The sequence below is a fragment of the Hemitrygon akajei genome, chromosome 1, assembly GCF_048418815.1.
Source record: "Hemitrygon akajei chromosome 1, sHemAka1.3, whole genome shotgun sequence".
Taxonomy (NCBI): Eukaryota; Metazoa; Chordata; class Chondrichthyes; order Myliobatiformes; family Dasyatidae; genus Hemitrygon; species Hemitrygon akajei.
Genome location: NC_133124.1, coordinates 111,868,871 through 112,127,076, shown reverse-complemented (window position 1 = coordinate 112,127,076; position 258,206 = coordinate 111,868,871). Strand labels below are relative to the sequence as shown.

General features: G+C 45.3%; 1 protein-coding gene across 2 annotated transcripts; it reads left to right on the top strand.

Annotated features, from left to right (window-relative positions):
- Positions 1-57,762: 57,762 nt before the first annotated feature.
- Positions 57,763-244,850, top strand: LOC140729863 (angiopoietin-1-like). Of its 2 annotated transcripts, none has more exons than XM_073050076.1 (9): positions 57,763-57,863; positions 174,417-174,572; positions 176,777-176,898; positions 186,083-186,315; positions 197,482-197,591; positions 208,041-208,142; positions 214,976-215,142; positions 238,045-238,175; positions 241,792-244,850. In XM_073050076.1, the coding sequence occupies exons 2-9, from the start codon at positions 174,441-174,443 to the stop codon at positions 241,950-241,952; spliced, it is 1,158 nt and encodes a 385-aa protein (XP_072906177.1). In that variant the 5' UTR covers positions 57,763-57,863; positions 174,417-174,440; the 3' UTR covers positions 241,953-244,850. The 2 variants fall into 2 exon arrangements, with proteins under 2 accessions (XP_072906177.1, XP_072906175.1); XM_073050074.1 differs by lacking the exon at positions 57,763-57,863 and adding an exon at positions 69,804-70,684.
- Positions 244,851-258,206: the final 13,356 nt, after the last annotated feature.

Sequence of the window (258,206 nt, the reverse complement as noted above, 5' to 3'; positions counted from 1 at the left end):
TACTTGAGCAGCATGTTGTACACCTCAGGATTGTGCAGACTGATGGTCGGAGCAACAATCCTTATTCCAGAGTCTATCTTGTTTCTCTTTTATTTAGAGATACAACACGGAATAGGCCTTTCTGCCCCTTCAAACCGAGCCACCCAACAACCCACCGATTTAACCCTAGCCAATAGTGGGACAATCTACAATGACCAATTAACCTACTAACTGATACATCTTTGGACTGTGGGAGGAAACTGGAGCATCCGGAGGAAACCCACATGCATGGGAAGGATCGTACACACTTGCTTACAGAGGACTGGTAGAATTGAACCCTGAATTCTGACACTCTGAGCTGTCATAGCGTTGTGTTAGCTGCTAAACAACCATGGTGCCACAGTACTCCAACGACACGCCCCTAACAACCTCATACATGCAGTTTCCTACAACAGCAGTGTCTAAACACTCAATCACAATCATCCTCCCAACTGCCTCTATCTTCACACCGCCCTGGATCCATCTGCTTCTCATTTCTTTTGACTGCCTTCATCTATCATCCACCTGTCCCCATGTCTCCACTCCATCCCCTTTCCCACTCCTGACTCAATATGTTTCATCCTTCACCAATCACCTCCGGATCTGCTCCCCTCTTTAAACTGGCCATTACCCTCTGTCCTGATGTATGGTTTTGACCCAAAATATCAACAACTCCTCCCTCCTTCCCACAGATGGTGTTCAACCCACAGTTCCTCTAACAAATTGAGGCCGTTTAATACTGACTTTTCCTGTCCTTAAGCTATCAATTCTAACTCTGTATGAACAATTCTTGCACAGTGCTCTAATTCTCCTTAATCTTTAAATATCCATTCTAGTATACGACCCTAATGAAGGGAATTGTTTTTACAAAAGCTCTGAACACCACAAGTTGAATGGGATGGATTTCGGACCTCTCCCAGCAAGAATGGAGCAGTTAATCAGGCGCTTTTCGTTGAGTGCAAATAAAGCAAAGATGTGTGTGTAAGCCCAAGTAGCAGACAAATGTATTATTGAAAATGACAAAAGAGATGTGACAGCTTGGCTTTCTGCCCTCAGCATCAGTAGGAAGTTGAAATGGTGCCCAACCAGTGAGAATGACATACTGACCAGTTGTCGTGGGGAAGAAAGCTTCATTCCCCACATTCGGCTGCTCTCATTTACTATTCCTGCTGAGCAAAAAGACAGAAAAGAATAAAATATCTTTCTTTCATAATAGAAAATGTTGAAGGAAGATGACTTAAGCCTGTCTTTATAATTCTTTGGATATTTTAAGCTATTGGTCTTTTTAAAGTGAAAGTAGTTTGGCATGAGTGAGAGAATACTTGAAGCTGTATCCTTGCAATCTTTGGCCTGCTCAGTAATTAGAACCACGATGTTTTCCATGTAATGAAAACTTTTAACATGGAACACTTCCGACATTCCCAAAGGCAGAGAATACAGCCACCCTGACCTTAAAGTTCACTCTGGGGGTAAAGAAAGATGACCCTACAACTGGGGCTAAGTGTGCATTATGCTTTCCGCACTGATACTGTGGATGAGATGTACAGGAGTTTAAACAGAGGGAGGAGCTGCAAGTATTAAATGAATAAAAAGATTTCTTTTTCCATAGTATCTTCCATATCTTGCAAAGAGTATTGCAACCAATAGGGTATTTGAGAGCCACAAACAATTTGTTAGAGGAACTGTGGGTTAAACACCATCTGTGGTGGGAAGGTGGGAGGAGTTGTTGATATTTTGGGTCCAGGACAGAGGGGCATAGGCCAGTATATCAAGGAGGGGGCAGATCCTGAGGTGATTGGTGGACCAAGGAGGGGTGACGGATGATAAGCATATTGGAGTGGAGATGTGGGGACAGGTTGGTGATAGATGAAGGCAGTCAAAAAGAAATGAGAAGCAGATGGATCCAGGGCAGTGTGAAGATAGAGGCAGTTGGGAGGATGATTGTGATTGAGTGTTTAAGACACTGCTGTTGTAAGAAAAGCAGCTAAACTCCACAAGCAACAATGTAATAAAGAGTGGATTGTCTGCTTTAGAAATATTGATTATAGGATAAATGGGCCCGATAACACTATGAAAAATTTCTCTGCTTTTTGAAGTATGATTGCGAACAGCAGGGTACAGATGATACATAACTAAGTACTGCATTGCACTGGACTTTTGTACACAGGTCATTGGGAGTGCACAAATCTAGGCTGACAGTTCATTCTACTCACTGAGTCACAGCTGCTACATACAGCTTAAAGACTGCTAACATCCATAAAGCCCGTGATTTTTTTTTTGTGAACGCAAGGCAATTTCGCATCAATTTCTGCTTGCGCATATCTGGTTCTTCTGCAAGATTTTGCAGGAAGTTCCAGGATCTTTGTTTTTGCACTTGATGGCTTTGCATGCAGATTCATTTGAGGTCCTTGGGAGGTGTATTTGCTGAAAGTGGCTTTCACGATTGATTCATGACAGCCACTGGTATTGACCCGTGTATTTGGTTTCAGATTGCCTTGTGTGTGGAGCATAGAGCAATACAGCACACGAGCAGACCCTTCAGCCCACAACCAATCCCTTCTGCTTACACAATGTCCGTATCCTTCCATTTTGTCACATTCCAGTGCCTATCTAAGCATCTCTTAACTGTCCCTAATGTATCTGCCTCTATCACCACCCCAGGCCGTGCATTCTACCATCCACCATTATGTTTTTTTTTTAAATGCCCCTTGCATCTCCTTTGAAATTACCCCCTCTCACCTTAAAGGTATACCCTCTGGTATTAGATATTTCAACCCTGGGAAAAAGATGCTGTCTGTCTCCTCTATCTATGCCTCTCATTATCTTATCAGATCTCCCTCGGCCTCTGCTGCTCCTCTCAATTTAGCACTTGCCTCTATTACAGGCAGCAGGCTGGTAAGTCTTCTGCACCTTTTTCAAAGCCAAAACATCCTTCCTGTAATGGGGCGACCAGAACTGGATGCAATACTCCAGATATGGCCTAACCATGACTTTCGAATTCAGTGCCTTGACTAATAAAGACAAGCATGCCGTATGCTTTTTTGAACCATCCAATCAACTTGTGTTGCCACTTACTGTGAACTTGGACTCCAAGATTCCTCTGCTCATCAGCACTGTTGAGGGTCTTGCCCATATCAGTGCACTGTCTCTTTACATTTGGCTAACCAAGGTACAACACTTCACATTTGGCTGGGTTAAACTCCATCTGCCTTCTCTCTGCTCAAATCTGCATCTGATCTCTAACCCACTGTATTCTTTGCCAGTTGTCTACCCTCTCCACAACACCACCAATCTTCATGTCATCTGCAAGCTTACTAACCCATCCTTCTGTATTTTCATTCAGGTCATTTACATCGCTAACAGCAGAGGTTCCAGTACAGATCCCTGCAGCAGGCCGCTAATCACAGTCCTCCAGCTAGAACAAGTCCCTTCAGCCACTACCAGTCTTCTATGGGCAAACCAGATCTGAATCCAAACCCAATTCACAATTCACCATGATCTTAATCTTCTGGATGATCCTTCCATAAGGGAACTTGTCAAATCCATACAGACAATTTCCACATCTACCTTCATCAATCACTCTCGTCACCTTGTCAAAAAACTCAATCAAATTAGTAAGACACCACTTGCCTGACACAAAGCCATGGTGCCTCTCCCTAAGTAGGTTGTGGTTTTCTAAATGTTCATAAATCCTATCCCTAAGATTCACTCCAGTAACTTCTCTGCCACTGACCTGAGACTCACGGGTCTAAAGTTTCCAGGATTATCTCTGGTTCCCTCCTTGAACAATGGAGCAACATCAGCTACTTGCCAGTCTTCCAGGAATGTGCCTGTGGCTATAAAGGACATAAAGATATTGGTCAAGGCTCCAGCGATCTGCACTTGCTTCTCACAGTTACCTGGTGTATATCCCATCAGGCCCTTGGAGAGCTTATCTACCTTAATGCTCTTTAAGAGACCCACACTACCTCCTCCTTTACTTGGAAATGCTATAACAGATTAATACTCTCGGCATTGATCTCCCTATCCTTCACGACTTTCTCCTATATGTATCTTTCCTTTTTTTGACTAAATTCATCACTTCCCTTGACATACAAGGTTATCTTACTTTGCCATCCATAACCTTCCTTCGGATTAGAAAGTACCTGTCCTGTAAAACTGTGCAGGTGGCAATTAAACATATCCAATGCGGACTTGCCCAAAAACAGCTTTTCCCAATTGACTTGCCCTAGTTCTTGGCTAACGCTCTTGTAATTTGCTCGACTCCTGTTTAATACTCTCCCACAAGGTCCATAATTACTTTTATCTATGGCTATCTTAAAACTTAAGGAGTTGTGGTCACTGTTCACCCTCTGAAAGGTTGGTCATCTCCCAGGCTCATTATCCAGAACAGCACCTCCTCCTGTTGGACTATCTACACATTTATTTAAGAAATTCACCTGGATACACCTAACAAATGCTGTCCCATCTAAACCTCTTGCGAGAAGGAGGTCGCAGTTTACATCAGGGAAGTTAAGAAGTCCCCATGACAACAACCCTATTGTTTTTACACTTTTCCTTAATCTGCCTGAACCTCTGTTCCTCAATGTCCTGGTGCCTACTGGGGGGGGGGGGGGGGGGTCTGTGGTATAATTCCATTACATTGATTGCACCCTCTGTATTTTTTGAGTTCTACCCATAGAAAAAGCTCCATCATGCTGAGCACTGGTGCACCCCTCCCAGGGCTGAGTGCTCAGTCCGCTGCTAACCTACGACTGCACTGATGGATCCAGCTCAAACCGCATCATCAAGTCCGCTGATGATACAACAGTGGTTGGCCCTGTCATGAAATGATGAGTTGTCATACAGAGAGGAGGTAGAGAGGGTTGTCAAATGGTGTGAGAGCAACAACCTGAGTCTCAACGTGGACCAGACAAAAGAGATGATTGTGGACTTCAGGAAGGCACAAGTCAACCATCTCATTTCATATCATTGGCTCTGCATGGAGAGAGTGAAGAACACAAAGTTCTTTGTTGAGTACACAACAGACAATCTAACCTGGACCCCAGTGTCTCCTCATTACTCAAGAATGCACAGCAGTGTCTACTTTTTCTGGGAAGATTGAGGGTGGGGAGCTTTGTATGTCTCATTCTAACAACTTTCTACAGTAGCATCAGTGAGAGTGTCACGTCTAGCTGCAAGATACCTTTGTTTCGTTAGCTCGTGGTACAGAAGCTGCAAGGCATTGGATCACATGACCCCACAGAGGACAGTAAAAGCTAATGAAATGATCACCGGGGTCTCCCTCCCCCCATTTGTGACATTTAGCAGGAGTGTTGCATCCTGTAGCAGATGCCCGGAAACAAATGAAAACTATTGAGAGAATAAGCCAGAGTCATCAACACTTCCAAATATCAAAGTTCCAAATTGACAAAAGTGAGTTCAATCCTTTATTATGAAACAATCTTGCAGTGATTTAAAAAAAACTAACAAAAGTAAATTATCAATATAACAATCTAATAACTTGCCAATTAGCGATATCATTAGCAGTTGAACTACATTAGCTGTCAAACAAAAAAGAAACATTCCCCGTGGCTCACTCCCTCTTCACCCGACTAAACTAAAATGAGGCCTGCCGAAGGGTTCTGGCCCGAAATGTCGACTGTACTTTTTTCCCCTATAGATGCTGCCTGGCCTGCTGAGTTCCTCAAGCATTTTGTGTGTGTTGCTCAGATTTCCAGCATCTGCAGACTAACCTAACTAAGCCAAGACAGGAATATAGTACATAACGATACTCATTTGCTTCTACTACGCCCCAACCCTCGTGACAGTTTACCATAATAAATGCACCAGGAAATACAAAACAGATAGAAAATAGATACATGGCTCCTACACGTAGAGTACGGAGGGCTTCAAGCATTTTGGGGATCCCTACCACCCATCCTACAATCCCTTTGATCCACTCCCAAGAGGAAGGTGAGACAGAAACATCAGGTCTAGGAATGCCAGACTGTGTAAAAGCTTCTTTCCTCTGTCTGTGAGACTAATGAATACCCGGCCACCACTGAGGTCTCATCACTAAGACAGCAACCTGTTTACCTATGCTGCACACTACATGCACATTGAATTATACTTATTTCTGGTAGTATTTTATGTTCTGTGTGTGATACCTGTTCTGTGAGCGCCCTGTGGTCCAGAGGAACATTGCTTTGTTTGGTTGTATACATGTCAGTCAGATAACAGCAAAATTGAACTAGATCTTGAATTTTAAATCTGAAGTATGTTACAGAATAGCAAATGGCAAATAAATTTCAGCTGAAGAAGGGTCTTGGCCCAAAATGTCGACTGTTTATTCATTTCCACAGATGCTGCCTGACCTGATGAGTTCCTCCGGCATTTTGTGTGTGTTGCTCTGGATTACCAGAATCTGCAGACCAACAAATGCACTGACTATATTTAAGGGTGGGGGGGGGGGGGTGGAAGTTACAGGGAAAGTTGATGAAATTGATGAGCTCAGCATTGGTGCAGAAAGCAGCACCAATGCAGTGATCAATGTAGCAGAGGAAGAGCTGGGGAGTACTACCAGGGAAGGCTTGGAACATGACCTATTCTACATAGCCAATGAAGAAGCAGGCACAGCTGGGGCCCATGCAGGTCCCCATGGCTACCCCTCGAGTCTGGAGAAGACTGGAGGAGCCAAAGGAAAAATTGTTGAGGGTAAGAACCATTTCTGTCAGATGGAAGAGGGTGGCGATGGAGGGGAACTAGTTGATTCTTTTATTGAGGAAAAAACCAGAGAATTTTAAGAGCTTGATGGGGGATAGAAGGGTGTAGAGCCTGGACATCCATGGGGAAAATGAGGCAGTCAAGGCCAGGGAATTGAAAGTTAGTCAGGAGAGTTGTTGTGGATGTAGTTGGGAAGGGATGGAACCAAGGGGGATAGAATGGAGTTGAGGTGTGATGACAAGTTCAGTGGGACAGAAGCAGGCAGAGACAATGGACCTACCTGGACAGTCAAGTTAGTGGATTTGGGTAAGAGGTAGAAGCAAACAGTGCAGGGTAAGGATTTGGTGGCAGTGGATACGAGTTCTCCAGAGTTGATGAGGTCAGTGATGCTGATGGAGGTAGTTTTCTGATGATGTGGAGTGGAGTCCTCTTCAAGGGGTAGGTATGAGGAAGTGTCTGAGAGTTGCCATCTGGCCTAAACAAGGTAGAGGTCAGTACACTGCAGTTTAATGGCACCCCTGTTGTCTGCAGGTTTGATGGTAAGTTTGGGATTAGTATGGAGAATTCAAGGAAGATGACTGGGGAGTTCTCCCTGACATTCCAGGGTCAATATTTATCCCTCAGCAAACAGCACCTAAACAAATAACTGCACATTATCACATTGCTGTCTAGGGAACTGGCAATGTGCCTACCTTTCAAAAGTAATTTATTTACTGTGAAACTGCTGGTGTTTTAAGGAAATGAAGGATCCTGTTCACTCATCACCCACAACTCCCCCTTCCCCCAAACCTTGTGTTTGGCAGTGATTTAATTTTAGTATTTTCATTCTTGTCAAATCATTAAGTGTTCTACATCTGTGATTACCTCCAGCCTCGCAAGCCTCTCAGAATGCTGTCATTCTTGAATTAGTTAGTTACTGCCCTTTCTGCCACTGGGGCCTAGGGCAGTAATGAAGGTCCAAGATCTCTGTTTGTCCTTGGTCATCTTCTCCATTGTGTCCCAGGTGTGGTTCAGTGTCTAGAGCCTGGCTTCAGTTGAATTCAGCTTTGGAACCATCAGTCTAAACCTCTGCCTTTTCTTCTTCAGGGTACTTATGATTTTTGATGTGTCTGTACATCTGCCCTGGGTTTCTCCCTCTGTTTGATGGGTTGCTGTGGGGAAAGTTGCAGTGGAATCGTGCCCCTGCTGTTCCCAGTTGCTCCACTCAGTGGTGCTGTTAGTCTTCAGAACTGGGGCTGGAACCCTCGTGCTTCTGACCGGCAGTGTCTCAGATGGATGTTTATGGAACATTTTGGGGAATATCCTCGGTGGTACATGCCAACATGCACGTGAGCATATTGAGTCAGATTGGAATAAGCTCCAAAACCACATAGCACACAATATAAATTATACAAGTCAGTGAAGGGAATAGATTTTTTTGTACTAATGTCTTGTTTTATACAATCAGAGACAAGTCCATGGAAGTCCAAGAGATAGTCCACTGTGTTCCGTCGCTGAGGTAGGTTTAGGGTTGTGCAGGTTGGTTCAAGCGATTGATGGTTGAGAGTGACTTGCTGCCACTCTGATTTGAGTGTTCCGAGGTGGCCACTGTGGACTCCGCCATAAATGTGGCAGGAGATGGTGAGCAGTTAATTGTGAGCTGATGTGCTGCTTCTGTTGCTTACAGCCTTAGTACTCTCCAAAAGCATGTCGATACCATCACAGGTATCTCCAGTATTGGTTTGCTCTATGCCTCTAAGAAGGAGGAGTTCTTAATGATAATGGGGAAGAAGGATTAAATCATGAGGCGTGTTGCAAAGAGTGTGCTCCTTTAGGTGATTAAAGGTGGTTCAGTATTTAAGATGTAGGAGATGACTGAGTGGAAAAAGAGAAACCATTTTGTCTAATGGGAAAGTGTTAAAATGAGAACTAGGTGATTCGAGGTCCAGATATTCTTCATGTACAGGGCATTAGAAAGCTGAAACTGTTTCCGTCAAAAAACTGTTGAACTTTGAGGAGGGTGATCCCCAAGCCCTGGTGGGTAAGGATGCAAAGGAACAGGGGACAATAGTTGGAGCTGAGGGAATGATCAAATTGGAGGCAGAGATTCCCCTGGCCATAATCAAGAGATATATGGATTTTGGTAAATCCAAAGAAAAGATAGTGAATAAATTGTGATTTGAGTTTGTTTGAATTGGACTCAATAAAACATCTTGCCTTAAAAAGTATAACGTGTATGTTTGCACCTTTTCCATGACTGCAAGACATGCTGCCAACACATTCTAGTCACTGATGTAAGAATCACAACAGATGATGTACGCACAACCGGATACCACAAACAGACAAGTAGTGTGATTTCAGTGATGAAGGTCAAATGGCCAGGGAACCGTTGGGAACCTACGCAGTTGTGACACTGGATCTTTTATGTGCAGCCAAAAGACCAGGCTGCATCGTGGTTAAACTTTCCAACCAGAAGCAGCAGGTTCGAGAGTGTAGCATTCCCTCAATACTGGCCTGTGGATAGCCAGGTCTCTAACGTAGGACCTGAGGCCACGGCCTTCTGACTGGAGTGAACATGTTGCAGACTTCAGCAGAGATTAGTCATAGCCTGGGAACAGGCTCTTCAACTCATCTGGTCTATGCTGACCTCGATTCTCATCTGTGCTACTTCCAGTGCCTGCTTTTGACCCATACCTCTCTAAACCTTTTCTGTGCCTGTGCAAGTGCTTTTTAAAAATGTACCTGACTCAAGCACTTCTTCTGGCAGCCCATTCCATGTACTGACTATCCTCTGGTTGAAAAAGTTAACCCTCAGGTTCCTGTTTAATCTTTCCCCTCTAGTCTTTAACCTATGTCTTTTAGTTCTTGATTCTCACACCCTGGCGAAAGTCCATACATTTTGATCCCATCTATGCCCCTCATAATTTTATACACCTCTATAAATATTACCACTCATTCTCCTACATTCCAGAGTAAAAAGTCCCGGCCTGCTCAACCTCACTCCATAATTCAGTCTCTCAGTCCAGTCAACATTTTCATACATCTCTTTTGTACTCTTTCCAGCTCAGTGGCAACTGCCTTATAGGAGGGTGACCAGCACTGATCAGCCTCACCAGGTGCAAGCTAACATCTCATCTTCTATAGTCAGTGCTCTGACGGATGAAGGCCAGCTTGCCAAAGGCCTTCATCAACCTATTTCCTTGTGATGCCACTTTCAAGGAACTATGTATTTGTTCTCCTTGGACCTTCTGTTCTGCAACGCTCCCAGCACCCTACTGTTCACTGTGATTGACCTACCCTGATTCATCTGCTTTCTGCACAGCAAATTTATATACTGTCTGTCAGTGACCAGCTAGACTACACACACTCGTACTCCTTCCCAATAGTGTTTATGCTTCCACCTGAAATGTTAGTCTTGTTTCTCTCCCACAGATGCTGCCTGACCCACTGAGTCTTTCCAGCACTTTCTGCTTTAATTTAGGTTTCTAGCGTCTGCAGAGTTTTGCAGTTTATGCTGTGCTGTTTTGTTGTTAACACCCCTGCCAAGTGAAGGGTAGATTCAGTGGTAGGTTTAATGGACATTTATCCAACAGGAAATTAAAATCCCATGGACAGAGAATGGGAGAAAGTTTGAAAGGCTAACGAAGTTGGTATGTGCAATGGTCTGGTCATGAACAATGATACTTCACTGACTGTGGCTCCTGGTCACTGTTCTGAGACTCGAGCAATTCTCAGAGCTCTTGGTGTTGAACGCACACTCGAGAATGATTTGAAATCTTACTTTCTTTTCTTGGAGCTGTCAGGCATGAGAAGGAAGTTCAGAATTAAATCTGAGAGAGAAGTTGAAGGTTTTGGTACAGCTAGTGCCTTGCATCTCCAGGTACCAGGTTCAATCCTGACCTCTGGTGTAGTCTGTGAGGAGTGTGTGTTCTCCCAGAGAATGAATGGGTTTTGCTATGGATTGTCAGGGTTATCCCATGGGTTCTCAGCCTCCCCTCTCAATTTCCCAAAGAATTGTGGGCTGGTAGGTTAATTAGAGACTGTAAATTACCCCTGCTCCCCATTTTGTAGGTGAGTGGTAAAATATGGGAAGAATTGATGGAAATATGAGGAGAATGTGTAAATGGGAAAATTAGGGGCTGAATGTCATAGAACACTACAGCACAGAAACAGGTCTTTTGGTCCATTTAGTCCATGCTGATCTGTCATTCTGCCTAGTCCCATCAACCCGTAACTTGGACTGCAGCCCTCCTATCCATGCAAACTTCTCTTAACTGTTGTCATCAAACCCACATCCAGCGCTTCTGCTGGCAGCTCATTCCACACTCCCAAACTCTCCCCGTCCTCTGAGTGAAGGAGTTCCCCCTCAGGTTCCTCTTAAATATTTCACCCTTCACCTTTAACCTATCCCCTCTAGTTCTAGTCTCAGACAACCTCAGTGGAAAAGCCTGCTGGCATTTATCCTATCTATACCCCTCATAATTTTGTATCTCTCTCCACATTCTCCTACACTTCAGAAAATGAAGTCCTATCTTATTCAACCTTTCCTTATAATTCAGGTCCTCAAGTTCTAGCATTATCCTTTAAATTTTCTCATATTCTTTCAATCTTATTGATATATTTTCTGCAAGTGGGTGACCAGATCTGCATACAATACTCTAAACTTGGCCTCACCAGCACCTTAAACATAGCACCCCAATTCCTGTAGTCAATACTCTGACTTATGAAGACCAATATGCCAAAAGCCCTCTTTATGACCGTATCTTCAGGCGATGCCGCTTTTAAGGAATTATGGATCTGTACTCCCAGATCCCTTTGTTTTATCGCACTCCTCAGTGTTGTACCATTCACTGTATGTCCAACCCTGTTTTGTCCTCCCAAAGTGCAATACCTCACACTTGTCTACGTTGAATTCCATCTGCTATATTTCAGCCCTTTTTTCCACACGTTCCAGATCCCAGCGTACGCTTTGAGAGCCGCCTTCATAGCCACTACACATCCAATCTTGGTGTCATCCTCTTTACCACATCGTCATCCAGGTCATTGATACAGATTTCAAACAGCAATGGACCCAGCAACAATCACTAGTCACGAACTTCCAGTCACAAAGGCAACCACCTACTGCTACTCTCTGGCTCCTCTCACTAAATCCAATTTACTACATCATTCTGAATGCCAGGCGACAGAATTTCTTACCGGCCCCCCACACGGGACTTTCAAAGGTCTTGTTAAAGTCCATGCAGACCATGTCCACCTTCTTGATAATCTTCTCAAAAAGCTCTATAAGCACACTTGGACATGACCAAAGCCTTGCTGATTATTCCCAAACAGGCCCTATCTATCCATATATTTATAGATCCCATTTCCTCGGGTACTTTACAATTATTTATCATGCTATAATTTCCCGGCTTATTCTTAGAGCCTTTCTTGAACAATGAAACACATTGGCTATGCTCTAGCCTTCTGGCACTTCACCTGTGGTTAAGGACATTTTGAATACCTCTGCCAGGCCCCTGCAATTTCTTCTAACTATACCCCTCAAGGTTCTAGAGCAGTGGTCCCCAACCACTGGGCCCCAAAGCATGTGCAACCGGGCCACAAGGAAACGATACGATTTGGCGGTATGAAATGATATACAGTGCAGCTGACTCATATCGTTTCACTCAAGATCTCCCCCATCTCTTTTGGCCCCATGAATATATGGGACTTCTTGGTGAGCTAATACAGACTTGATGGACTGAACAGCCCTCTAATTTGTAAGAATATATGGAACTATATTAATTGAGGTATTCAAACCCATTTAGGACTAGACCAAGTAAATTATTTTCTTCTGCTGGGAACTGGAGGAAATGGATTTAACTAATTGGGAGTATGAACCAAGAGAAGAGAGTTTTTGATTCTGAGTTGTTACAATTGGTTTCTGAAAGGATAGTGAAAACACATTCAACAGTAGGTTGTATTTATAAAGAGTCTGTACAAGGCAGGGAGATTATCAAACAGGTGACCAAATACTCAGTCAAAGAAATGGACTTTAAGGGACATCTTCGATCAGGACAATGAAGGGGGTTTTAGTGAGAGAGCTCAGAGTTCTGGGAACAGATGTTTGAAAGCACAGTTACTGATGGTGGATTGATGGGAATGGCAGGTGGTGCAGGAGTACAGAATCAGAAGTTAGGGATCTTGGAGGGTGGTAACCTTCAGAGATGGAAGTTTGAAAGAAAAGGAGAGAATTTTCAAATCAAGGTGTTATTGGCCCAGGAATTTTCAAAGGTAAGTACCTATTGAGCTTTGGAAAAAGTGATTTGTGGTGGAACTCAAACAAGGAGTTGGCACTGGTTAATGCCTGAGCCAAAAGGGCAGTCAGACACTAGAGACAGGACAGTGAATTCTCTATTTTCACAATGTGCTGGGAGGAGGGAGGTGAAAGTGCTGACACAACTCCCTCTCATTTGAAATGCCAGAGCACTTAAACTCTATTTTTGTGTTTTGATATCCCATCTAGATAAAGGATAAATTAAATTGACTTTGGAACAGACCAGCCTGTCAGAGATCATATTACTACAAAGATCTGATTCAAGTTAGGGATCAAGTGCTGTCAAGTTCATTCACAAGAGGATCATCCCAACAGGGAGGCGTTTTCTAACCCACACTAGGCTTTACTGAGCCCCAGATCAATCCAACATCAGAATGATAAATCTAGTCCTATCTGTATTCAGTGTAGAAGCATTTTTAATTAGAGTGTAAACTTCATAAATCCCACGACCTTTTGCAGTCTCTGCACTCATCCTATTGTGGCCCTTACAGCATCCTCGACTTTAATGGGGTGATGCATTAAAATTGTACCAGGACATGCCCAATTCTCATTACTAGCATCAGCGAGCAGCTACAGGAGACTGAAGATTCACACGCTATTATTCAGGAGCAACTTCCTCTCGGCCTTCAGATTTCTGAACTTTCCATGAATGCTAACTTGTCGTTCCTATTTTACACTATTTATTTTATCTTAATTTATTGTAATTTTATGCTTCTGCGCAATATTGCTGCTGCACAGATTTCATGACATGCAAGTCAGTGATAATGAGTCTGATCCTGATTCTGAATAAGGGCCAGAGTCCTGATTTCAATCCTGACCTCATCCGCTGTTGGTGCAGCGATTGCACATTCACCAGTGCCCAAGAATGGGAAAGCTGACAGAAAGTGGTGGGCACAGCCCACTCTGCCACAGAAAAATCCCTGCCCACCTTTGACCACACTGACAAGGACTGCTGCCAGGAGGAAGCAGCGTCCATTATCAAGAGATCATCCTGGCCATGATCCCTCCTCACTGCTGCCATCAGAAACCTTACGTCCTTCACCACCAGTTTCAGGTACACTTATTACCCCTCAACCATCAGGCTCCCGAACCAGTGTGGATAATTTCATTCACCTCAACCTATGGACTCACTTTCAAGGACTCTACAGCTCATGTTCTCAGTGTTACTGACTGATCGACAGTATTTGCAGAGTTTGCCTTTTCTACTTTGGTTATTTGTTCAGTCTTTGTGTGTAGTTTTTCATTGTATTTCTTTGTTCTGCTGTGAAACCCTGTAAAAAAATGAATCTCAGGGTAGTACATGGTAACTGATACGTACTTTGATAATAAATTTACTGTGAACTCTGGATTGAACTCTGGGTTTCGTCAGGTTGACTCGGTTTCTTCCCACATCCTGACTTGTATTGGTGAGTTAATTGGGTGCCGTAAATTGACCTTTTGGTGTAGGTGAGTGGTTTAAAGATCCAGAGGGGTGTCAGTGGGCACGTGAGGAAGGCTAAGTTGTAGGAATACAGAAGGAAAGGGAAAAGGTTTGAGGAGATTGCTGTTCTCAGAAGCAGCATGGAACGATTGAGTCGATCGGCTTCTTTCCATGCATTAATCATTAAATGCAATGGGGTATTTTCTCCAACATCTTAGCTAAAATTTGCTGTAACTGGTTTCTTTTATTTATCTCTTTGCTGTTAGTGGGACTTCACTGGGTGCATATTGGCAGCAGCATTTCCAAATCAGTGCAGTGATTGATCATGGAAGTCCCCCTCCACTGGTTGTTCAGTATTTTGAGATATCTCTCAGGATACGATGGCATTGCAAAAATAAAACCCTTTCTATCTTTCTTTTGTCATCTAAACTACAATTGCACTGAATAGATCCTATTGACACATTGCCAGTGTTACATACAGAGCAGATGTCTGTCCTTTCCCTCTGGGTGGAGAAGGGCTTAGGAAAGAGTTCAATGTTGCCAGGAATATCTATTGTTTTTTAGATGGTAAATAGGATACTGGTTTTAATTGTGGTCACAAGACTTACATCTGTTTTAACAATTACATTTCACAAGCCTTGGAGAAAAAACCCAATTCCATTTTGACTGCTCAGGAAACATCAAAGTTAATTGAAGAATTATTTTCTAGTGGGATCATTCCAATATTCACCCTTTATAGAAGCAATGGGACAAGAGGAGGTCATTCACCCCTTCAAGTGGTTCTCTCTTTTCAATTAAACCATGCTCTGTCTAATCTCCCCTTTGCTAAAAAAAACACTGACAACTCTGCTTTTGAAAGCGGCAGCCACACTCTGACTCCCCACGCCCATAGCTCGCTGGGGGAATGGTCAGGGTTTCCCTTGCCGACAGTCCTAAACAGAGTACTTAGAATTTTTCTCTTGGCTTTGACACAGTGGAAGGAATCTTGTCTTGTGCAACTCCTCCCACTCCTCCCTTCCCCACACACCAACTGCAGCTTCAGATCAACCTGTTTTCTCTGTTTCCCAGTTCTGATGAAAAGTCTTCAGCTTGGAAGATTAACTCTTTTTTTCTCTCTTCACAGATAATGTCTGACTTGCTGAGTATTTCCTACAATTTCTCTATATATTCAGGTTTTCGGCATTTGCAGTCTTCCAACTTTCAGACAGTTTCTATAGACATTGTTTTGTATAAGAGTAGTTTGACATTTATTAATAAAATTATACTGTTAAAATGCTATAGCCTTTGAATATGAATATGAAAGTGCAAGGACCATGCCTCGATCTATCATTTTTACTCAAGCACATAAATTAGACCACCTCTTGGTCTTTAATATCCAAGAGCGTGCACGCAGACCTGCAGCCTGATGATTTGACCCTCGTGGTGCAGAGATTCCACTGAAGGATTGGTACTGTTCCTCCCAGGGCCTTCTCACCCCATTCACAAAGTGCATTGGACAGACAGACTGAAGCTACGTCCACACTACACCGGATAAATCTGTAACAGAAGCTTTTCCTCTCCGTTTTTACCCTTCGTCCACACTAAAACGGCGTTTTTGTCCCCCGAAACCAGAGCTTTTCAGAAACACTTTCCAGGGTGTGTAATTTTGAAAACACCGCTTGGCTGGAGCAGTGTGGACGGGGTAACCGGAGAAATCTAAAAACACTGTCATGATGTGCCGGAACAGATGGTGGCAGCAGCGCGGAATTTCATTGTTTTCTTGAACTCAACCCAACAATTTCAGAACAGGCAGCAATGAGACTGAAGCCAGAAGAGTTAGAAATGTACTCACCAAATACTTTGACCCATAACTTACTGAATAAATAAGTATACTCATTTTGCCCTGTTTTCTGTCCTTGCTCGTATGAAGGTGGTTTACCTATTTATGCAAGTACTTCTCTGACAATAGATGTGTAACAGCCTAATGTAACATTGTATGGAAATACAAGATAACACTGATGCAGACATGCTTTATACATTTAACAAGGTGCTTTATTAACAGAGTTCGTCAGTTTTTCAATGTTCATCGTCAGTTTTTCAATGTTCATCGTCAGCCGGGTCATACTATCCATGGACTCCCTGTCGATTGCCTCCGTACGCTCCAGTATTTGTTTTTTTTAGTGTTAAGTCCTCCTGCGCGAGAGCCAACAGCTGTCTGTTGTTTAAGTTTTTCTAGTCTGTAACTGGACAAACATGCAGCAAATCTTTCACAGCGAGATTCGACACCAAACATGCCGCTTGTTTTTGGTAGATGTGTCCTGCGCATGCGCAGTAGGAGGAGATTCGCCGAAATATCCGTTATAGTGTGGATAAAGATATTTTTTAAAACGCATAGTGTGGACGCCTATCGTTTTTACGCAAAACCGGTGCTTTCAAAATTATCTGGTCTAGTGTGGATGTAGCCTGACATCTCACTTATTCTGTTTGATCCTGATGCCTGTAATTGTTCTGGGAATGCAATTGCTCAGCCTGCATTCTTTGGGAGTTCCTGAAAACAACATCCTGGCAGAATATTCAGATTCAGATTTAGTTTGTTGTCATTTAGAAACCACAAATGCAATGCAGTTAAAAAATGAGACAACATTCCCCCAGAATGATATCACAAAAGCATATGACAAAACAGACTACACCAGAAAATCCACGTAACGTTTGGCAATCCCCAATCCAGAGTTCGGAGGGGCTGCTGCGTATTAATATCGCACTACCGTCTAGCGCGTTCCCCGGAAAGGAGCTCCAGACAAAACAAGACCAAAAACTAAAGCTACAAGACCTGCACAAAACCACATAGTTACAACATAAAGTTACAACAGTGCAAACAATAGCATAATTGATAAAAAAAAAACAGACTATGGGCACAGTAAAAATAGTCCAAGATGTTAAAAGACTAAGTTCAAAAGAAATCGCCACAGTTTCCACAAGTCCCCAGGTCCCTGACAGACTCGCCATCCCACGCCGGCGGCAGAAGGGAGTACCCCTGCTATGGACTTCCACAGCGCTGCCCGACTCAGCCTCGCAGACGCAGCACACAACGAAAGCTCCATCGAAACCAGCCTCGCAGACGCACCACACACCGAAAGCGACCTGAGTCCGTCGAAAGGAATATAGTATTAATGGTAAGACTCTTGGCAGTGTGGAGGATCAGAGGGATCTTGGGGTCCAAGTCCAGGTTGATTGTGTTGTTAAGAAGGCATATGTTGCATTGGCCTTCATCAACCGTGGAATTGAGTTTAAGAGCCGAGAGGTAAAGTTACAGCTATATAGGACCCTGGTCAGGCCCCACTTGGAGTACTGTGCTCAATTCTGGTCACCTCACTATAGGAAGGATGTGGAAACTAGAGAAAGAGTGCAGAGGAGATTTACAAGGATGTTGCCTGGTTTGGGGAGCATGCCTTATGAGAATAGGTTGAGTGTACTTGGCCTTTTCTCCATGGAGCGACGGAGGATGAGAGGTGACCTGATAGATGTGTATAAGATGATGAGAGGCATTGATTGTGTGGATAGTCAGAGGCTTTTTCCCAGGGTTAAAAAAGCTAACACAAGAGGGCACAGTTTTAAGGTGCTTGGAGGTAGGTACAGAGGAGATGTCAGGGGTAAGTTTTTTATGCAGAGAGGGGTGAGTGTGTGGAATGGGCTGCCAGCAACAGTGGTGGAGGCGGATATGATGGTGTCTTTTAAGAGACCCCTGGACAGGGAACTTAGAAAAATAGAGGGCAATGAGTAACCCTAGGTAACTTCTAAGTAAGTACATGTTCAGCACAGCATTGTGGGCCGAAGGGCCTGTATTGTGCTATAGGTTTTCTATGTTTCTAATGTTTCAATAATTCTTTGGCAACAGTTTATTCAAATCTAACTGTGCATTGTAGAGTCTGGAGGTTGAGCCAGGAGGGGCTTATAGGTGGACTGGAACCCCTACATTATCAATGCTCCAGTGTAACCAACTTGTTCTGTTGACTGGATTTCAAACCAGAAGATGTTTCTCGGCCGCAAATTGTCTTGATTTGAGATGTGCTGCTTGATAGGGGAGATGTAAAGATTCAACAGGAACTACCAAAGGTGAATTGGAAAAAAGGCATTAAAAACTGGGAATTGCTGAAGATCTGAAGCGGAGCAAGGAGGGATTTGATTGGAGACCATGATCAATGATCCAGTAGCAGCTTAATAAGCTGAATGACCTCCTGCTCTGCTTTGTTAAAGGCTGGATCGGAAGCCAGGACAAAACATAGAGGAAGAATGCGAACTGACCAAACAATGGACACTTCACCATTTGGAAGAGATAATATCTTTAGTGTTGAGATGCAGGTACAGAATAGGGCTGAGGCGACTGTAAGCAGTCAGCATTACTGTGAATGTGACATTCAGAGAATAGGCAGTCACCCTGTGTTCTCGATGGCAGGGGTTGGAGATAGGGATTGGGTTAGAGATGGGTCAGGAATCAAGCCCTCAAATTGTGAACGAGGAAAATGTAAGTGAAGACTGTTGTTTGAAGTGAATTGGCCAGGTCAACAGCAAGAAAATTCTTAAGGCCCTGGCAGCTTACGTTATGAGTCAATCAAAGCCAATGAATGCAGTCGTCTGATTAAATGCTTACAGTAACTGAAACTAAACATGCTCAGAGCCTGAGCGAGGGCTGGGAGGCATATTTATTTTTTTATTCAGTTACAAAAAACACAGTTAAAAGCGATTTGTCGTGAGCGTTTCAGTGTACATTCAGTGGCTGCCTGGAAACTAAACCATCAAACACACCCACACAAAGGTGCTGATTGGACTAGTTAATAATAGGTCAGCGGCACATTGTAGCATCAGATGCAAAGACACCTGACCAGCTCAGATCACCATTAGCTCACGCTCGCAATGTTTCTTACCCTAACCTCCCCTCCCCTCCATTCTCTCTGTCTCCACTTCCCAGTGCCCGGTGAAAGCAGCTGACATAATCGATGATCCCTCTTGAGCTGGTCATTCTCTCTTCTTCTCTTGTACAGTAATGATGAACTCTTAATTTCTCAGTCTTCTTAAGGACGTCTAGCACCCAGGGCATGGCCTTTCCTCACTGTTAACATCGAGTAGGAGGTACAGAAGCCTGAAGGCACACACTCAGTGATTCAGGAACAGCATCTTCACCTCTGCCATCCAATTCCTAAGTGGACATTGAACCCGTGAACTTTTTAAATATATATTATTTCTGTTTTTGCACAATCTTTAATCTATTTGGTATATGGATACCATAATTAATTTACTTATTTATTTATTATTATTATTATTATTCTTTTTCTTCTGTATTATGTGTTGCATTGAACTGCTGCTACTAAGTTAACACATTTCACGACACATGCCGGTGATAATAAACCTGATTCTGATTCATAGCCCGGCACTTTAATTGTCTCCCTGCACTGGACTTTCTCTGTAAGTGTAACACTCTGGTCTCTCTCTGTGATTGTATGCAGTGATCTGTCTGGTTAGCATGCAAAACAAAGATTACCACTGTATCTCAGTGCATGTGACAGTAACCAATTACTGAGCAGTGTGGCGTAGTGATGGTACCAGGTGACTGTAGAGAACATAGGAAGGGGCACCAACTAAGATGTACAACCAGGCAGAAAGGAAGGCAAAATGCTAAATGCATCAATTTATTGATCAAACTGTTATACAGGCGTCCCCCGCTTTACGAGTGTTCACTTTACGCCGCTTCGCTTTTACAAAAGACCAGCATTAGTAACCTGTTTTCGCATTACAAAGAGGATTTTCACTTTTACGAAAATTTTTCCCATACAAATTAATGGTTCTTCGCTTTATGCCATTTCGGCTTAAGAAAGGTTTAATGGGAACGCTCTACCTTTGTAAAGGGAGGGGGGTACCTGTATGTACAATGTCCTGCGTACATTGTAACATACACAGGACATTGTACATGTATTTTTACAACTCAAGTAGTTTCAGAATGCTTTCCAGACTGTGAAACATGGCCAGCCCTATCATCTGTATTGTGTGCAGCGTAATGGAGCGGCAGAGTAGTGTAACTCTTCACAGCGCCAGCAAGCAGTCGTCAACTCCCACCGCTGTCTGTAAGGAGTTTATACATTCTCTCCGTGACTGTGCAGGTTTCCTCTGCGTGCTCTGATTTCCTCCTGCATTCCAGACACGTACAAGTTAGAGGTATTAAGTTGTGGGCATGCTATATTAACACCAGAAGCGTGGCCCCCAGCACATCCTCAGACTCTATTCGTGTAAATGGCCAATTTCACTGTATGTTTCAATTTTCAATGCATGTGACAAATAAAACTAATCTTTAGCATTCTATTTATTTAGAAAATACATCACAACAGCAAAATAAAAGAGGTAGAAACATTAGAAAGAGAAGCAGGAGTTGGCCTTTCACCATAACTTTCTATCTGGGAATGCCCGATACTTTATCTCAGCTCTGCTTTCTGTACCAACCCATATCCCTGAGTCCCTTAGTATCTAAAAATCTCCACCTTGAGTACACTCAGCAATTGAGCCATCATCCTCTTAGGCAGAATTGCAAACATGTACCATCCTCTGGATGCAGAACTTCTCCTCATCAATCCGGAATGGGTGCCCTCTTATTTTATGACTATGGCCCAGCCACAGTCAACATTAACTCTGTTTGGGCCCTGTAGGAATTTTCTACATTTCAATGAGGTCACCTATCATTCTTCTGAACTCAGGAGAAGTTGAGTGAGGTGACAGATAGTAAGAGTGGGGTCCCTCACCTCTGCCCCTCTGACCCTCAATGCAGCTGCCCCTCAGGGCTGTGTCCTAAGCTCCCTCCTTTACTGTCTGTATTCCCATCACTGTGTCACTACCCACAGCTCCAATCCGCTAATTATATTTGCTGATGATACGACATTGATTGGCCTAATCTCAAATAATAATGAGGCAGCCTACAGAGAAGAAGTCATCACCCTGACACAGTGGTGTCAAGAAAACAACCACTCCCTCAATGTCACAAAAACAAAGGAGCTGGTTGTGGACTACAGGAGGGAGGGAGATGGGCTAACCCCTATTGACATCAATGGATCTGGGGTTGAGAGGGTGAACAGCTTCAAGTTCCTCGGCATCCACATCACTGAGGATCTCATGTGGTCTGTACACTCCATCTGTGGTGAAAAAGGCACAACAGCACCTCTTTCATCTCAGATGGTTGAAGACGTTTGGTATGGGCCCCCAAATTCTAAGAACTTTCTACAGGGGCACAATTGAAAGTCATCCTGAAGGGCTGCATCACTGCCTGGTACGGGAACTGTACCTCCCTAAATCGCAGGACTCTGCAGAGAGTGGTGTGTATAGCCCAGCGCATCTGCAGTTGTGAACTTCCCACTATTCAGGACATTTACAGTGACAGGTGTGTAAAAAGGGCCCAAAGGATCATTGGGAACCTGAGTCACCCCAACCACAAACTGTTCCAGCTGCTACCATACGGGAATCGGTACCACAGCATAAAAGCCAGGACCAACAGGCTCCGGGACAGCTTCTCCCACCTGGCCATCAGACTGATTAATTCACATTGATACAATTGTATTTCTATGTTATATTGACTGTCCTGTTGTACCTACTATTTATTACAAATTATTATAAATTGCACGCTGCACATTTAAACGGAGGTGTAACGTAAAGATTTTTACTCCTCATTTATGTGAAGGGCATAAGTAATAAAGTCAATTCAATTCAAAACAGGTCCATTCTGAAAAATGTGTCCTCATATGAGAAATGTACTATTCAAGAAATCATTCTACTGAAATTTTACAGCACTCTCTCTATCACAGTTATGATCTTCCTTGGGCAGGGAGTCCAGGGCTGCCCACAGTATCCCAGTGCTCCTTGTGTTGCCCCAGACACCTACATTGGCCGTCTCGTCTATCTCTGTGTTTTCTATCTTCCTTTCTTAAATAATGGAGTTGCAGTTACTGTCTTCCAATCTATTCTAGAACATATTAAATTTTGCAAGGTAGCAATCAGTGCATCCACTAGTAATTTTCATCAAAATCCTTGGATGCCGTTAATTTGGTCACAGGGTTTTTAATCACTTTTGAGTCCCACTAACTCCTCCAATGCTAATTTTTTGCCCATGCTTATTTGTTCCCACAACTCAATCGCATTCACATAAAGCTATTTTGTATTGAGTGATGTTGAGAATAAACATGAGATAAATGTGGCCAGCTCTTCTTCAAATTGTACCTGTCACAGGATCTTTTGCAGCCAGCCACAAGAGGTTTAGTACTGATCTGAAGAGGACACCTCTGACAACGTTGCTGCCCCTCAGCTTCAGATTGAAGTGCGAGCCTAGATTCTGGCTTCAGGTCCCCGATAAGAGGACTAGATTCTGGCTTCAGGTCCCCGATAAGAGGACTAGATTCTGGCTTCAGGTCCCCGATAAGAGGACTAGATTCTGGCTTCAGGTCCCCGATAAGAGGACTAGATTCTGGCTTCAGATTGAAGTGCGAGCCTAGATTCTGGCTTCAGGTCCCCGATAAGAGGACTAGATTCTGGCTTCAGGTCCCCGATAAGAGGACTAGATTCTGGCTTCAGATTGAAGTGCGAGCCTAGATTCTGGCTTCAGGTCCCCGATAAGAGGACTAGATTCTGGCTTCAGGTCCCCGATAAGAGGACTAGATTCTGGCTTCAGATTGAAGTGCGAGCCTAGATTCTGGCTTCAGGTCCCCGATAAGAGGACTAGATTCTGGCTTCAGATTGAAGTGCGAGCCTAGATTCTGGCTTCAGGTCCCCGATAAGAGGACTAGATTCTGGCTTCAGGTCCCCGATAAGAGGACTAGATTCTGGCTTCAGGTCCCTGATAAGAGGACTAGATTCTGGCTTCAGGTCCCCGATAAGAGAACTTGATTCTGGCTTCAGGTCCCTGATAAGAGGACTAGATTCTGGCTTCAGGTCCCCGATAAGAGGACTAGATTCTGGCTTCAGGTCCCTGATAAGAGGACTAGATTCTGGCTTCAGGTCCCCGATAAGAGGACTAGATTCTGGCTTCAGATTGAAGTGCGAGCCTAGATTCTGGCTTCAGGTCCCCGATAAGAGGACTAGATTCTGGCTTCAGGTCCCCGATAAGAGGACTAGATTCTGGCTTCAGGTCCCCGATAAGAGGACTAGATTCTGGCTTCAGGTCCCCGATAAGAGGACTTGAACCTAGGCTCCTTTGGCTTTTAAGAAAGAATAATCTGCCCAGAAAGCAGATAAAAGTAAATAAAACTAAAATTACCATGGAAAAACTAAACCACTAATAGAAAATGTGGATTTTAACATCAAGCAGGTCCCTTTAGAGTAATTGAGGTAAAGTAGTAATGGAAATGCCTAAATTATTATTTTTTTGCTGATTTTTAAAATTGAAAATGTAAATACTGATTCTCATCTTGAATCCAAGCTGGCAGAAATAGCATAAGGAATTATAGGAAACAGAGAGTCCAAAAGCAACATGCTAAGTGAGACGTCGGATTTGCTGTTGGGTTTGCAGAGCATTGGGTTTTGATGGAATCCTGCTGCACATACTACAAGAAATGAAACCCAGAGGCGGGGGGTTTAGTGGTGGAACTTTTTTGGACACTCGTCCAGCTCTTTCTCCCTGTAATGGTGTTTTTGTAAATGGCTGGTCAGTCAATGTACGAGAAGGAGATAATTGCTACTGCAAAAAAAAACAATCCAGAGTATCTGTTTGAAGGCTACCTCTATTCTTCTGGAGGGCTCCTCATATCCAGCGGCATGGAGTTAGTCTTGAGAGGGAAAGGACGAAGGTCAAGCAATGAAATGAATACAGCTGAAGTGTAGTTTAACATTAAACATGCATCTAATCCCTCCAAAAAGCCTGGCTGAACTGAACACTCAAGAGATCGAGAAGGAAGTTGTTAAGTGGATAATAAATTGATGAAGTAAGTGGAACCAGAACTAACTTTTGAAAGTACTGATTACCCTTGACTACCAGAAAGCAGAGGTTGAAGCTTGGTTTTGCAGACTGCATTTATTCATGATCTGGATGGGGTTAGTGTGACCTGGTCAAGCAGGTTTTGTAGTGAAAAGCAAACTGCTGGAGTAGCTCAGTGAGTCGAGCTGCATCTGCAAGAGGAAAGGAATTGCCAACGTTTCAGGTTGAAACCCTGCATCAGGACGGAGGGTGGAGAGGTGAGATGGCCAATATAAGGAGCAGAATGGTGAGAAAGGTGATTGGTGGACTGAGGAGGGACATATCTAGCAGGTAGCGCCAGAAAGGTGAGCGGGACTGGAGTTGGAAGAAACTTAGTGGTGATAGATAGATGGAAGCAGACAAAGGGAGAAGAGAAAGAGTAAGGAAACATATAGTCAACAAGCATGATTGCCCCTTCCCTCCACTTGTGTCCCTCTCCATGGGCTTGAGATTAAAACCCAGGCTGTACTTGCATTGTATATAGAGGATATGTCTCATCCATTGTTAAGGTGTTAAACCAAACTCTAGACGAACTGCAGTCTCAGGTAGATTGAGAAGATCCCACACAGCATTACTTCGAAGAAAGAAGAAGGTCTGTTCAATACTCCATAGAAGTTTGTCAAAGTTTTAGCTGACATGCTGAATCTATATGAACTGAGAAAGTAGAGCACTGCCATGTGTTCTTTGTAAAAGGGCATGGCTGTCATGGGGGCTTTGAATGACAAGGTGATTCAGAAGACGGCTGACCCTCAAAGGGAGATGATATATATTTTGCGGTCAAAGGAACTGAAACTAATAGGAATGAATTGTTCATTACAGGCACTTTTTTGTTGTACTCCATCCAGGAATTCAAGTGAGAGATATAGTTAGATAACAGAATTCAAATCTTGGGAGCTTTACACTCACTGGCTGCGGAAGTTTGATGAAAAATTCTGTTCTGTCATCAGAACTAATTGAATCCTGAGTAATCATCCAAACTGTTCTTCCCACTCATTAGGTCAGTACTTTTAGGACATGACATCTGTTAATTCTATAATCTTTTCCTTGAAAATACTGATCGCTAGAGTTCAAATGTTCCCAAATGATTTGAGGTCGACTAATTAGAGCAAACATGAACTTTTCCCTGGTTTGATTGCCAATAAACAGTCCAGTTTAACAATGGATTTATCTCTCCTTATTGAAAGAGATTGCTCATTATGTCCTGGCAATTAAAACCAGTCAGAATTGGTTTGCTGCCTATCTAATAATTCCACCTTAATTTCCTCCTTATTCCCCAGTGAATTATTCAATTTCTCACCAAAAATTTATTTTCTTTAGGATCTCTGTCCAAATTACTCTCATCTGAAGTTGATTTGAAGCTTTCCAATGGTTTCATGGTCTTGTTATGAAACCCCACAAAATCCTACTCAGTATTTAACAGCCTTACAGAGCCCTCTCTGGCTTACTGACTGCACTCTTTAAGTTAAATAGTTGACTCACAACTTTATTTTTTCACAAAATTGGCAAAGGAATAGGAGCTGGAGAAGGCCATTCTTCCCTAAATCCCACTACTATTCTGGAAGATGATTCTAATATTTTACCATAATGCATGTTCTCACCTGATTCCTGCTTCCCTTAATGTAAAGTGCAGACTACTGTATTTTCTAAATGGGGAGAAAATTTTAAAAATCTGAGGAGCAAAGGGACTTGGGAATTCTTGTGCAGAATTCCCTGAAGGGTAACTCGTAGGTTGAGTCGGTGGTGAGGAAGGCAAATGCAATTCTAGCAATCATTCTGAGAGGACTAGAACGTAAAAAACAAGGACGTAATGCCGAGGCATTTGTGAGACCTCACTTGGAGTATTGTGAGCAGTTTTAGGCTCCCTATCTAAGAAAGGATATGCCAACATTGGAGAGGGTTCAAAGGAGGTTCACGAAAACGATACCGGGATTGAAAGGCTTGTCATATGAGAAACATTTGATGGCTCTGTTTTCCCTGGAATTAAAAGAATGGGGAGGGAGCTCATTGAAAACTATTGAATGTTGAAAAGCTGAGGAAGAGTGAACGTGGAGAGGATGGATCCTATGGTGGAGTGTCTAGCACAAAAGGCTACAGCCTCAGAATAGAAAGGATTCATTTAGAACAGAGATGAGGAAGAATTCCTTTAGCCAGAGGGTGGTGGATCTGTGGAATTCATTGCCACAGACAGCTGAGGAGGCCAAGTACATTTAAAGCAGAGGTTGATAGGTTCTTGATCAGTAAAGGTATCAAAGGCAGGAGAATAGGGTTGACAATGGATCATCCATGATGGAATGATGGAGCAGGCCTGACAGCTCCCCACAGGGGCTGGCACTTCATCAAGTACCATCACTTCCAGGAAAAGGAAATGACTGGATTTCTCCAGTTCCACATTACCATTGGTGGTGAGACTTTGGAACGTAGACCCTCGTTAACATGCCAGCAAACCTGGGCCAGTACAATACCACAGCAGTCAGAGCACCAGTGACCCGGGTTCCCTGCGCTGTCTGTACGGAGTTTACACGTTCTCCCCATGACCATGTGGATTTCCTCCGGGTGCTCCGGTTTTCCGAAGATATGCGGATTAGTCGGTGAATTGGTTACTTGGATGTACTTGTGTGGTATGGGCTTATATAAGTAATAGGAGCAGGAGTAGGCCATCCGGCCCATCGAGCCTGCCCCGCCATTCAATAAGATTATGGCTCCATCTACCTGCCTTTTCCCCTTCACCCTTAATTCCCCTACTATGTAAAAACCTATCTAACTGTTACTTAAATATATTTAATGAAGAAGCCTCAACTGCTTCCATGGGCAGAGAATTCCACAGATTCACCACTCTCTGGGAAAAACAGTTTCTCCTCATCTCCGTCCTAAATCTTCTCCCCTGAATCTTGAGGCAATGTCCCCTAGTTCTAGTTGGGCCAGACGGGCCTGTTATCTCTAAATAAAGAAAATATATTTTTTTAAATATGCACGGCAAGATCCCACAATCTGTGGTGTGACAATAGCCAGATAAGCTGCATTTTGAGATCTTGGTTGAGGGATAAAGATTGGTTGGGAAAACGAGAATAACTCCCCTGCTCATCTCTAATACCATGGATTGTTTGAGCCCACCTGAGAGAGCAGGTTGATCTGGTTTAACATCTTACCCGAAAGACAGGAATTCGTGACAGTGCGACGTTCCCTTGGCACCACCTGGCTGGAGTGAACTATTATTGCTACCAGAGAGCCAGCAGGAGCTTTCCCCGTGACGGTAATAGCCCGTCACGTGGTGTCACGTACACACAACCCTGTAAAAGTTTCAGCAGCAATAGAACACACCTGGAGTCTGGTTTTGCTGTTAACAAAACACTACTTTATTAGTAACTACGTCACATAGTAACTTAAACCAGGTAAATCAAGAGTTAACAGTGTTATGCATATATAGGTGTAAATACATAAATCCCCAAACTTCTTCAAGCTCAGATGGTAAGTGATTCAGTCTTACGATGGTGTGTAAGAAAAGTTCATTTCAAATGCACAGGTTAATTAATGTGAGATGTTTGTAATCCAAAGGCGAATGTTGTGAGAAGGCAATTACGTTGATATTCCACAGATTCTGTGACAGCAATAAAAAATAACAATAGCTGTAGGTTTTATCTCCGAAGTTGTTCAACTCCACACATGAAATATCACCGACAGTGATCTTCAACGAATATCCTTTCAACACAAGTGGTACCACATCCGAACTCAGCTACGGATCATCCCAAAGTGGTGGCCACGGGATACTCAAACAGAATCCATGTATGGATTATCACCAACAGTAGCTTATCACAAAGGGGACCATCTTCAAGGGAACCACCACCCAGGCACACACTGGTAGATTCACAAGGTTATCCCAATCATACACAATGTAATAGCCACTTATGCAGTTCCACAACATATGAAATAACTCCAACAGTGTTTTGCCAATGGGGTGCCTTGCTTCAATGAACTACCACACCCAGACAAAGGGTAAACACACACGTGGTATTCACAAAGGTTTTCCCCTCACCAGAGAACCCACTCCTGTGGATTAACTGTGTGACAATCACACTTTTATAGTTGAATGGAAACAAACTCACCCTCACAGGCTACTTAGAGAGAGAGTCCAAACAGTGATCTCTTTGTCACTAGATTTCTTCTGTTTCAAACCTTCCTCTCCTCTCCTCTCCTCTCCTCTCCTCTCCTCTCCTCTCCTCTCTTCTCTGCAAACTTCTAGTTGCAGCAAACTTGTGAGAGTCATTTATCAATACTCTGGATCGATCTCAACTCACCCCTTTTGGCACTGAAAGTTTAAACCAGTGACCGAATCACTGGAGTCTTCCATTGACCGAATCCATCTTGACTTTGAGCTGTGTGTGTCTGTGACTGTCCTTAAAAAAATTAAACAAGCTGCAGAGGAACCGTAACATCGATAGTCCATCAAATAACTCCACCTCTCTCCACCACACTAACCAAGCAACTCTGCAGTCAGCAGAAAATCCAACAGTGTCTAAAAGTCAGACTCATTCTCTTGGTGTTTTTAAGTGACAGTCCACAGAGAAAATGAACCCTGGGGGCTACATAACAGTGGAATCCGCAGAGTGTAATATGTAGTTTGAAGCAAAGCTCATTTCTGGTGATCTGATATTGGTGCCTGGACTGAAACTAAAACTCTTGTGTTTTTCTTTCTCCGCAGATGCTGCGTGATCTGCTGAGTATTTCCAGCCCTTTCTGCCTTTTGTCTCAGTAGAACAGTAGAACACCATGAATTGTAACAATTACAGAAATAACTTCATTCAAAATTCTGGGCAGTCAATGCAGCTTTTGAGTAAAATGTCAATCACATGTGGGTAATTGAGAGTCCAGATGTGAGATCTCATTTCTGACTGACAAATAAACACACATTCAGTGCTTATATTTAGGTAGGTTGTGCATGCAAGCTTCCATTGTTTGGCACTTCTTGGCAAAGTGGTTAGATTAAAGGGTCAGAAGCTTGTTTTGATGGCTGTGAATGTTATAGTTCCTTTGTTACTAAGCGGCAGGAATGCCCGGGGGAACTAACAGAGACTCGGGAGAACTGTACAAATACTGTGCAGACAGCTTCAGAGGTCGGGATCGAACCAGCTCCCTGAAACTGTCAGGCAATTGACTTGATTGCCTTTGTATAGACCCAACAATACATAATTATTGCTACTTTGGAGTCCAAATTTGTAAATGTTACTAAATTCCACATGCTACAACTGGCACTAACAAACTGCTTTCATTTAGTGTCTGACCGTGAACGTCTTCAGCGAATAAATAGCTATGTCAAATGTAACCTAGCACTGACCCTCACCCTGTTAGGGTAGTGGCCGTAGACTCTTCAGAGAGGTTGTTTTTGAGGATCTCCTTGAGGAGGAGGAGGAAGAAAGAGGCAAAGAAGTTTGGGGAGTGAGTCCAGGGCTTGAGAAAGCATTTTTGTCTGGTTGCCATTTCTCAGAAAACCTGGAGATAACCTGAAGTGGCAGCCCAATCATCTCGACAAGTGGAAAGCTGTCAGATTAACATTTGCGGACGTTAATCTCTGTGTTCTGTTTATACTGCATTAATTGTACCAAGAGCCGTAGGATCACCCCTCGCGTCCAGCAGCCAGAATCGAGATGTGACAGAGTGAAAGCTGATGGTGTGAATCACACAGCAGCCAAAACGTCACCCTTGACCTTTACATGCCTTTTCAGTGATAACAGTCACTTCACTAATGGATGGCAGAGGTCTCCCTCTGTCAGACTGATGTGAGCAACGACCAGCTGTTACAACGTGCTGACATAGAAGCCCCAGTCACTGGGTGACCCCTTGTGGAAAGCCTTAGCAGTTCCTACACTGCATCCCATCTTGTCCCAGACCCTTGGCATCACTGAGAGGCAGAAGTGGGGGTGTTGTAGGAGGGTGTCTGTTCTACGGAACTGTTAATGCATAACGCAGTGCACTATGACATCACGAGCCATGAGCACGAAACAACAAAGAGTTGTGGACACAGCTCAGTACACCATGGAAACTAGCTTCCCCTCCATGGGCTCTGGCTACACTTCCGACTGCCTCGATAAAGCAGCCAAAATAATCAAAGACCATTAGACATAGGAGCACAATGCCATTTGGCCCATCGGCTCTACTCTGCCATTCCATCATGGCTGATTTACTATCCCTCTCAACCCCATTCTCCTGCCTTCTCCCCATAACCTTGATGGCCTTACTAATCAAGAAGGTATCAACCTCTGCTTTAAATATACCCAATAACTTGGCCTTCATGGGCCATATTTGGTGATGAATTCCACAGTTTCACCACCTTCTGACTAAAGAAATTCTTCCTCACCTGAATTCTAAATGGATGTCCTTGTATTCTGAGGCTGTGCCCTCTGGTCCTAGATACCCCCGCAATAAGAAATGTCCTCTCCACGTCTACTCTCCCTAGGCTGTTCAATATTCAAAATCCCTCTTCATTTTTTTAAACTCCGGAGAGTACAGGCCCAGAGCCATCAAACACTCCTGATATGTTATCCCTTTCATTTCCATGATCATTTTCCTGAACTTTCTCTGGACCCTCTCCAAAGCCCTCACCCACCACGGGCATTCTCTCTCGTTCCCTATCCTATCAGACAAAAGATACAAAAGCTTGAAAGCATGAACCACCAGGATCAAGGACAGCTTCTGCCTCACTGTTTTAAGATTATTGGATAGTCCCCTAATATGATCAAATGGACTCTTGATCTCACACCTTAATTTCTATCTGTATTGCATATTCTCTCTAACTGTAAAACTTTATTCTACATTCTGTTAATTTTCCCTTGTACTACCTCAATGCACTGATGTAATGAAATGATTTGTCTGAATTGCAAGAAAGGTAGTTTTTCACTGCACCTCACTACGTACAACAATAAACCAACTCAGCAATTTATCAAGGTACCTGAACCACTAAGAGCGTCCTACAACAATATTCCCATCTCGATTACCAATTAAGATCATTGCTCTTGTCTTCCCAGCTCCTCTTACTTTTCTCATTCCAACTCGTAATTTAATTTCACTGCAAGATTGGAAATGTCAAAACATCTCAGACATCATTTCCTCATTTTCCCTGCAGACTTGTGAGCCAGAGTCAGTTACACAATTAGTTATTTCTATCGCTGCTCTCAATCTCCAGTCTACTGCTCCAACATTGAATCTCTGTTTTAACTTACCTAGCCCGAGTGTACAACCTTGCTTGAAGTGTAGTGTCAAATGTTTTCTTGTGGTACCATATTAAAGTGGTTCCACCTACCTTGCACAGCCACTTGAATTCACATTACTCCTTCAATCCATTGCTCATCTCTTTTGTGGACTTGTGTGTAATTCTACATCTTACCCTGATTTCAGGTTTCATTCTAAATGCATTGGTAACATTTCAACTTTGCATTTTATATTTCATTCAGAAATTAATTTAATCTTCTGCTCCTCCTTCTAACACACATTGGTGTGTTCACCCACTTGCCACCATGTTCGCACTTGCTCAGGGGGCTAAAGAAATTTGGCACGTCCCCATTGAGCCTCACCGATTTTTTTGGAAGGCGTCGCAGCTTGACATGATAACCAGAGACCATAAGAAACTGTGGAGAGCTGTGGACTCAGCTCAGCCAACCTCCTCTCCGCGGACTCTGTCTACATTTCTCGCTGCCTTGGTAAAGCAGACAACATACTCGAAGAGGCCACCTGCCCCAGAGGTTCTGTCTTCTGCCTCCTCCCACCATGCAGAAGAAGGTACAAAAAGCTGAAAGCACACATCAGCAGGCTCGAGGACAGCTTCTATCCTGCTGTTATAAGACTATTGAACAGTTCCCTTGTACAATCAGATAGACCCTTGACCACACAATATACCTCGTTATGGCCTTTCACCTTATTGACTCCCTGCACTGCACTTTATCTGAAACTGTGACACTTTATTCTGCATTCTGTTATTGATTCTGTCATTGCTACCTCAATGCACTGATGTGATGTAATGATCTGTGTGAATGGTATGCCTTGGAACATGTGACAATAATGAATTAATTTACCGATTTCTCTTACATTGCTGATGATAGTTTGATTCTAAAACACAGAAATTTATATATAAATCCTCCCACGACCTCAGTCCTCTCCAGCCTTGTAATCTTGTCAGGCTCCAAACACCCCTGGAAGTGTTTCACTGTGACAAGTGACAACTTCACTGTTCCAGGTTATTGTCACTGAGTACATTTAAATTAGAAGTTGATAGGTTCTTGATTAGTAACAGCATCAAAGGCAGGAAAATGGGATTGAGAAGGAAAATAAGTTCAAAGGTTCAAAGGTTCATTTTAAAATTAGAGAATGTATACAGTACACAACCTGAAACTCTTACTCTTCACAGACATCCACGAAGCAAGAAATCCCTTAGAATGAATGATGGTGTTCCTTTCTGTGCCCTGTGGCGCATCGGGCGGAATCCTTGCCGGTTCACTAGCATTTGTCTATTTTTTACAAGGTTGAGTTGTTAGCTCAGTTCTCAACCCAGCACGGATGGAAGGTGTGCAAGGAAGTGGCTAGACCCACACCTGGGACCTCTCTCCTCGAAGTCCAGTGCAGGTGCCCCGAAACCACTGGCTGGCTAGAAAGAAAGTGAGAATCTCATAAATCAGACATAGCCGAAAGGCAGACAGACTCCGTGGGCCAAATGGCCTAATTCTGCTCCTGTGTGTTATGATCTTATAGCCTCTTGTCAATTTTAAACATTCATCAAAACCAAGGCTTTGAGGTTTGCAATTCTCGCTTCACCTCTCTCTCTCTCTCTCTCTCTCTCTCTCTCTCTCTCTCTCTCTCTCTCTCTCTCTCTCTCTCTCTCTCTCTCTCTCTCTCTCTCTCTCTCTCTCTCTCTCGCTCTCTCTCTCTCTCTCTCTCTCTCTCCTTTAAGATGTTTCATTGCTCTTTGACCAGGATTTTGATCATTGGCCCTAATACCTCTTTGATTAGCTCATTCAGTGCTCCTGTAGAGCAGCCCAGGATCTGTAACACCATTACAGGTGTGATATAGGTGCACATTTTTAAAAAAACTTAGATTCTTTTAATTCTGGTTGACAAAGATCTTTAATAACACTTACTGAAAATTAGTCAATTTGATGAAGTTTGGTCACAGATAAGTCATATCATCAATGAATGACAGCATTTCCTTCCTGGGCTGAATGGTTTTCTCCTTTTTCAAAGGCCAGTGAACTGCCCCAGCCTGAAAAATGCATTGGATGCTGCTTAAATGATACTATATGGCTGAGATGTTGTTGCAAGTGTGTTTTCCATTGTACCTGTGTATACATGGAGTTGGGTGTTTGACAATAAACTTGACTTAGACTTTGGACACTTCAGCATCCTTTGTTATTTGGCCTGCAGACTCCACCTTCTTGGCTGGACTCCTGAGATGGGTGTCCAGAGAACTTGCCTGATTTCAAGTGGTATCTGAATTTAATACAGTCCTCCAGATTACTTTGAGGCAGTGTCATCATCACTATAGGAATGTTCCTGAGATCTCTGCGAATGGAGGCTGATCTAAAACAAATCCATTTGTCTCTCGTTGAATTGTTGGCATCCATTTATTGAATAAGGTAAAGTCAATGTTAAAGTTCCGAACTACGAAATTTGGACAGAGGCATTTTGTGGAAGCTTTGCTTTTTCACTAATCCACCAACCATTAGAAAGGGAATAATGCAAAGGTCAAGAATGAGGAGGTGATTGGATTATCCATGTAATTATGGTAAGCTAAAATAAATGGAAACAATTCTATGGAAATTTCTTTTTTGTTGTTGTAACAAAACACATTGATGAAGGTAGAGCAGTGGATGTAGTGTATATGGATTTCAGTAAGACATTTGAAAAGGCTCTCCGTGCAAGGCTCATTCAGAAAGTAAGGAGGCATAGGATCCAAGGAGACCTTGCTTTGTGGATCCAGAACTGGCTTGCCCACAGAAGGCAAAGTGTGGTTATAGATGGTTCATGTTCTGCATGGAGGTCGGTGACCCATGGTGTTCTTCAGCGATCTGTTCTGGGACCCCTCCTTTTTGTGATTTTTATAAGTGACCTGGATGAAAAAGTAGAAGGGTGGGTTAGTAAGTTGCTGATGACACAAAGGTTGGGGGCATTGTGGATAGCCTGGAGGGGTGTCAGGGGTTATAGCGGGACATCGATAGGATGCAAAAATGGGCTAAGAAGTGGCAGATGAAGTTCAACCCAGATAAATATGAAGTGGTTCATTTTGGAAGGTCAAATTTGAAGGCAGAATATAGTATTAATGGTAAGACTCTTGGCAATGTGGAGGATAGAGGGATCTTGGGGTCAGTGTCCATAGGACACTCAAAGCTGCTGTGCAGGTTGACAGTGTTGCTAAGTAGGAGTATGGTGTGTTGGCATTCATCAACCATGGGATAGAGCTCAGGAGCCGAGAGGTAATGTTAAAGTTATATAAGACCTGGTTAGACCCCACTTGGAGTACTGTGTTCAGTTCTGGTCACCTCACTACAGGAAGGATGTGGAAACTATAGAGAGGGTGCAGAGGAGATTTACAAGGATGTTGCCTGGATTGGAGGGTGTATATTATGAGAATAGTTTGAGTGAACTTGGCCTTTTCTCCTTGGAGCGACGGGGGATGAGAGATGACCTGATAGAGATGGATAAGATGATGAGGGGCATTGATCATGTGGATAGTCAGAGGCTTTTTCCCAGGGCTGAAATGGCTAACACGAGGGGGCATAGTTTTAAGGTGCTTGGAAGTAGGTACAGAGGAGATGTCAGGAGTAAGTTTTTATGCAGAGAGTGGTGAGTGCATAGAATGCACTGCCAGCGATGGTGGTGGAGACAGATATAATAGAGACTTTTAAGAGAGTCTTAGATAATGGAGCTTAGAAAAATAGAGGGCTATGCGGCAGGGAAATTCTAGGCAGCCTCGACAGTAGGTTACACGGTCGGCACCACATTGCGGGCAGAAGGGCCTGTAATGTGCTGTAGATGTCTACGTTCTAAGTTCTAGGGAAAAAAATCAGAGAGCTGTGCAGTGGACTTCTGTTGGCTGTCCTGTGGTGAATATCTATCAGTTTCAAAACATTTGATATTTTCACATTTCTGGCTGCTAGGTGATCTTCATTAAACCACTTACAATTTACCTCATTGGCCATTGAACATGTTGGGACATGCTGGGATTGTGAACGGTGCCAGAGAAATGTACATCTCCATGTAAACCTGGAGGGCTGGTAACCCTATTCAAAAACGTGCCGCTGATCTAGCAATGCTTCAGACGGTGGCATGTGGGTGCATGGTCACACCAGGAAAACCAGCTTGATTCCACCGTGGAAGAAGGCTCACCTGATGCAGGGTGGTTCTGTGGAATGAGCTGTGGGTGGCGAAGCTCGGAATCCCAGTCTGAGACCAGGTACTAAGTCCTGGCAAAGAAGGACTTGACTCCATGGGAGCAAGCAACAGTTATAACATCTGGATTAGCTTCAGCTAACTTGTCACTTAGGCTTGTTACTAAAAATAATCCGTCCTCTCCTCTGGACCTCCAGCAGTGGTTTCTGTTTATTTATCTGATACAAGGGAGATTTGCAGGGAGATTTGCAGGGAGACCTCTCGAAACCCTCCCATTAACAATGAGACATTGAAACAGAAGCTACAGCAAAGCAAACAAAAACAAAATTAGACTTATAGCAAGTAACACAAAGCAATATATACTGAAAAGTTAAGCAGTTGAAATACTCTTTCATTTGTAATGAAGAATGGAAGTACTTTGGTTTGGAAGGTGGTTTTGTGGAGAAATGCTCTTCATTTTAGCATGAATTGATTTATTTTTCTTCATCCAATTGGTTCGTTTCCAGGAGCACCCAGACTTGAGATAGCATCAGTGGAGATGATCAGTTTGAGAGTGGGGTACAGGACCCCCTGATAGATAGCACATGATAGGACTCCATATAAAGGAAGAAATATTGGGAACTTGGGATAATCATGAGGGATTTTAATGTACACATAGATTGGATAATGCAAGCCAAAATGAGGAATTTATGGAGTAGTTTCAGGATAATTTCTTAGAAGTACATTCTGAAACCAACCAGAGACCTCATATTGTGCTGTCAGACAGGTTTAATTCATCAGCCCAGCACAAAGGCACACCTGGGTGGCATTGAAGGTAACATGATTTAATTTTATATTCATTTTCAAGGAGAATGGGTCGAAAATCAGATTTCAAACTTAAATAAGTCAATTACGGGGGCACAGAAACAGAACGGATTAAGTGGACTGGAAAACCAGGTTAATGGATCAGCCAGTTGAGATGATGGGGCAGACATTGAAGGGGATCTTTCAGAAAGTACGAAATAGATGTACACTCAGTAGCCACTTTATTAGCTGCCACTTGTACCTAATGAAGTTGTCATGAAGTGTATAGTTGCGGCCTGCTGCTGCAGTAGCCATCTGCTTCAATATTTGACGTGTTGTGTGTTCAGGGCGGCTCTTCTGTATGACGATATTGTAACGTGTGGTTTCTTTGAGTTACTTTTACCTTCCTGTCACCCTGAACCAATCTGGCCATTCTTCTCTGGCCTCTTTCGTCATCAAGGCGTCTTCGCCCACAGAGCTGCCGCTCACTGGATGTTTGTTGTTTATCATACCATTCTCTATAAACTCCAGAGGCTGTTGTGCGAGAAAATCCCAGGAGGTCAGCAGTTTCTGAGATACTCAAACCACCCCATCTGGCACCAACAATCATTCCACAGTCAAAATCACTTACATCACATTTCTTCCCCATTCTGGACATCAACTGAACCTCTTGCCATGTCTGCATGCTTTTATGCATCAAGTCGCTGCACATGATTGGCTGATTAGATATTTGCATTAAAGTGTGGCCTGAGTGTAGCCTCCCAATATTACAGGGTACAACCATCTTCAGCAGCAAATGTTATTGACAAGAGCTAACTGACCCAAAATAATTGCAGTAAATGCAAAGTACTCAGCAAGTCAGGATAAAGAAATATAATTAATATTTTGGGTCAAAGTTCTCTTAACAGAATTTTAGCTTCAGCATTTGATGAAGGGTCTTTGACCCAATACATTGGCTCTGTTGCCCTCTTCACAGATGCTGCCTGACCTGCTGAGTGTTTCTAGCACTTTATTTCCGATTTCCAGCATCTGCAGTTTCTTGTTCTTGAAATAGTCAGTTGTACAGGTTCTAAGCCTGTGCACGGTAATCAGATATTCTGCAGAGTTAGAAAGCAGCTGGGAGTTAGTGAGCGGGGGAAAGAGTGGGTGGGTGACTACAACTTTAATTCCAAATGTTTAACAGCAAAAAAAAAGCAAATAATTAGAGGTGTTTTATGATCTGTAAATCAGGGCAGTGTAATCAATAAACCTCATGGAACATTTATTAAAAGGGCCCAGGTGGATCCTTAACCTCTCAGCAAAACTCTTAGAAGAATCATTCAGGGATTCTGTGCCCGTCAACACATTGGGATTATTAGTTGCCTGTTATTTAGATGGCTTGAACTGCCTTAGATTTATTGCTGTAGGTGATATTAAACTTATGCACATACCCTCCTTTTCAAAATGTATTATGCTGAGCCAAAACCATAAATTGACAGTTCTTTATTAACATTGACAAGCACATTCAGTGGCCAAATTATTACATACAGGACTGTACCTAATGAAGTGGCCAATGAGTTTATGTTCGCGGTCTTCTGATGCTCTGCCCATTCACTTCAAGGTTCGAATTGTTATGTGTTCAGAGATGCTCTTCTGCACACCACAGCTGAATATGTGGTTATCTGAGTTACGGTCAGCTTGAACCAGTCTGGCCATTCTCCTCTGACCTCTCTCAGTAATAAGGCATTCTTGCCCACAGAACTGCTGCTCACTGCATGTTTTTTTTTCCCGCACCATTCAATGAAAACTCTTGTGCATGAGACTGTTGTACATGAAAATCCCAGAGGGTCAGCAATTTCTGAGGTAAATCAAACCACTCTGGCACCAAGAATCATTTCACGCTCAAAATCACATTTCTTCCCTATTCTGATGTCTGGCCTGAACAACAACTGAACCTCTTGACCGTGTCTAGATCCTATTATGCATTGAATTGCTGGCACATAATTGGCTGATTCAGTATTTACAAGCAGGAGCACAGGTGTACCTAATAAAGTGGCCACTGAGTGTAGTGTTTCAAAGTGAAAGAAAATTTCTAAATGGAAGTTAACTAAAAAAGGTAGAAACAATAGCAAACTTAAAGAAAAGGAAAAGATGAGTAGCAGGTTGTTAGGTTGAATAACTAACAGATTAATAGGGAAGGGAAATTTAGAGTAAAGGTATCCAGAAATGTAAAAACAATCAGTAAGAATTTCTATAGATAGGTTTTTAAAAAGTTAACAAAGTGGGCCAATACACACAAAATACTGGAGAAACTCAACAGGTTAGGCAGCATCTATGGAGGAAAGTGGATAGTCGATATTTTGTTGGTCTCATGGAAAGTGCATTTAGGAGATTAACAGTAGAAAAGTAGGAAATAGAAGATGTATAAAGGGGTATTTTTCACAGGCCTTGCCTAGAGAGGATATTTAACATTCAGGAATTGAGATGGAGGGAGGAACTCAGAAAAATTCCAAATCCCAAGGGAATGGGACTGAGTAAGTTGCTGGAACCGTGGGCTGGACCCCGATGGACTTCATCGTGCTCCTGGAGATGGCCCATGAGGGAGTTGTCGCATCGGTTTTAATTTTCCAGAATTTCCTAGGTTCAGCATGTTTCTAAGATTCATTTAGATTTGAAAATAGCAAATGTAACTGCTTTATTCAAATCAGGAGGGAGACAGAGAGCAGAAAAACACTGGCCAGTAGCTGAACATCTGCCAAAGAGAAAGTGTTAGAATTAGTTATGAAAGACATTACAGCTGGATGCTTCGCAAAGATAAAGGTTATCAAGCAAAGTCAACGTAGTTTTGTGAAAGGAAAATTATCCTTATTGGAAATGTTTGAAACTTGTGCTGTGGATATAGGGATCTGGTGGATTCCTGGACTTAGATTCCCAGAAGATGTTTGATAAGGAGCCGCATCAAAAGTAACTGTGGAAATAAAACCTTCTGGTGCCAGAAATGGCCTGTTGGTGTGGACAGAGATTGGTGCGCTAAGTGGAAACTGAGAGTGGGCATAAATTAGTCTTTTATTGGATGGTAAGTTGTAATGAGAACTGGAGCCACAACCTTCTACCATTTATATAACATTACATTCACCAGGACAGGGGCTGAAGGATGTTTCTCTGGGCTCAGGAATTTTCAGCCAGTAAACACAGAACAGCATAAGAACAGGCCCTTCCCTCCACAATTTTGTGCCAGACTAATTAAACTAGTAACTAAATGCCTCAGTAAACTAATCCCTTCTGCCTAAACAATGTTCATATCCACATTCACGAGCCGATCCAAGAGCCCCTTAAACACCTCTGTTGTATTTTCCCCCTCCACCACTCCGGCAACACATTCCAGACACCCACCACTCTCTGTGTAGAGAAAACCTGGCCAGCTCTTTTGAACTCCCCCACCCGCCACCACAAATGCATGCCCTCTAATGTTAGATATTTTAACCCTGAGGAAAAGACACCAGCTGCCTACTCTATCAGAGCCTCTCATAATCTTACAAACTTCTCTCTGGTCTCCCCTCAGCCTGTGTCACTCCAGAGAAAACAACCCAAGATTGTCCAACATCTCCTCATAGCACATGGCCTCTAATCCAGGTAACATCCTGATAAACCTTTCTTGGAGAGCATAGAATACTAAGGGAATGTCTAAGCAGATTATTAATAGGATACGAAGCAGGAGAGTCTTCGCTCAGAGCAATGCAGACACTTGCAATTCTAAACACCCTAATGACTTCCTAAATGCATCACCTCACACTTGTCACTTTTAACTTCCACCTGTCAGTGCTCTGCACAATTTCTGCTTGACCTAGATGACCTTTCTCACTATCCACAATGTTTGTGTAATCAACAGATTTACTAACTACACCTCCATCATTGACATCCAAGTCATTAATGTATGTCACAGACACCAAACGTCCCACCAGCAATCCCTGTAGTAACTACTGGTCACACACTTCCAATCAGAAAAGGATCCTTCCAACACTATTCTTTAGTCCTGCCACCAAGACAATTTTGGATCCAATTGGCCAGCTTGCCTGGGTTGCATGCACCTGAACCTGTTGACCAACCTGCCCTAGCTGACTTTGTCAAATTCCTTTCTAGACTCCATATAGAAAATGACAACCATCTAGACTTCATCAATTTCTTTCTTACATTCACAAAAAAAATAAAATTACTGAACCAGAAATTACCCTGTACAAAACTATGCTGACTATCCCTGAGGAGCCTTTACCTTTCTAAACATACCTACGTAAATTCTGTCCCTTAAAATTTCCACCAACCATTTTTCTACCACATGTAGCTCGCTTGAATATAGTTTCTCCTGCTGCCCTTCTTGAGTTACGGAACATTATCTTTCTTCCAGTCTTGAAGTACTGACATGGTGAAATGATATGTTTGGATGGCAAGCAAAACCACATTTTTCACTGTACCTTGGCCCATGTGACAATAATAAGCCAATCACCAAGGCACTTTAAATGGGTGATGGTCAACAAAAAGCTTACAGTAAGACTGGGAACAGACTCATTTAGTCAACACTAAATTTTAAAGAGCTTCTCAAAAAGAGAAGACCCAGGTGAAGAAGGTGAGGCTTTAGATGGGAATTCCAGAACCTGGGTGTCAGGCAGCTAAAGACCTGGTTGACTGTGGCACAGTATAATTAAAACAAGATGTTCGACAGACAGAGATGAAGGACACTGAGTTTGCAGAGGTTTCTGCTCACAGAATGCGCAGGGTCATCTTTCATTTCTGAAGCTTGGGCTCTACAGTCAATCTGGAGTTGTATCTTTAATAAAATGAGGACTGATGCATTTAACTTGTAGATATGGGATAGCAGCAAGAATTGGATACATCTCAAAGCCATTAGCCACATAATGGATGGATTAAAGAGTCAATTAGTCACTGGAGTAAGCAAAGAAGCCAACCATGGGAAGTCTTGCCTTTGTTACACGTGACTTTTCCAAAGCTTACTTGAAAGGGTTATAGACAATAGGTGCAGAAGTAGACCATTCGGCCCTTTGAGCCTGCACCGCCATTTTGAGATCATGGCTGATCATCTACTATCAATACCCGGTTCCTGCCTGGTCTCCATATCCCTTGATTCTCCTATCCATAAGATACCTATCTAGCTCCTTCTTGAAAGCATCTAGAGAATTGGCCTCCACTGCCTTCCGAGGCAGTGCATTCCAGACCCCCACAACTCTCTGGGAGAAGAAGTTTTTCCTTAACTCTGTCCTAAATGACCTACCCCTTATTCTCAAACCATGCCCTCTGGTACTGGACTCTCCCAGCATCTGGAACATATTTCCTGCCTCTATCTTGTCCAATCCCTTAATAATCTTAAATGTTGCAATCAGAACCCCTCTCAATCTCCTTAATTCCAGCGTGTACAAGCCCAGTCTCTCTAACCTCTCTGCGTAAGACAGTCTGAACATCCCAGGAATTAACCTTGTGAATCTACGCTGCACTTCCTCTACAGCCAGGATGTTCTTCCTTAACCCTGGAGACCAAAACTGTACACAATACTCCAGGTGTGGTCTCACCAGGGCTCTGTACAAATGCAAAAGGATTTCCTTGCTCTTGTACTCAATTCCCTTTGTAATAAAGGCCAACATTCCATTAGCCTTCTTCACTGCCTGCTGCACTTGCTCATTCATCTTCAGTGACTGATGAACAAGGACTCCTAGATCTCTTTGTATTTCTCCCTTACCTAACTTTACACCGTTCAGATAATAATCTGCCTTCCTGTTCTTACTCCCAAAGTGGATAACCTCACACTTATTCACATTAAACGTCATCTGCCAAGTATCTGCCCACTCACTCAGCCTATCCAAGTCACCCTGAATTCTCCTAACATCCTCATCACATGTCACACTGCCACCCAGCTTAGTATCATCAGCAAATTTGCTGATGTTATTCTCAATGCCTTCATCTAAATCGTTGACGTAAATCGTAAACAGCTGTGGACCCAATACCGAGCCCTGTGGCACCCCACTAGTCACCACCTGCCATTCCGAGAAACACCCATTCACCGCTACCCTTTGCTTTCTATCTGCCAACCAGTTTTCTATCCATGTCAATGTCTTCCCCCCAATGCCATGAGCTTTGATTTTACCCACCAATCTCCTATGTGGGACCTTATCAAATGCCTTATCAATTGGGAAGTGAAGAGATAGATTGTTAATACCTTATCAATTGATAAGATTAGATTAATACCTTATCAATTGGGAAGTGAGGAGATAGATTGTTACTAGATAACTTGCAGTTCAGTAGCCATGAAGTCTGACCCTCTCGCACTGCCTTCCCAGTACTCAGGGCAAAGATTTGGAGCTGTTATTTATCGAGAGAGCCACAAAGTGGGAAGGCAAAGGAACCTGAATAAAGCACGATCAATGCTATTTTTAAGAGATGAGAGTGCACCGGGTTATTAACATTGAACAACCGTTAGAGAGAATACCTCCTCAAGAGTGGAAACTCATAAACCACTTTACTGAGCTCTTCTATTCAACAAGACCAGAACGAGAGTCATTTTTGATTCGCCGGTCTAAAGGAAACCAATAATAACCAATTTTCTCTTTCTGTGCCGTAATAATCCTGCTTTGGAATCATCCTGTAATATTAAGCAATGAATATTCGTAGAATCTGCTCCTTTTCTCCCCGTGGCGGAGACACATATTGAATGAAGAGTACAGATCAGGGCATGAGGGTTAACCAGTCTGATCCCTGCATGAGCCTCCAGATTTCTCTCTTCCCTCTCCTCCTTGTTGCTCTCTCTGAATCCCATCTCTGCTCTGCCCAGCAACCTCTGATTTAACTCTAGGCTAATCACAGGACAATTTACAATAACCGATTGACTTACTAACCAATATGTCTTTGCAGTGAAGGAGGAAACTGGAGCACTCGGAGAAAACCCATGCATCCTGGGGCTTTCTTCTTGTGCAAGTTAAACTCTACGCAGCGCCATCATGGAGTAGGACATATTAGCTGATGGGAAACACCAAGTCTTCCTGATCTGGACTGAACACCAGAACCTCATACCCATACAACAGACCCACCAACTCAACCCATGCCAGGTTTTCTGGGCACACTTCTTTGCGCAATTCATCTTCACCATCTCCTACCGACTCAGCTCCAAGAACACGAAGGCAGGCGCCCTCATGGAGGAGCCAGTGGAGGAGGTCCTGTCTGCCAGGGCTCTGGTTTGCTGCTGGAATGCTTGGAAGGAGGCACAGAGAACCATCTTAGCTGCCAACTGTGCCTACAGCTGCCAGGCCAACCACCAGCAGCACTCAGCCAGGCTGCCCCATCCTGGGGACCATGTCTGGCTGTCTACCTGAGATCTGCCCCTGTGCTCCGACCACAACAAGCTCTTGCCCAGTTCATTGGTCCCTCCAAGGTTACCCATCAACTCAATCCAGTCACTTATCCTCTCCAGTTGCCTGCATCCCCCAGGATCTCACCTGCCTTCCAAGCCCGTGGTCCATGGGCCACTCATCCCATCTGATCCCTGGTGCAAGGTGGTCCAGTGTACATAGTTTTCTGGTTGAAGGATTCACATCAACATGGAAGGGGTAAGCAATACCTGGTCGACTGGGAAGGGTGCGGCCCAGACGAGAGCTCTTCGGTGTTGTCCAGTTTCATCTTAGGTCCATCAGTCGTTAAGGAGTCCCACCTGACCCAGCAGGGTCATCCTGGGCAGTCAGGCACCAGCCATAGAAAGGAGATCCTGTAAGGCCTGCACAGACAGGCACCCCCAGCTTCCTCACTGCTAAGAGGAGGCACCTGTGTTACGGATTCAGCAACAATAAATATATACGTGAGGCAGGGTTTTTTTATAACAAATAAAACATTTATTAAACACTGAAAAACAAACCCCCAAAAGTAAACAAACCACTAACGTAACCGGAAATCAGCTGCTGTGCGGCTGCTTAAACAGTTCTTAAAGCGATGTTGCAAAAACAGTTCTTCAAAGTAGTACTGCAAAAGTTCAAAATGCTTACAGTCCATTAAAGGAGAGACTTTTTAGATGATTTAAAATCTCTTTCACATCGTGTTGCTGCGGTTCCCAGTCGAACTACACTTTTCCCGGAGAATTTACGAAGATGAAAATGAAACAGCTTAAAGGCACTGACCTTTCCTTTACAAAACTGTACCCAACCCTTTCTGCTATTCACATGGGTTACCACAGGGACAGCCAACGAATTCCTTCCGAAATAGGATCCAACAAGGTCGAACCTGTTTCACCGTTGAAATCGACTTTCCTCGATCTTTTAGCTCCTGAACTCCGATCTTCACTCTCCACTGATTTTTAACTGGCAGTATTATAAAGAAACTGCCGGAAATGACCTTTTAAAGTTTAGGCATTAAATAAAACTCCACCTTTCAACCAAACTACGTCATAATATTGGACCACGCAGTGGCATGGAGTCAAACTGGCAAATCCAGCCACGAACTGCCCCTCCTCACAGGGAGGGGTCCTCCTTTTATACCCTGTAAAAAAAACCTGTCACATGACCTCTACTGGCGGGAAAATGACGTCACTGCACCATCACAAGACCACTACCTTAGGTCCAGTATAGCTTCAACACCACTGTCATGTGACAAGTACAAGATACCCATGGGTACGTAACACCTGGCACTCCTTTCCAACTCATCACCTGCAGCCTATATAAACCCAGCTCTCATCCACAATCCTTGTTCACTCTTACAAATCAGCCGATCACCACCAGCTGCTCCTAGCCCTCAGTTATGCTGTTGCCTGTGGTGCTTAGTATCTGCTCTCTCTCGTTTTGTGGCTCCTTCTGGCTTATTGTTTTCACCGTCTATCATTAAAGTTATTGTTCATTGCTGAATCATCTCCACTGCTCTGGTCAAGCCTCCTCTACATTTCCTGACATTAACACAGAGGAGTAGAAACAGTGCCAATTAACCTACCAGAACTGAAACCCTTCTTAGTTTTTCAAAGATTTTAAAGTCATGCGAACATTAGAGTCAGGAGCATCAGCTGTCTGTTCGGCCCTAAGACCGATTGGATCATGGCCTCAGCTCCATTGTCCTGCCTCACTGTCTCTCACCACCTTGAAACTATTCAATGATCCCTTCTGCATGTCTCTTTTGGGTGGAGAATTCTAGAGGGCCACAGCCCTCTGAGAGTCATAAACGTACAGAGGGGAAATGTGTCGTTTGGCCAACCAGTCCATGCTGACCAAACTTCCCAACTAAGCTAGTCTCATTTACCCACATTTGAGCCATATCCTTCTAAACCTTTCCTATCCATCCTCATTCATGTCCAAAAACCTTTAAAATGTTGTCTCAACAATATCCTTTGGTAGTTCACTCCACATAAAGATCACCAGTGGCTAAAAAGATCCCACTCTAATTCCTATTAAATCTCACCTTAAACCTATGCCCTCTAGTTCCTGATTCCTCAACTCTGGGAAGAAGACTATGCACATGGGCCCTATCTATGCCCTCCTGGTTTTACGTGCCTCTATAAGATCATTCCCTGTTGTCTTGAGCTTTGATGAAAACAGCCTCAGCCTGCTCAACATCTCTCCATAATTCAGATTCTTAAGATACAGCAACGTTTTTGAAAAAATGTCCAAGTGCTCTGCTCTTTACCCCCATAAATGACAATTACTTTGACAGGAAAATGTGGGAACAGGGCAGTCTTTACATGAAGGAATCTGTCATCTTAGCAATAGTTTGGGAACAGTAGTGGATCCAGTTGTTTTGCCAGACTAATAATCCATTTGCTTCAACTCATGATCCAATAGAATGTATTAAAATCCCATTGTGGGCTGTTTGAGAATTTGAATTTAATCTCAAACATCTGAAAATAATGAGTTGGCTTCAATAAAAGAAACTCTGTGGTTGCAGATTGTCATAAAAAGTTAATTGTTTCATGGCTCTCAGAGAAACCTGCTGTCTTTATTTACTACATGTGACTCACTCCACTCCCAGAACAATGTGGTTTGTTCCTCTGGAGAGGCTTTGCAAGTGCCAATTTATGTCATGTCCCTACAAATCACATGGACTGCCATGACTGGGCATGGACAATAAAAACCAGCCTTGCAGGTGTCTGCCCCAGAAAGGTCTGTCGAGTGAGCCTGCCAGTTAATTACAGTATATGCACAGTGGAACGTGCAATTGTTTCTCTTTTCTTATTGTGTTGTGTGATGTGTTAGCTTTCAACCTTGTTACTGAACTGAAGGCAGAGTTCCAACACAGAAACATCTACATTCTCCCACTCTCCATAACTTCAGACTCCTTCTAGGGACGTCCCAATAGACCAGTGTTCCACAGGAGATGTGACATTCTAGTTGTTGACAAGAAAAAAATGCTATATAAAAAATTGTTGGGCATTGGGCTGTGAATTCTGCCTTCATAATTCCCCAAAATCTGCACTCAGGAAGTGAAGTGAATTAACATTTGGATGATTTGGATAAGAACGTTTTCGGGCAAAAGTCGATCTGCAACCGTGTAAGCAAAGCAACTTGGAGAATGGGGACGGAGGCACATGCAGGATAATTTTAACCCTATAACTACAAAAGGCAGGTGTTTGGTAAGTCTCCACTAAGTATACAGAGGTATACACTGCGAACTATCACCCATTTGGTACACGGTGCAGAGACAAAGCTCTCCTTCACCAGCAAACACTTCTTTTTGTAGCCCCTTTCACAACCTTTAAAGGCCTAAACAGCTCAATATCCAATGAGGCACCTTCTGAAGGGTACTTGGAATCCAAAAACACACCAGCCACATTTTGCACGGCAAGATCTCACAAGCAGCAGCGTGGCAATTTCAGAACACTCTCCTTCAGAGAGATCATTTAGTATTTCTGAGAATATTCCCAATGCAGGGCCCTGGGGAATGTTGTAGAATAATAACGTAGGAGTATGAGTACATGGTTCCTGGAAAGTGTCGTCACAGGAAGGCAGGGTGGTAAACCTTGCACGCAACGTCAGCAAGACCGAAGAGCTGATTGTGGATTTCAGGAAGGGCAAGATGGGGGAGCACAAACCAGTCGTCAGAGGGATCAGAAGTGAAAAATTTCAAACTCCTGAGGAACTATCCTGAATGCAGCATATTGATGCGGCTGTAAAGAAGGCGAAACAGCAGCTATATTTCATGGGAGGCTTGAGCGGATTTGGTTTGTTAACTAAAACACTCGAAAACTTCTACAAATGTACCATGGAGAGCATTCTGACTGGCTGCATCACAGTCTGGTATGGTGGCGTTGGGGGGTGGGGGGGGGGGGAACTACTGCACAGGATGGAAGTAAGTTGCAGAGAGTTGTAAAATTAGTCAGCTCTATCAGAGATACCAGCTTCCATAGTATCCAAGACATCTTCTAGGAGTGGTGCCTTAGGAAGGTGTTGTCCATCGTTAAGGATCCCCACCACCCAGGACATGTCCTCTTCACTGTTACCATCAGGTAGGAGGTACAGAAGCCCAAAGGCACACACTCGGTGATTCAGGAACAGCTTCTTCCCCTCTGCCATCCGATTTCTAAATGGACATTGAACATTACCTCACCGCTTATTTTATTTCTGGTATTTTGCACTACTTATTTTAACTTAACTATTTAATTTACATATATATATATATATATATATATATATATATATATATATATATATATACACACATATACTTAATGTAACTCAGTTTATTCTCTACATTTATTTATCATATATTTCATTGTACTGCTGGTGTCAAGTTAACAAATTTCACAATGTATTGAGGGACAATTGCACAAACACGTGGACGTTAGCGAGTTAGACCAGTGCAAAGTTTAAAAGGAGATAGCTTTACAGAGCGGGTGCCAGAGGAGCCGGCGACGGACTAGAGGGAGACAGAGTAGGAGGGCTTTGGTTCAATGGGGCTTCGGTGATAAGGGGTCGAGACAAGGTAGGTTACCTGTGAAGAATAGAAACAGGAAGTATGTCTGTGAGGCCGGAAGTGTCGGATGTGGACGTCCAGGCCCCATCTGCGCCAGGTGAGTCGAGTTGCAGCTCCTTAGGGACCAGGTTAGGGAACTGGAGCTGCAGCTCGATGGCCTTCGCCTGGTCAGGGACAGCGAGGAGATGACAGAGAGGAGTTATAGGCAAGTAGTCAGACCAGGGCCTCGGGAGACAGATAAGTGGGTAACAGTCAGGAGAGGGAAGATGCTGCGGCTGTCCCCCTTAACAATAAGTACCCCTGTTTGAGTACTGTTGGGAGGCGATGGCCTACCTGGGGGAAGCAACAGTGGCCGTGCATCTGGCACAGAGTCCGGCCCTGTGGCTCAGAACAATAGGGAAAGGAAGAGGATGGTAGCAGTGATAGGGGACTCTATATTTAGGGGGGTCAGACAAGCGATTCTGTGGATGCAGGAAAGAAACATGGATGGTAGTTTGCCTCCCAGGTGCCAGGGTCCAGGATGTTTCTGATCCCATCCACGATATCCTGAAGTGGGGAGAACAGCCAGAGGTTGTGATACATATTGGTACCAACAACACAGGTAGAAAAGGAGGAGGTCCTGAAAACAGACTACAGGGAGATAGGAAGGAAGTTGAGAAGCAGGACCACAAGGATAGTAATCTCGGGATTACTGCCTGTGCCATGCAACAGTGAGTATAGGAATAGAGTGAGGTGGAGGATAAGTGTGTGGCTGAGGGATTGGAGCAGGGAGCAGGGATTCAGATTTCTGGATCATTAGGACCTCTTTTTGGGCAGGCGTGACCTGTACAAAAAGGATGGGTTCCACTTGAATCCAGGGGGGTCCAATGTCCTGGCAGGGAGGTTTGCTAAGGCTGTTGGGGAGAGTTTGAACTAGAATTGCTGGGGAGTTGGAACCAAACTGAAGAGACAAAGGAAGGGGCTGTTGGCTCACATATAGAGAAAGCTTGGAGACAGTGCAAGAGGGAGGATAGGCAGGTGATAGAGAAAGGATGCGCTCAGACTGATGGTTTGAGATGTGTTTATTTTAGTGCACGAAGCATCATGAACAAAGTGGATGAGCTTAGAGTGAGGATCAGTACTTGGAGCTATGATGTTGTGGCCATTACAGAGACTTGGATAGTTCAGGGGCAGAAATGGTTACTTAGAGTGCCAGGCTTTAGATGTTTCAGACAGGACGGGGGGGGGGGGGGGGGAGGCAAAAGAGGTGGGGCGTGGCACTACTGATCAGAGATAGTGTCACGGCTGCAGAAAAAGAGGAAGTTATGGAGGGATTGTCTACTGAGTCTCTGTGGGTGGAAGTTAGAAACAGGAAGGGGTTAATAACTCTACTGAGTGTTTTTTATAGACCACCCAATAGTGACAGGGACATTGAGGAGCAGATAGGGAGACAGATTCTGGAAAGGAATAATAATAACAGGGTTGTTGTAGTGGGAGATTTTAATTTCCCAAATATCGATTGCCATCTCTCTAGAGCAAGGGGTTTAGATTGGGTGGAATGTGTTAGATGTGTTCAGGAAGGTTTCTTGACACAATGTGTAGATAAGCCTACAAGAGGAGAGGCTGTACTTGATTTGGTATTGGGAAATGAACCTGGTCAGGTGTCAGGTCTCTCAGTGGGAGATCATTTTGGAGATAGTGATCACAATTCTATCTCCTTTACCACAGCATTGGAGAGGAATAGGAACAGACACGTTAGGAAAGCGTTTAATTGGAGTAAGGGGAAATATGAAGCTATCAGGCAAGAACTTGGAAGCATAAATTGGAAACAGATGTTCTCAGGGAAATATATGGCAGAAATGTGGCAAATGTTCAGGAGATATTTGTGTGGCGTTCTGCAAAGGTACGCTCCAATGAGACAGGGAAAGGATGGTAGGGTATAGGAACCATGGTGTACAAAGTCTGTTGAAAATCTAGTCAAGAAGAAAAGAAAAGCTTACGAAAGGTTCAAAAAACTAGGTAATGATAGAGATCTAGAAGATTATAAGGCTAGCAGGAAGGAGCTTAAGAATGAAATTAGGGGAGCCAGAAGGGGCCACGAGAAGGCCTTGGCAAACAGGATTATGGAAAACCCCAAGGTATCCTACGAGTATGTGAAGAGCAAGAGGATAAGATGTGAGAGAATAGGACCAATCATGTATGACAATAGGAAAGTGTGTATGGAAACAGAAGTGATAGCAGAAATACTTAATAAATACTTTGCTTCAGTATTCACCATTGAAAAGGATCTTGGCGATTGTAGGGATGACTTGTAGTGGACTGAAAAGCTTGAACATGTGGACGTTAAGGAAGAGAATATGCTGGAGCTTTTGGAAAGCATCAAGTTGGATACCGAATGAGATGTACCCCAGGCTACTGTGGTAGGCGAGGGAGGATATTGCTGAGCCTCTGGCGATGATCTTTGCATCATCAATGGGGACGGGAGAGGTTCCGGAGGACTGGAGGATTGCAGATTTTGTTCCCTTATTCAAGAAAGGCAGTAGAGATAGACCAGTGAGTCTTACTTCAGTGGTTGGTAAGTTGATGGAAAAGATCCTGAGAGGCAGGATTTATGAACATTTGGAGAGGTATAATATGATTAGGAATAGTCAGCATGGTTTTGTCATGCCTTACAAGCTAGATTGAATTTTTTGAGGATGTGACTAAGTACATTGATGAAGGTAGAGCAGTAGATGTAGTGTATATGGATTTCAGCAAAGCATTTGATAAGGTACCTCATGCGAGGCTTATTGAGAAAGTAAGGAGACATGGGATCCAAGGGGGCCCCTGCTTTGTGGATCCAGAATTGGCTTGTTCACAGAAGGCAAAGGGTGGTTGTAGACGGTTCATATTCTGCTTGGAGGTCAGTGACCAGTGGTGTGCCTCAGGGGTCTGTTCTGGAAACCCGTCTCTTCGTGAATTTTATAAATCCTGATTGAGAAGTTGCAGAACCTGGGCCTCTGTACCTCTCCCTGCAATTGGATCCTTGACTTCCTAACCGGAAGACCGCAGTCTGTGCGGATTGGTGATAACATATCCTCCTCACTGACGATCAACACTGGTGCACCTCAGGGGTGTGTGCTTAGCCCACTGCTCTACTCTCTATATACCCATGACTGTGTGGCTAGGCATAGCTCAAATACCATCTACAAATTTGCTGACGATACAACCGTTGTTGGTAGAATCTCAGATGGAGATGAGAGGGCGTACAGGAGTGAGATATGCCAACTAGTGAAAGGGTGTCACAGCAACAATCTTGCATTCAACGTCAGTAAGGCGAAAGAGCTGATTGTGGACTTCAGGAAGGGTAAGACGAAGGAACACATACCAATCCTCATAGAGGGATCAGAAGTGGAGAGAGTGAGCAGCTTCAAGTTCCAGGGTGTCAAGATCTTTCAGGATCTAACCTGGTCCCAACATATCAGTGCAGTTATAAAGAAGGCAAGACAGCAGCTATACTTCATTAGGAGTTTGAAGAGACTTGGTATGGTAACAAATACACTCAAAAACTTCTATAGATGTACTATGGAGAGCATTCTGACAGGCTGCATCACTGTCTGGTATGGTGGGGCTACTGCATAGGACCTAAAGAAGCTGCAGAGGGTCATAAATTTAGTTGGCTCCATGTTGGGTACTAGCCTACAAAGTACCCAGGACATCTTCAGGGAGTGGTGTCTCAGAAAGGCAGTGTCCATTATTAAGGACCTCCAGCACCCAGGACATGCCCTTTTCTCACTGTTACCATCAGGAAGGAGATACAGAAGCCTGAAGGCACACACTCAGCAATTCAGAAACAGCTTCTTCCCCTCTGCCATCCAATTCCTAAATGGACATTGAAGTTGTGAATTACCTCATTATTTTAAATATATGTTATTCCTGTTTCTTGCACAATTTTTAATCTATTCAATATATGTATACTGTAATTTATATAGTTAATTTTTTTCTTCTTCTGTATCATGTATTGCATTGAACTGCTGCTGCTAAGTTAACAAATTCCATGACACATGCCGGTGATAATAAACCTGATTCTGAGTCTGGTCAGCCATTTATCAAAACAGACAGTTAACTGGGAGTGGCTGGTTATACAAGGGTGGATGTAGAAGAATGCAGATGCTGTGCCATCTGCATGGCCTCGTGTTAACCAGCACTGCCCCAAATCTGGATGTTGACTTTCAAAAGCATTTAGAGGTGTTCTTAAAAGGAGCACTGTGCAGGACAGAGCAGTATCCTGGGACCAACTGGAGAGCTTTCTGAAGGACCAGCGCAGGCACAATGGACAGAAATGTCTCTCCTGCAAACTGATTCTTTAGCTGGGTGTCATACTGCAGGCGTTATTGCAACCAGTTGCTGCCACCTCCACGCTTCCACTAGTGGTCACTTGACACGTCCATCAAGCCCATCAACCAATCAAAAATGGTCAGGCTCGTCATCATCTGATTGACGCCCAAGAATCAGCCAGTCAGACAGCCCCCCCCCCCACCTCTACCAGTTCACCTTCATAATTTTTACAATTATAATTACAAGATTTCAAGAAACACTAGAGAGAATCCACATCACTTGTTCTAACACCCAGAGTTACTTGTCCCAAATGTTGCTGCCAGCAGGATCCTGGAGGATAATCTGTAATTCCTGCAGATACCGAACCAGTCCAGGAGGCTGATACAATCAGCACCCAGACTAAACCCTTAAGCTCAGAATTTCAAAGCTGAAAAATTCTTTGAGCACCAAGGATTTGGACACTTTGACCTCTGTGTCTAGTATTTCAAACTGGACCATTTCTCTCTTTAAATGCATATAGAAAGTAATTCTCAATACCACTCTAACCTATATTTAATTTCAATTCCTAAACTAGAAACAAGCGCAAGATAAGCAGCTTACAATTAGTTCCTTACTAAGTCGGCAGACTCATGGCTCAACTCTCCTCAGTTCAAACCCAGGTCAGTAAGTCATCAGTTCAAACTCCCATTGTGATCCTTGGTTACAGCCCTCTGCAGTACTGAAGGAGTGCAGTGGAGCCAGAGGTGCCATTTTCAAGTTGAGGCCCCATCTGGCCTCCCTGTTGGGCAGGGATGTCCATCTATGATGGGTAGAGTAGGGAGACGTTCTCCCAACCAGCATTACCAAAACAGACTAACTGGCTACTTAAGTGATTTATGTGGGACTTCTGTATTCTAATCCTCAAATGCTAACATTGCATTTTCCTTTTTTAATACCAACTCAATCTGCAAGTTAGCCTTGAGGGAATCCTGAACTCACAAGTCCCTTGGCACCTCTGATTTCTGAATTTTCTCCTTGTTTTGAAAATTGTCTACACTCTTATTCTTCCTACCAAAGTGCAAAACTCCACACTTGATGCTTCGCTCCATCTGCCACTTCTTTGCCCACTCCCAACAAATGCATGTCCTTCTGCACACTTCCCTTCTCTGGATCACTACCTGTTTCTGCACCTACCTTGGTATCATCTGCAAGCTTGACCACAATGCCATCAACTCCTTCATCCAGGTCATTAATATATAAAATGAAAAGTTGCAGCCTACTACTTCACCCAATGGCTGTCACTGATGAAGCAGCATGGAAAATTTGGGTGAACAACACTGATTGGATAGACTCCCAGAGGTTGCATCACATGACCCCTCTTATCTCACTGTCTGACTTGTCCAAACAAATTGATCCACAGCCTTCAAAAATTGTCTAGACCGGATGGTCAGAGGAAATGATTAAACAGCACAAAGTTATTTTTAATATTCTTGTGGTTTTTCTGTAGCAGTTGTCCACAGTGGATGGAGGATTTCCAGGATGATCCTTGGGTTGGGAGCTGCTGTCACAACCACGGATTCGGCAGCGCAGTAGATATGGCAAATGGGCTTGTGAATTTGCATGTGTCAGCTAAATATTATTTAATTGTGATAGTATTTAACTCCATACTTGTCATTGTGCTTGTCGAGACTTGGACAGAGCACAGCAATGCTTCGCTGCCTGTTTGCTTTCGGGCTTCCCTGAGAAATTGGACTTTCGAGTCAACTGACTCTGAAGACTAGCGATATTCATGTAATGTTTAGACTTTCTTCTCAGCCGCAATTTGAGAGTTTTTGTTAATGGCCTAGCGTTTATTGTTTAATTTACCATGGATTTCTGCATAGGTATGTTCCAATGAGACAGGGAAAGATGGTAGGGTACAGGAACCGTGGCGTACAAAGGCTGCTGTAAATCTTGTCAAGAAGAAAAGAAGAGCTTACAAAAGGTTCAAAAAACTAGGTAACGATAGAGATCTAGCAGATTATAAGGCTAGCAGGAAGGAGCTTAAGAATGAAATTAGGAGAGCCAGAAGGTGCCATGAGAAGGCCTTGGTGGACAGGATTAAGGAAAACCCCAAGGCATTCTACAAGTATGTGAAGAGCAAGAGGATAAGACGTGAGAGAATAGGACCAATCAAATGTGACAGCGGAAAAGTGTGTATGGAAGCAGAGGAGAGAGCAGAGGTACTTAATGAGTACTTTGCTTCAGTATTAACTACGGAAAAGGATCTTGGTTATTGTAGGGATGACTTACAGCAGGCTGAAAAGTTTAAGCATGTAGATATTAAGAAAGAGGATGTGCTGGAGCTTTTGGAAAGCATCAAGTTGGATAAGTCACCGGGACCAGACGAGATGTACCCCAGTCTACACTGGGAGGCAAGGGAGGAGATTGCTGAGCCTCTGGCAATGATCTTTGCATCAACAAAGGGGACGGGAGAGGTTCCGGAGGATTGGAGGGTTGCAGATGTTGTTCCCTTTTTCAAGAAAGGGAGTAGAGATAGCCCAGGAAATTATAGACCAGTGAGTTTTACTTCAGTGGTTGGTAACTTGATGGAGAAGATCCTGAGAGGCAGGATTTATGAACATTTGGAGAGGCATAATATGATTAGGAATAGTTAGCATGGCTTTGTCAAAGGCAGGTCGTGCCTTACGAGCCTGATTGAATTTTATGAGGATGTGACTAAACACATTGATGAAGGTAGAGAGGTAAATGTAGTGTATATGAATTTCAGCAAGGCATTTGACAAGGTACCCCATGCAAGGCTTATTGAAAAAGTAAGGAGGCACGGAATCCAAGGAGACATTGCTTTGTGGATCCAGAACTGGCTTGTTCACAGAAGGCAAAGAGTGTTTGTTGATGGGTCATATTCTGCATGGAGGTCGGTCACCAGTGGTGTGCCTCAGGGGTGTGTTCTGGGACCCCTGCTCTTCGTGATTTTTATAAATGACCTGGATGAGGAAGTGGAGGGATGTGTTAGTAAATATGCTGATGGCACAAAGGCTGGAGGTGTTGTGGATAGTGTGTAGGGCTGTCAGAGGTTACAGCGGGACATTGATAGGATGCAAAACTGGGCTAAGAAGTGGCAGATGGAGTTCAACCCAGATATGTGTGAGGTGGTTCATTTTGGTAGGTCAAATATGATGACAAAATATAGTATTAATGGTAAGACTCTTGGCAGTGTGGAGGATCGGAGGGATCTTGGGGTCCAAGTCCATAGGACCCTCAAAGCTGCTGCGCAGGTTGACTCTGTGGTTAAGAAAACATACTGTGCATTGGCCTTCATTAATTGTGGGATTGAGTTTAGGAGCTGAAAGGTAATGTTGCTGCTATATAGGACCCTGGTCAGTCCCCACTTGGAGTACTGTGCTCAGTTCTGATCGCCTCACTACAGGAAAGATGTGGAAACCATAGAAAGGGTGCAGAGGAGATTTACAAGGATGTTCCCTGGATTGGGGAGGATGCCTTATGAGAACAGGTTGAATGAACTTGGCCTATTTTCTTTGGAGCACTGGAGGATGAGAGGTGACCTGATAGAGGTGTATAAGGTGATGAGAGGTGACCTGATAGAGGTGTACAAGGTGATGAGAGGTGACCTGATAGAGGTGTATAAGGTGATGAGAGGTGACCTGATAGAGGTGTACAAGGTGATGAGAGGTGACCTGATAGAGGTGTATAAGGTGATGAGAGGCATTGATCGTATGGATAGTCAGAGGCTTTTCCCCAGGGCTGATATGGCTAGCACGAGAGGGCACAGTTTTAAGGTGCTTGGAAGTAGGTACAAAGGAGATGTCAGGGGTAAGTTTTTTACGCAGAGAGTGGTGAGTGTGTGAAATAGGCTGCTGGTGACGGTGGTGGAGGCAGATACAATAGGGTCTTTTAAGAGATTCCTGGATAGGTACATAGAGCTCAGAAAAATAGAGGGTTATGGGTAACTCTAGGTAATTTCTAAGGTAAGGACATATTCGGCACAGCTTTGTGGGCTGAAGGGCCTGAATTGTGCTGTAGGTTTTCTATGTTTAACACTGTTCACATTAAAGTTTGTGAACTATTGACCTGCTTCAGTGTCTCTCACTCTGCACTTGTGTCATATCCGAACCTGGTAATAGCTGGGTAGGGAAAGACACCACACTGAGCCCTGTTGATGGTCTGGTCCTTGTTTTCCACCAATTGCACTGTGTGAAGTGTGAGCAGAAGGCAGTGTGTCAGAGGCAGTACATGGTACACTGTGTACGTTTCTGGTCATCCCATTATAGGAAGGATGTGGAAGATTTGGAAAGGGTGCAGAAGAGGTTCATGATGACGTTGCTTGGATCAGATGGTATGAGGTACAACGAGAGGTGAGGTGAAATGGGTTGTTATCTCAATAGATCGGAGACTGACGGGAGACCTGATGGAAGGTTAGAAAGTTCTGAGGGGCATAGATAGATAGTCAGAGGGTAATCCCAGGGTAAAAAATGTCAAATACTAGTAGATATGCATTTACTGTGAAAAGGGGAAAGGTTTAAAGGACTTGTGTGAGACAAGTCCTTTACGCAGAGAGTAGTAGCTGCCAGGAGTAGTGGTGGAAGTAGATACAACAGTGGCATTTCAAGGCTGTTAGACACATGAAAATGCAGGGAATGGAGGGATATGGATCATGAGCAGGAGGAAGAGAATTAGTTTAATCCAGTTTCATGCCCGGTGCAGATCTTGTAGGCTGCAGAGTCCGTTTCTGGGCTGCGCTGTTTTATGTTTCAGACCTGCTCGCTTTAGCGGAGACCAAAGTATTGCAGGACCTGATTCTGAGTCCATAGAATTCGTACACAACGCAGGAAGAGCTCAGCAGATCAGGCAGCGTCGTGTACGTATTCTTTGATCCACAGCATCTGCAGTTGTATTTTTGTGTTTTGATTCTGAGTCCACAGTCTGACCATTTTAGGTAGCAAGTCAGTCCCTCAATTTAGCCTGGAGGAAGAAGTGTTAGGAGATTATTGCCACAGTGCCTGTAGCATTCCCAACAGAAGACCTGACATGTTGCAGCTCCCTTACACAGCAATGAAGTACATTCTGATGAAGGATTAAGTCAGAAAGCGGGCTGCTTGGATTTTGTAAGTCAATCAAGACTTTTGCCTTGACTTAATAAATAGATGTGGAGGAATAATTCCCACTTTATGTGTGAGATTTGTGAGGTGTTGAGACTAGCGTGAGCCATAGGCTGTCGCTCAAACACTTTCTCAGGAAGCCACTTTAACCAACACCTCTGTCTTATTTTTAACTGCTGAAGTTGTTAACGCCTAGAGAGCCCCTCAGCCAGCAGGGAATGTGATAAGGCAGTGAAGGGATCAACACCTCTCAGCAGTCTGCTGCCAGCTTCATGTCCAGCCGCCCTGCCGGCTGCACCTTGCCCTTTGACTGATTGCCAAACCAAGCATTGTCCAGGACAAAGCCGTCACGCTTCAGTGGCAGTGGGATGGTGTCATGTCAGTTGAATGTACTGATTTCCCATCTCTAATGTTAAAGTGACACCACGGTCCAAGAATGCCGTCGGATATGCAGAGTGCCCAGGGCAGAGATTCTCTCTGTTCAGCCATTGCAAGCTTCCATGTGTGCAAGTATCTTGGTCAATTCATTGACGCTGCATCTCCACAGCACCTTCCCCGTGCACGGGAATGCTCAAAGCTCCATTCAATTCACTTCATTTTCCGTGAGGAACTTCGTTTAAGAAGTGGTAGGGACAACATCACAGAACTTGATACACAACATATAGAACATGCACATTGATCTGCCTAGTCGACAGGACTGGGTAAATTAATGGTGCGGCACATATTAGATGGGCCAAAGGGCCTGTTTCTGTTTTGTATGGCTAATATTCCCAGCACACAGTTTATTTACGGTTCATAGTTCCTGACATTTACAGTTTACAGTTACTGTTCTATAGATTTGCTAAGTATGCCCACAGAAAGTTTCTCAGAATTGTATGTAGTGACATGTATGTACTCTGATAATAAATATTACCTTGAACTTTATACTCTTTGACTTTAACCCTTTACTAAAATTGCTCCCTGCCTTTCTCCACCCTTTCCATCTGCTGCAGATGCACAATTGAGTTTTTCTCACTTTGCTAATTGCAGTGATGTTGCTCTAATAACTGATAAAACAGGAATAGGTGGCACAGCCCACAGAGTGTCTGCCTCTCAGTGCTAAGGCTCCAGGTTCAGTCCTGACCTCTGCTGCTGTCTATGTGGCACACTCTTCCCGTTCGGAGCACCCGGTGTGGGTTTCACCAGGGGCTCCAGCCTCCTCCCACGTCTCAGAGGGTCCCCTACACGTAACAAAATTCATTCCTAATGAAGCATTCATTTGTATGGTAGGTTAACTGGCCACTGTGAATTGCAATGGCCCCTAGTATATAGATGAGAGGTAGAATCTGGTGTGAGTTAAGGGGAATGTGGGGAAATAAAGGATGCAGTTGATGGTTGATAACCAGTATGGACTCTGTGGGCCAAAGGGCCTGTTTCTGTGTCGTATTCTATGACTCTAGCTGTGTTTTCCCTCTCATCCGCTATTGTTTGGAGTCAGTCCAAAATAACTGCCCACACATCAATGAGTTGGATGCTACCTCACATGTATTAATTAGTCACTTCGCGAGTGCCTGTCCTTTCTCACCAGGGTCTGTGGCAGAGCGACTCTCTCTCTCTTTCCAGTGCCACTTTGCTTTAGTAATAGTCTCCGCCAGCGTGCAGCAAGTAAAGGGTTAACTGGTGACACCAGATTGCGGAGAGTGGACTGAATTTCCCCCCGGCGGAGGGGAAGGATTGATCTAGTCCAACCACTTCAGATTTAAAGTTGTCGACGGGGTGGAGGGGAATTGTTCTGTCTGGTGGGGTGGGGGCAGAGGTCAGACAGGCACTTCCCCACATAGACGTAGCCCTTTCTCCTCATAGACCTGTTGAGACGAGAGGCCGGTTGAACGGCTGAGAAGCAGGATTGATGGATTTGGGGGCAGTCAGGTCACGGAATCGAGGTGGAGCCCTGGATTTCCAATCCAGGTGGGGCATTCACATGCTTTGTGTAGATCTGGTGAAACTGCACTAACTGCTGCCTCAGGTGCAGGTAGGGGTGGTAGGCCTCACACAGAGTAGTGCAGCAGTGACTCAACAGGAGCAGGTGAAGCTTTCCTTCCAAGCTCACATTCTGAGGTTTAACCAGAGATAGGTTTAGTTGACGGTAAGACATTAAAGCAAGACTCTCCAGACTGGGTGTGTGAGATCCCAATGCATTACTCTGCCTTGAAGGCACCACAGCAGCTATTTTCCATTAGGAGTTTAAGGAGGTTGTGTACGTCACTAAAGACATTCGCAAATTTCTGAATGTACTGTGGAGAGCATTCTAACTGGCTGCATCATCGTCTGTAATGGTGGGGGTGGGGGCACTGCACAAGATCAAAAAAGCTGCAGAAAATTAACTCGGTCAGCACCAGCCTCCATGGCAAATATATATATATATATTTCTTACTGTCATTCGGTTTTTATGATAATGTATTGCGATGTACTGCTGCCGCATTGCAACTAATTTCATGACCTATGCCGGTGATACTAAACCTGATTCTGGTTCTGAAGATCTTCTGATTCTGAAGTTGTGTTCTGCAAATGCAAATTAGAGTGAGGTTATAAATACTGACAACAATGCAGGAATGAGTTCAAGAAATGTGTCTGTAAATCTGGAATTGCTCGGACGCAGAGTGCAATGGACCAAGTGGCAGGTAATGAAGTCAGTACAGAAGGTGACCGCTGTTCGGCATGGACCTGTTGGCTGGATGGTCTGCTTTCACGCTGTATGACAGGTTACCACAACGGCAGCGCTATGTGGCACTCGAGCTGCAGGTCTATTTAACAGATCACATGCTCCTCAGCTACTGGAGGCATAACAACAAAGAGCAGGGGGTATCCCCACTTTGAAAGGTAGGTGACGGGACCCCCAGCCCTGCGATCTGCGTAGGATTTCATCCTTCACCTTTATGACATGAGGACTGCAGGAAAAGCCACAGTTACTGCCCAACTCTTATAACCATATAATAACCATATAACAATCACAGCACGGAAACAGGCCATTCTGGCCCTCCTAGTCCGTGCCGAACTCTTAATCTCACCTAGTCCCACCTACCCGCACTCAGCCCATAACCCTCCACTCCTTTCCTGTCCATATACCTATCCAATTTTACCTTAAATGACACAACTGAACTGGCCTCTACTACTTCTACAGGAAGCTCATTCCACACAGCTATCACTCTCTGAGTAAAGAAATACCCCCTCGTGTTTCCCTTAAACTTCTGCCCCCTAACTCTCAAATCATGTCCTCTCATTTGAATCTCCCCTACTCTCAATGGAAACAGCCTATTCACGTCAACTCTATCTATCCCTCTCAACATTTTAAATACCTCGATCAAATCCCCCCCTCAGCCTTCTACGCTCCAATGAATAGAGACCTAACTTGTTCAACCTTTCTCTGTAACTTAAGTGCTGAAACCCAGGTAACATCCTAGTAAATCGTCTCTGCACTCTCTCAAATTTATTGATATCTTTCCTATAATTCGGTGACCAGAACTGTACACAATATTCCAAATTTGGCCTTACCAATGCCTTGTACAATTTTAACATTACATCCCAACTTCTGTACTCAATGCTCTGATTTATAAAGGCCAGCATTCCAAAAGCCTTCTTCACCACCCTATCTACATGAGACTCCACCTTCAGGGAACTATGCACTGTTATTCCTAGATCTCTCTATTCCACTGCATTCCTCAATGCCCTACCATTTACCCTGTATGTTCTATTTGGATTATTCCTGCCAAAATGTAGAACCTCACACTTCTCAACATTAAACTCCATCTGCCAACGTTCAGCCCATTCTTCTAACCGGCATAAATCTCCCTGCAAGCTTTGAAAACCCACCTCATTATCCACAACACCTCCTACCTTAGTATCATCAGCATACTTACTAATCCAATTTACCACCCCATCATCCAGATCATTTATGTATATTACAAACAACATTGGGCCCAAAACAGATCCCTGAGGCACCCCGCTAGTCACCGGCCTCCATCCCGATAAACAATTATCCACCACTACTCTCTGGCATCTCCCATCTAGCCACTGTTGAATCCATTTTATTACTCCAGCATTAATACCTAACGACTGAACCTTCTTAACTAACCTTCCATGTGGAACTTTGTCAAAGGCCTTGCTGAAGTCCATATAGACTACATCCACTGCCTTACCCTCGTCAACATTCCTCGTAACTACTTCAAAAAATTCAATAAGGTTTGTCAAACATGACCTTCCACACACAAATCCATGCTGGCTACTCCTAATCAGATCCTGTCTATCCAGATAATTATAAATACTATCTCTAAGAATACTTTCCATTAATTTACCTGAGCTGACCGGGGACTTTCTGCACCATTTCACAGGGCAGTTAGGAGTCAATCGCCTTGCCTTGTGATTTGGGGTTGAATGAAGGCCTGGGCACAAATGGTTAATTTTCCTCCTTAAACGGAAAGTTAACTTGGTAATTGGTTTATAATTCCTACGTGTTCAGAGATACAGCTAAAAAAAAATGTCCAGGCAGATCATTCCATACATACTGTTAGTACACGGAGGTAGTACAAAAGGGTAAAAAATGCAGAACGTAGTGTTACAGTTACAGACAATGCCGAGCAGGTAGACAAATAAAGTCATGACAAGGTAGACTTGAGAGATCATGAGTTCAATATTATCATATAGGAGTCTGATAACAGGAGGATAGAAGCTGTCCTTCAGCCTGCTCTGCCCAGTTGAGGGAGGATGGGGGGGAATGAGAGGATGACTGAGGTGAGAGGGGTCTTTGATCAAATTGGCAACAGGAAGTGTAAACAGAGTCGATGGAGGGAAGGCTGTTTTGCATCGATCGAGGTAAACGTAACTCAGAATCAGAATCAAGTTTATTATCACTGATGTAGGTGGTGAAATTTGCTGTTTTGTGGCAGCTGTACAATGCGATGCATGAATATATTATGAATTGTAATATATAATTTCAGGCTCCTGTGCCTCCTCTCTGAAGGTGGCAATGAGCAGAGGGTGGTGGGGATCCTTAATGATGGGTACCGCATTTTTGAGGCATCACCCTTTGAACATGTCCTCGGTGGTGGGGAGGTTAGTGCCTGTGATGGAGCTGGCTGAGTTTACAACCCTCCGGCAGCTTTCTCTGATCCTGTGCCGTGGTCCCTCCACGCCGAACGGCAATGCAACCACTTAGAATGCTCTCCACGGTACATCTGCAGATATTCCTTGGTCTTACTGACCATGATCGTATTGAATGGTGGGACAGGGATGGGAGGCTGCATGGTCTCCTCTTGCTCTTATATTCTTATCTTCTTTGCTCTGTACAGGGAGAATGCTGTATTTGCTCAACATGAGCTAATAATTCATGTGTTCAGTGAGAGGTGACTGAGGCGAGCGAGGGGGAAGCACAGAGCCACGGAAGCATCCCCCCTTTACTCCACACTGAAGTCAACGTAAGCTAGAAATAAAAGAAAGTCTGGAAATGAAGTCCATATGCTCTTGGGGCAGGTGCCACCTTAATCCCCTTATCAGAATGTATCTGTTACACAGGGATAACGAGGCATTAACCCTGCGACTCTGTGATGTGGAGAATGCACAAACCACACACAGGTTCGGGCTTGTGCCACTGCTGTTCTGTGGTGTTTTGTTTTTACGCAGTGATATTCTAAGAGCAGACCACAGATTCTCTGCAGGAGTCAATTAAGTACGGTTCTGTTCTCCAATCGTCGCCGTTGTTGTCAAGCAAGTGTTGACCTTGTGACATAGAGAGTGAGGGCAGAGTCAGGCTGGACTGTTGTATTCCAAGATTCCAGCTTTTCAACCTGTTCTGAACCTACTCAAAGCATCGTTTAAGTGAGTGTACGTGACCTGGGGCGATTGGCGCAATTATTGGAGGCTACAGGCACTGGCCAACCCGGGACGGTCTGTTCTGATTCGGGGGCTCGAGGGTTTATTTTCCACTCTGCATGCTTGAGAACTGTAATTGAGGCTGAGGATGTGCTGCCTGGTTGAAGGTACTGACTTTTCAATGGGATGACAAACTACACTCAGTGGGCACTCTGTTAGGTACACCTGCTCATTAATGCAAATATAATCAGCCCGTCATGTGGCAGCAATTCAATGCGTAAAAACATGCAGACATGGTCAAAAGGTTCAGTTGTTGTTTAGAGCAAACATCAGAATGGGAAAGAAATGTGATCTAAGTGACGTTGACCGTGGACTGATTGTTGGTGCCAGATGGGGTGGTTTGAATATTTCAGAAACTCAAACTGATCTCCTGGAGTTTTCATGCACAACAGTCTCTAGAGTCTACAGACAATGATGAGAAAATCAAAAAAACACCCAGTGAGCTACAGTTCTGTGGGTGAAAATGCCTTGTTAATGAGAGAGGTCAGAGGAGAATGGCCAGACTGGTTCAAGCTGACAGGAAGGCGACAGTAACTCAAATATCCATCTGGTACAACAGTGGTGTGCAGAAGAGCATCTCTGAATGCAAAACACATCGAACCTTGAGGTGGATGGGCTACAACAACAGAAGACCACGGACATGCACTCACAGGCCGCTTTATTGGGTGCAGGAGGTAGTTAATAGAGTGGCCACTGAGCGTAAGTCCCTGCCCGCCTTGAACAGCAAAAAGTCTTACGTTAAAGCTGGATAGAGAGTGAGAGTTTGCCCAGTGTCTCCAGGCCATAATTTACCCTTTATCTAATATCATTAATCATACAGTATGTCAGCTGGTTGCTCCAGAAACAAAGTGTTGCAGATTTTAGACATCCACATGAAAAAAAGGACTGAGAATAAGGTTAGCACATTCTTGAAGCCTGAGCATCCATTATCTTCATACTAGAATGCTTTAGAAAAGACATATAATTTTTGATGAAATATCATAGACCTGAAATGTTAATTGTTTCTCTCACCACGGGTGCTGTCCAAATTGTAGAGGATTTCCAGCATTCTCTGCTTATTCATGTTTCTAAGAGCTTGTTGTATGCAAATTGATTGTTTCCCAGTTTACAGCAGCCAATGGGCTTTGTTTTTTTAGCGGGCCCACTGCGTGCAATGATTGTGCAAGGCGCAATAGAAATGCAGAAATTAATTTGTTCTCAGAGCTGTTATAGGCATGACTCAGGGTGGGGAGGGTAAGGCTGAGTGAGCTGGGCGCTGAGTGGAGGTGGAGGCATTTGCTGCCGCCCTCCCGGGGGTTGGGGGCCTCTTGGAAATTACTCGTCTGGATTACCTCCTGTGTTGGTCAAGCAGACAATGTGGAATCGAGGAGGTTTAAACTGGAGGCGCAGAGAGAACTAGGAGGTGAAAGATCTTTAATGGGGGGGTGGGATAGAGGGGTAGAAGCATGAGATCGTAAGGAAGGGAGGGTGGAGGATGTATATGGAGAGAAGCGAGAGGGTGTGGTCATGAGTACCTTGGGGTGAGAGGTGAGGGAAAAGCCAGGCTCGTGAGTAGGGTTTAAAGCCCAAGGTGTGGTTGAGATTGTGAGGCAGTTAAGGAAGGAGGGGAATGGAGAGGATTAGAGGCGAGGGTGGGAGTGAAGAGGGAGTTGTGAATGAGTGAGGGATGACAGCTCAATAGGCTCGTATCTGGCTCCTTTCCTACCCCAGTTTTAGTTAGCACTAATCATTTCCCGCTTCCTTCTTTCACCTCCGCTCCCCCCCCCCCCCCCCGCCCCATGGTCAAATATCATCCCAATGTATCTGACAGCTAAACGTAGTCACCACACACTTCTGTAATCTTCCTTTGTCCCTGTTTTCCTTTCCTCTGCCTGTCTGTAACTCTCTGTCCCTCTATCTCTCTCCCTCCCTCTCAATGCATCTGCCTGTCTGTTTCCATCTGTAAGTCTGCCCCCCCGTGTGTCTGTGTATGTTTGTGCATGCACATATGTGCGTCTTCCTGTCCACTTCTCTTTCTCTCTGCCTCTTTATTTTATCACTGTACCTCTCTCTCTATTTCTCTTTCACCCACCTCTGTCAAACATGCCTCCATCTCCCTGATCTCTCTCCCTCCCTCTCTTTCTCTCTCCACCACAACCCCCTTCGCACCACCGCCTCTCCCTGTCCCTGTCTCTGTCTCTGTCTCCTGTGTGGTCCCAGGATTTTGACTGCATGCAGGTATTTGCAGCAATTGAATCAGAAAGACTGCAATTAGGAGAGATTGATGTTGAACAGTTTGTGTTTACGCAGATTGGGAGTTTGACTGACAGCACCCTCTTATTTCATTCTGCTGTTCGCAATGAGCAATGTCTGTGGCTGACTCTAGCAGAAAGATTGGAGTTTGAGTAGCACTAATTTCTTTTGTGACCAGCAATTATTCAATTGCCTAAATGAGTTAAATTAATGTCTATAAATTCGTGGAAACGGTACAATGAGACAGCACAGGAGATTGCCATTTGGCTCTGACTGGCTCATACCATGGTCTTTCTCCACAGCTTTGCACATTCTACTGGTGCAGGAAATATTTTTTAACTAATATTCAGTGCAGACTTTCTGCTGCAGAAGTTGAAGTATTTGGAATTGAATGAAATGCTTGAGGGCGAGTTAAAGGTTGGGGTGTTACACTGGGAGTGTGAGCCGGTGTTCACCAAAGCAAAGCACAGCTCAGCTCCAGACTTGATACAGGTGCTGTGAAATACCGGCTTGGAAATGGACCATTTGGCCCCCTGTGTCTGCATTTCAGCTCTACAGAATCTAACCACCCCCTCACAACCCCTCTCCAACTTTCATCGCCATCTCCTCCTGTTCTTTTCTCCCTGGTGTGTTTATCCAGCTTCCCACAGTCGTTCTCAAGGGAGCTACAAATCTCCCTGGCAGATCATACTCTAAATGACCAAGCTGTATGAACGTGCAGGGAACTGCTTCTGGAAGGCAATCTCCGGGCAGATTCCATCAGGTAACTTAGAGATGACCAAGGAGGAGAATTTGCCTCATTTGCATCTCAACCAGAACAAAAATATGTAAAGAAGCAGCTTGTTTGAAGCAACTGTGTGTCCGGTCGTGTGGTAGGCAGAGCTTGCAAAGTTCCAGTTAAAGTGCCCGCACTCTGTGGTAGGAGGCCAGATGGCAAGTGGCCGGGTTGGAGAGGGTTGCTGGGTTCACCAAGGTGGAGGAGAGATGTCCTGTTCCCACTGAGACACAGCTAGACTGCACCTCCAGCACCCCCCGGTCTGGATTCAGTGTGGTTAGCAGTTCAACAGCCTCACCCATGCTGTTGAGGCCACTGCGAGTTTTTTTTTCAAATGCCATCTCCCGTCAATGGTTTCTCCAAACGTAGCCCCTGCACCCCACCACTGACCTGCCAACGTTCTCCCTCAGCCGTGTCTCTTTCCTCACACTCACAGACTCCCTCTCACTCTCGCTCCCAGCAGTTCCCTCAGCCTCACCTCCGGTCTCACAGCTCCAGCACATTCCCACCTGTTGGCATGAGTAATGGTTTATTATTGTCACATACACGTGGACACAGAGAGAAGTTTTGCTAGCGTACTGTACAGACAGACAATTCCAGACGAGCAGTAAGGGCATTGGAGCAAAAAATGGAAAACAGAATGCAGATTATTCAACCATGACTGAGAGAACACGTACGATCTGGGTCCACTGGAGGCTGCAGGCCGAATATGGATGTCTTGGGTTTAGAGGGACTGTCTATGTGTGTCGGTGGGAGGGAAGAACAGGGCCTTGTTTTGCTGTTATTGTTTAGTTGCTTGTTGTGTTCTGTGTTGTTCTGCCGGGCATTGAGGGCATTCTACATTAGTGCCGGACTGCGGCGACACTGTTAATTGCTAACACAAGTGACGCATTTCACTGCATGTTTCGATGTGCACGTGATAAATACACTTGAATCTTGATCCTGACGGCTAACTCACTCGATTGGGTTGTGGGGCACAGGGCAAAGGTGAGGGAAGAGAGTGTGGGTGAGCCAGCCCCTAAGATGGTATGTTACTGTTGCTTGGGCCCTGCTGCCAGGCTGTGGTCAGGACACGCCCCACCCCTGATCCCACAGTCAGCTCCATCCTGAGAGCCGCAAGAGGGCACCTCTACCATGACCCTTGTGCTCTTCTCCTGCACGTCATGACCTGTCCCATCGGGGGAGGTGGAGCATGGGGAGATGGTGGGATCCAGGACACTGGTGGCCGTAGCTCGGTCCATGGTTAATTCTGGCCCAGGTGCCGGCTCTCCAGGTTGGCTGCCGGCAGAGGGTCCGGCCGGAAACCACTGGACAGTTTCCCACTGGTAGGTGCAGCTGAAGTGCATTGTTGGGGAGGTGATATCCCAGCTCCACGGCAACACTGAGCTGGCGTCAAGTGCCTGGGTGCTGCAGGAAGAATGGCACCTGCACTGGGGGTTGCAGTCTCTGCAGCCGCTCCACCTCTCCTCCAGCTGCAACTACTGCCCTGTGACAACGTCCACAAGGGTTCGGAAGGCACGGCCCCTCCTCAGGTATCCGGTCTGAGGTCCTGCCAGGGCTTGGTAGGACCTTCTTGAGGCACAGGCCTCCTACCCTCTCTCAGTATGCGATGCCAGCCAGCCCTTCTGCCCACACTTGCGACATGGGCTGCCAGCAGGTGTTACTGCCACATCTCCACCACTGCCTGCGATCTGGGCCACAGAAGATGCCAGATTCCATTGTGCAGGCAGCTCACTCACTGTTTCCTGGTGGGATCGTCTCATGGAGGGAGCTCCACTGACTATTCTCCCATTCTAAGTGCAATACTTGTTACATCACCCATGCCCGGAAATAAAGAACTTCGCTACAGAGCTCTTGAAGGCAAAGCCATTCTCCGCCTGCCTCTCCATTCCCCTTGGCTCTAGCAGGTCTAAAGAAATCTGAGGAACATCCATACCTGGCACAGAAGCCATCAGGACTGGAGCCGTGGCTAGTTCCTGTATCCTGGGGCGGGTCTTGTACTCACTGACCAGGGCTGGGGCAACCCATTGAGCTCCTGTTCCATTGACCATAGTCACATCTGCCCATTCGGTGTGCTGCCAAAACCAGTCAACTGTGCCAACAGCCTGGCATGGCTCAGTGCTCCTGCCCATCTGTTGGCATATTGGAATGAGGTCAGTCCCAATAAACATTGCACCTTAGGGGCCAAATTACGTAGGAAAGTTCACACGAGCAGCCAGTCACAAAAGGGGTTTTAACACATCAACAGGCTCAGGTATCAGAAATGGAAAAGTAGGGAAACCGTTTTCCTGGAGTGGGAAGAGTTGTAAAGGTCATAGGCTGCACCTAGTGGGCAGGGCAAAGTTGAGGATGTGATGTTTGGGGTGAGATGTTCAGACACAATTTTCTCAAGCCCCTGTCATTATTTCCATTGCTTTCTTAATTCAAATAATACATAGACTCATTGTTTCTGTACCTCAACACCCCATATTGGGTGGACACACAATAGTGTCTATCACAAACAAGGTTGGAAATATTAATGTGCAGTGCATTGTGTCTAATAAGTGGGTGGAGGAGGGAGGTAGAAAGTGTGTGTGTGTAGAAAAGGAAAAAGAATGAGTGAAAGCATGCATGAGAAAGAAAGCGTGTGAGTGTCAGAGAATTAATGCGTATGTGTGAAAGAATAGTGACAGTGTGAGAGTAAATATAAGAAGGGAATATGTCAGGATGTGAGAGGAAGGGGAAGTGTAAGGAAGTGAGGGACGTCAGACAGAGTATGTGAGAGGGAATGCCTTAGCATGCCTGAGCGAGAGGCTCAAAATATATGAGAGAATATGAAAGAAAATAGGGAACAAGAGGGTGAAGGAGAGAGGCAGGATTACAGCAGAAGTTGACAAATCTGTCCACAATTGGCAGCAATTTAAACTGAAAGTAAAGGAGCTAAATTGTACGGAATTTGCTGTAATCTCCAACTGTGCTCTGCTTTTATTAAAACAGCTGGTTTCAGATCAGTTCACAGAGGCACACAATTTATTCTAATTGTCTCCGGTAACATCGCTGTTCACTAAAACATAATATCACAAGGCATGGCTGGCAGCTGCTGAACGGACTCTCTGAAATCCCATCCAAAGCAAACTCCAAAGATTTCACTGGTGCGTTATCAGGAGGAAGGTGCTCTAAAGCAGATAAGGAAGCTGGACCATTGCACAAGCTCGGGGTCATTAAGCACTGTTTCTTTTTGGTAAAATGATCCCTTTGCAACTTGGGTATCAGAGACTCCCAGCACAGTGCCGCACACATTCCTGTCAAAGCCTCTCTCTGGGCTGAAGTCTCTCCGTTCCTCAGTCAGGATCAAGAGGGAAGTGCAGCTCTGGATTCCAGTCTATGGGCTGAAGAAGCTTTATTGACACTGCAGAAAAATCTGAGTGTTTACGTCGAAGATCTGGTGCTGAAGTGTGCTAGGGAGAGAAGTACGCCGACTTCCATTTACTCGTCTTCTCATATTTCAGAAGATTTTTTAAATCATCTGATCATCGTCCGGTTCTAATGTAATATTGTTTGGGACAGTGCAATTTGGGAGGAGCAGTCGTACCAGTGTTTCAGATCCTGCTGTCCGAGAGGAGGTGAGAGCCGGAGGATGTGGGTGATGGATTCTCTCTCTGTGGCTCTGCTGTGGGCAGCCCTGGCTCAGGCGGGCTGCGGCGGGCAGCCGCGGGGCACCGAGGGGGGCCGCAGGCGCCTGAACAGGGTCCAGCACGGGCCGTGCAGCTACACCTTCATCTTGCCCGAGCTCGAGGGCAACTGCCGGGGACCTGCCGAGAGTCACAGCACCAACTCCCTGCAGCGGGATGAGCCGCCGCTGGAACAGGACTGGCCCTCGCAGAAGCTGCAGCGGCTGGAGACGCGGTCCGACAACAACACCCAGTGGCTGCGCAAGGTAGGACCTCCCTCCCTCCCTCCCGCCCGCCCCTGCTTCCTGCCCCCTGCGCCTGCGCGAAGGTAACGCTCTGGTTGGGCAACATGCCATGGTGGAGAGGCCAACATGGCGCTGGTGGGAGGACCAATGGAGGGTGTCCCACATCTCCTTAGTTACCTCAGGCTCACTATCCCATTGCCTTCCTGGCTGCCTTCACCATTGCTCTCTCCAACCCCTGGCTCATCCAGCACAGCCTCCTGTCCGAAACTCACCCTCCTCACCTGCCCCAGCTGACCTTTCAATAATTCCCACCTATCTTCAAATCCTCCATTTATCCTACTCCTCCAAACTCACGGTCACTGCAAACCCCAGTTCCGTCCTCCCTCTCATCCCCATCATTCCACCACCCCTGCCTTCAGTTACCCTCGGTCAAAACTCCTTCCTTATGCCTCCCCTCCTCTTCCTTCTCCTTCACTGTCCGGGTCCCCAGTTCGCTCTGGAACTCTCTCCCCACACTTCCCAGCCTCTCCTTCCTTCCTCGTCCAGCTACCTATCCTCTGAGATCCCCAACTCCCTAACCCCGTCTCCAGCTCTCTCTCCCCACATCTGAGACCTGCCTTGGTGTGAATGGGCTTCTGTCCGAACATCTCCTTGACCTTGACCATTCTCCACGTTGAAGGAGCTGAGGTGGGGTGGGAGCCTTCTGCAAACTGGATGCTGCTCTAAAGCAGGTTCAGTGCCGCACTGGCCGGATTTAACTGTGGTGTAGGTCTCGCAGTGAGACCACCACCGGGACACTTCACTAAAGCAAAGCCGTGATCGCCCGGGGGGATCTGGGAAAGCCCGGGAGAGAGATCCCTGAGGCGGGCGGTCAGCGTTATACTGTACACCCTGTTTACACAGTAAGATTCGGGTTTATTATCACAGACATACGTCGTGAATTGTTTTGTTTGTTTTGTAGCTGCAGAACCGAACAAAACGTTGTGTATTCAGACGGTCGCCTGCGGGAAGGGGAGGGGGCGTTTCAGGTTCTCACCCCCTGGATCGGACACGGGGTGTTTTGTAGCACAATTAGGGGTAAATTTGGCGCGGAGAGTGGGATAACTGAGGGTGGCGTCGACCCGGAGCGAGCGCCGCCTGGTCAATCCGAACGGTTCTGGGTTCGTGTACAATCCGACCTTCTAACACGGCCCGGTGCCGGGACCCGGACCGGCGCGACAGGTAGATAGAGCTCGGGGCCCAAGGGCCGAGGGGTGGAGTTCGGGAGGTGTGGTGGGGTGGGGGTAGGGACTGGACCTTGTGTCAGAAGAAAGGCGGCATTATCAGAGTTGGCACGGCGCTGTATCCCGGGAACGGGACACGCTCTCCTCTCCAACTCCACCGTATCCCGGCAACCAGGCAGCGGGGGACACGATCCCCTCTTCACCTCTGCCTGTAACAGAGCAACCCTGTCCTTCTGCCCACCTCCTGCTGTACCCCATGCAACCAGGCAGCGGGGGACACAATCTCCCCTCCACCTCCACTGTACTCATGTAGCAACAACTCCCGACCTCTGCCTCTTACTGGGAAGTGAGCAACATCCTCCCCGCCTTTACACCTCCACCTGGATCTCACTATATTTGCACATCTGACAATGGGCTTGATGGGAGGCAGTTCCTGGAGCTGTACCAGGTACAGGGGCATTTTCTCCCCTTCTCCCTCTAGAAACCCCGTTGGAACTGTGTGAGCGTACTGTACCCTCTTTACCCTCTGCGCCTCGGGCAGGCTGCAATAAAGACAGCGAGGACGGTATCAGGAAGAGAGATACGGTGGCATCTGGACTCCGGAGCAATGAGCTTTTAAGATTAAGCCAAGTGTCCACTGATCAGCAGAGCGAAAATGTCTACACTTGTGGGCAGAGGAAAACCAGAGACTATCGATGGAAAAGAGTCCCCATTCACGCGAGAAATTCTTGTTAAAATCCCCAATCGTGTGAAAGTTCCCTACCTGGAGGTGCTGAGTGAGAAACAGAGAGCAGGGTGGGGATTTAAAAAAAAACAGGGCAGGGAGATTGAGTTTCAGAAATATGTTGTGAAATTTGTTGTTTTGTGGCAACAGTACAATGCAAGACATTTAAAAAAAACTATAATACACACAGTGGCCACTTTATTAGGTACAGAAGTGGAACCCAGTGTGATCTTCTGGGGCTGTAGCCCATCCACTTCAGGGTTTGATGTGTTGTGCTTTCAGAGGTACTCCCTGCACCCCACTGTTGTGTCGCGCGGTTATTTGTATTCGCCTTCCTGTCAGCTCGAACCAGTCTGGCCATTCTCCTTTGAACTCTCTAACTAACAAGGCATTTTTTTGCCCACGGAACTATCGTTCCTGGATTTTTTTTGTTTGTTTGTACCCTTCTCAGTGAACTCTAGAGACTGTTGTGTATGAAAATCCCCAGGAGATCAACAGTTTCTGAGATACTCAAACCACCCCATCTGGCGCCAACAATCATTCCAAGATCAAAGTCACTTAGACCACATTTCTTCCTAAGTTTAATGTCTAAACCCCTATATTTACATATTTTTATGCATTGAGTTGCTGCCACATGATGGGATTATTAGATATTTGCATTAACAATCAGTATACTGAAGTGGCCTCTGAGTGTAAGTTACAAAAAATAAAGAAACAGTGCACAAGAGGAATAGCAAGATAGTGTTTATGAGTTCATCTGAAATCTGATGGCAGTGGGGAGAAGCTGTTTTTAAGTGTTGAGTGTGGGTCTTCAGGCTCCTGTATCGTCTCCCTAATGGTAGTAATCAGGAGAGGGCACACCCCAGAGGGAGAGGGTCATAATAATGGATGCTGCTTACTTAAGGCTTACTTAAGATGTCCTCAAGCTGGGACGGCTCGTGCCTGTGATGGAGCTGGTTAGTCTGCAGCCTCTTTTGATTCTGCTTTATTGCAGGAGGAGTCTGTGAGGGAACTGGAAAGAGGCGGTATAGCCAAAGCACCAGCTTGGAGAAGAGGGGCCGAATGGCGGGGCAATCAGTTCCCATAGTTTGGTATCCATTTATTATCACAGAGATAGAGTGAAAAGCTGCTATTTGTGTGCCATGCAAACGCATCACTCCATAAGGAAGTACATCAAGGCAGTAAACAGGGACAGGTTGCAGGATGTAGCGTTCCAGCTGCGGAGAAGGTGCAGTGCAGGTGGACAAATGAAGTGCAAGGGCCACATTGAGGAGATCAAAGAGTTCACCTCTTAGCAATGGTGTCCTTCAAACTTAAATCTTCAGAACTCTTAATCATGAGAAATACAACACAGAAACAGGCCCTTCAACCCACCATGCTGACCACAAAACGTCCTTTTACACTAATCCTGTTCTTTACTCTCAGCAACAACCTCACAGATTCTGCCCCTCCACTGCAGAGAAGTGATGGGATTTAAAGGCCAGTTGTCCTTAGTACTGAAAGTGGCAACGAAACCTCACTCCTTAGTAGCTCCTGCCTGAGATGGTAACTCAAAGGGATGTGGTGGTTCTGATACTGAAATCCAATCCCCTCCTCTTCTCCCGACCTCGTGATCACATCTGTGGCCAGCCATCCTTTGAAAATCAGCAGGGGGACTGCTGAGAAGAGGGGACCTGATGTAAGCTTTACTTCCATTCCAAAAGTCCACAGGGAGAGAGGCAGAAACGAGGCCTCTCCTTAACAAAAAGGACTATTAAGTTCACAGATACCATCCATGAGCCAGCAAACCCGTGGCAGAGACAGTTCAGTGTGAGGTCATTCAACGTTGGGATTCATGCTTCCTTTCGGAGGTGGGGATGTTCTTGGGATCAGTCAATGGCACAACGAGGAGGTTTAAACTGGAGGCGCAGAGATAACTAGGAGGTGAAAGATCTTTAATGGCGGGTGGAATAGAGGGGTAGAGGTGGGGATGTTCTTGGGATCAGTCGCTGGCACAATGTGCCAAGGGCTGGGGTGAGTGGGAGGTGATCATAAAGAGTCAGCAAGGCTTGAAGGAACTTTGGATTATCTTCCGGAGGTCTCCAAAGACAATTAGTGAAGTTCCGAACATCAGTGTAGCCATGCAAAGTGGGTTGGTAAAAGGCTATGGATAAAATGATATAACCATAACCATATAATGATTACAGCACAGAAACAGGCCATCTTGGCCCTTATAGTCCGTGCCGAACGCTTACTCTCACCTAGTCCCACCGACCTGCACTCAGCCCATAACCCTCTATTCCTTTCCTGTCCATATACCTATCCAATTTTACTTTAAATGACAATATCGAACCTGCCTCTACCACTTCTACTGGAAGCTCATTCCACACAGCTACCACTCTCTGAGTAAAGAAGTTCCCCCTCGTGTTACCCCTAAACTTTTGCCCCCTAACTCTCAACTCATGTCCTCTTGTTTGAATCTCCCCTGCTCTCAATGGAAAAAGCCTATCCATGGATGCCCTCTGATTGATAGGATGTGACAAGTGTTATTCCCTGGGGAATTGTTCTGCAGTCTCAGCCTCTCACTATTTAGAGGAGTTACTTGGCAAAGGAGTGGAGATGTATATATCCAAGCCTGGGGATGTCCCGTTGGTTGGGTAGGTCAGGGCAGAGGGGATCTGTGGACTTTGGGAAACTGTAAAATAAGTGATGTTGTTCACTCACTGCACTCCTGGATATCAAATTCATTGAATTCACGACTACCAGCAGTGAGCTGGGAAATCTGCAGCAGACCTTCTCAAGGAAGGTGGATTATAAGGTTTAAAGTGAAACTGGGTTCAACTCTGGGGACCATCTAAGGAAGCAGTGTTGATCTGCAAGGGTTAACCTATCAGGCAGGTTGTACGTAGCAGAGTTTGGAGGGCTGATGATCGATTGTGAGGTGGGAGGGGTGCTCATGGAGGAAATATAGAGAAATGACTTACTTTGGTGAGGGGAGACCAGAAGAGCACAGACCCAGCCAGTCAGGACAATGTCAGGAAGCACCTCTCCACACAGAGGCAGAGGGAGTCTGGATCTTTCCCCAGCCTCACTGCGGATGATGCACATCCATTTCAATACGGAGACTGCAGATTGAAGTCCACATTTCAGGCCAGGACCCTGCAGCAGCATCGCAAAAAGTCTATTTATGCCTGGGCCTCCTCAGTGGGTTTTTGCAGTGTCCTGTTTCTGTTCCAGATTACAACACCTGCAATCTTTTGTTTTTATTGACAAATCTATATTTGATAAAATAATTGAAAGATGTTTGTGTGTGTATGTAAGAGGTCAGATTACATTTGTGTGTTTAGAGATTTTATGAGAGCAAGCGTGTCTGTGTATTTCTGTTTGTGTGTATGTATGAGAGAGTGAAATTCAGAGAGAGCATGTGAGCATGCATGTTCGAAGAACAATGTAAACCAGTTCTCTTTAAGGGCTATTGCTGCCCTGGGAGTTCTTTTGTAGTTACTACTCCAGTCCATTCCTGTCTGCTTCAGGCAGGTGTTTTCTCTCAGAATAAAGTTGTTCCCTTGGGTGCAATTGCTCTACATTAGCATATAGAAGAGATGAGATGGGATACACTGGGCTAAGATCAGCTGCCTGGCTGGAAAGGCAGCTGGATACAGAACATACTGCAGCACTGAGCTTACAATGAATGTTAACCCCACAGCTTCAATACAGCTAACCCAAGTACTTTCCACCTTTGATACGTCTCTCGGGTGTTTGTAATGCAGAGCTATTAAAGTAGAGCCAGTTAAATTTTTACACAGGCTGAATGAATTCGTCTTAAATTATGCAAATTATTCTATCCTGCTGAGACCAGGGTATGCTGGAAATAGAACCATGTGTTAATGATGCTTACCATTATTACCGATCACATTACCCAGAGGGTTCATGGGCAGGTTGGCAAACTCCAGAACCAGTTTTCTCAATTTACACTGCCAATAGTGACTTTCACATGACCATCCTCCTGAAATGAGCTTCCTCGGGATACTTAAAAACCTGCTGCATTTGCACCGTAAACTCAAGGCAGAAAGGTCAGGCTCGGATTTTTTTTTAAGATCAAGAAAATAGTTTAAAAATGTATACAGAGGAAGGAACAGTGCAAATCTTTTACATGCACGGTCAATACATCCAGTAGTGAATCTGAATCAGAATCAGGTTTATTATCACTGACTTATATGTCATGAAATGTGTTGCTTCGCAGCAGCCGGACAGTGCAAAGACTTAAAAATTACTTTAAGTTACTAAATAATTAGTAGTTCAGGAAAAGCAACAATGAAATACTGTTTGTGGACTCATGGATTGTTGGGAAATCTGATGGTGGAGGGGAAGAAGCTGTTCCTAAATTGTTGAGTGTGTGTCTTCAGACTCCTGTATCTCTCTGCAGTTTAAGGAATGCTTAGGTTTTCCTCCTCCCTCCACACTCGTAACAAAAAGAGGGCATATCCCATATGGTGAGTGCCCTTAACGGTGGATATTGCCTTCTTGAGACACAGCTTCTTGAAGATGTCCTCGATGATGGGGAGGGTTGTGCGTGTAATAGAACTGACTGTGTCTACAACCCTTCTGCTACTTCGTGTGATACTCCTCACTGGCAACTCTATGCCAGGCTTTGATGCAACTGGCCAGAATGCTTTCCACCATATCTATAGGAATTTGCAAGGGTGTTTGTTGACATACCAAATCTTCTCAAATTTCTAATGAAGTGGAACCACTGTCATGCCTTCTTTGTGGTCATATCAATGTGTTGGGACCAGAATAAATTCTGTAGATGTTGACCCTGGGAACTTGAATTTGCTCACATTTTCCACCTTAAATAGGGTTAACTTATTTTTTAAACCATAGCACTATTGCCACTTAAGTGGCCCCGTGGGGTGATACACCATTTCAATGTATGAAAGTTTTCCCCATCACACTCAGCTCCTCCATGTGTGGTAGCAGAAGGAGCCTGGACTGTTGTCCTTCCCCACAGAGCCATTGTACTGGCTGCTCCAAGCTTCAGAATCCCTCAGCGTGTACTCCTGTCGCCTGGAATGTGCCAGTTGGCAACATTCCCATGTAGACACCTCACTGTGCTGGAAGACCAACAAGTTTTGGGCAGACCAAAGGATATTCACCAAGTTAATGACCTTCCAGCAGCACTTAATGCCTGTCTCTATTCATGTCCCTGGGAACTGCTCGTAGATTAGAGAGTCCTTTGTTATGCAGCAGCTTGGGATGAAGTGAGACAAGGAATTTCTCCATCTTTCTCCATACCCTCTCAGCAGTCTGCTAACAGAGTAAAGAGTCTCATAACAATATGCTAACCACTATTGCAATGCCAGCCAGTCGATCCATCCCAGAACAGTTCCCTTTTAACTGCAGCGAATGAATTATTGTTGGAGGTATTATAAATTCCTAGCAACACACACAAAATGCTGAAGGAACTCAGCAGGTCAAGCAGCATCTATGGAAATGAATAGAGGATTGATGTTTCTGGCTGAGACCCTTCTTCAGGACGGATTTATATATTTTAATCATCACCTTTTGTTGCTGTCTCCCAGTCCAGTCTCTTTGTTTATCCTTCCATGCCTCGTTTACTTTTCAGTTTCTTACCCTTTTGTTCCTGTATCTTCCTCAAAGCCAGGACTCTTCACCACCAGCTTCAAGAACAGTTACTACCCTTCAACCATCAGGCTCTTGAACTAAAGGGGTTAACTACTCATTCTGTTTCTGGTGTTCCACAACCAATCATCTCACTTTAAGGATTCTTTACCTTGTTATTTCATGCTCTCATTATTTATTTCTACTTGTTTATATTTGCAATTGTGGTTTTTTTCTTTGATTCTGTTTACAGTTATTGTTAAATATGCCCGCAGGAAAAAGAATCACTGGATTGTATATGGTGACATATATGATAATAAATTTTACTTTGACTTTGATTAAGGAGATAGTCTGTAGTTTAAGGAATGGTGAGGTTCCACTCTTCCCTACTCTCTTGTCATCCCTTTCGATTGCTAGCAAGTTATGGTTGGGCTGTGAAGGGGTGGGCAGGCTGTGAAATGCCACTCTCCGGCTGGGTCTGCCTCTCGGAACCAAGAGGGACTAAACTGGATTCGGAGCTTGTAGGATCGGATTGAAAACTGCGGAAGTTACTCACTCGCGTTTCCCCGACACTGACTGTGGGGGCTATGAACAAGGGTGTACTTGTGCAAGAGTGCGGGTGCAGGCTGTGTGCATGCCCACACAATGGTGTATGAGAGTGTGAGTGCATGTGCAGATGTGTGCAAGAAAGAGTGTACAAGATGTGAATGTGTGCAACAGTGTACGAGCGTGTGAAGGTGTGCAAGTGTGTGAAGGAGTGAAAATCGGTGGGTCAGCAACGACCTCTGAGCCGAATGCTTTATGCTTTCGATGGTCATAGACCTTTACGGACTCCAAACGATGTGCGACTAATTGAGTCAGCACAGGCACGGTAGGCCAAATGGCCTTCTCTGTGTCATGGAGTTCCAAGATTTGGAATGAAACACTTTCATTTTGTATTTGCCATCATGTGCTTTTGATTAGCTTGTCAGACGTTACACTCTGAGTAGAGAACGTGACCTTTGTGCCCAATCCCGTGGAAGAGTTACCCCTGCAAAGGACAAGGCGATGGCTGACAGGAGAGGTGGGAGGGGTGGTCAGTGATAGTTCAAGTTAGGACCTGGGATACTGAGTAAGAAAAGTCCAATAAATAAATAAATCATAACCAGCAGCTGGCAGTGAAATACTTCCAGTCATTAACCTTAATGCAGCTTCAAATGAGCAGAAATCAGAAGCACCAGCCTCCCTTCCCCCTACCAGCAAGTTAACTTGTTTTTTTGTACCCAGCTTTCCAGATCAGAAAAGTAATTGTTCTTGGATTAGTTGATAAGCATCAAGGGATTTGTGTGATATGTTTGCCACAACTTGAAATAAACAGACGGCTCCTGCTTCAGTGAAAAGAATAATGACTCAGTGGCTTGAAAGACATTTCTAATTGTAATTGAGAGTTGGTGGTATTGTGGAGGCAGCTCTGTACATCCTCTGCTCCATGGTATGTGGGCATTCAACCTGGCCAGAGGGCCTAGGTTTGCCCTGCATACCCTTGCAGCAGTGTGGGAGTGCTACCTCTCTGGGGAGCCATTAAACCACAGTATTGCCTGCTCTCTTGAGTCTATAATCCCCTGGTATAATTTAAATAAATCCAGACATCACCCCGCTGACCTGTTGGTGAATATTCATCTCCAAATGAAGGTGACAGCTGAGTGACTGACCACATGGATGTTTATGGGAGCTTGCCGTGCACAGGACTGTCGCAGTATTTCCTACTTTACAATGCCTTCTTTATCGGGTGGGAAGTGTTCTGATGTTGTGGAAGATGCTGTATTTTATTAAGTGTGTGTCATTAAGAATGATACTGTCAATGGCAAGTTTTTGACAGGTTCTTATTCAGAGGGTGAATAAATGGAGCCAGTTGCATTGGGGGCAGTGCAGAGAGGGTTCATCAGGTTAATTACTGGATGAACAGGTTATTTACAAGCAGAAGTTTGAACACCAGAGTCTCATCTGTCCATTTCCCACCGCAGACACTGCCTAACTGGCTGAGTTCCTCCACAAGTTTGGTTTTGTTTTGGCTCCAGATTACAGCATCTGCAGTGTCTGCAGTCTCCAAGGTTTGAACAGGCTGTGACATTTCTCATGGAAGCTTAGAAGAGTGAGAGGTGATCTTATCGAAATATATGATACTGTATTCTAATGGGAGGGGAGGGGTGGTTGATAGGGAGGATGCTGAAAGTTTCCCTTAGGTGCTATCTAGAACTAGAGTAAAGGGTTCATTTGCTTAAAATGGAGATGAGAAATTTCTTACCTTGGGAGGGAAAGTTGGAATTCTGTACAGGGCCATTGAATGTCTTCAAGGCAGAGATGGTGGAATTTGACCCGTACGGGGGACGGGTTGGGGGGAGCAGGTGGGTAAATGGAATCAAACCTCTCAGGTTGGCTGTGATCTCAGTGAATAAGAGAGCAGACTCGGGGTAGAACTGTTCCCATCTTCTCCACACCAGTTTCCAAACTTTGATTTTGTATGTTCTTGAAAGGAATACAAATTCCCCATAAGCTCTTCCAACAGGGACACAGAAATCATGGCACATTCTGAAAGGTTTCTAAGTAGTTCCCATGTATCCATGAATAGAAGAAATATTTGTAAAGCAATCAAGGAAACTCGATGCCTGAAATTGAACATAAACACTCTGAAATTCTTATTCAGGCAGGCATGTGCCTTGTGTCCCTGTTCCAGCACCAACCTTCATTTAGTTAGTGTCCATTAATAATCGTTATTCAGATCCTGTCACACTAATCGAGTAGAAATGATTAAAGTTCATGAAGCCTTGATTGCAGTGAGCAATCAGTGGGGCGCCATGGTGGTGTAGTGGTTAGTGCAACGCTGTCACAACTTGAGGTCTCGGAGTTTGGAGTTCAATTCCGGTGTCCTCTATAAGAAAGTTTGTATGTTCTTTCCATGAGCGCAAGGGTTTCCTCCTACAGTCTGAAGATGTACAGCCTCCAACTGGATCCATCAGCCCATCATCCCCTACCTCAGCTGGTTCCACCTATCTTCTACCAGCCTTCTGTCTCAGAACCAGGTTTATTATCACCGGCATGTGTTGTGAAATTTGTTAACTTAGCAGCAGCAGTTCATTACAATACATAATCTAGCAGAGAGAAAAATAATAATAATAACAAATAAGTAATTCAATTTACAGTATAACCTATATCAAATAGATTAAAATTGTGTAAAAAACAGAAATAATGTATATTTTAAAAAGTGAGGTAGTGTTCACGGGTTCAATGTCCATTGAGGAATCGGATGGCAGAGGGGAAGAAGCTGTTCCTGAATCGCTGAGTGTGTGCCTTCAGGCTTCTGTACCTCCTACCTGATGGTAACAGTGAGAAAAGGGCATGGCCTGGTGCTGGAGGTCCTTAATAATGGACGCTGCCTTTCTGAGACACCGCTCCCTAAAGATGTCCTGTGTACTTTGTAGGCTAATGCCCAAGATGGAGCTGACTAAATTTACAACCCTCTGCAGCTTCTTTCAGTCCTGTGCAGTAGCCCCCCCATACCAGACAGTGATGCAGCCTGTCAGAATGTTCTCCATGGTGCATCTGTGGAGGTTTTTGAGTGTATTTGTTGACATACCAAATATCTTCAAACTCCTAATGAAGTTTAGCCACCGTCTTGCCTTCTTTATAACTGCTTCGATGTGTTGGGTCCAGGTTAGATCTTCAGGGATCTTGACACCCCGGAGCTTGAAGCTGCTCACTCTCTCCGCTTCTGATCCCTCTATGAGGATTGATATGTGTTCCTTCGTCTTACCCTTCCTGAAGTCCACAATCAGCTCATTCATCTTACTGACGTTGAATGCAAGGTTGTTGCTGTGACACCCTTTCACTAGTTGGCATATCTCACTCCTGTATGCCCTCTCGTCACCACCTGAGATTCTACCAACAATGGTTGTATCATCAGCAAATTTACAGATGGTATTTGAGCTATGCCTAGCCACACAGTCATGGGTATAGAGAGAGTAGGACAGTGGGCGAAGCACACGCCCCTGAGGTTCACCAGTGCTGATCATCAGCAATCACCAATCTGCACAGACTGTGGTCTTCCAGTTAGGAAATTGAGGGTCCAATTGTAGAGGGAGGTATGGAGGCCCAGGTTCTGCATCTTCCCAATCATGATTGTGGGAATGATGGTATTAAATGCTGAACTATAGTCGATGAACAGCATCCTGCCATAGGTGACACAGCACCCCTCCCTCTTACACTGTCAGTCTTGATTAAGGGGTCTCATCCAAAAATGTTGACCATCCCCTTGCCCCACACAGAAGCTGCTTGATCCATGAATTTCCCCAGAAGTTTGTATTTTAGCCATAGAGTTAGAGCAGTATGGTATAGAAACTGGCCCTTTGGTCCAACCAGTCCACGGCGACCATGCTGCCCATCGAATCCTGTCCCAATCACTCTAGATTCCTGCATCTAAATTCGGGCACATCTACCAGCTGAGGTTTGCTTCCTCACCCATCCCTGGATGATACTTCTCCTCAATCAACATCCCTAAATGGCAGCTATTTTGACCTCAAGTATAAAGCCTCAAGAAATTACAGGAGTTCAGAACCCACACCATCAGGTTCAGGAACAGCTATTACCCCCCTCAGTCATCAGGCTATTGAACCAGAGGGGATAGCTTCATTCAGCTTCACTTGCCCCATCACTGAACTGTTCCCACAACCTATGGACTCACGTTCAAGGACTCTTCATCTTATGTTCTCGATATTTATTGTTTATTTATTTATTATTATTTTTCCCCTTTGTATTTGCACAGTTTGTTGTCTTTTTCACACTGGTTGTCTGCCCCATTGGGAGCGGTTGTCCATTAATGGTTATTGGATTTACTGAGTATAGCTGCAAGAAAACTCATCTCAGGGTTGTATATGGTGACATATATTTCCTTTGAACTTTGAACAGTATCACGTTGCCTATTGTAGATCTTGTTGTGTAGAAATAGGTTGCTGTCTTCTTGCATTACAACTGTGCCTACAAACTTCATTGGCTGAGGAGCACTTTGGGACTAGTTGAAGTGATGAAAGCTGCCATAGAAACACAAGGCCCTCCCTCCTCGCTGAGTGCATAATGTTGGGCATTGGCAACTGCAAAGCAAGGAATTTCCCAGCAAAATGTTTGCAAATGATCCCAGTGGGATGAAGCTTCAGCACAATTCGTTCACTAAATAGAGTGGAATACCTATAATGGATTACATAGTATTGCAATTGTAGCAAGACTACTGGGGCTGTAATTCTGGTAATCAATCAGGAATGCCAAACTTCCTTTGAATTGAAAAGTTTCCCATTTGGGCTCAGTTTCCAGCCTTTGCACCATCTTGGTTATAAGATCTGCTGTTGGCATCAAGCAAAGTCCATGTGGCCTGACACAATGACATTCCGTAATTAGCATTACAGAGGCACAGAGTCAGCTTGACATTGCACAGGCCCCACTTCTTTGTTCCTGCCCCAGTCACCGGAGAGTTTAGGTACCTCAGGTGGCCACATGTTTCGCATCAGTCCATGTTATTATTGGACAATGCCTATAGGTTTGGTCCATGCTCGCAATCCAGAACAGCCCGTATGGTTTGGATGGGTGATTAATTATCTGACTAATCATTATACTCACTATAATTAGGCTGCCTATTTCAGAGCATGTGGAATTACTCACTCCGTGACATCCAGTGCTCCCTTGCTGAAGTCATTGTGTGAAGAAGTTGGCCATGGGTCAGATATGTGTCTGTTGTCCCATTTGGCAGTCACGATTTCCAGTGTGCTAGTGAAACTGCCCACAAGATTACCATTTGCTACAGGCTGATGTCAAAACATTATTGTTCGGCGTGTCCTTAGCAGTAAAAGCAAGGCTTGTGGATGGAACAGGTCAGTGATGAACCAGTTTCGAGGGACCAAATGGCCTCAAACAGAATCTGTTTGCCAGGCGTTCCTGTGCACTTGCCAGAAGGAAAGATTTTCACATCCTCCTGTGCTTCACCTACACCGAGGAACACCTCTGGCGTATGGGAGAGATGCTGCAGTTATTGCCCACACACGGTAATGAGGGGAATGAACAGCTGCCTTGTTTTAGTGTTTGCTCTGTAGATAAGTATTTGTATTTTGATTAAAGAAAACTCAGGGAGCTATTTCATGTCTCCTGGCTCTACACTATTCCTCTACCAGCGCTACTTTTGATGATCAAATCAAAAATACCCAGCAGGTCAGGCAACATCTTAAGTTGATTTTTCATAACCCAAGAAAGAAAGGCTGGTAGTATCAAACCTTTATCTGTCAGACTTCCCACCAAACCAAATGTAATGGAACTCCTCATTTACAGAGGAGGTTGTAGACTTTGCTCTGGAGAGATTGCCCTTCATGTGACTCTTTATGAGTTTTGATAGCATCCTGGAAAGAGAAACTGTCAGGTCCCAGCACTCTCAGAAGGTCATTGAGGGGGATTGCTATCTCAACAAGCTATAACTCATGGGAGAAATATTGAGGGGTGGAGACCAGCATCAAAGCCTTGATAAGTAGGCATGGAAGAACAGTCAGTAGTCCCACTCCTTCTGGGAGGGCTGGGTGACATACCAACTCCAAGGTCATTGGAAATCTCCGGCACTGCAGGAATCTGGAAGCTTTTTGCCTATTAGCTGAAAATCTGTTTCAAATTCTTGACGAAGAATTATGGCTAAAAGAGCCAAGTGGTGGATGGTTGAGATTGCTGTGGGGGTTTCTGCGTAACTTTGTCGTGAATCAACTGACTAATCAGTTAACCCTTTACAGCTTCCAAAGCTAAAACAATTCACTGAATGCAAGTTATTATTATATGATACTTTATAACAGCCCTGGCTGATCTGCACGGGAGATCATCAAACAATATTTGATGTTAAGTTTCAAAAGGAGATATGAAGCGAAGTGTTCGAAGGCTGGAACAAATGTTCTAAGCATTTTTAAAGGAAAAGAGAAAAGTTTTCCTCACACACTGAGTAGCTTTAACAAGACAGTCAGAATTTAGATGAGATTCAACTTTTTTGTCATTGTGCCGAGTACAGATACAAAGCCAAATTAAATGCAGTTAGCATCTAACCAGAAGTGCAAAGAATAATGTTATTTACAAAATAACTGTGAATAAAAAGTAAGTGCTACAGCACACAAATATAAAACTACTGAGACAGTACAATATGGACGCAATACTGCTTAGCGCTATGATGTGAGATTCAACTGAATCCTTTGCCCTGACAGATTCCAAGTCCTGAAATTAACGGATTCACAGGTGACCTTCAAGCTTGTGAAAGAAAATTCTGGAACTACTCAATAGGTCAGGCAGCATTGATGCAAACAGAAACAGGATTAACATTTCAGTGGAAGACACACTCCCAATGACCTAAAGTGTTAATTCAGTTTTACCCTCAGCAGATGCTGTCTGACTTGCTGAGTATTCCCATCAATCTCCTTCGGTCTTTATTTCAGATTTCCTGCATCTGCAGTTTTTTTGAAGATTTCATGAGCTTGGAAGGTTTGGGTGCCTGGGGGAGAGAGTCCCATATGAGTAGTGCCATTAAGACAGTAATTTTCTCCCTTCAACTGCTTAGTCTCAAAGTGCAAATCAAATCAAGTTTAATTGTCATTCAAACTATTCATAGATACAGCCGAATGAGTCAGTGTTCCTTGGGGGCCAAGATGCAAAAACATATGCACGCATTCAAAAATAGTGAGAAAGAAAACATCCTCATGTAAGAAAGGACATATTTTTAGTCAGAGACCCTGAGCGACAAGTCCTGTAAATTGATGTTTCCAGGCAATCCAGTCTGTCATTCCACCGATCGAACAGTAGAGGGCAACACCAATGGAGAGGCCACTCCCAACCGAGCATCCCAAGCTGGCCTCTGGGGTCTCATCACCTGGCCTGCAGCAGCAGGCAAGCCTGTGGCTTGAGGCCTAGACCTCACCACAACCAAGACTCTGCCTGTCTCGCCACCAAACAAGGGAAGCAGCCCGGCAGCAATCAACGTCCAACAGGGTCTTGAGATTGCAAGACAGTCACCCACAGTTTCACTGCATGCCACCTTCATGCACCAACTTCAGTGCCTTCAGGTAGCAGACTACAGCACGGTCTGCACCCAGCTCAGCTCTTCCAAATCCAATGTGGCTCCTCCAGCGGCCTGACCAACCTGCTCTCTCCTCCAGTGGCCCAACCGGCCTGCACTCTCCTCTGGCAGCCCAACCGGCCTGCACTCTCCTCTGGCAGCCCAACCGGCCTGCACTCTCCTCTGGCAGGCTGACCAACCTGCACTCTCCTCTGGCGGCCTGACCAGTCTGTATTCTCCTCTTCTCCGAACTGCTGGCCAGCTACTCCGAAGAATGAGCAGCTCACTGATGCAGTAGGCCTCCTGTACCCTTAGTTATTGGAGTCCTGTATACCCTTATGGTCATAAAAAAACACATTTAACAAAGAAAAGAGCACCTTTGGTCAGCCTCTGCACGGCCGCTGCGTGTACATGTACCGCCATGTTACTAGAAGGATTTCAGCGAAATTACTCTACTCTCTGCTAAATCAGTTAAATCAGAGGCTTCATTACAAATGCAACTTGCAAACCTGACTCTTGGCAATGGCCCTTCTTTGAATTCCCTAGCAAAAACCATAGCCTGAATTATTCCAATAGATTTAATGAGATAAAGTGGCTTAGAAAGTGATGCACCATCAATAACTCTCGGAGACGTGAGTTAAGGTAGGCTTTTATTGGCTGGAAGAAAGCACAAGCAGCAAGTGACCACCACACTACATCCTGGAGACTGAGGAAGGAGCAGATCCTCCAATCGCTTCTATACCGGGGTCCGTGGGAGGAGCCACAGGAGCAGTCAGCGGGGGGGGGGGGGGGGGCGTGTCCAGACAGGTATATGCAGTTCACCACAGAAAGTTCACGTGAACAAGTGTTATCAACATAACTTTGAGACTGGACCTAGAAGGAAATATTTGGAGAGATGACAAAAAAAAACTAAGTAAAAGAGCTGGTGGCTTTAACAAGGAAAGGGAGGTGGAGTTTGTTGGGAAGGTGACTGCAGAACTCAGAGCCCAAACAGCTAAGTGGTGGAGAGATTAAAACTGGGATAATCAGGAGGCTGGAATAGGAGGAGCCAAGTATTCTTGTAGGACTTCAGAACAAGGGGGAATTAGGCAGGATCTAGCAGAGGTTGATCGGGTAAGCTTATTGGAAGGGAATGGAATGAATAGCAGGCTTTTAAGGTCAGCCTGTTCCTGTTAGGGTGAAGGATAAACCTGGCAAGATGAGTGACTCCCTTGATGACTATAAGAGGCAAATCAGGAGAGCAAAGAGAATGTGTGAGATGATTTTAGCAGGTGAGGTTAGGGAAACTCCCAAGAGCCTCTATAGCTATGTTAAGAGTAAAAAGTGGCCAAGGAGAGTGTAGATCCCCTTAGGGATCAGCAGGTTTGTGTAGGTTTTGAACTGCTGTAGATGGGTGGAAAATTCCACCGCAAAGTTAACGGAGGAGAAAATCATTGTTGCTCATGAGATAAGTGGAATTTTTTTGGAGAACATTCCATTACCAAGGAGGAGATTTACAGAACATTTGAAGGCAACCTCAGACTTTGTGGGAGGTTAGAGAAAAAATTGTGGAGGTTCTTGAGGAGTTATTAGCTTCATGTCAGCTGCTAATGAAATTCATGAGGAAAGGAAGGAGGCTAATGTTGTTCTGGTGTTTAAGAAGGGTAGCAAGGACAAGCCAGGGAAATACAGGGTAGTTAGCTTGACAACAGTAGTGGGAAAGTTACAGGAGGGAATTCCGAGGGGCCGATTTACCAGTATTTGGATAGACAGTGCCTGATTGGGAGCAGTCAGCATGGCTTTGTGCATGGGAAATTACTTAACAAAATATTTAGAGTTTTTAGATGAGGGTAGGGCAGTAGATGTTGTCTATTTTGACTTCAGCAAGGATTTCAATAAGGTCCTCCATGATTGGTTAGCTTGGACGATTAGGTCCATGTTGAATCCAGAGAGAGCTGGTTAGGTGAATTTAAAATTGGCTCAGAGGTGAGATGTGGAGGGTAGTGGTTAAAGGTTGATTTTTAGGAATGGAGACTGGTGACAAGAGATATGCTGCAGGGGTTGGTGCTGAGGCACCTTTTATTCATTATATGTACAATATAAATAATTTGGACCTGAAGGGATACGGGGAGAAGGCAGAGGGAAAATGGATCAGCCATGATGAAATGGCGGAGCAGACTCGATGGGCCAAATCGCCAAATTCTGCTCCTATGTCTTATGGTCTTGTAAATGTGAATGCACAAGGCTTTATCAGTAAGTTTGAGGGTGACATGAGATCAGGAAGTTTTGTTGATAGTGAAGAAGGTTATCATAGATACAGGGGGATCTTGATCAGTTAGGGAAGTGGGCTGAGGAGTGGCAAATGGATTTCAGTATAGGTAAGTGAGGTGATGCATTTGGAAAGGTCAACCCCAATGGTAGGGCACTGGGTAGTGTAATGGAACCGACAAAACTAGCAGCACAAGTGAATAGTTCGTTGAAAGTGGCTGTACACAATGTAGTGCAAAAGGCATTTAACTTCAGTCAGCGAATTGAGGATAGGAGTTGGGTCACTTTGTTGCAGTCATTGGGGAGCTCATACTTGAGCTCCTGTGTCCTAAGAGGTTCGGCAGATGTTAGAAGTCTGGAGTAACCCACGTAAAATGCTGGAGGAGCTCAGCAGGTCAGGCAGCGTCTATGGAGGAAATTAATAATCAATGTCATGAGCTGAGACCCTTCATGAAGCATTTTGTCCGTGTTGGAGTACTATCTGTAGTTTTGGTCACCCTGTTATAGGAAGAATATGGTTAAATTGGAAAGGGTGCAGAAAAGATTTCTGAGGACCTTGCCAAGACTAGAGGGCTTGAGTTATAGGGAGAGGTTGGCCTTGAAGTTTAGAGGAATGCGGGTTGACTTATAGAGGTTTGTAAAATCAGGAGAGGCTGAGATAAGGTGGATGGAAGCAGTGTTTTCCCCATTGTTGAGGAGTCCGAAACTGGGAGGCGTAGATTAAAGGTGAGCAGGAAAAGATTTAAAAGTGACCTGAGGGGAAACTTCTTTACATGGAGGCTGGTGAGCATACGGAACGAGGAAGTGGTTGAGGCGTTTAAGAAGCACTTGGATAGGCACATGTAGGGCTGGGGCTTAGACAGACATTAGGACTAGATGGGTGGACTTGGGCTGGTTGGGCCAAAGGTCCCGTATCTGTGCTGTATAATGTTCCATGATGTTAAATAATTCAGCTTAGAAAGAGATGTGGACAAGTGGGGTTAGTGTAACTGGGCAACAGTGTTAGCATGGTAGACCGAAGAACCAGTTTCTATAACCAACTAATCCTATTAGCAAAAAGTAAAAGTGGCAGGCAGGCAAATCCAGGGCAAAAAGCAAAAAGAGCCACTTTTCAACATAATTGTATAAGGGCTAAGGGTGTTGTAAAAACAAGCCTGAAGGCTTTATGTGTCAATGCGAGGAGCATTCGTAACAAGGTGGATGAATTGAATGTGCAGATAGTTATTAATGAATATGATATAGTTGGGATCACAGAGACATGGCTCCAGGGTGACCAAGGATGGGAGCTCAACATCCAGGGATATTCAATATTCAGGAGGGATAGACAGGAAAGAAAAGGAGGTGGGGTAGCATTGCTGGTTAGAGAGGAGATTAACACAATAGAAAGGAAGGACATTAGCCTGGAGGATGTGGAATTGATATGGGTAGAGCTGCCTAACAGTAAGGGGCAGAAAACGCTGGTGGGATTTGTGTACAGGCCACCTAACAGTAGTAGTGGGGATGGCATTAAACAGGAAATTAGAAATGCGTGCAATAAAGGAACAGTAGTTATAATGGGTGACTTCAATCTACATATAGATTGGGTGAACCAAATTGGTAAGGGTGCTGAGGAAGAGGATTTCTTGGAATGCATGCGGGATGGTTTTCTGAACCAACATGTCGAGGAACCAACTAGAGAGCAGGCCATTCTAGATTGGGTATTGAGCAATGAGGAAGGGTTAGTTAGCAATCTTGTCGTGCGAGGCCCCTTGGGTAAGAGTGACCATAATATGGTGGAATTCTTCATTAAGATGGAGAGTGACATAGTTAATTCAGAAACAAAGGTTCTGAACTTAAAGAAGGGTAACTTTGAAGGTATGAGACGTGAATTAGCTAAGATAGACTGGCAAATGATACTTAAAGGGTTGACGGTGGATATGCAATGGCAAGCATTTAAAGATCGCATGGATGAACTACAACAATTGTTCATCCCAGTTTGGCAAAAGAATAAACCAGGGAAGGTAGTGCACCCATGGCTGACAAGGGAAATTAGGGATAGTATCAAGTTCAAAGAAGAAACATATAAATTAGTTTAAAAAAAGCGGCACACCTGAGGACTGGGAGAAATTCAGAGACCAGCAGAGGAGGACAAAGGGCTTAATTAGGAAAAGGAAAAAAGATTATGAGAGAAAGCTGGCTGGGAACATAAAAACTGACTGTAAAAGCTTTTATAGATACGTGAAAAGAAAAAGATTGGTCGACAAATGTAGGTCCTTTACAGTCAGAAACAGGTGAATTGATCATAGGGAACAAAGACATGGCAGATCAATTGAATAACTACTTTGGTTCTCTCTTCACTAAGGAGGACATAAATAATCTTCCAGAAATAGTAAGGGACCGAGGGTCTAGTGAGATGGAGGAACTGAGGGAAATACATGTTAGTAGGGAAGTGGTGTTAGGTGAATTGAAGGGATTAAAGGCAGATAAATCCCCAGGGCCAGATGGTCTGCATTCCAGAGTGCTTAAGGAAGTAGCCCAAGAAATAGTGGATGCATTAGTGATAATTTTTCAAAACTCCTTAGATTCTGGATTAGTTCCTGAAGATTGGAGGGTGGCTAATGTAACCCCACTTTTTAAAAAAGGAGGGAGAGAGAAACCGGGGAATTATAGACCGGTTAGTCTGACATTGGTGGTGGGGAAAATGCTAGAGTCAGTTATCAAAGATGTGATAACAGCACATTTGGAAAGAGGTGAAATCATCGGACAAAGTCAGCATGGATTTGTGAAAGGAAAATCATGTCTGACGAATCTTATAGAATTTTTTGAAGATGTAATTAGTAGAGTGGATAGGGGAGAGCCCAGTGGATGTGGTATATTTAGATTTTCAAAAGGCTTTTGACAAGGTCCCACACAGGAGATTAGTGTGCAAACTTAAAGCACATGGTATTGGGGGTATGGTATTGATGTGGATAGAAAATTGGTTGGCAGACAGGAAGCAAAGAATGGGAGTAAACGGGACCTTTTCAGAATGGCAAGCAGTGACTAGTGGGGTACCGCAAGGCTCAGTGCTGGGACCCCAGTTGTTTACAATATATATTAATGATTTAGACAAGGGAATTAAATGCAGCATCTCCAAGTTTGCGGATGACACGAAGCTGGGCGGTGGTGTTAGCTGTGAGGAGGATGCTAAGAGGATGCAGGGTGACTTGGATAGGTTAGGTGAGTGGGCAAATTCATGGCAGATGCAATTTAATGTGGATAAATGTGAGGTTATCCACTTTGATTGCAAGAACAGGAAAACAGATTATTATCTGAATGGTGGCCGATTAGGAAAAGGGGAAATGCAACGAGACCTGGGTGTCATTGTACACCAGTCATTGAAGGTGGGCATGCAGGTACAGCAGGCGGTGAAAAAGGCAAATGGTATGTTGGCATTCATAGCAAGAGGATTCGAATACAGGAGCAGGGAGGTTCTACTGCAGTTGTACAAGGCCTTGATGAGACCGCACCTAGAATATTGTGTGCAGTTTTGGTCCCCTAATCTGAGGAAAGACACTCTTGCCATAGAGGGAGTACAGAGAAGGTTCACCAAATTGATTCCTGGGATGGCAGGACTTTCATATGAAGAAAGACTGGATCGACTAGGCTTATACTCACTGGAATTTAGAAGATTGAGGGGGGATCTTATTGAAACTTATAAAAGTCTAAAGGGATTGATCAGGCTAGATGTAGGAAGATTGTTTCCAATGTTGGGGAAGTCCAGAATGAGGGGATCACAGTTTAAGGATAAAGGGGAAACCTTTTAGGACCGAGATGAGGAAAAACTTCTTCACACAGAGAGTGGTGAATCTGTGGAATTCTCTACCACAGGAAACAGTTGAGGCTGGTTCATTGGCTATATCTAAGAGGAAATTAGATATGGCCCTTGTGGCTAAAGGGATCAGGGGGTATGGAGAGAAAGCAGGTACAGGGTTCTGAGTTGGATGATCAGCCATGATCATACTGAATGGCGGTGCAGGCTCAAAGGGCCAAATGGCCTACTCCTGCACCTATTTTCTATGTTTCTATGTGTCCTCTGAAGGTGATGCACAGTTCCCAACATTACACTTTAATTGTCTACCTGCACTGCGCTTTCTCTGTAATTACAGCACAATATTCTGCATTCTGTTTCCTTAATTTCCTTTTGTACTACCTCCACATGCTATGTATGAAGTGATCTGTCTGGATGGTGTGCAAATTAAATCTCTTCACTGTAATTTGGTGCATGTGACTCTAATGAATCAATTATCAATTAGCAGTAGGAAGCTTACACCTTGACCGATTTGTGTCTTCACTCCATTCATCTGTCCTGGGTCCATCCCTTAAAGTTGTAACGCATCAAAATTCTGCCAGGATCAGTGTTGAAATATTCTTTTGACCTCCAGCCTCTCTGTTCCACACATTCCTCATCCTGAGCACACATTGATCATCAGCTCCGAGTTACCTGCTGCGAGAGTGCACTTTTGCTACATGGTCAGATTGTTTTATTTGAGATTAAAGAGGAAGGATGGTGTTAACGAATTGCTCTCATGGCCAGCAAAGTGATAATGAGCGGATCACCGCTGATTAAACATTGGGAAGGGCCTGAGGGAGAGCACCCAGCCCTTCCAGCCCTTCCAGCAGGTCTCCTGCACCCATCCGGAGAGGGCAGTCAGGGCCTCAGCTTCAAAACTTGACACCTTTGACAATTTAGCACATCTCCTGTACAGCACTCAAATGTCACTCTGGATTCTTGTGCTTAGTCTTGGGAGACATGGTCAGAATTCTTGTTTGCCTCTTTCAATACTGGATATGTTCTGTAACTGGTGATGATAGGTTTGCCCCTGGAGGCAGTTGTTTAGACGTCCTTACAATGCCACTTTTTTCTGGAGTATTTAATTTCTTATTAGCACAGGAGGTGGTCGCCTAGCCAATGAGTCCAAGAAGCTCCTGCTGGTACAATCCATCCTGATCCATTCCAGGAAGCCCTGCAACTTACTTTATGCCATCTGCGTTGAATTCTCTGAGTGTTTGGGCTGGAGCCAGGTCTGGACATGTTCCAGCCACAAGGTTGGGCTCCCAGTGGCTGCACCCTTTGTGGATGAGTTGTAAATTGGTGGGAATTGTCATGGATCACAGCAGTAAAATGGTAGGCTCTTCATTAACACTTCCATTCAGTCTTTAAAGACAGGGCTAAATCACAGGATTAATCCAGCCATAAACAGTAAGCAAGGGCTTGGTGTCACTATGTGTTATCTCCAGCAAAGAGACTGTTCTGTCCAGCTCTGTGCTGGCAGGCTATCTCAGCTTCTTCTACATCTCTCCCCACCACGCTATCCTTCGCTTCCTCTTGCCCTTCTGCTTTTCGTGCTTCCTCTTAAACTTTTTTCTGGCAATTTAAACTTGAGAGAGATACAGGGAGAAAGGAAGCTCACGGACACAGATTACAACAAAATGACTCCAGGGATGAGAGACTTTGGATTCATGTTGGACTACTGAAGTTCTGGTTGATGTCTCTGGAAGTGATGGAAATATTTAAAATCCTGAAGGGAGCAGAATACCTAGAGAGATGCTCTCCAGGTCAGGCCGCATCTGTGGGGAGGGAAACAGGGTGATTTGAAACCTTTCATCAGAAAGGCTGCAAATTCTGATATGATCCATGATAGTGTGCCCTCTCTCTCTCTCTCCCCTCCCTCTCTCTCCCTCCCTCTCTCTCTCTTCCTCCCCCTCCCCCTCTCTCTCTTCCTCACCCTCCCCCCTCTCTTCCTCTCCCTCACCCTCACCCTCTCCCTCTCTTACCCCCCCCCCCCCACCCCCACAGATACAGTCCAACCTGATAAGTCTCTCCGGCATTGTCTGTATTTGTTTCAGATTTCCAGCACCTGCAGAATTTTGCTTGTGGGCGGGGAGAAACCGTCCCATTGGTAGATGGGCTGAGAATACGAGCAAGTACAAAGGGGCTGCCCAAAGAACCAAATTCAATATGAGGAAGGCTGTTTTATGCAGCAAATGGCAAGGCTGAGGAACAGACTGCTAGTGGGAGCACTATGGCAGATCCAATCACAGTGGGCAAAAGAGAGCTAGGTAGCGTCTGTAATGGAAGGATCCTGGGGGATAGGGTGGGGAGTGAGACTCCTGTATTGAATAGACAAGAGTGGAACGAATGGGTTGAATCTTTACCCATTATGAATCTGTTCTATTATTTGTATCAGCTGCTCCTTGGGAGATTGATCCCACATTCTGACAGTGCTTGTGGAGAGATTCTTGTCACTGATTTTTCTGGAAGACAGAGCCAAAATGTGGAGTAAAGGGGTGAATGGCTTCAGTGGGCCACCCCTGCTGGGGGTGACAGGACCAACTAATAGCTAGCATCATCGCCATTTACCAGAGGCAACCTTTGCCCCACAGTGTTTAAACCTAACATTGAATTGGCAGATGAAGACTACATTCAGAACAAGGCAGGTCAACATGGAGTCAACACGTCAACACTTGGTGGAATCACAGTACCTGGAAACTAGTAAAATGAAAGCAGATTTAATTAAAGAGTGTTGTTCATCTACAGACAACTCCTCAGGATTTGTCTCAAGACTGCACCATTTAGTCCATTGTCTCTGTGCTGGCTCTTTGAAATGCATCTCCTGTTCTCTCTCTCCCTGTCCCCATCACCTCACACATTGGGGATAGCAAAAGAACCAGAAGTGATATTAGGATATTTTGAATCCTCTCCCACTGCCCTCTCACACAGTGTGTAGCAGGTCACAATAAGCTGCTAAGTGTAGATCTCTGCTCAAAGGTCTTCGCTATTCTCTGCATCCTGTGGTTACCAATTCTCTTGCTACTGGAGAAAGGTTTTTCCTAGTTACTCTATCAAAATTCCTTCTAATGTGAGAACTTCTATCAGATGTCTTATAGTATCATTCCAGTAAACCCTGGAGTGTGGGGCCAGGAAATGTACAATGCTCCAAGTTGACTCCAAAGCCAATGACTCATAATGGTTTAGCAAGAGGTTTTTGTTTTTTTGCCTCTTTCTATAAAGCCCAGTTTCTGGTATGCTCCATTACTGACTTACCAGATTCTTTGAAAGATGTATCACCTCTTCAAGAAATGTCACCAATTCTCAGTACAAAGGAAATCACTAACTGCCAAGAGTATATCTTGTAACAAGATCGCTCAACAGCAGATCTAAATGTGAAGTTTTGCAAGTTAGTTGAGATCTAGATCAGCTGAATTGTGTTTCAGGTCTAAATTTCTGTGTGTCCAATTGTCAAATTAAAAAGAAATACTAACAGCCAAAAGCCCCAAATGGTCAAGTTTAAGAAAACATTAGCTAGACAAAATACAGACTGTGTCATTGTGGGTAGATTGCTACCATGTGATCAGGATGTCTTTGCAAACATTTTAACGCAGTTTGGTAGCTTGATGTTGAGCAAGGGTGTGAAACCTTACACTCCATTTTATTGATGGAAGAGAAGAAATATTGTTTGTTTAATGCGCCCTTTACATTGGCTATAGGCTGCTGAAGAGCCAGTGGAATTGGCTTATGCAAACAAATTATATTTATAGGCTGTCTAGAGTGGATTACAACAGAGCTGTGTGTGTATTACCGTCAGCGATCTGGGATGTTGGAGTAGTTGGCTTGGTAACTTTTGTCAACCACATAAAAAAATGTTGGTTTTTTCATGTGAACAGATGGAGTTTTATTTCTGTGAATGTTTCTGCCAGCATTAATGTTACTGTAACGCTTCAATTCATGAGTATTATCTCAGCTACTCATAAACTGAACATATTTATGGCCGCATTGGGTCTGTGTCAAACACAAGGGATCTGAAAGCATAACAGAGTCCATTTATCAGGACTGTTAATGTCCAGCTATCAAACGGTCACCATAGAAGCTCGTTGAGGCAGACGGCCTACCGGGGGGAGCTGCAACAACCGGGTCTCTGGTACTGAGTTTGGCGCGGTGGCTCAGAAGGGAAGGGAAGGGGGGCAGAGAGGACTACAATAGTGATAGGGGATTCCATAGTTGGAGGAGTAGACAGGAGATTCTGCTGATGTGAAAGAGGCACCCGGATGATATGTTGCCTCACAAGTGCCAGGGTCAGTGTTGCCTCGGATCGAGCCCACGACATTCTAACAAGCGAGGGTGAGCAGCCAGAAGTCGTGGTACATATTAGCACCAATGACATGGGTAGGAAAAGGGAGGAGCTCCTGAAGAGAGAATTTAGGGAGTTAGGTAGAAAGTTGGAAAGCAGGACTTACAGGGTAGTAAGCTCTAGATTGCTGCCTGTGCCACGTGCCAATGAGGGTAAGAATAGGATGATTTGGAAGATAAGTGCATGGCTGAGAAACTGGTGCAGAGGGCAGGGCTTCAGATTTCTGGATCATCGGGATCTCTCTGGGGAAGACATGACCTGTAAAAAGGGACGAGTTACACCCGAACCTGGGGAGGGGGGAATATCTTTATGGGTAGGTTTGCTCGAGCTGCTGGGGAGGGTTTAAAATAATTTGGCAGAGAATGGGAACTGGGGTGATAGGGCTGAGGATGGGGCAGTTGGTATACAAGGAGATACAGTGTGTAGTGAGACTGTCTGGAAGGACAGGCAGATGATAGGGCAAAATTGGAGTCAGTGGGATACATTGCAGTGTAACGTGGGGACAAAATTGAAAAGGTGATGAATACAGGACTGAAGATATTATATTTGAATGCACGTAATGTACACAATTAGGTGGATGATCTTGTAGTGTAGTTTGAGATTAGCAGATATGACCTCGTGGGCATCAATGAGTCGTGGTTGAAAGGATTCACATGCTATCGGAAGGATAGGCAGACAGGCAGAGGGAGCGAATGATTCTGTTGGTAAAATTGATATCAAATCCTTAGAAAGAGATGACATAGGATCGGAAGATGTAGAATCCTTGTGGGTAGAGTTAAGTAAATCCAAGGGTAAAAAGGAGAGTTATTTACAGACCTCTGAAAAGTAGCCAGAATGTGGGATACAATTACACCTGGAGATAGAAAAGGCATGTCAAAAAAGCAATATTACAATAGTCATGCGGATTTCAGTATGCAGTCATTTTGAAAAAATTAGGTTGGTACTAGATCCCAAGAGAAAGCATTTGTAGAATGCCTATGAGATGGCTTTTTTAGAGCAGATGTGGTTGAGCCCACTAGTGGATCAGCTGCTCTGAACTGGGTGTTGAAATGGGCCGGATTTGATTAGGGAGCCTAAGGTTAAAGAACCCGGAGGAGACAGTGATCGCAATATGATAGAATTCACCCTGCAATTTGAGAGGAAGGAGCTAAAGTCTGATGTATCAGTATTATAGTGGAGGGAAGAGAATTATAGAGGCATGAGAAAAGAGCTGGTCAGTGTTGATTGGAATGGGGCACTAGCAGGGATGATGGCAGAACAGCAATGGCTGGACTTTCTTTGAGTAATCCGGAAGGCACAGGATAGATACATCCCAAAAAAGAAGTATTCTAAAGGCAGGATGACAGTACCATGGCTGAGGAGGGAAGTCAAAGCCGACATAAAAGCGAAAGAGAGGGCATAGAATAGAGCAAAACTTAGTGGAAAGTTAGAAAATAGGGAAACTTTTAGAAACTAACAGATAGGCAAAGAAAAAAACCATAAGGAAGGAAAGGATTAAATATGAAGGTAGGCTAGAAAATAATATCAAAAGGAATACCAAAAGGTGTTTGAGATATATAGAGAGTAAAAGAGGCAAGAATAGATATCGGATGACTGGAGAGGTAGTAATGGGGGACAAGGAAATAGTGGGCGAACAGAATACATATTTTGCATCCATCTTCACTATCATCATCATAGCTTGTCACACCAGACAGCCAGCCACTCTAGTGTTGTTTGGTTGATGTTAAGCAGGTCAGTGTCAGCTGAATCAGGAGAGAGTGGGCAGTTGCGCAGAACGTGTTCAATGCTCTGCACCCTTTCGCCACACTCACAGGATTCGCTGGTCTTTAAACCCCAATTCAACCATATTGGCTCCCATCCTACAAACTCCTGCTCTCGCTCTGTTGAGAGTGCACCACTTCCGTCCGTCGAGCAGTGCCCCATTGGGCAACATTTCTGCGGGGTCTGCACTGTATTGTTTGGTGGGGTTCTGGCTTCTGTTTGTTGCCAGAGGTCAATCCTGTATGTTTGGAGGGGGATGTTCCATTGGGTATTTCCTCCACTGTAGCAAAAGCTTTTCCTCGATTTTAGGCGATTGGAAACTGGCACATGATGATGTAGTGGGTGCCATGGATACGAGTTCTTCAATTTTTTTCTTCAATTTACCTTTTCAATTTTTGTTGTAGTGTGTCTTCGGATCTCTGGGAGAGCAATGCCTGCAAGTCTGTAAATGATGTTAGTGGGTGTGGGGCACAGTGTGCCCGTGATTATTCGGCAGGCTTCGTTAAGCAACAATTATGAAAATCGTTAACCACAACATCTTCACTACGGAAGACACAGACATTATGCCGGAGGTTCAAGAGTGTCAGGGGGCAGAAGTGAGTGCAGTTGCTATAACTAGCTAGAAGGTGGTTGGGAAGCTGAAAGGTATGATGTTAGATAAGTCACCTAGACTAGATGGACTACACCCTAGGGTTCTGAAAGAGGTAGCTGAAGAGATTGTGGAGGCATTAGATCAAGAATCACTAGATTCTGGCCTGGTTCTGGAGGACTGGAAAACTGCAAATGCCACTCCGCTCTTTAAGAAGTGATAGAAACTACAGGCCAGTTAGCTTGACCTCTGTGGTTGGAAAGATGTTGGAATCAATTAAGGATGAGTCTCGTGCTACTTGGAGGCACATGATAAAATAGGCCAAAGTCAGCATGTTTTCCTTAAGGGAAAATCTTGCCTAACCAATCTGTTGAAATTCTTTGAGGATAGACAAAGGAGAATTGGTGGATGTTGTGTACTTGGATTTTCAGAAGGCTTTTAACAAGGTGTCACACATAAGGCTGCTTAATAAGATAAAGAGCACATGGTATTACAGGAAATATACTAGAATGGATGGAAGATTGGATGATTGGTGGGAGGCAAAGAGTGGGAATAAAGGGAACCTGTTCTGGGTGGCTGCCAGTGACTAGTGGTTTTCCATGGGAGTCAGTCTTGGGACCTTTTTTAATGTTATATTTCAGTGATTTGGATGACAGAATTGATGGCGTTGTGGCCAAGTTTTCAGGCAATACAAAGAAAGATGGTTGGGTAGGTAGTGTTAAGGAAGCAGGTGTCTGCAGAAGGACTTAGACAGATTAGGAGAATAGGCAAAGAAGTGGAAGATGAAATACAGTTTCAGGAAACACGTGGTCATGCACTTTGGTGGAAGAAGTAAAAGAGTGGACTCTTCTCTAAACCGAGAGAAAATTCAAAAATCCGAGGTGTAAAGCAACTCAAGAGTCTTTATGCAGGATTCCCTAAAGGTTAGCTTGCAGGTTGAGTTAGTGGTGAGAAGACAAATGCAATGTTAGCATTCATTTCGATAGGACTAGAATATAAAAGCAAGGATATACTACTGAGGATTTTTAAGAAACTGGTGAGGCCTCCCTTGGAGTATTGTGAGCAGTTTTGGGCTCCTTATCTAAGAAAGGATGTGTTGGCATTGGAAGGGGTTCAGAGAAGGTTCACAAGAATAATTCCAAGAATTAAAGTGTTATTGTATGAGAAGTGTTTGATGGCTTAATGCCTGTACTCACTAGAATTTGGAAGAATGAGGGGGGGATCTCATTTGAAAACTATCTAATGTTAGAAGGACTAGATAGAGTGGGTGTGGAGAGGATGTTTTCTATAGTGGGTAAGTCTAGGACCAACAGGCAAAGCCTCAGAATAGAGGGATGACCATTTAGAATAGATATGAGGAGGAGTTTCTTTAGGAAGAGGGTGGTGAATCTGTAGAATTTGTTGCCATAGGCAGCTGTGGAGGCCAAGCTATAGGGTATATTTAAGAAGGAAATTGATAGGTTCTTGATTCATCAGGGCATGAAAGGTTATGGGGAGAAGGCAGGAATATGGATCAGCAATGATGAAATCACAGAGCAGTTTCGATGGTCTGATGGTCTTACAGCTGGCATCTCTCCCTCTCTCCCTCTCCCTCTCTCTCCCTCCCTCTCTCCCCCTCCCTCTCTCCCTCCCTCTCTCTCTCTCTCCCCTCCCTCTCTCCCCTCCCTCTCTCTCCCTCCCTCTCTCCCCCTCCCTCTCTCCCCTCCCTCTCTCCCTCTCCCTCTCTCTCCCTCCCTCTCTCCCCCTCCCTCTCTCCCTCCCTCTCTCTCTCTCTCCCTCCCTCTCTCCCCTCCCTCTCTCCCCTCCCTCTCTCCCTGTCGCTGTGTGGAGTTGCCATTAATCTCATGGTATGAACTACCCATTATGTGATAATGTGCTGAAAGTTTCAGAGCAAAATAAGGCAGCAGAAATCTTTACTAAATTAACTATATGATTTTACTCTGCTGAAATCTGCCACTTTAATAGGAACTTACATTTTTGTAGCACTTTTACCAATGTCTTTAGACCCAGTTGGTAATGTAGGGATGATGTGGTGCAAGTAACATTATAAGTAGACACGTAGGGTTCTGATGTTTTTCTACACCTACAAGGAGTTCTGCCGCAAGAAAGCAGCTTTCATCATCAGGGGCCCCCAGCACCCAGGCCATGCTCGCCTCTCACTGCTGCAAGTGGGAAGGAGGTGTAGGAGCCTCAGGTCCTACAGCGCCATGTTTAGCCACAGATATTATCCTCAACCATCAGGCTTCCGAGCCGACATGAGTAACTTCACTCACCTCAACTCTGAACTGATTCCACAATCTATGGGCTCACTTTCAATGACTCTTTAGTATTATTTATTTACTTATTTTTTTATTTGCGTGATTTTCTTTTTTTGCAGATTGGGTGTTTGTCAGTCTTTGTCTGTAGCTTTTCATTGTTTCTATTGTACTTCTCTGTTCTACTGTCAATGCCCGCAAGAAAAGTGGATCTCAGGGTAGTATATGGAGACATATACAGTAAGTACTTAGATAGTAAATATACTTTGAACTTTGAACTTTTGATGCAGCTACAGATTGGGAAATATTTATTGCTTCTTCTCAGTATCAATCCCATCGATAGACTGGTTTATTGACAGTTTAATGTTCCGTATGAAGAATGCTGTTTCTCCCAGGATAGCACGCAGATTCAGAGTTGTGTTTAATATCACTGGCATAATCTAATTGTCTAATTATCTAACTGGCATAATTTGTTGTTTTGCAGCAGCAGTACATTGCAATGCGTAATAATAAAAATTATAAATTATAATATTTATATAAATTAAGTAAGAAATGCAAAAAGAGAGGAAAAAATAGTGAGGTAGTGTTCATGGATTCATTGTCCACTCAGAAATCTGATGGTGGAGGGGAAGAAGCTGTTCCTGAAATGTCTTCAGGTTCCTGTGCCTCCTCCCTGATGGTAGCAATGAGACGAGGGCATGTCCTGGGTAATGGGGGTCCTGAATGATGGATGCCGCCTTTTTGAGGCATCGTCTTTGAAGGTGTCCTGAATGCTGGGGAGGCAAGTGCTCCTGATGCAGTTGACTGAGTTTGCAACTTCCTGAAGCTTTTTCTGATCCTGTGCAGTGGCCCCATCATACCAGACAGTGATGCAACCAGTTAGAATGCTCTCCATGGTGCATCTGTAGAAATCTGTGAGTGATTTTCTGACTTACCAATTCTCCTCAAACTCCTAATGAAATATAGTCATACCTTCTTGTAAGTACATCAATATGTTGGGCCCTGGACAGATATTCAAAGATGCTGACAGCCAGGAACTTGAAACTATTCACCCTATCAACTGTTGATCTCTCAATGAGGACTGATGTGTGTTCCCTCGATCTCCCAGGTCTTCCTGACATTGAGTGCAAGATAATTGTTGCAACACCACTCAACCAGCTTATCTATCTCACTCCTGTATGCCTCCTCTTCGTCATTTGAAATTCTGCCAACAACAGTGTTGTCAGAAAATTACAGTGTGGCGTTTGAGCTCTGCCTAGCCACACAGTCTTGAGTGTAGAGAGAGGAGAGCAGTGGGCTAAGCACGCATCCTTGAGGTGCAGCAGTATTGATTGTCAGGGAGGAGACGTTATTTCCGATCCTCCCTCAAAACCATACTGGAGGGTCAACCTGGATTGTACAATCTGTTGTGGATGAAGTGGTGTGTGATGTTCTGTCCAGGGAGGATAAAAGCCTTTCATTTCCTAACCCTTGGTTTGGGCCGGTGTACTTTGCTCCATGGATAAGGTCTTGGCTTTGCACTCGGTGCTCTCAGGATGGGGATTCACATGAGGTCCTGCCTTCTCTGCTGACAATGCCTTTGTTGCTGAAGGTTTTGTGAATGTCTTGAGCTTAGAGTGACAGCTCAGTTTAGAATCATGCCTGGATCCTGATATTGATCATTTATAGATGGTTATTTCCAAGAGCTAGAACAGGGAGGACACTTTACCCCTTTTAAATGGAGCATGTTTCACTCTGAATCCCAGTGCATTTAATAGAAACTTACAACTTACCCCTCCCTTGGTTGTCCACTCCTTCTGCTACTGTTTGCTTTTGGGAAACATTGATTCACCATTGCAGCCACTTACAGTACAAAGGCCATTTGTCCCACTCCGACTGTGCAAGCTCTTCACTGGAGCATCATATCATCAGCTGGGCAGCAACTTATTCCAGCATCACCCTGCTTCATGGCAGGATGCTGATGTTTTTCTTTGCTCTCTCTCTCTCTCTCTCTCTCACACACACACACACACACACACACACACACACACACACACACACACACACACACACACACACACACACACACACACACACACACACACACACACACACACACACACACACACACACACACACACACTTACTTGAGGCAAAGCATATGTCATTGAATCAATGGGTTGATGTGCGGAGTGGAAGGAAGTTTCTTGCAGGCAGTTCCTGAAAGCCATGTCCAAATACCAAGCTGCCGAGGATTCCAGAAACACTGAAGAGCAAAGGATTTACTTCACAAGTATGAAGTTGGGCTGGGACTAAATGAGCTGTGGCTGAGATGGATTGTGCGCAGATATCAAGGGGCAACAACAGTTGGATTGATTTAGAGTTCAGACTCCGAGCCAGATATAGAGAACGGAAGTCTAGGAGACAAATTGTCTGAATCCGAAATCAGCAGAGGGAAGGAGCCAAAAGATCAGCATCCCCAGTCTTATTGTCCCACACTCCTGGGCCCTTGGGAGTAATTGTATTGTATCTGGAGGTATCTGTGCATGGGTCTTGTATTGCTGATTCATTAACCAAGAGGGTCCAAACAAGGTTGTGCACTTAATTTGCAGTCCCTACAAATATGCCACAACGACCGAATTTCAGAGTACACTGTCCACAGTGGCGAAATCAAGAAATTTCATTACCTGATTGTCTGCTTACAAACAGCCCACCCCAGTATCTACCTGACACATCTTCATCCTCACACCCCATTGGTGGCCTAACCTATCCATTCTCCCGCTGGTCTTACTAATTGGAAAATGTGCCACCTTTTCATTATGTGATTGGTAAATCTTTTAGTCAAATATTCTCTTTATTGCATCTTTAATCACTTTATAAATCATAATTAATAAAAATGGAAAGTGATTTTGTTAATGCTCTACACAAAACACTGGAGGAACTCAGCAGGTCTGGCAGCTTCTATGGAGAAGAGAAAACTGATGGTGTTTCACGCCGAAAGATCAGGATGAAAGGTCTCAGACCGAAACATCGACTGTTTATTTCTCTTCATAGATGCTGCCTGATCTGCTGAGTTCCTCCACCATTTTGTGTGTGTTGCCCTGGATCCCCAGCATCTACAGAATCTCTTGTGTTATTAATGCTCTGATATTTTTTTCTCGGATGACTGAGGGAGGGGTGAGCCAGCATTTCCTGTGCATAGTATTTACTGTTGTGCCATACCTTGCCAATTATAAACTACTTTGCTGAGGGCAAGTGTTTTATCAGCACCAGGAATGTCCAGTGCACTGATAATAAATAATATTTAGTACACTGCCTTACACCTGTGACACTTGGTGAGAGCTCTTAAGACAGAAAGGGATGTGAACCCAGTAACTGACAAACATCCGAGGAATAAGCCAGGAACGGAGGTGACTTGGTTTCCCCAAATGGTGAAAGTGAACACATTGGCTCAAAAGGACATCAGTTGCTTGATTGAATGAAGCTTCTTCTAGTTAGGTAGCTCCAAGCCCAAATCAGAAAGCACCTTTGCAAGAATTGGCAGCTCACTATCTGACAGAGATGATGCTTGGACATTGTCTGTTCATTGTGAGATGAACACTGGCTGGGAAATCAAAGGAAGCTCCTCTGCACTTTAATAGAATAGTTGCGGGATCTTTTATGTCCAGTCGACACTAGTTATGGTCGAGTCCAGTTTAAAGTTTAGCAAGAGATGGCCCAGGTCTCAGCTGTCCAGTTTAAATCTCCCTACCCAGTTCAGAGGGCAGGATTGAGGTAACTGAGTAGATTTCCTCTTTGTTAGGCATCCATCTCCTTGCCCTTGAGGTATGCAATGCCCCTGAACTAAAGCATAACAAATGAAAAGACTGGATTATGATTATCTGGACTAAGGTTTCTGGTTTGTAGCTGTCTGTGTCATTACAACATCAGTCAGTCTGAAAGAGACCCTCCCTGCCTCCCAGAGAAAGAAAAGAAAACAGAATTTTAGATCAATTTCCATTCAACTCAGATATTATTCATTCTTTTATGCTTTCAGTTATCTGTGAAGTTGCCGTCAGTGCCAGTAACAAATATTTGGAGTAGGAATGATTTGTGTTGATCGATTTTTAGAAGTCTAAAAGGATTAAATATTCAGCAGATGGATGGGTTAAGTAAAGATTGGAGCCTGTGGATAAAGATAAAACATGTTTGAAAAACAAGCTAAGACCACCAAATCAGGATCACTAAATGTCATCTTTCTATTGTGGGATCTCTGTTATTTTTGGAGAGGTTGCATTAGTGAGTTAACTTGCTTAATCATCTTTAGCGGTTAAGATGAAATGGTCAACACTGTTAGTTGAGCTAGTAGACAGTTTTGGACCCACACTTAGCAATAAGATTCAAAGAGAGATATAGCATAGAAACAGGCTCTTCAGCCCAATGAGTGTGCATTGACTGACTCTCACCATTTATACCAATCATACCCTAGTTCACTTCATTCTCCCATATTCCCTAGAACTCCCACTCCAGATTCTGTCATTCACCAACACACTATAGACAGTCTATAATTTCCAGTTAACCTACTAATCTGCACATTGCTGGGATGCAGGAGGAAACCTGAGCCCCCAGAGGAAATCCGCACAGTCACAGGGAGAGCATGCAAACTCCACACATTCAGTATTGGTCGTCAGGATCGAACCCAGGACACTGAGTGTACGAGGCAGCAGCTCTGCAGGATGCATCATTCAGGCTCAGAAAAGAGCCAGCAACCAGGAGCTATTAAAGGGCTGTGGAGTCAACACCGAACTGGTCTGGGCTTTTTGTCTCAGAGAAAGAGAATAGGGTTCAAGCCTGGCTCTGTTAATTTGAACATGATTTAAAGCTAATTTGGGGAGCGCATAGACTGTCTTAGGTGCTGCTTTTTTTGATTTGTAATTTAAGGCTCGTTTTGCTTTTCCAGGTACATTTAAAAAGATCCATGATTTACAGTATATATATATAGTATATGCTCCTGTAAAATAAATCTCAAATCATTCTACCTGGTCTCCTGTCCAATATTTACCTAATTAAATTCATAGGAAACCAGATAATCAGTTTTTAAATATATTATTGCCAGTTTTGGGGACTTGCACTGTGTAACTTCCTGCAGCAACTAACTTGCAGGGATGTTGAAAGATATTTTCAATCTCTCATTGCTACAGTTGGAAGTTCCCACCTGCTTCAAAAGGGCAACAATTATACCAGTGCCCAAAAAGAGCAGTGTGAGCTGCCTCAACAACTATCATTCAGTAGCACTCATATCTACAGTGATGAAATGCTTTGAGAGGTTGGTTATGGCTAGAATCAACTCCTGCCTCAGCAAGGACCTGGACCACTGCAATTTGCCTATCGCTACAATAGGTCAATGGCAGATGCTATCCCTTTGGCTCTCCACGTGGCCTTGGATCACCTGGACAATACAAATACCTATATCAGTATAAGACCATACAACCATAGGATATGTGGGGGGGGGGGGGGGGGAGAAGTAGGCCATTCGGCCCATTGAGTCTGCTGTGCCATTCAATTATGGGCTGATCCAGTTCTTCCAGTCATCCCCACTCCCCTGCCTTCACCCCATACCCTTTGATGCCCTGGCTAATCAAGAACCTATCTATCTCTGCCTTAAATATATTCAATGACTTGGCCTCCACAGCCACGCATGGCAACAAATTCCACAGACTTACCACCCTCTGATTAAAGTAATTACTTTGCATCTCTGTTCTAAATGGACGTCATGCAATCCTGAAGTCTAATCTCTTCAGGCCTTTTAGCATTCGGAATGTTTCTATGAGAACCCCCCTCATTCTCCTGAACTCCAGGGAATACAGCCCAAGAGCTGCCAGACGTTCCTCATACGGTAACCCTTTCATTCCTGGAATAATTCTCGTGAATCTTCTCTGAACCCTCTCCAATGTCAGAATATCCTTTCTAAAATAAGGAGCCCAAAACTGCACACAATACTCCAAGTGTGATCTCACGTGTGCCTTATGGAGTCTTCACATCACATCCTTGCTGTTATATTCTATACCTCTAGAACTGAATGCCAACAGTACATTCGCTTTCTTCACCAGCAACTCAACCCGGAGGTTAGCCTTTAAGGTATCCTACACAAGGACTCCCAAGTCGCTTTGCATCTCGGCATTTTGAATTCCCTCCCCATCTAAATAATAGTCTGCCTGTTTATTTCTTCCAATAAAGTGGATGCTGTTTATTGACTACAGCTCAGCATTTAACACTATCATTCTTACAGTCCTGCTTGAAAAGCTCCAGAACCTGGGTCTCTGCACCTTCCTGTGCAACTGGATCCTTGACTTACTAACCGGCAAACCACAGTCTGTGCAGATTGGAAGTGACATCCCCACCTTGCTGACAATCAACACTGGCGCACAGTGCGCTTAGCCCACTGCTCTACTCTCTCTACACCCATGACTGTGTGGCTAGGCACATCTCAAACACCATCTATAAATTTGCTGACAATACAACCATTGTTGGCAGAATATTAGATGGTGATGAGAGGGTGTATAGGAGTGAAATATACCAACTAGAGGAGTGGTGTCGTAGCAACAACCTTGCACTCAACATCAGTAAGATCAAAGAACTGATTGTGGACTTCAGAAAGGGTAAGACAAGGGAACACACATCAGTCCTTTAAGAGGGATCAGAAGTGATGAGAGTGAGCAATTTCAAGTTCCTGGGTGTCAACATCTCTGAGGACCTAACCTGGACCAAACATATCGATGCAACCATAAAGAAGGCAAGACAGAGGCTATGTTTCATTTGGAGTTTCAGGAGATTTGGCATGTCACCAAAAACACTCCCAAATTTCCCCAGAAGTACCATGGAGAGCATTCTAACTGGCTGCATCACCATCTGGTGGGTTGGGGGGGCGCTACTGCACTGGATCAAAATTAGCTGTAGAGAGTTGTAAAATTAGTCAGCTCCGTCATTGGCACTACCCTCCATAGTATCCAGGACATCTTCAAAGGCAGCGTCCATCATTAAGGACCCCCATCACCCAGGGCATGCCATCTTCTCATTGGTACCATCAGGAAGGAGATACAGAAGCCAGAAGGCACACACTCAGTGATTCAGGAATAGCTTCTTCCCCTCTGCCAGCTGATTCCTAAATGGACATTGAACCCATGCACACTACCTCACTCATTTTTTTAATCTTAATTCTTTTGCACTGCTATTTAATTTAGCTATTTAATAAATATATTGTAATTCAGTTTTTTCTCTCTATTGTTATGTTTTACATTGTACTGCTGCTGCAAAATTAACAAATTTCAAGATGTACGCTAGTTGTATTAAGCCTGCTTCCGATTCCAAACAATGACTGTATTTCACAAAGTCCATTACTGTCCGTACAGGCATTGGGCTTGTTCAGAGTTGGTTTCATCTCTGCGCTGTACTTGAGCATATTCTGTGTGGTTGCATGTTTGTCAACTGGAAATGAGAAATGCCCCAGGGCGTGCACTTCACACTAAATGAGCTTTTTCAGTTCCAATTGTTTTCTTTATTGTAAACATTGTGTTTAATTTGTTTTTTCTCCTGGAAATGCTGCTCATATGATGCTATGTTCCTGTGATGGTACTGCGAGAAAGTTTTTCATTGCACCTGTGCTTACCCGTTCATATAACAATAAACAACCTTAGTTTTGATTCTGGTGATATTACATGGTGGAAGCAAGCTCCTCGAAAATGTATGCTTAATGTTCTTTATCAATTGCATTCCTAACAGTTTACATCTCTTCCTGTCCATGTTGTTTCTCACTCTTCCCCTGTTTCTTTCCAGCTTTCTCTTTCTGTTTTACCATCTCCCCCTCTCTGTCCACCTGAAACGCTCATCTCTTTATGAGCTTCCCTTCCTTTACTTTGTGAATAGCCAAGGAAGATTATGTTAGTGTGAATTTGCAGGGAGTATGTGCTAATGCATTTTGGCCTCAATAAAGCAAAGGCTAGGGTGGAACTGGAGTGCAAATCATTTCTCCATGCTTGACAGACCTGTGCAGAACACAGGCATGACTGTTAATGTGCCTTACACCTCCAGCAACCTGGGTTGGATCCTGACCTTGGGAGCTGCTGCAGGTTTTCCTGGGACTCTGTAGGCTCCTTCCAGGTTCTTCTGAAGATTCCCAGCGGGCTGCCAATGCTCCTCTCAATGTTCACAACCTCCTGATGCAAATTAATAACAGGAGTGAATCACTTGAGTGTTCTCCATTATTCAATGAGTGCATAACTAATTTGTTGTAAGCTCAGTTCTCTCCCCTTTTGTCCCTTGGAACCCTTACTTATTAGGAGTCTGTATGAGTGTTCAAGACTGTAGTCACTGACCTTGGGGGAGGAAGTCCAAAGGTTCACGACCTTTTGGAACATTCCACCGCAACCCCTGCACCCCACCCGCCAGCCAAGCCAGACCAATACATCGGAGCAGCCTGTAGGGATTTGTCTTGTGTCTGCAGGGTAATTAGACTGATTTTCTAGTCTTTGTAGATAACGCATCAGATCACTTGGCTGAGGGAAATGGAGATGGAGCCAAACACATAGTAAAGGGCATGCCTCACATAGATACCATCAGTGGAGCTGTAATTAATAGGAGATAAAGGCATTCATCTTCACAACCTCCTTCATGGCCCACACTCAGATATTCAGGCCCACACTTAACAATTCAGAAATGGCTTCTTCCCCTCCACCACCATATTTCTGAACAGTCCATGAACCCATGAACCACAACCTCATTATTTTTTTGCTGTTTATTTATTTTTTGTAATTTATCGTAATTTTTAGCATTTTATGCCTTTGCATTGGCCCGCTGCTGCAAAGTAATAAATTTCAGATAATTTAAGTCAGTGATAATAAATCTGATTTGATTCTGATGTTACCTCTGTCTTGGACCAATCTGTCTTGACTGGAGTATCTGCCTGGGCTGTTAGATCCTAAGGAGGATGGGCCCAACCAAGAGTTTTGGCAGAAAAATGTTTTTTTTTTCTGTTGTTATACAACTTGTACTCTGGTTTTTGTCACTTTTTTCCTCTTGGTTGAATAAACATTAGTAAAGTGGCCATTATTCATATTCTCTGGCATGTTCATCTCAGCAGTATAGAGACAGTCTGGATTGCTTCTCATAAACAGACAACCTGCAATCACAACACATGGGCAGATACACAAGGGATTTGGAGCTGTAGAAGTGGAGAGCTGGGTTGTTCTACGTCAATGGGATAACTTCAGCTGACGGAATGAAGTGTCTGAGTGATTGCTGGTTCAAGCGATTGATGACTTTCAACTTTCAGCTGTTACTGGTTTGATTCCCTCAGGTGTATTTAGACCACTTTTGGGGAGCTAAAAATTAACTAAAAAAATGAAATCAAAACCTCAGAAAGAGGTGACGTAGGAACAGAAGGTGTAGAATCCTTTTGATTAGAGTTAAGAAACTGCGAAGGTAAAAAGACCCTGATGGGACTTGTATAAAGGGCTCTGAACAGTAGCCAGGATGTGGGATATGAATTTCAATGGGAAATAGAAAATGCATGCACAAAGGGCGATGTTACATTAGTCATGGGGGATTGCAATATGCAGGTAGGTTGGGAAAATCAGGTTGGAGCTGGATCTCAAGAGAGGAAATTCGTAGAATGTTAATAAGATGGGTTTTTAGAGCAGCTTGTGATTGAGCCCACTAGGGGAAAGGCATTTCTGACTAGGTGTTGTTAAATGAGTCAGATTTGACTAGGGAGCTGAAGGCAAAGGAACCCTTAGGAGGCAGTGACCGTAAAAAAAGGACCTAGTGCTCTCCCAGCATATATGATGTATTAACTCTTCTTGGGCTTCCAGCCGGGTACAGGTATCAATCATCACCGACGTTTCAATGACAAACTCCACCATCTTCATCAGCGATGATGCCTGGGTATGTCTAGTCTAGTGGTATGTATACCCCCATAATCTGTTCTTCCTGATTGGCTAGTCTTCATCCAATCAGGTTTCCCCTCTCTCATAATATTATAGAATTCACCCTGCCATTTGTGAAGGAGAAGATAAAGTCAGATGTATCCATATTACAGTGGAAGAAAGGGAATTAAAGAGGCATGAGAAAGGAGCTGGGCAAAATTAGTTGAAAGGTGACCCTTCCTCACTTGCAGACCCCAGTCAGTTCAGACTGGCAATAACATTTCATCCACAATTTTGATCAGCACGAGTGCACCACGAGGCTGTGTGCTTAACCCCCCACTATACTCACTTTACACTTAGAACTGTGTAGCTAAGCACAGCTCTAATGCTGTATTTAAGCTTGCTGATAACACCACTGTAGTAGGCCAAATTGAAAGGATCAGAGGTGGAGAGGAACTTTATATTCCTCAGTGTTATTATTTCTGCGGACCTGTCCTCGGCCAAGCACCTAAGTGCAATCACGAAAAGTGCGTTATCTCTACATCTTTAGAGGTTTGCGAAGATTCAGCATGACATCTAAGACTCTGACAAACTTCTGTAGATGTGTGGTGGAGAGTATATTGACTGGTTGCATTACTACCCGATATGGAAACACCAATGCCCTTCAATGGAAAATCCTGCAAAAAGTAATGGATATGGACCAGTCCATCACAGCTAAAGTCCTCCCCACCAATAAGCACGTCTACATGGATCATTGTTGAAGGAAAGCAGCATCCATCATCAAGGACCCCCACCACCCAGATTATGCTTTCTTCTCTCTGCTGCCTTAAGGAAGAAGGTACAGGAGCCTCAGGACTCATTTCAGGAAAAGATATTACCCTTCAGCCACCTGGCTCTTGAACCAAAGAGTTTAACTTCACTTAACTTCAATTGCCCCTCCACTAAACTGTTCCCACAACCGATGGACTCACTTACAAGAACTCTTCATCTCATGTTCTTGATATATGTATTGCTTATTTATTTCTTATTATTTCTTTTTTTCTTTCTTTCTGTATTGGCACAGTTTGTTATCTTTTGCACCCTGATTGTCCACCCTGTTGGTATGATTTTTCATTGATTCTATTACGGTTATTGGATTTATTGGATTGAGTACGCCCACAAGAAATGATTCTCAGGGTTGTATATGGTGACGTATATGTACTTCGATAATAAATTTACTTTGAGCTTTGAAACTAACTTTTGAACTTTGACTCTAGCAGGAATGATGGCAGAACAGCAATGGCGGGAGTTTCTGGAGACAACTTGGAAGGGGCAGAATAGACACATCCCCAAGGTGAAGAATTATTCTATAGGGAGGATGAGGCAACTGTGGGTGATAAGGGAAGTCAAAGAGAGCATAAAAGCAAAATGGGGGACATAGATTACAGCAAAAAATAGTGGGAAGTTAGAGGATTGGGAAGCTTTTAAAAACCAACAGAAGGCAACTAAAAAAAACCATAAGGAGAGGAATGATAAACTATGAAGATAAGCTAGCTAAAAAATTCAAAGAGGATACCAAAGTTTTCCAGATACATAAAGAGTAAAAGAGAGGCGAGAGTAGATATTGGACTGCTGGAAAAAGACATCAGAGAGGTAGTAATGGTATACAAAGAAAAGGCGGGTGAACCTAATAAGTATTTTGTGTCAGTCTTCACTGTAGAAGACACTAGCAATATGCCAGAAATTTGAGAGTGTCAGTGGGCAGAAGTGGGTGTAGCTGAGCTGCTATTGCTAAGGAGAAGGAGGGTGGGAAGCTGAAAGGTCTGAAGGTAAATATGCCACCTGGGCCAGATGGACTACACTCTGGGGATCTGAAAGAAGTTGCTGAAGAGATTGTGGAGGCATTAGTAATGATCTTTCAAGAATCACTAGATTCTGGAATGGTTTTGGAGGACTGGAAAATGGCAAATGTTACTCTTTAAGAAGGGAGAGATGCAGAAGAAAGGAAATTATAGGCCAGCTAGCCTGACTTAAGTGGTTGGGAAAGTGTTGGAGCCTATTATTAAGGATGTATAGGCATCCGTTAGTCTCATGAGACCATGGATTTGCGCCTTGGAAGGTTTTCCAGGGCGCAGGCCTGGGCAGGGTTACATGGTAGACCGGCAGTTGCCCAAGCTGCAAGCCTTCTCCTCTCCACGCCACCAATGTTATCCAAGGGAAGGGCACTAGGACCCAAGCAGCATGGCACCGGTTAGGGATGAGGTTTCGGGGTATTTGGAGGCACATGATAAAGTAGGCCAAATTCAGCATGGTTTCCTTAATTAAAGGGAAATCTTGCCAGACAAATGAAAAGTTGGTATATGCTGTTTATTTGGATTTTCAGAAGGCCTTTGACAAGGTGCCATACATGAGGCTGCTTAACAAGATAAGAGCCCATGGTATTACATGAAAGGTACTAGCGTGGATAGAAGATAGGCTGATTGGCAGGAATGGAGAGTGCCTATTCTGGTTTGCTGCCAGTGACAAGTGATGTTCCGCAGGGATCCATACATGGGGGCTCTTCTTTTCACATTATATGTCGACGATTTTGATGATGGAATTGATTGATGGCTTTGCAGCCAAGTTTGCTGACAATGGAAAGATAGGCGGAGGGATAGGTAGTGTCAAGGAAGCAGAGAGTCTTGGACAGATTGGGAGAAAGGGCAAAGAAGTGTCAGAAGGAATATAATGTAGGGAAGTGTATGGCCACGCACTTTTGTAGAGTGATTAATGGCATAGACTATTTTCTAAATGGGAAGCAAATTCAAAAATCAGTGTTGCAAAGGGAGTTAGAAATCCATAAAGGTTAACTTGCAGGTTAAGTCAGTGGTAAAGAAGGCAAATGCAATGTTAGCATTCATTTCGAGAGGACTAGAATATAAGAGGAAGGATACGATACTGAGGCTTTATAAGGCACTGGTCAGACTGCACAGAGTATCGTGAGCAGTTTTGGGCTTATCTAAGAAAAGATGTGCTGGCATTGGAGGGGGCTCGGAGGAGGCTCATGAGAATAGTTCTAGGAATGAAAGAGTTAACACATAAAAGTTTTATGGCTCTGGGCCTGTATTTGCTGGAGTTTAGGAAAATTAGGGGGGATCTCATTGAAACCTATCGAATATTGAAAGGCCTAGATAGGATGGGGTTGAGACGGACAATAAATCAGCCATGATGGAATGTCGGAACAGACTCAATTGGCTGAATGGCCTAACTCTACTCCCATGTTTTATGGTCTTCTGGTTTTATGGAGCTGCCATCTCTAGCAAGGTTATCCCTTATTCTCTGTTTCACACTAACTGCCCCAGAGCCCCTAATCCAGTCCTCACCTTGGATGATGTCTGTGTGTGGTTTGAATGTTCTCCCTGTGACCATGTGGGTACTCTGGTTTTCTCCACATACCACAGATATACAGATTGGTAGGCTAACTAATTGCTTAAAATTATCCCGGTGTGTAAGTGAATGTTGGAAGCTTGCATCATACACAGTGACTGGTGACCCACTGGCGTTAGGCAAGACTTGTTCACAACTGAACCAGTGCTAGTCTGTACCTCAGAGAACTGAACAACCTGAAATTACTGTCCTGATGTGCAAAATACAGCCGTCAATCTGTACACAGCAAGATCCCACAGTCGCTATGACGACTCAAAGCAGATGGCTGGAGTCTCTGACGTTCACTGAGAGGCCAGTTTATCCCAAAGGGCACCTCTGCGCTATTCCCTTGAATAGTGAAGCGAGCTGATCTCATCTGACAGACCCCCCCAGCTCCCTGCCTCAGCCTTCCCGTCCACATTTTACATTGCAACGTGTGCGGGGAGGGAGGGAGGGAATTGATTGAACAAAATAGCTTTGGATGTAGAGATGAGAGCACTCCAACTGTACACAGACACAGGTGAGGCGTTCTTGCCCTAAGGTGGGTGAAGGATCAGAGGGGTTTTCTCAAAGCAAATCAGTAAATTCCTCATGGCTCCAGTAGCATGGGTTTGAAATCAACCTTGGGCGCTATTTGTGTGGAGTTTGCATGCTCTCCCTGTGCTGAGTGGTGTTTCGTTAGGGGTTCTAATTCCTACCCACATCCCGAATGCATATAGTTTGGTAGGTTAGTAGCTGAGTTTTATTGTTACTGCTAAGGATTTCCAGCTTTCTAGAACAAAATTCTTGTTCTGAATTTCCGTAATCTAATTTGGAACTTGGAGTGGTCTGCCAGTGCCTTTCTCCCAGGGAAGAAATGGCTCATACAAGAGGGTATAATTCCTCTCCATAGCTGCTGCCTGACTTGGTGACTTGCTGCAGCATTTTGTGTGCGTTGGGCCTAATTTTAAGGGGTTTGGATGAAAGTATGTGGATGAAAGTATGGGGATGATGCTGGGAGTAGAGTCTTTTGACTCAGAGTGTGGTGGCCACATTGAATGTGGTAGAAACAGCTACATTAGGGACATTTAAGACACTCTTAGATAGGTATTTGGATGAAAGCAAAATAGAGAGCTATGCAGGATGGAAGTGTTAGACTGACCTTGGAGAAAGTTACAAGTTCTGCACAACGTTGTGGGCTGAAGGGCCTGTATTATGCTGTACTGTTAGATACTCTGCGTTCTATGTTCCAGGCTTACTGACCCAGTTTTGAGATTACTATGTAGTATGGTCAACTAATATGATTCAGAAAGCCAAGTATTTACAAACCCGTACGGAGGGCCAAGCTGCAATCCCTCTGCCATTGCATTATGGTGAAGGATTGCTCATAGATACCGTAATGACCTATAATGTCCAGATTTGTTAAGCATCTTCCCCTCTTGCTTTTCAAACTGTTTATGCATTGAGCCCCTTGAGTTACGTTCGGCAGGACATCAGCACTTTCTGTTTAGCTTATGTAATGAATAATAATGTCATTAAACCATTGAGAAGTTCCATGGCAGATTATGATTATGATGCAAGTCCTCTAAACAACATCTTGAGTAGAGACCACTTATAGTTTATAGCTGGGCTGATTATATCAGCCTGTCAGGAGGGTGAGTGTTTCTCTTCCCACCCCTTGGACCAGTTTCAGCTTCCATTCCCTGTTTTAACTCAGTCAAGTTTAGTTTGGTTTTTTGATTGGACAGAATTGGATGGGGAAGTTTGAGATTATCAACTTTGATATCTATGATATCTTTGATAACTATGACACTGAGAGTGTCATATCAAAATCCGGATGCTTTGTTTTTTATCTTCTAAATTTACGGATCCTGTTATCCAATGTACGACCTATCATTCCTCGATGATGCCCTTCACAGCCTGGTTTCATGCCATCTGGCTACTGCATTCACAAGAGCCCTACTGTTAAAAATGTCCTTCCATATTAGAAGAACGTTAGAGAGAGAGCTGTAGGATTCCCAATGCATTGTGCAGGCTTGGAATACCTGCTGAACTTAACTCCGAGAAGCATAGCAGGATCCCACAAATGGCAACATGATAATTACCAGATGATCTGCTTGGCTGAGGGGTAAGTATTGACTGGAGCAGTGGTGGTGGGGTAGTTGCTGGTGTTCCTCAGGGTTGTGCCTCCATCCAGTTTGAGAAGGCAGATGGGTCTTCCATTTATAAAGATAGAATGTACACAAGAAACCTAGTTTGCTCTTCAGTCCCTGCAGTCTGCTCCACCGTTCTACATCGGAATCAGGTTCATTATCACCGGCAGGTGTCAAGAAATTTGTTAACTTAACGGCAGCAGTTCAATGCAATACGTGATAACATAGAAAGAAAAAGAAAAAAAAAACAAGTAAATCAATTACAGTAAGTACATACGTATATATTAGATTAAAAATAGTGCAAAAACAGAAATAATATGTATTTTTGAAAAATTGAGGTAGTGTTCATGGGTTCAATGTCTATTTAGGAACTGGATGGCAGAGGGGAAGAAGCTGTTCCTGAATCACTGAGTGTGTGCCTTCTGGTTTCTGTACCTCCTCCCTGATGGTAACAATGAGAAGAGGGCTTGTCCTGGGTGGTGGGTGTCCTTAATAATGGACGTCGCCTTTCTGAGGCACTGCTCCTTGAAGATGTCTCAGATACTACGGAGTCTAGTAACCAGGATGGAGCTGACTAATTTTACAACTTTCTGTAGCTTCTTTTCAGTGGTGTGCAGTAGCAAAGCATTCCCCCCCCCCCATATCAGACAGTGATGCAGTCTGTCAGAATGCTTTCCACAGTACATCTGTAGAACTTTAAGTGTTTTAGTTGACCAACTACAGTAAGTCTCTTCAAACTTCTAATGAAGTATAGCCGCTGTCTTGTCTTCTTTATAGATGCATCGATATGTTGGGACCAGGTTAAATCCTCAGAGATCTTAACACCCAGGGACTTGAAATTGCTCACTCCCTCCACTTCTGATCCCTCTCTGAGAATTGATTCGTGTTCCCTCATCTTAGCTTTCAACATCATCCCTGATCTCCAGCTCTACACAATTTTCCTGCCCAGTCCAATCTCCCTCAATTTATTGAACAAGATGAAGTCTATGGACTTCTGTTTTGGATGAACTCAATGACCTAGTGTCTGCAGCACTCCAACTCCACACACCCCAGGATAGAGAATTCCAAAAGTTCTCTGCTCTCTGAGAGACGCAATTCAGTTCAGTTCTAAATAGCCCACTACTTCTTCTGAAACCAGAACATTTTGTTCCAGCCTCATATCTAGAGAAATAACCCCTCCCCCTATATGTACCCTATGGAGTTCGCTAAACAAGCTGCATGTTTCAATGAGATTGCCTCTCACTCTTTATATTGACAATGTCTCTTCATGTGAGAAACTTTTCATCTGTTTGAGGAGATTTGGTTTGTCAACTAAAACACTCGAAAACTTCTACAGATGGACCGCGGAGAGCATTGTGACTGGCTGCATCACCGTCTGCAATGATGGTTGGGGCGGGGGGGGGGCTACTGCACAAGATCGAAGCAAGTTGCAGCAACTTGTAAAATTAGTCAGCTCTATCATGGGTACTAGTCTCCATAGTATCCAAGACACCTTCAAGGAGCAGTGCCTTAGGAAGGCCATGGCCATCATTAAGGACCCCAACCACCCAGGACATGCCCTCTTCTCATTGTTACAGTTGGGAAGAAGATGCAGAAGGCGGAAGGCACACAATCAGTGATTCTCCCATTCAACTTCTAAAGAGATGGTGAACCCATAAATACTACCTCACTACTTTTTTTATTTTTGTTTTCTTTGCACATTATTAACTTAACAATTTAATAGACATATATATATACTTACTGTGTATTTCAGTGTTTTTTTCTCTATATTTATCATGTATTACATTGTACCGCTGCCATAAAGTTAACAAATTTCACTACATATGCTGGTGATATTAAATGTGATTCTGAATTTTCGTCGCACGTTCTTGATAGGAAGTATGATTTTTTTTTAGGTCACGTGACTGAGTTGTACACAATACTTCAGATGCGGTCTAACCAAGTATCACATAAATTATTGAGAGATACCTTTACTCTTGTACTCCCATCCTCTTGCAATAAAAGCCAACACACCATATGCTTGCTGCACCTGCATCTTGGCCTTTGTGACATGTATAAAGATACTAGGTCCCTTTGAATAGTTCCCAGTCTCTCACCATTTGAAAAAAAAACTCTCAGCATTTCTGTTTTTACAATGAAAGTGGATAGGCTCACATTTTCCACCTGGCATTCCATCTGCACTTGCTCTTTCCGTAATCCTTTGAAATGTCTTCATGTTTCATTCCGGCTCACATTCCCACTGAGTCTTAGCAAATGGACAAACATTACATCTGACTGTCTCAGCCAGCTCGTCAGTAGCAGGGATCCAAGCATGGACTGCAATGGTTGCCTCATTTGCTGACAGTCTGCCGACCTGAAAAGAGCCCATTAATTCTGATTCTGTCTTTTCTGTCTGATAACCAATGCTAGACCCTTATTTCTATGCACTATCTTATCAAAGACCTTCTGAAACCCAAGTACAACACATCCACTGGTTCCTCCTTAACAGCTCAATGAGATTTGTCCTCAAATGTTCCAATAGATCAGTCAAACAGGACTTCTCTTTCCTAGAACCATATTGATATTGGTTATTCGTGTTATTTTATCAATGCCTTGCTTTCATAAACTTCATTTTAGATTCTAGCAATTTCCCACCTACCAATGTAACTTCCATGATCCATGGTTGGATCACTTTTCCTGAGGTAGATCTGTACCGAATAGTATCTGCTGCAGATCATGTAGATATATTTTAAAGACTGGCCATTCTCTGTCTACTATCACATGCTTTATTAGTTTGCATCTACACCTGCCTACCTGTTCCGCACACTTTGCTTTGATTGAAAACCCTGCTTTTAGATTGAATTATATCACTTTTGGATTCAATGTAAAAGTCTGTCCTAAGGGCCCCTTTCCAAAGGATTATTAATTAACCATTTCTTGCTAGATCAATAGGGGCTTGTTCGTTCATCAATTCTTCAATGTAAGACCATAAGACGTAGGAACAGAATTAGGCCATTCAGCCCATTGAGTCTGCTCCGCCATTCCATCATGGCTGATCCCAGATCCCACTCATCCCATACACCTGCCTTCTTACCATATCCTTTGATGCCCTGACAAAACCAGAAACTAACAACTTCCACTTTAAATGTATGCACAGACTTGGCCTCCGCTGCAGTCTGTGGCAGAGCATTCCACAGATTTACAAGTCTCTGGCTAAAAAATTACTCTTATCTCAGTTCTAAAGGATCACCCCTCAATTTTAAGACTGTGCCCTCTAGCTGTGGATGCCCCCATCATAGGAATCATCCTCTCCAGATCCACCCTATCCAGTTCTTTTAACATACAGTAGGTTTCAGTGAGATCCCTGCACATTCTTCTAAATTCCAGTAAATACAGGCCCAAAGCTGCTAAATGTTCGTCATAGGTTAACCCCTTCATTCCCAGAATCATCCTCGTGAACCTCCTCTGGATTCTCTTCAATAACAACGCGTCTTTTCTGAGATTATGGGGCCCAAAACAGTTGACAATACTCAAGTATGTCCTGACTAGTGTCTTATAAAGGCTCAGCATTATCTACTTGCTCTTATATTCTGTTCCCCTGGAAATAAATGCCAAGATTGCATTTGCCTTTCTTACCATAGACTTAACCTGTAAATTAACCTTCTGGGAGTCTTGCACGAGGCCTCCAAAGTCCCTCTGCACCTCTGATGTTTGAACCTTCTCTCCATTTAGATAACAATCCACACCACTGTTTCTTTTCCCAAAATGCATTATCATACATTTCCCATACTGTATCCATCTGCCACTTTTTTTTGCCTGTTCTTCCAATTTGCCTAAGTCCTTCTGCAATCCCTGGAATACTTAGCTTCTTGTTTTGGTTATCTGGCAGTCACATTTCTGTAATGGTCATTAGAATAGACCCATTGACTATGACCTGTGCTGTGTTTCATCCGCCTTGTTGCGGATGCAGCCTGCATTGAGGTATAGACTAGCTGTCCTTTCCAAGTCCTTCCACGTACCCTACCTTTGTTTCCACACTGGCTTATTTTACTCATTACATTTCTAACTTCCACTCTCTCCCGTCCTCTCTCTCCCCTCAATTCCCATGTGCAGTGCCATTTAGACTCTCCCCAAGAACACAGCAAACGCTCAACCCCAAAGAGATTAGCTGTCCTGGTCCTGCTGATGTGTAAAGTGTCTGACTTGTACTGGTCCCATGCACCTCAGGAATGGTCCTAGTATGTTAGCAATCTGCTTCATCTCTCTAGCAAAGCACTTTGATTCCTGAACTGGTTAGTGTTTAGCATTGGAAGGATTCCTAAAATTACCACCTTTAGGCTTCTGCTATATAACTCATATACAGGTCACCCAGTCTTGTTAGCTCTGACATTGACCGCACGTTTTGCTTTTTACCCTTTCCCTTCAGGACATTCTGCAGCTGTGCGCTTGTAACACTTTGGCACTCCACTTGAGCTACAATAAAACCACAGCTCTGGATTAAGAATAGAAACATGGGGTTTGACACTTCAACTTTCCTGTAGGAGTGAGAGTGCGGTTAGTTGAGTCAGGATTAAGAAACAGTGGTTTATGCCTTGAGAAGTCCAACATGCTGGTCACATGGATTAACGTGTCCTGTGTACCTTCTCAACCAAATCACCTGCCAGTCTCTCACCGTCAAAATCTTCACACCAGCTCTGGAAACAATCATACTCCACATTTAATACCCAGCACGTGCCCAGAAGAGCTTACAAGTCATCACTTACAAATTTAAACAGAACTCCAAAAACTGGGACAAAGGGCAGATTTAACACAACTCTTCCCAATTCACCAACTAGTTCCAGCATCTTCCTCTAAGACAGATTTCATCAGTAATTAGTGAACTGCTTGCTCTGAAGATGCCAAAAGCTTGCTATTGGGTAACAGGCTGTTGTCTCAGTCTTGTTCTTTACTGAGAACAGTAGCCAAAAGGATATTTACCATGAGCATGTTGGCAGAGGAGCATGCAGAGATATGTCATAGATACCTGCCTATTTTAACTCTGGTATATTTCAACAAACTAAATGGCTTTGAGGTGAGGTGTAGTGGCCCAAGAAAAGTTTTTTTTTCTCAAGTGCCCACAACAAAACGCAGTCTTTAACTCCCTTGTAGTATAGGGTTAATTGAGAAGGATGGTTGATGGTTAACACAGAGGTGGTTGGCTGCTTGGCTTCATGACTCTTCCATCTCCATCTCACAATGTTGGAGAACAACAAGGGCACTTATATCAGTGCAATAGTAATTGTTCATTAGTGGAATATTACAGAACCTACAGCTGATAACTATCCCCCCAGTCTAGGAGCATGAGAAGTGCATAATACGAGTGCAGTATTGTGAAAATGGGAGGAGGCAAGGAAGGATGTGCATTTAGATAGCATCTTTCACAGACGTGAGGTATGTCACAGAGCAGTGATCTGACTGTTTCCATATCCCTGACATTCAACAAAATTCAGCTAATCCCAAGCTTACAAATTTTGATCAGTCTCCAAAATTTCTGTCATCATTTACCGGAATGCGTATTGGCTGAGTCAGTAGGTTATGTGTTCAAATCCCACTCCCCTCCAGGGAGCCACCACTTAAAGAGAGCTGTTTCTTGTTGAGTTGCTGAGCTAGTCACTGTTGTGTTGTAGGAACTGCAGCACACTGTCTGTGCACGTAAGCTCCCACAAACAGAAGGACGACAATGACCAGTAGCTGGACTTAGAATGGTGTCTGAGGGATAAGTCTTCAGCCGACAGCCTGCTTCTTCTGTGGCCTGCTATGGTTCTTCAAGTAGCTTTGTGCATTCTTTTATGTCTAACAGAAATGGTAAATGGGATTTTGGCTTACTACCAACAACTGAAAGACAACACAGTACTCAATCCTCCAATATTTAGTGGTTCTAGGATGTCCCCTCATTCTGAGTCTCATTCATGAGAGACAGAGAGGCGCAGGCTGGTAAATATTCTGCAGAACAACACAAGCAACAATTATTACAGAACGACATCAAAACAAGCTCTTTCCCCCCTCCCCCTCCCTCCCTCTCTCTCTCTCTCTCTCTCACACGCACACGCACACGCACACGCACACGCACACACACACAACTCAGACTCAGAGGCTTCTGATTTTCCCAGTGGACTCGCAGACTTGCAGTCCCGGGATTTTGGCTATTGAGACTTGACGCCCAGACTTCCCCAGGATTCACTGATGACAAGACCCCGAACTCCAGGCTCACCGATGATGCATGCATCTGTTCTGCCATGTTGGGGATGATGAAGCTTTGCTTCATTCTCCCCATCGCAAGAACATCCTCCCTTAGATAAGGAGGCCAAAGCTGCACACAATACTCTCCGGACTCCAGTATAATTGCAGTAGGACATCCTCACTCCTGTAGTCAAATCTTGCTTTGAAAGTGAACACACCTTTGTAACCACCCGCTTCCCTGCACCCTTACATTCCTTGACATCGGACACCATGGTTTCATAGCACCTCTCATGTTCGTAAACTTCTGCTGTTATTAAACTGCAACACACTCTCCGCAAACAATTCAATAAATTTCTCTTGCATTATTTCTGTTTCAAAAATTCATATTAACTTTGGCCCTGAAAAATCCCTTTTAAACTCCTCTAAGCTCCAGTGTGTATTGTCCCAACCTGCTCAATAGTTCCTCATAAGCCGACCCTCTTTTTTATAGCATTTATTCGACCAATTAACGACATCGTCATAGGTGACCATTTGGAAAGCGTTTGTTGTGTATATTCAATTAAAGGAAGAAGATTATATTTATATAGATCTTTAAAATTTTTAGTAATTTTAATACCAAGATAGGTAAAATACTTTTTAGCAATACTAAAAGGTATTTGATCATAATGGTCAGAATCATTATTAATAGGAAATAATTCACTTTTATGTAAATTTAACTTATATCCAGGGAAAGTACTAAATTCAGTAAATATGGATAACATAGAGGGAATAGATTTTCTAGGGTCTGAAATGTAAACTAATAAATCTGTAACGAAACCTTATGTACTTTATCCCCTCTCGTAATACCCTGCACAAGAGTCGGAATCCCTAAGAGCGATAGCAAGTGGTTCTAAAACCAAATTAAATAATAAAGGACTAAGAGGACAACCCTGACGGGTTCCTCTATATAGTCTAAAATAAGGAGATTTTTGATTGTTAGTTTGATAGATCAGTTTGATCCAGGAAATAAATCCCTCACCAAAATTTAATCTCTCCAAAACCTGAAATAAATAAGGCCATTCCACCCTATCAAAAGCTTGCTCTGCATCGAGAGAAACGATACATTCTGATTCTTTAACTGAGGGAGAATAAATACAATTTATTCCCAATTCCTGCTTCCGCTCAATGCATGATAGCTTTCTCAACTTTATTGGCTAGGAGAGCTATTCTATTGTATTGGAAGGATCCAAGCCACCTACTGGTTTTTTTCCTGGCTCTTCTCCATTACGTCTTGTTTAAGTTTGGAGAAAATTAGGAGTCGGACGTTTGATACATCTTTTAAACTTGAGCAAACTTGGCGACCTTTTATTCAATATTTTCAAATGATCTAATTCTTTTTACTTTTTCAGTTAATCATTTTTTTCTTCTCCGCAAAGTTTTAGATTTGACCAGAAGGATTTTTCCTTTTTTAATTGTATCTTCAAAATGGACTGCCCAGTCTCCCTTTTTTTGTGTTAGGTTAGTTTAGTGGTCTTTTTTCTCTCTCAATAACAGAAATTTTTGAGTCTTTTTTTTCTATGAACTGTTAAGAGGAGATGTGGTTCTTTTTTTCCTTTATATTAGCTTAATACTACATATGATTTTGACAGTGTATATTCCTTTCTTTGTTTGTACTATTATTGAAATATGTATTTGAGATAACCTGTCCTCTGACTTGTATTTATCCTTTTTTTAAAATCAATAAAAAAAAATTGAAAATGAAGACACCCCTCTGTCCCAGGAATCATTTTAATGCCTTTTCCTTGCTCCTGTCTCATATTCCTTGTCTTGAATTAGTTACTCTGCAGCAAAAGAGATTTACTTTTCCTTAAATTGTGCACTAAATCAAGTTATTGACCTTAAGCTTCCCAAATATAATTTTCCTTTTTGTTCTTCTATGTTGGAATTGGTATTTGTTTTTTAAACACCAGCCCCTAGAGTATATTCCAGGGATATTCTGGAAGCTTATCATATGGATATCATGCGCCACATCTATAATACCACATAAATAGTGCCCTTTGTATTCTTGGTAAAATCACAGATGTTTCCTTCTGACAGTGTAAAGACAGCAAATTCTTACCGAGTTTAGTTTCAGTGTCACTGCCCTCAGTGAGCAGCCCATTACTGCCTGTTTCTCTGTTCGTCCCTTCAAACCCAGTCTCTTGTGGGGGGGGGGGGGGGGGAGGGGAGGAGGGCTACAGCACAGGATCGGAATAAGCTGCAGAGAGTTGTAATTTTAGTCAGCTCCATCATTGGCACTCGCCTCTTTGTTATCCAGGACATCTTCGATGAGTGGTGGCTCAGAACGACAGCATCCATCATTAAGGACATGTATCACCCAGGACATGCCCTCTTCTCATTGCTACCATCAGGAAGGAGGTACAGGAGCCTGAAGGCACACACACTCAGTGATTCAGGAACAGCTTCTTCCCCTCTGCCATCCGATTTCTGGATGAGTATTGAACCTATGAACACGACTTCACTTCATTTTTTTTTGCACTACTTTAATTTAGATTATTTCCACTCCTCTTCTCTCCTCTCCCCACCTCTCCTCTCTACTATTTAACAGCTGCTTTAAGTTTATGAACTCTGGGACAAAAATGATTCTTGTTCAATCCAAATATCTTACACTGAACACCTCTTTGGTCGCCACCGAACGCCCTTTGCTTCACAGACCTCAGACTGAGCTTCCCGAAACACTCCTCACCTCAGAATAATGTGGTAAATCCCCTCTGAAGAGACTTGACATCCTTCCCAAGGGGTGGTGCCAGAATTTCCTCATCACTCCATCTGGCCCCTTGATTGTACAGGGTTATGTTGATGGCATTTGCTTTGCATTCAATCAATATTCACGAAGGCAAATACCTTGCCCTTAAAATCCACGTCATCTTCATTGGATAGCAGTGAAGAATGGTGATTATACACCTTAGGTCCCTCTGTTCCTCAAGACTTAGATTCAACTTTCTCTCTGTGCTGTCCCCCTTGCAGTGCGTTATGTTTATCTGCATTAACTTTTAATTATAACATTCCTGCCAAATTCTTAGTGTAGGAATATTTTCCATATCGGGGTGGCTGGGAGCAGAGAGATGTCGGCAGTGCCTTGGGCAATCTCCTACCTGCCTTGCTGTGTGTGGGATCTTGCTCTCCACGATGACTCCTCCATTAGAACAGGAACTACCGTTTAAAAGTGCTTTGTTCCGTGCAAAGCAGCTTGGGCTGTCATAGGTCAGTGATGAGCCAGTTGTAATACAGGTCCCTCCTCCCAGAATACAAATAATTACCAAGCAAGCTAGCTTACTCCAACACCTGTGGGAGATTCAATGAGTCAATTGTCCATGATCAGTAATTAGGACAATTCATTTCTAACTGTGTCCATGTTAATTTGGCTCCTTTACATCACATTGATTCTTAATTCATCCAGACAAGACTTCCCTCTGAAGCCTCAGGCACTCACCAACAAAGCAAGGGTTTAGAAAACGTAACAGATCGTCATAAACTACCCCCAGTTTTCTGTGTGTTTCTACGTTGAAAATCCACACAATATATAAACTCGGTACTTTCACTTAATCCCTTCACTGTGTCAATGTCATGAGATAGCTGTGCTTTAGTCCAGAGAAAGCTCACCTCTGAGCCAGAAGGGCAGGGATCAAAACTCGGACTGGAGCCATCTCCAGTAAGCCACTACTCACTCTGTGTTCCTAACTGCCCTTGGAAAGGTGGTAGTGAGGCACCTTCTTAAACTGCAGTCGTCCATGCTGTTGGGGAGGCTCGGACCTCCAGCTCCATGACTCTAGGGGGCTGCCATGCTGTGCTTTCCCTTGCCTTTCTATCATAATGCAACAGATGGCCATTGATCACCAAGGAATCCGTAGGGAATTCACAACAAATGGATTCAGTCCTACTGAGAGTGTTTGAAGTGGATCGTGAGGGTATACACTCAGTCTGGTCCTGCCAAAGGGTCTCGGCCCAAAACGTCAACTGTACTTTTTTCCATAGATACAGCCTGGCCTGTTGCGTTCCTCCAGCATTTTGTGTGTGTTGCTCGGATTTCCAGCATCTGCAGATTTTCTCTTGTTTGTGGGATACACTCAGTGGCCATTTTATTAGGTAAAGGTATTCCTGCTTGATAATGCAAATATCTAATCAGCCTATCATGTGACAGCAACTCGATGCATAAAAAGATGCAGATATAGTTAAGGGGTTCAGTTGTTGTTCAGACCAAACATCGGACTAGGGAAGAAACTTTGACTGTGGAATGATTGTTGGTGCCAGATGGGGTGGTTTGAGTATCTCAGAAGCTGCCAATCTCCTGGGATTTACATGCACAACGGTCTCTAGAGTTTACAGAGAATGGTGCGAAAAGAGAAACACATCCAATGAATGGCAGATCTGGGTGAAAATGCCTTGTTAATGAGAGAGCTCAGAGGAGAATGGCCAGACTGGTTCAAGTTGACTGGAAGGCAACAATATCTCAATTAACCGTGCATTGCTACAGTGGCATGGAGAAAAAGCATCTCTGAATGCACAACAGAACGAACCTTGAAGTGGATGGGCTACAGCAGCAGAAAACCACAAACATACACTCAGCGGCCAGTTTACTAGGTACAGGAGGAAGAGAACAGAGAGCTGGGCTGAGAGATATACTGTAGAGGAGAAAAGGAAGTAAGAGGCTTAAGTCAAGCATAAATGCTAGTATGAAATTAATGGACGAATGGCCTTTTTCTGTACTGTTAATCCTGTGTAATCTTATCGAGGTGGTTATTTTACAGTTGTGCCCACTGCTGCAGTACGAAGCTTGTGTTTTTTAGGGAGTGTAGAAAACCCTGGGGAAAGTATACATCTACATTTTTTTCTAATGCATTTTAGCCGAGTGCATGGTTATATTTGGGCTTTCGGTCATTCATCAAGTTTGCTTTATATTTTCAGTTCCATTTTGTTGAAATAAATCCAGTGTCTTGTTACAGCTGATGATGTGTGTGATGGTGTTGTGTGAGAGCTTTTGATTGCGAGGCTGAAGTTCAGAGCAGAGATGTATGGCTGATTAATAAAGACTTTGCTTTGTAGCAGTTACATAAATTGTACATCCATGATCAAAGGAAGTGAAGTCCACGCTAATTTGCAAAATACCTGACACATCTTGCGTGACTGATTAAGGTCAGAGTTTCAGAAATGTTTACTGAATGTGCTGGTTGAATGACTACCTACTGACTGATGCTGTTTGTTGGAAATACATTCTGTCAGACAGCACTACCACTGAAAAGCAGGCCATTCAGTCCCCCTTCGGTTGCTAGTTTCTCTGATTCCTGTCTCTCACACAGTCTCCAGCTCGCTCTGTACTGCCTGGGTGTTCAGCTGTCTCTGACTATGCTCTCTGGACTGGAGAGACCTCATCACTGTCTCTGTCTATACTGAGCTATTTGATCTGAACCAGAGGACAACTGGATGGTAAGGTCAGCCTAAGCATAATTGAGCTGAGGAGGTTCCACATTGACTCTGCCTTCAATGACTGCCCCCCGCCCCTTAACCCTCCTCCCATTTCTGAACATCCTTCCTGAACCTACCACCTGTTTAAAGCCCAGTTCTTAGTTTGTAGTTACCTCCCCATCACCCCCACCCCACCCTGTTCTCTGGTTTTGGGTGTTTTCTTTCCTGTGAAGCACCTCGGGATGCTCCACTGTCAAGGGGTTGGGCAAAGGGGAGAGCCAGGGATGTGACTCCCAATAATGATCAATAGCCCCCATAATGTGACATTCTGGATGCCATTCCACCACCTCATCACCCTCATGGTCTCACCCTGGTAAATTTGATGAATATACAGTGCAACCCATACCAGAAGCAAATTTAGGCAAACAGGGTTACTGTAAAATGGGAGTTTGAATTCTGGGATTAGACCACTTCATTGATCTGGTGAGTTCCACTCTTGTTAGGGGAATGCAAGTATTTCAGTAAATCTGAAGTAGAAGCTCCAGACTTGGGGACAGGGTTGCTGTGTCTTTCCTCCAGGGACCGTGCCTGACCTTGTGACTCCAGATGCAGTGGTATGTGTGACTCTGCTCTCTGAAATGGCCCAGCAAGCCTCTCACTTCAGGATCAGTTTGAGATGGGCAATAAATGCTGGCTGTGCTAACGAAGCGCACTGTCCTTGAATAAAGGCAAGCACACTTGTGTCACAGCGGAGTTCTTTTCTCCGAACCCCTGAGTCTCAGTTCTTACTGGGAACCTCAGGAATGGTCTCAGTGTTGCACAAGAAAGGGAGGAAAGTAAAGTCACCTCTTGTTGAAAATCAAAAACCTAGTGGTACTGGAAATTTGGGATGTTGGAATGCATAAAACACTCGGCAGGTCAGGCAGCATCTGTGGAGACAGAAAACCAGAGTTAGCATTTAGATTCAAGGACCCCTTTCAATGCTGGGAAATAGAAAAAATTAGTTAGCTTTAGCTTTGGCTGTGGAGGACTGGGTGGGTAGAGTTGGATTTGTACTGGACGGCACTTTTAAAATGGAGCATATCCTTTACTTTTCCCTGTTGTATTTGGCGAAGAGGAACACATGACTTTTGTCCCTTCACCAAATGGCTTGCTAAATGACATAAATAGATTTATTTTTAGGCATTAATTCAAGCACGCTTCAGAAAAAAAAGACAGTTGGTCATCACAGAAGAATTTTCACAATGTTTTTTTTTCACAAAGTTTGGGTCCATTTGGAATATTTTTCTGTTTGCAACACAAGGAACAGTCAGATGAGTGAAGAGCATAAACTGGTGGAGGAACTCAGCAGACCAGGCAGCATCTATGGAATAAAGTACAGTTGATGTTTTGGCCCAAAATGTCAACTGTACTTTTTTCCATAGATGCTGCCTGGTCTGTTGAGTTCCTCCAACATTTTGAGTGTGTTGTTCAGATTTCCAGCATCTGCAGATTTTCTCTTAGATGAGTGAAGGGCTTGCGTTTGGGAGGGTGAAGGGGTGGGGATGTTCTTGAGGAGTTTCAGATGATGAGAACTTCAATCAGGGGCGTGAGGAGAAACTTTCATCTCTGGTGAAGGCTGTCAGCAAGATGAAGCAGAATCTTAAACCACAGTTAGTGTTCAAGGTGAGGGTGGAATTCCTCAATAAGATCCACAACTCTCTTCCCATAGGCTGAGGAGATTAAAACCAATTTAAAATGCAAAGGTGAATCTCAACGAACAAGGTGTGGAATGTGCGGCGGGGTTGTGAACCAGGCAATTAGTCTAGTGTGGAGGCTTTGGAGAGGGTGCAGAAAAGTTTTACCAGGATGCTGCCTAAATTAGAGGGTGTGAACTATAAGAAGTGGTTGAACAACTTGTCTTGACTCCCCTGGAGCATCAGAGGCTGAAGAGAGATCTGATAGAAGATATGAGAGGGGTAGATAAGGTAGACAGTCAGAATCTTTTTCCCAGGGTAGAGGTGAAAGAAGGAATGTTTAAGAGAGATGTGTGGGGCAAGTTTGTTTGCATGGAGGTGTCTGGAGCAGGCTACCAGGGGTTGACAGTGGAAACTGATACAATAGTGGCACTTAAGAGGCTTTAAGGTAGTCATATGACTATGTGGAAATAGAGTGATATGGATCATGCGTAGGTAGAAGGAATTTAGTTTCACTTGGTATCATATTTGGCACAGACATAATGGTCTGCAGGTCCTATTCCTGTGCTGTACTGTTCTATATTCTATGTTAAAGGCTGAGATTGGTCCAAAAAAAAAGGCTAAAAGGCCTCCTGGTGTCCATACATTCCTACTACAAATCAACAAAAATAGAAGAAAGGCCTATAACCCTAATACCCCCCTGGAACATGTTTGTGGCAGATTTCAAAACCAAAACGTGCAAATGAGTATTAACAAAGACCTTGCCATTTCTGCTTTTTGGCTGCACCCTGAACAGAGACTGGTGGTGACAAAAGGTAGGGGGGTTTGATGATCTTTATAAATTGAGCCAGGTGCACACAACACGGCAGGGGAATGAAAGTTTGAATCATGAATGGATTGGTTGGTCACAAAGCATGAGGTAAAGTTCTGAATCCCCTGATTTTAACAGTTCGTGATGTATGCAGGAACACATTTTTCATTCTGCCTTGGTATGAATGGCAATGAAATTTAATATGGAGACATGGAGTCATAGAATTATCTTTGAGAGCCTCCAACACCTTGTCCAATCTTAAATGTAGACTTCTCTGATTTTATAATTCAAGCCTTCCAAGTGGTAGTTACTTCTGGACAAGGGCATGAGGCACATGGGAATAATCCACTTAGCTGGGTTTACTCTGAAGCCAGTATGTGTCCATCAGATAGGATCTTCCCAACACAACTGGCAGTGACAACAACCTGTACCTCTCCATGGGTCTGATGTCATTAACAACCTAAGGTAAGGGAGTGGGAGATGAGGAGGAAGGGAATCCGAGAAGTTACAACCAGGGCATCTTTCAATACAGCTCAAGAAGGCCCATGAGACAGAGGGTAGAGAACCTGGTGGGGCTGGAGGAGTTTGCAGAAATAGTGAACATACAGACATTATCTCCCTCTACACACGATGGAGTGCAGTCCAGAAGAGTGAGGAGACTCGGTCCACAGGGAGAGCTGGTTTGTTCCGGTGCCAATTAGGCCATTGACAGCAGGTTGTGGAATATTTATCTAAAGCACTGGTTCATGTCAGTACACCAGACTGAGATGTATATTTATTTTAAGGTATTTAGCAATATGTAATGTACACTCAGCCGCTGTGATGTGAAGTCTGTCAGTGACCACACTCCAAAACTCCGTTCTTGGCAGCGGTGTGGTTTGGGAATTCCTGAGTTCAGGGATGGTGAAAGTGAATTCTGGGTTTCTGGTTAACTCCTGAAGTACCCGAAATTGTCTTTGCAGTAAGAAAAGCCCAGAATAATGAGAGGAGATCTTGTAGAAACATGTAAAATTATGGAAGTGTTAGATATGATAGAGGCAGGAAAGTGAGACTAGAACTAAGGGGCATAACCCATAGCTTTAGGGTGGCACAGGAGCAAAGTGGTTAGCACAATGCTTTACAGTACAGGTGACTGGGTTCCGTTCCTGCTGCTGCATATAAAAAGTTTCTATGTTCTTCCTGTGACCCTTGTGGATTTCCTCTGGGTGCTCCGGTTACCTCCCACATTCCAAAGACGTACCGGTTGGTGAGTTAATTGGTCATTGTAAGCTGTCCTGTGATTAGACTAGGATTAAAAATTGGGGTATCGCTGGGCAGCAATGTTCAAAGGGCATATTCCATGCTGTATCCAATAAATAAATAATTTTTTAAAAGATTCAGGGGAATAGATTTAGGACAGAGATGAGGAGAAACTGCTTTTCCCAGAGAGTAGTGAATCTGTGGAACTCTCTGCCTGTGGTACCTCATTAAATATATTTAAGACAGTATTAGATGGATTTTTGCACAGCTGGGGATTAGAGGAGGAGCTGAGTCCATGGTTAGATCAGCCATGATCGTATTGAATGGCAGGGCAGGTTCAGTAGGCCAGATGGCCTGCTCCTGTTCCTAGTCCTCATGTTTTATGTTCAAACAAGTATATGGGGAATACAGGGAGTTCAGACATCTGGAGTCCCTTTGGCAGGGCTTCAGGAAGCAGAGTTACAAAGCTGCTATGTGCCTTCTCACGACCATCGTCTCTCCAGCTCGATTGCTAAGCAGCAAGGTGCAGTATTTGGTTATGGAGAATGACTGAGGTACCTATCACTGGGGTGTACCAACTTCCCCAGAAATGTGTTGGCGACTCAGTGGGGCATCCTCAGGGTGATCCTGGTCAGAGAAAATTCAAAGCTTCACCGTTGAAGCTTCTATCTTTTGGAAGAGCCATTAACCTGAGTCTCCATCTCCTTTCTCCGTTGGCTGTATAGATTCCCAGGGCATGATTTCGAAGGAGATCAGGGAAGTTCTCCCTGGTGCCCTTCTCTCTCAGCAATATCACTAAGGAAGACCATCTGGTCATTGGGTTACTGTGGGAGCTTTCTGTGTACAAACTGGCTGCTACACAGCAGAAATAAGTTGACACCTGTGAAGTTGTTTGTACTATCCTGAGGCAGTAAAGACTTCTAAAGGGGATTCTGTTTTCTTTTCTGATTAATTTCTTCTCCACAGCTATGGACTGGAATTCTCAGGAACTTTAAAGAGACAGCAGTAAAAAGGAACTGTGTGCAGACCCCAGGGCTTAGAAATGGTTTCGGTGTTGTGTATTGTGGGTGAAGTTTCATTTCCCAGCACAGTGTTTTCCTTTCCCCTGACTGTGATGGACAACCTTTGCTGATGATGAGCTTGATCCTCCCTACCCCATCAAACACTCTCCTCGAATTCTACAACAGGTTATAAGAACTTGTGTATAATTTATGTCTTTCCTGTGAGTGCTGCTACAAATAAGTTTTTCATTGCACTTGTGCGTATGACAACAAACTCAAATTTGCTTTGACCTTTGCCTTCTCTGTAGCTACAGATGACCGATTCGTGGTACCTCCGGGAAGCTGGAATGCTCTGGTTTGCAAATGCTCGCAGTTCAGTCTCAAAGTGCTCCCGGGTGATTTCTTGCCTCTGCACTTGTCAATGTTCGTTACCTTTTTTGGATCTTCCTGTCCATTTGGAAAATTACAAGGTCATTACTTCTGGAGAAAGGATCAATACATGCTGACCCAGGAACTATCACAGACACTGGCGCAACACACAAAGAGCTGGGGGAACTCAGTGAGTCAGGCAGCATCTATGGAAGGAAATGGACAGTTGACATTTTAGGTCGAGACCCTTTATTTGGCCTGAAGGAAGAGAGAAAATCATTATAAAAAAGTTAAGGGAAGAGGTGGAGCAAGCGCTCACAGGTGACATAGATAGGTCATAGTGCAGTGCAGATGGTTGAAGAATAGAAGAGACACTATGGACATTTCTCTCCATAGATGCTGCCTGACCTGCTAAGCTCCTCCAATGATTATATGTGCCACTCTAGATTACAACCAACACAAACCTTGCACTGGGTTTCAATTCCCTTTCAGACCCCCCTCATGAGTGAGCTTCCAGTCTCAAGCCAGATGAAAATTTACTCTGAACGCAGCAGAACTATTTGACTCTAAACTGTGCCACTTTTGATCGAAACAAGCCCGTGACTCAGTAGAAGTTCTACTGCCTAGGGTGGTAATGAGCTATCAAGGGAAGGGGAGGTGTCATGAACGCTGTGTAGTAGAGCCAGATCAGGATACCACTGCAGTGATGCCTGGAACACGTGCTCATCCAGCTAATCGTTGCCAGATCCCAAACACATTATACAATCTACTTGCACCAACTCCACCAGCTTCCTGGTTTTTCAGCTTCAAAGTCAAAGTTGAGTTTATTGTCATATGTAATGTGGCCAATGAAAAAAATTACTCGCAGCAGCATCACAGGCACAGAGCATCAGAGATACAACATTTGCAAGAAACCATAAACTTTATACGAAAGAGCACCACTAAGACAAAATAAACAAACTATTGTAGAGCAAAGTGATCAAAGTGTCATAATAGTGTTGCAATATTGAGTTAGCGATCAGAGTTGTGCAGGTTGCTTCAAGAACTGAATAACTGAGGAAAAGTAGCTGTTCTTGAACCTGGCGGTGTGGGACTTCAGGGTCCTGAACTTCCTCTTGAAGCTAGCTGCGAGAAGATAGCAGGATGCTTCAGATTTGCCTCCTCTACATTGGTAAGATCTGACATATCTGATGTTCTGACAAGCATCTCCACTCCATCCACCAAAATCGGAATTTCCTGGTGGCCAACTATTTTAATTCCTACCCCCATTCCTGTTTTGACATGTCAATCCATGGCCTCCTCTTTTTCCATGATGAGGCCACTCTCAGGATGGAGGAGCAACACATCATATTCTGTCTAGGTAGCCTCCAACCTGAAGGCATGAATATCGATTTCTCCTTCTGGTAATTTTTTTCCCACTTCTTTTCCAAACTCTGACCTCGTACTGCTTCTCCTCACCGGCCTATCTCCTTCCCCTTCCCTTTCTTCCATGGTCCACTCTCCTCTCCTATAAAATCTCTTCTTCTCTGGTCCTTTACCTTTCCCACCCACCTGGTTTAATCTATCACCTTCTAGCTTGCCCTCATTCCCCTCCACTTTTTTTTTATTCTGGCATCTTCCCTTTTCTTTTCCAGTCCTGAGGAAGAGTCTTGGCCTAAAATGTCGACTGTCTCCATAGATTCTGCCTGGCCTGCTGACATCCTTCAGTGTTTGGTGTGTGTTGCTCGGGATTTCCAGCATCTGCAGAATCTCTTGTGTAGAAGATATCATGATGTGGATGATAGAAATCTTTGATGACAAATGTTGCCTTCTTTAGGCAGCAACTCACATGGATATTTCCAGTGTTGGAGAGGGATGTGCCCATGAAATATTGCACAGAGTCCACTGCATCTTACATTTCTGTGCATGCAAATTGCCATACCAGGCCACCTGCAACCAGTCAAGATGCTGACGGAAGTCCAGGTGTAAAGGTTTGCTAGAGTGTTTGGTGGTATATTGAACCACCTTAACCTTCTAAGAGAGTAAAGATACTAGTGTACCTTCCTTGTGCTTGCATCTATGCAGAGAGAAACTTGCATTTCTAGAGCATCTATCATAATCTCATAACATTAATTTAATTATTTAATATACATATATACTACTGTAATTGGTTTACTTAATTTTCTTTCTATATTATTATGTATTGCCTTGTACTGCTGCTGCTAAGTTAACGAATTTCACAACATATGCCAGTGATATTAAACCTGATTCTGATTCTGATCTCAGGATTTCTCATCAGCACTTTGCAGCTGATGAAGTACCTTTTGAAATGTAATCACAATTGCAGGAATGTGTCTGTCAATTTGTGCACAGCAAGCTCCCAAATCAGCAATGTGACATTAGCTGATGATCTATTCTGGTGAAATAACAAGCAAGATAGAAAAAGGAGAATCGGTCGTGTACTTGGATTTTCAAAAGGCCTTTGACAAGGTGTCACACATGAGACTGCTTATTACAGGAAAGGTACTTGCAAAGATGGAGCATTGGCTAATTGGCAGGAGGCAAAGAGTGGGAAAAAAGGGAGCCTTTTATGGTTAGTTGCCAGTGACTAGCGGTGTTTCTCAGGGGTCTGAGTTGGGACCACTTCTTTTCATCTTCTATGTCAATGATTTGGATGATGGAATTGATGGCTTTGTGGGCAAGTTCGTGGATGATATGAAGGTAGGTGGAGGGGAAGGTAGTTTTGAGGAAGTAGAGAGGCTAAAGAAGGACTTAGATTAAGAGAACCGGCAAGGAAGAGGCAGTTGGAATATAGTATCGGGAAGTGTATGGTCATGCACTTTGGTCAAAGAAATAAAAGTGTAGACTATTTTCTAAATGGAGAGAAAATTCAAAAACCTGAGCTGCAAAGGGACTTGGGAGTCTTTGTGCAGGATTCCCTAAAGGTTAATGCTGCAGGTTGAGTCAGTAGAGAGGAAGGGAAATGCAATATTAGCATTCATTTTGAGAGGACTAGAATATAAAAGCAAGGATGTAATTTCGAGGGTTTATAAAGCACTGGTGAGGCCTCACTTGGAGTATTGTGAGCAGCTCTAAGAAAAGATGCGCTGCCTTTGGAGAGAGTTCAAAGGAGGTTGGGATTGAAAGGCTTGTCATATGAGGAGCTTCAGCCTCTACTCACTGGAATTCATAAGAATGAGGGGCGACCTGATTGAAACCTATTGAATGTTGAAAGGCCTCGGTAGCGTGGAAAGCATGGTGGGGGAGTCATCCTCAGAATAGAGGTTTGTCCTTTTAGAACAGACATGAGGAGAAATTTCTTTAGCCAGTGAGTGGTGAATCTGTGGAATTCTTTGCCACAGGCAGCTGTGGAGGCCAAGTCTTTATGTGTATTTAAGGCAGAGGTTAATAGATTCTTGATTGGTCAGGGCATCAAGGGATATGGAGAGAAAACAGGAGACAATAGACAATGGTGCAGAAGTAGACCATTCGGCCCTTCGAGCCTGCACCGCCATTTTGAGATCATGGCTGATCATCTGCTATCAATACCCGGTTCCTGCCTTGTCCCCATATCCCTTTATTCCCCTATCCATAAGATACCTATCTAGCTCCTTTTTGAAAGCATCCAGAGAATTGGCCTCCACTACCTTCCGAGGCAGTGCATTCCAGACCCCCACAACTCTCTGGGAGAAGAAGTTTTTCCTTAACTCTGTCCTAAATGACCTACCCCTTATTCTCAAACCATGCCCTCTGGTACTGGACTCTCCCAGCATCTGGAACATATTTCCTGCCTCTATCTTGTCCAATCCCTTAATAATCTTATATGTTTCAATCAGATCCCCTCTCAATCTCCTTAATTCCAGCGTGTACAAGCCCAGTCGCTCTAACCTCTCTGCGTAAGACAGTCCAGACATCCCAGGAATTAACCTCGTGAATCTACGCCGCACTTCCTCTACAGCCAGGATGGCCTTCCTTAACCCAGGAGACCAAAACTGTACACAATACTCCAGGTGTGGTCTCACCAGGGCTGTGTACAAATGCAAGAGGATTTCCTTGCTCTTGTACTCAATTCCCTTTGTAATAAAGGCCAACATTCCATTAGCCTTCTTCACTGCCTGCTGTACTTGTTCATTCACCTTCAGTGACTGATGAACAAGGACTCCTAGATCTCTTTGTATTACTCCCTTACCCAACTCTATACCGTTCAGATAATAATCTGCCTTCCTGTTCTTACTCCCAAAGTGGATAACCTCACACTTATTCACATTAAATGTCATCTGCCAAGTATCTGCCCACTCACCCAGCCTATCCAAGTCACCCTGAATTCTCCTAACATCCTCATCACATGTCACACTCCCACCCAGCTTAGTATCATCAGCAAATTTGCTGATGTTATTCTCAATGCCTTCATCTAAATCGTTGACGTAAATGGTAAACAGCTGTGGTCCCAATACCGAGCCCTGTGGCACCCCACTAGTCACCACCTGCCATTCCGAGAAACACCCATTCACCGCTACCCTTTGCTTTCTATCTGCCAACCAGTTTTCTATCCATGTCAATGTCTTCCCCCCAATGCCATGAGCTTTGATTTTACCCACCAATCTCCTATGTGGGACCTTATCAAATGCCTTCTGAAAATCGAGGTATACTACATCCAGTGGATCTCCCTTGTCTAACTTCCTGGTTACATCCTCGAAAAATTCCAACAGATTAGTCAAGCATGATTTACCCTTGGTAAATCCATGCTGGCTCGGCCCAATCCTATCACTGCTATCTAGATATGCCACTATTTCATCCTTAATAATGGACCCTAGCATCTTCCCCACCACCGATGTCAGGCTGTCAGGTCGATAGTTCTCTGTTTTCTCCCTCCCTCCTTTCTTAAAAAGTGGGATAACATTAGCCATTCTCCATTCCTCAGGAATTGATCCTGAATCTAAGGAACATTGGAAAATGATTACCAATGCATCCGCAATTTCCAGGGCCACCTCCTTTAGTACCCTAGGATGCAGACCATCTGGACCTGGGGATTTGTCAGCCTTCAGTCCCATCAGTCTACTCATCACCGTTTCCTTCCTAATGTCAATCTGTTTCATTTCCTCTGTTACCTTATGTCCTTGGCCCATCCATACATCTGGGAGATTGCTTGTGTCTTCCTTAGTGAAAACAGATCTAAAGTACTCATTCAATCCTTCTGCCATTTCTCTGTTTCCCATAACAATTTCACCCAATTCATTCTTCAAGGGCCCAACAGTGTTCTTAACTGTCTTCTTTCTCTTCACATACCTAAAAAAGCTTTTGCTATCTTCCTTTATATTCCTGGCTAGCTTGCGTTCGTACCTCATGTTTTCTCCCCATATTGCCTTTTTAGTTAAGTTCTGTTGTTCCTTAAAAACTTCCCAATCATCTGTCCTCCCACTCACCTTAGCTCTGTCATACTTCCTTTTTTTTTAATGCTATGCAATCTCTGACTTCCTTTGTCAACCACTGTGGCCCCTATCCCCCCTTTGAATCCTTCCTTCTCTGGGGGATGGACTGATTTTGCACCTTGTGCATTATTCCCAAGAATACCTGCCATTACTGTTCCACTGTCTTTTCTGCTAGGCTATCCGTCCACTCAACTTTGACCAGCTCCTCCCTCATGGCTCCATAGTCTCCTTTGTTCAACTGCAACACTGACACCTCCGAGCTGCCCTTATCCTTCTCAAATTGCAGATAAAAACTTATCATATTATGGTCACTACCTCCTAATGGCTCCTTTACTGCAAGATCGCTTATCAAATCCTGTTCATTACGTAACACTAAATCCAGAATAGTCTTGTCCCTGGTCGGCTCTCGTACAAGCTGTTCCAAGAATGCATCCCGTAGGCACTCTACAAACTCCCTATCCTGTGGTCCAGCACCAACCTGATTCTCCCAGTTCACCTGCATGTTGAAATCCCCCATAACTACTGCGACATTACCTTTGCCACATGCCAATGTTAACTCCCTATTCAACTGGGACTGAGAGGAAAAGTGGATCAGCCTTGATGAAATGGCAAAGCAGACTCGATGAACCAAATGGCCCAATTCTGCTCCTAAACCTTATGGTCTTATGTTGGTTGGACATTTGTATTGTGCGGAACACCAGAAAGTCTCCCCATCTTCACAAAGACAGTAGAAGCTGCTGCAGACTTGGTGTCAGTGATGGTGTTTCAAGTAGGCACTCCATAAGGCTCATTTATCCAATCAGGATCACTGAACACACAAAAGATCAGGGAGCATCAGTAGGATGAGGAAGCATATTCTGTCACCCCGGCTCCTGATTTGGTAATTGTGGGTCACCACATCTGGTTAGATTCATCTGAAACCTGACCAGATGTGAGCACTTTATTGACCTTATTGCTGCATGGTCCCAGGGTCCAGTCCAGAGACTGGGAGGCAATTGGGAAAGATGAAGTTTAGAGCAGGACAACAGCTCAGTATGGAATGACGATGAGAGGTGCAGTGAAGGACTTGTGTGACCTTTCAAATCCTCAGGTTGGGGTGGGTTGCTTTCCTTGTGCAGAGCCGCTGTACGTGCAGTAAGAGTGGACTTCCTTCAGTAGGGAGCTGGAGAGGAACTGGAATCAGTTTAATATTATTGCAAGTACCAAGGTACAGTGAAAAACTTACTTTGGCATGCCATCCATACAGATTACTTCAAAACACCAGTCCATTGAGATATACAAAGGGAAAGCGTTAACAGAATGCAGGATATAGCATTATAGTTACAAAGAAAATACATTGCAGGGAGACATTTGGGTGCAAGGACCATAACAAAGTAAATAGTGATGTCAAGAGTTCATCTTTGACATACAAGATGTCAATCAAGAGTCTTATTCCAGTGGAATAGAAGTCGTCTTTGAACCTGGAGTGCAGGTTTCCAAGCTTTTGCTTCTTCTCCCCGATGGAAGAGGAGAGAAAAGTGAAAGTTCAGGGTTGCAGAGGTCTTTGATCACGTTGGCGGATTTTCTGAGGCACTGGGAGGTGGAGGGGAGACTGGCTTCAATGATGTGTTGAACAAAGCTCTACAGTTTCTTGTGGTCTAGGGCAGAGAGGTTGCAATGCTTCCAGATAGGATGCTTTCTGGGGTGCACCTATCAAATTTGGTAGCATCAACATGCCAAATTCCTTAAGCCTCCTGAGGTAGTAGTGGAATGAAGATGATGTGGGTGCATGATTGGTGAGTCAGGTAGTGTTTTAGTGCTGTGGTTGCCTGCTCATGGTCATAGGTGCAAGATCTTCCCAGTCTGATCCAAGCTCCCTGTGTGAACTTCACCACTTCATTAGTGTGAGGTACCACAACTGGCCTAGTTCAGCTGGGCAGACATAGTCATAGCTGAGCTGATCCCTAGTTTCTGCATCACACACAGATTTCTCTGCTCTTGGACCCAAGGTTGATGAAACCGTGTAAATCATAACTAATGACAAAGCAAGATCTTCCGAGGGGATCGGACTCTGGGTGATGTGACTGGCACTGATTTGTCTAGTCTGAGAAAGGTGACCAGGTCAGTGGGGTTGAAGTTGGACTTTGATGTGAATCTGACACTGTCCTGGGTGGGTTAAACCAAAGTTCTATGCTTAGTGGAATTTGACAGACCACGGCTGAGAGGGTTAATTAAAGAATATGCTTTGCTTAAATGTGGCATCTATTCCATTGATAATTACAGGAGCATATTATAAAATGCTGCAAAGATTTGATATGGAAACTGGAGAGAAACTGTTGAGGAAGTTTTGAGAAAGGGGCAGAATGTGGAAACTGGAGCCATGCTGTTCTGGGGATGTCACCAACCCTCCTCCGCTCCATGTGCAGTGGAAATCCAGGACTCCTGGGTGAGTGGGTGAGTGTAAGAAGGAGTTGGTGCTTCGATAGATCTAACTGGGGTATTGAGAACTATGCCCCAAAGAAGAGTAAATGGGGTGATAAGAAATGCAAATGCTGGAATCTGGAGTAGCGAGCAATCTTCATGAAGAACTCAGTGGGTTGAGCTGCATTGGGCTTTGTCCTGACACGTTTCCTCGCCCAGGTACTGCTCATCCTCCGAGCTCCACCAGCAGATTGTTTGTTGCACAAATGTGGTAATGTGCAGGGGAGTCATGAGTGGCAGACACATCTTGAGACTGAATAGCCTACTCATAGTTGGTGTTGACCAGAATGGGATTCCCACACTTCCTGCTTTGTCGTTGCCCTTATAGGGTTTTACCCTTGCTGGGTTTTATTCCCCTTTACGTGGCTGCACATCCGTAGATTCAGTCCATCTGCTCTCTGTGGCAAAGAAACAAAAAATTGCAAGCTGGAGTGAATTTTGTTATTATACAAAAATGCAATCATGATAACTGTGGCTCAAAACTGCCAAGGAAAATGAGAAACTGACCTCACTGTGCAGACTGAAAGCTGGTATCGAAAAAAAGAATTAAAAGTATTACTGCCTGTACCACGCGACAGTGAGTACAGGAATAGAGTGAGGTGGAGGATAAATGCATGGCTGAGGGATTGGAGCAGGGGGCAGGGATTCAGATTTCTGGATCATTGGGACCTCTTTTGGGGCAGGTGTGACCTGTACAAAAAGGACAGGTTGCACTTGAATCCCAGAGGGACCAATATCCTGGTGGGGAGGTTTGCTAAGGTTACAGGGGAGAGTTTAATCTAGAATTGTTGGGGGGTGGGAACCGAACTGAAGAGACTGGGGAAGAGGAAGTTGGCTCACAAATGGATAAAGCTTGTAAACAGTGCGAGAGGGAGGATAGGCAGGTGATAGAGAAGGGATGCACTCAGACCGAAGGTTTGAGATGTGTCTATTTTAATGCAAGGATTGTTGTGAACAAAGCGGATGAGCTTAGAGTGTGAATCAGTACTTGGAGATATGATGTGGTGACCACTGCAGCGACTTGGATGGCTCAGGGACAGGAATGGTTACTTCAAGTGCTGGGTTTTAGATATTTCAGAAAGGACAGAGAGGGAGGCAAAAGAGGTGGGGGCGTGGCACTGTTGATCAGAGATAGTGTGATGGCTGCAGAAAAGGTGAACACCATGGAGGGATTGTCTACAAAGTCTCAGTGGGTGGAGGTTAGGAACAGGAAGGGGTCAATAACTCTACTGGGTGTTTTTTATAGGCTGCCCAATAGTAACAGGGATATCGAGGAGCAGATAGGGAAACAGATCCTGGAAAGGCGTAATAATAACAGAGTTGTTGTGATGGGAGATTTTAATTTCCCAAATATCGATTGGCATCTCCCTAGAGCAAAGGGTTTAGATGGGGTGGAGTTTGTTAGGTGTGTACAGGAAGGTTTCTTGACACAATAGGTAGATAAGCCTACAAGAGGAGAGGCTGTACTTGATTTGGTATTGGAAAATGAACCTGGTCAGGTGTCAAATCTCTCAGTGGGAGAGCATTTTGGAGATAGTGATCATAATTCTATCTCCTTTACAATAGCATTGGAGAGAGATAGGAACAGACAAGTTAGAAAACAGTTTAATTGGAGTAAGGGGAATTATGAGGCTATCAGGCAGGAAATTGGAAGCTTAAATTGGAAACACATGTTTTCAGGGAAAAGTATGGAAAAAATGTGACAAATGTTCAGGGGATATTTGTGTGGAGTTTTGTATAGGTAAGTTCCAATGAGACAGGGAAGTTATGGTAGGGTACAGGAACTGTGATGTACAAAGACTGTAATAAATCTAGTCAAGAAGCAAAGAAAAGCTTACAAAAGGTTCAGAGAGCTAGGTAATGCTAGAGATCTAGAAGATTATAAGGCTAATAGAAAGGAGCTTAAGAAGGAAATTAGGAGAGTCAGAAGGGGCCATGAGAAGGCCTTGGCAGACAGGATTAAGGAAAACCTCAAGGCATTCTACAAGTATGTGAAGAGCAAGAGGATAAGACGTGAAAGATAGGACCTATCAAGTGTGACAGTGGGAAAGTGTGTATAGAAAAGAAGGAAATAGCAGAGGTACTTAATGAATACTTTACTTCAGTATTCACCATGGACAAGGATCTTGGTGATTGTAGTGATGACTTCCAGCAGACTGAACAGCTTGAGCATGTAGACATTAAGAAAGAGGATGTGCTTGAGCTTTTGGAAAGCATCAAGTTGGATAAATCACCAGGACTGGACGAGATGTACCCCAGGCTACTGTGGGAGGCGAGGGAGGAGATTGCTGAAACTTTGGCAATGATCTTTGCATCATCAATGGGGATGGGAGAGTTTCCGGAGGATTGAAGGGTTGTGGATTTTGCTCCCTTATTCAAGAAAGGGAGTAGAGATAGCCCAGGAAATTATAAACCAGTGAGTCTTACTTCAGTGGTTGGTAAGTTGATGGAGAAGATCCTGAGAGGCAGGATTTATGAACATTTGGAGAGGTATAATATGATTAGGAATAGTCAGCATGGCCTTGTCAAAGGCAGGTCATGCCTTACAAGCCTGATTGAATTTTTTGAGGATGTGACTAAACACATTGATGAAGATAGGGCAGTAGATGTAGTGTATATAGATTTCAGCAAGGCATTTGATAAGGTACCCCAGGCAAGGCTTATTGAGAAAGTAAGGAGGCATGGTATCCAAGGGGGCATTGCTTTATGGATCCAGAATTGGCTTGTTCACAGAAGGCAAAGGGTGATTGTAGACGGATCATATTCTGCATGGAGGTTGGTGACCAGTGGAGTGCCTCAGGGATCTGTTCTGGGACCCTTACTCTTAGTGATTTTTATAAATGGCCTGGATGAGGAAGCGATTAATTTTGGTAGGTCAAATATGATGGCAGAATATAGTATTAATGGTAAGACTCTTGGCAATGTGGAGGATCAGAGGGATCTTGGGGTCCCCTCAAAGCAGCTGCGCAAGTTGACTCTGTGGTTAAGAAGGCGTACGGTGTATTGGCCTTTATCACTTGTGGAACTGAATTTAGGAGCCCAGAGGTAATGTTGCAGCTATATAGGACCCTGGTCAGACCCCACTTGGAGTACTGTGCTCAATTCTGGTCACCTCACTATAGGAAGGATGTAGAAACCATAGAAAAGGTGCAGAGGAGATTTACAAAGATATTGCCTGGATTGGGGAGCATGCCTTATGAGAATAGGTTGAATGAACTTGGCCTTTTCTCCTTGGAGCAACAGAGGATGAGAGGTGACCTGATAGAAGTGTACAAGATGATGAGAGGCATTGATCGTGTGGATAGTCAGAGGCTTTTTCCCAGAGCGGAAATGGTTGTCACAAGGGGACACAGGTTTAAGGTGCTGGGGAGTAGGTACAGCGGAGATGTCAGGGGTAAGTTTTGTATTCAGAGAGTGGTGAGTGCGTGGAGTGGGCTGACGGCAACAGTGGTGGAGGTGGATATGATAGGGTCTTTTAAGAGACTTTTAGATAGGTACATGGAGCTTAGAAAAATAGAGGGCTATGGGTAAGCCTAGTAATTTCTAAGGTAGAGACATGTTCGGCACAACTTAGTGGGCCAAAGGGCCTGTATTGTGCTGTAGGTTTTCTATGTTTCTATGTTAATAAGCCTCATTAAAACACATTGTCTAGATTCACAGCAACAAGGATTTAGCTGGCAATAATGTATACTGTACTCTGAAACAGCCGGAGCTATTCAGCATGAACTGCACAACTGATGGTCATCCCACCATCCCTGTTAAACAATAGGATATCACTAAAATGTGTTCAACATTCAAGATGGGCTATTATCACTCTTCAGTACATGAGTGTAAAAGAGAATGAAATGATTGTTAGTCTGGATCAGTTGTAGCATAAAAAAGCACAATAAGTGTAAAAAACATAATAAATATATATGTAAAACAATCCTATAAAACATAATGCACAAGTAACTTATATACGTAGACTGTTTCAAAGTTCAACGTTCAAAACACATTTATTATCAAAGTATGTATATACTATACAACCTTGAGACTTGTCTCCTTACAAGCAAGAAACCGAAAAAAACCCCATTGAAAAAAGACTGGCAAACACCCAGCATGCAGAGGGAGAGAATCAAACTGAGCAAACGATAAAAGGAAGCAAATAGCATTCAGAACAAAAGTGGGGGCACAAAGCCGGAGCAGGCCCACAGCCTCAGCCTCTGTTCAACACATAGCGGAGCCAACGTCACGGAGCCTGCAGACCTGAAGCCCGGAGCAGGCCCACAGCCACGGCCTCAGTACAGCAAAGAGTGGGGTAAATGTTGCCAAGCAGCGAGCAGAACCATCCCTACCCTTGATTCTAGTCCCGTGACACTAAGTGACATATAATAGTGGTGGAAGGGTTAATGGGTGGCGATGTTGATCCCAGGTACAGCTCCCACAGATGGTGCTGACGGGAAGCAGTGGGAAACTGATGTCCTGGTGTGACAGAGGCCTGAGATTAGGTGTGGTTGCCTACAGTCTGCAGTTTGGATGAGGTTAGCTCATGCTCTGGACAACTGTGGCAGTTGCTGAATGTTGAAGTTAGTGACATAGAGAGGAGAGTTGAGACAGTGAGCAGAGGGCTCTGCAGAACTGAAACATAGACAGAAACTGTTGGACATACTCTGCAGCTCAGGTAGCAACGAAGGAGTGAGGACCAGAATTGATATCTCACATTGAAGACTTTTCATTAGACTGTGTTTGGTTTTAATTTCAGAGCTCCTGCATCTACAGTCTTCTCTCCCATAGAACTGGTCGTTTGCGAGTAGCAAATGGATGATGGTTCAAAGTCCAAAGTAAATTTATTATCAAAGTATCTAATATAACCCTGAGATTCATTTTCTAGCAAGCATTCACAAACAAACACAATAGAATCAATGAAGACCACACACAAGACTGACAAACAACCAATATGAAAATAAATAAATAAACAAACACACAATAAATATTGAGAACATGAAATGAAGAGCCCATTAAACTGAGTTGTAGATTGTGGGATCAGTTCAGTGATGGGGTAGGTGAAGTTGAGTGAAGTTATCCCTTTGGTCCAAGAGCCTGATGCTTGACGGGTAATAACTGTTCCTGAACCTGGTGATGTGGGTCCTGAGGCTCCTGTACCACCTTCTTGATGGCAGCAGCGAGAAGAGAGCATGGGCTGGATGTTGGGGCCCTTGATGATGGACGCTGCTTTCCTGCAACAGCGCTCTGTGTAGGTGTGCTCAACGGTGGGGAGGGCTTTCCCTGTGACGGACTGGGCTGTATCCACTACTTTTTGTAGGCTTTTAATCAGTTCCTGTACTCTACATCGCACATCTATGGAAGTTTCTCAAAGTTTTAGATTACATGTCGAATCTTCGCAAAGTTCTAAGAAAACTGAGGAACTGCCATATACTCTTTGTAATGGCACTTATGTGCTGGATCCAGGACAGGTCCTCTGAAATGTTAATACTGAGGAATTTCAAGTTGTTGACCCTCTCCATCTCTGATTCCCTGATGGGGTCTGACTCATGGATCTGGTTTCCTCCTCTGCAGTCAATAATCAGCTCCTTGGTCTTGCCGACATTGAGTGAGAGGTTGCTATTGTGGCACCACCCAGCCAGATTTACAGTCTCCCTGCTATACTGTGATTCATCAGCACCCCTGATTTGACCAACGGCAGTGGTGTCATCACTGAACTAAAAGATGGCATGAGAGTTGTGTGTAACCTCGCTGTCAAGTATAAAGCGAGTAGAGAAGGGATCTAAGCGCACAGCCTTGAGATGCATGAGTGCTGATGGTGATTGTGGAGGAGATTGAAGCGAGTGAGTCAACCCCCTCCCTGCCTCCTGCCGCTCCCACACCATTTAACCAATTTTTACAGGAGCACCATCGAGAGTCCCTGACCAGCTACATCAACCTCTGGCACAGGAACTGCAAGGCATGTGGCCAGAATCCGGAAGGATTGTGAGGACTGCTGAGAGTATCATCAGGGTCTCTCCTCCCCCCTTCAGAGATATTTATCAGGAGTGCTGCATACGCAGGGGCCTCAGCTTCGTCAGTGACCCCTCCCATCGACCCAGTAATCTCTTTGACCCCCTACCATGAGGCAGGAGGTACTGTAACATTAGGACAAGAACTGTTATGATGGGGAACAGTTTCCTCCCCCAGACTGTGAGACTGCTGAACTTCCTGCCACCACCCAGATCCCATCACATATGAAGAAACAGCAACAGGAATTCAAGGATCCAGCTGCACGAGGAGCTATTGAGGTCCAGGTTGTGAAGCTTATCGATTAGTTTTGAGGGGATGATCGTATTGAATGCTGAGCTGTAGTCAATGAAGAGCATTCTGATGTACGCACCTTCACTGTCAAGATGTTCCAGGGTTGAGTGAAGAGCCAATGAGATGGTATCTGCTGTTGACCTGTCATGAAGGGAGGTAACTTGGAGTAGATAGATAGATAGATAGATAGATAGATAGATAGATAGATACTTTATTCATCCCCATGGGGAAATTCAACTTTTTTTCCAATGTCCCATACACTTGTTGTAGCAAAACTAATTACATACAATACTTAACTCAGTAAAAAAATATGATATGCATCTAAATCACTATCTCAAAAAGCATTAATAATAGCTTTTAAAAAGTTCTTAAGTCCTGGCGGTAGAATTGTAAAGCCTAATGGCATTGGGGAGTATTGACCTCTTCATCCTGTCTGAGGAGCATTGAGGAGTGGATCCAAGTTTCTTCCCAGGCAGATGATATGTTTCATAACCAACTTACTGGAGCTCTTCATCACAGAGGATGTAAGTGCCTACTGGGCGACAGTGTTTGAGGAAGGTTGCCACGTTCTTCTTTAGTGTAATTGAAGCTTGTTTGAAGCAGGTGGGTACCTCAAACTGCTGAAGTGAGAGGTTAAAGATCTCAGTGAACACTCCAGCCAGTTGATCAGAATGGGACTTTAGTACTTGGCCAGGTACCCTGTCTGGGCTGGATGCTTTCCAGGGGCTCACGACCATGAAGGATGCTCTCACGTCAGCTTCAGAGATTGAAATCACAGTATCATCGGGGCTGAGGGAGTTCATGAAGGTGCCTTTAAAGCGAGTATAACAGCTGTTGACCTCATCTGGGAGCAAAGCCTTGTTGTCACCTATGTCGCTTGGTTTCACTTTGTAGGAGATTAAAGCCCTGCCACAGCCGTTGAGCATTCTTCAGATTTCAAGATTGTTCCGGAATTGCCACTTTGTACGTGAGGTGTAGGTCATTTCCAGAGGTCGTATCTGGACATTTTGTATTTTACTTTGTCGCCAGACCTGAATGCCACGAATCTGGCCTCCAGGAGAATGCGGATCTCCAGGGCTTCTGGCTGATTTTGTGGGGACGCATTCATCTACGACTTGTTCTATAAAGTCAGTGACAACCATGGTGAATTTGTTCATATCATCTGATGAGTCCTTAAACACGGCCCAGTCCACCAACTCAAAGCAATCCTGAAGCCTCTCCTCAGCCTCCCGTGACTACCTCTTTGTTGTCATTGCCTCTGGAGTCTTGTTCTTCAGCCTCTCCCTGTCTGCAGGTAGGAGGATGACAGATTTCCAGAAATGTGGACTAGGGATGGAACGGTAGGCATTTCTAATCGTAGTGTAACAGTGGTCAAGTGTGTTGGGAATCCTTGTGCTGCATGTGATTTGTTGGTGATAACTGGGGAAAGCTTTCTTCAAACAAGCCTGACTGAAGTCACTGGCAATGATTTGAAAGGTGTCAGCGTAGGCTGTTTCTTGTTTGTTAATCATTGTACTCATTATCTCGAGTGCTTGCTTAACATCGGTCACGGAGGAGAACTCTCTCGGTAAGTAGAATTTTCAGCACTTGATCATTTGATGATACAGCTCAGGGGAACAAGATTGCGACAAGACCATTACATCCGAGCACCACGGAGAACTTTTCATGAAACACAGAACCCCACCTTTTGTCTTCTCCAACTCAGCAGTCTGGTTCGTCCGGTGTATCGAGAAGCCCTTGGGTCTTACTGACCTATCTGGAGTACCTGAGCTCAGCCATATCTCCATAAAACACAGAACAGAGAAATCCCTCATTTCCTGAACAAAGAGATCAGGCAGGGAGGAAACTGAAAGGCTATTTGCTGTCACTGATAGTCCACCGTCCGTCAACGGTGCTCACCTTGTAGTTTCAATCTGCTTGAGTTCATTGCTGGTACATTGCAGAGGGTTACCCTGCCGTCCTTGGCTTTTGTGCAATAATTCACGAATTTAAGAATTCAAGATTATTTAATGTCATTCCAGTACACAAGAGTAAAGGAGAATGAAACAATTGTTACTTCAGATCTAATGCAGCACAAAATAAACACAGTAAGATAAAGAACACAATAATAATAAAACACAATAAATATAAATACTTAAGATAGCTTATATACATAGATTCATTGTATGTCCATAAAGTGATGCAAGGCCCAGGAGTGTTCATACATAAGGTGACTTTTTGAGCACCTTCTCTCTTGTAACAATATCTGCACCCACTTCCCTTCCTTCACACACTACAACATCAGGCATACTGCTAGTGTCTTCCACAGTGAAGACTGACGCAAAATACTCATTTAGTCCAGCAGCCATCTCCTTGTCCCCCATTATTATTTCTCCAGCCACATTTTCTAGTGGTCCTATATCCACTCTCATTTCTGTTATATCTTTAACATACTTGAAAAACTTTTACTATCCCCTTATGTGTGTTTAGTGTTGAATTACGGCAGACCTTTCTTTGTCCTCTCTCTGAATGAGGATTCCTGCCTCTGCAGCATCTCTCTCCATCACATCAAAGCAGAGAAAAGAACATAATTCAATGGAAATTAGAACATAGAACACAGAATGGGATAGCACAGAATCAGGCCATTCTAAAAATTAAAGAACCAACCAAAAGCAGTTCAAAATCACCAGACCCTCCTACCTCCACCATGTCCCTATCCCTCCATCTTCCTTACATTCATGTGCCTATCCAAACATCTCTTCAAAGCCTCTGATGTATTTGCCTCTCCCATCATACTAGTCAAAGCGTACCAGGCACCCACAGCTCTCTAAGTAAAATACTTGCCCCTCACACCCTGCTTGAACCTACCCCCTCTCACCTTCAATACATGCCCTCTGGTATTAGACATTTCAACTCTGGGAAACAGATACTCTCTGTCCACTCTGTCTATGCCTCTCATAACCTTGTAAACCTCTATCAGGTCTCCTCTCAGCCCCTGATGCTCCAGAGAAAACAACCCAAGTTTATCCAGCCTCTCGTGATAGCACATGTCCTCTAAACCAGGCAGCATTGTGGTAAACCTCTTCTGCACCCTCTCCAAATCCTCAACATCCTTCCTATAGTGGGGCAACCAGAACTGTATGTAACACTCCCGATGTGGCCTAGCCAGAGTTTTATAAGTTTGCAACATAACTTCCTGACTTTTGAACTCAATCCCTTGACTAATAAAAGCAAGCATTCCGTAAGTCTTCTTAACCATCTTATCGACCTGTGTAACCACTTTCAAGGAGCTATGAACTTGGACCCCAAGATCTCTCTGCTCAGCAACGCTGTTGGGATCTTACCCTTAACAGTGTACTGTCTCATTGCATTTGCCCGACCAAGGTGCAACACTTCAAATTTATCTGGGTTAAACTCCATCTGCCATTTCTCAGCCCATATCTGCAACTGATCTATATTGTTCTGTATGCTTTGCCAGTCTTCTACACTACCCACAACTCCCATCAATCTTGGTATCCTCTGCAAATTTAATAACCCACCCATCAACATTTTCATCCAGATCATTTATTTAAATCACAAACAGCAGAGGTCCTAGCACAGACCCCTGAGGAACACCACTAATTACAGACCTCCAGCTCGAATAAGTCCCTTCAACCACCACCCTCTGTCTTCGATGCACAAGCCAGTTCTGGATCCAAACAGCCAATTTGCCGTGGACCCCATGCATCTTAATCTTCTGGATTAGCCTCCCATGAGGGACTTTGTCAAACGCCTTACTAAAATCCATGTAGACAACATCCCTACCTTCATCAATCTCTCTCATCACCTTGTCAAAAAACTCAATCAAGTTGGTAAGGCATGACCTGCCACGCACAAAGCTATGCTGGCTCTCCCTAATTAGGCCATGGGTTTCCAAATGCTCATATATCCTATCCCTAATAATTTTCTCCAGCAATTTCCCTACAAATGATGTGAAACTCACTGGTCCATGTTATGTGGTTGTGGGAGATTTGAACATGCAGGTCGATTGGGAAAATCAGGTTGTTAATGGATCTCAAGAGAGTGAGTTTGTTGAATTCCTAAGAGATAGCTTTTTAGAGCAGTTTGTTGTTGAGCCTACTAGGGGATCAGCTATACTGGATTGGGTGCTATGTAATGAACCGGAGGTGATTCGGGAGCTCAAGGTAAAAGAACCCTTAGGAACCAGTGATCACAATATGATTGTGTTCAACTTGAAATTTAATAGGGAGAAGGTAAAGTCTGATGTAGCCGTATTTCATTGGAGTAAGGAAAATTACAGTGGTATGAGAGAGGAGTTGGCCAAAGTAAATTGGAAGGAGCAGCTGGCAGGGATGTCAGCAGAGCAGCAAAGGCGTGCGTTTCTGGGAAAAATTGGGAAGGTGCAGGACATGTGTATCCCAAAAATGAGGAAATACTCAAATGGTAAAATAGTACAATGTGGAGCATGCAACAAAACAAAAATTATTGAGAAGATAGAAGATTGGGAAGTTTTTAAAAACCAACAGAGAACAACAAAAAAAAACCATTAGAAGGGAAAAGATGAAATATGAAAGCAAGCTAGCAAATAATATCAAAGTGGATGGTAAAAGTTTTTTCAAGTATGTTAAAAATAAAAGAGAAATAAGAGTGGATATAGGACTGCTAGAAAATGAGGTAGGAGAGATAATAATGGGGGTCAAGTAGATGTCTGATGAACTAAATGAGTATTTTGTATCAGTCTTCACTGTGGAAGACACTAGCAGTATGCCTGATGTTGTAGTGTGTGAAGGAAGAGAAGTGGGTACAGTTACTGTTACAAGAGAGAAGGCGCTCAAAAAGCTGAAAGACCGAAAGGTACATAAGTCACCTGGACCCGAGGAACTGCACCCTAGGGTTCTGAAAGAGGTAGCTTTAGAGATTGTGCTGGCATTAGAAATGATCTTTCAAAAATCATTGGACTCTGGCATGGTGCCAGAGGATTGGAAAATTGTAAATGTCACTCCACTCTTTAAGAAAGGAGGAAGGCAGCAGAAAGGAAATTATAGAAAAGTTAGCCTGACCTCAGTGGTTGGGAAGATGTTAGAGTCAATTGTTAAGGATGAGGTGATGGAATACTTGATGACACAGGACAAGATAGTACAAAGTCAGCATGGTTTCCTTCAGGGAAAATCCTGCCTGCTGAACCTGTTGGAATTCTTTGAGGAGATTACAAGTAGGATAGATAAAGGGGATGCAGCGGATATTGTATATTTGGACTTTCAAAAGGCCTTTGACAAGGTGCCAAACATGAGGCTGCTTACCAAGTTAAGAGCCCATGGTATTATGGGAAAGTTACTAACATGGTTAGAGTGTTGGCTGATTGGAAGAAGACAGTGAGTGGGAATAAAAGGATCCTTTTCTGGTTGGCTGCCAGTGACTAGTGGTGTTCTGCAGGGGTCGGTTTCGGGACCACTTCTTTTTATGCGCTATGTAAATGATCTAGATGATGGAATGGATGGCTTTGTGGCCAAGTTTGCAGATGATACGAAGATTGGAGGAGGGGCAGATAGTGTTGAGGAAACAGGTAGGATGCAGAAGGACTTAGACAGATTAGGAGAATGGGCAAGAAAGTGTCAAATGAAATACAATGTTGGAAAATGCATGGTCATGCACTTTGGTGGTAGAAATAAATGTGCAGACTATTTTCTAAACGGGGAGAAAATGCAGGAATTTGAGATGCAGATGGACTTGGGAGTCCTTGTGCAGAACACCCTGAAGGTTAACTTACAAGTTGAGTTGGTGGTGAGGAAGGCAAATGCATTGTTAGCATTCATTTCAGGAAGTCTAGAATACAAGAGCAAGGATTTGGTGCTGAGGCTTTATAAGGCACTGGTGAGGCCTCACCTTGAGTACTGTAAACAGTTTTGCGTCCCTCATCTTAGAAAAGGTGTACTGGCATTGGAGAGGGTCCAGAGGAGGTTCACAAGGATGATTCCAGGAATTGAAAGGGTTATCATACGGAGAACATTTGATGGCTCTGGGTCTGTACTCGCTGGAATTCAGAAGGTTGAGGGGATAATCTCATTGAAACCTTTCAAATGTTGAAAGGCTTAGACAGAGTAGATGTGGAAAGGATGTTTCCCATGGTGGGAGAGTCTAGGACAAGTGGGCACAGCCTCAGGATAGAGGGGCACCCTTTCAAAACACCTTTAGCCAAAGGGTGATGAATTTGTGTAATTTGTTGCCAGATGCAGCTGTGTATTTAATGCAGAGATTGATAAGTTCTTGATTGGACATGGAATCAAAGGTTACGGGGAGAAGGCCGGTAACTGGGGTTGAGGAGGAGATTAAAAAAAAGGATCAGCTATGATTGAATGGTGCAGACTCGATGAGCCAGATGGCCTAATTCTGCTCCTATGTCTAATGGTCTTATGGTCTATAGTTCTCAGGACTTTCCCTTGTTCCCTTCTTAAATAGTGGTACAACATTAGCCACTCGCTTGTCCTCTGGGACCTCGCCTGTGGTTTGAGAGGGCATGAAGAATTTGGTCAAGGGCCCAGCAATCTCATCTCTTGACTCCTTAAATAACCTGCTGGGAACATGCAGAAGCCCAGGTTAAATTGTGGAGTGAGTACACCTCTTCACAAAGTACTCACCCTCCCACCCCTGTCTCCTCTGGGGAAGAGACTGTGGTTCCCAAATCAGCCTCATTAGTCACCTCAGCGCTCATACTCTGGGGAGGGTAAGTGATTCTTAGGGACTGCCTATAGATAAGAAGAGTAGAGATACAGCATGATCATAATATGATTAGGAGCAGAATTAGACTATTCAGCCCTTCTGTTCAATCCTGGCTGATTTCATTTCAGCTCAAGTCTCCCACCTTCTCCCTCTAACCTTTAATCCCCTTACCAATTTACAACCTGAAAATCTCTGCCTTAACTACACCCAATGATTTGACCTCCGCAGCCCTTTGTGGCAATGAACTCCACAAACTCACTATCCTCTGGCTGAAGAAATTCACCCTCTTCTTAATTTTAAAGGGACATCCCTTAATTCTGGGGCTCTGTCTTTGGATCCTTGACTCGTATTCATGGAAATATCCCCTCTATATCCACTCTATCCAGGCTTTTAAGTCATCATATTAAAATAGATCTGGGAGATTAAAAGCAATCAACTACAGAATCAGTTCACTGGTTAGAATTCAAGAGGATACACAGCTGTCCTCCCACTTACCTCCCAACCTCAACACAAGCAGAGCCTGAACTCGGCTGAGGGACCTATTGAGTTGGAGATGCAGGAATTATTAATTCAACTATGTAGGAATTGCCATAAAGCATCAGAGCTCCATGGCACAGGAAGGTGGGAAATTCAAATCTTTGCTGCATTTTATACACCATCCATCAAAATGATCAAACACCCAACAAAGTCATTAACACACAGACCCCAGTGTGACCCAACTACAGGGTACTGCAATAATTGGCCATTAAATGTCAAATCCAGGTGGAAACTAGACCCAAGATAAGATTGAGCTGATGAGAATTTCCCTTGATATATTTTCCTCTAGTTCAGAGGCCCACTCGCTCTGTGTCAGACATGTTTGCAATTCCTAATTTCAATCACTTGGGTATTTCTGACCTGACCAGGTCCAACTAAAATCAGCAAGAGGAAGGAAAGCAGAGATTAACCTAAACCATGAGAAAATAATCATTCTTCTCACTTCGAAACTGGCCCAAATTATATGGCAAGAGATTTATTATCCGAAGAGCTCAGATTTACACAGCTGCTGGGCAAATACACAGAGTACCTTATTTGAAGAAGGATTACATGGAATAAAAAGGAAGATTGGCTGAAGTTTTGCTTTGTAGCCAATGTTTCTCCAGGAACTGGAGTGATTTACTGCAGTTAATGTCTGTTGTCTGTTGAAGTTTATCATTGAAGCAATCATTTCCTTGTTGCTTCAGTCTTCTTTGAACCATTTTACTCTGAGGCACGCTCAACACTAGACTGATAAATACATGGAGAAACAGAAACCTCCAGCAGAAATGTGGCGGAAGTGAGGGAGACAAATTGGCCAAACTACCATGAGTAATTGTTGGTATAGACCATGGACTCTGCAGTCCTGTTCTGTACTGTGCTCTTTTATCTTGCAAGATGTCATGTCTTTTGGACCAACAAACCTTCATTGTGTTAGACTGTGCATTCAAAGTAAGTTTGTGATCAAGGTACATACTGCATATGTCTCCATTTACATCCCTGAGATTCATTTTCTTGCGGGCATACTCAGTAAACTGAAAACCATCATAGAATCAATGAAAGGCCACATTCGACAGGGTGGACAAACAACCAGTGTGCAAAAGACAGCAAACTGTGCAAAATACAAAAGAAAATAAGAAATAACAATAGTAAATAAATAAGCAATAAATATTGAGAGCAAGAGATGAAGAGTCCTTGAAAATGAGTCCAACTTCTATAGGGCTTAATATTTATGTGCAGCACAATAAGTGTGTGCCCTTTTTTTAGAAAAGAGATTTTTTTAGTAAATTGCAAAATGCACATCATTTCCAGGGGAATATTTGCAAAATTCAAAATCAAAAGCAAATGCCTGTCCTTGTCTGGGATGCACTTCAGCCCCAACAGTCCCATAAGATCTCTGGGGATACCTGGACACCAAAGTATCCTCGTAAGAGGGGCAGGCATTGGGCAGGGGGTTAAAGGGTGGAAATACACAGTCCAGCAGTTTGCTGAACAGATGGGAATTTGGTGCAATTACCATCAAAGGATGAAGCGTTGGTGCCGACCCTCAGAGGTCTCCGAGCAAAGTGTGTGATTAGCCGATCTATAGCTGAGGGTAGAGGACAGGCAGGCTGTGAGAAACTAGGGTGAACACTGCCAATTACAGTGGAACAACAGCCCCAAGGTTGTGGAAATGGCAAAATATCATCAGATGATTTTGTTGTTCCAGAGCCACGGTGATCAATAGTCAGTTCAGAGGACACTTTATCAATATTCGCTCTGAGGTGTGCACATGGGCGCGCACACATATCTTCTGCTACTAGCACCCAAAGGAATTTAAACTGTGCACAAAAGGTTGTCACCCTCTACCTCATTGGCATATAAAGTATATTTCACGATCGTACGCAATCACATTTCCTTTTCCGGTTTCTGATGCGGATAGTGTAGAGAACTTGGAGTTTGTGACGATTTGTCTGCGGATTTTAGAGCTGGTTTATTTATACTATTTTTATTGAAGAAATTATTGATTCACTGTCTTGAATTCCAAAGTAGTAAAGAGCATGAAACACAAAGATCTGCTCATTCATTTAAAGTGAGTGGCTTAATGAAACAGTAGAAACTGCTACACCGAAAGCTCATGAGATCAGGAACGTACAACTTCAAGAAATATTTAGGTGCAATACAGTAAAATGGTGCTACCTGCATGTATTGTCAAGATGCAAAAGTTACTGGAGGATTTGCAAGTGGGAAGAAATGGAGTGATATTTGGAAACAATTTTTTAAAGCGTCATGTAGCAAGCAAATTGCACGTGGACAGTGTGCAAAAGCCCTGGTGAGAAAATTCTTCATTACCCACTACAGGCCTGCTACGTATGTTTTACGAGAGCGCAGATGAACAAGAGCGAAAACAATCAAACCCGAGGAGATGGAAGTTCTTATTGACAGTGCCTTGCTACCTGTTAAAATGAATACGTCTGTATATAAAACTCAGTGCACACATGTTGTTGTCACTGGGCAAGAAATTGCCCAGCACAAGATCTTTGCGCACACTGGTCATTACAAATGAGGGAACATTGTTTATAAGGTGTTGTGATTTGGCCCACTTCAGTGTTCATGGCCCCTGTACGTGCCCCCCACCCCCCATACGCAGCAGTAACATGAACCCACAGCTGGCCTGTGTGGCAAGGCCCAGCGCAGTAAGTTTTCTGCTGCAAATGTAAACTTCCCTCTGAAAACCACACAGTCACAGAAGCTCAGACCCAGGGTTAATAACTACCGACATTACCAGGCATTGCACATCAGTGGATGTCAGTGACATTCAGCAACAGCTTAAAATATTCTACAATTATATTCTTAAAAGTGTTCAAAAGTTTCTAAAAAATCTCTGTGTATTTATCTTTAATATTAGAAAACATAAAACAATGAACTAGATTTGAATTGAATCAAATTAATAACTATATCGATTAGTTGAATGTACCTAATAAATATGATTGTAATTTAAAATCAATTCAAATTTAGTTCATTGCTTGATGTTGTCTAAAGTGAGCTATATTTATTTTACACACAGGCGACCTCCATTAAGGGAATCCACTATAAAATCCCAGATCAGGCTCTGTGGTGAAAAAGGCATACGGTGTATTGGCCTTCATCAATCGTGGGACTGAGTTTAGGAGCTGAGAGGTAATGTTGCAGCTATATAGGACCCTGGTCAGACCCCACTTGGAGTACTGTGCTCAGTTCTGGACGCCTCACTACAGGAAGGATGTGGAAGCCATAGAAAGGGTGCAGAGGAAATTTACAAGGATGTTGCCTGGATTGGGGAGCATGCCTTATGAGAAAAGGTTGAGTGAACTCAACCTTTTCTCCTTGGAGTGACGGAGGATGAGAGGTGACCTAACAGAGGTATATAAGATGATGAGAGGCATTGATCGTGTGGATAGTCAGAGGCTTTTCCCAGGGCTGAAATGGTTGCCACAAGAGGACACAGGTTTAAGGTGCTGGGGAGTAGGTACAGAGGAGATGTCAGGGCTAAGCTTTTTACTCAGAGAGTGGTGAGTGTGTGGAATGGGCTGCCGGCAACGGTAGTGGAGGTGGATATGATAGGGTCTTTTAAGAGACTTTTGGATAAGTACATGGAGCTTAAAAAAAATAGAGGGCTATGGGTAAGCCTAGTAATTTCTAAGGTAGGAACATGTTCGCCACAAGTTTGTGGGCCGAAGGGCCTGTATTGTGCTGTAGGTTTTCTGTGTTTCTACGTTCTAACCACCTGAGGACCTTCCAATAAATGACCCCTTAGGAGAACATCATACTCAACTCAAGTGATGTCACTACTACTACATCTCAAAGAAATGGAACACAAGAAGACAACCTTTCTTCCTCAGAACCAGTTCCCTTCAATGGAATGAATGGAGTTGATCTACCTGTCTTGAGTCCAGTCTGATGCAGGGAGAGTGAACAGAGATGGAAGAAGATGATGCTCAAGTTGGTGCCTGAAGTTAGGGATAGGGTTAAGCGATGGGCTCCACACTCTTCTGCAGTACCTCAGCATGCTAATCAGTCCCAGGATTAGGTTTATTATCACAGTCTTATACGATGTGAAGTTTGTTGCCTTTTGGCAGCAGTAAAATGCCAAGACATAAAACTGTTATAATTAAATAAACAGTGCAAAACCAGAGGAATAATGTGATGGTGATCATGGGTTCATGGACTTCTCATAAATCTGATGGCAGGGGGTAAGTAGCAGCTCCTGAATCATTGCATATGGGCCTCCAGGCTCCTGTACCTTGTAGTAACAAGGAGAGGGCATGTCTTCACAAGATGGTGAAAGTCTTTAGCGACCTTCTTGAAGTTGTCCTTGGTGGCAGGGAAAGTTGTGCTATGAAGGAATCGCCTGAGTCCACAGTCCTCTGTAGCCTCTTTCATGGAAGCCCCAATCCTTTGCATTGGGGCTTCCATGCCCGGCTGTGATAACTGGTCAGCATGTTCTATACTGTTCACCTATAGAAAACTGCAAGGATATTTGGTGACAAACCAAATCACCAGAATCAGCTAACAGAGCTGCTGGTGTGCCTTCTCCCTGACTGCATCGATGTGTTGGGCCTGGATAGATCCTCCGAGATGTTGACACCCAGAGACTTGAACTTGCTCACCTTTCCACAACCGAGCCCTCAACAAGGACTGGGCCGTGTTTTCCCAACTTCCCCTTCCTGAATCTTCAACCAATTCCTTGCTGGCCTCGAGGTGGTTGTTGTGACATCACTCAACCAGCCTATCTTTCTCACCCCTCCACACCTCTTTGCTGCCAGTTGAGAGTATGCCAACAGTGGTATCATCTCTGAATTTATAAATAGTGTTGGAGCTGTGCTTAGCCACACAGCCATGAGTGTAGAGAGAATAGGTGGGCTAATCACGTGTCTTTGAGAAGTGCTGATGTTAATAGTCTATGATGAGATGTTGTCACCAAGACTGTGGTCTTCTGTTGGGGAAGTGGAAGGTCCAGTTAGTTAAGGAGGTACCGAGGCCCAGATTTAGAAGCTTGGTGATTAATACTAAGGGCCAGTGATATTGAACACCAAGCAGTCATCGATAAACTGCAGCCTGGCATATGCTTCCCTGTTGTCTAGATGTTGCAAAGCAGAAAAGAGAGCTAGTAATATTGTGTCCACTGTAGGTCTGTTGTTGTGGTAGGAGAACTGCAGTAAGTCCAGATCTTTGATAAGCTGGACTTAATTCTAGCCATAACCAATCTCTCCAAATACTCCAGTATGGTAGATGTGAGTGCTACCTCACAGTAGCTGCAGGGACAACTCACCCTTCTCTCCCTGGGCACTAGTCTGGCTGCTGCACTTTTGCAGTAGGTGGAAGCCTCTGACTACAGCTGTGGAAGTTTGAAGATGTCTTTGAACACTCTAGCCAGCTAGTCGTAGAGTCACAGAGCACTACAGCACAGTAACAGGCCCTTCAGCCCATCCAGTCCATGCTGAACTGTTAATCTGCCCCATTCCATTGATCGTACATGGACCATAGCTGTCCATACCCCTCTCATCCACGTAGTTACCCAAAGGTTTCCTAAATGTTGCAATCAAGCCTGCATCTGCCACTTCTGCTGGCAGATCATTCCACACTCATACCATCCTTTTCTCCTTTCACCCTTAACCTATGACCTAGTTCTAGTCTCACCCACCAATGAGGAAAATGCCTGCATGCATTTACCCTATCTATATTCCTCATAATTGTGTATACCTCTATAAGATCTCACCTCATTCTGTTACACTCCAGGGACTCTTTAAAGTCCAAAACTATTCAACCTTTCCCAATGTACTGCCCTGGTTCACATTTTTATGGGCCTGCAGAGTGTTTTCGCGAGACTTACGCAGCCAAGGAAACCAGGGGATTTTACCTATAACTCAGGTCCTCAAGTCCTGGCATCATCCTTGTAAATTTTCTCTGTCCTCTTTCAACCTTTCCTGCCGAAAGGTGACCAGAACTTGACACGATACTCCAATTAGGCCTCACCAATGTTTTTTACAAGTTCAACATAACATCCTAACTCCTGTACTCAGTTCTCCGATTTACAAAGGCCAACGTGCCAAAAGCTCTCTTTGCAACCCTGTCTACCTGTGACATCACTTTCAAGGAATTATGGATCTCTGTCCCCCCGTCCTACTGCAGGTTTTCAGTACCTGGTCAGGTACATCATTGGGCCCCGACACGAGGTTTCACCCTCTTGAAGGAATTTCTTTGATGTTGGCGTCTGAGGCAGAGGTCACAAGGGGGTTGCTGTATGGTGTGGGGATTCACACAGATGTGGCGTTGTTCTCCCTTTCAAAGCATGCATAAAAGGCATTGAGCTCATTGAGGAGTGAAGCCTCACTGCCATTTACGCTGTCAGGTTTTGTGGACATGTTTGGTGGCCGAGTGCCTTTTATTGGTCAGTGCTGTTTACGGTCTTTTCCAAATGATTTGAACTTGCTTGAATGGATTAATAAGCAAAGGTCTGAAAACAGTCTGATGTTGGAAGCTGCTGCTCACACTGACCAGTTAGTTGCTTTGATTGAACTATTATTGATTGCTGCTGTAACAAACATGAAGTGAAATATCCCAACAGGTTTCTCCAATTTTTATGAAGAATTCCTGATTTTACAGCCCATTGGGCTCAAACATGAGATGGGATAAAATTTAAAAATTCCTCTACGAATACGGGGTATTCTATATTATCATATTTCCTTGCAACAAGGAGGCCACTTGAGCCCTGGAGTATACCTATCTTCTGTCTCTTCCCAGCCTGACTCAGCCCTGGGTTCCCCTTTCTCATATCCAAGGGGTTGAGTGAAACGAGTGAGAGACAGAGACGGGGAGAAAAACTAAGAATGAGAGACAGGGAGCAAGTGAGACAGAGCAAGAGGGGTAAATAGAAAGCAGGAGCAGAGAGATAAGGGAACAAAATGAAAGTGAAAAGCGTTAGAGATTAAATCAAAAACACAAAGTACACTGCAGATGCTGGGGTCAAAGCAACATGTACAACAAGCTGGAGGTAGCATTCGTGGAAACGAACAGTCAGCGTTTCATCAGGACTGACGAAGGGTCTCGGCCCGAAACATTGACTGTTCGTTTCCACAGATGCTGCCCGACCTGCTGAGTTCCTCCAGTTTGTTGTACGTGTTGCTAGGAGATTAAATCAATGAGCTGGTGAAAGGAATAAAACAAGACGACAGTGGGAAAGCAAAACAGGAAATGAAGTGTGAAATGGTAAGTGGCAGAAATAGACAAATGCAGAGAGAAAGTCGTTAAGATTCTCACTGCTGCCATTGGAAAGGAGGTACAGGAGCCTTAGGCTCCACACGACCAAGTTCAGGAACAATTATGACTTCACCCATTAGGTTCCTGAGGCAGTGTGGACAACTTCACTTACCTCAACACTAGACTGATCATTGAAGACATTAAACAATTCACGGTCTCAGTATTTTTAATTAGTTATTTATCTATTAATCTATTTACCGTATTTGATTGCTTGTTTGTTTTTTTTGTGTACTTGGAGTTTGTCTTCTTTTGCATGGTGGTTGTTTATCACTCATTGCTCACATGCAGTTTTTCCCCCGATTCTTTTGTACTTCGTTGCTCTACTATGGATGCCTGGGAGAAATCTCAGGATAGAGTACGGTGACATATATGTACTCTGATAATAAATTTACTTTGGGTTTTTTGCGTCTGTATTTACTAAGGAAATTGGCATGCAGCCTATGGAAACAAGGCAAACAGGTAGTGAGGTCATGGAACCTTAATGGATTGAAGAGGAGGAGGTGCTTGCTGTCTTGAGGCAAATCAGAGCAGATAAATCCCCAGGACCTGACAGGGTATTCCCTCGGACCTTGAAGGAGACTAGTGTTGAAATTGCAGCGCCCCTGGCAGATATATTTAAAATGTCAGTATCTACGGGTGAGGTGCCGGAGGATTAGAGGATAGCTCATATTGTTCTGTTGTTTAAAAAAGGCTCTAAAACTAATCCAGGAAATTATAGGCCGGTAAATTTGACGTCGGTAGTAGGTAAATTATTGGAAGGAGTAGTAAGAGAAAGAGTCTCCAAGTATTTGGATAGACAGGGACTCATTAAGGAGAGTCAACACGGCTTTGTGCGTGGTAGGTCATGTTTAACAAATCTATTAGAGTTTTTAGAGGAGGTTTACCAGGAAAGTGATTGAAGGGAAGGCAGTGGATGTTGTCTACATGGACTTCAGTAAGGCCTTTGACAAGGTCCTGCATGGGAGGTTAGTTAGGAAGATTCAGTCGTTAGGTATGCATGGTGAGGTAGTAAACTGGATTAGACATTGGCTCAGTGGGAGAAGCCAGAGAGTGGTAGTGGAGGATTGCTTCTCTGAGTGGAGGCCTGTGACTAGTGGTGTGCCACAGGGATCAGTGCTGGATCCATTGTTATTTGTCATCTATATCAGTGATCTGGATGATAAGGTGGTAAATTGGATCAGCAAATTTGCTGATGATACAAAGATTGGAGGTGTAGTGGACAGTGAGGAAGGTTTTCAAAGCTTGCAGAGGGATTTGGATCAGCTGGAAAAATGGGCTGAAAAATGTTAGATGGAGTTTAATGCAGACAAGTGTGGGGTATTGCACTTTGGAAAGACAAACCAAGGTAGAACATACAAGGTAAATGATAGTACTCTGAAGAGTGCAGTAGAACAGAGGGATCTGGGAATACAGATATGTAATTCCCTAAAAGTGGTGTCACAGGTAGATAGGGTCGTAAAAAGAGCTTTTGGTACATTGACCTTTATAAATCAAAGTATTGAGTATAAGAGTTGGAACGTTATGGTGAGGTTGTATAAGCCATTGGTGAGACCGAATTTGGAGTATTGTGTGCAGTTTTGGTCACCTAATTACAGGAAGGATATTAATAAGGTTGAAAGATTGCAGGGAAGGTTTACAAGGATGTTGCCGGGACTTGAGAAACTGAGTTACAGAGAAAGGTTGAATAGGTTAGGACTTTATTCCCTGTAGCGTAGAAGAATGAGGGGAGATTTGATAGAGGTATATAAAATTATGATGGGTATAGTTAGAAAGAATGCAAGCAGGCTTTTTCCACTGAGGCTAGGGGGGAAAAAAAACAGAGGATGTGGGTTAAGGGTGAAGGGGGAAAAGTTTAGAGGGAACATTGGGGGGGGGCTTCTTCACACAGAGAGTGGTGGGAGTGTGGAATGAGCTGCCAGGTGAAGTGGTAAATGAAGGCTCACTTCAAACATTTAAGAAAACTTGGACAGGTACATGGATGAGAGGTGTATGGAGGGATATGGGCCAGGTGCAGCTCAGTGGGACTAGGCAGAAAAAATGGTTCAGCACAGCCAAGAAGGGCCAAAGGGCCTGTTTCTGTGCTGTAATGTTCTATGGTTCTATGAAGTTTGAGATTGAAAAGGAGTGAAAGCAGGCTGGCAGGGAAGCAGATGGAGAAGAAATGAGAGAGGTGGAGAGAATCACAGAGAGTCTATTTTGTTTGAAGGACTCAGCATCAGAGGACGTCACTGAGAGGAGGAGGACGGGTTGCAGCAGCTCTGTATGAACGTTCAACCAGAGGAATCAGGACAGCAGCAGCACTCTCCCTCTTGTGTAGCACCTGGTGGAGGACCTTCTGGAAGCCCTATGCAGCACATCCACTGTTCCCTGTTTACCTGTTCCACAGGCTATGGCTTCTACACTACAACTCTCCTGATGCAGGATTTGGAAAACCCCAGTGGGTTGTAGTCCATTGATACCCCTCAGAGTCCAGGCATTCAACCACTTCCAGGTGCCCCTGCTCACCTGTTAGAAAGTCTCCCATGTAACTCAGTCACTGTCCTCTTCTGAAGGCCCTATGGCAAGGAATTTCTTCCCTCCAGACAACAATGATTCCTCCTGATCTAATCAAAGACAATACGATATTGTTGGCATTATATTTCCTGAATAATCTTCATGTTACTAATACACCAGATATTCCATAAAGCCCAGCCTGCTGATGGTGCTGGAACTCTGCCACACTTGATGTGTTTGATTTATTCGACCGTGAGTCAGATTTTCTCCTGAGAGTGAGTGAGCTCAGATCTACATTCCCCTAAGGATGACAATTGCCTTCGTTAGTAAACCGTTCCACAGATGTCATGGCAGAAACTGAGCGGAAGGGGTGTGTGTGTGTGTGTGTGTGTGTGTGTGTGTGTGTGTGTGTGTGTGTGTGTGTGTGTGTGTGTGTGTGTGTGTGTGTGTGTGTGTGTGTGTGTGTGTGTGTGTGTGTGTGTGTGTGTGTGTGTGTATCTCCCAGAAGCCACCAGGCCTGATCAAGATCAGTCTGTAGTAAATTGGGGCCATGGAACAATGATGGTATGCCTGACATAATACCCACTACACCTTCAACTGGCACATCTCCACTGGAATGTATCTGCAGCAGATCAGTGGGCATTTTGTCTCTTTCTTCTTCTCTTTCTCTTACTCTCCACTCTTCCATGGGGTAACGGAGCTATATTTAGAGATTCAATAACACAGCACAAAAATATTGAACCTCTTCAGCCTGTTAGCTCCCAGCTTCTTACTTCATCCCCTCTCTCTCCCACCCACCCACTTTACCGTGGTTTCACCTATTACCTGCCAGGTTGTACTCCCTCTCCTCTCACCGCCTTCTTTTTCTGGCATCTGTCCTCTTCCTTTTCAGTCCTGATGCAGGGTCTTGGCCCAAAATGTCAATTGTTTATTCCCCTCCATAGACGCTGCTTGACCTGCTGAGTATCTCCAACACTCTGTGTGTCTTGCTCAAGAATCAGCAAAGTCAACGTGATTTTGTCAATGGGAAACGGGCTTTACTGGAGATGTTTGAAGAAGTAACCTGTGTTGTACTGGGTCCAATACTTGGATTCCCAGAAGGTGTGTGGTAAGGTGTAATGTCAAGGTAGCACTGTGGTAAGCATAACACTGTAAAATTAAGGTTCAATTCGCTCTGCTATCTGTAAGGAGTTGGTACGTTCTCCCCATGACTGCATGGGTTTCCTCCAGCTGCTCCAGTTTCTTCCCACATTCCAAAGATGTAAGGGTTAAGGTTAGTAATTTGTGGGCATGTTATTTTAACACCGGTAGCATGGCGACGCTTGCAGGCTGCCCCAGCATAGACCTTGCTGATTTGGTTTGACGGAAGTGACACATTTCACTCTATGTTTCAATGTACATGTGACAAATTAGTTTAATATCACTGGCGTTTGTTGTTTTGCAGCAGCAGTATGTTGCAGTTCATAATAATTTTTAAAAACTATACAATTACAATAAGAAATATATTAAAAAATAAACTGATTAAGTAGTACAAAAAGGGAGCAAACTAAATAAAGCTGAGGTAGTGTTCATGGATTCATTGTTCATTCAGAAATCAGATGGCACAAGGGAAGAAGGTGTTCGTGAAACATTGAGTGTGAGCCTTCAGGCTCCTGTACCTCCCCCCCACCAATGGTAGCAATGAGAAGACGGAATACCCTGGGAGATTTGGGTCCTTGATGATGGATGTCACCTTCTTGAAGCATCATTGCCTTTTGAAGATGTCCTTGATGCTGGTGAAGCTAGTGCCCATGATGGAGCTGGCAGAGTTTACAACTTTCTGCAGCATTTTCTTTGTAAAGTTTATGTGGTGGAACATTTAAAAGATGTACTGAACTGATACCTGGATTATCTTCTGATAAAGATTTGGCCAGATGAGGCTTGGTCAGCAGAGTGAAAAGGAACTTGATTGAAACATATAGGATCTTGACTGGGTGGGAGTGGAGAGGATATTCCTTCTTTTGAGGAAAACATTATTCAAAAAAGGAATTGTCCACAAGACAGAGATGAAAGAAAATGTTTCCTGTCAGAGGATTGTGAATAACTGCATTCTGGCGTTGTTCTTCTGAAGGAACTTTTACTGATTTGCATTGCTGTTGCAAGCCATCACCTATTCTCTCCATCCCTGTGAACAGGCGTCTAAGTTAACACCCCTTGACTGGTACAAGATTCCCTTAAATGACTTTAAAAGGAATTCCCCTGGGACTTTGAACTCCTCCTTCTAAACTCCTTTTAGCCTTACAATCCTCTTCTCTCCTGGCTGTCTACCTCCATAGTATCAATGTAATAAATCTCTTAGCTTAATGGCCTTTGTGTCCCACTAAATCAGTTCATTGCCAGTACAGTATGTTGAACAGCTGAAATAAAGCTGCCAGCAGAGAGTGGGAAACCTGTTCATGGTATCTAAGGTGACATAGATTTTAATAAGACCTTATTGATGAATGAGTTAGCCACAGCAAATTAGAAGTTTAAAATCACTGTCAAATACCTAAAGAGCAATGACAAGATTTCCTTTACGATGACAAATGTCAGAATCTGGATTTGCATAGGGCCTAGTTGAGGTCATACCTCACCATCAGCTTACTCGTATATCCTTGCCAGAGAGAAGTACAATAGGATTCACCAAGATGGTTCCTGGGACTGCCATCTGAGGAGGCATTGGAGTAGCTAGGAGAATGAGAACTGACCGCACTGAAACATGAGGATCTGACGGGGCTCAGCAGGAAGGATGCAAGTCAGATATTCCCCTTGCTGGGATCTAGATCTAGGGTCATTCCTGTAACTCATGTAAGATTGAGAGATGGGTGAGATTTCTTTATTGCCGAACCTTGGGAATTCTTTACCACAGAGAGCAGAGGAGGCCGTGTTGCTGAAAATACCCCAGCATCTGCAGTGTACTTTGTGTTTTTGATTTAATCTCTAACGCTTTTCACTTTCACTTTGTTCCCTTATCTCTCTGCTCCTGCTTTCTATTTACCCCTCTTGCTCTGTCTCACTTGCTCCCTGTCTCTCATTCTTAGTTTTTCTCCCCGTCTCTGTCTCTCACTCGTTTCACTCAACCCCTTGGATATGAGAAAGGGGAACCCAGGGCTGAGTCAGGCTGGGAAGAGACAGAAGATAGGTATACTCCAGGGCTCAAGTAAAGGGCATCTGTGGAGATTAAAGATTTCAAAGGCTATGGGGAGAGAATGATTGAAGGTATAAATGTCATGATAATGGTTGCAGCATCAGCACAGCACATTACAAACATAAATTATGTAATCAAATTAACATAAGTTATACAACTTGCATGACAAAGTAAAGAAAAACTTATGATATCAGAGCAAGTTGAAGCAAATTAAACCCTAGCAATCTGTTACCTTTTTTTTGGCCAACATTCAAAACATGCTGGAGGAACTCAGCAGTTCAGTTAGAATCTATAGAGTGAAATATACAGTTGATGTTTTGAGTTGACTATCCATTTCCATCCAGAGGTGCGGCTCATCTTGCTGAGTTCCTCTAGCATTATGTGCACCTTGCTCAAGATTTCCAGCATCTGCGGGATCGATTGCGTCACTATTGTGGTCAGTCTGCATTGTGCTGGTCCCGGGCCAGTGTATCCAACTAGACTGTAAATATAGCGGCTGATACTGTGCTGTAAAAAGAGCAAGATCTCTTGATCTCTGTGGGATGCTTGTGATCGTGGGATAACTATGCTGCTCTTCCTCAAACAGTTGCCATCAAATTTGTTGTGTTCAACTGAGAGAGCTGTCTTGCTTGTGAATTGGTTCTTGATTAACTTTCTAGCGACGCTGTGTGCTGCTTCCTGGAGGTTATTGTCCTTGAACTGTGTCTTTCCTCGAGTACTGCAGTCTGTATGTACGGCACCAGTGGGCCAGCGTAGCTCATGTCAGAGGTGTCAAGCTCATGACATTCAGACCCGGAACGGTGAATCTGGCCCTGTGACATGGAACTGACAGACAGGCTACACTTGATTCTTAAGGGGTTTGACAGGCTGAATGATGTGAGGGTGATTTTCCTGGTTGCTTGGAGTTAAGGCTCACTTTGAGGGGTAAGGTGAGGACATATTCTCCAAGAGGTTAAAAGTCCGTGACATTGTCCACCACAGAAAGCTGGAGACATTCCATTGTTGATGTGTTCAAGATTAGGATCAGGGACACTATGGGAGGAGGAGGATCATGAATGAAAATGGTCCCAAGGCACCTTCTGTGGTCAGACTGAATAACAGGGCAGATGCGGGGCATGAATCACCTCCTCGTGCTCCTTTCTTCAGGTGTATCCACAGTTCTCCTTTTTCACATGCCACAGTTGCATTTCCACTCTGCTGACGGTGAAGCGCTGAGCTGGCAAACGGATTATTTATCATGCAGCGAGCTGGGAAAGTTTCAAACACCAAGTCCTGCCTCAGCCCTGAAGCTGGGGTTTTCGTTCATTGATGACGGTGACGGTGGGGGGGGGGGGGGGGGGGCCTCAGCAAAAAGATGGACTGTGAGAGAAGGAACGGACCATGTCAAGTACATTAGTGGGCTACGATTTGATGAGAGACTTGATGTGAAGTCACCAAGCTACTTGGCTGTTGATCACATCAGTGTAATGGACCTTTTCATGCACAGGAAGGGTGCATTGGATGGAATCTAGGATTCCTGGGAATTCAGATATGAATTGGATTAATGGTCCACAGTCTGCTGCTGGCTTATGTGCCAGTTTTATGACCATTCCCATGAACAATTAGCTATGGTCGTGTATCTCCTTTCCCTGAAATGCTGGTGCCAATGTTCTGCCAGCACACATTAATCCTGATGTTAACTTGTCCCAGAGATGTGATTTTACAGAATGGATTTTACAGCTTAACTCTCCGAGGACAAACAGGAGCCAAGGCTGAAATTAGGGAACAGAGACCAAGATGACATAATTATTCTTATCATGGTCCCATTTCCAACCAGAACTTGAGATACATTACTGAAGGAATAATAAATGTACAACATATTCACAGAAACTTTGAAACCCATAGAAACTCCAGGGTAGTGGTTTTAGTTTAGACACCCCCCTGCAATATTGACTAGAAACTCCTGCAAGCTTTGGAATTAGGATTTTTTATGAGTGTACGACCAAGACCTCAAAGGTGGAGCTGGTGGAAGATAACAACACATCACAACAGTAGCAAAGAGTCCCCAGTCATCTTGTATTCCACGCCCCCAGACCCTGACCCCGACCCTGATCTGTCCCAGACCGAGGGGTGGCTGCCCATGCATCAGCCTCCCACATTAGGTAAAATCATGCAGATGCGTTCTCCACCAAGGGAATCCATCCCCATATCCTGGTTATGTGGATCCCGGATCAGTCTCCACAACTGACCTACCAACAGACAACTCCTTTGGAGAGCATTGTATTTGACTCGAGTGATTGCACTACTCACGATATGGACGCTATATCGATATAAGTGATTATGTTTGGGATATGGGCAAAGCCAGCACTAGTTGCCCATCCCTAATTCATCTTGAGCAGGTGGGGTGGGCCACCTTCTGGAACTGCTGCAGACACTCTGGTGAAGGTGCTCCCACTGCGCTGCTGGGAAGGGAGTTCTAAGGTTTAGATGCAGTGATAATGAAGGAATGGCAGTGTGCAGGTATTCCCAGGTCAGGATGGTACATAGCTTGGAGAGGAATCTGTGCACCTGCTGCCCTTTTTTCCTCTTGTTAGCTGCAGGTTCAGGAGATGGTAGCAGAATAGCCCAGATGAGTATCTGTAACGTATTTTGTAGATGATGGACACTGAAGCTTCTGTGTACTAGTGGTGGAGAGAATGGATTTTCGTGGTGGTGGATGGGTTATCATCACGTAGACTGCTTTACTTTGGGTGGTGTTGAGAGGATTACATCACACTCCTGACTTGTGCCTTGTAGTTGAGGTTTGGATGAGTGTCGAACCCATGTTAAAATTCACACCCAATTTGACATGATTTTAGCTACTTGGCTACTTATTGAAATGTCGAACACATTCTCCAATCCAAGCTCCCACTGTGACAGGATTCACTTGGGATCCATTGTTTTATTTCCCCGAAAAAAATCCCATGCGGTTTATTCTGGAAAATATCCATGGAAAAGAGGTTGTGATGTTCTCTCTGTGGGAGAATGCAAGAGTTTCAGGGGAGTTCACAAAAAGAACTCAGGAAGATCCTTTTAAGAAATGGATGTGATCCACTAGAGTTCCCTTTGTGCTGGGATAATCCAGTGTTCCTGGGTATCAGTGTGGAATATCTTCTCAGGTAGATGGAGACATGAGAGATTGTAGATCCTGAAGTCTGGAGCAACACATAATCTGCTCAGCAGGTCAAGCAGCATCTGTGGGAGGGAAGGAAGTATTAATATTTTGGGTTGAAACACTGCATTTGGACTCATCAAGGTCTGGACACGGGTTTTGACCCAAAACGTATCAACAGTTGCTTTCCCCCAACAGATAATGCTTGACCCACTGCATTCCTCCAGCAGATAGCAGGTTGCTCTTCCAGTAGGTTGATAGCTATATTGGATTACCTGCCCATATATACCTGTTGTTGTGTAATCACAGATTGAGCTAAGGTTCTCCCATGGTGCTGTTGTGTCGGGAATCCTAGGATTTAGACCCAGAGCATCTAAGCATTAATGAAACTGCCTGCCAGCTCATTCTACTCCCCCCGCCCCACCCCCACCATTGTATTCCGGCTTCTGTCCTCTTTCTTTCTCAGCCTGATAAGGGGGCTCTGCCCAAAACATCAACTGTTCATTTTCCTCCATAGATTTGACCTACTGAGCTCCTCCAGCATTTTGTGTCACTCCAGATTTCCAGCATCTGCAGTCTCTCTTCTGCCTTTATTTGAAAGCACGTTCCTTTATTGGTTCTATGCTCCCTCTGCGCCAGACTGCAGTGTCAGGCTGAATCACTGTTCCCATTTCAGCAGTTTTTGAAGCTGGTCCTTCTGACTCAGAGCTTGCAATCAACTGAAATGCAGCTGACATTTCAAGAAAACAAAATAATAGGAACCGTCCTTTTCCTGCTTGATTGTGATTTTTGGACATTCAATGGAATGCAACAGATTCTTCCAAAGCTATCGGATTGAAGTTCAGGTTTAATTATCAATCAACCATTTATGAATATCCATGAATACAACCAAATGAAGCAGCGTTCCTCCAGGACCAAGGTGTAAAACAGTACTGACTGTCATACACAGCACAAGGCACATATAGCACATATAGGTTAGCAAGTAAACATACATTCAAACAAAAAATATATGTTATATATAGGAACACACACAAAATGCTGGAGGAAGGGTCCCTGAGTGACATATCTGGGAATTGATGATGCACGGGTGTTATCGACAAGGACAAGCAGTTTTCAGCAGTCAGCAGATGAATGTATACACTCACACACACGCACAATTCAGCTTGTCATTTCACCGACAGAATACTAGAGGGCAGCACCAACAGGAGGAGTCAGCCCCCATAGACACCATGCTGCACTGCCTCTGGCTTCTCCTGTCCTGAACAACTGCAACAGGCAAGCCTGCGGCTTGAGGCCTAGTCGTCGCCTAGGCTGCACAGCGCCCCCTGCTGTCTGTCTCGTCAATAAACAAGGGAAACGGACTTGCAGCATTTTACATTATCAATGTCTAACAGGGTCTTGCGATCGCAAGAGAAGCACCCAAGATAATCGCAGTTAGACTGCACACCGCCTTCATGCACCGGCTCTGAAGCCATCACGTAGCAGACAATAACATGGCTTGCACCAAGTCCAGCTCCTCCACCAACGAGCATCTCACTGATGGGTACACCTATACTACCTCAAGTTCTTAATGTCCAGCATTGTCCTGCAATCATTAAAAAAAGATGTTAAAAAAGACAAAAAACACCTTTGATTGGCTGCTGAGAAACTGTCTCGTCTGAACATACTGCCATCTTATCTGAAGTCCCTATAAATAGTCAGCAGGCTATTGACCCTCTTGCTGAACTTCAAGGATCAGTTAGCAGCAGAGAGTAATAAACGATACTGAAAGAAGTCAGTGATGTGACTGACCCTCTGCACTATAATTGCTGGTACCTGAGACCAAGTTCAGGTAACTGGTCCTTGTATGAGTTATTGTTTCTGATTGGATGTGTTCTTCATTACGGTACAGGGTCTCAGTGAGATTATATAGATTGGGTCATCTGATCCTTTGTGTTTCTCATTCATGTTCAGTATATATCAGGTGCAAGAGTTCCGGTTCTATATCTGCCCAAGAAGACATTACCCCAGTAAAATAGAGTCTTGGTTGTAATCCTTTGTCAAAGTTCACCCAACCAATAAGTGCCCATCTATTTGTTTAGACTGTTCCTAATTTAAACAATGTTTATTTTATTCTGTGATATGAAACTCTTTACATTTTCTAATGACCTTATCAGGGAACTGAGCCAAAGAAGTGTTGAGCCCTGGGGCAGTTCAGCCAAGTTTGTACTGAATGGCAGGACAGGTTGAAGGGGTTGAATGGCCTACTCTTTTTCCTATCTTCTTGTGTTGCTGCAAAACAATCTCTTTTCCACATCTGTATTTGCAAAGCGCCTTTCGAAACTCTGGACATCCTTACCTATTTTTAAGCCTATTTAGTATTTGGTCAGACCCAAATCTTACCGATCAAAGCACCATTAATAAATCTGCAAATTTGCACATTTGGTCACAATAGGGGTTTGTTTTAGTTTAATCTATAACTATCGCATTGGAAAGCAGCTGTGGCTCAACTCTTTGTATTCTAAAGGCAGGATGACACAACCGTGGTGGACAAGGGAAGTCAAAGACAACATAAAAGCAAAAGAGACGGCATATAATGGAGCAAAAAATAGTAGAAATGAGAGAATTGGGAAACTTTAAAAACCAACAGAAGGCAACTAAAAAAAGCCATAAGTGAAGAAAAGATGAAATATGAAGATAAGCTCGCTAATAATATCAAGGAGGATAGCAAAGGTTTTATAGAGGGTAAAAGAGAGGTGAGAGTAGATATCGGACTGCTGGAAAATGACATCAGAGAGCTAGTCATGGGGGTCAAGGAAATGGGGGATGACTTGAATAAGTCTTTACTGTGGAAGACACCATCATGCCGGAGATTTGAGGGTGTCAGGGAGCAGAAGTGAGTGCACTATTACTATTACTAGGGAGAAGGTGCTTGGGAAGCTGAAAGGTCTGAAGGTAGATAAGTCACCTGGACCAGATGGACTACACCCCAGGGTTCTGACAGAGGTAGCTGAAGAGATTGTGGAGGTATTAGTTATGATCTTTCAAGAATCACTAGATTCTGGAATGGTTGTGGACAACAGGAAAATTGCAAATGTCACTCCACTCTTCAAGAAAAGAGGGAGAAAGAAGAAAGGAAATTATAGGCCAGTTAGTCTGTCCTCAATGGCTGAGAAGATATTGGAGTCAGTTGTTAAGAATAAGGTTTCAGGGTTCTTGGTTCTCATAAAGTAAGCCAAAGTCAGCAAGGTTTCCTTGGGGAATATCTTGCCTGACAAATCTGTTAGAATTCTTTGAGGAAATAACAGGCAGGATAGACAAAGGAGAATCGGTGGATGGCGTGTACTTGGATTTTCAGAGGGACTTTGACAAGGTGCCTCCCATGCAGCTGCTTAACAAGATAAGAGCCCATGGTATTACTGGAAAGATACTAGCATGGATAGAGCATTGGTGGATTGGCAGGATTGATGCCAGTAATGGCCTGATCTTCATCAGGAAGATGGGGATCCTGCTTCAGTGTAGGCCAAGACTTAAACTCTCTAATGGTGTTCAAATGTCTCTCCACAGCTGGAGACCTACATCCAGGATAACATGAAGAGTGAGCTGGCCCAGCTACAACAGAACGCTGTGCAGAACCACACAGCCACCATGCTGGAGATCAGCAACAGTCTGCTGAGCCAGACCGCCGAGCACACACGCAGACTGACAGACGTTGAGACGCAGGTATGGCCCGTGAGACTTGGGGGTGTGGGAGGGAAGGTTGGTTTGGGTAGCTGATTGCAGACAGCGAACGACGAGAGGGGGCTGGGTTCTGTCTTCTTCTGCAAGTGGCTCAAGGGACTATTTTACACTTAAGCTGGGCCAGAATAACACGCAGTCTTATGCACCTCTTCCAAGTTAAATACAAGCTCTTCAAGAAAAAAATTCCTGGCAGTGTTCAGTCGGGACTGAGCGATTCTTGTAAATACATCACTGGTATCTTTATCTGGTTACAACATGTTGTAAGAATTTTGTTTAATTAGGTTTGAAAGAGTGAATCGGCCCTTGGCACTTAAACAAAGCTGTAGGAAATGTCAATAAATAGTTGTAATATCATTCTGATTTGGAGGGTCCTTCTCCGAGGAGAGAGGCGATTCTTTGTGAGTGAAGGCCAAGCAGTTGTGAGTGGGTGAAAGGTTTAGGCTTGATGTGGCGAGGTACCATTGGTTTGAAACCAGTGGCCCACCAAAGCAGTGGCCCCAGTCTTGAGATTGTGGTTCTGCATCTGGAATCTTCAGTGTGACCTGGAGAAACCCTCAGCTTTTATTCCCAATGTTGAGCTAAGCAGCTCGAAATGTACGCTGTGATGAGAAGAATCGAGTAAACTGGAACACACACTTGCACATACGGACTTCAAAAGCACACCCTCAGCCCATACATTCACACAGTCTCACTATTACAGGGACTCCTCCCCCCTCCCAACGATGTCATTCTCTCTTCTTCCTCCTTCCACTGGGTAAAAGACAAAAAACTTGCACCACCTCGCTCGAGGATAGCTTCTATCCTGGTGAATGGACCTCTTCAAATAAAGATGAACCCTTGATCTCCCAATCTACCTGCAATACTTCCTCTGCAACAGCATTCTGTTATTGCTTTCCTGTTTGTACTTACCCAATGCACTTATGTGTTTCAATGTCTAAAGTATCTAAATTTTTCGTTGAACACCGGTATGTGACAATGAGCTAAGCAACAATTACAATCAAACTTTCACAGTCCCTCTGTCACACTCTCTCAGTCTTTCACACATGCTTTCTCTCTTGCACATGTTCAGAGTGAATATTTCTCTCTAGGCCATCAACATAGACTTTCAAGGTTTTGCAGAGTTCTGCAATGTTTGGGGATCCTGAGTGAGTGGCCAATCAGCTGGGAACATTCCTGATCAGTCTCTCCTTGGTACCAGCCTGGAATACAAGACTGGGAGGTCAATTTTACTCTGGTCTCTGAGCTCAAGTCTCTTCTGGAGAGAGATTCTCTTTCCAGGATTCACTGTGTCAAAGCCCAGAGTGGGTGTCTGCATTTGGATACCCAGGGTGTTTTTAAGTGGAATGAAGGCAAAGTGATCATAGACCTGCAGATCATTGAAGCAGGTCCTACAGCCTATTGAGTTCACTAGGGTCATCAACCAACCCATTTCCATTAATCCTATTTTACTCTCCTGATATTCACCTCAACTCCCAAATTTTCGTCTACAAACCTGGGGAACTTACAGCAACCAATTAATCTACCAACCTATGTGCCTATGGGACGTGGGAGGAAATCAGAGCACCTGGAGGAAATCTGCATGGTCACGGGGAGAGTCTCCACACACATAGCATCATAGGTCAGGATTGAACCTAGTTCGCTGGAGCTGTGAGATATTGAATGGAGTAGTGGGCTCAAGGTATCCATTCCCTTTCTTTCCTGGATCAGCTTCCACAACCCAGACTGGGAACTGAACCCACTCCAAAATGCTGCAGGTGCTGAAAACCTAAATTAAACCAAAAAGCTGGAAACACTCAGCGGGTCAGGCGGCAACTGTGGAGAGGGAAAAATAGGTTGAAGATCTTTTGAAAGATGTGGGACAGAGAGAGACAAACCAAGTTTTAAGTTGCAGAAAAGAGGTGGAAGAGTACCGAGAAAGAACTGACTGTGCTAAGGCGAGAGAGAGACCAGGAAAAACAGAAGATGTGGTTTTTTTTTGGTGGGGGGGGGGCGGAGTGGTTGGACTTGCCAAACAAACATGGTGTTCCAAGTCTATGAGGGGGGAACTGGGATTGTGCTGTAAACTCTACATTTGCCTTTTGTTTACAAATTACTTTAATCTGTTTCCATTAATTGATGTCCTAGTTTGCAGTGTTTATTGAAGAATGATGATTTGTTTTGGGATAATGATGATTTACTGTGTTTAGGTTTTGAATCAAACCTCGCGACTGGAGATCCAGCTGCTGGAGAATTCTTTATTCACAAACAAGCTGGAGAAGGAGCTGCTGCTCCAGACCAACAACATCTACTGGCTGCGTGAAAAGAACAGGTAAGCCCCCGCCCCCCTGGAATCAGTAACCGTGAGGCTCCCAGGGACAGGCAGACTCCGGAATGGGAGTCATTAAATTCTGACTGAAACAAGAACAGGGAATGCTGGAGAGAGCTAAAACAGCATTGAAGGGTTCGGGTCCAAGGGGTGTTGTAGTGTACATCCACAGATCCTAACAGTAGCAGGACTAGGCAATAGTGGTAAAGAGGATGACCTCCTTTGTTAGCGTAGGCGTGGAACATAACGGCAGGGAGTTATGCTTGAACACTGCACTACGCTGGTTAGGTACAGCTTGAGCACAACTCAGGTCTGCATGCTTCAGGAGAGTTTATCACATGATCTGAAGACGGGTCGAATCTTCTTCCCGGGGCGGAAATGCATTTAAGGTGAGAGCAAGGAAGTTTAAAGGATATGTGCCAGGTAAGCTTCTTTTTTACACAGAGTTCTGTGTGCCAAGTAGTGGTGGAAGCAGTTATGATAGTGGAGTTTAAGAAGCTTTTAGATAGGCGAGTCAAAACAGTTTTGAGTTTGCTGCCGGATGCCAAGTATATGTATGCACAGGTGTAATGAAAAACTTACCTTTAGCAGCATCACAGACATCACCTTCAGATGAAACACATACATTGAACGTAAATCATTAATAGACTATAAAAGATATATGAATATAGAACTTAGAATTGTACAGCACTGGACAGGCCATTCAGCCCATCATGATGTACTGATCTTGATGCCAATTTATACTAAATGTCCTCCTGCCAGCGATTGCCCTGCTGCTCTGGTTCCCACCCCCCTGCCTCTCCAGTTTAAACCCTCCAGAGTAGCACTAGTCAGGGTATTGGTTCCCCTCCAGATCAGATGCAAACCGTCTATTTTTTACAGGTCACTCTGCCCTGGAAGAGAGACCAATGTTCCATAAATCTGAAGACATCCCCCCTCTCACCCCGCACCAGTTCCTGAGCCATGTTTGGAACTGCATTATTTATTTATTTCTCACCTCACTAGTATACAGTATGGCATGGTTAGTAAGCCTGAGATTACAATCCTGGGAGCCCTGCTTTATAACTTTCTACCTAGCTCCCTGAAATCCCTTTGCAGGACGTCATGACCACATCTGCCAATGTCACTGCTACCTATATGCACCATGACCTCTACCTATTCACCCTCCCCTCTCAGAATGTCCTCTACCCACCACCCTGGCATCAGGGAGGCAACACACCACCCTAGAGTTTCCATTACGGACACAGAAGCACCTATCTGTTCTCCGTACTAAGGCTCCTTTATCAGTACGGCTCTGCCTGCCCTCACTCCCACCTCAGAGGTGGGCACAATGCCACTGGCCTGCCTACTGCTGCTGTCTCTGAAGGTCACCTCACCCCCCATAACAGTATTCAAACAGGCATTCCTGTTAAAATAGAACATAGTACAGCTCCTTCAGCCATCCCTTTAACCTACTCTAAAATCAATCTAACCCTTCCCTCCTACCTAACCCTCCATTTTTCTATCATCTGTGTGCCTTTCCAGAAGTTTCTTAAATGACCCTGAAGTATCTGGACCTACCACCACCCGTCTAGGACATTTAAAAATGACAGGACAGTTTTTTTAAATGTCAGAATTATTGAAGGGATTGTTTACTTGTCCCTTTACCTCTTTGGTAGTCACCCACCTGTCTGCAGTCAACGCCTGAGGTGCGACCACCTCATCTGGGAATGTCGGATGGTGCCGAGTACCAGGATCCAGTTCCAGTTCCTCCAACCGTTCTGCCAGGAGGACGCTTCCCACAGATGTAGTCATCGAGCAGACCATGAGGTTCCCTAACTTCCCACATCTTGGAGAAGGAGCATTCCACTGCCCTGACTACTATTTGATCTATTCTGTCAAATATCACGGATTAACAGAAAAATAAGAGCCTGATTCTTACCTGCTGCTCACCTCACCAGAGACTCTCTAGCTATTAGCCTCAGTTCTCCACTCTTACTCTGGCCCACTCTCACAATGACACTCCAAAACTGCCTGCTCCCCTTGACCCTGTCTTCTTTTTTTATTTTCAAAGTGCTAGGAATAGAGGGATATGGATCATGTGCAGGCAGAAGAGATTTAGTTTAATTTGGCATAGTGTTTGGCACAACATTATTGACTCCAGGGTCTGTTCTTGTGCTCCACTGTTTTATATGCTGTGTTCTATCTGAGTACCCTGGGGAGAGGGCAGAGAATGATGTGGCCAGAACTGAAATGTGTAGTTCTGAGGAAAAGATCAAGTTGTGTTCTTTGGAGTGGGGAGAGCTTAGGAAGGATTATTAAGTGTGCTGTGTGTGAAGAGGGGACTGAATAAAGTAAATAGGAAGACTCTTTTTGCCCTCAGTCGAAAGCCCCAGGATCTGAGCTTAGAGTGGAGGGATCACATGCGGGATGGAGTAAGTGTTAGTTATCTATGGGTGGGAACTTAATTCTGAAACAGTGGGAGAGGTAGGAACCAATTATACTTCTATTCGGTTACATATTTAGAGTGGTGACAGCAGACCTTGTGTCCAGTGAGCAGAGCTGGGAAGATCATTTGAACCAGCACAAGCACAATGGGCTGAATGGCCATCTTCTGGATGGTAAATTTTCCATGATTCTAGGATGAGCAAAAGCCAGTCAGCAACTGTGGGAAAAACGGGCCAGATGTTGCTTCCCTGCCAGTTGTTTTGATTTTGGGTTTTGGCCCTTTTCCAGTGCATGGGGATTTGTGTGCTCAGGCCAGTAAGCCAATTGTTGCCAGACCTGTCATCACACTGAGTTTAATTCTCAGTCAGCAGCAGAGGTGGTAAGGTGACCAGAAGCTCAAAACCAGGCAGTGGAGAGATGAAGCAAGCAACCTCAACACTTCCAACAGTACCCTCTGCCCTCCAAGCCCGGACACTGCTGTGCTGCAGGAAACGTGGGAGCCAGTCTTGGGGGTTTGTTTGGAGGTCAGTGGTAAGGAAATGCTGCCCATGACATCAGGAACTCCATTCTCCTTCTGGAACCATGGGATTTTCGGAATTCACCCGTGAGGGAAGGCAGGGCTTCCAGTTAATGTTTCATCAGAAAGACGGTCCAAGTGTCTCACGCTGCCACCAGGGTGCTGCCCTCAGCTTTGTTCTGTGGCACAAATCCACATCTTCCTGACACGAAGGTGAGAAAGTACCACACCCTGAGCAAAGGCAAGAGATGGAAGTGTCAAGGCCAACAGTGTATTTGGTAACAGTGTAGGATACAGGAAGGAACAGAGAGGTGACAGGCTGTGGAGAGCGTTAATGAACACAGATGTTAGGGCTATCCGGGGGGCAATTCCAACTGGAGATCGGAAGCAAGATCCTTCCTACCAGCATCAGCTGCAGAGATTTCTGCAGGAAATGGGTTAGATATCGTTGATTAATGATTATACTTCTAATGCCACCAGTATTGTGGAATCACATGGTGCAAGAGAGGCCAATTGGCCCATCAAGCTTGTGTCAGCCCTTTCACTGAGCTGTCCAGTTAGTCCTACTCCCCTACTCCTTCCCCAGCCCTGCTAACGTCTACTTTATTTATGTAGCAGCCACTAGATCTGCTCCCACTGCACTTTCCAGATCATTCCCCACTGTATCCTGAGGAAACAATTTTAATTCAGTGCTCTGATCACAGGCAAATTCCCTAATGACTTACTAGGAAGAATAAGAGATTATGATTGGCTGAAGCAGGTTGTCTTTACCTGCCGTGTTGATGCCTGGGAGGGCAGAAGATGTGGGTCTTGAATCAATAAGAGGAGGAGTGGGGCTGAGTGAGACAGGGTTACGTTGATAAATAAGTGGATTTATTCTAACAGTCTATGTGGCCAGACTTCCCAAACAGGTCGTAGGTTATGGTAAGGGCATTCATCTGGCTCCTTGAATCTATGCTGACCTTGAGTGAAGTAATCTCATCAGAGATCTCACTATCTCACTGTCCCTACAAATTATTCTCACCCAGATGCCTCTGTCAAAGGTCCCCATTGACTGTCCTCACCCTCTGCAGTGGGTTCCACATCAATACCGCACTCTGAGTAAAAAAGCTTTTCCTCACAGTCTCTCTGATGTTAAACAAAAGATTCAAAGTACATTTAATATCAAAGAATATATAAATTATACAACCTTGAGATTTGTCTGCTTACAGGCAGCCACAAAGCAAGAAACCGGAAAAAAAACAGTTAAAAAGAAAAAAAGACCAACACCCAATGTGCAGCGAAAGAGAGGAAGAACATAGATCATGCAAACAATGGAAGCGAGCAGCAGCGTTCTGAACCAAGTTGAGTTCTATGATCCGAATCCCTGAAGCAGCCCAGAGTAGGCCCAAAGCCTTGCTCTCGGTTCATCATATTAGCAGGCAAAATTGCCGCAAAGCTTGCAGACACAAAGCACACCAGCCGGGGCATTCTCACCGTCTCAGCACGAAATCAGCCCGACCCTGCCTTTCCAGTCTATCTGGGCCGGAGTTTACATTGTCCAAACAGCGGATTACACCTCGCATTAGGACCCGATTAAACCCATGTCTCCTGGCCCTTGCAGTTCGCTGAAGGGGACAATTTCTCTACATACTGTCTGAGCTGATTTGTACAGTAGGATAGCTCTTTTCCATGGAATATATATCACACTTGTAGACTGGCTCACTGGGATGTAAAATATTTAGGTGAAACTAGATAAATAAAAATGGCCAGAAGGAATGGCAGTGTCTACTAACGGAGTAGAATGCAGGGATAAATTTATAGCATAGACTCTTATGGTAAGACTCTTGGCAGTGTGGAGGATCAGAGGGATCTTGGGGTCCGAGTCCATAGGACACTCAAAGCAGCTCCGCAGGTTGACTCTGTGGTTAAGAAGATGTACAGCGTATTGGCCTTCATCAATCATGGAATTGAATTTAGAAGCCGAGAAGTAATGTTGCAGCTATATAGGACCCTGGTCAGACCCCACTTGAAGTACTGTGCTCAGTTCTGGTTGCCTTACTACAGGAAGGATGTGGAAACCATAGAAAGGGTGCAGAGGAGATTTACAAGGATGTTGCCTGGATTGGGGAGCATGCCTTATGAGAATAGGTTGAGTGAACTCGGCCTTTTCTCCTTGGAGCGACGGAGGATGAGAGGTGACCTGACAGAGGTGCATAAGATGATGAGACACATTGATCATGTGGATAGTCAGAGACTTTTTCCCAATGCTGAAATGGTTGCCACAAGAGGACACAGGTTTAAGGTGCTGAGGAGCAGGTACAGAGAAGATGTCAGGGGTAAGTTGTTTACGCAGAGAGTGGTGAGTGCGTGGAATGGGCTGCCGGCAACAGTGGTGGAGGTGGATACAATAGGGTCTTTTAAGAGACTTTTGGATAGGTACATGGAGCTTAGTAAAATAGAGGGCTACAGGTAAGCCTAGTAATTTCTAAGGTAGGTTCATGTTTGGCACAACTTTGTGGGCCGAAGGGCCTGTATTGTGCTGTAGGTTTTCTATGTTTCTAAGTTTCTAGACCAGTTGGGCTAGAAGGCCTCAGTCTGTAAATTTCTTCCCACTGCAGCAAATTCCATCATTTGAGTGAAATTTAAATCAGGATTGAAGGAAGAATTTTGTCAGGAATCTTATTCTAAAGCTCTCTCATTGCTTTAATGCCATTCATCGGTCAGTGATCTGAGCCAATGAAGTCCAGTGTAACACCGGTAAATATCTGACAGTACTAATATGCTACTGCTCACTCTGGGAGTACCCTACACTCCCTGCTGTTTTAATTATTTGGGATAGGAGATTTCCACAAGAAGGCGACGGGCCCAGATGGCGTCCCCAGATGGGTTCTCCGGGCCTGTGCAAGTGAGCTAGCTGGAGTGTTTGCTGACATCTTCAACTGCTCCCTGCTTCAGTCTAAGATCCCCTCGTGTTTTAAGAAGGCAATGATAATCCCTGTGTTGAAGAAAAGCAAGGTGGCATGCCTGAATGACTATCGACCTGTGGCTCTAACATCAATTGCTATGAAGTGCTTCAAGCGATTGGTTATGGCACACATCAACCATAACCTGCTGGTCAACCTCAACACTTTGCAATTCTCCTACCGGAGCAACAGGTCAACGGCAGATGCCATCTCTCTGGCACTACATTCCACCTTAGAACACCTGGAGAATAAAGACGCATATGTAAGGCTCCTCTTCATCAACTACAGCTCTGCCTTTAATATCATCATTCCAAATAAACTGATTCCTAAGCTCCGGAACCTGGGTCTTAGCACTCAGATCTGCAGCTGGATCTTTAACTTCCTCACAGACAGGACCCAGGCTGTAAAAATAGGGGACAAGCTCTCCTCTACAATCACTCTGAGCACCGGTGCCCCACAAGGCTGTGTACTCAGCCCCCTGCTGTACTCACTGTACACCCATGATTGTGTAGCCAAGTTTCCGTCAAACTCAATATATAAGTTTGCTGATGACACCACAATTGTAGACCGTATCTTGGGTAATGATGAGTCTGAGTACAGAGAGGAAATTAAGAACCTGGTGGCATGGTGCGAAAACAATAACCTATCCCTCAACGTCAGCAAGACAAAGGAATTGGTTGTTGACTTCAGAAGGAGTAGCGGACCGTACAACCCCATCTACATCGGTGGTGCGCAGGTGGAACAGGTCAAAAGCTTTAAGTTCCTCAGGGTGAATATCACAAATGACCTGACTTGGTCTAACCAAGCAGAGTCCACTGCCAAGAAAGCCCACCAGCACCTTTACTTCCTGAGAAAGCTGAAGAAATTTGGCCTGTCCCCTAAAACCCACACTAATTTTTATAGGTGCACTGTAGAAAGCATTCTTCTAGGGTGCATCACAACCTGGTATGGAAGTTGTCCTGTTCAAGACCAGAAGAAGCTGCAGAAGATCGTGAACATAGCCCAGCACATCACACAAACCAATCTTCCATCCTTGGACTCACTTTACACTGCACACTGTCAGAGCAGTGCTGCCAGGATAATCAAGGACACGACCCACCCAGCCAACACACTTTTTGTCCCTCTTCCCTCCGGGAGAAGGTTCAGGAGCTTGAAGATTCATACGGCCAGATTTGGAACAGCTTCTTTCCAACTGTGATAAGACTGCTGAACGGATCCTGACCCAGATCTGTGCCGTACCTTCCAAATTTCTGGACCTGATTTGCACTACCTTACTTTCCCTTTTCTATTTTCTAATTATGATTTGTAATTTAAATTTTTATTATATTTACTTTGATTTGTACTGCAGGGAGCGCGAAGCGCAGAAGCAAATATCACTGTGATGATTGTACACTCTAGTATCAATTGTTTGGTGACAATAAAGTAAAGTATCTAAAGTATCTAAAAGTATCTGCTTCAATGTTACAAGTTGCTAGCACATTACCTGATCTGGGATGTCCTTGACAGGACTAAAGCTCCTCCATCTACCTTGTGAATGGATAGAGAAGCAGGGTAGAACTTTGTCACGTGCTCCTAAATCTGCCTTGTGAATGGACAGAGAAGCACAGCAGAAATTTATCACCTGCTGGTCTTCATTGGACAAGAATCACACAGATAAAAGTTCCCCATTTTCTCCAATTATGGTTGTTTTCATTAAAGTGCGAAACATGATCTTTCCCAGTTACGGTCGGTTCCTGTCCAGGATCACTTAAGCAAGTTTGCACATTATTTTGACAGTTGAGAGCTTTGCTCACTAAAGTCATTTCTAAACATTGAACTGAAATCAACGGTAGGACACATTGCTGCTGTGATATTCATTGAAGCTATGCCTTAATTTCTGCTGTGGTTCACCTGGAGTCAAAGGAAACTGAGAACTGCACACTTACATCAGTTTCTTCCATTTAAGGGAGCATCTTCAAACTCCATTGCTTCTTGGAACCTTAAAATCAATTTCCATCAATAAACACTTCCTAAAGCACAGCTTTGGAAAGATGATGAGGTGTCCAAATTTGTTCTGAGCAAGATCCCATAAACATCAAAAGATAATGGCTCGGTCACCAGCTGGAGAAAAAAAGATCTAAAGGCATTTTATAAACACAAAAGATATTGCAGATGCTGAAAATGCAGAGTAACACGCACACAAAATTCTGGAGGAGCTCAGCAGATCAAGCAGCATCTATGGAAAAGTCCTGAAGAAGGGTCTCAGCCTGAAACATTGACTGTTATTCGTTTCCATAGATGCTGCCTGGCCTGCTGAGTTCCTCCAGCACTTAGTGTGTGTCGCTCTATAATGCATTTTGTTATTTTTCTTAAGGAGATGGACCAGGGAGCGGTTTGCAAATCTATTGCATTGATATCACTTCCAGCAGCTAGAGTGGAATGTGTGTGTCAGGATGATGCATGCCTATCTGTTTGCAAAGAAAGTAAATACGAATCTCATTATTGAAGCAAAATAAAACAACTTCAGTGGTTTATTTTCCTTCATGAACTGGCAATTTTTCTCTCCTACATTTAATTTTGTTTAGTTGCAGCATTTATTGCCCACCCTAATTATCCTTGAGTGTGGGGGAGGGGTGAGCCGCAATCTTGAACCGCTGTAGTTCTTCTGGTGAAGGCGTATTTTACGGGGAGAAAGTTGGAGAGGGAGTTGCAGGAGTTAGTTTGGCGATATATTTCCAAGTCAGAATGGTGTGCTACTTGGAGGAAAAGTGCAGGTGATGACGCTCCTAATCAACCGTTATTTCACAGAATTAGCCAGGACATGTTAAAAAAAAACAATCTGCACAATTATCCATATTATCATTAAGTTCATTTTGTGGATTAATTTTGTTTGTGAAGTTGCTCTAATCTTTCCATCCATTGGGTCATTACAATTGGTCACAGTCACTCATTGGTAGATTAGGCTTTACTCTGTGATCATAGATAAACTGCTTGATTAAACCACCCAAGATGGTTATCGGGCCATTGGTGTTTGTGGCATCCTTCTGTGTACTAAATGGCCATTCTATTACAGGAATGAGTACATTCCAGAAGGCACCTCATTGATGGTGAGGGATAGCTTGAGTCTGGAATGGAGATGGTTCTTTCCTTTTTCTTGCTTTTCCAATATTTTTATTAATTTACATATAAGAATACAGAGTACAAGAAAAAGAAGTATATATATCAAGTTCTTTTTAAGCTTGTGATAGTCTGCCTTCTCCCTATGGTGATTCAGTAACAGGGATCTGCTGTGCCTCTTTCCCCACTCTCTCACCATCAGCTTCCTGGAGCAGAAACTCCTGGCGATGGAGAGCCAGCACAAGGAAGAGATGGAGAGCCTGCGGCAGGAGAGGGGGAGCCTCCAGGACCTGGTGCTTCGGCAGAGTCGCCTGATCGGTGAGCTGGAGACGCAGCTGGGCTGGGTCACCATCAACAACACCAGCCTGCAGAAGGAGCAGAAGCAGCTCGCCGAGACAGTGAACAACCTCCTCCAACTGGTCTCACGGGGGTCAGGTCAGCAGACTCCCCTTTTGTCCAAAAGTATGCCTTGCTGGTGAGAAATATTTACAGAAAATACAGTACAATCAGCGGGTGTCTTCCCTTCATTCCCCTAACAAGCCAATGCGCATCATTACTTGGTAATTTCTTCAGTATTGTCACATGTACTGAGATACAGTGAATGGTTTTGTTTGCATTCCATGTATAACTAAATCGAGTTGGTACAAAGAGAAAAATAATGGAATGCAAAATATTTATTTATTGAGATAGGCCCTTCCAGCACTTCAACCCCCCCTTCCCCCGATTTAACCCTAGCCTAATCACAGGACAACCTACTAACCTGTACGTCTTTGGACTGTGGGAGGAAACCCATGCGGTCACGGGGAGAACAGACAAGCGGGAATGGAACCCGGGTCACTGCTACTGTAAAGTATTGTGCTAACCACTACACTGACGTGCTGGTCCCCTATGTTACACTTATAACACATGAGTGTAGTGCAGGCAGACAAATACATTGCAATAGCCATGGTGAAGTAGATAGTAAGGTCAAGAGTTCATCTTTGTCATTACCGGAGTTTTCACTGTGTGTCAATGCTGCTCACGGTTTCCATTGAAAAAAAGTACCTGGGGGTCTGTGACGCAGGATTCAGTCGCTTACTGTCTGGAGGCAGCAGGGACCTGGACCGTGGCCTTCCGCACAGCCAGTCTGTTGGTTGTGCCAAGCTTCAGCGCATCTACTGGCTCATACTCCTGCCCTCTGGCAGGGCGGCAGCATTCGACTCACGGATGTCCTGTTACACTAGAAGACCAAAGACATTCAGTGTGTAAATGCTAATTGTCAACAGGGCAAGGACTTCACCAGAGAGAGCTGTCAGTCTGGTTTTGGGGGGGGGGTGGGGATTCTCTTAGCCAGACTGGTGTGGGGGAACCCCTGTAAACAGAACAATTTGTATTGATATAGCACCTTTTACAGTAGCAAAATTCACAGGAGTGATATCCACCCTTTGGTATGCAACCACACTGGGGTGTAACAGGTTTAAGGGATTGCTTTGTGGAAAGTCTTCAAGCAGCAGGGAGTTTCGGGAGGGATTTGCAGCAGCTCTTTTCTTTGCCACAAGTGGGGATGAAGTGCAGAGGATTAAAGCAGAGATCCTGGGGGTTGTAGGAGGCTGAGGGAGGGAGGGAGGGAGGGAGGGAGCAATTTAAAAACAAGGGTGAGGGATTTACATCTGAGGCTTATCCAGTGAGAGTTGGCAGAACAAGGGGCGATGACCATTGCTAAACTAGTCTGATTCCGGAAAACTGCTGCCTCTCAAGTGAATCGGTTCTGATTAACGAGCGGGAGAGCTCTCTCCTGTGTTACAGACAGTATTTGTCACTCATCAAGAAAGAAGCACCATTGCTTTGCTACTTGGGGGATCTTGCTGTGCATAGTTGGCTGCCGTGTTTTGTCCATTCTCACCGTGACTATGCTGGATGTAAAGAGTGTTGGGTTGTCCTGAGCTTGTGAAAGCACGAGAAGTGCAGTTCTCCATCTTAGCGTGTCAGAGTCATCTCATGCACAAGTTCCGCAGTGAATTTCTCATTCTCTCCAGCACTATGTCCACCTACACTGCATTTTTTTTGCACCTGACATGTAATTCTGAACAAGGGCTCCTAAGCAGCAGGAGCATCAGTAACTCTACAGCTTCACGACTCATCTGCTGCCTCAGGCTTTGAACTTGCAGTCCTGGGAACACATCAATAACCTGGGTTCCATGTAATGCTGCTAACTCTGATTCATCACATGACTTCTTCCACAGCCCCCACAATCCCACCATTGGTTGCCCAACCTCCCTTATAGAGACTTGCCTTCCCATGGCCAATCAGAAAGTAAATGCAAAGTACCAAGTAAATTTATTGTCAAAGCACCTGCATACAATCATATACAACCCTCTGCAACAGCAGACAGAGACACAATTGAGCTGCAGTCAGGAATGAGAGTGAATGTAAATGAGGTTGCAACATCTAAAGAGAAGCTGGCCTGACCAAACAAATTGCATTACCGTTGTGGCAGGGCTTCGCATACACCAGACCAATACAGGTTTAAAGGCAAAACTTATAGAAAATGCAACAAAGTAGGGCACGTTCAAAGAGTATTTTGGGCAGACAAAAACAAATGAACTGCACCCGAAAGAGAAAAAGATTTTTTTAAAAAGTCAGGTTGCAGTTTCAAAAGGAGCAGTAATCTGCACACTGTTGTTGAAACATCTGATAATGATGAGGGTGATGCAGGATTGAGCAGCCTCGAGATTTACAGTGTGAAAACTAACATTAGACAGAAAGATGACTTACGTCAGAAGAGAAAGGCAAATTAATTAAAATGGAATTGGACACTGGCTCGAAGGTTTCAGTCACTCCACAAAGTGAGTTTGAATGACATTTAAAAGATATTGAACTGAAGCCTGCAGATATCTTGTTAAGAACTTATACCGAAGAAAAGATAACTCCTGTGGGAATGACATTCGTAACAGTGAAATGCAAAAATCAACAAGCCAAAGTGGGCTTGTATGTTGTAAAAACAAGAGGGCCAGCAATGTGAGGCTATGAGTGGCTGAAATAAATACAACTTGATTGGAGACCCACCTACCATCTACATGTCACATCCTCTGTAGTAGCGCCAACTGAAAGCAAATTATGAAAGGTACTGGATGATGCCACAATGACGTTCAAGGATGGCATTGGAAAACTCAAATATATCCTGGGTAAAATAGTGTTAAATGAAAATGTCGCACCTAAGTTTTTCAAAGCCCGTCTGGTTCCTTAAACCATCCGTGATAAAGAAGCCTGTAAGCTAGAACACATGGAGGCTGAAGGAATTCTTTCCAAGGACGAGTGGAGCCTCTAGGCAATGCCAGTGATCCTAGTACCTAAGAAGAATGGGTCTGTGGTGATTTTAAGGTCACCATCAACCCAGTACTGAACGTAGATCAATGCCCTTTACTCAGGATAGAAGATATCTTTGCAAACCTTTCTGGAGAGAAACACTTCAGCAAAGTGAACTAAGCTGAGGCCTACCTACAGATGGAGATGGAAGAAGAGTCTGAAGTGTTTCTCACCGTCAACACTCAGGAAGTGATATATATCGCTATAAAGTATCTCTTACTGTGGTCATAAAAGGGTTACACAAGTACGCTGAGAAAATTCAAGAAGTGGTGGATGCTCCAAATGAAAGGAAGCCTCACAATTGCGGTCCTTTTCAGGATTTGTCAATTACTATAACAGGTTCCGTCAAAATCTGGCTACTGTGCTTCACCCCTTGCACTCATTACTACAGATCAGAAAGAAATGATATTGGACAAAGCAGTGGAATGGGCCTTTCCAAAAGGTAAAGGAAACGGCGACGTCTGAATCTGTACTCACACATTATGATCCACATCGCCCAGTGAACCTTGCCATACACTGTTTGGGATGTCAATACACCCAGAAGAAAGGTATCCAGAGCAGTCGGTACCGCTTTTTGCAGTCGCAGGGTCAACTCCTACAGCCACCATGGAGAGGCCTCAGAACCCAAGATCGTTTCATAGCCACAAGTATCAACTGCCAAGCAGACTGACACCCTTGTCAAGAAAGATATTATCCCTCAAGAGTAAGGAGTCCTCTGCAATGATTAAACCTAAATCAATTTAAAATTCACTATGCTGTGGATGTCTAAATAGTAGTTGGGTTATATATTATACCATATATATTGAGTTGGAGTTTATAGCTCAGGAGGGAGGAGTGTTGTGTATTTAATGTTTCAGTAATGTTTGAGTAATGTTGTAAAAATATTGATTAAACATTCTTTGTTGCTCACATAATGCATTGTGCGTTATCTGTAAAAGTACGTAAATGGCATACATAATCACACCACTACTTCATACATGCACTCCTCACTTAAAGTAAACATGAAGTTAGATACATTATTCTGGATGGCCTTGTTTTTATTTTGATTCGTTTTTATGTTTTGGAGTTACAAAACATAAAATGATGATTAAAGATGATTAGCCTTATTTGTCCATTGAAACATACTGTGAAATGCAGTAATTTTACATCAATGACCAACAGAGTCCAGGGATTGTGCTGGCGACAGCCCACAAGAGCTGCCATACTTCCGGTGCCAACATAGTATGCCCACAGCTCACTGACCCTAAAGCTAACCGTGTATCTTTGGAATGTGGGAGGAAACCAAAGCACCTGGTCACAGGGAGAATGCATAAATTCCTTACAGATAGCGGTGGGAATCAAGCCCTGATTGATGATTGTTGGCACTGAAGTGTGATTGCACTAACCGCTACTCTATTGCACCACTTAATAATGATAATAATAATAGATATAGCCATTCCAACTACACGTACCATGATCAATAAATGTAAGATCCAGAAATATGCTGAATTAAAAGAGGAAATTGAAAGACTATGGAACATGAACATTGTTCCAATAGTGATATCTACAACTGGTATCATCGCAAAGTCACTACACAATGGCATTAAACAATTAGGGGCTACACAGCAACATCTATGTAAATCTCCAGAAAGCCACAATACTAAACACCACTAGAATAATCCAAAAGTTCCTAGCAATTGAGAAATGAGTGTGCTGGGCTGTGTCTGCACCTCTGGTTTCACCAGGTGAGCTGAGAGAAAAAAAATAAATTAATTACAATAATAATAGCAATAATCCTAATAATAGGATTGTTCCTGCTTCACAAATAGCAGCTAGAACCAACCATTTCCCATCAGCACTTGGTGTGTGCCTTGACTGACAGTTTGGTCATTGAGATCTTAGCCCTGTGGAGCAATTGAAGTTGGAGGAACCATTATTTTAAAAACAACAAATTCACATTAAATAACATCACTCAACATCAGTGTTGAGTTGTCAGCACTATAATAACAACAGGACGTTCCGTGAATTGGTTTTGACTAAAACATGGAAGAATTGTAGTGGGTGAGATCCCACTGGTCTGATGAAGTGTGATTTGAAAAAGCCACATTCCTCCAACACTTGCCACTTGCCCCTTGGTTAAAAAGTGCCAAAGTCAACCTCACAGATCCTTCTGTATACTTAAACTCTTGTGTTCTTTAAAATAACAGAAGACATGACATTGAATCCATGCTGGTCAAATGTCGGGGGGATTATTGCAGTCAATCCAGCAAAGTCCCACAGTAGGATGTACGCACGCAGCACGAAACAGGGAAGGGAGGGATGGGGGGATGGTACTACTGAAAGGTTGTGAATCAGAACTGGGGCCAGAGACAGAAAAACGGAGAATCTAGATGAACTCGGGGGGTGGGGGGGGGGGGGGGAGTCAAACAACATCTGTGGAGGTAAAAGGATGCACAATGTTTTGGATCAAGACTCTGCATCATTTTGTTCAGGGGTTTGGTTTCACGTCCTAGCATCTGAAGCCACTTTTATCCAGATAAATTCAGATTCAACAGTGAAGGGGACGATGTGACATCCAGGGAAAGAATGAAGAGCCTGGGGGAAGCAGAGGAATTCTATTAAACATAGGCAGATTATTTCATAGAACACATAGAACATAGAATAGTACCACAGAGGAACAGGCCCTTCAGCCCTCTGTAACTGGGCCAGCGATGACGCTAATCTAACAATCACTTGTCTGAAAATGGTCCATCTCCCCACCCCCCCCATTTTCTGACTGTTTAAATGCCTCTTAAATGTTGCTGTCATATCCGATTCTACCACCTCACTTGGCAGTGCTTTCCAGGTGCCTAGCTGTCTTTATGTTGAAAAACCTGCCTTGTAAATCGCCTTTAAACAGTGCCCCTCTCAACTGAAACATATGCTCTCCAGTACTTTATTTCTCCATGCTGGGAGAATGATTCTGACAATCTACCCCTTCCATGGCCCTTATAATTCTGTAAACTTCTATGAAGTCGCCCCTCAGCCTCCTATTCTCCAGAGAAACAATCCAAGTTGGTACAACTTCTCCTTCTAGCTAACACTCTCCGATCTGGGCAACATGCTGGCGAGCCTTTTCTGAACTCTCTCCAAAGCCTCTACATCTTTCCTGTACATCCCAACTGGCAGGTCTTTGGGAGTTGGGAGGAACCCCCACGGTCACAGGGAGAAACTGCAGGTCCCACACTGGCAACGGTCAGGATCGAACCTGGGAGGCAGGAGCACTCCCTGCTGCATCCCTGAACAGTTCCAACCGTGCTCAGGGGCTTTCAGATTTGGCCTTGCCTTGACCAGAAACGGTCCCGCTATGAAGGTCACATAGCTTTGATATGTTTTGAATAACTCTGCTTCGAGATATGTTAAAAGCTGACCTGCCTTATTGGACAGAGCCAGCAACAGCAGTGCTTCTGGCATTCCTCAGCGTACCCCTGCCAATGCTCTGCTCAGATTAGGGATATTTAAGGAGCAGAAAGGACCTCACTGACTCTTCATCCTCAATCTTCCCAGTTTAAACAAGCCTAAACAAATTATTTTTTTTTTTATTAAACGTCATGGAGAGAACAGAGAAGATATATTTCATTTAAATAAACTTTAGAACAGGACCTTCTTGCGTCCTTGCAACTAAGAGGTTGAGAACGTTTCCTCTCTCCTCCATGCACAGCTAACGTTCACCAATATTTTGTTATTTCAAAGTAAAAATTAATCTGCTTCTATTCTTGCAGGTTAGATACCTGTGAGAGGTTATACCAAATCCCACACAGCAAGCCGTAGCTTCCCAGGAAATTGTGATTCATTATTCACTGCCAAGTAATCTCAAAAGAATCATCAATGGACAAATCCCACACAACAAATCGGTGTTCAGTTCAATTGCTGAATTTACAGAGAAGGTGTATCACTCCACTGCTGGGTGTGGGGTTGGGCATATTACTAGCATCAATATTATCCCAGAACCTACTGATTACCACCTACCTACTAACCCACTGACTCTCACAGCTAGAGACAATACTTCTTCCCAACCTATTACTTATGAAAAAGCTATTCCCTTTTCTCAGTTTCTTCATCTCTGCCACATCAGTTCCCAGGATGAGCCTTTCCTTTCCAGAACATGAGAGGCGTTCTCCTTCTTCAAGAACGGGGGTTCCCTACCTCCACCATTGATGCTGTCCCCACCCACCTCGCTTCCATTTCCCTGATGTCTGCCCTTACCACCACCTTAACAAGGACAGAGTTCTTGTCCTTACCTAGCACCCCATGAGCCCCTGCAATCAGCACATCATTCTCTGTAACGTCCTCCATCTTCAATGGGATCCTACCACCAAACCCATCTTTACTCTGCCCCCTCCTTCCCTCACTCCACTTTCCACAGGGATTGCTCCCTCTGAGGTCGCCTTGTCCATTCATGCCTCTCCCTCCTGGCAATTATCACTGCAAACGGAAGGAGTGCTGCACCTGCCCACTTCCCTCCTCCCTCACCCCCCATTCAGGGCCCCAAACAGTCCTTCCAGGTGAGGCAACACTTCACCTGTGTGTCTGCTGGGAGCAGCTACAGTATTTGGCCCTCCCAGTGTGGACTCCTTTTCATCGGCGAAACCCAACACACCAGCAGCAACAAGCAGGATTTGCTGGTGGCCAACCATTTCAATTCCAATCCCCTTTCCTATTCCAACATGTTGGTCCTTGGCCTCTTCTACTGTCATGATCAGACCTCTGTCAGGGTGGAGGAGAAACACCTCATATTCCATCTGGATAGCCTCCAACCAGATGGCATGAACGTTGATTCTCTAACTTCTAGGAATTTTCTCAGTACTGTCCCTCCCACAGTGTGACTGTCCCTCAGTACCGTCCACCCCACGGTGTGACACTCCCTCAGTACCGTCCCTCCCACAGTGTGACACTCCCTCAGTACCGTCCCATCCACAGTGTGACACTCCCTCAGTACCGTCCATCCCATGGTGTGACACTCCCTTAGTACTGTCCATCCCACGGTGTGACACTCCCTTAGTACCGTCCCTCCCACAGTGTGGCACTCCCTCAGTACCGTCAGTCCCACAGAGTGACACTCCCTCAGTACCGTCCCATCCACAGTGTGACACTCCCTCAGTACCGTCCACCCCATGGTGTGACACTCCCTCAGTACCGTCCCTCCCACAGTGTGACACTCCCTCAGTACCGTCAGTCCCACAGAGTGACACTCCCTCAGTACCGTCCCTCCCACAGTGTGACACTCCTTCAGTACCATCAGTCCCACAGTGTGACACTCCCTTGGTACCGTCCATCCCACGATGTGATGCTCCCTCAGTACCATCCATCTCACAGTGTGACACTCCCTCAGTACCGTCCCTCCCACAGTGTGACACTCCCTCAGTACCGTCCACCCCACGGTGTGACACTCCCTCAGTACCGTCCCTCCCACAGTGTGACACTCCCTCAGTACCGTCAGTCCCACAGTGTGACACTCTCTCAGTACCGTCAGTCCCACAGAGTGACACTCCCTCAGTACTGTCCCTCCCATGGTGTGACACTCCCTCAGTACCATCCATCCCATGATGTGATGCTCCCTCAGTACCATCCATCTCACAGTGTGACACTCCCTCAGTACCGTCCCTCCCACAGTGTGACACTCCCTCAGTACCATCCATCCCACAGTGTGACACTCCCTCAGTACCATCCCATCCACAGTGTGACACTCTCTCAGTACCATCCCTCCCACAGTGTGACACTCCCTCAGTACCGTCCATCCCACGGTGTGACACTCCCTCAGTACCGTCCCTCCCACAGTGTGACACTCCCTCAGTACTGTCCCATCCACAGTGTGACACTCCCTCAGTACCGTCCCATCCACAGTGTGACGCTCCCTCAGTACAGTCCATCCCACAGTGGGACACTCCTTCAGTACCGTCCCTCCCACAGTGTGATGCTCCCTCAGTACCGTCCATCCCATGGTGTGACATTCCCTCAGTACTGTCCATCCCATGGTGTGACACTCCCTCAGTACTGTCCCTCCCTCAGTGTGACACTCCCTCAGTACTACTTTTCCCACAGTGTGACGCTCCCTCAGTACTGCCCCTCCCACAGTGGGACACTCCCTCAGTACCGTCCCTCCCACAGTGTGATGCTCCCTCAGTACTGTCCATCCCATGGTGTGACACTCCCTCAGTACTGTCCATCCCATGGTGTGACACTCCCTCAGTACTGTCCCTCCCTCAGTGTGACACTCCCTCAGTACTACTTCTCCCACAGTGTGACGCTCCCTCAGTACTGCCCCTCCCACCGTGTGACACTCCCTCAGTACCGTCCCTCCCACAGTGGGACACTCCCTCAGTACCGTCCCTCCCACAGTGTGACACTCCCTCAGTACCGTTCATCTCACAGTGTGACACTCTCTCAGTACCATCCCTCCCACAGTGTGACACTCCCTCAGTACCGTCCCTCCCACAGTGTGACGCTCCCTCAGTACTGCCCCTCCCACAGTGTGACACTCCCTCAGTACCGTCCTTCCCACAGTGGGACACTCCCTCAGTACCGTCCCTCCCACGGTGTGACACTCCCTCAGTACCGTCCCACCCACAGTGTGACACTCCCTCAGTACTGTCCATCCCACAGTGTGACACTCCCTCAGTACCGTTCCTCCCACGGTGTGACTCTCCCTCAGTACTGTCCCTCCCACGGTGTGACACTCCCTCAGTACCGTCCCACCCACAGTGTGACACTCCCTCAGTACCGTCCACCCCACAGTGTGACGCTCCCTCAGTACCATCCATCCCAAAGTGTGACACTCCCTCAGTACCGTCCCACCCACAGTGTGACACTCCCTCAGTACCATCCATCCCACAGTGTGACACTCCCTCAGTACCGTCCCACCCACAGTGTGACACTCCCTCAGTACCATCCATCCCACAGTGTGACACTCCCTCAGTACCGTCCGACCCACAGTGTGACGCTCCCTCAGTACCATCCATCCCACAGTGTGACGCTCCCTCAGTACCGTCCGACCCACAGTGTGACGCTCCCTCAGTACCATCCATCCCACAGTCTGACGCTCCCTCAGTACCATCCATCCCACAGTGTGACGCTCCCTCAGTACCATCCATCCCACAGTGTGACGCTCCCTCAGTACCGTCCGACCCACAGTGTGACGCTCCCTCAGTACCATCCATCCCACAGTGTGACGCTCCCTCAGTACCGTCCATCCCACAGTGTGACACTCCCTCAGTTATGTCCCTCCCACAGTGTGACACTCCCTCAGTACCGTCCATCCCACAGTGTGACACTCCCTCAGTAATGTCCCTCCCACAGTGTGACACTCCCTCAGTACTGTCCATCCCACAGTGTGACACTCCCTCAGTACCGTTCCTCCCACGGTGTGACTCTCCCTCAGTACTGTCCCTCCCACGGTGTGACACTCCCTCAGTACCGTCCCACCCACAGTGTGACACTCCCTCAGTACCGTCCACCCCACAGTGTGACGCTCCCTCAGTACCATCCATCCCAAAGTGTGACACTCCCTCAGTACCGTCCCACCCACAGTGTGACACTCCCTCAGTACCATCCATCCCACAGTGTGACACTCCCTCAGTACCGTCCCACCCACAGTGTGACACTCCCTCAGTACCATCCATCCCACAGTGTGACACTCCCTCAGTACCGTCCGACCCACAGTGTGACGCTCCCTCAGTACCATCCATCCCACAGTGTGACGCTCCCTCAGTACCGTCCGACCCACAGTGTGACGCTCCCTCAGTACCATCCATCCCACAGTCTGACGCTCCCTCAGTACCATCCATCCCACAGTGTGACGCTCCCTCAGTACCATCCATCCCACAGTGTGACGCTCCCTCAGTACCGTCCGACCCACAGTGTGACGCTCCCTCAGTACCATCCATCCCACAGTGTGACGCTCCCTCAGTACCGTCCATCCCACAGTGTGACACTCCCTCAGTTATGTCCCTCCCACAGTGTGACACTCCCTCAGTACCGTCCATCCCACAGTGTGACACTCCCTCAGTAATGTCCCTCCCACAGTGTGACACTCCCTCAGTACCATCCATCCCACAGTGTGACGCTCCCTCAGTACTACTTCTCCCACTCTGCCTTGCTCATTGATTCCGTAGCCCAGATTAATTTTTATGTGTACTAGAATCTAGACTGGAAGTGGGCAGTTTCATTAGGTCTGAATCTCTGAATCACAGAACACTCCAGCCCTGTAACCATCTCTCTGTTTCCTCTCTCCAATCATAGGGAAACTGGAGGAGAAGTTATTCCGGGACTGTGCCGAGGCCTATCAGGCTGGTCACAACACGAGTGGGGTCTACAGCATCCGCCTCGCTGAGACAACGGAGCCCAGGAAGGCAAGGCGTGAGAATTCGCTCCGGGACTTTGGGCCATGGTCCGTGTAAAGTGAGGGATCAGGGTACAGCTGCTAGCGATCTCAGCATTGAGCAGCACATGGTGGGCAGTGGGACCTGTCCGGATCCAGATGATATAGTCTGGGGATAAGTGAAGGAGGGAGTGTGAGGGGTAACATAGGGGCTGGACTTTTTCCCACAGGTTCCAGTCTCCCTGAGAGTTACACTAGAAGTTTGGATAAGCCTCCAGCTTTTTCAGCCTGAATGAGCAGTTGGGTCCAACGTCATTAAGCCCTTCCTTGGTTCCAGAGACATCAGACCCTTGGCCCCACATCTACACTGGGCCATGTGAATCTCTGTATTGGTTTGGGAGTTTTCCCTGAGATAAGTCTGAGACCACACAGTGCACCCTCACCCAACTGACATCCGCCAACCCCACCCCAGACCCCCGTAAACCATCACTGGTGATCCTGCCACCTCTAGAGCTGACTGTCCCGTGCAGTTCTACCTGGCCACTATCATTCTGTCTGTGGATACTGAAGTAGATGGCAGCTCTGTGTCCTCCATCCCTTTCAGCATCACCTCACACTGTACCACCTCCTCGAACTCTTGGCTGATGTACACCTTCATCTTCCCATGTGATCTTGCACCTCTGTGCCTTCTTCTAATTCTCCACACCCCCTTCTGTGCATAACACACCCTGTAGTCCCTCCTGCTGTAACCAGCTCTTGGTTGTCTATCCTTCCATCACCCAATAGACAGCTTCTCTGAAGCTCTGGGCTCCTCCGAAGCTTCCCAGGACATATTCTGTCCCAGTAACGATGAGGAAGTCACATGTCTCACCCCCATTGTGGAGCCTCAGCTCACCATTATCTCCAGTGTCTGTGTGGCTTCATTTGTGACACGTGGCATGGTTGGTGGAGACCAGAACAAGCAGTGGATGTTCCCAGTATCTGACGTTGACTCTTCACATTTTTATTTGGTCTGAAAAAGCAGTTTCTTTCACTGACAAATTTAAAAAATGCGATGATATTTTTCCTCCTTCAATTCTGTGCAGTGCTGATCTCCTGCTCTTTACACACACACACACACACACACACACACACACACACACACACACACACACACACACACACACACACACACACACACACACACACACACACACACACACACACACACACACACACACACACACACACACACACACCTTGTGCAGTCCTGATCCCTGACCCTGTGTGACTAGCTGTCAAAGTAGTCATAACCGATTTACACTAACCATCACAGAAGACAGACACACACCTAATACACACACAGAGCTCGCAAGCTGGCATGGGAAACTGCAGGCTCTCGGTGTGCCAGCAATAAATTAGACGAGGATTAGTTTAGTTGTTCGCTCTCTTTCTCTTTAGAACCAATTATCCTGGTTATTTGTCAATTCCTGAATCTTGGAACAAATTCTTGAGACACTGTGCCAGCACAAAGATCACAGCAAATGTTTAAATATGATAAATAAATTCATTGACTCATTTTATAAACTTGTAAAGCTATGTTCTCTGAAATAAGAGTGGTCCCAACCAACAATGATATTCCATTCAATACTATCCTGTCAGTGGAATTACAGTCCCTCTGAGGTCAGAAAGTCATTGAGTCACACAGCTCAAAGACAGGCCCATATATATATCAAGTCAAGTCAACTTTTATTGTCATTTCGACCATAACTGCTGGTACAGTGCATAGTAGAAATGAGACAATGTTTTTCAGGACCATGGTTTACATGATACAGTACAGAAAACTAGATTGAGCTACGTAATAAAAAAACACAGAGAAAGCTACACTAGACTATAGAACTACACCGGACTGCATAAAGTGCACAAAAACAGTGCAGACGTTACAATAAATAATAAACAGGACAGTAGGACAAGGTGTCAGTCCAGGCTTTGGGAATTGAGGAGTCTGATAGCTTGGGGGAAGAAACTGTTATATAGTCTGGTCGTGAGAGCCCGAATGCTTTAGAGCCTTTTCCCAGACAGCAGGAGGGAGAAGAGTTTGTATGGGGGTGCATGGGGTCCTTCATAATGCTGTTTCCTTTGTGGATGCAGCGTGTAGTGTAAATGTCTGTGATGGCAGGAAGAGAGACCCCGATGATCTCAGCTGACCTCACTATCCGCTGCAGGGTCTTGCGATCCGAGATGGTGCTATTTCCAAACCAGGCAGTGATGCAGCTGCTCAGGATTCTCTCAATACAACCCCTGTAGAATGTGATGAGGATGGGGGGTGGGAGATGGACTTCCCTCAGCCTTCACAAAAAGTAGAGACGCTGCTGGGCTTTCTTTGCTATGGAGCTGGTGTTGAGGGACCAGGTGAGATTCTCTGTCAGGTGAACACCAAGAAATTTGGTGCTCTTTACGATCTCTACCGAGGAGCCGTCGATGTTCAGCGGGGAGTGGTCGCTTCGTGCCCTCCTGAAGTCAACAACCATCTCTTTTGTTTTGCTCACATTAAGAGACAGGTTGTTGGCTCTGCACCAGTCCGTTAGCTGCTGCACCTCCTCTCTGTAAGCTGACTCATCGTTCTTGCTGATGAGACCCACCACGGTCGTGTCATCGGCGAACTCGATGATATGGTTCGAGCTGTGTTGCAGCACAGTCGTGGGTCAGCAGAGTGAACAGCAGTGGACTGAGCACGCAACCCTGGGGAGCCCCCGTGCTCAGTGTGATGGTGTTGGAGATGCTGCTCCCAATCTGGAATGACTGAGGTCTCCCAGTCAGGAAGTCTAGGATCCAGTTGCAGAGGGAGGTGTTCAGGCCCAGTAGGCTCAGCTTTACAATCAGTTTCTGAGGGATGATTGTGTTGAATGCTGAACTGAAGTCTATGAACAGTATATATTTATATATATATATATATACACCACCTGTTGTACTGTACCCATCTACAGTAATCCCATATATTTATATTGGGTCTGTAGCCTTCCATGCCTTGGAAGTTCATGTTTTTGACTGGATGTTTCTTAGATTTTGTGAGAGTGCCCACCCCCACCACTCCTCAATCAGCACCTTCAATCCACCATCCACACTATAAGTGAAAAAAACCGCACTTAGATCCTCCCTCCTCCCCCTCCAAACCTCCAACCCTCTACCTTACACCTCCATCCTCTTGTCTCTGCTCCTTGGGAATAAAGTTTGTTCTGTCTCCACGATCTATCCCTCTCATAATTTTGTACACCTCTATCAGTTTCCCCCGCCCCTCAACCTCCCCTCATCCAGGAATAACAATCCCAGTCTTTCTGATCTCTCTTGCAACCAGACCTAAAATCTCAGCCTTGTTCGTGCACTGCATAGCTCTAGGGGTATAGACAATTGTGAATATCAGACTGAAATCATGTGAATTTGTAAAATACAGACAAGCCCCTTGTCTAGATTTTCTTACAGGTCACAGTCCACCATTAGCTCCCCTGTCACAACACTGCGAATAATTTCAAAATCACATTTTCTTGTCATTAGCGCTGTATATTTTTAATTCAAATCACAAGATACAAATGAGCACGTTATGGGTGTTTGGGGGGGAATAACGAGGCTTTAATTCACCAGGTTTCACACTCTGGTGCTGTACAAGGTAATCGGATCCTCTGAAGCATTGGGTTTTCACACCCAAACAGCTATGGCTCCAGATAGGTTTCTACAAAATGGAGGAAATTTATCAATGGTTATTAAACTTCCTCCAACCTAGAATCCTCCGGGAGTTTGTCCCAGTGACGCTGCGGAGACAGTAAGGCCTTTCTGGAAGCTTACTATGGTACACTTCCTGTCAAAGAAATACCTGCTGCTTCATCAGCTCTGTAGCCTGGGCTGTTTCATTCAGAACGTATTGTCTTCATGATCTGTCTGAAATAGTGATGGGTTAAGTTGAGTTCAAATCCCTCTCATCTTACCCCTTGCTCTTCCCTCCCGCCAACACTGCCATCCCACCAAATCTCTCACATCCTCCAGTTGTGTCAAGGTCCTCACCAAAGATCAGCTGCGGGTGTCGGGGCCGGGTGGGTGGATGGGAGAAACAGTTCAGTCTCGATGAGATCTACCATGGAAAGTAGGCCTCAATTTGTTTGTACAACACACATTACTTCATACACCTCCCTGCTGTGGCAGATCACACTTAGTTCTGGTACAAACTGCCCTCACACTTGACCCTCTGACAGGGGGGCAGTCTAGCCCCGGTAGGGCTGGTAAGGAGGCTGATGAAGTGGAAAGTTCCCAGGTCCCCAGAGCCAACGTCCAGTGCCTCGATGCTAGTGAGTTGAGTGACTGGCTCCCCTCATTAGGACCTGTCAGCCATGAATGATGGATTCTTGGCTGCAGGCGGAAGCTAACTCCTTGACAGGGCTGAGCTGTGGAGAAAGTGACTAGAGATCCATCAATGGTCAGTCAGTGCTGAGGCCCCACTGCAGCACTTTGGAGAGCGATACGATCTGTTTTAATCACTTTTCACCAGAGAGCATTTCTCTAAAGTGACAATCTACTTCCGACATTTCATGAATGATAAAGACACACAGGAGGGTGGATTATTAATCTCAGTCTACAGCTAGATCTATGTCCACATTGCACCCTGATCATGTCATAGGCTTCTGGTTGACTTTATGATCCTCAGCTCTCTTACCAATCCCGAAAAGAGCCTTATCGATGCAAATCTTAGGGCAGGTGACACAAAGATGAGTAAGGAGAGAGGGTTTGTGAAGAGACGTTAGAGTTTAGGACTAGCCAGCTGCCAGTGCTGGATCCTGGTGACTGAGGGGCCAAGAATGACCTCGGAGGTTGTAGGTCACAAATGCTATTTAAAATCATGTAGTGCTTAACTAAATCTTGGTGACAACTTGGAGACGGACGGACACAAAATGCTGAAGGAACTCAGCAAGTCAGGCAGCATCTACGGAGGGGAATAAACATTTGGTGTTTCCGGCCAAGACTCTTCATCAGGATTTCGAAGGGGGGAGTTTCAGTTGAGATTCGGTTTAGGTAACGTATCATGATCGGGAGTCCCGGATGGTAGTTTGCCTCCCTGGTGCCAGGGTCCGGGACGTTTCTGATCGCGTCCAAGATATCCTGAAGTGGGAGGGTGAGGAGCCAGAGGTCGTGGTACATGTAGGTACCAATGACATAGGTAGGAAAGGGGAAGAGGTCCTGAAACGAGAGTATAGGGAGTTAGGAAGGCAGTTAAGAAGAAGGACCGCAAAGGTAGTAATCTCGGGATTACTGCCTGTGCCACGCGACAGTGAGAGTAGGGATGGAATTAGGTGGAGGATGAATGCGTGGTTGAGGGATTGGAGCAGGGGGCAGGGATTCAAGTTTCTGGATCATTGGGACCTCTTCTGGGGCAGGCGTGACCTGTTCAAGAAGGACGGGTTACACTTGAATCCTGGGGGGACCAATATCCTAGCGGGGAGGTTTGCTAGGGCTACGGGGCAGACTTTAAACTAGTAAGATGGGGGGGCGGAAATCAATTTGAGGAAACTATGGGAGAGGAGGTTAGTTCACCAGTAGAGCAAGTAAGTAGACCGTGTGTGAGGGAGGACAGGCAGGTGATGGAGGAGGGATGCGCTCAGCCCGAAGTTGTAGGGGAGAAGAAAGAAAAGGATAATAAATTTGAATGCATTGCTAGGGATGAAAAGAGAGGAGGAGGTGGAGAGTATCTTAAATGTATCTATTTTAATGCTAGGAGCATTGTAAGAAAGGTGGATGAGCTTAAAGTGTGGATTGATACCTGGAATTATGATGTTGTAGCTATTAGTGAAACATGGTTGCAGGAAGGGTGTGATTGGCAACTAAATATTCCTGGATTTAGTTGCTTCAGGTGTGATAGAGTAGGAGGGGCCAGAGGAGGAGGTGTTGCATTGCTTGTCCGAGAAAATCTTATGGCGGTGCTTTGGAAGGATAGATTACAGAGCTCCTCTAGGGAGGCTATTTGGGTGGAATTGAGGAATGGGAAAGGTGTAGTAACACTGATAGGAGTGTATTATAGGCCACCTAATGGGGAGCGTGAGTTGGAAGAGCAAATGTGTAAGGAGATAGCAGATATTTGTAGTAAACACAAGGTGGTGATTGTGGGAGATTTTAATTTTCCACACATAGATTGGGAAGCTCATTCTGTAAAAGGGCTGGATGGTTTAGAGTTTGTGAAATGTGTGCAGGATAGCTTTTTGCAACAATACATAGAAGTACCGACTAGAGATGGGGCAGTGTTGGATCTCCTGTTAGGGAATGCGATAGGTCAGCTGACAGATGTATGTGTTGGGGAGCACTTCGGGTCCAGTGATCACAATAGCATTAGCTTCAATATAATTATGGAGAAGGACAGGACTGGACCTAGAGTTGAGATTTTTGATTGGAGAAAGGCTAACTTTGAGGAGATGCGCAGGGATTTAGAGAGAGTGGAATGGGTCAAGTTGTTTTATGGGAAGGATGTAATAGAGAAATGGAGGTCATTTAAGGGTGAAATTATGAGGGTACAGAATCTTTATGTTCCTGTTCGGTTGAAAGGAAAGGTTAAAGGTTTGAAAGCGCCATGGTTTTCAAGGGATATTAGAAACTTGGTTCGAAAAAAGAGGGATGTCTACAATAGATATAGGCAGCATGGAGTAAAGGAATTGCTCGAGGAATATAAAGAATGTAAAAGGAAACTTAAGAAAGAGATTAGAAAAGCTAAAAGAAGTTACGAGTTTGGTTTGGCAAATAAGGTGGAAGTAAATCCGAAAGGCTTCTACAGTTATATTAAAAGCAAGAGGATAGTGAGGGATAAAATTGGTCCCTTAGAGAATCAGGGTGGTCAGCTATGTGTGGAGCCGAGGGAGATGGGAGAGATTTTGAACGATTTCTTCTCTTCGGTATTCACTAAGGAGAAGGATATTGAATGGTGTAAGGTGTGGGAAACAAGTAAGGAAGTTATGGAACCTATGACAATTAAAGAGGTGGAAGTACTGGCGCTTTTAAGAAATTTAAAAGTGGATAAATCTCCGGGTCCTGACCGGATATTCCCCAGGACCTTGAGGGAAGTTTGTGTAGAGATAGCAGGAGCTCTGACGGAGATCTTTCAGATGTCATTAGAAACGGGGATTGTGCCGGAGGATTGGCGTATTGCTCATGTGGTTCCATTGTTTAAAAAGGGTTCTAGAAGTAAGCCTGGCAATTATAGACCTGTCAGTTTGACATCAGTGGTGGGTAAATTAATAGAAAGTATTCTTAGAGATAGTATTTATAATTATCTGGATAGACAGGATCTGATTAGGAGTAGCCAGCATGGATTTGTGCGTGGAAGGTCATGTTTGACAAACCTTATTGAATTTTTTGAAGTAGTTACGAGGAATGTTGACGAGGGTAAGGCAGTGGATGTAGTCTATATGGACTTCAGCAAGGCCTTTGACAAAGTTCCACATGGAAGGTTAGTTAAGAAGGTTCAGTCGTTAGGTATTAATGCTGGAGTAATAAAATGGATTCAACAGTGGCTAGATGGGAGATGCCAGAGAGTAGTGGTGGATAATTGTTTATCGGGATGGAGGCCGGTGACTAGCGGGGTGCCTCAGGGATCTGTTTTGGGCCCAATGTTGTTTGTAATATACATAAATGATCTGGATGATGGGGTGGTAAATTGGATTAGTAAGTATGCTGATGATACTAAGGTAGGAGGTGTTGTGGATAATGAGGTGGGTTTTCAAAGCTTGCAGGGAGATTTATGCCGGTTAGAAGAATGGGCTGAACGTTGGCAGATGGAGTTTAATGCTGAGAAGTGTGAGGTTCTACATTTTGGCAGGAATAATCCAAATAGAACATACAGGGTAAATGGTAGGGCATTGAGGAATGCAGTGGAACAGAGAGATCTAGGAATAACAGTGCATAGTTCCCTGAAGGTGGAGTCTCATGTAGATAGGGTGGTGAAGAAGGCTTTTGGAACGCTGGCCTTTATAAATCAGAGCATTGAGTACAGAAGTTGGGATGTAATGTTAAAATTGTACAAGGCATTGGTAAGGCCAAATTTGGAATATTGTGTACAGTTCTGGTCACCGAATTATAGGAAAGATATCAATAAATTAGAGAGAGTGCAGAGACGATTTACTAGGATGTTACCTGGGTTTCAGCACTTAAGTTACAGAGAAAGGTTGAACAAGTTAGGTCTCTATTCATTGGAGCGTAGAAGGTTGAGGGGGGATTTGATCGAGGTATTTAAAATGTTGAGAGGGATAGATAGAGTTGACGTGAATAGGCTGTTTCCATTGAGAGTAGGGGAGATTCAAACGAGAGGACATGATTTGAGAGTTAGGGGGCAAAAGTTTAAGGGAAACACGAGGGGGTATTTCTTTACTCAGAGAGTGATAGCTGTGTGGAATGAGCTTCCTGTAGAAGTAGTAGAGGCCAGTTCAGTTGTGTCATTTAAGGTAAAATTGGATAGGTATATGGATAGGAAAGGAGTGGAGGGTTATGGGCTGAGTGCGGGTAGGTGGGACTAGGTGAGATTAAGAGTTCGGCACGGACTAGGAGGGCCGGAATGGCCTGTTTCCATGCTGTGATTGTTATATGGTTATATGGTTATAAAGACTACTGGATTAACAAAGGCCCAGAAGTAGCTAAGGATTTGGGACAGGGCAATGTCATGCTGATAATGGGGTTGGATACAGAGGGTCCTAAAATTAGTCTAAAGCCCATATTCTGGTAAAGTATAACCAAAGGTTACAGTCAGGTTCCTTTATGGTAGTTGTTAACGAGGGATGATATTGATAGTCAGGAGACTGAGATGGAGACCAGATACAAATTTTATGTCTAATTGGAATAAATGTCAGACTAGAGATTTGGACAGTTGGAGAGAGAGGGAGCAAGTGTTGGCCATTGTCAACCTATCCCTAAATACTAGCACCAGGGTATCATGTGACATTGCTGAGCGGCAGAACTGTATCTACATTGTGGCAGAGTCAGAAATGTGAATGAAAGGATTCAATCTGTGAGCTCCCTGAAAGATGGCCATAAAGTTACATGAGAGAGGAAATAGACATTGGAGAGGGACACAAGTTGGAGATGGAGATTAGATACTAAAAGTAGGCATAGGGTGGGAGATGGAATTGAGGATGGAGATGGAATTGGGATTCAAAACTGGTGTGAGAGCCATTTCCCAGCCTGATTTCTCACACCTAATCAACATCTCTTTACTCTTCTCCCTCATGTGTTTATCTCAACTCTTCTTCTATCTGCTGCCCACATCAATGTCCTTCCAGCCCATGTGGACACATCATAGAAGCGTGGAGTTGAACAGCACAGAAACAGGCCCTTTAGCTCATCATGTCCACACTGACCTCTTTACCAATCTACACCAATCCCATTTGCCCATAGTGGTACCTATTTAAGTGCCTGCTTGAAGCTCACTTAAATATAATAATTGTACCTGATTCCACCACCTCCTCTGACAGAAAATTCCAGAAGTCAACTTCTCACCGTGTATAAAAACTTGCCTATTAAGTCCCTCTCGAACCCCTTTCGCTCACAAATCTATGCCCTCTCATTTTGATACTCCTACCCTTGCTCTAGAGAAAACAAGCCCAACTATCCCATCTCTCCCCATATCTAAAGTCCTCCAATCCAGGCAGTATGTTGGTGAATCTCCTCTGCACTGTCTCCAGCACAATCTCATTCTTCTTGTGGTGTAACAACCAGAACCGCACACTATACTGTCCAGCCAACATTGTAAAATTACTGTATTACGTTCCTCTTTTATATTCTGTGACAGCATGTATGCCATCCTTATTCCTGCTTCACTGCCTTGCCACTTTCAGAGAACAATGGATCTGGACCCCCTCCTGCCTCAGTTTATATGCATTCCATAGTACCCCATCATTCACTGTGTATGTCCTACCTCAGAGTGACTTCCAAAAATGCATCACCTCACCCTTGTTGGCACTAAACTCCATCTGCCAACATTCTGCCCAACTTTCTATCTGATCATCATTCTGCTGTAGCCTTAGACGACCTTGCCCACTATCCACAATGCCACCAATTTAAATGTTATCCACAAACTTACTAATCACAGCTTCTACATTAACAAGCAAGTTATTAATATGCTGTCTATCACTAACAGCGAAGGTTCCCTGCATCTACATCCTCGGCACTCCTCTGGCCAGAGACTTCCAAACAGAAAAATGTCGTCACACCACCATTATAGACCCCCATCACCCCATCGCCCAGCTCATCTCGGATCCCATGAACACCACCATTATAGACCCCCATCACCCCATCGCCCAGCTCATCTCGGATCCCATGAACCTTCGCCCTCTGGACCAGCTTACCATCGGGACCTTGTCAAGTGCTTTACAAAGTCTACCACCCTGCCTTCATCAATGTCTAGTGCTGGTGGCTATGACGACACATGGAGTGAAATGTTTGCCAGCTCTCACCCTAAGCCAAGCCATGGTTTCCTCCTCAGGTGTACTGCAACATGGAGACCGCCGGAGGTGGCTGGACAGTCATCCAACACCGAAGGGACGGCAGCGTAGACTTTCACAGGACCTGGAAAGAATATAAAACGGTAAGTGGAAAGTTTCAGTCAATGTATTTGACATCCCTCGGAGAAGAAGTACTGTCAGTGTGAGGATTAGAAGTTACAACAGAAACATTAGTTCCAGAACTTTTTCTTCTCGAAATGAATCATTTCATTAGGGAGAAGAAGACATTCATTCCTCAAGTCATTTCTCCCTTTCGTCAGTCCAGGGCCAACCTGTATTTGACTGTTTCTCCACCTCGACTCCATCTCCACCTCAACTGCACACCCAATTGTACCATAAATGATGGTCGAGACTTCAGCTGCCTGGATCCTGAGTTCTGGAATTCCCTCCCCACCTCACTTTAAAATGACCTTTAAAATTTATCTCTTATGCAAGATATTTGCTAATTGGTACTGTAATTGGTTTTCATTGATACATGTACCAAGATACAGGTTGAGGCTTCTGTTGAATGCTGTCCAGATAGATCATTCATACATCAGTGTGGTAAAAAGGAACGCAGACTGTTGAACACAGTGTCAGTTACAGAGAAAGTACATTGCAGGTAGACAAAATGCAAGGTCCATGGTCAGGTAGATTGAGAGATCAAGTTTTCATCTTTATAGTACACGAGTCAATAACCATGGGATAGAAGGTGTGCTTGAGCCTGGTGGAATGTGATCTTGTGCTTTTGAATCTTCTAGCGGATGGTGATCAGATGATGGTTATGGCCTTATGGATCTTCCTCTGAGTACAATGGCATTGTAGCTGGGAGCATTCCAGATCTCCTCTGCCTTTTCTGTGAGGTGGACCCTCCAGTCACCTCTCTGGCAAGGGCTGGCTCTGGCATATAGGCTGTGCAAAACCCTCCAACCCACAGGTGAATTTCCCCCCTCCCCCACAGCCAAATCCTTCTGGGAAAGAGAATTCCAGAGCACTTCCAACCATTCCCCAGCCCACCTGTGGGAGTTTTGGACAGGTGATTTGCCAGAAGGTTGGGTTTAGCAAGAGAATGCATCTCAGCCCAGTGAAGAATGGGTTAAAAGACCAGCAAAAGGTCTCAATAAAATGTGTCCATCATGCTCCTTGTTTAATGTTTCAACAGGATCCCAGTCCAATCGGAACCTCTCCAAATTTCCAGACACTTAATATCCAGTTGCACTTGTCTGCACTTTCATTGGGGAAATGAGATTTTAATTATATTACAGAGCATTGCGCCAGAGTCTTGAGCTTTGTTTTAATCCTATGAAGTATTTGGAATATTTAACTCCAAGTACAAAATGGGTTATTTGCTCTTAGATTGTGAAGAGAATTGCAATACAACTTAGTTCCCTCCTGCTCTTGAAGGTCTGGTGATGAGTAGATGGTGTCAGGACCCTGGCATCGAACATCGAACTCAGCCCTCGTTCTGCCCTGGTTTCCGGAGTTTCCCTCGACTCCGTGCTGAGGCAGCAGGTGCAGGGTTAGAATCCACTCCGTCACAACGGGAGACTGGAACGGCAACTGGCAAATCGGGGTTGAGCCCTGCTACTTCTAGAGGGTCTGTGTGATAAACACCTTCTCCCCACCACCACTGGATTAGACTGGCACGCTTTGAATTGCCAGCCTGTGAATCCACACCCTGACACACAACACTCTAGGAGTGACGGACTGGGTGGAAGCCAAGAGGGCAATTCCCTTTGGAGGGTCTGAGGAGGGCTGGAGGGTCTCCCATTTCGCACTGAGATACTGTACTCTAATACAATCAAAAGGACTCGTGACCTCAAATGACCTTGCACCTTAATGTCTGTCTACACTGGAGTTGCTTTCCCTAACGCAACCTTGATGTGATGAAGTGATCTGTATGGATGGCTTCCAAAGCCAAGTTTTTCACGGTACCTTGGTATATGTGACAATAATAAAATTATTCTCCAGTTTACTTTGGGGAAGGTGTGAATTGTTGGAACTCGCTGCTCTAGAAGACTCTGCATCCTCAGGCATTGCGTATGTTCAAAGCTGGGGAAAATAGATTGTCGTCCCGGAAGTGAATGAGGTATATGGGGTTCAAGTAGACAAGCAGCAGGATCAGCCATGAGTGGAGGCATCTCACTTGCTATGTAAACGTCTCTGCCTGTCTGGGATTAGGGAGGTACAGAAACTTGGGAGTGGATGGAACAAGACTGGGCAGAAGATCAGAACCAAAAACGTCCTGAATTGAGGCTGAGCAACAATAGCGCCAGTCTGTGTCACTCGATATCCTTGCCTGTTTAATGGCTGTACCATGGAGACTTGCCTTAATGCGTCCTTAAATTGCTTGCACTCTTTCGGTCAGTGTTAGCCGTGTAAAATCTTAGCAGGTTTATTCATTGTGGACACAATGGGAACTGATATGTGACATTGGAAAATGATATACAGTATTTGTTGCTTTAGTTCAAGAGATTTTTCATTTCTCTGGTTGGGGAGTTGACCCTGACCCTGGGCTCTTTGTACAGAAAACCAGCATCTCATTACCTCACTGAATAGATCTCTGGGGCATCGCTAATTTGTAAATGAGAACAAGTGAATAGGATTCATTGGATATTCTTGCAGAGGGTCAGGGCTGACATGATGGGCCAAAAGGCTGCAGTCTATGTTGGAGTATTTCAGGATTCTTTTAGAACCTGCTTCTTTCATTCTTCCCATGCTGGTATACTGTCCTCAGGGTTGTTTCTGTAACACAGTGTCACTGGAACCAGAAACGAGACAGGGACTGTAGGAGCCATTCAGCCCCTCGACCCGTTACACCATTTAATCAGATTATCATATGACCATAAGAAATAGAAGCAGAATTAGGCTATTTGAGCGATTGAGTGTGCTCTGCCATTCAATCATGGGTGATTTTTTTAACCCCATTCTCTTGCCTTCTCCCTATAACCCTTAACCCCCTTACCAGTCAAGAACCTATCAATCTCTACCTTAGATATACCCAATGACTTGGCCTCCTCCACCCTCTGAGGCAATGGATTCCACAGATCCACTGCCCTCTGGCTGAAGAAATCCCTTCTCATCTCAGTTCTAAAGGGACTTCCCTTCATTACGAGACAGTGCCCTCATATCCTAGACTCTCCTAGTAATGGATACATCCTCTCCACATCCACTCTGTCCAGACCTTTTAGTGTGTGGTTGGCTTTGCTAGATAATGTTTGATCCACATCTTTACTCGACTGACTGCGGTAGCTGCACCCTTAATAATGGCAGAGTTTGCCAGCTCCAGGCGAAATGCTACACCGACTCCTGGATCCAGGGAGTCAGTGGTTTCCAGCACTCTCCATGTGAAGCAGTGCTCTCTCCCTGTCATTGCCATGAGGGGCTGGTCTCCAATCTTAAGGAACGGAGGGACCCCAGGGGTTGGCATGAGAATGGTGAGTGGGGGGTAAGGGATGAGGATATTGTCTGTGACAGGACAATGGGAAAGGGAACGTTGTTCCCTTCCCAGGCGTCCCATAGCCCTGGATGATCTCAAATACGGGTTAAAGGATTATCAGGCAGGTGGCAACAGCTTCTTTTTGCAATGGCTTCAGGTGGGCCCTGGTGATACCATCACGTCATGGGATGCCAATGACATCACGTGAACATTTAAAGAGTTACTCAACTGCCTCCCCAAGGGTATCCCTTTGGCTACACCAAGGGTGATGTGGTAGTGTTCATGATCCAACAACATCACAAGAGGCCATTCGGTCCGTTGAACCCATGCCATCTCATATCAATCCATTTCCCCTCACTTGCCTGCCTCTCTGCGATGTTACTTCCTCCCACATGCCCATCGTGTGGTGCCTGCTTGTCTAAGCCCAAGGGTGACATCCAGCCACCCCTGTCCAACCCGGATGATCCAACTGGAGTGTGTGTGGGATGTGGGGCGGGAGAACATACAGACTCGACAGAGACTGGGACTGAGCCTGGGTGATTGGAGCTGTGTGACAGTAGCCCTACCTGGTGCACTGCTCTGTGGACATTGCTCAAGGCGCCTTGGCTGTGGTCTGATCGGGTATGTGGCTCCTCTGGGCTGTGGTAGGATGGGAGGGGGATGGAGTTAGATATCCCATCACCGCCCCCCCCCCAGTGCTTTGGCTGTACTGAGAGCTTCCTACCCTACCCTAAACCAGAAACCGTCGGAGAAATAATTTACAGCAAATCCACTCAGGTCTGCTTCAACAGTGCAAGAAGAAAAGGAATAAATACCCTGAAGTACAATTAAGCAGAGGGCTGTGTAACAGTTAGTCTAGTTAGCAGACAACAATGTCCTTGTTCTGAGCTGGTTCTTCCAACTGGCTGCTGTTTGCCTTATAATTCTCTCATTCCCCCGTGGTTCACCCTCTTCCATCGAGTTTAATGCTCTTATTACATTGGTTTGGTTCGCATTGTTCATGTTATCACACTTCCTCTCCTCCGGCGAAATTTCCCTTTACCTACCGGCCTCCTTTTGCCCCGAGGTCTGTACTCCCACTTTGGAACATTATCAGATGAAGTCCCTCTCCAGTTATCAAGAAAATCAGCCATGCTCACTGCCAGCGTGCTGCTCTGTCAGAGGTGCTGCCCATTTACTGAACATTAAACTGACCCTCTGTTCCAATGACTATAGGACCATGATACATAGAGGCAGAACTAGGCCATTCAGACCATCGTGCCTGCTCTGCCATTCCATCATGGCTGATGTATTATCCCTCTCACCCCCATTCTCCTGCCTTCTCCCTGTAACCTTTGATGCCCTGACTAATCAAGAACCTATTAACTTCCGCTTTAAATATATCCATTGGTTTGACCTCAACAGCTGTCTGTGGCAATGAGTTCCACAAATTCACCAGCCTCTGGCTGAAGAAATTCCTCTTCACCTCTGTTCTAAATGGATGTCCCTCTGTTCTGAGGCTGTGTATGCTGGTTCTAGACTCTCCAACTGTAGGAAACATTCTCTCCACAACCATTCCATCTGGCCATTTGATAGGTTTCAATGAAATCCCCCATCTTTCTTCTAAACTCCAGTGAGTACAGAGCCATCAAATGCTGCCAATACGTTAACCCTTTCATTCCTGGTATCATCCTTGCGAATCTTTTCTGGTCCCTCTCCAATGCCAGTACATCCTTGCTTAGATAATGGGCCCAAAACTGCTCACAATACTCTAAATACAGTCTGGCCGATAGCTTATAAAGCCTTGGAATTGCATCCTTGCTCTTATATTCTAGTCCTCGCAAAATGAATGCTAACATTGATTTTGCCTGCCTCACCACAGTCTCAACTTGCAAGTTAACTTTTAGGGAATCTTGCACCAGGACTCCCAAGCCTTAAAACGACATGACGGAAAGGTTCTCCCTGGAATCCTGGCCAATGTTTGCTGTCCGGGCAACAAACGCTGCCTGTAGGATCTTGCTATGTGTAGGTCAGCTGCCGTGGCATTACAGTGCAGACTATATGAGATGTAGCAAACTGTAAGGTGTGTTAGGGGGTGGTCAAAGTTTGTAGAAGATGTGTGATGAATTGAGTCATTTGTCTGCTCTGACTGGATGTTTACCGACCTGCAGACACAGCTGGTTTTGGGGTCCAGCTCTGGTTGAGAGTCTCTGCAAAGTGTGTTTTACCAAACATCTGTTGGAACATAACTGCAAGATGCCACTTTCATAACCAACTGGGATCTCTCTCCTTAGTGAAGAGGTGTCAAAACCGGTTCAGAGCTTTGATTGAACAGAGAGGGGCAAAGAGGAGCCTGAGGTGGTGTGAAGGAGGCTGGTAAAAGAACAGAGGGAGAAGGGGAGAATGTCTACACTCAATGGTTTGAGAGATACTGAATGAGGTGGTGAGGGAACAGTTTCACAGAGACTTGCAAAGAGAAGGCTGGAAGTGTTTCAGGGTCATGGGGAGAGAGGGTCAGACCAATCAAAGATTTCTTCCAAAGAGTTGGCACAGCTTCTTCCTGTGCGGAGTTGCTTCATCCTTCCAGATTTTAATAGTGAACAACGGGCAAGCTGAACAAGAAAATCTGGGGTTTTATACCGGAGGGGATCCCTCGTCAGAACTCAGTCTTACTGCTTCATCAGCTTTGAGAAGTGATAGCTGGAATACAAAGCTGGAGACTGCACGGTCCCTGCTTCTAATTAATGCTTGCTTTATTATTGTTACACATACCAAGGTTCAGTGTAAAACTTTTGTTTGTGTGACATCCAGACAGATCGTTCCATACACAAGCACACCAAGGCAGTACGGAAAGGGGAGAAGAAACATAATGCAGAATTTAGTGTAACAATACTGAGTAGGCAGACAAATATGGTACATGGGTCCACAGCAAGGCAGAATGCGAAAACAAGAGTAAACCTTTTGGTGTATAAGAGCTGTGGTTGACAGTACGAATGAGATAGAAGCTGTCCTTGAGCCTGCAGGGAAGGAGATCCCTCAACACCTCACATTAACGGTTAACACATTTGCAAAGTTCACATACTTGTGCAAGTTGTGGTGCACTGTCGAGTTTTCCCTCCCCCTCCCCTCTTCTATTCCCTACTCTGGCCTTTTGCCTCACCTGCCTATCACCTCCCCCTTGGTCCCCTCCTCTCTCCCTTTCTCCTGTGGTCCACTGGCCTCTCCAGCACTTGACCTTTCCCACCCACCTTGCTTCACCTATCACCTTCTAGCTTGTCTTCCTTCCCCTCCCCCCCCCCACCTTTTTATTCTGGTGTCTCCCCCTTCTTTTTCAGTCCTGAAGAAGGGTCTTGGTCCAAAACATTAACTGTTTATTCATTTCCGTAGAGGCTGCCTGACCTGCCGAGTTCCTCCAGCATTTTGTGTGTGCTGCTTTGGACGAGCAGACTTTCTCGTGTTTATATTGCGCCCCTGTCCCAGCAGGTGTACACTACTGACTTGTTATCTGCTCTCCTCTAGGGCTTTGGGAATCCATCCACTGAGCACTGGCTTGGCAATGAGATGCTGTTCCTTCAGACAAACCAGCGGCAATACTCCCTGAGGATTGACATGCGAGATTGGGAAGGAAATCAGGCTTATTCCCTCTACGAGAAAATTCAAGTGGCCAGTGAAAAGCAAAACTACAGGTAGTGTGTGCCCGTGCCTCTGCTGGGTCTTGGCAAGTTGTGAAACTCAGGAGTCAATGGGGGATCCAATGACAGCAGCGTGGTTGACCGATCCTAACATCTCATTGATGAGTCATTAGCAGACCAAGGCATCTGATCAGAGGATCCCAAATAGGAGGATACTCTGTACCTCCCAGCAAAACCGTGTGGCATTCCTCAGTCCCTCACTACATCACAAAATCTATTGAATGTTCAATTGAATTAATGGACTGGCCCTCAAGATGGATAGGTCTAATCACTGAAAACTTGTTTTCTGTAGATAGTGGGGTCTCGGGGCCAAGAGTTAAATTTTGGTCTGATGGTGAAAGGACATACCTGTACTTTGTACCCTATGTCTGAACATTGCTTCTATTGAAGGTGACAGCAATGAGCCCCAGAAGCAGAAGACAGTATTCAATGCATGTGACCAGAGATACATGTTTGCTTTCTGTATCTGTCGGTGAGATCGGTCAGTGGTGTTTGGTAAAGGCACCTGCTGGCCACACTTCTGTCCTCTGATCTTTCAGCTGATTGGCTGCTCTTCACGTCCTCAGACAACTCTCTGCATCCTTCCTCAATCCCTTCCTGCCTGGGTCTGTAGTGCTGTTGACACAGCATCATGTTAACAGTGATTTGTGTGCAGATCACAGGACCAGCTCTGAGTCACACAATGGAAGCTTAAAGAGTTTATATTGAAGTCGTACAACAGACCCAGTGTCATAGGTCACTAAACCCAGTCACTGTGATCCAGTACCCAGGGATTCAAGTTTCTGTCAATCTCATCTTTATATATTTTGCCCTATATTGGTTGTGTATGATTGGATTTAGTGATATCTTACCCACTCCCCATCATATTAGACTGAGATCATGGGCTTCAGCCAGGTAAGTTCCTACCAGAGGCTGCTGGTGAACCATGCCTGCACAGGTGGCTTCATTGAGAAGATCAAATCCAGGCGCCTCTCTAGTGACCTTAGATGTCAGTAAGCAGTGGCAATCTCACTGCTTTTAAAGCTCAGATCATGTTAACACAAGGAACAAAACTCGGTGACACTGGCTGTCTGCTTTTGATGAGGAGGAGAGTATAGATTGTAAGTCATGGTATCCCACTCCTTCCTGCTAATAGTTACTGGACTTTGTATCCTCACTTCACGTTCCTCTTAATTGACACCCTTGATTTCCAATCCCCTTATGACTTCACCCTCTCTATCTCTAGCCTCCTGCTGCTCCATAACTTTCCAAAGTCTCCACAATCTTCCAATGCTGGCCTCTGACACTCTTTCTAAGTTTAATTCTAGTGGTTTAGGCAACTGTGTGTACAGCAGCCTGTGGCCTATGCTGACTTACTTTAAGGCTCTTCTTTAAACGAGCCTCTTTGGTCCACTTCATCTTCGTGGGTCCTCCCACAAAGAACACTATATACATGCAAGCTGTAGAACGACAGATTGAGAGCTTGCTTTGTGAGCACACGGCATTAAGCACAAGATAGGGTAGAAGTTTCATCCGCTGTTAGGCACCTTGAGGAAGTATTCTGGCATGACGAGACAACTTCTGTCTCTTGCCACTGCTTGTAAAGGAAATGTACGAAAGCTTTGTCATTGTTTTCATTAACGTTAATGGCACCAGTGTGTCCAACAACATCTATTGCGATCGCAGCTGTATAATATAGTCATTAAGCGATCTGATTCAAGTAACTGCTAATGAGTTTGGGAAGCTTTGCCAAGACCGCAGTTGTGACATGTGCAATGAACTACAAATGCTTGAGCTCTATGTGATGCACCATCAATAACTCACTCTGAGACGTAAAGGCGAGATATTGGCTTTTATTGACTGGAAGAAGGAACAAGCAGTGAGTGACCACTATACTACATCCTGGAGACTGAGAGGCCGGGCTCAGACCTCCATCACCTTTATACAGGGGTGTGTGGGAGGAGCCACAGGAGCAGTCATCAGGGGGCGTGTCCAGACAGGTATATGTAGTTCACCACACTATGTCTCCCTAAACATTTCATTGAGAAGTTTACAGCTGATGAGCAAGTCAAAAGGGTGCAAGTACTATAGATTTTTCTGTTAATAAGCTCATCCTAGCCCCAAAATCCTCAATTCCAGTTTAATGAAGGAAGATAAATTACAGATAGCTTTCTTTGGCCAACTCCGTCAGGGGCGGTATGGAGCTGGAAGAGACAGATTATGCCTAAGTATTAGGAGAACTGATGAGTTTTATTGCTTTCAGTTTAGAAAATAATTGAGTTTGGCTCTAAATTGAGTCACATTCTATTGATCAACCCAGAGGGCAGACAAGAATTAGAAGCAAGACATCTGGTAGATCTCTTGGTGACTCGCAGCACTAAGACAAGGCACCACTCTTTGCACAGTGTAACTTCACACTTCCCATCACATGGCTCTTGCTGTTCCGAAAGCCTCAGTCACCTATAAAAGGCTCCAACTGTTCTTAAAGGTTTTATTCCATTTCTGTAACAACATCTTAAGAACCCGCTGCCACATTGATGTTGCTTTAACATTGAATTATTAAAGTAATCACATCCATTCTCTGAAACAATTTCAGTGCTTGCACCCGGTCTTTGCTGCCTCCAGATTAGGTCAGATTGTGCTTCCTCCAATCAGGAGCTCTGTAGGGATGGCCTGGATGTGTAGTCTTAAACATCAGAACAAGGAAGCATTAGAAACAGCAGTCTGCCTTTCAGCCCCTCACTCTCTGATACACCCAGGCATAATCTCTCCCAGCTTCATGTCTCTACTGAAGGAGTTGACCCTTCATTACATCAGAATCAGATTTATTATTCACGGCATGTGTTGTGAAATTTGTTAACTTAGCAGCAGCAGTTCAATGCAATACATAATCTAGAAAAAAATAAATTAAATATAAATAAATAAACTACAGTATACGTATATTGAATACATTTTTAAAAAAACATGCAAAAAGAGAAATGCTGTATATTTTAAAAAATGAAGTAGTATTTAAGGGTTCAATGACCATTTAGGAATCAGATGGCAGAGGGGAAGAAGCTGTTCCTGAATCATTAAGTGTGTGCCTTCAGGCTTCTGTACCTCCTACCTGATGGTAACAGTGAGAAAAGGGCATGCCCTGGGTGCTGGAGGTCCTTAGTAATGGACGTTGCCTTACTGAGACACTGCTCTCTGAAGATGTCCTGAGTACCTTGATGATGACTAGTACCCAAGATGGAGCTGACTAAATTTACAACCCTCTGCAGCCTCTTTTGGTCCTGTGCAGTAGCCCCTCCATACCAGACAGTGATGCACCCTGTCAGAATGCTCTCCACGGTACATCTATAAAAGTTTTGAGTGTATTTGTTGATGTGCCAAATCTCTTCAAACTTCTAATGAAGTATAGCCGCTGTCTTGCCTTCTTTATAACTACATCAATATGTTGGGACCAGGTTAGATCCTCAGAGATCTTGACACCCAGGAACTTGAAGCTGCTCACTCTCTGCACTTCTGATCCCTCTATGAGGACTGGTATGTGTTCCTTCGTCTTACCCTTCCTGAAGTCCCCAATCAGCTCTTTCGCCTTACTGACGTTGAGTGCCAGGTTGAAATAGCCCTCTGCAAATCATACTGTACCTGGTTTTCTGTTACAGGCCTGGGTTGCCAGACTTGAGTGCCACAGATCTAGCCTTCAGCAGACGACGTACCTCCTGGTTCATCCACGGCTTTTGATTTGGGAATGTACAGTAAGTCTTTGTAGGCACACAATCATCCACACAGGTTTTAATGAAATTGGCAACAACTGCAGCATACTCATCCACTTTTGAAGATGAATCCTTGAGTACAGTCCAGTCCATCGATTCAAAGGCACTCCTGTGCTTCCCTTGTCCAAACCTTCTTGGTCCTCACTACTGGTGCTGCAGTCTTCAGTCTCTGCCTATACTCAGGGAGTAGAAGTACAGCCAGGTGATCAGACTTCCCAAAGTGAGGGCGTGGAATAGCAGTCGGCATTCTTGATGGTGGTACTCTAGTATTGCAAGTGATCTGTTGATGGTAATTGCTTAGTGTTTTTTTTTCAGACTGGCCTGGTTAAAATCTCCCAAAATGATGGCGAATGTGTTAGAGTGTGCTGTTTAGTGCATGTTGATCCCATTGCTCAGATCATTTAAAGCCTGCTTGACATTGGCCTGAGGTGGAATGTATACTGCTACCAGAATGACCCCGGAGGGTTCCTGTTGTAGGTAAAAAGGACAGCACTTAACTGCTAGCTATTGCAGGTCTGGTGAGCAAAATTGTGACAGCACTGATATATTAAATTGGAATTGCAGATTTTGGGACCAGGATGGATTTATTAACATAAAAATCTTTTGCAGTTGCTCCTTTTGACCTGTTTGTCAGCTGGAAACATCTCAATGAAATGTCCGTGGAGTCGTGGGACTCAAGCATTTATATTGTATTGTACATGTCACACTAGTGTTCTTGGCAAAACCTCACAAACTTATTAGAAGTTACCCTAGCATTTGATGAAATTCTGGTGGAATCACTCCTGGCCTCTGCCTCACTGCCCTGCCTCACTGCCCAGCCATCGGTCAGTGTCAGTCTTCACTCTATTCAGTAACTCTGCCTCCATAACTCTCTGTAAGTGTAAATGGTCTCGTCACTAAAAGAGTGCAGACCCCTTACAGAATTAACCAAGATCACCGAGAGTATTCTATCCGCTTCCTATGTCAGCTGTGGCAGTAAGCAGGACTCCCTGGTAGAGTTCTGGGCTTAAGCTGTACCGGGACTTGAGAGGGTATTTCAGGCTGATCCTCCCATGGATTAAATCCAGATCTGTTTACTCTCATAACAGGCCCCTTAGCACTGTTCCTAGAACACCTCACTAACCATCGCTATCTTGTCATTCTTGTATATCTGTTTTTGAGAGCTTGTTGTGCACAAACTGGCTGTTGAGTTTCCCATAATATAACAGTAACTGCACAAAGTATCCATTTGTAAATGGGACTATCACCCTTACTTTGTGTTAGGTGTGGCATAGCAAAATATTTCTATGTTACCTTTGTGTCACATACAACTGTCCAGTGGACCATGCCGATCCTGTGGTACTACCACCCTCCACTCTCCCCCACCAACTTGTTGTGTCTCCCCTGTCCTGTAGTGTCTCCCCCTGTCCTGTAGTGTCTCCCCCTGTCCTATGGCGTCTCTCCCCCATCCTGTAGTGTCTCCCCTGTCCTGTAGTGTTTCCCCTGTCCTGTGGTGTCTCTCCCCTGTCCTGTGGTGTCTCCCCCGTCCTGTGTCTCCCCCTGTCCTGTGGTGTCTCCCCCGTCCTGTGTCTCCTCCTGTCCTGTGGCATCTCTCCCCCATCCTGTAGTGTCTCCCCTGTCCTGTAGTGTCTCCCTGTCCTGTGGTGTCTCCCCCCCCCCGTCCTGTGGTGTCTCCCCCGTCCTGTGGTGTCTCCCCTGTCCTGTGTTGTCTCCCCCCCCCTGTCCTGTGGTGTCTCCCCTGTCCTGTAGTGTCTCCCTGTCCTGTGGTGTCTCCCCCCCCCGTCCTGTGGTGTCTCCCCTGTCCTGTGTTGTCTCTCCCGTCCTGTGGTGTCTCCCCCCACCCCCCGTCCTGTGGTGTCTCTCCTGTCCTGTGGTGTCTCCCCCTGTCCTGTGGTATTTCATCCTGTCCTGTGGTGTCTCCCCCATCCTGTAGTGTCTCCCCTGTCCTGTGGTGTCTCCCCTGTCCTGTGGTGTGTCCCCCTGTCCTGTAGTGTCTCCCCCCCATCCTGTAGTGTCTCCCCCCATCCTGTGGTGTCTCCCCCGTCCTGTAGTGTTTACCCTGTCCTGTAGTGTCTTCCCCTGTCCTGTAGTGTCTCCCCTGTACTGTGGTGTCTCCCCCTGTCCTGTGGTATTTCATCCTGTCCTGTGGTGTCTCCCCCATCCTGTAGTGTTTCCCCTGTCCTGTAGTGTCTCCCTGTCCTGTGGTGTGTCCCCCTGTCCTGTAGTGTCTCCCCCTGTCCTGTGGTGTCTCCCCCTGTCCTGTGGTGTCTCCCCCTGACCTGTAGTGTCTCCCCTGTCCCGTGGTGTCTCCCCCATCCTGTAGTGTTTCCCCCATCCTGTAGTGTCTCTCCCTGTCCTGTAGTTTCTCCCCCCGTCCTGTAGTGTCTCCCCCCATCCTGTGGTGTCTCCCCCATCCTGTAGTGTCTCCCCTGTCCTGTGGTGTCTCCCCCTGTCCTGTAGTGTCTCCCCCCATCCTGTAGTGTCTCCCCCCCATACTGTGGTGTCTCCCCCTGTCCTGTAGTGTCTCCCCGTCCTGTGGTGTCTCCCCCCCCCGTCCTGTAGTGTCTCCCCGTCCTGTGGTGTCTCCCCCTGTCCTGTGGTGTCTCCCCCTGACCTGTAGTGTCTCCCCTGTCCCGTGGTGTCTCCCCCATCCTGTAGTGTTTCCCCCATCCTGTAGTGTCTCTCCCTGTCCTGTAGTTTCTCCCCCCGTCCTGTAGTGTCTCCCCCCATCCTGTGGTGTCTCCCCCATCCTGTAGTGTCTCCCCTGTCCTGTGGTGTCTCCCCCTGTCCTGTAGTGTCTCCCCCCATCCTGTAGTGTCTCCCCCCCATACTGTGGTGTCTCCCCCTGTCCTGTAGTGTCTCCCCGTCCTGTGGTGTCTCCCCCCCCCGTCCTGTAGTGTCTCCCCGTCCTGTGGTGTCTCCCCCCCCCCGTCCTGTGGTGTCTCCCCTGTCCTGTGGTGTCTCCCCCCCCGTCCTGTGGTGTCTCCCCTGTCCTGTGGTGTCTCCTCTGTCCTGTGGTGTCTCCCCCCCCCCCCCCCCCGTCCTGTGGTGTCTCCCCTGTCCTGTGGTGTGGTGTTGTTGCTGGTCATTATTTGTTGGTACCTCTCCTGTGTTAATCCCAGCCCAGCCGCTGTCCCATTCCCTGGATGAGGTGCAGAGTTTAGGGAGGGAACCCCGGAGCTGCCCTTCGGAAGATGGATAGAGGGACAGGTGAGATTCCAGTCTGCATGGAGCATACGGTGCTGGAAGTGTCAGCAGGTGTGTGTGGAGACAGGCTGTTGTGTCTCCCTCAATGTAGCTGCTTCTGCACCTCCAACACGCCACTGGCTGACGGTTCGGGAGACGTCTGTCTGGGAATTCTGTCGCAACAGGATTGTCCTGTCTGTCTGATAACCCAACGGAATAGATGACGGCTTGGGGTCGAGGTTTGATATGACCTGTTGGGCCTCGGGTGCACTGTGGGAAGGGTAGTCTTGAACCCAGTTATAAATTAGTTGGATTGGGTGAAGCTGTAAGCAAGCTGGCTTCTCTGAGGGACCGATGGGTACAGACATGGCCCAGCCTGGTGCAGAGGTTCCCCAGGACTGTCCTGACCAAACTTGGCAGCCGAGTTTGCACGCACTGTTCAAATAGATATTTATATTATGTGCTGTTGATGATCATGCTTTATAGAAAGTTCCTCAGTCATTCCACTCATGCCTGAAGACTGACAGACGGACCACACAACCCTCCGATCTCTTCTGGCAACCCCCCCCCCCCCCCCCACACTCACCAGTTCCTCCTTTACCCCCCCCCCCCCCAAGCGATCTGGGACAGCCATGCTGAGCAGCAAAGCCGACTGAAACCTTGGCTTGCTTTCCTTCAGAGTATATGTCCCTTCCCCCCCTCAGATCCTCATCTGCCCAGGAATGTCTTCCGGAATGCTTGAATACCATAACACTTTCTTGTCTACACAGCAACTGTCCTCTCCAGTGTCCCAACTGGGCTGACTTTTGGCCCAATTCCTCAAATATTTATGTTTGTTATGCTCTGGTGTGCTATTTAAACGATCTCTCAGCACTGACCTCCAAGGATGTAGTCTTTCTATAAAACTGGACCTTATACAGAGGGCTTCTTCCGAGAGTGCAGTGCTCCACCTCCATTGTGCACCCCCCCCACCCCCGCAGTACCAGCCCTGTTTTTTTCCAAAACCACAAAAGTTTATTCACACAAAAATACATGAAATGCAAACATCAAATATTTACGAATTACATTCAAATTAAAATTTAATTATTACTGTCTATAAAACAGTCAATTCCCTGGGAGGCCCACTGTTCACAGAAATCCCCCACTGCACCCATGGTGACCGCGTACTTCTTTTCCAAGGACTCCCAGGCACAAACGTATCCTCGGAAGAGGGGCAAGCACTCGGCCTGGGCAGAGCCCTCGACTGCCCACCGCCTGGACCTGTGAATAGACACTCCCTCAGTACTACCCTTCCCTCTCTGCGGCACTCCCTCGATACTGCGCCTCCCACTGTGCACAACTCCCCTTCTGTCACTTTGACCCGTTTTATGTTCCTTTGCAATGGGCCCTGGTGAGCTGGTATTTTGTGAGCAATTCTCTGTCATCAGAAGTAAAATATGCCCACATTTTGACTGATGCTGCACAAGATTGTGTGTGTGTCTTTCTGTTTGTATATTACATGTGTGTGTGTATCTTTTTGTATCAGTGTGTGTGTACATGTGTGTATATTTTGTATGTGTGTAATTTTGTGCGTATGTGTATCAGTGTGCGTGTGTGTGTGTGTGCGTGTGTGCGTGTGTGTCTGTGTTTCGTGTGTGTGTCTGTGTGTTTCGTGTGTGTGTCTGTTTCGTGTGTGTTGGCATGTGTGTGTTCCGTGTGTGTGTGTGTCTGTTTCGTGTGTGTGTGTGTGCGTGTATGTGTGTGTGTCTGTTTCGTGTGTGTTGGCGTGTGTGTCTGTTTCGCGTGCGTTGGCATGTGTGTGTGTGCGCGTGTGTCTGTTTCATGTGTGTGTTTGTGTGTATGTGCATGTGTGTGTGTCTGTTTCGTGTGTGTGTGTGTGTGTGTGTGTGTGTGCATGGGTCTGTTTCGTGTGTGTGTGTGTGTATGTGTGTCCTGTGTGTGTGTGTGTGGGTCTGTTTCATGTGTGTGTGTGTATGTGTGTGTGTGTGTGTGTGTGTGTGTGTGTGTGTGTGTGTGAGTGTGTGTCCGTTTCGTGTGTGTGTGTCTGTTTCGTCTGTGTGTGGGTCTGTTTTGTGTGTATGTGTCTGTTTCGTGTGTGTGGGTGTGTGTGCGCGCGCACGTGTGTGTCTGTTTCGTGTGTGATGTGTGTGTGTGTGTGTGTTTCCTGTGTGTGTGTGTCCCCGTGTCCTATGTGTGTGTGTGTGTCCCCGTGTCCTATGTGTGTGTGTGTCTGTTTCGTGTGTATGTGTCTGCTTCGTGTGTGTGTGTCTGTTTCGCGTGTGTGTGTGCGTGTGTGTGTCTGTTTCGCGCGTGTGTGTGTGTGTGTGTGCACTGCTCTGCACATCAGGCTGACACAACACATTAAGTGGAACGAGGTTCGATTACAGTCTCAGCCCCCACACAAGCTGCTTCCATTGAGATCTGTCAGTGTCAATTTTGGCTTCACTTTCTCGATTACTTCAACACACAGGGAGAGCTGGGACTCACAGTCAGATGAGGTTCTACAAATGATTTCGGCAGACTCAATGTTCCCCATCAGTTTGACTATTTTTGGGAGAAGCAGGCTGTGAGCCAATTAGGGCGATTACTAGCTGCTTGTGTGACAAGAGTGCGGACAGACATCTCAGCACTCTGCAGGTGTCAGCTCCAACGCGTGAGTCAATCTCGCATCTCTGTGTAACTAACCACTCACGTCAGCTCAGAGAACGAGTCCCCTCGCCCGTCCTCCCCAATGGATGACAACAGCTCAGTAAAATCCCAAGCCTTGCTTTCAGCTCCTTCCATGAACTGCACCCCTTGTCCCTCCCAAAACCGCCCCCTGTCCAAGGTGACCTGCCCCACCATTCCTGCTGTCTCCACCACTGTGATCCTCCCTCATTCTCTCGTTCCAGCACTGTGACCCTCCCCCATGACCCTCCCTCATTCTGTCCCTCCAATACTGTGACCCTCCCCCATGACCCTCCCTCATTCTGTCCCTCCAATACTGTGACCCTCCCTCATTCTCTCGTTCCAGAACTGTGACCCTCCCCCATGACCCTCCCTCATTCTGTCCCTCCAATACTGTGACCCTCCCTCATTCTCTCGTTCCAGCACTGTGACCCTCCCCCAAGACCCTCCCTCATTCTGTCCCTCCAATACTGTGACCCTCCCTCATTCTCTCGTTCCACCACTGTGACCCTCCCCATGACCCTCCCTCATTCTGTCCCTCCAATACTGTGACCCTCCCTCATGATCCTCCCTCATTCTGTCCCTCCAATACTGTGACCCTCCCTCATTCTCTCGTTCCACCACTGTGACCCTCCCCATGACCCTCCCTCATTCTGTCCCTCCAATACTGTGACCCTCCCTCATGATCCTCCCTCATTCTGTCCCTCCAATACTGTGACCCTCCCCATGACCCTCCCTCATTCTGTCCCTCCAATACTGTGACCCTCCCCATGATGCTCCCTCATTCTGTCCCTCCAATACTGTGACCCTCCCTCATTCTCTCGTTCCACCACTGTGACCCTCCCCATGACCCTCCCTCATTCTGTCCCTCCAATACTGTGACCCTCCCCCATGATCCTCCCTCATTCTGTCCCTCCAATACTGTGACCCTCCCCATGACCCTCCCTCATTCTGTCCCTCCAATACTGTGACCCTCCTCATGACCCTCCCTCATTCTGTCCCTCCAATACTGTGACCCTCCCTCATTCTCTCGTTCCACCACTGTGACCCTCCCCATGACCCTCCCTCATTCTGTCCCTCCAATACTGTGACCCTCCCCCATGATCCTCCCTCATTCTGTCCCTCCAATACTGTGACCCTCCCAATGACCCTCCCTCATTCTGTCCCTCCAATACTGTGACCCTCCCCATGACCCTCCCTCATTCTGTCCCTCCAATACTGTGACCTTCCCCATGACCCTCCCTCATTCTGTGCCTCCAATACGGTGACTCTCCCTCATTCTCTCATTCCACCACTGTGACCCTCCCCCATGACCCTCCCTCATTCTGTGCCTCCAATACTGTGACTCTCCCTCATTCTCTCGTTCCACCACTGTGACCCTCCCCCATGACCCTCCCTCATTCTGTGCCTCCAATACTGTGACCCTCCCTCATTCTCTCGTTCCACCACTGTGACCCTCTCCCATGACCCTCCCTCATTCTGTGCCGCCAATACTGTGACTCTCCCTCATTCTGACCCTCCAATACTGTGACCCTACCTCATTCTGTCCCTCCAATACTGTGACCCTGCCCCATGACCCTCCCTCATTCTGTCCCTCCAATACTATGACCCTCCCTCATTCTGTCCCTCCAATATTGTGACCCTCCCCATGACGCTCCCTCATTCTGTCCCTCCAATACTGTGACCCTCCCTCATTCTCTCGTTCCACCACTGTGACCCTCTCCCATGACCCTCCCTCATTCTGTGCCTCCAATACTGTGACTCTCCCTCATTCTGACCCTCCAATACTGTGAACCTACCTCATTCTGTCCCTCCAATACTGTGACTCTCCCTCATTCTGTCCCTCCAATATTGTGACCCTCCCCATGACGCTCCCTCATTCTGTCCCTCCAATACTGTGACCCTCCCTCATTCTCTCGTTCCACCACTGTGACCCTCTCCCATGACCCTCCCTCATTCTGTGCCTCCAATACTGTGACCCTACCTCATTCTGTCCCTCCAATACTGTGACCCTGCCCCATGACCCTCCCTCATTCTGTCCCTCCAATACTGTGACCCTCCCCCATGACCCTCCCTCATTCTGTCCCTCCAATACTGTGACCATGCTCCATGATCCTCCGTCATTCTGTCCCTCCAATACTGTGACCATCCCCCATGACCCTCCCTCATTCTGTCCCTCCAATACTGTGACCCTCCCCATGACCCTCCCTCATTCTGTCCCTTCAATACTGTGACTCTCCCCATGACCCTCCCTCATTCTGTCCCTCCAATACTGTGATCCTGCCCCATGACCCTCCCTCATTCTGTCCCTCCAATACTGTGACACTCCCATGACCCTCCCTCATTCTGTCCCTCCAATACTGTGACCCTCCCTCATTCTCTTGTTCCACCACTGTGACCCTCCCCATGACCCTCCCTCATTCTGTCCCTCCAATACTGTGACCCTCCCCATGACTCTCCCTCATTCTGTCCCTCCAATACTGTGACCCTCACCCATGACCCTCCCTCATTCTGTCCCTCCAATACTGTGACCCTCCCTCATTCTGTCCCTTCAATACTGTGACCCTGCCCCATGACCCTCCCTCATTCTGTGCCTCCAATACTGTGACTCCCTCATTCTGTCCCTCCAATATTGTGACCCTCCCCCATGACCCTCCCTCATTCTGTGCCTCCAATACTGTGACTCTCCCTCATTCTGTCCCTCCAATATTGTGACCCTCCCCATGACCCTCCCTCATTCTGTGCCTCCAATACTGTGACTCTCCCTCATTCTGTCCCTCCAATATTTTGACCCTCACCATGACGCTCCCTCATTCTGTCCCTCCAATACTGTGACCCTCCCTCATTCTCTCGTTCCACCACTGTGACCCTCCTTCATTCTGTGCCTCCAATACTGTGACTCTCCCTCATTCTGTCCCTCCAATACTGTGACCCTCCCCCATGACTCTCCCTCATTCTGTCCCTCCAATACTGTGACCCTCCCTCATTCTGTCCCTCCAATACTATCACCCTCCCCATGACGCTCCCTCATTCTGTCCTTCCAATACTGTGACCCTCCCTCATTCTCTCGTTCCACCACTATGACCCTCCCCATGACCCTCCCTCATTCTGTCCCTCCAATACTGTTACTCTCCCTCATTCTGTCCCTCCAATACTGTGACCCTCCCCCATGACCCTCCCTCATTCTGTCCCTCCAATACTGTGACCCTGCCCCATGACCCTCCCTTATTCTGTCCCTCCAATACTGTGACCCTCCCCATGACCCTCCCTCATTCTGTCCCTCCAATACTGTGACCCTCCCTTGTTCTCTCGTTCCACCACTGTGACCCTCCCCCATGACCCTCCCTCATTCTGTCCCTCCAATACTGACCCTCACCCATGACCCTCCCTCATTCTGTCCCTCCAATACTGTGACCCTCCCCATGACTATCCCTCCTTCTGTCCCTCCAATACTTTGACCCTCACCTATGACCCTCCCTCATTCTGTCCCTCCAATACTGTGACCCTCCTTCATTCTGTGCCTCCAATACTGTGACTCTCCCTCATTCTGTCCCTCCAATACTGTGACCCTCCCCCATGACTCTCCCTCATTCTGTCCCTCCAATACTGTGACCCTCCCCATGACGCTCCCTCATTCTGTCCTTCCAATACTGTGACCCTCCCTCATTCTCTCGTTCCACCACTATGACCCTCCCCATGACCCTCCCTCATTCTGTCCCTCCAATACTGTTACTCTCCCTCATTCTGTCCCTCCAATACTGTGACCCTGCCCCATGACCCTCCCTTATTCTGTCCCTCCAATACTGTGACCCTCCCCATGACCCTCCCTCATTCTGTGCCTCCAATACTGTGACCCTCCCCATGACCCTCCCTCATTCTGTCCCTCCAATACTGTGACCCTCCCTCATTCTCTCGTTCCACCACTGTGACCCTCCCTCATTCTGTCCCTTCAATACTGTGACTCTGCCCCATGACCCTCCCTCATTCTGTGCCTCCAATACTGTGACTCTCCCTCATTCTGTCCCTCCAATACTGTGACCCTCCCCCATGACCCTCCCTCATTCTGTGCCTCCAATACTGTGACTCTCCCTCATTCTGTCCCTCCAATATTGTGACCCTCCCCATGACCCTCCCTCATTCTGTCCCTCCAATACTGTGACCCTCCCTCATTCTCTCATTCCACCACTGTGACCCTCCTTCATTCTGTGCCTCCAATACTGTGACTCTCCCTCATTCTGTCCCTCCAATACTGTGACCCTCCCCATGACTCTCCCTCATTCTGTCCCTCCAATACTGTGACCCTCCCTCATTCTGTCCCTCCAATACTGTGACCCTCCCCATGACGCTCCCTCATTCTGTCCTTCCAATACTGTGACCCTCCCTCATTCTCTCGTTCCACCACTATGATCCTCCCCATGACCCTCCCTCATTCTGTCCCTCCAAAACTGTGACCCTCCCTCATTCTGTGCCTCCAATACTGTGACCCTCTCTCATTCTGTCCCTCCAATACTGTGACCCTCCCCATGACCCTCCCTCATTCTGTCCCTCCAATACTGTGACCCTCCCCATGACCCTCCCTCATTCTGTCCCTCCAATACTGTGACCCTCCCCATGACCCTCCCTCATTCTGTGCCTGTAATACTGTGACCCTCCCTCATTCTCTCGTTCCACCACTATGACCCACCCCATGACCCTCCCTCATTCTGTCCCTCCAAAACTGTGACCCTCCCTCATTCTGTGCCTCCAATACTGTGACCCTCCCCATGACTCTCCCTCATTCTGTCTCTCCAATACTGTGACCCTCCCTCATTCTGTCCCTCCAATACTGTGACCCTCCCCATGACGCTCCCTCATTCTGTCCCTCCAATACTGTGACCCTCCCCATGACGCTCCCTCATTCTGTCCTTCCAATACTGTGACCCTCCCTCATTCTCTCGTTCCACCACTATGATCCTCCCCATGACCCTCCCTCATTCTGTCCCTCCAAAACTGTGACCCACCCTCATTCTGTGCCTCCAATACTGTGACCCTCTCTCATTCTGTCCCTCCAATACTGTGACCCTCCCCATGACCCTCCCTCATTCTGTCCCTCCAATACTGTGACCCTCCCCATGACCCTCCCTCATTCTGTCCTTCCAATACTGTGACCCTCCCCATGACCCTCCCTCATTCTGTGCCTGTAATACTGTGACCCTCCCTCATTCTCTCGTTCCACCACTATGACCCACCCCATGACCCTCCCTCATTCTGTCCCTCCAAAACTGTGACCCTCCCTCATTCTGTGCCTCCAATACTGTGACCCTCCCCATGACTCTCCCTCATTCTGTCTCTCCAATACTGTGACCCTCCCTCATTCTGTCCCTCCAATACTGTGACCCTCCCCATGACGCTCCCTCATTCTGTCCCTCCAATACTGTGACCCTCCCCATGACGCTCCCTCATTCTGTCCTTCCAATACTGTGACCCTCCCTCATTCTCTCGTTCCACCACTATGATCCTCCCCATGACCCTCCCTCATTCTGTCCCTCCAAAACTGTGACCCTCCCTCATTCTGTGCCTCCAATACTGTGACCCTCTCTCATTCTGTCCCTCCAATACTGTGACCCTCCCCATGACCCTCCCTCATTCTGTCCCTCCAATACTGTGACCCTCCCCATGACGCTCCCTCATTCTGTCCTTCCAATACTGTGACCCTCCCTCATTCTCTCGTTCCACCACTATGATCCTCCCCATGACCCTCCCTCATTCTGTCCCTCCAAAACTGTGACCCTCCCTCATTCTGTGCCTCCAATACTGTGACCCTCTCTCATTCTGTCCCTCCAATACTGTGACCCTCCCCATGACCCTCCCTCATTCTGTCCCTCCAATACTGTGACCCTCCCCATGACCCTCCCTCATTCTGTCCCTCCAATACTGTGACCCTCCCCATGACCCTCCCTCATTCTGTGCCTGTAATACTGTGACCCTCCCTCATTCTCTCGTTCCACCACTATGACCCACCCCATGACCCTCCCTCATTCTGTCCCTCCAAAACTGTGACCCTCCCTCATTCTGTGCCTCCAATACTGTGACCCTCCCCATGACTCTCCCTCATTCTGTCCCTCCAATACTGTGACCCTCCCTCATTCTGTCCCTCCACTACTGTGACCCTCCCCATGACGCTCCCTCATTCTGTCCCTCCAATACTGTGACCCTCCCTCATTCTCTCGTTCCACCACTGTGACCCTCCCCCATGACCCTCCCTCATTCTGTCCCTCCAATACTGTGACCCTCCCCCATGATCCTCCCTCATTCTGTCCCTCCAATACTGTGACCCTCCCTCATTCTGTGCCTCCAATACTGTGATTCTCCCTCATTCTGTCCCTCCAATACTGTGACCCTCCCCATGACCCTCCCTCATTCTGTCCCTCCAATACTGTGACCCTCCCCCATGATCCTCCCTCATTCTGTCCCTCCAATACTGTGACCCTCCCCATGACCCTCCCTCATTCTGTCCCTCCAATACTGTGACCGTGCCCCATGACCCTCCCTCATTCTGTGCCTCCAATACTGTGACCCTCCCCATGACCCTCCCTCATTCTGTCCCTCCAATACTGTGACCCTCCCCCATGATCCTCCCTCATTCTGTCCCTCCAATACTGTGACCCTCCCCATGACCCTCCCTCATTCTGTCCCTCCAATACTGTGACCCTGCCCCATGACCCTCCCTCATTCTGTGCTTCCAATACTGTGACCCTCCCCATGACCCTCCCTCATTCTGTGTCTCCAATACTGTGACCCTCCCTCATTCTCTTGTTCCACCACTGTGACCCTCCCCCATGACCCTCCCTCATTCTGTCCCTCCAATACTGTGACTCTCCCTCATTCTGTCCCTCCAATACTGTTACTCTCCCTCATTCTGTCCCTCCAATACTGTGACCCTCCCCATGACCCTCCCTCATTCTGTCCCTCTAATACTGTGACCCTGCCCCATGACCCTCCCTTATTCTGTCCCTCCAATACTGTGACCCTCCCCCATGACCCTCCCTCATTCTGTCCCTCCAATACTGTTACTCTCCCTCATTCTGTCCCTCCAATACTGTGACCCTCCCCCATGACCCTCCCTCATTCTGTCCCTCCAATATTGTGACCTTTCCTCATTCTGTCCCTCCAATACTGTGACCCACCCTCATTCTCTCGTTCCACCGCTGTGTCCCTCCCCCATGACCCTCCCTCATTCTGTGCCTCCAATACTGTCACCCTGCCCCATGACCCTCCCTCATTCTGTCCCTCCAATACTGTGACCCTCCCCCATGACCCTCCCTCATTCTGTCCCTCCAATACTGTGACCCTCCCTCATTCTGTCCCTCCAATACTGTCACCCTGCCCCATGACCCTCCCTCATTCTGTCCCTCCAATACTGTCACCCTGCCCCATGACCCTCCCTCATTCTGTCCCTCCAATACTGTGACCCTCCCTCATTCTGTCCCTCCAATACTGTCACCCTGCCCCATGACCCTCCCTCATTCTGTCCCTCCAATTCTGTGACCCTCCCCCATGACCCTCCCTCATTCTGTCCCTCCAATACTGTGACCCTCCCTCATTCTCTTGTTCCACCACTGTGACCCTCTCCCATGACCCTCCCTCATTCTGTCCCTCCAATACTGTGACCCTCCCCCATGACCCTCCCTCATACTGTCCCTCCAATACTGTGACCCTCCCTCATTCTCTCCCTCCAATACTGTGACCCTCCCCCATGACCCTCCCTCATTCTGTGCCTCCAATACTGTGACCCTCCCCCATGACCCTCCCTCATTCTGTCCCTCCAATACTGTGACCCTCCCTCATTCTCTCGTTCCACCACTGTGACCCTCCCCATGACCCTCCCTCATTCTGTCTCTCCAATACTGTGACCCTCCCATGACCCTCCCTCATTCTGTCCCTCCAATACTGTGACCCTCCCCATGACCCTCCCTCATTCTGTCCCTCCAATACTGTGACCCTCCCCATGACCCTCCCTCATTCTGTCCCTCCAATACTGTGACCCTCCCATGACCCTCCCTCATTCTGTCCCTCCAATACTGTGACCCTCCCATGACCCTCCCTCATTCTGTCCCTCCAATACTGTGACCCTCCCCCATGACCCTCCCTCATTCTGTCCCTCCAATACTGTGACCCTCCCCATGACCCTCCCTCATTCTGTCCCTCCAATACTGTGACCCTCCCCATGACCCTCCCTCATTCTGTCCCTCCAATACTGTGACCCTCCCATGACCCTCCCTCATTCTGTCCCTCCAATACTGTGACCCTCCCATGACCCTCCCTCATTCTGTCCCTCCAATACTGTGACCCTCCCATGACCCTCCCTCATTCTGTCCCAACAATACTGTGACCCTCCCTCATTCTGTGCCTCCAATACTGTGACCCTCCCCCAGGACCCTCCCTCATTTTGTCCTTCCATCACTGTGACCCTCCCTCATTTTGTCCTTCCATTACTGTGACCCTCTCTCTGTACTACAACTCAGTGATGGGTCTACACTGCCCCTTTTCCTAAACACACTGCTTCGCACTTGCCCCGCTCCTTCCACTACCACCCTAACCCTGCGCTGGGTGACTCCAAGACACTGAAGGTCAGATCCTGGATTCTCCCAGCGCAGAGCACTGACCACAGGCATCTCTCAGTCAGGGGTATGAGGGTGAAATCCTCCACAGGTGGGTGTGAGTCGGTGGGCACACCTGCCGGTGCATCGGAGCATGGGCTTGGCATGGTGCCAACTGCTCTTTCCCGTTTGCCTGGGTCTTACCATGTAGACATCTACGCTCAGCAGGAGCTTCACAATGAAACTCTTCGGGACGTCCCACAGCAGGGAAGCACCTGAGAGAAATATCTGTCTGCCTCCCTCTCACTTCCATCTTCGCTCCTCTTCCTCTCTCTCTCTCCCTGCAGAGTGAGGGTGACTCTGGCTCTGTAGGTCCTCAGGGGTTGATGTGGCCGCTGTGGGACATGCTGCAGCCTCCCAGGGATGGATATCTAGCCTGGCTGTTTTGCCATTTTCTCCTAGCCTCCAGTTGTTCAACAGTTCTTGTGGCATGTCCCCAATACCTTGCCCTCCACAGCCACCTGTTTCACCATCCTCTGGCTAAGGATTCCTCCTCGTCTCAGTTCTGAAGGGACGTCCCTCTATTTTGAGGTTGTGCCCTCTTGTCTAATAGGAAACATCCTCCTCATGTCCATTCTGTGAAGGCCTGTCAATAGTTGAAAAGGTTTGAATCTTTTAAATCTCATTGAGGCCATCAAATGCGCCTCATACGTTAACCCTTTCATTCCTGGGCTCATTCTCGTGAAGCTCCTCTGGACCCTCTCCGATAGCAGCACACATTTTGTTAGGGAAGGGGCCCAGAACGGTTCACGCACTCCAAGTGCGGTGTGACCAATCGGCTCTGCATTACATCCTTGCTGCTGGCTGATGGTCCGGGAGCTTTCGCTGGGTTTGACGTCTTGATTCCTTTTCCCTTAAAGGCCACGAGCTGTGCTGGAACACAGGAGGAGAGGTGGATTTCCGGTAAGAGCACTTCCAGTAAGATGACAGTGCATCCAGGTGCAGCAGGTCAACGGAGTCAGTGAGCTGCTCGCTGAGCGGAGAAGCCGGCTGGGGCAGGCGGGTTGGAGAGGGAACCGGCTTGTGTGGCAGAGAAGGAGGAGTCAGCCAGTGTGTCGTGTTGCTGCCTGCAAAGGTGGCGTGCGGTGTAACCATGGGTGATTGTGCGAGATGCTGCAGCCCTGTTCCCCTTGCTAGGTGTAGAGACAGGCGGCATGGGAGTTGCGTAGCCTTGGTGTAGACAGAACCAGGCCTTAAGCCACGGGCTTGCTGCTGCTGCAGTCCAGGTGAGGAGATGTTGGAGACAGTCGGCACTCGGTTGGGCGCTGGCTTTCCCTGTCGGTGCTACCCTCCAGGGTTCGATCCGTGGAATGACAGGCTGGCTTGCCGGGAACTACACTATCAATTTGTGGGACATGTCACTCAGGGTCTTGTGTTTTTTTTCCGTGCGCGACTGTCTTTTTTTTGCTCAGTATTTTAAATGTGCTGTGTATGTTTTGCACCTTGGCCCGGGTGAACGCTGTTTCGTTCGGTTGTGTCCATGTATGATTGAATGATAACTAAACTTGATTTGATCTGATTTGCTTCACTGACACCTGTCTTTGCTGAGGACCAGCTCCAGGGATAGGAGAAGTGCTCCAGGTTTTCATGGAAGTCTCGACTGCTGGGGGTCGTGTTGTGTGGAGGGGCTGGGTTGGCGAGCTCTTTGGTCTTCCTGACGCTGAGAACGTGCTCTACTTTCACATTTGCTTCAATGAAGGAGTCTCATGACATGGAACTCAGTCTCCAAGTGTGTGTGCACTATAATATATTCTGAGCACTGTAACTCTAAGACTGAACTTGGGATGATCTTGGTCCTTTTGTCATGTAGATGCACTGCACCCCGGTGAGAAACTTATTTCAGATGTGTCACGCAGAGAATGGTGTGCATTTGGAACCAGCTGCCAGAAATAGTGGCTGATGCCGGCACATTGCCAACACTTATACTTTTACTTAACTTTTACTTTGAACTTTCAACTTAAAAGTCATCTAGCTTCAGTCGTCCTGATGAAGGGTCTCGGCCCAAAATGTCGACTGTTTATTCATTTCTATAGATGCTGCCTGACCTGCTGAGTTCCTCCAGCATCTTGAGTGTGTTGATTGAGATGAATACATGGATTGGAGAGGTTTAGAGGGCTATGCATCAAACATGGGCAGATGGCACTAGCTCACTCACTGGGCAATATGGTCAGCATGGGCAAATAGTGCTGAAGGGCCTGGTTCCATGTTGTATGACTCTGTGACACCGTGAGATAACGTATTGCGGTGAGGGAGATTAAGAAGAGGTTGCTGCACTCTCGGAGCCTGGTTTCATCCCAGCCTGCAGCTGGATTGGGTGCTTGGAGAGCAATTGATTAGTCTCACCGTAATGATATCACCATCTTGCTTGAGTAAAATGGTAATGAAATCTCCAAAGACCATTGTGGTTGATGAAGACTTTTGTGAGGTCGAAGGCATTAGTTCATAATTGGAATTGGTTTATCTTTGTCACATGTACCAAGATACAGTGAGGCGCTTTTGATCTTTCAGTGAATCAGATCATTCCATTAATAATTAGATTGAGGTAGTAAAAGAAAGCAGAATGTGACCATCTCCAGAACAGTGCAGGTGGACTTTCTCAGAAACTGTAAGATGAGAAGGCCATGGTGAGAAAGACTGAGAGAGATCAAGGTTCATCTGGAATATGGCCCAGTACATGGAAGGTAAAGCCCTCCCCACCAGTGAGCACATCTACGCAGAGCGTGGTTGCAGGTCTATCATCAGGGACCACGCTCTCCTCTCACTGTTGCAATCAGGAAGGAGGTGCAGGAGCCTCAGGACTCACACCACCATGTTGGGGAACAGTTATCACCCCTCACACATCAGGCTCTTGAACCAAAGGAGATAACTTCACTCCACTTCAATTGCCTCATCACTGAAATGCTCCCAAAACTTGCTGGCTTTCAAGGACACATCATCTTATGCCCTTGACATCCATTGCTTATTTATTTATTATTATAGTTTCTTCTTTTTCTCTTTATTCTTGTATTTGCACAGTCTGTTATCTTTTGCAGTTTGGTTGAACGCTCAGTTGGTGCGGTCGTTCATTGATTTTTTTTATGGTTATTATTCTATTACGGATTTACTGAGTATGCCCGTAGGAAACAGAATCTCAGGGTTGTATATGGTGACCTCGTTACTAAATTTACTTGGAACGTTGAACTTTTAGTGTCTGGAAACAGTGGGACGAAGCTTTTCTTGAGTCTGGTTGCTTGAGTTCTTCGTCTTTTGTATCAATGGACAACGGTGGGGTGGGGAGAGAGAGTGAACGGTGTTGATTACACTGGCTGCTTTCTGGAGTCAGTGGGAAGGGTAGACAAAGGAGACCAGCTGGTGTGACAGAGTTACAGGACAATGGTTGGTCCTCCTCCCTTTTTCTGCTGAGAGCCCAATGTACAGAGAGGATCACGTCCACTGTGTGTCCTCCTGGGCAGAGTATGCTGGGAAAGGTGCTCAGCCACTCAAAGGGTTAACTGAGGCAGATCCCTGTGGCAAATAGCAGGGAGCCCACTTTGTAATCTTCACAACTGGATTGAAAGTCATCACAATTCAAGTTCAAGTTCAATTATCATTCAACCATACGCGAATGGTGATGAATACTGTCAAACAAAACAGCATTACACTGGGGCCAAGTACCAACATTCATACACAGCACCAGGCACACATAGCAGATATAAAATAACACGTGATCAGTCAGATTAAAATATATAGACTGTATATGTGGCCCAAGTCCCTGAGTTACATATCCTGTAAATTGATAGTGCATGTGTGTAAACTGGCAAGAACAGAGCGTTCTGAGCAGTCCACAGACAAACGTTAGCATGCAAACAATTCAGCTTGTCATTGCACTGATTGAACACTAGAGGGCAGCAGTGATGGGCGAGGCCATCCCCCAACCCAACATGGACTCCTCTGGTGTCTCCTCTCCTGGACTCCTGCAATGGTCAAGCCTGCAGCTTTAGGCCTAGTCCTCAGCGATCTGCCTGAGTTGCCCCCTTGTCAGTAAACAAGGGAAATAGATTTGCAGCATTTTGTTGTCAATGTCCAACAGGGTCTTGGAGTCGCAAGTGAAACATCCACGACAATCTTTCGCGGTTAGGTTGCACATCACCTTCACGCATCGACTCTGATGTCTTCCTGTAGTCAGCAGTAACTCGCTCTGCACCAAATCCAGCTCCTTCACTCCTCCACCAACGAGCAGCTCGCTGACTGGTTAAAACCTGCAGTTTCTAAAGTTCCTAATGTCCAGCATTGTCCTGCGATTGTAGAAAGGACATTTAAAAAAGAGAAAAGCACCTTTTTTTTTGGCTCCTGAGAGGCTGCTGCATCCATACGTCAGAAGTCCAACGTTCCAACATCCCTGTGGTCCCCTGTCCCCTCTCCTCTGCCCAGACACTGGATGTGCGTCAAAGGCATTTGTCTGCCTTGTTTTGGTGTTGGGTCCTGCCCCAGAGGCCTTGCTTACTCAGCGTCCCGTAGGCCCGGTGTAGCACTGAGCTTGTCAGAGTCCAGAAAATGGTTCTTCCAGTGAGCTCTGGCCGCCTCTTGACTTTCCTCAGTTTGCAGTGCTACCTTGTGTTGCGAACTTCAAGAGATTGACTAAGAATAATTCTGACTCTGCTTATTCTCCCTCTCCCCCACCCCAGGCTCTTCCTTAAGGGGTTCAGTGGCACTGCGGGGCGGCAGAGCAGTTTGGTACTACATGGAGCCAGCTTCAGTACCAAGGACCTGGATCACGACAACTGCATCTGCAAATGTGCCCAGATGCTGACAGGCGGTAAGCGAGTGACTGCTGCTTGATCTTGTGGGGGGGGGGGGGGGGGGGGTTGTGGCTGCAGGTTTAATCCTCAGGCTTCCCTCAAAGAGATTTTGGGGAGAGCTGTGTTTGGCCTTTTCTACAGAAGCATTCCAACCATCTGGGAGAGGAACTGATGAGCAGAGTCACTGAGTGTCCAGAGGTGGACAGATAGGCTTACCCTGTGTAACCTGCATCAACTGGGCTGCTGCCCTCACTCCCGTCCCCTCACTCCTCTACGTCCTCTTCACACCCTCACTCACTCACACTCAGACACACACACTGCACCCAAATACATTTCTCTTTCTCACACCCAGATACAGACACACACATCTCAATCCCCCCAACTCTCTCACACACACACCACACTCTCCCTACGCACAAACATTCATACTCTCCCTCACTGGTGCCCAGAGATGTACGTACGTATCGATGTGCAGTCAGGACACACAAATGCAAATCCACGAACAGACAGCAGAGTGTGGGTTTTTGCACAGACGTACACAACAGATGACCAGACCCACAGAGTCGGCCCAGAACAAAGTCTTCTGACTGTTTTACAAAGGACAGGCCAAGTGCACAGAGGCATTTTGAATCGTGGCTAAAAGCTGAAAATGCACTAAATGCTCAGTGGGTCTGTCAGAGTCTGGGGAGAGGTTAGTGTCAAAGTCAGTCACTTGCATTGTCAATGTACAGGTACATGTATGAACAGGTGCACATTAACAACTACTTGTAGCAGCATCACGGACGCATAGCATCATGTAAGCTGCATTCTCAAGACCAAGTTAATGTCTTGGGCAGAAACCTGCTGCTCAAGTCTGTCCACAGCTGATCCAGCGGGGTATAGACTATCCATCCACCAACATTAAAGCCACACTGTTTCCACTATGAACATTTTCACGAGGTTGAACAGGAACAAGCAACTTTGCCAAAAAGGCAGGTTCAGATTAGTGGATCTGTTCATTTCTCAAAAGGGAACTGGTCTTCAAGGTTAAGAGCTGAGTTAATGAACCCACAACAGACTTCCAATAGCTCCTCGGCTCACTGTGGTCACTTTGCTAAGTAATCTCAAACCTCTTGCAGCTGGGCGAAACCAGGACTGAGGAATACTGACACTGGCAGTCAGGGGAAAACTCTCTCTGTGGAGAATGGGTAGGAAGGTGAAACACATTCACACATTCCACTCCCACTGGAAGGACTCAGGTCAGCAGCTGAGCAGGACTTGAGGGGAAGCGGGATACAAACGAGGAAGAGAGGGACAGACGGAGGATGGAGTAGAGCAGAAACACCACCACTAAACAGTGGCCCATTCCTTCTCCTTTTCTCTATCAGGATTCTTGTTGATCGATGTAAGAGCTTTCCCTGTGGAAGAAATCCATTGACCAGTGTAATGGTTTTGTTCATTGGAAGAAGTCCAATATTTTTCAATAAATTCTGTTTGGAATGTGGCATTTCAGTTAATTTTTTCATGCAGCACTCAACAAACCTGACAGGCAATGGGACTCACTTGGGTGGACATCCTGGTCGGAATGGAGCAATTGGACAGGGACATGGACTGGTAAGGTTTAGAAGGTTCTTGAGCAAATGGGACTCACTTGGGTGGACACCCTGGTCGGAATGGAGCAATTGGACAGGGACATGGACTGGTAAGGTTTAGAAGGTTCTTGGGCAAATGGGACTCACTTGGGTGGACACCCTGGTCGGAATGGAGCAATTGGACAGGGACATGGACTGGTAAGGTTCAGAAGGTTCTTGGGCAAATGGGACTCACTTGGGTGGACACCCTGGTCAGAATGGAGCAATTGGACAGGGACATGGACTGGTAAGGTTTAGAAGGTTCTTGAGCAAATGGGACTCACTTGGGTGGACATCCTGGTCGGAATGGAGCAATTGGACAGGGACATGGACTGGTAAGGTTTAGAAGGTTCTTGGGCAAATGGGACTCACTTGGGTGGACACCCTGGTCAGAATGGAGCAGCTGAATCAAAAGAGCCTGTTTCCGTGCTAAATAACTCTGAGAGTCCCACCGAATAAATACTTCCACTTTGTTACACAGTGTCTCCAGTTATGTGACCTAGATTCAAGATGAAGATAGTTTAACCTGTACACAAGTTTAAAGGAGGGTGAAATAATTATTACACCAGATCTGATGCAGCACAAAAAAACACAATAAGATAAAGAACACATGAATAATAATAAAACACAATAAATATAAATACTTAAAATAGCTTATATACATAGATTGATTGTATGTCCATAAAGTGAGTCAAGGCACAGGAGTACATAAGGTGACTCTGACTGGAAATTATAGAGTAGTAGTGGTTGGAATTGAGAGGTGGGTTAGTGGGGAGAGGTTTTGATCAGCCTTACGCTTTGGTCAGTAACTGTTTTTGAGTCTGGTGTCCTGGCATGGATGCTATGTAGTGAAATGATAGAACTGTTCCAAAAAAGAAGGAATTTGCCTTAAAAAGCAGAGGAGAGAAGCATGGGTGATATGGTAACTGATTTGGCACTGAGTCACTCTTGTGAGGATGACAGCATTCGGAGAGGTTTGCTGAAATGTCACCAGCTTTGGAGCTTCAGTTGTAGAGAATGGTTGCTGAGAAGTCGACCCTGGTCCCCTTGCAGCAGGGAGGGGACAGGAAAATGGAGCCTTTCAAATATATCAGGTTTTTGAGGAGAGCTGACCAGAGGACCTAGGCAGTCCCATTGCCTGTCAGGTTTGTTGAGGGCTACAAGGAGAGGTTGGACAAACTTGGGAAGTTTTCCTGGAGCTTCAGAGATCTGATGGAAGTTTATAAAATTGAGAAGCTTAGATAGTCAGAATCTTTCCCCAGGCTAGAAATTTCATGCACTAGAGGACATGTATTTAAACTGAGAGGGGAAATTTTAAGGGAGATGCACTGGGCAAGTTTTCTACACAGAGACTGGTGGATGTCTGGAATGCAGTGCCGGGGTGCTGGTGGAAACAGCTGTCATAGTGGTGTTGAAAAGACTGTTAGACACACAAATATGCAGGGAGTGGAGGCATATCTATCACATTGCAGGCAGAAGATAATTTGACATTCATGTTTGACATAGTCTTATGGGCTGCAGGGCTTGTTTCCGTGCTGTACTTTTTTATGTTTTATATAGACAGGAACAAGAACTCAAGTCTGCCATTCCATGGCTGGTCAGCCCCAGCCTCATCTCGCCTTGTGTCAGTATTTCACAGCCTTACATTCCCCCATCTTTTATTCAAAACATTGTGCAACACCTATTCAATTACCCCCAATAAACCTGCTGCCCAAACCCTCCAGGGATTTACCACCCTCTGAGAGAGGAAATTACCAAATACTTCAATCTTACATGACCTCTCCTATGAAACCATGTGACCAGTGGACAGTCACAGAGATACCGGATTCAATGTCTGTAACGGTGGTGGGAGCAGGTTAAACAGGAACTGGGGATGTACTGGAATGACTCGTGTGGCAGTGGAGGACCATGGTCATTGGAGACAGGACCCACTGGAAGGAGAAGGGGTTGGGTGACAGATCCTGTGAACCGGTGAATGCATTGTCCTGTGTCCAATTCATCATATTAATCTCTACTTTTCTAGGCTGGTGGTTTGATGCGTGTGGACCTTCCAATCTGAATGGAATCTATTACTCAGCGGGACAGAAGCTGGGCAAACTGAATGGGATAAAATGGCATTACTTCAAGGGTCCGAGCTACTCCCTCCGTAGTGTCACCATGATGATCCGCCCCTCAAACTTCTGAAACCTCCCGCTCACTCTGAAGCCCATCACTAACCTGGAGGTGGATCAGGGCAATCCCTGGTCCCAGCTTCCCACACACATTCTGCTCTCTCCCTTCCCAAGGATCTGAAACCCTGGAAGATTCCGGCTTCTCTGCACACTGCCCTTTCTGTGGAGACACCCAGACCAGCCCGACGGTCCCACGAACACCTGACTCTGACAACCAGTGAGCAAAGGACACTAGGGCTGTCTCAGTCCGCCTTGGAGCCTTGCAGGCAGACTGGCCCCTCCAGCTGGGGTTGGGCTGGTAGCTGGGGGTTTGGCTGCTCTGAAGAAGTTTATGAGGGAGTTACCAGGTTTGGGCTAGAAAAAGTGAAGGTAGAGATGGAGTGGAGGGGACTTGTACCCACTGCTGGAAATGGGGGTTGAGAGAATAGAGGGAGTGTCTGTGACTGGGTGGAGACCAAAGCTGTGAATGTAACAATTACTTTAAAGAAACTGTGGTTGGAGAAGAAGAGAAAAGATGAGGCAAATTGAAGCAGAAAGGTCGAGCCACATCTGTGGAGAAAGAGAAAACTGGAAATATGCATGTTTCAATCCGATTACTTCTCATTCTTCCAACCTCAAGGAACAAACTCAATCTGTTTAATCTCTGTTCAATGACAAACTCCCGATCCTCAAAATCAAACCAGTGAAACTTGAGCAAGGTTCCACTTGTACATAAAGCCCCTCGCAATGAGACCAACATAACCATTGTGTTCCTGGTCGCTTGTACACAAAGCCCCTCGCAATGAGACCAACATAACCATTGTGTTCCTGGTCGCTTGTACACAAAGCCCCTCGCAATGAGACCAACATAACCATTGTGTTCTTGGTCGCTTGTACACAAAGCCCCTCGCAATGAAACCAACATAACCATTGTGTTCCTGGTACCTTGCTAACTTTCACCTCAATCTACCTGAAAACCATTACCTTTCAATCTCTCACCACTTAAAAAATGCTCTGCTCTTTGTAATACGTTTTTCTACAGAAATGAGAGACATTATCTTCCATCTACAATGTCCTTGCCCATTCACAGACAGTCTACATATCCCCCGAACCCTCTTTACATCCCCATCACAACCCAGTACCGTATCATCGACTGACCTGGATATACTACATTTGGTCCCCTTACTCAGATCACAGAAACTTTCTTGTGAACAGCTGAGTCCACACTATTGAAGTGTCAGCCCTGGCATCATCTGGTAACATCACTGGTCACCCCTCGCGTAATTCCTCCGTTGCCAGAAGAAATCAGCGCTTTCGGAGACAGACTCCAACCTTCTCTTGGAAAAGGCGGGAGCACATAGCGGAGGAATGGGATGCCTTGCACACATCTTTCAGCCATGTTTTTCAATGGTCGGTATCACGGAGACTGCAAGAGTAATGTCAGTCCCTGTCCCCTGATCATCCTTCACTGGTCACAGGCACGACATGTCCTCCTCTGGAAGTCCCTGTGTCCCACCCACATCCTTCTCCTCAATCCCTGCATTTACAGAGCTTTAGAACTGTTTAAATGTGGTGCAGGTTTTGGCCTCCATCGCCCTCTCAAGGCTCTTTGAGAATCCAGGTCTGGTAAAAGGTCTCAGATCTGAAATGTTGGCTCTGCTCCTCTCTCCACAGATATGCCTGGTCTGCCGGGTCTTTGCAGCACTTCCTGTTTTATTTCAGAGCTCCCCTGAGGACTGGCTGTCTTCCCAGCTGTGTCTAAGCAGTGGTGTTGCTTGTCGAGCTCTTGACTCTTGTTTCAATTGGCAAAATACCATCGTTTGGCTTTAGGCGTTTTTCACCATTTCCGGGTGAGGGTTAGTGCTGTGTACATCATGTGCATAACGTACCAAATGAAAGTGAAATCCAAATACCCGTTTTCAATGAGAGCTTGATTCCATGTTAATTGTTGAACACTATTGTTAATGTTAGCATGGTTGGGTTCTTTCATTCAAAACAAAGTGACAGGCTTGAGTATAACCATCTGATTATAGATGGTGAGGAAACCTTGTTGATGTGGAATGGAAGTTAATGGACGTCCCCACTCGACATACACCAGGCCGTGGAACCATCCCAATTTAAGGACATCACAAAATGACCCTGGGACAATCTGTAGATGACAATGGATGAATGGAGGAGTGGGTGACAACTTTGGGAGGTGGATGTGTGGGTGCTAACAAACTGAGCTGCTACATTCAGGAGAGCAACAAGCTTCTTGCAGCTACTAGGGAGGACTAAGGAGCAGTTTTTTACATAACTCTGCCTTGATCGGTTGAGTACAAAACAGCATTTGCAAACAGACTGCTTGCTTTCCTAACTCTTTCTCACTCCAATGTCAGGTGAACATTAGGTAGCAATCAAAACAGCTACAGATCTGAAATAAAAGCAGAAAGTGCTGGAAAATTTCAGCAGGTGAGACAGTGTCTATGGGGGGAGAAACGGTTAATATTTCAGATTGGTGACCTTTCCGATTATACGCCATGACCTCATGAATATATCCAGCATTTCCTCTTATCGTTGCATTTTGCACTACTCCACAAGCAGAATATTAGGAGCTGCATGTCTTGGAAGGCAGTGCTTAAATAAACTGGGCGGTACATTATGGGGAGAGGACTGCTCAGGGTGGGAAGGAAACTGAGTCTCCTGTCCCCATCCAGGTTTGTTGGAGGCTCTTTGATCGAGGGTGGTTGTTTGGATTAGCCAACCCCTCTCTCAACACGTCGTGGGATTACTCAGTCGAGCTCTTTTGATCTCGGACCTCTCTCATCTATCAGCTCCCGAACTGCTGTCTGCTGGAAATGAAGGATGTTGGCAAAGCACTGAGAGAAGTCTACATTCGTTTTATTGGTGCAGGCAGCTTTGTAAATTTAACAATATTCTCTGAACATGTATTTTATAAAGAGGATTTCTGAAAACTTCAGACACCATTCTGTGTTGTGTTGTTAATAGGACAATTGGATACCAACAAGTAAAATTACATCACATGGTTTTCGAAGACTTTAGCTGGGGGACCTTTTCGTGGGTAGGTTTTCCCTCGCTCCCAGCGTCTAAGGTAATTCACTAAAAGCTTGTGCTGCCACAGGCCTTCCCCCATGAGACCACATGTGGCCTCTGAGGCATGGGATCGGCTTCACTCTCCTTCCACCTGAAGCTTTGCAAATCCTGCCCCAAGCAGACTCCCCTACAGTACAGTCCACTACCACTCAAGCACTTTGTGACATCCTCCATTTCTAGGAGACTTTCTACCAATGCTGCTGATCAGTCTTTGATGATGAAAGGTGGTGGATGAGTTAGAGCTGGGTGTTTGAGAAGCCAGCTTAGGTGATGATGTGCCACCTACACAGACAGCCTGAAACATGGAACTTATTTTCCACAAATTGCTGCCATCTCTGGGACAATTGCTCATTTTGAGAATGGTTAGAGTCTCATAGAATATTTAAAATACACAGAGGCTATTCAGCCCATTGTCAGAATCACAATCAGGTTTATTAGCACTGGCATCTGTCGGGGAATTTGTTAACTTAGCAGCAGCAGTTCAAAGCAATACATGATAACAGAGAATGAAAATAAATACGTAAATCAACTAACGTAAGTACATATATGTATATTAAATAGATTAAAAATAGTGCAAAACCAAAAATAGTATACTATGTATTAAAAAAAGTGAGGTAGTGTTCATGGGTTCAATGTCCATTTAGGAATTGGATGGCAGAGGGGAAGAAGCTGTTTCTGAATCGCTGAGTGTGTGCCTTCAGGCTTCTGTACCTCCTATTGATGGTAACAGTGAGAAGAGGGCATGCCCTGGGTGATGGGGGTTCTTAATCAAGAATACTGACTATCTGAGGCACCACTCTTTGAAGATGCCTTAGGTACTACGGAGGCTAATACCCAAGATGGACCTGTCTAATTTTACAACTTTCTTTAGCTTCGTTTGGTCCTGTGCAGTAGCAAAACATCCACCACCCCCCCATACCAGACAGTGATACAGCCTGTCAGAATGCTCTCCATGGTATATCTAAAGAAGTTTTTGAGTGTTTTAGGTGACAAATCAAATCTCTTCAAACTCCTAATGAAGTATAGTTGCTGTCTTGTCTTCTTTATAGCTGCATCGATATGTTGGGACCAGGATAGATCATCAAAATCTTGACACCCAGGAACCTGAAATTATTCACTCTTCCCACTTTCATCTTACCCTTCCTGAAGTCCGCAATCAGCTCTTTTGTCTTACTGACATTGAGTGCCAGGTTGTTGCTGCGGCACCATTCCAGTAGCTGATATAAATCACTTCTGTATGGCCTCTCGTCTCCATCTGAGATTCTACCAACAATGGCTGTATCATCAGCAAATTTATGAATGGTATTTGAGCGACACCTAGCCACACAGTCATGGGTATAGATGGAGTAGAGCAGTGGGCTAAGCACACACCCCTGAGGTGCACCAGTGTTGAACTTCAGCGAGGAGGGGATGTTATCACCAATCTGTTGATGATGGTCAAAAATTAAAATGACCTTCTTTAATCCCACCTTCCAGGCCCTTGTAGGTCACAGACCTTTAGAACTGTTTAACTGCGGTGCAGGTTTTGGTCTCCATTGCCCCCTCAGGAAGTGAGTTTTGCCACTCTCATCACCTCTCTAATCCCTCCATCCCTGCCCCCTGGGTTTCAAACCCCTTGTTTGGGGAAGCAGGAATATTTACTCCCTCAGTGTATCTGATCAGATTTACCAGAATGTTGATAGGGCTGGAAGACTGGAAAACAGTGAGGGAGTAAATATTCCTGCTTCCCCAAACAAGGGTTTTGAAACCCAGGGGGCAGGAATGAAGGGATTGACAATAGGTGCAGAAGTAGACCATTCGGCCCTTCGAGCCTGCACCGCCATTTTGAGATCATGGCTGATCATCTACTATCAATACCTGGTTCCTGCCTTGTCCCCATATCCCTTGATTCCCCTATCCATAAGATACCTATCTAGCTCCTTCTTGAAAGCATCCAGAGAATTGGCCTCCACTACCTTCTGAGGCAGTGCATTCCAGAACCCCACAACTCTCTGGGAGAAGTTTTTCCTTAACTCTGTCCTAAATGACCTACCCTTTATTCTCAAACCATGCCCTCTGGTACTGGACTCTCCCAGCATCTGGAACATATTTCCTGCCTCTATCTTGTCCAATCCCTTAATAATCTTATATGTTTCAATCAGATCCCCTCTCAATCTCCTTAATTCCAGCGTGTACAAGCCCAGTCTCTCTAACCTCTCTGCGTAAGACAGTCCAGACATCCCAGGAATTAACCTCGTGAATCTACGCCGCACTTCCTCTACAGCCAGGATGTCCTTCCTTAACCCTGGAGACCAAAACTGTACACAATACTCCAGGTGTGGTCTCACCAGGGCTCTGTACAAATGCAAGAGGATTTCCTTGCTCTTGTACTCAATTCCTTTTGTAATAAAGGCCAACATTCCATTAGCCTTCTTCATTGCCTGCTGCACTTGCTCATTCACCTTCAGTGACTGATGAACAAGGACTCCTAGATCTCTTTGTATTTCTCCCTTACCTAATTCTACACCATTCAGATAATAATCTGCCTTCCTGTTCTTACTCCCAAAGTGGATAACCTCACACTTATTCACATTAAACATCATCTGCCAAGTATCTGCCCACTCACCCAGCCTATCTAAGTCACCCTGAATTCTCCGAACATCCTCATCACATGTCACACTGCCACCCAGCTTAGTATCATCAGCAAACTTGCTGATGTTATTCTCAATGCCTTAGTGGAGGCCTCAGTGTTTTCCAGCTCTCCCCTCAGCCTTCTGTGCTCCAAAGAAAACCGCCACCTATTCAACCTTTCCTCATGACCACAGCCTTCCAGTTCTATCAACATTCTGGTAAATCTCCTTGGCTTCTCAGCAGTGTGAGGATACAGTGTGATTAACCAAACATACAGAACGCTGTGCAGGGAAAAGCTAGGAATGTAGAACTGGGTCCCAGATTAGCTATGATCTCACTGAATGATAGGCACAGGCTCAAGGGGTTGTCTTTTAGGAGAGAATGGGATATTGTTTATGTTATCTGCTCACGGCTCCAGCTTTGAGCTGTGCTTTTCTGTGTGTGTTTCAAGTACCTTGGCCAATTCTGCCTCGTTATAAATCTACAGAGTAATTGGGAGATGTCATTTCTGCTGCTGACCCTGTCTACCCCGTGTATCTCCCCATGTCAACATCTTGATTGTTCAGAGTGCAAAAGAAAACAGAATAACTGAAGAACGTTCTCAATAGATCCATCCGGGGGTTTGCCAAGAAACACTCCGATAATTAAATGAAAGGAGAAGTCTGTCCAGTTACAGGCTTAACAGTTCTGGGATCACAAAGTTTTGAACAAATATAATTCTGCAAACACTTAATAAATTACATCGTCATGGACGTAACACAATATCAGTGGGACAGTAGAATAATACTGAACACCAGCAAATTTCTGCTTTAATGTGCTGTCTTAAAATTAATTTGCAACACATATCGTAGAAAACAGTTAAAGAGATTTCTCTCCAATTTGTGGCAAGAGATTGGAGCCAGCATGTGGAGTGTATTTACAAGGACCACATCCTTCTTGCCAGGGATTCTTCTGATCTTCAGTGCATTTTGTGCTGTCCCGGATTTTAATTTCAAACTTGCAGCAGTAATAATTTTCCAGTTTTCTCACAGGGAGAACACGTCTCATGAAGTTCCAGCAAATCTTAAATCAAAAGTGGGTTCTAGCAGCAGCCAGAGCCCCTGAGTTCGGAGCAAGCTTCGATTTAACGTGAGACGGTGCGCACCCGTGAGCTTAACGAGGCACTGATGGATCTGTGTTTTCACCACGACAGGAGAGCAATCTCTGTCAATGCACCTGGGCTGGTCATGGGGGCAAGTAGCCCTGCAGGCTACTTTTACACTCATGGGGTAGGAATAGTGATGGACTTTTAGCTCTAAGCCTGTTCTGCCATTCAGTAAGATATCATTATCTAAAAGGTACATGGACAGGTATATAGATAGGAAAGCTTTTGAGCGATAAGGAGCAAATGTGGGCCAATGGGACTAGCTTGGTTGGCGTGGAACTGCTGGGTCAAAGGACTCATTTCTATGCTCTGTGACTGTAATTGACGTTGAAGTGCAGCCTCTAATGTACAAGATACTGTGTGGCAGACAGACAGAGCACAGCAGAATCCCACACAAAGGATTGCAACTCTGACCAGCTGATTTTAGTGATATTCATTGAAGGGGTAAATGTTGATTTGGACAGAGAGAGAGAATACCCTTGGTTTACTTAAGGCTCATGCCCTTGGTAGGCCTGCCTTTGGCCTACTAACTAGCATTAACTCTGACAGTGCAGCAGTCCAATGATATGCCAGTGGCTGGGCTTAAACCCACAGCTCTTCACCCTCAGAGGAGCAAGACCCAACCACATTGCTATAGCCTGACCTGATTCCTGGCTTGTTTGAGTGCAGCAGGCCCCACTTTGCAGGAATGTTCCACTCATTCCTGCTTTTGCTGCCCAGGCTGCCAGTGGTCACAGCGAGTGGGCACACAAACCCCCATCCTCAGCTGGGGCAGGCTCAGTGGCCCTCAGCCATCATCCACACTCAGTCTATCCATTGCCAGCGTGAGTGACCGAGCATAGGGGAAGGCCCTTCAACCAACTCACCCATGGCAACCCAGGTGCTCACCTTGCTACTTCCATTTGCACACATTTGGCCCCTATCCCTCAAAGCCTTTCCTGTGCAAGTGTCTGATAAATGAGCAGTACCTGGCTCAACCATTTTCTCTGGCAGCTTATCTCATACATGTACAATCCTCTGTGCAAAATGTTTGTCCCTCAGCTCCCCTTTAATCCTTACCCCTCCCACCTTAAACCCATCTCATCTACCGTTTGGCTCCTTCACCTTATGATGAAGGCTGTGTATTCACCCTATCCTTACCCTTCAGGAATTAACGTACCTTCATAAGGCCATGTGGCATAGGAGCAGAATTAGGCCATTCAGACCATTGAGTTGGCTCTGCCATTTCATCACAGCTGATCCATTTTCCCTCTTAACCCCAATCTCCTGCCTTCTCCCCGTAACCTTTCATACCCTGGCTAACCAAGAACCTATCAACCTCTGCCTTAAATACGCTCAATGATCTGGCCTCCACAGCTGCCTGAAGCAACGAATTCCGTTCTAACTTGTCATCTCTCTACTCGGCTGTGTCCTCTGGACCTAGACTTCCCCACTATAGGAAACACCTCCCAACTTCCAATCTGTCAGGCCTTTTATTAGATACGCTTCAATGAGATACCCCCTTATTCCTCTAAACTCTAGCGAGTACAGGCCCAGAGCCATCAAACGCTCCTCATATGTTAACCCAATCATTCTCCTGAATTTCATGAACAGAGTCAATCTTTCCAGCGGCATGTACACTCGGAGACATAACAACGTTCTCAAAGTTGTAACAGAAGCGGTTGAGCAGAGAGTACTGCAGCACAACTTATCTCATGCCCCATGCTGCACAGAACATCGCATATCATTTGTGAAAGAAGGCTCCAAGTCAAGGGTGTACAGCGCAGGCCCACGATCAAGCATACTTTCTTCAGCCAATGATTGGTGTGACAAGGCCGACCTGGATGGGAAAGGCAGTTTCCCGGAGCAAATAGTTTTCACCACATTACATCCAGATATAATCGTCTGGTCTGACACCAGTAGAGAAGTGGTTATTGGTGAACTCACAGTCCCCTGGGAAGACAACATCGATGAAGCCCATGAGCGCAAGTTAACCAAGTATGCAGAATTAAGATCAGAGTGCAGAGACAGAGGGTGGAAGGTCTCATGCTATCCATTCGAAGTAGGGTGCCGTGGCTTTATTGTGTTCACTTTCCAGAAGTGGCTGCGTGACCTTGGCTTCACTTGAAGAGAGATCAAGTCAACCAGCCGGGCTGTAGCTGAGGCAGCAGAGGCAGGATCATCATGGGTGTGGACCAAGTACGTCCAGAGGGGCAGATAGTCAGACAGTGTATCCATCTTTTGTAAACTCTTCAGTAGCTGCATAGATACCTGAAGAGTAGACTATCTGTTGGATGGAAGCGACCAAGAACTCTGATGGAGGCAGATGCCAAGTTGTTAAGCTCATCAGTAGGAGGTGGTGCATTAGCACTGCTGGCCCACCACCTCGAGGGAGTCTTGATCATAAGCCGGCTGAAACTCCTGAGGACAGGTGACAGATCAACTGATGATCCCACTGATGATAGCACAGGACAGTTAACATCTTAGTCCACGTGTATTTTCAATTCAATCCTCTGAATCCTTTCCAATGTCAGCACATCCTCTCTTAGACAGGGGACCCAAAACAGCTCACAATACTCCAAGGGAGACCTTACCGGTGCTTTATAAAGCTACATTACATCTTTGCTTTTATATGCTAACATTGCATTTGCCTTCCTCGCCACCGACTCAAGAAGCAAGTTAACCTTTAGGGAATCTTGCACAAGGGCTCCAAGGTCCCTTTGCACATCAGATTTTTGAATTTTCTCCATGTTTAGAAAATAATCCACGCTTCTACTTCTTCTGCCAAAGTGCATGACCATATAATTCCTGACACTGTATTCCACCTTCCACTTCTTAGCCAATTCTCCTAATCTGTCTAAATCCTTCTGTAGCTGCTCTACTTCCTCCAAACTAACTGCCCTCGGTCTATCTTCCTATTGTCCACAATCTTGGCCATGAATCCATCAATTCTGTCATCCAAATAATTGACATATAATATAAAAAGAAGCAGTCCCAACACTGACTCCTGTGGAACACCACTAGTCACCAACAGCCAACCAGATAAGGGTCCATTTATTCCCACTCTTTGCCTCCTGCCAATCAGCTAATCCTCTATCCATGCTAGTATCTTTCCTGTAAGACCATGTGTTCTTATCTTGTCAAGGAGCCTCATGAACAGCACCTTGTCAAAGGCCTTCTGAAAATCCAAGTCGCCAACATCCACTGATTGTTGAAAAAAGGAGTGATATTTGCAATTTTCCAGTCCTCCAGAACCATGCCAGAATCTAGTAATCCTTGAAAGATCACTACTGGTGCTTCCACAGTCTCTTCTTTCAAAACCCTGGGGTGTAGTCCAACTGGTCCAGGATGCCTCAGACCTTTCAGCTTCCCAAGCACCTTCTCCCAAGTTATAACAACTACACTCATTTCTGTTCCTGACACTCTTGAACTTCCAGCATACTGGTAGTATCTCCTACAGTGAAGATTGATGCAAAATACTTTCTCAGTTCATCCACCATTTCCTTGTCCCCCTTTACTACCTCTCCAGCAGTACGAAATCTATTCTCGTCTTTCCTTTACTCTTCATGATTCTGTAAAAAAGTTAGGTATTCTATTTCATATTATTGGCTATCTTTCCATTTTTTCCTTCCAAATGCTTTTTACTTGCCTTTTAAAAACTTCCCCCTATTTTTTGCTTTACGATATGCCCTCTCCTTGGCTTTTATGTTGTCTTTGACTTCCCTTGTCAGTCACAGTTATGTCATCCTGCCTTTAGAATACTTTTTTATCTTTGGGATGTACTATCCTGTGCCTTCTGAATTGCTCCCAGAACCTCCAGCCATTGCTGTTATGCTTTCATCCCTGCTAGTGTCACCTTCGAGTCAGTGTTGGCCGGCTCCTCTCTCATGCGTCTATAATTCCCTTTAATCCACTGTAGTACTGATATACCTGATTTTAGCTTCTCCCTCTCATATTACAGGGTAAGATCACCTCCCATTCTCCCATGCTCTGAGGAATAAACTCCTAGTCTGCCCAGCTCTCCCTATAACACAGCCTCCTGAGTCCTGGGAACATTCTTCTAAATCATCTTTGCATTCTCTTCACCCTAATGACATATTTCCTCTAACAGGGCAGCCTCACCAGATTCTTGTGCAATGTCTCCTCTTGCTCTCAACCACTACTGCCACTGCACCAGACCCCTGCCACACATCTTGCCCCCCTCCGCACTCCAACCTCCCCCGAATGTGCTGCACTCTCTCAGCTCTGCCAAAATTATCACTGGGGTGTGAAGGGAGTTGGTCTCTGAGACAGAGAGCAGCCCATCAACCCAGACCCTTCCAGAATCAGTGTGTACTTGCCCAGCCCAGGGAGATCAGTTGGGGATTCCTGCTGAGGCAGCTTTGATTCTGCATGAGACTGGGACCTTTACAAAGTTGACCTGACCTCTTCTCTCTTCCTTCTCCCACATCCCTCCGTCACCTCCTCTCTCTTCTTTCTCCCTGCCTCTCTCCTTCCCTTCACTATCCTTTTTTCTCCTTTTTCACCCTCTTTTCTTTCTTCTCCCCTTCCTCCTTGTTCCTCCCTTCATCCTTTCTCTGTCCTCCTTTATCCTTCCACTTCCTTCACATTTTTTTAAGCAGCTCTCTCTTCCCTCCTTCCTCCTGCCCTGTTCCCCTACCACACCCTACTCGCAAGCTTTGATCAGTTGGATGCTGCAACCTCACTGTGAAACTGAGGCTCTCTCTCACACACACACACACATGTGCACTCTCTCTCACACACATGTGCACTCTCTCTCTCACACACACACACACATGCACTCTCTCTCACACACATGTGCACTCTCTCTCTCACACACACACACACACATGCACTCTCTCTCACACACACACACACTCTCTCTCTCTCTCACACACACACACTCTCTCTCTCTCTCTCACACACACACACACACTCTCTCTCTCACACACACACATGCACTCTCTCTCACACACACACACACACTCTCTCTCACACACACACACACACGCACATGCATGCACTCTCTCACTGAAACACACACACGTGCACTCTCTCACACACACACACACACACATATGCACACTCTCACTGAAACGCACACGCACACGCATGCACTCTCACACACACACACACACACACACGCACTCTCACACACACAGACACATGCACACTCTCACTGAAACACACACACGTGCACTCTCTCACACACACACACACACACATATGCACACTCTCACTGAAACGCACACGCACACGCATGCACTCTCACACACACACACACACACACACACACACGCATTCTCACACACACAGACACATGCACACTCTCACTGAAACACACATGCACATGCATGCACTCACACACGGATGTGCTGGTGAGGTGTGCCCAGGATCATCACTGACTGAGGCAGCTGGACAGGGGGCGTGGAAAGCCTGTTGTCAGGGTTACGACCTCTCCATTCCTAAAATTCCAGGGGGCTTCAGGAGGTCAACATCAGAGGCTATGAATAAAAAGTAAAATAGTGGAAGTCTATAACAGAAACAGAAAGCAGTCACGTCAATCAGCAGCTCTCACAAGAAGAGGTGATATGAGTTTTGGGTGTGGATCCAAAGCAGTGACCAAGCAAAGGTATCTGCCCCTGATTTGTTTAATGCAAGCTTAGAACAGACCGCTGTCCATTGACCAACCCTGTGGACCAGTCTCTGTGAGACTGTCTAGCCAGGGAGATGGGTGGGCACAAGGAATGGCAGATTTAATCCATGGGGTCCTGCATGAATATCCACGAAAAGCTTAAACTTTGATAGTGCCTTGGCAACAGTGAGGCAGCCCCATGTCTTGTCACCAAGTCAATGAGAGAAAGCTGGGGAGGGATAGGAAGGTCTGTTGCACTGTGTGAGGGGTAGTAATCAGGAAACACTGCACTGTGGGGCAGACAGTACTGAGGGAGTGTCACACTGAGGGGCAGACGGTACTGAGGGAGTGTCACACTTTGGGGTGGACAGTACTGAGGGAGTGTCACACTGAGGGGTGGACAGTACTGAGGGAGTGTCACACTGTGGGGTGGACAGTACTGAGGGAGTGTCACACTGAGGGGTGGACAGTACTGAGGGAGCGTCACACTGTGGGGTGGACACTACTGAGGGAGTGTCACACTGAGGGGTGGACAGTACTGAGGGAGCGTCACACTGTGGGATGGACGGTACTGAGGGAGTGTCACACTGAGGGGCAGACGGTACTGAGCGAGTGTCACACTGTGGGGTGGACAGTACTGAGGGAGTGTCACACTGAGGGGTGGACGGTACTGAAGGAGTGTCACACTTTGAGAGGGACGGTACTGAGGGGGTGTCACACTGTGGGATGGACTGAGGGAGCATCACACTGTGGGATGGACGGTACTGAGGGAGTGTCACACTGTGGATGGGACGGTACTGAGGGAGTGTCACACTGTGGGAGGGACGGTACTGAGGGAGCGTCACACTGTGGGAGGGACGGTACTGAGGGAGTGTCACACTGTGGGACGGACTGTACTGAGTGAGTGTCACTCTGTGGGATGGACGGTACTGAGGGAGCGTCACACTGTGGGAGGGACAGTACTGAGGGAGCGTCACACTGTGGGATGGACGGTACTGAGGGAGCGTCACACTGTGGGAGGGACGGTACTGAGGGAGCGTCACACTGTGTGAAAGACGGTACTGAGGGAGTGTCACACTGTGGGAGGGACGGTACTGAGGGAGCGTCACACTGTGGGATGGACGGTACTGAGGGAGCGTCACACTGTGGGAGGGAAGGTACTGAGGGAGTGTCACACTGTGGGAGGGACGGTACTGAGGGAGCGTCACACTGTGGGAGGGACGGTACTGAGGGAGCGTCACACTGTGGGAGGGAAGGTACTGAGGGAGTGTCACACTGTGGGAGGGATGGTACTGAGGGAGTATCGCACCGTGGGATGGACGGTACTGAGGGAGTGTCACAGTTTTTGAGGGATCTCCACCCTCTGGGAGTCAGCTCTGAACATAAGCTAAATGTTCTCATTGAGGAGGGAATGTACGAAGTTCTACTGAATGGAGAATATCTCTTTCACTCTAAGCCCATGTGACACATCTGACTTTGGGACAAAATACAGAGGCAGGCTTATCTTGCTAACGTGCAGGTTTCCCCAGCTGAAGAGGCCATGAAGTACAGCAAGTCTGCTCGAATATCTGGGAGCCACTGAAGTTTAGCAGCTCAACACATTAAATATACTAGGTAACAGGCAGGTGAGATCTATCAGCATTAACCCAACCTCCACAGCCAGCAACTGACACCAGGCTTGGACCTTTTCTGAAGTTGGCTTTGTCCATCATCAGTGATGCTGGAATTTAAGTGGAGAATGTCAAAATGTCCAAAGCAGTTCAGTATATATTGTCATTGTATCTGAAGGCAACAGTTTTGGTAAAAGGCTGCTGGATTTTCAACTACCAGCCCAACTGCCCCTTGATATCTTTAGGAAGGAAAGCTGCTGCCACCCCAGTCCAGTCTGGTGTTTTCTAAGTGACTCCAGTCCCACACCAGTGTCTGTGGTGTTGAGAGAAGCTAATCTGTACAGAGCCTGTTCCCTTGGTTTATCAGGATATTCACAGCAGCTTAAACTACAGGCCTTGTATTAATAAAGCATGCTTCCCACCGAGTCATTCAGCATGGACGCAGGCCTTTCAGCCCATTGTATTCATGCTATCTGCATGAACCTCACGTTCAGCACTAGACCTCACGATCATTCTCATGCTCAATGTTTTTACACAGTCATAGAGTGATACAGCATTGAATTAGGCCCTTCTGCCCTCCAAGTCCTTGCCAGCCATTAACCAGCATGACAATGAGCTCACATTAATCACATTTCAACCCCTCCCCCCAGATTCTGCTACGCACCCGCACACTAGAGGCAATTCACAGTGGCCAACTAATTCAACACACCTTTGGGATTTGGGAAGAAATTGGAGCAGCTCAGAGAAACCCACACGTCACAGGGGGAACATGCAAACTCCACATGGACAGCAGCAGAGGTCAGAATTCAACTTGGATGTCTGGATCTGTGAGGCAGTATCTCTGCCGGCCAGTGTTGTGAGACTGCCTGCCCTCCCCGCTCGATGGTGCCTTTCAGTCCCCTCTCCTAAGCTTGCAGCTCTTGGTCCAGAGAAGTCAGTCATTTCGCAGGAATCCCAGTCATTGCTTCGTATTTTACCTGTCACATTCCAGTGGGGTGGGCAGTGCCAGTGTGTCTGTCAGGAGTTGGCATCATGGGGAATGGAGAGGGAAAGTTAATGAACAGGTTAGCCCAACTTCCCTGAGTCTCCCCACTTCCACAGGTGCCATCCCACTGCAGAATTGTCAGCACAAAGTCCCGTGGTTGCTATCCTTTACCTGAGATATTAAGTGGACGCCCTTCTACTGGTAGAGATGAACATCCTATGTTGATGTTTTGAAGAGCAGTAGGGGTATCCTCTCCAGTGACCATATTTATCCACTGACCAATTACCTGGCCACTTTCCCACTGGGACTACGGGATCTTTTGATGTCAAAAGGTTAACTGAATTGGCTGTAAAATGCTTTGGGACATTCCACTCTGATGACGGATTACACCTACATACAGGTGTAACACTTACCCAACAGGCTGGTATATGTCTAGGGGAAAAGGAGATCCAGCCACACACCAACCCCACCTCCCGTACACGCAGGTGCTGTGAGAATCAAGTTTATGCCTCGCGCCCGCACACAGTATCAAATTCACACCACATACCGTTATGAAATACACTTTAAAGAGTTTACTAAAACTAAAAGAGTACTAGGCAATACAATATATATGAAAGGAAAGAAAAAAAAACAAAAGGCGCCAACTTATCAAAGTTCAGTTTAGTGCACATCGTTGGAGCTCAACCATCGAACCATTCGACCCCTCGTCGCTTGCCTCCGACCTCCACGTCTTCGCACCTGGGACCAACCCGGTGGTCAACCAAACAGTGCAGTGCACATCCACCTTCCTCGGCGTCTTCCTCTCGACTCACCTCAAAAGACCGCGAAAACACCCCCCCCCCCCCAAATTCCCAGCCTCACAAGACAAAATAACATTCCCCATTGGTTAACAAATGAATACAATCCCCATATCAGCAAGTCTAAAGCTAAACAACTGCGAGAGAAACACTTATCAGACAAAGAAGCATTCCTACTCTTAACAAACCAAAGAAGCCATTTTGAGTAACATACACAGGACATTGTACATTCTCCCCCCACCAGCAAATGTCATGCCCTCATGGCATTACTAGAGTTCCCCAAAGCTTCTTGCAACACACAAAACCCAACCCAGGTGCAGAAAGCAGCGACATAACTACCCAGAGCAGTAGAAATCACACTCGGTTCTCCTGGTACCACATATGTCAACCGCTTCGGGGGGCGCCTACTTCTCTGAGATCTCCATACCCCTTCTG

Bases quoted from the DNA above. Each gene is read 5' to 3' on its own strand.
- LOC140729863 (XM_073050074.1), top strand. From the start codon at position 70,385: ATGTGGGTGATGGATTCTCTCTCTGTGGCTCTGCTGTGGGCAGCCCTG. The intron at 70,685-174,416 runs GTAGGACCTCCC...GTCTCTCCACAG, and splicing joins ACACCCAGTGGCTGCGCAAG to CTGGAGACCTACATCCAGGA. The intron at 215,143-238,044 runs GTAGTGTGTGCC...CCCCCACCCCAG, and splicing joins AGTGAAAAGCAAAACTACAG to GCTCTTCCTTAAGGGGTTCA.